The sequence below is a fragment of the Microchirus variegatus genome, assembly GCF_963457635.1.
Source record: "Microchirus variegatus genome assembly, chromosome: 13".
Classification (NCBI taxonomy): domain Eukaryota; kingdom Metazoa; phylum Chordata; class Actinopteri; order Pleuronectiformes; family Soleidae; genus Microchirus; species Microchirus variegatus.
The window spans coordinates 9,887,831-10,133,126 of record NC_139814.1 but is presented as its reverse complement, the minus strand read 5'-3'; the positions used below and the strand labels follow the sequence as shown (position 1 = coordinate 10,133,126).

General features: G+C 40.9%; 8 protein-coding genes across 13 annotated transcripts; 4 read left to right on the top strand and 4 right to left on the bottom strand.

The window, feature by feature from the left end:
* Positions 1–11,445: 11,445 nt before the first annotated feature.
* On the bottom strand, positions 11,446–19,267 carry prrt1 (proline-rich transmembrane protein 1; the record flags this gene model as incomplete). Its single annotated transcript, XM_083899286.1, has 4 exons — positions 11,446–11,622; positions 12,920–13,111; positions 14,284–14,621; positions 19,249–19,267. The coding sequence occupies 4 exons, from the start codon at positions 19,265–19,267 to the stop codon at positions 11,446–11,448; spliced, it is 726 nt and encodes a 241-aa protein (XP_083755412.1).
* Positions 19,268–20,099: 832 nt separating this feature from the next.
* skic2 (SKI2 subunit of superkiller complex) lies at positions 20,100–39,888 on the bottom strand. Its single transcript, XM_083899968.1, has 29 exons — positions 39,849–39,888; positions 39,345–39,463; positions 38,616–38,737; positions 38,190–38,307; positions 37,767–37,881; positions 37,532–37,606; positions 37,389–37,442; positions 37,138–37,301; positions 36,080–36,235; positions 35,772–35,917; positions 34,628–34,774; positions 34,455–34,539; positions 34,250–34,356; positions 32,894–33,040; positions 32,679–32,775; positions 32,382–32,594; positions 31,842–31,952; positions 31,627–31,738; positions 29,791–29,909; positions 29,214–29,345; positions 28,919–29,056; positions 28,731–28,835; positions 28,121–28,253; positions 27,652–27,778; positions 27,347–27,557; positions 26,487–26,597; positions 25,968–26,186; positions 22,552–22,692; positions 20,100–20,416 (listed from the first exon to the last, which is right to left on the bottom strand). Exons 1-29 carry the CDS (start codon positions 39,859–39,861, stop codon positions 20,216–20,218), a joined length of 3,738 nt encoding a protein of 1,245 aa, XP_083756094.1. The 5' UTR covers positions 39,862–39,888; the 3' UTR covers positions 20,100–20,215.
* Positions 39,889–40,117: 229 nt separating this feature from the next.
* Positions 40,118–46,272, top strand: nelfe (negative elongation factor complex member E). 2 transcript variants are annotated; one of them, XM_083900259.1, is made up of 10 exons: positions 40,118–40,157; positions 40,537–40,622; positions 40,907–40,976; positions 41,376–41,521; positions 42,028–42,102; positions 42,342–42,663; positions 42,779–42,923; positions 43,609–43,663; positions 45,922–46,024; positions 46,101–46,272. In XM_083900259.1, exons 2-10 carry the CDS (start codon positions 40,548–40,550, stop codon positions 46,175–46,177), a joined length of 1,068 nt encoding a protein of 355 aa, XP_083756385.1. In that variant the 5' UTR covers positions 40,118–40,157; positions 40,537–40,547; the 3' UTR covers positions 46,178–46,272. The 2 variants fall into 2 exon arrangements, with proteins under 2 accessions (XP_083756385.1, XP_083756384.1); XM_083900258.1 differs by lacking the exon at positions 40,118–40,157 and adding an exon at positions 40,184–40,311.
* Positions 46,273–46,953: 681 nt separating this feature from the next.
* On the bottom strand, positions 46,954–53,280 carry LOC310935926 (uncharacterized protein). 4 transcript variants are annotated; one of them, XM_083899931.1, is made up of 7 exons: positions 52,983–53,276; positions 51,848–52,056; positions 51,570–51,755; positions 50,974–51,168; positions 49,136–50,221; positions 48,394–48,456; positions 46,954–48,304 (listed from the first exon to the last, which is right to left on the bottom strand). In XM_083899931.1, the coding sequence occupies exons 2-7, from the start codon at positions 52,049–52,051 to the stop codon at positions 48,296–48,298; spliced, it is 1,743 nt and encodes a 580-aa protein (XP_083756057.1). In that variant the 5' UTR covers positions 52,052–52,056; positions 52,983–53,276; the 3' UTR covers positions 46,954–48,295. The 4 variants fall into 4 exon arrangements, with proteins under 4 accessions (XP_083756057.1, XP_083756055.1, XP_083756054.1 ...); XM_083899929.1 differs by having other exon boundaries at positions 46,954–48,456; positions 51,848–52,051; positions 52,983–53,280; XM_083899928.1 differs by having other exon boundaries at positions 46,954–48,456; positions 52,983–53,277.
* On the top strand, positions 53,249–79,679 carry ehmt2 (euchromatic histone-lysine N-methyltransferase 2; the record flags this gene model as incomplete). The annotated part of the gene is made up of 28 exons (XM_083899471.1): positions 53,249–53,372; positions 54,244–54,313; positions 54,439–54,600; positions 55,175–55,419; positions 57,527–57,605; positions 57,711–57,796; positions 57,895–58,035; positions 58,120–58,191; positions 58,876–58,984; positions 59,181–59,267; positions 60,576–60,712; positions 61,903–62,046; positions 63,838–64,160; positions 64,265–64,498; positions 65,034–65,116; positions 65,299–65,405; positions 66,636–66,758; positions 66,858–66,959; positions 67,484–67,588; positions 70,916–71,070; positions 71,294–71,461; positions 72,203–72,347; positions 72,440–72,517; positions 72,814–72,929; positions 76,381–76,467; positions 76,544–76,622; positions 78,958–79,133; positions 79,499–79,679. The coding sequence occupies exons 1-28, from the start codon at positions 53,304–53,306 to the stop codon at positions 79,677–79,679; spliced, it is 3,663 nt and encodes a 1,220-aa protein (XP_083755597.1). The 5' UTR covers positions 53,249–53,303.
* Positions 79,680–81,913: 2,234 nt separating this feature from the next.
* On the top strand, positions 81,914–137,183 carry slc44a4 (solute carrier family 44 member 4; the record flags this gene model as incomplete). The annotated part of the gene is made up of 21 exons (XM_083899468.1): positions 81,914–81,959; positions 91,190–91,238; positions 101,731–101,804; positions 109,331–109,409; positions 109,504–109,603; positions 109,898–109,958; positions 110,494–110,614; positions 112,789–112,872; positions 113,578–113,690; positions 114,029–114,151; positions 115,137–115,236; positions 116,045–116,137; positions 123,035–123,137; positions 123,412–123,671; positions 124,362–124,456; positions 128,918–129,021; positions 129,166–129,239; positions 129,611–129,681; positions 133,385–133,479; positions 133,563–133,647; positions 136,953–137,183. 21 exons carry the CDS (start codon positions 81,914–81,916, stop codon positions 137,063–137,065), a joined length of 2,043 nt encoding a protein of 680 aa, XP_083755594.1. The 3' UTR covers positions 137,066–137,183.
* Positions 137,184–179,852: 42,669 nt separating this feature from the next.
* On the top strand, positions 179,853–184,140 carry LOC310935471 (uncharacterized protein). 2 transcript variants are annotated; one of them, XM_083899375.1, is made up of 7 exons: positions 179,853–180,073; positions 180,430–180,462; positions 181,658–181,702; positions 182,765–182,803; positions 183,650–183,679; positions 183,801–183,950; positions 184,066–184,140. In XM_083899375.1, exons 1-6 carry the CDS (start codon positions 180,010–180,012, stop codon positions 183,926–183,928), a joined length of 339 nt encoding a protein of 112 aa, XP_083755501.1. In that variant the 5' UTR covers positions 179,853–180,009; the 3' UTR covers positions 183,929–183,950; positions 184,066–184,140. The 2 variants fall into 2 exon arrangements, with proteins under 2 accessions (XP_083755501.1, XP_083755500.1); XM_083899374.1 differs by having other exon boundaries at positions 179,853–180,462.
* A 26,898-nt stretch (positions 184,141–211,038) lies between these two features.
* anxa14 (annexin A14) lies at positions 211,039–223,035 on the bottom strand (the record flags this gene model as incomplete). Its single annotated transcript, XM_083899467.1, has 11 exons — positions 211,039–211,110; positions 211,232–211,339; positions 214,184–214,239; positions 214,412–214,507; positions 214,630–214,720; positions 215,662–215,741; positions 215,872–215,962; positions 216,585–216,698; positions 218,649–218,737; positions 222,333–222,429; positions 223,009–223,035. 11 exons carry the CDS (start codon positions 223,033–223,035, stop codon positions 211,051–211,053), a joined length of 909 nt encoding a protein of 302 aa, XP_083755593.1. The 3' UTR covers positions 211,039–211,050.
* Positions 223,036–245,296: the final 22,261 nt, after the last annotated feature.

Here is a 245,296-nt window from a genome sequence, read left to right as displayed (position 1 = left end):
TTGAAAGAATATTATCGGGCTTACAAGGACTCAATTTGTTAGAATAAGGTGATGGTGAAAACACTCACAGTGAAGATGTGTCAGAATAAGGAGGAGATAAAAATAGCTACCCGTGGGATAAATCGCTAACCGTGGGATAAATCATGGGATTTATCGCTAACCGTGGGATAAATCACTAACCGTGAGATAAATCGCTAACTGTGGGATAAATCGCTAACATTGCGTTCCAGAGCCCATCAAAACAAATGGGATGTGGGACTTATCCTACCTGAATTTTACTAGCTCCTACTTCAAAGCGTTCCAGCAATTGAAGTCGAATGTTAGAAAGCATTTTGACTGTCAGCAACTCACTCTCTACTTACATACACAAGCGAGCCGTATATGTAAAAGCGTTACATATCGTTATGTAACGTCATGAGTATACTTTTACCGTAGCCCTACATATCTTCATGCTGACAGATAACAACAATGACATAATTTCACGCCATAACATGGAAAACACGTTGTGATGAAATTGCTGTGTTTAAAACAAGTCTATACACAGAAAAGTAAAGTTTATAGCCTATTTGTGTGACTCCATGGGCGCCGCCATTATTCTCCGATGTCATTTTGGTGAAGTCGGGGTATGTCGATCAGCCCCGACTTCGCGAGTAGGAGGTCCCACTTCGACAGGTATTCCAGTGCACTTTTTCTAATTGGAGGTAGGATAAGTCCCACGTCCAACTGGTTTGGATGGGCTCTGGAACGCAGCATAACTGTAGGATAAATCGCGGGATAAATCACTAACATCACTGTGGGATAAATCACTAACATCACTGTGGGATAAATCACTAACCGTGGGATAAATCGGTATATAAACTATATAAACTATAGACTATATAAACACGGAGGAGGGAACACAACACAGGTGAAACCCATTAGACAGAAGCAGTACACTTGACAGGAAGTGAAAAGAAACAAGACAGGGGTAACCAAAATAAAACAGGAAAGACAAAGAAAGCATGGATTTACAAGAATTCAGTGAGCCCGATGAGTCATGACAATATAAGAATAATAAGAAAACACAGTAGAGAGGATAGATTCTGTGCTGCGTTTCTCTTTCACAGCCTCACTTTGAAAGTGTGCACGTTGATTCATTATCCGTGCATCTGAGTCTCCAGGAAGCTGGCGTGATTCTTTTCCCAGCATCACCAGTGATCGTCCATCAGTGCTGACGGTGTGGCCGAGGCGACAGCCCAGCGAGGGAGCTGCAGGATGATACAAACACACACAGCCAGACGACTGGGATGTATGGAGGAGAGAGGCCAAGTCAAGTCATCTGACACAGCGGCTCACCCTGGGAGGCTAAACGGCCATCTGTGATGGTGCTCACACACACTGGCTCCTCTCCAACCACCATGCAGTAAAAGGACAGGATTGATATACTGTGTTTCACAATTATAAAGTCACCAATTACCATGTTCAGATGTAATAAAATAATAACAATCAGATAAATGTTATTATGTAGTCAAATCTGCCCGGAACGAGAATAAAAGATTGTTAAAGGTCCCATATTATACCCTATTAACCCAAGTTAAACTAGGTCCTGGTGCCCTAATGAACATGTCTGTGTCATGCTTTAGTCAAAATATCATAAGGATGAAGCACAATAGCAGTTCAATAACTCTTCCAAAACAGCCTTTTTCAGAACGCTCGGTTTTGTGCCTGATCATTTACATTTGAATGGGACCCAGGTAAACACAGATACACTGCTTCCAGGGGAGTGTCGCCATTTATCACCTATTGTCATGCAGCGTCGTCACAACCCCCGCTCCATATACCCCATAGTAATGTCCGTTTACCCGTTGTTACTGCGTTTCACCGTAATGCATAGAGTGACCACGATTTTGGCTTCTCGCGATCATAAAAAAATAGAAGAAAAACGATTAATGCGCCGCGCGGCATGTATGTAAATTCCCATGCTAGAAAAAGACCCTGAACGCACCAGTGTAACTGCGACTCCAACTGGTGTGTGGATCAACAACACGAGGAGAGAACTGGAAACACGACAGAAAGGCAGCCTTTGGTTGAGAAGAAATGTAGGACAACATCTACATCTTTCTGCAGTGCTTTCAAACGCGTGCTCCTCATATCCTTGGTAGCCCAGGGAAGCCATAAATGGGGGGACGCCGGTTGAAGCAGATCGGAGGGAATTGTGAGCATACTCTATCCAGGGAAGAAGGGAACTCCAGTCCTCGGGGTGGCGAGCAGCGACGCATCGGAGAGCCACCTCCATGTTCTGATTTGCCCTCTCGGTTTGGCCGTCTGACTGAGGGTGATAGCCGGAAGATAGACTGGCGGATGCCCCCAGTGCAGAGCAGATTGCCTTCCATAATTGTGACGAAAACTGTGGTCCACGGTCTGACACAATGTCCGCTGGGAACCCGTGGATGCGGAACACTTGCTGGACCAAAACTTCAGCTGTCTCCATGGCTGAGGGAAGTCCGGTGAGAGGAATGTATACTATAGTGGACCGATTTAGAGAATCGGTCCACTATAGTCAGGACGGTAGTGTTGTTATTGGAAGGGGGAAGTCCAGTGACGAAGTCCACTGCTATGTGCGACCAGGGGCGGTGGGGGATGGGTAGGGGATGCAGGAGACTGGCAGGAGGACGATTAGATGTCTTGCCTCTGGAGCAGGTGGGGCAGGCCGAGACGAAGGTGGCTGAGTCTTGGGACATGGTAGGCCACCAGAAGCGATGTTTGAGGAAGTGGAGAGTGCGGGCGGTTCCGGGATGACAGGTCAGCTTCGATGAATGACCCCATTGGAGGACCTCAGAACGCATGGCCATTGGGAAGAACAGGCGTTCGGGTGGTCCAGGTTTGGTCTGCTGGTACTGGCGGACCCTTATCTCCACTGGCCATGTGGCTGCGCCGAGGATGCAGGAAGAAGGCAGGATGGGACCAGAATCCAGCTCTGGAGGGTCGGGGGAGTAGTTCCGGGTGACGAAACGTGAGTGTGAACTTGAAGCGGCCCAGGGAGCCTGCCTCGAGTTCAGTCTTTTAGCATTCTGCAAGTAGGCCAGGTTTTTGTGGTCGGTCCAAACGATAAAAGGTTGGGTGGTCCCCTCTAGCCAGTGCCTCCGTTCCTGGAGGGCCACAACGACAGCCAGGAGCTCCTCGTTTCCAACGTCGTAATTCTTCTCCGCAGGAGAGAGACGGCGGCTGAAGAAGGCGCAAGGGTGGAGCTTCTGATCATCGTGGCTACGTTGGGAGAGGACTGCCCCAACCCCGGCGTCTGATGCGTCGACCTCGACCACAAACTGGAGCTCAGGATCGGGATGGGCGAGGATCGGAGCAGATGAACATCTCTTTTAGGTGAAGAAAAGAAGGCGTCGGCGTCGTCGGACCACAGGAACACCTGTTTGGGAGAGGTGAGTTTTGTGAGAGGTTCGACAATGCGACTATAACCTTTAATGAATCTTCTATAGAAGTTTGCAAAAACCAAGGAAGCGCTGTAGCTGCTTCCGGGTGGTAGGAGTAGGCCAGTCCTTGACTGCAGAGATTTTTGAGGGATCAGGTGCCAGACTGCCCTGCTCCACCAAAAACCCAAGGAAGGGAACAGATTTAGCGTGGAAAAGACATTTCTCTGCTTTAACGAACAGCTTGTTCTCTAATAGTCTCTGTAATACTAGGCGGACATGCTGGACATGTTCCTCTTCAGTTTTGGAAAAAATTATAATGTCATCTAAATGAAGTAAACGAAGAGGAACCTGACCCAAGACTTGGTGTTGCATCACGAGTGGCTAATTCGTCCTTTAACTCTTCATTGAGACCATGCAAAAATATCGCCCGCAGTGCCGTGTCGTTCCACCCACTTTCTGATGCGAAATTCAACGGAGAAATCTGCTGCTGACGAGTTACCCTGTTTAAGGGCGAGCAAGCAAGTAGCTATGTCGCTGTCTTGAGACGAGTGATCAAAAACCCGAGTTAACTCATTAGCAAATACAGCATAGGAGGTAGGACGTGTGTGTATGTTACGGAAGAACACAGCGGCCCACTGAGCGGCTCTACCAGACAATAGGTTGACAACGAAAGCTATTTTAGCATGGTCAGAAGGGTAAGTAGCAGGCTGTAAATCGAACACCAAGGAGCACTGGAAGAGGAAGCTAGCGCACGTATTTAATTCGCCCGAAAATCGTGCGGGAGTCAGAACGAAAGGCTCTCGAGTAGGTAGCGGAGGAGCTAACGTAGGAGGGACTGGGTGTGAAGGAACCGGAGATGTAGCGGGAGGAGAAGAACGGAGCAACGGCTGGAGATTAGCTGTTAGCTCCCTGATAGCAGAGGCTACGTGGGTTAGCAACGCCTCGTGTCGGCTAATTGCCTCGCCGTGAGCGGCTAACGCCTGATTGACTATGTCTCTGTCTGCCGGGTCCATTGTTGGTCAGTTCCAACTGTTACCGAAGATCTTAATAGGAGGAAGACCCGGTTGCAGACAGGACAACGGTAAGTATATGAAATATGATTTTATTTCCTACCAAGTACAGGCTAGGCATGAATGATGAAAACACAGAGCTAAAGAAGAACGAATAGCAGCTGGGCCAGATCCTACAGCGACTCCTCAGTGGCAACAGAGTTCGTGTTGGTGTTCCAAGGAACGGACTCACTCTAGGTGTTGACGATGGAAGCGTGAGTGCCCACGAGAGTCGAGGAGGAAGGCCGCTGCTGCGTTGACGTGGAGGAGACGAAGGAGCTGGAAAACGACAGGAGGAGGCGATCACGGAGGTGTTGGGATCCGCTAGAGACTCCTTGTCTTTCTCGGGTGCAGGAGACGTGGTGACCTGAAGATGGAAGTCCAGGTAAGTAACAATCTATTGAGTCAATGTTTCTAGTAGCAAGTAAGTAGCGACAATACTGGCTGAGCGAAAAACATGGAACTGACGCCAGAGAAACGCGTAGCTCCACCTTATAAGCCTGCGTGATCGCTGATCAGGAACAGCTGGGCAGGAGCTGCGCAGGTGGAATCAATCTCTGGCGTCCTCCTGGAAAGTGGGTCAACCACGCCCCCTGCAGGGTGAGAGAAAGAGAGAGAGAAACACGGAGCAGCGGAAAATAACAGCAATAACGGTATAACGGTAATAAAGTATGTGGAATGTGGAGTGTGGATTGTGACAAAGAGGTTCTAAGGTAGTCCACCAGAGTGTTTTTCAACCTTTTTTGAGCCATGGTACATTTTTTTCATTTAAAAAATCATGAGGCACACCACCAAACAAAAATAATTCTCTGTAGCCTATAGTCATTCTTATCAAAGTGTCTTGAATATTTATATCCATATTATTTGCAGATAAGTAATTATTTGTTTTCAAAAAAATGTTTTCAGACCAATTAGGTGAAATTGGATAATTTCCCACGGCACACCTGACGATCTCTCACGGCACACTAGTGTGCCACGGCACACTGGTTGAAAAACACTGCACCAGAGGATGTTGTTGAACCCTGAAATGCATTTCTTTTGTTTGGGGTCCACAGTTAGCAGAATGTCTGAAATTCTTTTTAACACCGTCTCTGATTTGGAAAAAACGAAAAAGGTTGGAGCTCAGCAAATTCAATTTTGACAAGAGTTGCACATGGGACAGGAAAATACCATCAGTGTACAGCTCCTTAAAGGGTTCCACTTTTGTATACATATTATGTGCTCCTGCATTGTCTAGTCGCTGTATAATATTTTTTGTCTCATTTTCGTAGTGTTTCAAAAAGTCATGTAAAATAACTGTTGCATTGCCACGATGCCATGTTTCTACGGGAGCCTGTATAGACAAACCCGAGAGAACAAAACGAGCGCCGAGACAAGGCTGAGAACGGATCTTTTAAGGCGTTTAGAATGGAGGAGCACACGTATTTTACAGCGGATAAAGGAACACCAGTACCTGACCGTACGCCCGCACCACGGAGAAAGATGACGAGGACAACATTTGACCGGCTGAGGATACTGTAGCACTCAGGGAAGGGAGGGGGTGAGTAGAGGAGCAGTTCGTTGTTGTAAATGTCAGCCTCTCCTCTAGATGTCACTATAAACTACTTACTTCACCTTTAATGCTGACGATACCCTTATGGACCTTTTCCACTGTGGTCCCGCCTCGCTTTGGCATGGCACGGCACAGTTTAGGTTGCATCTCCACTACCAAAAAATGTACCTACTCAACGTGGGCGGAGTCATCACTGCACGGCTGCTTGAAGCTGTGGTTTAGTCTTAACTTTCTGTTCAGCTTGATTGTTGCGTAGGACTTCTTTCTAGAATAATTAGTATTTTGAGCTAAATGCTAATGCTCAGTCTTTGTTTTGAAAAGTTAAATGGACTATAACTACAACAAGCTCCCTGCTTTGGTAACAGAGGGTGGAAATGTGTTTCCAGTCTACAGGACAGTATCACACATAAAAACTCCTCTCAAAACACTTGTTTAACAAACAATACATTCATGGATATGCAAAGATGAATAGAATTATATATCAAATATATGAATATTTCAATGTCTCGTAACGATGTTTTGAGAAGATCTATCCACTTTGAATACAGAGACTTCATGACCTTTGAAGGAATCCGGATCCTGAATCCAGATATCCTGATGTATTGCTGTGATTGTCTTCTATCACAATAATATCGTGGTTTGGTGAGGTGCCCTGTGATTCCCACCTGGATTATCTTCAGATTATCTTCAGAATTGGAGGTGCACATTCAGTCCTGATGTTGCCTCTGTTCTCCAGGCTCTTCTTCATCGTTCTCCACAACCTTGATAGCAATGATGAACGACATGATAGGGAGGGGATCTCCAAAGTCTGTTTAGTGGAGCCATAATGCTTGTATGGCTAGGAATACCAGAACGTTTTATGTGCCATTAAAATGGTAAACCAGCAGGAGCTTCTGTACTTCATGTTCTGATAGAGACACAGATAGTGGGAGAAAACCAGGGCAACTATAAATAGCTGCTCAGTGAGGAGGAGGAGGAGGAAGAGGAGGAGGAGGAAGGAGACGCTGCCGTGTCGTTCACCACCAAAAAAATTAGATTCTTTATTCGTTACTAAAACAAGTAAACTTAGAAACGACACAATCAGAATAAAGAAGCTGAAAAGAAGCACATATACACATCATACACATTCAGTACAAGCTGAACTGAATCTAACAGAAAAGAAACAACTGCTCCCTGCTCAGTGTGTGTGTGTGTGTGTGTCTGTGTGTGTGTGTGTGTCTGTGTCTATGTGTGTGTGTGTGTGTGTGTGTGTGTGTGTGTGTGTGTGTGTGTGTGTGTGTGTGTGTGTGTGTGGGTCTGTGTGTGTGTGCCTGTGTGTGTCTGTGGGTGAACAGTGTATATATATGTGTGTACAGTATAGTACCTGTCACACACACACACACAGGGAGTTGCAGCCTAAACTAAATTATTCAGCGCGCGCACACACACACACACACACACACACACACACAGGCAGAACCCTCTGAACAACAGTTATAATAATAGTTATAGTCAACAGCACTGAGCCCAAATATCAACGTGTCAACAATATAAGCACAGGTTTGTATTTCTCAAACTGCTCAAGTGTTGAACTTGAATAGACGATTGTGTTTTAATCATCTACAAGGCCATACCTGCGTATTTGGGAGATGATGGCCTACATTCACAAGAAACAGCTGATTGTTACAGAATGCTTTTAAATAGACTTTTTGTGAATTTGGCTGTTGATGTTTTAACTGATTTACAAGTATTTATATTATTCTCTATCTTGTTTGTCTTTTGGATGAATACATTTGATATCTTGTGTGTCTGGACATAAGATCTCCAGAGATGTGTTTCTGTCTGTCTTGTCCAGTTAAAGCTATAAGACTTTACTCAAATTTAGTGAAATTCACCCCCCAAAAATCACATATTCTGCAGATTAGAGCACCTCAATGTTCTTCATGTTGTCATTATTTTGTTTCTATTCCTCTTGAACTTATACATTTTACACACGGGTGTGTAAACTTATTACACACTAACTTATTGTGTCTCATTTTTGTGTAATTCTCGGCAGTTTGATAAATACAAACCCAGATGTCTTTCATGTACTTTATACATCAATAATAATTACAATGTCATACTACTACTACTACTACTAATAATAATAATAATTAATGCTTGTCAAATAATACAATTGGACCTCATCCTGTTTCCATGTGTGTTCATTGTTTTTTTTAAATATACTGCATATGTATAATTCATTTTAAAAAATAGCATTATCATAGGGACCAACAGGAAGGGAGGGAGGGAGCAGAAGAGATATGTTGATAGGTCCAATAAGTCATGTGATCAGGAGAAAGACAGGAAGAGAGAGGAAATGATTTCATTCAGCAGAAAGTATTTTCTCTCCCTCCTTTTTGGAAACATTCATTTCATTTGTCAAAAAAACAGTTGACAGTGTAATGTTAGCACACGGCTGCTGTGGTAAGGAATCCTTACATGAAACCACGTTACGTGATCACGTCACAGCCTCAATATTTAAGACAAAATGGAAACAAAGTGAGGATGACATGCAGGGTTATGCTGCCGCAAAAAGTCTCATGTTGCACTAAAGTTTCATACAGCGAAGAGATGTGCAACCATACGCTTCTAAACTACTCGCAAAAACATTTGCCAAACCGAGATTCAAATACCTGTCATTGAAATGATTTCATTTTGAAAGATCTACACCCTGGAAAATACTGTACCGGAGAAAATATTCCCCAAAAACAGCTGCCAGACACTTCATTTGTGTTTATCATGCACTATATGAGCTGTGAATCTAAGCAGCTACCTCCTGACAAAGTGGATCATCATCATCATCATCATCAAATCAAAGCCAATTCAAAGTGCAAGATACTTGTAGCTGCAACAAAGCATTTGGAAAATGATAAAAAATAAATACGATTTTAAATAATCCTTTAACAAACATCATTATTCAACTAAAATGTTCATGTGACACACAAAACATGAATCTTAAATAAATATTCAGTGTGTGGTAAGCAAGTCAGTCTCCATTTTGTGAGTTTTATATATGTCTGTTAGCAACATCAGCTGCTAAATCCATGTGGCAGCAGTGACACTGTAACAGCAGTAACACTGTGACACTGTGACACTGTAACTCTGTAACATTGTAACACTGTAAATCTGTAACACTGTAACACTGTAACAGCAGTAGCTCTGTAACACTGTAACTCTGTAACAGTAGTAACAGTAGTAACACTGTAACTCTGTAACAGTAGTAACACTGTGACACTGTAACTCTGTAAACACTGTAACAACACTGTAACTCTGTAACAGCAGTAACACTGTGACACTGTAACTCTGTAACACTGTAACCCTGGATTTCCACTGGACGCGGAACGGCGGCGGCGGCATGGTTCTGCTTCGTCCTCTGCCCGGCGTCAATCCCCACCGGGCGCGTTACGGCAGTGGCGCGCAGACTTGGGAGCCAGCGGTATTCACGGAAGATCGCGCAATAATCTCGAACGGACGCGATTTCGCGAGATCCAGCGATAGATTGTGTGTATAAAGGAAACAACAACAACACAGCTTCTTTTCATTCTCTGATGTGGAAGAACTGTTGATCTGGTGTCATAGATGATTTTATGTTTCTCCACTTCAACAATCAGTCTCTTGTCGTTCATTATGACTCTCCGAGACGCTCTGATTAATTGACTGTTTACCTGGCAGCACCGGTCACGACGTAATGTTGATGTGAAGTTGTGACAGGCTATATGATCTGCGTATTGTGTTTTATTTTGAAAGGGGGGCGGAAATGTTTTACCTTGATTCTGTGTCGCTTTTCCTGTCTGGTGCGAACTGCTTCGTTGAAATTTACGAGGTTCAGCAGCGGCAACGGAAAAAATAGAACTGATTCCTATCGATAGCGATGCGGCGTGGCGAGCCGCTTCTGGGCCGCTGCGAGCCGCTTCTGGGCCGCTGCGAGCCGCTTCTGGGCCGTTCCGCGTCCAGTGGAAATCCAGGGTAACTCTGTAACACTGTAACAGCAGTAACTGTAACTCTGTAACAGCAGTAACTCTGTAACACTGTAACAGCAGTAACTCTGTAACACTGTAGGCTAACTCTGTAACACTGTAACAGCTGTAACTCTGTAGGCTAACTCTGTAACACTGTAGGCTAACTCTGTAACACTGTAACACTGTAACAGCAGTAACTCTGTAACACTGTAGGCTAACTCTGTAACACTGTAACAGCAGTGACACTGTAACTCTGTAACACTGTAACAGCAGTAACAGCTAGCGATTGTTAGTCACTGTTCGCAATACTGGTCCACAACAATGGTCTACATGGTATGTGGTGCAAATATGTCTATGGTTAAAAATGAAGCTGTACTGTGTGTACGGCTGATTTATAGTGAAACAAATACACCAAAGTGCTATGAAGAGTAAAATAGCAGTGTTTGTGTGGTGGCGGCCATCTTGAAATCCCATCCCAGAATTGTTGAGGTTGTTCCGAGTTGGAAATCCGAGTTCCTGACTTGAGAACTTCTGAGTTCCGACTTTAAATGGAACGCATGTATATTAATCAATAGTGGGTGAAAGCAGCTTTATTCAGTCCTGCAGCTCATGTTATCTGAGTATTAATATTGAGTTTACAGCAATACTGGGCCTTGCTTGTATTTGGTATTCGAATGTCAGCTGTGATTGTTTGTTTTTTTGGTCATCAGTCAGTACGTTTACATCCATTCATCCACTGGAGGGTCACAGAGGGCGCTGTGCCTATCTCAGCTGACATAGGGCGATAGATGGGGTACACCCTGGACAGTTCGCCAGTCCATCACAGGGCCACACATAGAGACAAACAATCATTCCCTCACACTCTCACACCTACGGTCAATTTAGAGTGACCAATTCTCCTAATCCCCAAACTCCTTGCAGAAAGACCCTTATTCCAACCGTGGGCACAACGTTGACATGCACAGTTTAATCGAGCTACATCCTTAGCTCTGATGCTAACTAACTGACGTATGTCAGGCAATCAGACGGCTTGCCGTGTCCAGGTATACATGTTTAGCAGAAAATACATTTATTGGCCGTGTACATCTCAAACCCCGTAGGTGGCGCTGTATCGCCCTATAAGCTACCTTGTATTAAATCAGTTTCCTGTTGACCTTAATGTCAGCGAAATGGACAGTGAGATGGACTGATCGCATTATCCAGGTATGTTAGTCCGACTAAGACAAGCTTGATTTTAGTCGGACAAACGTTTACATGATATTTAAAAAAAAAAAAAAAAAAAAAAAATATAATCTGGCTAAAATCTGACTTTTAAAATGCATATAAACGTACTGTGTGTATGTGTGTGTGTGTGTGTGTATGTGTGTGTTTGAGGGCCAGCGAGCAGCAGAGTTTTCAGAGCTCCTATTTCCTCCAAAGAGTTAGGTGGACAACACATGTGATGGTTTCCCGTTGACGAGCTATGGCTCCCAGTCGTCGTCATGGTGCTGCGAGGCGATGATGACCACCACGGTGAGGATGGTGCACAGCACAATGGAGGCAATGCCGACAGCCAGGCTGATGAAGGAGAAGTTGCGCGCCTCACGGGAGGCTATTTCTGCAGATACCATGTCCCCTCTGGCTATGGCCGTACGCACCTGTGTGATGCAGGAGGAGGAGGAGGAGGAGGAGAGAAGTGGAACATGTGTTACATAAGAAGACGAGGGAGAGAGAGAGAGAGGAAGTGTAAAACAGCAAAAGTGGATCGATTTCACTGCAGCACAGCAGGAGTGTGTGGAGGGAGAGGGCTGCACTGCAAAACTAACACACCATAACAACATGCAGAGTAAAGTGTGTGTCCATGCCTTGTCAGCTCAGCTCAACTCATAGCCGGCTGAGCATGTCCAGAGGAAAAAATCCATTCTGTGGTGCTGTTATGTAACAGGACGGGTGATCGAGTGCATGTTGGTGAGAGCGATGTGACACTGCAGAGGAGTCACAACCATGGAGGTAATTACAGGAGAGTCTGCTTTGATACAGGGTCACAGGTCACAGACTTTGATTTTCACTACAATATTCCGGTTCCTGAAATGAATAACCTAATAATAGTCAAATATATCCATGTAGCTCAGGACATGACCTGACTCAGCCTAAGATTCAGAGATAATAAACAACCTGTCAGAGTTCACTGTGACTGATAAATCACTGATATATAATGATCTTTATCATTTCCCTGACATGCTTTATATGATTAAATGTTACATTTTGGACATTTTAATTATGTAAGACTAATAATACTAATGACCTTACACTCATTATTTACTGACTTTTTCTTTTCAAATGACAAACTCAAAGAATACAACAGTGAAAGTGGAATGATGCTAGCTGAGGCTGCATTTGTTGATTATGCTTGTGTGTGTGTGCAGGGGCGGTTCTACAAGGGGTCAAACAGGGGCCAGGGACTCTGATCCTGGTCCCCCCATGTCCTCCGTCCAAACAATGGTAGGGTCCTGATGTGAAAGCAGGGACCACTGTGTGTTAGCACGCTGGTGTTAAACTGTGTGTATTATTATGGAGTACATTCATACTTGAACCAAACAGAAACTGAGTCATCCAAGGAAGAGGAATCATTGTCCTGAGGGAAGCAAAACCTCCAGCCAATTCATCCAAGAAGACATTTCACTCAAAGAGATTATCATCTGGGGATTATGTCATGGTAAATATCAAAATGATCCCTAAGTAGTTGAGATTTTTCATTATCAAAGCAGACGATGAACAACATAGTTGTCCAATGTGACAACGACAAGAATTTTTCCACCAAAATACTGGTTTAAGATACTATTTTTTTCTTATTATTGTTCAATGTCACTCAATTGGTGGAGCACATTCCTGCAGGTAAAATAGCTCTTGGATTCACATCGTGATAATAAAGAGGAATTATGAAGGAGCACCAACCTGCACAGCTTTGATGATGGCGATGATGCCTGTCGGCCAGAAGCAGCAGACGGTGGTGAGGACTGCGATGGGCAGGTAGTCGTGCGGCGGCCGGCGGTCCATCAGTGTGATGCTGGGGTGCATTTGCATGGGATGAATCTGGCCTGGTGGTATACCTGTGTGGGCTGCTCCAGCTGGCATGTAGGGCTGACCCTGTGGAGAGTATGTGTGCTTATAGTAGCTAGTGGTAGATAAACAGGTTCTCCTCAAAAGACACAAGGACAAGGTGACAAAGGAGGACGGTGGTGAAAGCAGACTGTCAAACTGATTTACATGTGCTTTATTTTAGCAGGAGATAAGTCAGAGTGCAGCCCCTGAGGTTTGACACTCAAAGGTGCAGAGTTCAGACATGACTGCTTCTTATTTTGTCTTATGACACTTTTAATATATATTTTTACTTCTCCATCAGTGATAGAACCTGGTACCTGCTGTTTTTCTTCTTCTCCATCAGTGATAGAACCTGGAACCTGCTGTTTTTCTTCTTCTCTATCAGTGATAGAACCTGGTACCTGCTGTTTTTCTTCTTCTCCATCAATGATAGAATCTGGTACCTGCTGTTTTTCTTCTTCTCCGTCAGTGATAGAACCTGGAACCTCCTGTTCTTCTTCTTCTCCGTCAGTGATAGAACCTGTTACCTGCTGTTCTTCTTCTTCTCCGTCAGTGATAGAACCTGGTACCTGCTGTTTTTCTTCCGCTCCATCAGTGATAGAACCTGGTACCTGCTGTTTCTCTTCTTCTCCATCAGTGATTAAACCTGGTTCGGTGTGTTTTTCTTCTGCTCCATCAGTGATAGAACCTGGTACCTGGTGAGCTGAGCTGATACTAAAATGTGAGGTCAACAGACACTCCATTGATGACACTCTCTGAGTGTCATCAATGGAAGAGTCATGAGCGCGATGTCTGACACTCGCCCTTTTTTCAAAATCAACAAGAGAGTTATAGCGAGCAGACAAAAAAATACCATTGATGAGCTGCAGGCGTTCCTGTGTTTGGTGATTTGAAGGATAAACTAATCTTATCAACATTTTCCTGTTTTGTTGGGATCTGGTCATCCTGAGGTGAGCATGGCTGATTGACACAGCCGTGGCTGCATGAGAGATGCAATAATCATTGTCACAAAACATTCACCATCATGTTAGATGTTTCAAAACCAGCTCATGTAGAGTCACTTAATGGCTTTAAAGCAAACAACTTCAAGTCTTTTCACTATATCCAATTTTTTTGGAGAAGCAAGAAATGTCCTATTAAAATATTTGGAACCTATGGACTGTGAAGGATTGGACGTGTGATGTGATGTATGTAATTCTGCAGCATCACTGACTCACCGATGCCATCGGGTAAACGGGTACGTAAGCGGTGCAGGGCTGCAGCTGGAGAGGGTAGCCCGGGTGAAGGTATCCTACAGGGGGGTGAGGCACGTTTCCCCCCGGCCCCTGGGTCTGGACAGTGTAGCCCTGTGGGGCCCCGGGAGGTCCCACCGGGCCACCATGGAACTGGGTTTCCTGGAGGTAGCCGTCTGAGCCTGGGGGAGGAGGAGGAGGAGGGTAGCTGGGCTGGGTGCCCGGAGCGGGGGCCATGCCGGGGTGCTGGCCCGCGCCGGGGTCCTGCCAGCTGGGGAGGTACGGAGGAGGCTGCATGGTCTGACGACCAGAGTTATCCAGACCTGAGAGAAGAAGAAAAAGAACAAAGAAGATGTTGTAAAAATAAGTCAGTATTACAGAGTAAACAGTTTTATTATTTTATGTCCCACACACCAGACACATAGAGACACATATAGACAAACAACCGTCCACTCTCACACTCACACCTACGGTCAGTTCAAAGTGTTGGATGGAACACAGTTTACAAACTTACTTTTGAAGAAGGCCTGAAACTAATGATTAAGACCATTAACTTGTCACAAAGACTTTTACTGATATTTGAAAACAAATAAGAAGTGGGCTCACTTTCCTGTAAACTTCTATATTTGGTGTGTTCCATTTGTAATCGGAACTTTCACAATAAATCAGTCATCCCCTACTGTTTAATTTGTCACCATAGACATATTGTTCGATTGTTGGTGTGTGCAAAATACCATGTAGTGTTGTTATCAACAACGGCTACCCCGAGATACGTATGCCTCCATGTTTTTTCTGACTTCTCAACTGAAACCAGAATTTGGTGAGTTTGTTGCTGATGTCTGATGTAAATGAAACACAGCATCAAACTGAGTTATTTTTGTAACTGTTGGAGTCACCCCCTGGTGGCTAACTGGTGCTTCTGTATTATTTCCTGGGTCCAGTGTCTGACATTTTCAAGGAGGTGCAGACTGTGTGCTAGTGATGACAGTGATTGAAAAGCTTGGTCTTCCTTCAAAAACATTATTTCTGAGGTGCAATACTGGGACTGAGACTGGGGGGTGAGCACAGGGAAGGGAAGGCTCAAAATAAGACGTGATCAACAGCTTCACTAATGGCGCTTCTCCATCCTAGTTTCTTATTTTTTACATTTCTAGTTCCTGCTCTGACGAGGTTCCAGACGACCTGAGTCCATACTAAAATGTGATGTCAACAGACTGCTGGCCACTGATTGGTCAGAGAGTGTCACCACTGAAGAGACATGAGCCGTCCATGTGACACAAAAATCAAAGCCAACAATATCCAACTGTAGATTAAAGACTAAAGATTAAAAATACTTAAAAAGCCTTCATCTCCTAAATGTATCAAAGGAAATGTCCAAATATCAATATTTGACAGAGGAGTCTGGTGTATTTAGCAGCACTGCTGAAAGCCAGCGATCGTGAGCCCAATCACAACCACGTTCAGTGTCAGAGGGAGGTCTCATTGATACCCATGTCTCGTTGTCTCATTGAAATTGATGTCTCATTGATACCCATGTCTCATTGTATCATTGACAATGAGGTCTCATTGATACCCATGTCTCATTGTCTCATTGACATTGATGTCTCATTGATACCCATGTCCCATTGTCTCATTGACATTGATGTCTCATTGAAACCCATGTCTCATTGTCTCATTGACATTGAGGTCTCATTGATACCCATGTCTCATTGACATTGATGTCTCATTGATACCCATGTCTCATTGTTGTTATGATTCTCAAAGGAGAATTGAGTGAATAGTTTTGGACATGCAGACAGACAACGAGGAGTAAAATGATAAAGAATGTATTTATTTAGCAGATATAATCGCCCCCTCAGCCCCCTCAGCAAAGCGGCGTCCAGCAGGGGTAAGGCGTAGCGGTTTTTGACTTTTATCTCGTTCAGTCCTCTGTAGTTGACGCAAGGCCTAAGGGATCCGTCCTTCTTTTGGACAAAGAAGAAGCAGGCGCCGACTGGAGAGGATGAGGGGCGGATGAGGCCATCGGCCAGGGACTGGTTTATGTAGTCTTCCATACTTTGTCATTCTGTGTTGGAGAGGTTATAGAGTCTCTTGTCATGCCTCAATGGTAGGGACGGTGAGGTGGCAGTGAGAGGGCATGGTTGTGGTACTCATTGGGGACTTCAGTGAGAATGGGAGGCTCTGGGGCAGTCTCAGGCAGGGCCACAGGATCTGGGCGAGCAGAGTGGAGATTGGCCCAGTCGAACTGGGGGTTATGGCGAGCCAGCCAAGGCAGACCCAGCTCGACTGGAGCCGAGGAGGAGGGAATCAGGAACAACTGGAGAGTCTCATGGTGGTTGCCGGACAGGATGATGGTGATGGGCTCGGTCCGGTGTGTCACCTCTGCCAGCATCTTGCCGTCCAGGTCCGAGATGATCTTATGCTGCGTTCCAGAGCCCATCCAAACAAATGGGATGTAGCCTAGCTCCTACTACAAAGCGTTCCAGCAATTGAAGTCGAATGTTAGAAAACATGGACGACCGCGGCGCTTTAGATTTATGTTTGAAGATGCATTTTGACTGTCAGCAATTTGGTCTACTTACATAAACAAGCAAGCCGTATATGTAAAAAGCAATACATATAACGTCATGAGTATACTTTTACTGTAGCCCTACATATCTTCATGCTAATGGATAACGACGACATCATTTCACGCCATAACATGAAAAACAAGTTGTGATAAAATTGCTGTGTCTAAAACAACTCTCCACGCAGAAAAGTAAAGTTTATAGCCTATTCATGTGACTCCATGGGCGCCGCCATTATTCTCCGACGTAATTTTGGTGAAGTTGGGGTAGGTCGATCAGCCCCGACTTCGCGAGTAGGAGGTCCCACTTCGACAGGTATTCCAGTGCACTTTTTCTAGTTAGAGGTAGGATAAGTCCCACGCCCAACCGGTTTGGATGGGCTCTGGAACGCAGCATAAGGCTTGGGAAGGGGGATGATAGTTATGCCTGCCTGGTCTACGACTCTCTGGTCTATGAAGGACTCATCGGCGCCAGAGTCAATGATGAAGGAGAGGGAGATGGACTGTTGTGCCCATAAGACTTGACCAGCCAATGTGATTTGTTTCGGTGATGAGCTTTTTTTTGGGCAAGATGGGCATGAGACAAGAAGATGACCTGGTAGTCCGCAGTAGATACATGACCTAGTCTTTAGTCGCCATTGTCTCTCCAGGGGAGTGAGGCGAGCCCGGCCCAGCTGCATGGGTTCGGAGCTATTATTGGGAGAACTAGGAGGAAGTCCCAGGATAGGAGGGAAGTCGCTGGCGAAGATCCGTGACACTTGTGCAACAGGAGGTGAGTGGACGATGCAGGAGTTGAGCGACGGGAGCCCCAGGACAAGAGGAGGAAGTCGCTGACGAGAATCCGTGTCTCCCATAGAGCAGGAGACGTGGCGACCTGAGGACAAGCAAGGTAAGCTGGTGAGCAGGTGGCTCCGCCCCACGGAGGTGGAGATGATCACCAGCGTCTTCAGAGAAGTAGGTCAGCCACACCTCCTGCAGAGAGAGAGGGAGGGAGAAACACGGAGCAGCAGGGGAAAACAGTAATAATGATAAAGGAAATAGTGTGATGAAATTGTTAGCTAGCCCAGCCAAAGTACATGTTTTCTAGACGTTAATGATTAAAAGCTGTTCAAGAATTATCTATAACTCAAAATGTGTGGCCTCAGTGCTCCAACAAAATTGACCTTTAAATTCCAATCTTTTGAATCTTAAACGTGAACAGAACGACATGATATTTCTCACAATTGTCAACTGATATTTAATCGTTTAAACGTTTATTTTGAATCAATATTTTTTCTTTTTTTGGTTTGATATGGAACGGAGTCATTGTGGCCCAGTAACACCACAATCCTGACAAGCCATGGCAGCTGGCGCGCTGGTTTTGTTCCCTGCCCTTCATGCAAGAGATCTGGGTTCAAGACAGGGTTGGAGCTATGTGGTCTGAGGGGCCGTTTGGCTGTCAGTCTGCTCCAGAGCAGCTGTGTCTACACGTAGCTTAGCACCACCAGTGAGACTGTATTCATTAATAATGGGTAATTTGTAAAGCGCTTTAATAATAATAATTATTATTATTACTTATCTTTGATAAATTATTACTTTCTCTCTTTGATAATTATGACTTATCTTTCATACATTATTACTTACCTCTTTGATACAGTATTACTTCTCTTTGATACATTATCACTTTTCTCTGATAAATTATTACCTCTCTTTGGTACATTATTACTGCTCTTTGATACATTACTTCTCTTTGATACAATCACTTTTCTCTTTGATACATTACTTCTCTTTGATACATTATTCTTCTCTCTTTGATACATTATCCTTCTCTGATACGTTATTACTCCTCTTTGATACATTTAATGATCACTTTTATTATAGATAAACAGACCGACCCATCATCGTCAACATCTTCATCACCATCATCTTCACTGTCTCCATCACCATCATCATGTTCATCATCATCACCACCATCATCTTCACTGTCTCCATCACCATCATCATCTTCATCATCATCAACACCATCACCACCATCATCTTCACTGTCTCTATCACCATCATCATCATCTTCACCACCATCACCATTATCTTCACCATCTCCATCATCATCTTCACCATCATTATAATCATCATCATCACCATTTCCATCATCATCATCATCCTCATGATCATCACCATTATCTTCTCCATCTCCATCATCACCATCACCTTCACCACCATCTCCATCATCGTCATCATCATCATCCTCGGTGACTGACCGGATGAATGACCAGATGTGGTGTGTGTGTGTGACGTCATTAGTGCTTTAATTAGGCTCCAGAATCCACACACACACACACACAATCAAAGCTAAGATAATCTAAACCTACAGTGTGACACGCGCACACACACACACACTCACTCACCGTGTTTTTCCGTCGACATAGCTTCCTGTTTTAGTGCGCGTGAACGCCTGTGACCGGCTGAAAAACAGGAATGTGCTCAGGTCGCGCGCAGTGATGCAGACTTTTATTCCAAATGTGTGAAATCCATCCTCTTTAAGATATGTCCATCTTCAATCCCCCTCCACACACACACACACCCCCTCACTCACTCACTCATTCATTCACTCAGTCATACACAGACACGGTTTTATTATAATAACAAATTCAAGAGAAAGAAATGAATCCCAGCTGTTTTAGCAGTGCGCAGTCTCTCTCTCTCTGTGTGTGGGCTGGTGGTCCAATAATAAGTCTTCTCTCTCTCTCTCAACACACACACACACACACACACACACACACACACACACACACACACACACACACAAAGAGAGCTGTCGTTGTCTTAAAGCGACAGTACATCACGTCAATGGCCTCTCACCCACTCACTCATCCATGTTGTCTTCATCCGTTTCATCATTCAAATGTTGAATGAAAATCAGAATCTTACTCTGATATGACCTCACTTACATACCTCACATAGATGATGTCAACATTGTAATCAGATTACGACAAAAATCTGTGCATGTTCAGCCTGCCTTAATCTGAATAAATACATCACAGATAATCAGATCATGATTATAGTGAGCGATAATGGGATTATGCTCTGTGATCGTTTCAGATTGTACAGTCTTTGTTTACATTCATATTCCTCCTTTGTTTCTAGACTACTAGAGCAAACGGACAATAAAGCACATTCTGATATTCATTAATCATGTTCACAACAATGTTGTTTTGTTACAGGTTTTATTACTGTACAATAATTTACAATGCAGACTTGAAGTTCAATGCTAGCGTCTGTAGTTTGGTCTGTGGTTTAAAATCATCATGGTCAGACATTTGTCATGTAAACATCAGCATTTTTGGTAGGCACACAGTTCTTCTTCTTCTGTCTTCAGTGGGTGTAGAGGGAGGCGGTGAAGACGATGTCTCTGCGGATGGCCAGGGACGCCTTCTCCATCTTGCTCCCCAGGACGGAGTCCCCCACGATGCGTGCGGCCTGTCTCACCTCTTTCAGGACCTCGTCCAGGCGCTGGATGCATCGGACCACTGTGCCCTCCTGCACGTCTGTGAGCAGGGCGATCTCTGCAAAGGGCTGCAGCAGAAGCAGAGAGGGAGGACGTGTGGTGTCAGAGGGGGAGTGAGGGTCACACACACGTGGAAATAGAGGCAAAATGATATTTGACACCGTTTTCTGTCAGATTATCGATCACAGAGGCACAGTTTATTGCTGCTATTACTATTACTACTACTATTATTATTATTATTATTATTATTATTATTATTATCATACATCATCACCATTATTATTATGCTCTAATTAAAGTTGATGTCACGATATGTTTTATCAACAATCTCTGTTGCTGCTGCTGCTTATATAAATGACTGTAGTTGTATACACATGTCATCACTGACCAGGGTCTCTGCAGGTTTCAACAAGTCAAATTTAAGACTTTTAAAGACTTTTTTTAAGACCATAATGAATACAATTTAAGACCCATTTCAAATCCGTACTGGCAAAAAAGTACAAAAGACATGAAGGAAAACTGGAACCACAAATTGTTGAACTTGCAATTCGGCTTAGCTGTGGGCTTTCATTAAGTTGCTGCTATGCTAAGCTGCTCGATAAATTCTCACCGGGAAGTTCCGTGTTGTAGTTATGTTATCACATCCTCAAAAATAGAAACATTTCAAAGCAAGACTGAAGTTTATGCATGTTTTAAATAAAAGTAACGTTAATAGATTTTTAAGACCTTTTATGAGATTTTAGGAGAATTTAAAAAATTTTAAGGCCTTAAATTCAAATGATTGGATTTAAGACTTTTCAAGACCCCGCAGATACCCTGCTGACTCTAAGTGTCCTGTATAAACTTATAACTTGACACAGTTGTTGTTTATCTGCTCCTGTTCTCTTTCTTCTGTCTCTACCTCGCCTCCCTCTTGTTGTCTCTCTCTCCTCCTTTTTTTCCTTTCACCCCGACCGGTCGAGGCAGATGCTGCACATCTTTGAGTCTGGTTCTGTCAGAGTTGTTTCTCTCCACTGATGCCTAGTGTTTGCTGCTCATTGTGTGAATTGTTGTGTTTCTCTTCTCTCCATGATCTTGTCTATGTACAGAGCCTTGAGATGATGCATGTTACGATTTGGCGCTATACAAATTCAATCAAATTGAATTGCTGCGTCTTTCTCTGCGTTCAGGGGACAAACAGTTGTCTTTTATCTCATCTAACCAATTGCTGGAGCTGCTCACAATTTCCATTAATGCTCACATAGAGTGGTCCTGTTGCACATATATGTTAGTTATGGAGGTCTACTTACATACATTAACTTGTTTTTATGGTCAAAAACTTCCTAGTTGCTGTAAACGAGCAAAAAAAATCCTCTTTTCTGACGCTGTTCCCCAGCCGCGATATTTTAGACTCCACTCTCACACCCAGAAGACAGAGTGTGTTGTGATTGGCCAGCCAGCGTAGAGGCTTCCCAACTGTCTTGTGATTGGCCAGTACCCGGAAGTGACATATTCAGCACACCAGCTCTCAGAAGCTCAGCCTTCCCCTCTGGAACGGTGGATGCACTGCTACTCATTATCAAAACATTGTTTTAACAGTGTTTAAAAATAGCTTCATCACGATTCCCCGCCGCAGTCCCTTTTATGACTTTGGCCCGGAGTCAGACCCAGAGTCAGAAGACACTGTCGCTCGTGAAACACCTCCACAACGGACGTTATTCTTCTTCTGTGGTTCAATGTATGCAACGGGATGTGCCTGGAGCAAGAGGATCTGCTGTTCAGGAGAACCATTGTTTACGTAACCAGACCGGGTTTTTTCAGAGCTCTCGCTGAGCCCGAGATTATAATAAAACACAGCGTTCTCAGCAGTGGCTGAACTGTTTGTTTAGAACCTTCAGGGCTTCTTAAACAAGATAATGACACAGATACACACTAAAAAAACAGCGTTAATTGGAACTTCCGGTCTAGGTCCGCTTGAAATATAATTTAAAGCATCCTATTTCTTGCTAAAATGCATTTCTCATGTTCATATTTCATTTAAATTGTTTTTCATTTTCTCAGCGTCTCATAATATTAAAAATATTGTGATAAAACGTACAGATGCATGATGATATCAGGCACAATAATGGTATTGTGGTATTTGATATTGGCGAATGTCAATATGACTAAAGCCTAAAACAGCAGACTAAATCAGCTGCTCCCTCCTTGATTTCTAAAGTCTCACCATGCCTCTGGCCCAGCAGTACACCACCTCCGTCAGACCAAACTTGAACTGGCCCACAAACTCCTCAGCTGTCTGCGGTATCCCACAATTCCTCTGCAGCTCTCCGATACGCTGGGCCACTGACAGCACCCGATCAATGCCCTGGAAAACAAAGAGAGAGATTGTAATAAGTCAGAAAGACATTAATCACACTTCCTGAGTTTAAGAGAATGACCTCAAGCTCAGGATACATCTTCCACAAACGCCTCAGAGAGGCGTCTGTGACTTTGCTGTCTCAGGAAGGAAGACTGAGTGACTGTGTCTGTGACTGACTGTATCTGTGAGTGACTGTGTCTGTGAGTGACTGTGTCTGTGAGTGACTGTCTATGACTGAGTGACTGTGTCTGTGACTGACTGTATCTGTGAGTGACTGACTGTATCTGTGAGTGACTGTCTATGACTGACTGACTGACTGTGTCTGTGAGTGACTGTGTCTGTGTCTGACTGTGTCTGTGAGTGACTGTCTATGACTGACTGTGTCTGTGAGTGACTGTGTCTGTGACTGTGTCTATGACTGACTGTCTGTGACTGTGTCTGTGACTGTGTCTGTGACTGTCTGTGACTGTGTCTGTGAGTGACTGTGTCTGTGACTGACTGAGTGACTATGTCTGTGAGTGACTGTATCTGTGAGTGACTGGGTCTGTGACTGACTCTGACTGTGTCTGTAAGTGACTGTGACTGTGTCTGTGACTGACTGTGTCTGTGACTGAGTGACTGTGTCTGACTGTGAGTGACTGTATCTGTGAGTAACTGTGTCTGTGACTGACTGTGACTGTGTCTGTGACTGACTGTGTGACTGACTGGGAGTGACTGTGTCTGTGAGTGACTGTGTCTGTGACTGACTGAGTGACTATGTCTGTGAGTGACTGTATCTGTGAGTGACTGTGTCTGTGTCTGACTGTATCTGTGAGTGACTGTGTCTGTGACTGACTGTGTCTGACTGAGTGACTGTGTCTGAGTGACTGTGTCTGACTGTGAGTGACTGTATCTGTGAGTAACTGTGTCTGTGGCTGACTGTGTCTGTGACTGACTGTGAGTGACTGTGACTGACTGTGTCTGTGTGTGACTGTATCTGTGATTGACTGTGTCTGTGTCTGTGAGTGACTGTCTATGACTGACTGTGTGACTGTGAGTGATTGTGTCTGTGAGTGATTGTGTCTGTGAGTGATTGTGTCTGTGAGTGATTGTGCCTGTGACTAACTGTGTCTGTGACTGACTGTCTGTGACCGACTCTGACTGTGTCTGACTGACTGTGTCTGTGAGTGACTGTGCCTGAGTGACTGTGTCTGTGAGTCACTGTGACTGACTGTCTGTGAATGACTGTGACTGACTGTGTCTGTGAGTGACTGTGTCTGTGAGAAACTGTGACTCTGACTGTGTCTGTGAGTGACTGTGACTGTGAGTTGCTGTGCCTGTGAGTGACTGTGCCTGTGAGTGACTGTGACTGACTGTGTCTGTGAGTGACTGTGTCTGTGAGAAACTGTGACTCTGACTGTGTCTGTGAGTGACTGTGTCTGTGTCTGTGAGTGACTGTCTATGACTGACTGTGTGACTGTGTCTGTGAGTGATTGTGTCTGTGAGTGATTGTGTCTGTGACTAACTGTGTCTGTGACTGACTGTCTGTGACCGACTCTGACTGTGTCTGTGAGTGACTGTGTCTGTCTGTGTCTGTGACTGACTGTGTCTGTGAGTGACCGTCTGTGAGTGACTGTGACTCTGACTGTGTCTGTGAGTGACTGTGACTCTGACTGTCTGTGAGTGACTGTGTCTGTGAGTGATTGTGTCTGTGACTGTCTGTGTCTGTCTCTGACTGTGTCTGTCTGTGACTGACTGACTGTGTCTGTGAGTGACTGACTCTGACTGTGTCTGTGAGTGACTGTGTCTGACTGTGACTGTGACTGTGTCTGTGACTGTGACTGTGAGTGACTGTGTCTGTGAGTGACTGTGTCTGTCTGTGTCTGTGACTGACTGTGTCTGTGAGTGACCGTCTGTGAGTGACTGTGACTCTGACTGTGTCTGTGAGTGACTGTGACTGACTGTGAGTCACACAGAGACAGACTGTGTCTGTGACCGACTGTGACTGGCTTTGAGTCACTCACAGACACAGCCACTCACGGTCACTCACGGTCACTCACAGTCACTCACAGTCACTCACAGACGGTCACTCACGGTCACTCACGGTCACTCACAGTCACACAGACAGAGACAGACCGACTGTGTCCGACTGTGACTGACTGTGTCTGTGACTGACTGTGACTGGCTTTGAGTCACACAGACAGAGACAGACTGACTGTGACCGACTGTGTCTGTGACTGACTGTGAGTCGCACAGACAGAGACAGAGCACCGGTGAATTATTAAGTGAGTCTGAGACTGGGGTGAGTTTGGCAAAGTGCCATTGTCCTTTTTACAGGATCAGGATGTTCTACATCAACTCTGCACAATGAAATACAGAGTGAGTGTGTGTGTGTGTGTGTGTGTGTGTGTGTGTGTGTGTGTGTGTGTGAGAGAGAGAGTGTGTGTGTGTGAGTCACCAGTGGACAAGGCAGGCTGTACTGCTCACATCTTGTTCACTGGTCACTTTAAAGCTGCAGTGTGTAACTTTTAAATAGAAATAAATGACAATGGTTATATTCAAACCATTGTAAAAATAAGTTCAAACAATTCTCATTTCAGGTATAAACCAGTGTATGTGTATCTTGTGAATGTTGTTTGTTGATCCAGGTTCAGTGTAAAGTATAGAAATTATACATGCAATTATAATGATAAATGATGCATCTAGTGACTCAGTGGTCAAACACCAGCTACGTCATTCAAATGTTTTTTTAGTCCACTCTAGTTTCACTGGTACGCTCTTTCATCATTCTCTTGTCCAATCAGCACGAGGGTCGTTTATAAAACTCGGAGCTGTGGCTTCTTCATCTTTCTCTCGATTGAGAGGCTTGTCTCACTGAGCACCTGTTGGTATCAGGTTTCACTAGCAGACCACGCCCCCTACTATGACCTCACTCTCCCTCACTAAGATCTCAGCCCACGTCTTGGCACATTTAAAGTCATGCACTGGGTGGAGCTAGTCTCAGAAGAGTGGAAGTGATACCTTTGTATGTTGAGACCTGCAAGGCAACAGTAACAGTGCACAAGCAGAGCAAGACGACTGCAAAGAGTTCAGAGTATGACGCAAAAAACAAGTTTCACAAGTGAACACTCAGGTCTGATAGTATTGCTTGACAGAGCCTGTAATTAACACTGCATATAAATAACGTTACAAGACCAAGCAGATGCAGGACAATAACATGAACATTAGCAAAGGTTACACAGTGAAGCTTTAACTTGTCATGGAATGCGAGATAAAAACAAAACAAAATGGTCCCTCCTCACCTCCTGCAGTGTGTTAGTAATGTGCGGTTCCACCTGTGTGTTCTGTGTGAACACCAAACAGGACAGCAGGGCGGCGCTCTCTTCGGGCGCCAGTGGACTCAGGGCGTTCTCGAACAGCAGCTCGGTCAGCAGCAGCTCGTGGCTGCTGATCTGACAGGCCACACGGCCTTTCAGCTGCACCGCCCCACTGCTGTCGATGTACTGCAGGGACTCCAGGACCTGAGGAAAGCACAGACTTAGTCTTAGTCTGTGATCAGAGGCTGAACACACCACTCATTAACAGGTGTTCACTCATGTGCGCTGTGATTTAACCTTTATTTTCCTCATGTCTAAAGCTGCTGTTACAACTGAGCAGAAGTGAAGGAACATGTGTATATGTTAGCAGAAGTTGTAAGCGATGCTCCATGCATATATTCAATAAAGGCTGATTGATTTTCTGTTGCTCTACTTTGACTAAAAATGTCCTGACAGAAAAAAGAAGGGAGGACAGGTAGTGTGTCGTCTGATCTGGATGCAAACCTTGATCCTCTGGTGATATTCAGGCAACAGAGACAGAGACTGGTCGGACACAAGGAAGAGCAGTCTGTCCAGCTCCTCCTGCACGCTCATCCTCTCTGTAACTCGAGCAAACTGAAAACAGACACATGTACACTGTGATCAACCTGAGCACAAACATCATTCATTCATATAGAAGTGAGGGAAACAGGACACAGGACTGTCTTGGTAAATGTGTTACATAAACCCACAGAGGCCAATCACTGTGTAGAGCATCAACCATCACTTTGCTTCAGTGCTGCACAGAGACACAAGCAAGTGTGAAAATGAGACAGTGATGAAATGGCTGTGCCTATGAAATAATGATGAGTTGCAGCTATATAAACCTCTCAGAGACTGATGTTTATTAACAAGAAGATGAGTGGAGGCTTTTTATTTAGGGTTATACAATTAATCAGCTGCATAGTCATATTTGTTACTTTATAAAAAAAAATCAACAGTAATCCTAATATTTCAAACTTGATATATGAATAAATAAATCTTGAAAGAGTTAAAGTTGTTATTATTCTGGTCTTTGTGAACAGAAGTAATAAAGTGTCATGATTTCTCTGACTGAGGGAGTGTTTGTGTGAATACAGTGGCAGTGCATGATGGCAGTACATTTCACTTCTGAGACTTTTTTGTGCAGTTTTGCTGTTGCTTCCGTCCATCTCCACATGAAATGGATGTATAGCAGTTACTGACAAATACCCAGAGAGTCATGTGGAGTGGATAGACTTAATCAGCACTGTGGGAACTCACTTGACAAGAGTGTGAATCTATATTTCAGAGTCACACACTACATTTTAAAAGTCCAATAACAGCAGGATAAGACAGACACACACCTGCTCTGCGAACATGGGCGAGTGGGTGCAGTTGAACTCTTTGAGACTCTCCCGCAGCACACGTAGTCTCATGGAGTTCTCCACCACATCCACGCCCTTCAGTTGGAGGTCGTTCACAGGGTCGAGGGCCGATATGCCCCCGGGGTTGGCCTCAGCCAATCGCAGGAGCTCCTGGGTCGCCGTGGAGATAGCTTGGCCCGGAGGGTCAAGTCTAAAGGAAGAAGACGGAGAGAAAGATGTCTTCAGCAATGTGTTTAAACGTGGCATCGATGAGCAGTTGGACACAAAGGCAGTGGAAGACGCACCTGAAGCGCGGTTGTTGCCTCTTGTTGTAGTTGTCAATGATCCTGTCAGGAATCACTTTGAGGGTTTTCACTGTGATGCCTGAAATGTCCTGAAACTTCAGCTTCTGGACTGTGTGGCTGCAAGGACCTTTTCAAATAGACAGAAATAGAACTCATATTCATCATTGAAATCCTTACTCTGGTGGTTGTATATGTTTGGTCTGCTGTCTCATCTTTTCTCACTTTTTTTTTAGACCCATTAATTTATTTTTTAATTTTTTGGAGGAGAAAGCAAAGCAAGGGGCTATGGGTGGAATAGAACCCTGGTCACTGCAAATGGGCCCCTTGCCCTCGGGCCATGGTTTTCAGACTGTGGTTTATGTACCTCCAGTGGTACGTGAGCTTCCTCAGAAATACTGTTCTACTGTTTATAATACTGCATATATCACTGTGTGGAGTGTGGAGAAAATGACTTTTTCCATGAACCAACCTTCAGGTACAAACAGAGCTGTGTTGTAGAGGTGGGGTAAAGAAGTGTTGCTTGCTTTTCCTTCTCCTTCCTCGTTGCCTTTCTCACAGATGATCAGAGCTGTGAAGGCGCGATTCACAGAGTCACTGGACACCTGAGGCCAGAGACAAGACGAGACGGATGAGTCCAAAGAACACACAGTGGGTCCTTTGCACAGCAGCCATTCTAAAACAGGTGTTACTGAACACCCTGACCATGTAAGCCAGGACAGTGTGAGAGTGAACCAGCATAGAACTTGAAACTGTGTAAACTATATGGAACTAGATTACTAAATTAACCCTCAACTATTTTGACACTTCCTCAGGAAAATATTAATAAATCAAAATGAGGCTTTAGGCTTTGCATTTCAAACCATAAGGCAAAAGTCAAAGAGACTAATTGACTTTGGCTGGTCCACCTTGATTGCCGTCTATTGACCAGTCAATGCTGAAAACTCAAAACTATACTGGGATTTTATTTTAATTATGAAGCTCAAGACAGACAACAGTGTTCCCAAAATAAGTTATTTTTTTATAACCCGTGTATAAAATTCCACAATCAACTATTGTTGACTGAGGACAGTAACACACACCTGTAGGATCACTCCGGGGCTGTTGAGATGCTGCTTGTTGTTAACCACCACAACTCGACCCACAGACAGAGCTTTCAGCCCGTTCACCGACTCCAGCATAGCGCGCTGAAATAAGATTTAAATGATTTAAAGCAGATTATAGTGTACATGGCAGTTCTTTGTGCTTTATTGTTTGAGTGTTTGTGAACCTGGAGGGCTTCGCTGGTGGTGCGGAGTTCCGTCACTGTGTGGTAGTACGACGTCAGGTCGGACAGCTGACCCTCTGTGTCCAGAGGAGGCAGAGAGGACAGAGTCTGCTTCAGCTGACTGATCCGTGTCTCTTGACTCTGGATAATGAAAGAACACAGTAGCATAGTTTGATGTTTATGATACAGATGCTTTTTATTGTCTTTGTCCTACTACAACTATGATATAACTGTTGTAAGTACTGTATGTTGTATGTGTGAAATCAAACCTGTCCATGTTCTGCTGCTGTACATTTACCTGCGTGTCTCTGTGGCTTTCAGAGAAGCTCCTCCTCATCATGTCAGTCACACGGAGGGCTTCGACTCGCAGCAGGTTGAGGATCATAGTGTAGGTCAGTCTGAACTGAGACTGGAGGATAGTGGGTTTACCCTGAGCCATACAAAGGAGAAGAAGAAGAATAATTTGTTTTATTAATTATTTACGTTTCCCTGGATCCTGAGACTATTATCTATACTATCTTCCTGTTTGCAGAATGCAGAATTTAACCTTGATAGAGAAATCTTGAACACGTGTCAGACCCTTTTCTTCAATGGGTGACCTGCTTTAGTCCAGCAAGTGAGAGTAATAGATGAGACATAGATGAGATAGGTGATATTCTGTTTTTCCTCACTTGAAAACAAAACATGCACAGACCAAATCCAAGCATGAATTAGTTTGTGAAAAATCTTTTACAAGGCCAAGAACTCATTGTCTCTGTTGAGTGGCACATTTAAACTGAAATGTTTCCACAAACAGAGGCAACAGAGGCAGAGCGGGTCATAATAACTCACTTGTGCGAGACATTCACTTGATATGAGATGTAGTTGGACCTCACCAGCATCATGACATGCAGATCTGCCATCTCGTGAACGCCAGCTTTACACAGGATAATGACGGTGCCTGTGGCGTCCAGTCCTCTCCTCCCTGCTCTGCCCGCCATCTGAATGTATTCGCCTGAAAAAAGAAACATGAAGATTATCACAATTCTATAAAAAAAAATACCATACAATACTTTCAATCACAGAAATACAATGACCTTTTTTTAAACATATACATGTACATGTACACAGTCACATATGCACATATACAAACTAAAATAACACAAAACAAAAACACTCTGCTAAGAATGTAAGAGCAAATAATGACATTACATTACAGTGTAACAAACAATGAACTTAAATTGGATAAGTCCAAGACGAGCACAAAAGGTGGTAGATCGTACACTTAAGTTTAGCATTTGAGTGGATGCTAAAAGCCAAGGGAATATAATACAACTTTGAAATTATTCCTCTGTGATGAAGGACAAATGATAACATGGTTTCGCTGTTCTGGAGATGAAGAGGGGAAATTAGGGAAACACAAAACTGTGAGTCTGAAAATAGCGAAACAGATGAGTAACAGGGAGGCCAGAGTGAGATGACAAATCAGCAAAATTATCAAAGACACCATCTACATACAAATGTTTGAATTGTGTAATACCTGTCACACCACGCTGAAAATGTCCAGTCCACAAGTGTTATTTAAAGGACCCAAGGAAGATAGTGATACAGCTACACATTTAAAATGCTGTCTAAATTGATACCAGATTGAGGGTGTTAAGAACCACCAGATTATCAGTATATTGAGAGGGTTTAGTAGGTAAAGAGGAATAACGCAGAGTACAGGATGATAGTTGCCGGCTTTTATTTCATTAGGAGCTTTCCGCTCCATCTTAAAAGACAGACAACAGAAATCCTTTGAACAGTGTCTATGTTCTTAAATTGTTACTGTGATCACAACTGCACTTTATGTTTATCTAGTTGCAATTTTATATTTCAATGTTTTGTTTTGTAAATGTTGCATTTCCTGCTTCTTATTTAACTTTTGATGTGTGCTGCTGCCTTTCTTGGCCAGGTCACACTTGTGAAAGAGATCTTGATCTCAATGGGTCTTTTATCTGGTTAAATAAAGGTTAAATAAAAAATAAAAAATAAGTTCCAAATTACACCAAGAGGATTCAGGAGATGTTATCGAGTAGCAACATTTATGGTTGTGAGCAGCCCAAAAATAAGTTGGAAAATGAGGTAATGCAAGTCCTCCACTAAGTCTGCATCTCTGCAGAAAAGTTTTACGAACACGAGGAGATTTCCCACCCCAAATCAAAGAACAAAGGATCTTATCCAGTGAGTCAAAAACACATTTTAGCAGAAAAAGAGCAATTCCAAGACTGGAATAAAAATAGAAATGTTACTTACTCTTGCCAATTAATGAAAGGGGGGGATTACCCCATTTTTGAATATCAGATGTAATCTTTGAGATAAGGGGAGTGAAATTAGCAGATGCAAGGCTAGATAAAGAACGAGTCATGTTAATACTTAAGTATTTAATCCCCAATGGACTAAACTGAAAAGGTAAATCTGACTGTCGAAGATGACAAGCTGCAGTATTAATGGCAAAACAATCACTTTTCCCCAAATGTAATTTATAACCTGAAAAGTGTTATAAATGTGTTGTGTTGGTAATTAATGCTGAAGTAGCATTAATTACCAAGGGATATGTAGTAATAGTGTCATATGTGTTTTTAATAATAGGTATCAAACGGGAAGTGGCCTGTCATTGTAACTGATGACAATATCACAATTCTTAAACTAAATTAAAAAGCTCAGGTTCAGAAAGAGACATTGAACCAAACCTGGCAGCAAATTTCTAAAGCCGGTCCCGTCGTGTTTCCTGATGCTGTCAAACACCACAGTCCTGGCAGGCATGTTCACTCCCATGGCAAATGTCTCTGTGGCAAACAGCACCTGGGGAAATGAGGGGGAAGATGCAGTGGAATGTTTTATCCACGTCTGTGACAAAGCCTATTTGCAGATTGAAGCTTGAAGTAGTTTGGCAGGCTCAACTCACTTTTACGAGCCCTCTTGAGAAGAGCATCTCAATGACCTCCTTTAGTATTGGCAGGATTCCGCTGTGATGGACTGCTATTCCCCTCTTCAACAGATCCCTCATGATCAAGATCTACATGTTTTTTAAAGTTGTAAGGTGTAAGGTTTGTAGAAATACACCTAAAATCTATACACATAGTGACCAAACTTTCAAAGTAAGCCATGTCATAATTTTGCAGGATTTTGAATGAAATAATACTGACAGTATAACAGTAGGGTGTAACGTTTAAATATAAACAAATGCCTGTTACATTTAAACAAAATGTCAGAGGAATTCACACAATGTTGCTCAAGTCTATCAGCTCCACATGACTCTGTGTTTCTCAGTGTTAAGATCTCATTCTCACGCTGCACACAGAGGGAGGCAACGGCAACAAGAAAAAGTTACACACTGTAGCTTTAAGTCTGCTTAATAATGTCAAAAAGTACAATTATATCATCATATCATAATAATAAAAGTGTACGAAGATAAAATGAAGGAACAACATCAACTCCTCGTTACCTGAGGCAGCTGTCTATCTCCTCCCCGGAGGCGACTCAGGCTCTTCTGGAAGAAAGAGTGGATCTCTGCCTTCTCTATGGAAGAGGTGAGATCCATAGAGTCCAGGGAGCGGGCGTTGTCATCACAGCGTGTTCGCGAGAAGGTGAACGCCACTACCGGGGTCTGCTGTCGCTGGGACAGGAAGTGCAGGAGGGTGAGCCACACTGTTCGGTCCTGGAGGGAAAAAGCAGAGAAGAAGAGATTCATAAGAATGTTGTTTAGGAAAGAAAAAAATCTAACCCAAAAGAACAATAATACCTGACTGGCTGAAGTGTTTTGAGAAGTATTTCTTGTGCCAAATGATTGTGCGTGTTTGCTTGTCCTCTCCTTTTTGGCATCAACAGCTGCATAGTACCTAAACAAACACATGCACGCGCACACACACTCCCTTAATCTTCACTGTTTGTCTGTGACAGAAATATCAACCATCTATGGGAGAACTACACAGCTGGGAACAGGAAAAAGAGCTGCACCCTTTGGTGAGGAAGTTTCCTGTAGCATCCACAAGCAGAAACATCTCTTTCTGGGTCTTGGTGCTGTTTCCAGTGTACAGATAATGCTCCAAAGGCACAGGCCTCTTCATCGTGCTGATCACATAAATGTGCCTCTTCTTGATACGACTAGAAATCAAGAGTTTGAGAGGGAAGAAAGAGATTTGTTAAAAGAATAACAATTTATAATTGATATACCCTTGGGTCTCATTTTTTCAGTCAAGTCAGCTTCAGAAGAGATTATACTCTTTGCTTCACAAACTGCTCTTTAATAATGACAATTTCAGTAGATTTCAGTTCAGGACGTTTACATGACATTAGAAAAAATATGTTGTAACATTTGTCCGTCTGATATTGGACTAAATCTAATTTTTCAAAGTGTGAAACCCGGGCCAGTACATTTTTGGGATGATGAGGAGAACTAGTTTATGATCTATTAGTTCAAGAGTGGCACTGCAGCTACAGTTGTTTTACAATATACACTACCAGTCAAACGTTTGAGCCAACAAGTGCTCAGCATCTCTGGGAACTCCTTCAAGACTGTTGGAAAACATTTCAGGTGACTACCTCATGAAGCCCATCAAGAGCATGCCAAGAGTGCGCAAAGCAGTAACCAACGCAAAGGCTGGCTACTTTGAGGAAAGTTATTTCACACTTTTTTTGTTAACTACATAATTCCATATGTGTTCATTCATAGTTTTGATGCCTTCAGTGAGAATCTACAATGTAAATAGTCATGAAAAACCATTACCACCAAAAAATGCCTAATACTAACTAAGCTGACACTGGCATTATTGCAACTAGGAATTTACTTTTCTAGCAAAAATGATCTTCAAATATTCTAAACTACAGCATATGACAGCAGGGTTCACTGTGCGTTGAGTTAATGGGAGCAGTTAACAAGATGCATTCAAAGACCCTAATAAAGTTCATCACTTTTGTGGGATCTATAGCATGTTGAGCTTAGAGGAGGAGCTTCAAGATGCATTCAAGAAACCTCATCAATTTAATAACTTCTCCATTCTACTGACTAAATGCTTGTTGCTGCCACGTTGTGATAACAGATGCACCACCATTTTTTGATCATTTGAACAGTCACAGGAACTCATTGACTTTTTATAATCAAGCAAATAATGAAATACTCATGCCCATTTCCGATTGCCACCTGGCCTAGCAAAGGTCGACACGCTTCATTAATAAATCAATTATAAGCTGGTGTTTGTATACTGGGGCAAGGACAGAAGTTTAACTAAACATCGTAGTGTAGCTAGGTCAACCGTAGCTCGACTTAACTGTGCAAGGAAACGGAAGGGAATGCGCCGAGTGTGTGACACCTACCCGATCCACTCGCTAAACTCCACAGCGTTTGGCACTGTGGCGCTGAGCAGAATGATACTGACGTGATCAGGAAGCATAATCAAAACCTCCTCCCACACGACACCTCTCTAAGGAAAACAAAAGGATGAAAGGAAAAAAATTGTTCATCTTGCTTCAAACAGTAAAGCAGATAACCGAAGGAAAAACAGCTGGCACCGTCCCTTACCTCAGCGTCATTGATGTAATGAACCTCGTCAAAGATCACCCACTCCAAGTCTCTGATGACCTCAGAGCCGTTGTAAAGCATTGACCTGTGCAAGAAGAGAAGGAGATAAGAGTCTTGAAGCTCATCCTCCTTTGATAAGACCACAAACCCTTGTTACAGGTCACCCTGAGCACCTGAGGATCTCAGTAGTCATGATGAGGCATGAAGATTCAGGACTGAGCTGCACATCGCCCGTCAGGAGTCCCACATCTCCGAATGTGTTCTTAAAGTCCCTGAACTTCTGATTGGACAATGCTTTGATGGGGGATGTGTAGATGGTCCTATCAAAAGACATAATCAGGAGTTGCAGAGTATGAGACGAAAGTGGTAATCCTAATTTATACAAACAAAAAAGTACATGTGGAATTTCTTTCTAATTATATAGAATTGCTTGTTGCAAGAATTTTGCTTTGCCTGTATCTGACATGTGACCAAGTTCTTGTGATTACTAATCACGCTAGTCATTATACGTACTAGCTATCTGAGGCCATTCGTTCATTCATTACTGCTCAACATCCTCTAATGTATATGGCTTAGTGTTGCCTCCACACATTAGACAAACCTCTCTCTATGTTTCTCAGTATAGCAAGATCTCATGTTGCCTGGTGACATAAGACAGAAGGAGGTAGTACGAGTGAAAGCACAAAGAAACGACCACTAATAATTTCACAAGTGAATTCTACTGCTCAAATAATGCTGTCAGTCATTAGTTTGAAAGGATAAATGCTTCTTGTCCCCGGCCACCCCAGCTCTGCTGCTATACTGTATACGCACAAATGCTCCCTCAGACAGGTCTGATAGTGTATTTTCAGATGGACACAGAATACAATTAATGTTACCCCATTTCTGTTCTTGAAGACCAAACAGAGACTGTGACCGTCTGCTCTGAGGCAAAGTCATGCCACCGCTCTGCCATTGTTATAAATACTCTAACACGAGCAGCATTGATAATAGTAATGAGTTAAAGTAATAGTAAAAGTATTGAAAACGGTCACGTTTGTGGTGTATTAGGGGAGAGACGATGGCGGGGGAAATAATATGTTGCTATTAAATCATTCTCAAAATTGTTCATTTACTGAAATTGCCTTTACATGTTTGGTCAGTGGTTTAGCAATACTGAACTTTCCTTTTTTTTTTAATTAAACACTAAGCCCCCACACTTGTTTACATCGTCTAATCAGCCAACTCTACTTCACATCGCTGTGCTTAACCTTTTTCAGCTCAGCATGCCTTCACACCCACATGCACAAAAATGAACATGTACCAACGAATGCACACCTTGTCATGTGTTTCTGCGAGAGAGCGATGGCATACTCGGCCACCACTGTTTTGCCAGCTGATGTGTGCGCAGCTACAAACACAGAGTCGTGGGCCTCCAGCCTCAGCACGGCTTGTTTCTGGAAAGTGTCCAGCTCAAACGGCCACTGGAGCAGAGAAAGGCATAGAACAAGATCTAACAAGTGATATGTTATGTAAGGATTTATCACACAGAAACACACAGACGGACAATGAATAAATAAGGAGGTGGAGGACACACAAGCACACATACACATTTTCTTATATTTCAGATTAACTGGATAAGTCACCTTGAAAGCTGGGTTGGGGATGCGTTTGTAGAAATCATCGCAGGGTGAAGCTATGTTGACAGGGATGGCCCATTTCTTTTTCTCTTCCGGATTCTCTTTTGGCTTTGATTTCTCGTCTTTTCCATTCTCTGAGGGAGGAGATGATGACACAGCATCCTGAAGACACAGGAGGCAAATTTAGGTCACACAAAAAAGGAATACGCATTTAAATTGGGATTCATTTGCAAAGTTCACTCGTTGTTGGAAAAAAAAGAGGACGTACAGGATTAGAAATGAGCATATTCAAGGGACAGCTCAAGTTGAACAGTTTGGAAATAAAGTAAGAGAGTCAAGGTTTGGTCATATGCAGAGGAGGGATAGTGATTATATTTGACAAAGAACAGTGAAGGTGGAGCTGCCAGGCAGGAGGAAAAGAAGAAGACCACAGAGAAGGTTCATGGATGTTGATGGGAAGGGAGAGGACAAGATGGGGGCAGTAGAGATACTATTAACATCCATCCATCCATTATCTACCGCTTTTTCCTCCACCAGAGGGTCACGGGGGGTGCTGTGCCTATCTCAGCAGACATTGGGCGATAGGCGGGGTACGCCCTGGACAGTTCGCCAGTCCATCGCAGGGCCACATAGAGACAAACAACCATTCACTCACACACTCACACCTACGGTCAATTTAGAGTGACCAATTCACCTAATCCCCATATCGCATGTTTTTGGACTGTGGGAGGAAGCCGGAGAACCCGGAGAAAACCCACGCACACACGGGGAGAACATGCAAACTCCTTGCAGAAAGGCCCTTGTTCCGAAGTTGTCCCAAACGGCGCTCGAACCCAGGAACCCGGGTCTTCTTGCTGCAAAGGCAAGAGTGCTAACCACTACACCAACCGTGGGCCCTCTACTATTAACATATTAAAATATAATATAATATATAAATGACATAATATAGAATTCAAATACAAAACAAAGGGAGATATTAAAAAGACGGCATTAAACGTTTATGCTGATTATAACGTTAAGGAGTAGAAAAGCACTCGCTTAGATGAAAGAGCATGCTGAAATACCTTGATGCCTAGATCTTCAAGACTATTTGTTCTGGGGAGTTTAGGAGACTTTTCAACTCCTTTGCCTTCCTCCTTCTCCTCTGCCTCAGGTTGGAAGTCAACAATGTCCTCAAATGTGGACAGGAGGGACATGAGGTTCACTTCAGGCTTTGCTATTTTGGCATCTTGATGAAACAGATATGAATAAAAATTATTTTTTTTATTATTATTATTATTATTATTTTAAACCACTGTAGTATTTGATATCTTACCTTTGTCAGAGAAGTCTATTCCAGCTTTAAAACCAGGAGGGATTTTGAGCAAATCTTTGAGGGACAAATGAGAAATATTACCAAAAACAGGAGCAATAACAACAAATGTATTGATATTGTTTTTACCAAATCTAAAAAATCACCATTCTCAAAGTCTATGTCCTCCTCCAACTGAGATTTCTTCTTGATTTGTTCCAGCGTAAGCTCCTCCATTCCTCCTGTGAAGATCATAACAAATGCAATTGATTTTGAACCGAGAACCTTTGAAAATATTATCATAGAGCAATCACACTGAAACTTAATGGGCACATCACAAGTTAGGTAGTTAGTAGGACTACTTCAATTACTGAAGGAAAATGAAGAAAGAATCCATCTCACCAGGAAGGAAGGGGTAGTTTGTGTTGCTTCCACGAAGGCTATCAGAAGGAGGCCCAGGTCGGCGATGTAATGAAAGTGAGTTTTTAGCTGAGAGGCCAGTGTTCTCCTGTAAAATCTAAAGGTAAATTACAAACAGAACAGAATTCAAATTAATCTTTGAAATCAACGAAACAAACCCAAAGAAATGCAGCTTATTAACACGAGAAACAAGTAACATCAGCTAATATCCACATTTAAGAAGCTTTAAAATGTAAAAAAAAAGAAAGAAAAAAAAAGAGAATAATATTCTGTTGCTAATCAGTTTCAATCAGCTTCAGAGGAAATTACAATTCCTAAATTAAATTAGGCCAACTATGCTAGGTACTATTAGATAGAGTAGTAGTAACAGTAAAGTGAGAAAGAGGAGCACTGTTTGTGAGATACCTCTTTGAAATCCAGCAGCATTCCTGTGGTTGGATCTCTGACGACTGACAAACCTGAGTGAAGCGGAGACTGAGTGCAGTTGAGTAAGGAGTCGACATTAGGCTCTCGCTTTGTGACCCTGTTGAAGAGAACAGGTTATAGTTTTGTCAAGTGCATATTGTAAATAATTAGTTTCAATGATTACAAAATCTTATCTAATTAAAATGAAGTACACTCTATCGACAATACTGAACACTAAGAAGAGTAGTTTTGTTTGTGTGGGATCCTTTGTGTAGTAAACTTTCTAATTAATGTTTATATGGTTTATGTTATAGTTTTAAAACAGGTAAAAGTTTAAAAGTTACATTGTCTTTTTTAACATTTAAGTTTTTAAAGATTCTTCCATGAGGAATAATAAGATTATCAACATTCAACAGGCATACGTACTTGAGAAACTTCTGGAAGGCAAAGTCAGTGTCGTGAACAGGAAGCCAGACAGGGTCCCGCAAAAACTGGTTTTCAACTTCTGTCTCCAGGTTCAGGCTGGTGGGAGGAAGCCCATGTGGGAGCTGTGAGGGAAAGGTCAGATGTTCAGACTGATTAGGGACATGGACGAAGAAACCCACTTCAGGTACTTCCGAAAGTCGGCTGGCAAATTTGATGAATTTCTACGCCGTGTGCGACCTCATATTAATTATCAGGGCAACCACCGCATGAATACATATGTAGAGAGAATACATTTCATCAACACAAGTGGACAAAACACACAACGGTGAGTGAGTTTTGTCATAAGTGATGAACATGACTTTAAGAACCGAGGATATTAGTTCTTTAACTAACAATTATTTCAAAATGCACTTAACATGTATGTTAATCAATTAATGATGTTCTCAAATGTCTTTTATTGTCCATAAACCAAAATGATTCAGTTTTAATTATTTATTTAGAGCAAAGGGGAAAACAAATATACACATATGATTATAAAAAAAGAAAACAAAAAAAAACAACAACAGTCAAATCGATTATCAAAATAGTAGACAATTATTTTAGTTATTAGATTGATAATTGAGTAATAGAATAACCATTGTGCCCCTAAATCAAATCATAACAAATTGTAACACAGCAAAGCTACATTATACAAACTTTGTATGACAGTCACATTTATTCAACACTGACCGTGCTGTGTGGAGGTAGGGGCTGCCCAGGAAGGGGATGTGTGATGAGCTCAAACCTGCCAGAGCATCCCATCTCCAGCAGAGACAGTGGCAGGTCCATGGGACCCACAGGGGCCACATCTGCACAAAAACACACAACAACAATGAACAGGAATGGAATATGGGAAAGGGTAAACAAAGCTGGTGAACATTCAAAACAAGTGGGTTCCAGCCAGAAAGATGCACCAACTACGACTTCTTTCTTTCCCTTCAGTCGCCGAGAAAATACCACTTTTTAATTAGTCCACCGGTAAAATAGACGTTCAAACTCTAAGTTAGACGTTAAAATTTTAAGTTTTGAAGCTGAATGATTGGAGAACAAAGTGGCGACTCACAGTTAGCCACATCACCACCAACACAGAGCGTACACCGGTAAACAACAGTAGCACAATGAATATACATATTCATTATGGGTGTGTACATGTACAGAAGAAGGTTGCTTGAAATTTATTGCACTTAAACTTACTTATTCTGTCCATGTCGCCACTCACAGGAAGTAGCTTAAAGTGAAGTTGTCTGCAAAAGCATGTCGCACCAGAAGTTGTCATATTTCAGAAGCGGAAGCTGCGTAAAAAAAGAAAGTCAAATCAAAGTTCACATTTTTTCTAAATATATACGTTTGAAAATTCCTGAAGATGTATATAATTAATTTTCATACAAAATAATATATATTTAGTAAAAAAAAAATATATAAAGTCATCGGCAGCTGCGACGTCATATTTATGCGTCGGTGTTTTTGTTGAAGTCGCCTCACAGCAGTGTTCGTGTGTGTGTGGTAAGGGAATTAACGACTTACAATCTAAAACAGCTGGCTAAAATGTCCTTAAAATGCAGGTTTTTGTTTTGAGGCTGGTAGTTTACGTCTTGTGGGGCCAGGTCATGTGTACTCTATCTGGAGCAGAAGGTGGCTACTTACTTAGCATACATGGGTTAGTGGCGTTGTTTTAGCACGTAACACAACACACAACCAGGTGAAGACTACACTTTCAGATGTAGCAGATTTTAAATTCAGCTCAAAACAAAGTGACTGCTGACGGAGGTGGAGGACCACTGTGTATGAGCTGGACACGGTCATTTTGACAGGGTTATTATGTATTAAATATGAGAGTAATTTGATATTGTTGATAGAGTCAGTCTGTCTGTCTGTGTTGTAGAATTTACCATCATGTTGGTGTTTCCCAATTCATTAACGGAAGAAGAGGAGGCCCTGCAAAAGAAATTTGCAAAACTAAAGAAAAAGGTAAAAAACTTAAATGCATATAAAATGAAACGGACGTGCTTGACAGAAATTGGAAATGGACAGAAATAAGAGCAATTAAGACTGGAGACATAACTGGAGAAACACATTCAAACAAACATAACAAACAGTATATATGCTATGTCACCACTGGCTCAGTACCAATACTCCTGTATTTTGCACAGGATACACAGAGATAATGCACTATATGCTTTTATGAATATAGCTTCCAAACCTTTACTAGACAAATGTGATGTTTTGATTTGTGTATGTATTTGTCTATCAAGAAAAAGGCACTACATGCCCTGAAGAAGCAAAGTTCCACCAACCAGACAAACCAGAGTGGATTGAAACGGAGTAAGTTTATTTGACACCACTTGAATTTAGGTAGGGCTCCAATGATTAATCTGTCACTAAATTCATCACCAACTATTTTTGATTTTTAATTCATCGTTTTTTTAATGTTTTTGAAAAGAATTATAAGAAGATATGTGCTTTTTCAGCTTGTTAAATGAGAATATCTACTGATAACAAAGAAATCTGTCAAACATTGGAGAACACTGTAATTTAGATTATTGGTGTCATTCAGATTATTGGTGATGAAATGAATTGTTAGTTCAGGTAAACTTGGAGCTTAGTTTACATGACTTTCATTTATATTTGCAAACTCAAAAACAAGGTCACCCTATTTAGCACAAATGTTCTCTCTGCTTTAAATGCGGTTACACTAAACATTTACCAACCTTTCCATCACAGCATTGACGGACCAGCCTGTCGTTGACACGGCGACAGCAACCGAGCAAGCAAAAATGCTCGTCAAGTCAGGTGCCATCAGCGCCATCAAGTCAGAGAACAAAAACTCTGGCTTTAAACGCTCTCGAATGCTGGAGATAAAACTCAAGGTAGGATAATAACTGTACCATACATTCAAAGTTCATGTCTAACCATTGAAAAGATTTCAACAATCTGGGGGAAAACAACTGTTCAGTCGTGATGGTTGATTTGATTATTCCATCATCCAGTAATAAAGATATTCATGATGATATTGCATAGCATTAAGAATTTTTAAAAAGTGGTTGTTTTGATATGAAATTATAAATAGTTCACAAAAAAACAGATTGATTGATAACAATTGTAAAACCCTATTCATCCATCTTCTACCACTTTATCCTCCACATGAGGGTCACGGGGAGATGTGCCAATCTCAGCTGACTTAGAGTGAAAGGCCGACGGTTCACCAGTAGACATGCTTATACCGCATTTATTGTTGAATGTGATGCATTTAATCATGTGGAAATATTATGAAAATATTGTCAATTTGAGGCCTCTTTAGTGGATTAAAAGCTAAATTACAGATGGTACAAGTGTAAAAGGTTAACTGTTAATCATTGCTCTTAATCTGACACAGGACCCTGAAAAAGGGCCAGTTCCTGCTTTCCTGCCCTTCCAAAGGAGTGTTTCTACAGATGAAGAACAGCCAGAGGTAAAGTGGAGATTAAAAATGGTAGAACATCAGATTAAGGAAATAAATAATAAACGTGTTTTTGTATGTAAATCAAGTTTCCAGATTATACAGTATGACTACAATATGAACATGGTGCCTGTCTTTAAATTTAAATAATATTTAAATTCCCTAAAAGACAAAGGATATCAGTGGAACTGTGAGGTTGAGAACCAAACACACTTTCTGTCCTGATGTTATTCTTCTTGTACCTCTCCTAGTCTGGAAAGAGAGCCCACAGGAAATCTCTGTATGAGAGCTTTGTCAGCTCAAGTGACCGGTACCGGGACGAGGACGATGCAGGCAGCACACCGTCCAGCCGGGACACCGACAGAGACAGAGAGCGAGAGCGTGACCGAGAGCGTGACCGAGAGCTGGACCGAGAGCGTGACCGAGAGCGTGACCGAGAGCTGGATCGAGAGCCGGAAAGGGAGCGGGACAGAGACAGAGAAATGGACAGGGATAGAGACAGAGACCAAAGCAGGGACAGGGAGCGAGAACGAGACAGGGAGCGAGACCGAGACAGAGATGGACCGTTTAGACGTGAGTAACCATTGTCTGTCTGTGTCAAAGATGTAAAAATCTGTCTTGTTAGTGATGGTGGAGGTAGAGGCAACATGCGGAACACATTCATGATGCCATGTCTGTCTGTCCTCAGGGTCAGACTCGTACCCAGAGCGACGAGGAGTGCGAAAGGGCAACACTGTGTATGTTTATGGCTCTGGACTGGTTGAGGACAACCTGCGCTCTGCCTTCAGTCAACATGGAAATATAATCGACCTCTCCATGGACAACCCACGCAAGTATGGGCCCTTTATGCCTTGTTTATGCTCATGTGTGGCACTGTGGTGCAGGGCCCCGAAGACGACGTACAACCAAAATATTCAGTGAATAAGCAGGAAGTCGATGTCTACTGACATCATTATCCAACATGGCTACACACGCTGTATCTATATACAACTTTTATTTTATTTTATTGTTTTGTTGCATGGTGCCTTTGTAAGTAATAAGTAATACAGAACATGTGCTATAAACACACAAAATGAACCACAGTAGATATGGCTTCAGTAAAGTAAGCTGCCTAGCAGCAACAGTAGTAAAAACTTTCACAAAGCAATCCCTCATGTTTTTCCATGTCCATCGTCTTTTTGTAACGTGGTAGCAGTCTCCGTCCATGAATTTAAGGCCATTTGACAGAAGAGTCGTACAAATGCTTGTACAAGTGGACCTGCTCGACCTGAGTTGGCACCGCAGCCCACAAAGTTACAAAAATTCAGAGGTGCACGAGTCCGACCAAGCACCGCGACACCTTTAGGAGCTGAGGTCCCCGGCCCGACACAGGATATGACATCATTTTTGTTGTGCACCCGGCACTCTATGGCAACCATAAACCTATCTTTAGACAAAACTGTGTCTACTGCTGGTCTTCTACACTGTGATTATTATTTGCACCTCAGATGTTTAATGTTTCCCGTTGTCTGATTCTAGTTGTGCATTCATCACTTTTGAGAAGATGGAGTCTGCAGATCAGGCTGTGGCAGAGGTTGGTACTATTATGAGCTTCCCAAAGTGTTGTTCTACAGCTCCCTGCTGGGCTGTCAAGGTACTACAAGTGGGTCATTAAAATGAACACATTTAGCTTCTAATAGCTGTCAAATATTTATGAATAATGATAATTGTTTAGACTTCGTCACACTGTTAAAACAATCGCCTCAGTCATGTTTTTGTCAAAATAGATTTTTTTGCCTAAATCATCTCCTCATGACACCAGCCACCTAGGGTAAAACCACCTACATCCTCATTTGGTCAGAGCATGCGATTTGACCCCTTTAAGATAATGGCCTATCTCAAGTGTGTGACTTAAGTGGTGAAGTTTTGAAACAACAAAGACTTGAAACAATTAGTAAGGCCGTTATTTTAACAGGGTGACGACTTGCTATTTGTAATTAAATTGGACTAAGAAACGTCAGGGTAACAGTTGCTAATAAAGTGAAGTTCTAACATTTTATAGAATAATATGCAGAGGTCAAAGTTTTCTGATAATTAATGAAATAAATCATAACTGTGTTGGAGAGATGGATAAAGAAAATGTCCTCATGACATGGTTAAATTGTTAAATCCAATATATCATATATTGTAGTGGTATGCAGAAGTTTGGGCTTATTAATCATTGGTTGTTTGGATAAGACAGTTCAGTTAAATATATTATTCAAACAAAGTTAGGCATGTGCATAAATTTAGGCACCCTTGGCCTTTTAATGATTTCAATACCTTTAGGACTAATTATTGGAACTCAAAATTGGTTTGGTAACCTCAGTGACCCTTGACCTCCATACAAAGGTGAATCCAATCATGAGAAAGGGTATTTAAGGAGGTCAATTGTAAGTGTTTCTCCTCTTAGCATCTCCTCTGAAGAGTGGCAACATGCGAGCCTCAAAACAACTCTCACATGACCTGAAAACAATGACTGTTCAACATCATGGTTTAGGGGAAGGATACAGAAAGCTATCTCAGAGATTTAAGCTCTCAGTTTCAACTTTGAGGAATGTGAAGACCACAGGCACGGTTCTAATTAAGGCCCGTTCTAAGTTCCGTTAAGTTCTAAGTGGCAGACCAAGAAAAATCTCAGATAAGCAGAGGTGAAGGATGGTGAGATCAGCGCACTTTAAACAAGGAGATGCTGTATGGAAGAGTAATGCAGAAAAATACTTTTCTCTGCACCCGCCACAGAGTCGCTTTAGGTGTGCTAAAGCACATTTGGACAAGCCAGCTTCATTTTGGAATAAGGTGCTGTGGACTGATGAAACTAAAATAGAGTTATTTGGGCAAAACAAGGCGCGTTATGCATGGTGGAAAAAGAACACAGCATTCCAAGAAAAACACTTTCTACCTACAGTAAAATGTGGTGGTCGTTCCATCATGCTGTGGGGCTGTGTGGCCAGTGCAGGGACTGGGAATCTTGTTAAAGTTGGGGTCGCATTCCACTCAATATCAGCAGATTCTAGAGAACAATGTCCAGGAATCAGTGACAAAGTTGAAGTTGTGTCGGGGCTGGATCTTTCAACAAGAAAACGACCCTAAACACTGCTCAAAATCTACTAAGGCATTCATGCAGAGGAACAAATACAACGTTCTGGAATGACCATCTCAGTCCCCAGACCTGAATATTATTGAACATGTGTGGTGTTTAAAGCGGACTGTCTATGCTCGGAAACCATCAAACCTGACTGAACTGGAGATGTTTTGTAAAGAAGAATGGTCCAAAATATCTTGCGCCAGAATCCAGACTGTAATTGGAAGCGTTTAGAGGCTGTTATTTCTGCAAAAGGAGGATGCACAACATTTAGTCTTTTTTCCTAAATGTATGCACATGCCTAATTTTGTTTAAATAATTCTTGCACACTTTCTGTAAATGATATACACTTTATTTCACTTCTCAAATATCACTTTGTTTGTCTTCTATATGATATATTTAACTGAAATGTCTTTTTCAAACAACCAATGATTTATAAAGGAAAATCATAAAAATTTACAGGGATGCCCAAACTTTAGCATACCACTGTACATTTCTGTTCTATTGTTGTGGAGTCAATAACTAACTTTCAAATTGAATTTAATGAAATATTTGTTTACATTTGAAACAAAAAAACTGTTCATTTCAGGTGAAAAAAGCTTTTAGATGTACACATGAAGTGTGTAACCAGTGTAAAGTAATTAGATTGAATTGAGACATAATAAGTATAATGTAGTCCTTCGTGGTCATTGATTTAGACATTTGAGATAATTCCACTTTTGTCTCAGTTAAACGGAGCAACAGTGGGAGACGTTCACATCAAAGTCAGCATTGCCAGGAAGCAGCCCATGCTTGATGCTGCCACTGGAAAGTCTGTGTGGGCTTCACTAGGTAAGTGCTTATCATTATTATCATTATTATTATATAGTGTGTATTCACCTTCACCACCATCTCTTCTCTCTCACAGCTGTGCAGAACAGCACTAAAGGCTCCTACAGGGACAAGAGGAACCAAGTGGTCTACAGTGAGGACTTCCTTGGATGACTCTTTTTTTCTTCTTCTTTTGTTTGCATTTGTTTCGATAAACTCAGATGCTTCAAGTGAATGTCTTTTTGTAATACACTGCCTGATCATAATAAAGTCACTTTGATTTAACGCATTAAGTAGGTGATGCAACATCAGACAAATGTGTTGGAGGTTGTGGAAAAGAGCGTCAAATTATAAAAGAAAACCATTTAGAGTGGAGAAATTGAATTAAATCAAATACAAGGCTATCCAATGCTGGGATCCAGCAAGTACACATAGTTAAATTGGGCTGATATTTGTCATTATTTAATCATAAGCATTGGCTGATTATTAACTAAAAACTGTCACTAAAACTTTATTTTTCTCCATTTCTTTTTTTTAAATATATATATTGTTTCACACATTTAACATTTATACCTTACTGTGATTGAAATTACTGTATATAGTTGCACTGCAGTACAGATAAATTGTAGAATGGAGAGAGGGACCATAAATATTGTTCAGTAACTGGTAAATCAAGTTTAATTTTAGCATCGTATCAGTTGACCTGTAGTTATTATGGTCTGGGCAATGTTATCTGCCCCCAAAATCAGGTCAGCTGACCAAACGACACTGGATCTGGATCTGTAAAGAAAGTGAGCTGCTTCTAAATATTACCATCTTACATTAACATGACAAAATGAATTCATCAACAAACTTACTTTAATACAGTTTTGCTCGTGTTATTTTTTAATTTACACTCACTGATCTTTGAACGGAGTTCAGTGATCATACTGTACAGTTAGCACACACAGTTCAAGAATAGAATCTACTCCATATACACACACATATTACAATCTTAATTTTTTTTCACAGTGCTCAGTATATTTTGAGACATCACTGTAAGAAAACAACAGCTAACAGGTAGATAACAAACGCAGCCTTAGGACGAAACAAGCCAGTGTCTTTTTGAGCCAGTCCCAAGCCCGGATAAATGCAGAGGGTTACGTCAGAAAGGGCATCTGTGCCAAAACCAAATCAAATCAAACCTACGACTTTCATACCGGATCGGTTGAGGCCCGGGTTAACAACGACCGCCATTGATTCCAATAACCTACAGGTTAACAGTGGAAACTGGGCTACTGAAAGAGGAGAGGAAGAAGGCGTGTCCAGAAGCAGAGAGAGAAGAGGAAAGGCTCGAGCCTTGGACTGAGTAGGGACTTTGAATACTGAGACGATGGCGGGAAAAGCAAGAGAGTTGGTTGACATGATGCCGAGAAGGAAGGTGGATATACTGTGTGTGGAAAGGTAGCAAGGCGAGAAGCTTAGTGTAGGTTTTAAGTTGTATTACCATTGTATTGCTAGGAAGAGAAATGGAGTAGGGCTTATCCTAAAGGAGGTGATGAAGAAGTGATGAGCAGGTTTGGTATCCAGGACAGGAACACAGAGGGACACATGGTGGTAGACTTTGCAAAAAGGATGGAAATTGCTGTAGTGAATATTTTTTTGAGAAGAGGCAGGAGCATAGGGTAACTTATAGGAGCAGAGGTAGGAGCACACAAGCAGACTACATCTTGTATAGACGATGTACTCTGAAGGAGATCAGTGACTGCAAAGTAGTGGTAGGTGAGAGTGTAGCCAGACAGCTAGACTGGTACAGGACATGTATTGCTGTGTGACAGAGAAGTTCAAAGTGGAGGTAAGACTACACCAGGGATCAGCTCTGAGCTCCTTGTTTGCAGTGGTGATGGACAGACTGACAGATGAGGTCAGACAGGAATCTGTGTGAGCCATGCGTGTGAATGAGAGGAACCAAAGTGGAACCATGAGGCTACAGGGAGTGGAGATAAAGAAGCTCGATGATTTTCACTATTTAGAGTCAACAGTCCAGAGCAGTGGAGTTTGGAAAAGAGGTGAAAAGTTGTTGTTCAAGCATGTTCAAGCTGGTTGGAACGGGTGGAGAAAAGTATCAGGGGTAATGTGTGATAAAAAGAGTATCAGACGGAATGAAAGGAAAGGTATACAAGACAGTGGTGAGATCCGCAATGCTGTACGGTCTAGAGACAGTGGCACTGAGGAAATGACAGGAAGCAGAGCTGGAGATGTTGAGGTTCTCTTTGGGAGTGACAAAGATGGATAGGACCAGGAATGAGTTCATCAGAGGAACTGTGGAGGAACAGAGAAACAGCACGTTAGATGGTTTGGAGATCAGGTCAAGAGAGACCAGAATGAGATGGTTTGGTCGTGTACTTTACAGAGGAGGGATAGTGAATATATTGGTAGAAGGATGCTGGGGTTGGAACTGTCAGGCAGGAGGTCTAGAGGAAGACCAAAGAGAAGATTTATGGATGTAGTGAAAGAGGACATGACGTTAGCTGGTGTGAGAGAGGATACAAAAACAGGGTTAGATGGAGGAGGATTCGCTGTGGCGACACCTGAAGAGAGCAGCCCAAAGGAAAAGAAGAACTGTAAGAAAACAACAGGAATAAATAATCAAATAGATTATTTCTGAAAGCTATTTAGATTTTTTTTTTTTAATTATTCTTATTATTGTTTATTCCAGATTCAGAGCAATCATTACCTTCTTTTCTTTCTTTTTTTACTGTCTTTGCTGCTGTAATGATGTAGATTTCCCCACTGCAGGACTAATAAAGGACTTATCTTATCTTTGTTGACAGGTCTGCTGTTAGAGCATTCATTTTATCCACAAACATTAGTCGTGTGCTAGAACTTTGCAAGTCTGGTGGCTTTTCTCTATTAGGGGAAGGAATATTTTAGAAATGTGTGGCCTCGTTTCCTCTTCCTCGCTTCCTCTGACAAGCGTTCTCCGCTTCTTTTTCGCCAGCTCTGCCATGATGAACGTCTAGAATAACGGCATCACTGCCTTGCTCTTATAGCCTGCACTCAATCTGACAGGAAGCTGTCAAGTCTGAGGCGGTTTAGTTGAAACCCTTTACTGTCTTTTAATGCTTTGGCCTATGAGACTTGAGCAGTCACCAGACATTCTTGTTCTTCCTCTCGTATTCTTCCTGCAGCTTCTCTTGCCCTCTCAATCTCCTCCTGCTCGTGAAGGGAGTTTTGCCCTGTGGTTTTCCCGTGTTGCTCCTTCAGGTGGCGCCGTAACGCAGGCTTATGGGCAAAGCGGGCATGGCAGTAGGCGCAGCGGTGTGGCCGCTCGCCGCTGTGGAGGTTCATGTGATCGATCAGTGTGGATTTTTGAGTGAAAGTCTTGTAGCACAGCGGACACTGGTGGGTTTTGCCGGCTCCCCGGTGCACAGCCATGTGCCGGTTGAAGTTGACGGAGTTGTGGAAGTTTTTCCCACAGCAGGGACAGGTGTACAGCAGGTGCATGGAGCGGGAATGGACAGCTAAAGAGTGGGCTGAGGGAAAAGTCATGCCACAGTGCTCGCATATGACGTGCCCTGCTACGCTCGAGGTTGACCCAACGACCGCGACGGACTCGTCTCCTCCTCCTTTTGTTCCACCGTTTAACCCTGAACTCCCCTCACCAGCATCACAGCTGGAATCCTCCAGGGAATATTGGTTTACAGTGTTAGCTGCGAGGGGTGAAGCCTTTTCTCCCTGAGCATCACCCACACCAAAGTCTATGCGTGGGAGGTCAGCTGGTACATAGCTTCCTGTCTTGAGCCCATCTTGATTGTAGTCCAGCCCGAAGCTCCCTCCTAATCCTGGAGTTGCCAGGTACCACAAATCCTGGTGGTGAGCAATACCTGGAGGTCTTTTCTCCTGAGAAGACACCCACCTTCTCCTTTTGAAACCTCTCCCCTTGCCGCCACTCCCTCTGCCACGACTGATTTTAGGATCAGGCCACCTGCGTCTGAAAGCACGCAGACCTTCTACCGAAAGTCCACCAGTGCTGAGATCTACATCATATTCACTGCCTTCTCCACCGAACACGACACCATCCGTCTCTGGGTAACAAGCAGCATCTTGAAGTCCATCAGTGGGAGCTCCTGTCTCCTCCTCCCTGCCTCTGCTCATATGCTCCTCTTCAGAGACATATACTCGAAACACATCGTAATCCTCCGGTCTGGACTCGTCCTCCTCGTCTGACGCGTGAACCTGTAACAGAGTTGAAAACTAAGTCACGTATTCAGGACAGCAGCTGCAGAGTTTAGTCTGGAAACTACTAACATCTCTTCTGTCACGATATATACTCTGTCTTTCACGGATACAAAGGATACAAATAAGTGTGGTAGAAATTATAACCTCTGCCCCAATTTAATACATTTTAGGGGAATTTTCAAACATTTCAATATGATTTTTATCAAATGAGAAATACTAAAACGGTCACACTGTCGATTAGGGATGGGAATTTCTAAGCTATTCAATTCAAATATTAAAATATTTTAATATTCTAAACTCCAGTGTATGGGAGCTAGTGAAAGTAATGCAGGGTTCACTGTGAGTTGGCCCCGTAAATTCACATCTGCAAACACACAAACTCCACTAACTAACTGCTTGCTCCTGCTGCCACCTTGTGACCATCGATGCACCACAATGAGGTCATCGCTGAAGAAGTAATATTTGATTTTATAAATGAAATCACTAATAAAGCATTACATTTAATTAGTCAAAGTAACTGATGGACTGTTTATAAGCAAGCAAATGATCTAATAATCTACTGCTCATGCCCACTTCTACTGTCAATATTTTCCAGCCATAAGAGGAAGAGTGAACAGCAGTGACACTCTCAGAAACATTTGATCTATTCACCGTGTTCACGTTGAGGGGTTTCCTATAAAAACCACTCCATAACCAGTTAGAATAGACTTTTGTTTTCCGACATCAGTTTGTCTTTCACACATACAAACCTTAATACACGGCTCCTTAAGCACAGGACTTTCATCGTGGTGCTGACCGCTGTCCTGACCGGACATATCACTGTTGTTTTCCACTCCAGCACTTTGAGGGTCCACAGTGGAGGCTTGGCTGGCAGGGGGAGATTCAACAGTGCGGATGCTGCCACTCACGATCATTGGTTGAGATGGACTCTCCTCTGTGGTCACCTAGAGGAAGAAATGTACACATTTACATGTTCCACAAGTTCAATTCTGATTTAGGACGAACCACTTTCTCTTATGGTTTGGACTTGAAAAATATGATTTTAACTGTTAGATTGCTGTGATAATATATATATTCTCTATAATTATATAATATGATTCATTTTAAGGCCTTTGTTTGTCTATGTTATCACTGCTTTTATTCTTGTCTTTCCTAATATCCAAGGACATCAAATAAATAGTGCACATTTGCAACATGACAGACAAATGACCTGATACAAACTACACAAGATGTGCTTTAACTGCACACGCTCAGCTTTAATTTGGGGGTATTTACATCCAAATCAGGTGAACGGTGTAGGAATTACAATACTTTATATATGTGCTTCCCACTTTTGGTTACTGACCTTGGGGTTCTTTAGCTGTACATACTTCTTCAGAGCTCCTCGGCAGCGCTCCACTATATGTTCCATCTGCAGATAACTGGCAGCAGTTAGGTAGTTGACAATCTCCTCTGAGTTAAACTGCAACATGCCAGTGTAACATGACAGGAGCAGATCACACACCACAGTGGAGCTGTACAGGGCTGACACCTGACAAAATGTGAAACAAAGCACTCAGAGAAGTGACATCATGGCAGCTTTTACAGTTGGGACAGTGTGAGTGATGAAATCTGCCGTGTTACCTGAAGCTTTGGGGATGGGTTGAGGAGGAACTGGTCCCTCAGGAAGGGCGAGCAGGCAGCAAGTACCACTTTATGTCCCCTGAATGTCTGGTTGTTGCTGGCGATTATTGTAATGTCACAGAAGTGCTGCCTGGATCTCAGTGAATTCATGTGTTGCAGGGTCTTGTCCCCGTGACCCGGCAAACGAAAACACAGCATCTCCATCTTTCCTGAATAAAAATGGCAAAATGTTACAGTTGGCAAATTATTAATGGCAGCAAAGTGGTGTTTAGATTAAAAAAAAAAACAACACTGCAACATCTGTTGAAGCTAATAACATCAGTGAGCTCAATAGTTGATAGACCATGATAATCTATTTTAAACACAGAAATGAGGCATTTCATGTCATGCTTCTGTCCTGTCAACTAGAGGTGGGTATTTCTAGCAAAAATGCTATTTTAACATTCAATGGTAATATTTGTAAAATATTGTAAACTCCAGCACATAAGAGCTAGCGAAAATAATGCATGGTTCACAGTAGGGGTGGGTAAAAATATCTATTTCGTGATTATAGTCCTCTCTCCTGCAATACGAGAATCGATACGCCAGGGCAAATACCGATATTTATAATTAATAAATTAAGACACTCTAAAGTAAACAGTCCCTGCCAGTTTCACTCACTGGGCGTCGCTACTTGGTGTCTCCTCACGGTGGCGCTGCACAAATAAAATATATAGAAAGTATCGACAATTATAACTGCAGTGTACATAAAGTAACATTGATGGTACACTAATTACTGACTGTTATATACTAATAAATATTACTACAACTACTACTCGTCATGAATTGCTACAAAAACATTCGATTGAGTCGAGTCGAATATCACTGTATTTTGCTAGTTTTACACTGAGCGACATTTTAAAGTTAGCTAATGTGAGAACAGCAACAATAAAAGTGTGTGTGTTTTAAGAAACGACGAAGTCTAGAATAATAAGTAGCATTATTATGAAGTGAAGTTTAGTGGGCTGTGACCTCGACGACACATTTACTTGGTGTCTTTTCCTCATGGCCTAGCTCGGCTGCCACACTTCACTTAGGCTAGCTCGAGTTAGCTACATACAAACAAAAGCTCTCGCCAAACTTTGCTGAAACTCACCTTCCCTCGTTGTTTCGCTAAATATCGTAAGACTTATTTAAAATGGTTTGGGTTGGGTTGAACAGGGCCGTCGCTGGGGTTATGCGGTTAGCAGCCAGATTTTCTTGATCCTTAATTTCGATCGCTTCCTGTCCGATCTCTATTTACTTTTTTTTTACTCGGAGGCGCGTCACGTGACAACGACTGCCCCCGTATTGGCCGCTGAACTGACCGTGAATCGGTTTTTGTGTGAAGAGCCTCTTTTCGCTAAACCGCGAGGCGGTTGTACGCATACTGATTTCCGATCAGCGAGTATACAATGAAGGGGGCGTGGCTCGTGCGATGACGCAAGCACGCTATCTACGTCGACCCTCGTCGGGAAAAATGTCGGCACCTGAGGCAACGACAAAGGTAGTGAGCCCTCTTCAACACAAATGACACACAACGGTGTCTTCTGTTTTATTTTTGACACGTTTAAAAACAGTAGTTTACGTAGCAAAACCATGCCAGCAAACCTTAAGTGCGCCACATCCCGAAATATCTTAATTGAGTCGCCTGAAGCGCTCGTTGTTGCAAGCTATGCTACATTGCTAGCAGCATTAGCCTGGTGTTTTAATGGTAGCATTGTGGGGTTTTTGATTGTTTACGTTCACCTTTCATTCACCACCTGGCTTTGTCTTAGCCACCTAGTTGTTGCTGTCTACATGCATTAATTTCCTTTTGTAACTAGCACACAGAGCTAAGTGTGCCCTCGATTTACTTTGTCTAATTGCTTGTCCATGAATGGATAACTGTTGAAGCTGCGGTTTGAGATGCAGAGGCTTAGCATATAAAAAGACATTTTAGAAAAGCACAATTTATCTCTGCAATGTAGGCATGTAACATTCGTGATTTGACAATGTATTTATCATAGTTAAAGTTAATTTGGTCCATGAATGTGTCGTTAAGTACGTTTGCTGAAACCTTTCCAGTCTTTTACTGTGATTTGGGTATATATGACGTTGGTACTCTTTTAGCAACCATATTTATTGGATATGTCTATTGTCGAGTTTATCTATTCAAATATGTTTAGGGTGTTGCATGAAATGAAAAGAAATAGCTAGAAACATTATATTATGCACAACATAGCTTGTGGCATGATTCGTTTATATTGTGTTGGTTGTTGATTGTTTGTCATCTTGTAAAAGTGGGTCCCCTTATGAAAACTGCTGTAGATTTAACCAAAAATCTATTTTGACTGTTGCGTTATGCTGCTCACAGACTGACCAATATTTTCTATCAGGAATCAGAAAAAGAAAAGGACTCTGAAACATCATCAAAGCCTTTAGCAGGACCAGGTAAAGTAAAAAAGGGTACGTCTAAAATATTTTTTTATGCAGCTGAAGCACGGGGCACTGTGTTAATGTTGACAAATTCAGAATTATGCTGCCATTCATTCATTTTTGGTAGATTTAATATAGCTCTGAATGTTTCACAGATAATGCAGCCTCCACCACTGCTGCTCTTGAGAAGAAGACAGAGCACAAGGGTGGTACGCCATTGATGCCGTCATCTCACGAGTCTAGTAAGGATGCCTCCAGAGCTGGAGAGCAGGAGGAGAAATCATCACCTGCTTCACCCCTAAACAAACCTCCTCCAGGTGAGACTCTCAGAACATTCTCCCCCTTCTTGCTTGACTATGACTTTTGGAAATATATTAACTTTTCTTGTATCTTCTCTTTATTTCCTCAAATAGTCTCCATTTGCTCTGTTAAGTCAAAGTACTTTGGGAACTGGTGTTTTTATAGGCAATATCTAAAACTAAATAAATATGTATATATATATATAGTTTCTAGTATTATAAGTACAGTGTTTCCTGTAGGATTTTTTTCAGCAGCAGGAGCAGGCTCTCCGGGGAGCCATGGCAGCGAAAGCAAATGACACTTGACCGCAGATTTTACTTTTACATCCTATTTAAAATTGCTTTTTAAAGGCTGAATGTAAAAATAAAAATAACACTAACCCTTCATCAGGTGTCTTTCTCCTAATCCTAACAAGCCTCAAATTTAAAATGTATCAGCTTTATTCCCTATATCCTGTACAATTTGCTTTGTGGAGTTCCTTGATTTTGACCAAAGCTGAACACTTTGTTGAAATATTATACAGTATATGCTTTTAAATTTAAAGGCTTTTACAAACCATCTTCAGTGATTGCCTTTACCTCCCTCTTTCAGGTCATGCAGGAAAATCCATTTCATCAACATCCTCCTCTTCATTGTGCTCCTCCCCCTCTACATCCTCAACGTTGTCCCCTGGCAGAGCAAAGATGAGTGTCTCTGGTCCCTGCAGCAGTAAATCCACCTTTTTCTCTGCTCCCTCATCCTCTTCATCTTCATCTGCTGCTGCTTTCTCCTCTTCCGCTGCCCCACCCAAGATCCACAGAGCCCGCAAGACCATGAACAGGCCACCACCAGTACAGGTGAGCCCATTTTTCATCTGTTCATTGAATCTTGACCAGAGTAACTAGTAGAAAAAAAACATCTATTCACATAAGAACAGTGGCGGATCTAGAAAATTCTACATGGGGTAGCAAAGCGGGGGCAAGAGGTCTTGGCAGGTTGGCCTGGGAGGACGGTACACAAGAATCCCCAAATGTAAATGGATTTAACATAACAAACATATAAATACTTTAAAACTAAATACTGTTTTATCATGAACAACAGGAACAAGCCCAGTGCATCTCTTAAAAAGTAAAAGTATTAATAACAAAATTAAAATCTAAAATAAAAAGTGCAATATTCAAAAATATTTAAAAAAAAACAAAAACTTAAAAGGCTGAGGACCCTCTTCCTCCCTGTCACTCCCTGCCTCTGTCTCACTTTGTGAATCTGCAGCAGCCTCATCCTCTTCATCCCTCATATCCTCTTCTCCTTCACTTATTTCTTCATCTCCTTCTCTGGTCTCCTTCTGCTTTGAGCCTCCTGGTCTCTCCAGTTCACTACCTTCTCCTTCATTTCCCTCCTTCTCTTTCTGCTGTGCACTTTTCTTACTAAAAAACATTTCAATGTCCCCACTTTTTGTTCTCCTTTTCATTGTGAGAAGCTCTGGTTATCCTTGTATCACTACACTGTAGGGCCATGTAGTTAATACGTACAACACATCCTTTACAAAAGTAAAGGATGTCTCCTGGTTTAACTCATTGCTGTGATAGGTGACAGTAAGGTCTACTGCTACAACACACTGCTGCAAATGTAACTAAGTTAAATTGGTGTACTGAGGAAACTGACTTCACCTTCAGATGGTCAGGGGGCAGCACAGTCGCTCCTCTCTGTGCCGGGAGGCAGAGCCACCGCAGCAGACTCGCTGTGTGTGAGCCAGACTGTGAACAGTGCACTGCACTTTTGATGCAGGGCCGTAGCTAAGTGAGTCAGGGGCCTAAATATATATTTACAATTATTGACTTTTGGTCAATTTATTGTTTGTTTCACTACCTTGAAAAGCTTGTGGACATAGTTGCGGATGTTTTTACAAGTAAAGTTTTTATAACGCAAAAGTTAAGGGGGCAGCTGGGGGGACTAGGCTCTAAATTGGGGGGTGGCGGGGGGGCGTAGCTCCGCCCCTGCATAAGAATTGTGATTCTTATTCAGTACGATTCAGAATCGATACTGTCCCAGACCAATTTTTTTATAACGAGGCACTATTTTTGTTACTTATGTGATATGTGATTCCCACCCCTAATAAAGAGGGCTGCAAAAATTATTCAATTAATCGATCACTAAAATATTCATCAGCTTTTTAAATAATCGTTTAATCAGATCGAGTGTTGTTTTTTTCTTCCCTTTTTCAATAATTCAAATAAGTTTTTCGATTTTCAGCTTCTTAAATGTGAATATTTTCTGGTGTCTTTGCTCCATTTGACAAATAAATCGTGAAAATCTTTTTGGTTTGTAGACATTTGAACAAGACATTTGAAAACATAATTTCCAGGTTTAGTAAACACCAATCCACATTTTTCAACATTTTACGGACGAAACAAGTACTCGATAAATTGAGAAAATAATCGACAGATTAATTGATGACGAAAATAATCACAAGTTGCAGTTTTAAGACAAAGATGTTTGTGAAATGATAAAATGTGGAGAAATCTTCCAGCCCCTGAAACGCAAAATTTAGCTGCAGTTCAGGGTCTTTCATAGGGCTGCACGATATTGACTAAAAGTCATATCTCAATATTTTTTAGCTGAATGGCGATGCTCGATATTGATATATATATTATTTTTTCTGTGACGTAATTGGGGTTTCTAATTTTCCAAAAATATTCATATGAATGTACTAAAAACACAAAGCGGCATGTCCTATTCATCCTGTTCATTTAAAAAGTGTGTGTGTGGGGACACAGGGAGAGGAGAAATAGGGGCGAACTTGCGGCTCATGTATTGTCATTTTAATGCAAACTGAACTATATCGATACAAGCGATATTGTCCCGTGGTATATCTGGTTTACAGATATGTTGCTATATATTAAAATGTTGAGATTTGGCCCAGCCCTACTTTTTCATGATCCGTTTCTTGTTTTTCTTCTGCAGATAAGTCACGTCGAGACACCCATTACATCTGCGACTCCCTCAGGATCCTCTACCTGCCCTTCCTCTGACCCTGAAACTAGTGAGTAGCTATAGAACATTCACTTGCACTAGCATCAATCAGTGTAAAACATAATGTCATTGCTGTGAATGAAGAGATTTATGTTGCTTTGCTGTCTTCCTGTAGTTGTAAAAAGAAGAAAACTGAATCATTTATCTGAGAACAGCACACCTGAGAAGACTGAAAACTTTACAGAAAACACTACAAATGGGGTATAAGGATGTTTTTGCTGGTATTTAAATTACACTTCACCGAGCTTTGTTTTTGTTGTGTAATGCCAGTGTATTTTCTGTTTAATTAAAAAATTCAGGAAGAGACATTATTCCATAAAAAGGTGGAACCTGTTAATAAGACTGCTCCGGTGAGGACCCATAGCAGCGTGGGGAAGTTGGAGGAGGAAGCAGTCAACAAAATACAGGTTTCCAGTCCTTCCCCAAGAGATTTAGGAAAGGTATGAAACTTCAGTTTACTTGAGTTTCCCACTGTCAGCAAACGTTCAAAGTTCTAATTAATAATTAAATTTGCATTTTTATAGACTGAAAATAGTGGAGGAGGAGATAAGCAACATACTAAAGATAAAGAGGGCTCAGTGGACTTGTCAGACCATGTGAGTAATTCTATCACTTTTACTACTTTGATAATCACATTTAGTTTTCCACACTTGTTAAAACACTAAATTCCACTGTTTGATCCAAATGGTCAAGGGCAGTTACTCCCTCATCAGTGTAGTTTGGAAACAAACCTTTACACATTTTACACCAGTAGATGTCACTCTTGCCAAAGCTTTGTTTGCATCTGTGTGTTTTCTTGTTGTTCATTCCTTTTTTAGTTGCATTGCTGTGTTTCTTGGCAGTTGGCTTCGGTTACAATTCACCCTATTTTCTGTGTTTTTTATCTTTCCACTCTTTGTAAATGTGTATGTTTTTTTTTTTTCATTTAGTTTTTTATCTTCCAAATCTGTTTGTATAAATGTGACACGGCCCTGGGACAGGGATCCCTCCTCTGTGGCTCTTCCTGAGGTTTGTCCTCACTCGATGGGAGGCTCTAAGGATAGAGGGTGTCACTTTCTGTACCGACTCTAAAGTCCTTTGAACTAAGTGATGAGATTGAGTTTGTGAGGCTGGGCTATATTCATTGATTTGACTCAAGTTGCCAAATGGCGTGAAATCAGCAGCATGGTCTTTTAAATCCATGCTTCACCTCCTAAAATAAACTGCTCAGCATTTTTAGAAATATGTTCTGTCCTTCATGTGTTTCTATTCAGTCAGACTTTTTAATGTTTTTCACATAGAGTTCACAATCTGAAACACAGAGGAGAGGTGAAATTGAGGATTCTTCATGGTCACAGTCAGACCAGGACAAAGACAGAAACACGACTCATGTGGTGGAAACAATGGGAGGTGAGGAACTCTATTTGACTTTTATTTATTTTATTAATATACCAAGATTTACATAGCAGCCACTGACCTTTTTACTGATATCTGTAGTTGCTGCTAAATGTACAGAACCTCTATGATTAAAAACTACAAAAGGAGTTGCTTTTTATTGATATTCAACATATGTCATCATTTTCGTGTACGTTTTATCTGTCCTCAGCAGAAAGGCCTGCAGAGTACACAGAGGTTCCGTTGGATGCTTTGGACATCGCTGCTGCTGATAGTCTTACTCTCTCTCCTCATCATGGTATGTTTATGCTCTATACATTAGGGCTGAAACTAATGATTATGTTCTCAATTAATCCATTCATTTTTTTGTTTCACAGAATGTCCCAAAATATATATAAAATAATAATATAGCAAAGAAATAATAAAATATTCACATTTAAGAAAATGAAAAGGCTTGTTTGTAATTATAAAAATCCATTGTTGTTGCAGCTCGAGTATACATCTCTGTATTCTAAGATGTTCACCAAAAAAGACCTTCACGTTTAGTGTCCTTCCCTTATCTTTATCTAATTATTTGTCTGTAAAGAGCCACATTGTTCCAGGTATTTTGATAAAAATATTTTAATAAACAATGCAAATGTCACTCCTGAACTCAACTCCAGAACCTTTACCTGCTTTATTGAAGATGACATAATGAGGGAATAGTCCACATCTGTCCATGAAATAGCTTCCCAGTCAATTGTCCCATGACTTTTGGTCCCCTAAAAAGTGGGAAGCACATATAGAAAGTGTTGTAATTACTACACCGTTCATGTTGGATGTAAAAACCCTCAAATTAAAGCTAAAGCTGAAGTGTGCCGTTGCACATCTTGTTTGTTTCATTTAAAATCCATTGTAGTGGTGTATACGGCCAAAAAGAAGAGAATTGTGTTGATGTCCCAATATTTATTAAGATTAAGATTCCCTTATTAGTCCCGCAGTGGGGAAATTCCAATTACTGCAACCGTGAATTAGTGAACACACACAGCACACAGTGAGGTGAAGTACAAACTAACCCGGAGCAGTGAGCTGCCTGCATTCAGCGGCGCTCGGGGAGCAGTGAGGGGGTTAGGTGCCTTGCTCAGGGGCACTTCAGCCGCAAACTGGTCGGGGATTGAACCGGCTGCCTTGCTGTCGCAAGCTAGAAGCCCTAACCACTAGGCCACAGCACAGCACACAGCTCTGGCTGGGACCCACAGCTGGATAATGGGACATTTATTTTGGTTCCAAATACATTTTTAAATCAAGACTCAATTGTATGCATATTACCATCATGTTCTTCTCACAATTTATATATTTTGATTTGGGTCACCGTGGTTTTAGAATTGAATGCTAATATCTATCTCTTTACTTTTGTGTTTTAGAGTCGATGCACTATTCATGTTTTATACTGTGTTATTTTTGTTTTGTGACTTCTATTTCGTTCATGGGCTGTTTGTCGACTCTGTTGTGTTATGTATTGTTCTACAGCTGTTGTAGCTGTAGAACAATACTGTTGTACCACAAAAGAAGTGCATTTCAATTAATTTGAATACAGTGACAAGCCTGATTTCTTCCCTGTCTGCAGAAGGCAGTGATGCAGGAGACACAGAGCGGCTGGAGGAGCTTCCTCTGTGCAGCTGCAGGATGGAGGCTCCTCGCGTCGACAGCACCAGCCACCGTGTCAGCAGACGGTGTATGGCCACTGAGAGCATCAACGGAGAGGTTTGTCCCGTCAACCCGAACCAGTCCCATACGAGTGTCATTGAAGTGGCTTACCTGATTATTATACGCATTTTACGGTGTTTTGATCGAAAGCATGTCACAGACATGTTCATTAGGACACCAGGGAACTAGGTTCACTTGGAGAAATAGGGTATAATATAGGACCTTTAAGTGTGGAGACTGCACTGCTCCATTGTCTTGTTATATGGGTCGTAAGATGAACCTCTGACAGACTAGTCTTCTTCCATTGTTACTTATGTTTTCTCACCTCTCTGATGACAGTATACTCAACTAACCTCCTGCAGTACAGTGTTCTAATAATGCATTACAGCATGTAGTAACTCGACTCCTTAAAGAAAATCAGGGTTTGTCAGTAGCAGTAGTCTTTTAAGGGCTTTATTTACTACTATTGCAACTTCTAAAATGACTCCTCTGAGATTATATTACATAATTTTTCATTGATAGGTGACCTGTATTTAACAATGTGCAGTTTACTACTTTGCACCATTGAAGTTGATCTCTTGACCTAAACCACTTAAATGTCAGTAAGAACTCATATGGGCATTTGAAATGTTTTCTCATGGCTATCCAGCCCAATAGTTAACTTAATATAATAAGTGAGCTTATGGTAAACACCATTGGTTTATAATGTGATTAAAAAAGTGAAACAATAATTTTGTATGTATCACTGTAAGGTGCTAACAGTATAGCTTTATTCTCATTATATTGAGGGGTTGTGATAACAATGTAATGACATTTAATGGAACAAATGGGAATAAACATTCAGAGATGAAAAATAGTCAATAGATAAACTGTGCTAATATGGCAGAAGGCAGTGAGGTGTAAACAGTCTAACTCTTTCAGGCATGAATTTACTCATTTAAAGTGTGTGGGTGAATGGTGGGAGGTTAGGGCATAGATCATATTCATTAGATTAATGGCTTGGGGAAAAATATCCTCTTTTTCTTTCTTGTGGTCCATGAAAATCAATGATGAGTACTGAACTAAAAGCTAGTCATATTTATTTGCTGTAGTCTGAGCATGAGACGTAGTGTTATTAGCCTCATTGTTGCCCTGTTGTCGGTGAATATCGATTGCCTGTGTGGCTGTGAATAGCAGCACTCAAGTGTAATAAATTGTCTGCTGTTGGTATAATCTGTATAATGTTTGCCCTCTCGCTCTGTTTACAGCTGAGGGCTTGTACCAGTCAGACCATTAAAGCGGAGACCATGCGTCCGTCCAGTCGCGTGACCCTCATGGTGCTTTGTGATGTCCATCGTTCACACATGGTCAAACACCACTGCTGTCCTGGATGTGGATACTTCTGCATTGCGGTAAGAGGTTAAACCACCCACAGACAATCTGTCCCCAAACTGTTTTTGTTTTTCTGTTGCTATGGTTGCTATGGCTGCTCTGCTCTTCATTTCGGGCAAACCACTAATGCTCTGCCACCAGAGCTCTTGTCATGTAACAAAGTACAAATACTTTGTTACTGTACATACTGTAAGTACAAAATCCACATATCGCTACTTTACTTTGCTATTTATAATTCTAGAAACTTTTACTTCCACTACGTTCGCTATATTTCTGTTACTTGTTACTACCAAATGAAATTGAACCCACAACCTTCCAGCTGAAAGACAACTGGCCCTACCGCTGCCACCATGACTCAATCCTTACTTTTACTTCTAAATCTTAAGTACATGTAAACTTCAACTTCTACCAAAGTCAATTTCTGGGAAGAAATCTTTAAGGTACTGGTGTCTGACACCTTGTTCATATCTGATCACTCGATATTAACGGGGAGGTAGATAATACAAGGTATGATTCACCTTTACTGGAAATGTTTGAAATTTAATTTAAGGTTTCAGTCAGGGCTGGGTAATATGGATATTTTATCTGTATTGTGTCATGAGACAAGATACCATCTTCAGGATATCTGCTGGGTCTTAAAAAGTCTTAAATCCAATAATTAGAATTTAAGGCCTTAAAATTTATTAAATTCTCCTAAAATCTCATAAAAGGTCTTAAATACACTTTTGAAAGGTCTTAAAAATCTATAAACGTTACTTTTATTTAAAACATGCATAAACTTCAGTCTTGCTTTGAAATGTTTCTATTTTTGAGGATGCGATAACACTACAACACGGAACTTCCCGGTGAGAATTTCTCGAGCAGCTTAGCATAGCAGCGGAGAAAACTTAATGAAAACCCACAGCTAAGCCGAATTGCAAGTTCAACCATTTGTGGTTCCAGTTTTCCTTCATGTCTTTTGTACTTTTTTGCCAGTACAGATTTGAAATGGGTCTTAGAGTGTATTCAATATGGTCTTAAAAAAGTCATAAAAAGTCTTAAATTTGACTTGTTGAAACCTGCAGAGACCCTGGTCTTATTGTTTTCATGCACCCAAAATGCCAATTTAGCATTGGGTGCGATTCATTACTGCATGTAGTAGTGTTACCTCATGCAGTCTTGCTTAAAATGATGCAAGCAAACAATATTCCTGTAAATATTCCTGCGACTTTGCTATTGCAAAATATGGCACAATGACAATCTCATGAGATTTCATATCCTTATAAACGGGATCATTTGACCTTTTTTGAAAGACGAGCTTTGGTGCTTGTTTATGGAATTGTAATAATTTCCATCACCCCATCGCTCCCTCACCATCAATGCTGCCCTTATACTCTTTTTCTTTGAGAGAAACCTGTGGTGTTATAGTAAAATTAGGCCGCATTTATTATGGATGGGAACGACGCAGCATTTTGAGAGTCGATTGTCGAGGCCGCAGCGGGCAACGCGGAGGGTGGAAACTATTCTACACTGTACTACTTCATCTTAGGCTCAAAAACATGGCTGTAATGTCCAATATTTACCATCAAAGCAGTGATAATAAAAAGGAGAGACTTTTAAAAATTTAAATAGCAAATTTAAAATGTTTATTCAACGTCCTTCTTCTATAAAACAAAATTCAAAAAATCCTGCATCAGAGAAAACTCTCTACGCTGGCACGGATATGGCAGGGATGCAGAGGTAGGCTTTTGCCAGACGGCTTAGGTTTATGGATTCCTTTCTTTCTCTATCTCCTCTTTCTCCTTCACATCCTAAATGCCTTCCTCTCTCAGGGCACATTTCTTGAGTGCTGCCCGGACCAGCGCATCGCTCACCGTTTCCACAGAGGTTGTGTGACCGTGCTAAGTGGCGGGCGCAGCAGGGCAAATGGCGGCGGTATGCTTTTCTGTCCTCACTGTGGTGAAGATGCCTCAGAGGCCCAGGAGATCACCATCCCCCTACTCAGCTCGGCTACATCCTCCGCGACCACCGTCATCTCCATGTCAGCTTCCTCCACCACAACCCCATCCTTACCCCCGTCTGCCCCCTCAGGACCCTCGCTTACAGCGTCCACAGGGGGGGTGAAGGACGGAAAAATGCCCGAAAGACCTGTCAGGTAAGATTCGATGACATATGAGAGAAGAATTGGCTGATTTGACTCTTTTATGGTGTATGAAATTGAATTTGCTCAAGTTTTCTCTGTTTCGTTTTCTCTTGTAGCGCTCGCATGCGCAGTCACGGCTTGATAACACTGACAGCAGAGCATCAGCAGCCACCACAGCCTGTCGCTTCAGCATCGACCGTAGCTACTGTCCCCCCAGCTGAGGAAGGAGTGGACAGTGTGGGGCCCTCTCTCTGTATGCCAAATGGGAAACCCATCAGCCCCAGTGCATTTCCACCTGGGCCCAGCAGGACGGCGCTGCAGAAGGCCATTCTGACACAGGACACCGAGAGGTGGGAGTTTAGCGATGTAAAATATCTCTTCTGACTTGGTCACAATACAGGTGAATGTGTTACTAACCACACAGCCAAATTGGAATGATTAAAAAAAAGAATATTAACTGTCTGTGGCACTGCAGCCTCACAGCAGTAGTCTTCTCCTGTTCCTCGTCTCTACTTCATTTCCTCATCTTTAGGAATATTAAATAGTGTGCTGTGCATCAAAATAAGACACGTTTTCAGTACAAAGACGTCTCGGATAACTAACCAAAGGCAGTGGTGTTACTCATGAATGAACTGTAAACTACTGATGAAGCCAGTAGACTGGATAGAAAGAGTTTTCACCCCATAACTCTTTACTCCACAGTTATCATTTTTGTTTCTAACATCATGTGTGAAGATGAGAATATCTGCTTTTGCTTTACAAACACTGAAATACTTTTTTTGTTTTCAGTCATTGTAGTTTAATGACAGCAGACTACATGTTTGCTCAAAGGAGGAATACCAACAATGTTTCACTACTAAGGACATGTTGTTTTTTGGTATTCAGGAGGAAGAAACTTCGATTCCACCCTCGCCAGCTGTACCCCGCTGCTAAGCAAGGAGAGGTGCAGAGAGTCCTGCTGATGCTGAGTGAGTGGACTATAATGAGCATTGTCTCCTAAAACAATTTATGATGATCATTTTCTTGACACTGCCTGGGGCTGAGCGTATACCACTTAAATGGCTGCTAATCCCATAATAACACAATGTTGCTTTAAATGTTTCAACTGAATGTGATGACTGTGTTTTTTTGGTCTGCGTGTATGTGTCAGTGGAGGGCATAGATCCAACATACCAGCCTGACTCTCAGAACAGGCGCTCTGCTCTACATGCTGCTGCTCAAAGAGGTCTGCTAGAAATCTGCTACATGCTGGTACAGGTGAGACCAAGTCTCTTCAGCATTGAGGAAAAGGCTGTGCTGGGTGAAGAAATAGACTTCATAAATTCAGAGGTTCAGGTATGGGTGAAAAGGAACTAAATGTGGAAGGACAAAATATGTGTTCAAGTGTGTGTTACAAGTCACCAATCATCAAAAGGCTTGATAAGAGTAAATTATTTTGAGAGTCTGATGCTGCTGATGGCCTTTAGTCCAGTCTACTGACAAGTACCTAAGAAAGAAAATCTCTTTGGACTTTGGTGTTTTGTCTAATGGCAAGATACAGCAGTAATCATAGACTTAAGCAGGTGTAGATTTTGTCATGTGAGTTTTTAATTTAGTCTCTGCCAGCAGCCATATTATCACAATACACTGATTCAACTTTCTGTGACTGAGTACAAGAATGATCACAATCAATGAATTTGAGTACATGCCCGATACTGAGTACTACCATTACTCAGTACCATAATACCATTACAACAATGTCATTACAAAAAATAGAATTGCCTCACAGTCACTGACTGACATAAATAAAACATTATATTATTGCTGCTGTTCAAACATTTACAGTCCTCTCCTAAAGTATTGGAAGAGTAAGGATTATTCCTTTATTTTTGCTGTTTACTGAAAACATTTGGGTTTGACACCAAATGATGAATATAAAACAAGAGATAAGTATTTCACTTTTATTTCTAGGTATGTACATCCAGATATGTTAAATAACTTAAAAGTTAGCCTCGTTTGTAATGGAGCACCACATTTTTGGGAGAGCAAAAGTATAGGAACAGATGGACTTGAATAAGATTTAAAGGAATAAGACTTAATAGTTGCTGTGTGTCGTGTTGGTTCTTTAGATGTTTTATCAAATGACTTGTCCGTGAGACGGGTAGTACTGTAAAGATGCAAAGAGTAGGGGTAGTAAAAGTTCACAAGAGAGGTGAAGGAGGCATGGTGGTGTGGGTGGAGACCAGTGAGAGGTGAAAGGGAATGTCTACAAGACAGTAGTGAGACCTATTATGATGTATGGCACTCACTGGTGCAGTGTCCTGCTACTATGTGGGCAGTAAATCAGTATTTATCATTTGTCAACATCTCATACAACCACACTTCAAAACACTTCAACTATCCTCTTAGGAAAATAGTCCCCACCTCTTTCTCTAATCAGGATCACAATGTTCCTTCCCAAGTCTTGTGCCTTAGATCAAAGACCTCTTTATGTTTTGTTACGTACAGGCAGGTGCTCATGTGGATGCCCAGGACAAAGACCTGAGAACACCTCTGATGGAAGCAATCATCAATAATCACATTGAGGTTGCTCGCTACCTGATCCAGAATGGTGCCTCGGTCTACCATGTTGTGAGTGTCCACCGGTGCTTGAAATTGTATAACAACAAAGTGAACTTGTTGAGGCTTGGTTGACGTGTATTTCTGCGGTTGATTACATGGATTCACCAGGAGGAGGATGGCTACACCGGCCTCCACCACGCAGCCAAGCTGGGCAACCTAGAAATTCTGAAAATGCTGCTGGAGACGGGGCAGGTTGATGTGAATGCACAGGTAAAAGTAAATACAAAATGTCACTTTTTAAGTGCTCAAGTAGCCTGTTGTCTTAAAGGACGGTGAGGTTGTGGGCCATGTTTCCTTATAACATGATATTAAGTGGGGGGCCACATGTTATAGATTGGGGGGCCACATGTAATAGATTGGGGGGCCACATAAGGCCCACGGGCCACCAGTTTGACATCAGATTTGATTTTATTGATCCCACAATGGGGAAATTCACTTGCTACAGCAGCAGCATGTGACAAATACTAGAAAAGTATGTGTACAAAATATTTTTTTATTATAGTGAAAGTAAGCTATTGTTTCTGTTCAATGTAAGCATAAAGCAGTGGTACAGAATTATTAAATGGGTTATGGCACAGACTGAATTACAATTAGTCAACATTTTAATGATCCATGTCTGACATTGTTTCAATGTGTTCTCATCAAAGCACATTGACCTCACTGGAGGAGGACTGCACTGGCTGATAGGAGCCACACATAAAGCCTCATTTAAATTTGTTTTTTGCTGGTTTCAGGATAACGGTGGCTGGACGCCCATCATCTGGGCAGCAGAGCACAAACATGTTGACGTGATCAAAGCATTGCTGAACAGAGGAGCTGATGTTACTATCAAAGATAAGGTATGATGGGAAAAAAAGGAAACGTACAGTACACTGGACTTTCAGTTGATACTAAGGAATGCATTGGGGGTCTAAAAGTTAAATGTACGATGTAAATCTATCGTCATCATGACATCAACAGGCAGGATATAAATACAGCAAACAACCACTTGAACTGTGATGAATGTTTCCCCCACATTCAGTTAACAGCTCTCACTGCAAGTGCTGGGCCAGAGAGCCCTGTCCAGCAGTGTCCAGTGCACATCTCTGTATCTCATGTGTGAGCACAGACAGACGCACACAGTTGAGTGAGTTATAAAGACTGAAAGGACTGAAATATCAGCGCACTCACTCGTCCTCCATGAACGGGTAACACAGCTGTGCTGCAGCAGAGGCACACACACACACACACACTGTGGGGACGTCCTTAATTATACATACATACATACATACTTCTGTTGTGCACTGACCTCTGATCTGTGTGAAACAGTCACTTACCCCAGATTTCCACTGGACGCGTTACAGATGGATGCGTTCTGCTTCGTCCTCTGCCCAGCGTCAATCCCCACCGGGCACGTTACGGCAGCGGCGCGGTGCTTTGGGAGCCAGCGGTATTCACGGTAGATTGCGCAATAATCTTGAATGGACGCGAGTTTGCGAGATCCCGCGATAGACTGTTTTTATAAAGGAAACAACAACAACACAGCTTCTTTTCATTCTCTGACGTGGAAGAACTGTTGATCTGGTGTCATAAATGATTTTATGTTTCTCTACTTCAACAATCAGTCTCTCGTCGTACATTATGACTCTCCGAGACGCTCTGATTAATTTGACTGTTGACCTGGCAGCACCGGTCACGACGTAATGTTGATGTGAAGTTGTGACAGGCTATATGACCTGCGTATTGTGTTTTATTTTGAAAGGGGGGCGGAAATGTTTTACTTTGATTCTGTGTCGCTTTTCCTGTCTGGTGCGAACTGCTCTGTTGGAATTAACGAGGTTCAGCAGCGGCAACAGCAAAAATAGAACTGCTACCTATCGATAGCGATGCGGCGCAGTGAGACGCTGCTGAGACGTTCCGCAGGGCGTCTGGTGGAAATGCTCTCATTGATTAGAATGGAAGCGATTTGCAACGGCGACCACGCCGCTGACGTTTCCGTGGCTGTAACGCGTCCAGTGGAAATTCAGGGTTAGAGTCTGCAGTCAGACAAGAGTCAGATAGAGAGACAGAGACAGCAGCTGAAGATGGAGAGAGGTGAGGGGTTGTTGTGCGGAAGGTTTCATTTTAAGAAGCCGAGCAACGGAACCATCACTAAAACAAAAGTGACCTGGGTGTCACGGCACAGTTTAATGACAATGACTAGAAGTTGTGATCCTTTGCCTTGACTGTCAAAAAAACTGATGTGCGACTAATTGCTGAGACCTGAGCAGAGGAATTCCTAGTAAGTGGCAAACTAAACACTGCAGGCACCGATAGTGTCTGTAATATACTTCTGTTTGAACACCTACTCTGTATACCGACTGTGCTCCCGGTCTCTCTCTTTATCATAACACATGTGAATGTCTGACACTCTAAATTGACCATATGTGTGAGAGAGAGAGTGTTGATATAGAGAGAGACAAACAACCATTATATGTGTATGAATGACGTTGGAGGTAGTCGGAGGAGCTGTTTGGCTCACATTGGCAGCCACGCTTCCAGAGCGGCTGTGGCTACAGAGAATGTGGATGAACGAATAATGATTTCTGTACGCGCTTTGGGTATCAATAAAAGCGATATATAAATGTAATCAATAATTATAATCTCTATTAACGAATTTCAATTTTCTTTTTTAATCTATTGACATGGTAACAGTACGGTTTCGATATCTTAATATGAAACTACTCAGACTAGCAAAGGCAATATTACATTGTAAAAATAATTAAAAGCACAGATATAATCACACCACAAACTTTATTTAAACAGATCAGATCAAATTAAACAGCATACATAAAACCACACAAATTAAAAATAAATATAAAGTTTAGTGCTATCCAATAAAAATAATAACATTTTAACCCACTCACAAAAACTACTTAACACTACAAATACGATCAAATGTGAACATGACACCATGCTGCTCCAAGTGAAGGAGGCTGTGATGACGACATAAACGAGAAGCTGCTCAGAGTCGCACTGTAGTTGAATGTGGAGCCAACTTCGGAGTCGTGATGTGAGGAAGACGTTAAACTACTTAAAACTAACTTCACTGTGGTGCATAACCCATGTTTTAAAGCGGACCGAGACCGGAAGTTTCAATTAGTGCTGTTTTTTTTAGTGTGTATCTGCGTCATTACCTTGTTTACAAAGCCCTGAAGGTTCAAAACAAAAAACAAACAGTTCAGCCACTGCTGAGAACGCTGTGGTTTATTGTAATCTCGGGCTCAGCGAGATCTCTGAAGAAACCCGGTAGGGAAGGCTCTACACTGCTGGCCAATCACAACACAGTCTGTCTTCTGGGGGTGAGATTTATGTCTGAAATATCGTGGCCCAGGAGAGTATCAGAAAAGACAGATTTCTATCAGCTCGTTTACAGCAACTAGGAGGTTTTTGACCATAAAAACAAGTTAATGTATGTAAGTAGACCTCCATAACTAACATATATTTGCAACAGGACCACTCTATGTGAGCTTTAACGTAATGCTTGCACACCGTGGTTTGTTTGTGGACAGACCTTTTCTCATTCTCATCGTAGTTCAAGCTGAATCCAAAATAATCCCCCACTTAAACGGATTTAAACGAAGACGGTGTCTCTTCAAACTTTCTTTTTTCTCGTTCACTCGCCATTGTTTCTACATTGTTCAGACAGCTCTCATCATTTGCGGTGATTGGCTCCCGGGAAACTCAGGGACGTTCTAATTGGCTCTGAAAGCGGCATGAGCAGCCAACGGCACTGAGTGCAGCGCCGCGCTCATGTCTCTTCAAACTTTCTTTTTTCTCGGTAAAATACCGAATACCGTTGCTTCCCTACTGTATATCAATCCATACAAAACCAAACATTTCTTCATTTACTGCAGGTGACATCGTCATTGCAATATTCAGCAACGTTTATCGCATAGCGCATGATTTCCTAATATGGTGCAGCCTCACATTTTAAGTACAGCTGCTGTTGGAAACATGAAAGGCTGTGCTTATGAGTCAAAAGACTCTCGCTGATTTTGGGTGTTTTTATGTCGAAAAACTGTTGAAACTATAGAATCTAACTGTTTTAAAACTTATAGCGGGAGTGATAGAATGGTTATATGGGTGCAGCTGTATGTAAATATTTCAAGTTAGGTGCTTTTAACAGCCCCTCTTTTTTCCTTCAGGAGCTAAATGTATGTCTCCACTGGGCAGCGTATGCAGGCAACGTGGACATAGCCGAGCTGGTGTTGAACTCTGGCTGTTCCCTCGCCTCAGTTAACATGCACGGGGACACGCCGCTCCATATCGCTGCCAGAGAGGGATACTTGGAATGTATTACGTGAGTTCGCAGATCGCCTAGTGGCAGCCAATTTTCACGTAGCCACTTGGTCAGTCATTCTGTTTTTGTCAAACCAGTATCTGTACAACCATGTGTATATAACAGACTTGAACCTTCAGTAGAGCAATTTGACATACTTTGACTGGTGTCGGCTTTCTAAAATGCAACCATAATCTGACTCAGAACTGTAGTGTGTTGACATGATGTGATTCTTTTTCTGCAGGTTGTTTCTCTCAAGAGGTGCAGATATCGACATCATGAACAGGGAAGGAGACACGCCTCTCTCACTTGCACGGGTTGATACGCCCGTGTGGGTTGCACTACAGATCAACAGAAAGCTGCGGCGGGGAATAACCAATCGCATGCTTCGGACTGAAAGAATCATCTGCAGGTAGTTGTTTTGTTTTGTAGACGTTTTATTTAAGTATAGTTACCTCCCACATAACCAGAGTTGTATCTTTCTCTTGTTTCCTGCCAATTACCTGGTGTTTTTTCTCTTAGACCCAATTCCCACTGGTCAAAAAACAATTTAATTGCAGGTTTGAAAAATGTGGAAATGTGTTTAACCAGAATTCACTTCTGGATCAAATGACATGCACATGAGATTTTATCAGCTTCTGCTCCAATAGGGATCAGTTGGATTGAGAAACCCGAGTGAATATGTCACTTTTGTCTTTGTCTCTTAATGTTTTGCAGTGATGTAGGGCTGCAACGGTTATTTATCGACAACTATATCAACTGGCAAACTGTTGATACAGATTTGATCAGTTTTTCAGCTTCTTAAATGTGAATTTGTTTTTGTCCCATAACAAAGAAGTCATTAAAATCGCTCATTCGATCACAAGACAAGACATTTGACCATAAAACAATACATTTGACCACAAAACAAGACATTTGACCACAAAACAAGACATTTGACCACAAAACAAGACACCTGAGAACAAAACAAGACATTTGACCACAAGACGGGGGTCTGTGACATTACATTTCATACATAGGTGTTTGCCGTGGTGAAAGAACACCACAAGGCAGAACAGCCACTGACAGGGTAATGGTGTTAAATCACCTTTTTTTGTGGGTTCCCCCAGGAGTGTAAACAAGTCTTCTGATAGCTCCCTGCTTTCTGTTCCAGTGATGTTGCACAAGGCTACGAGAATGTTCCGATTCCCTGTGTGAATGCAGTTGATGACGAGGGCTGTCCTTCAGACTACAAATATGTTTCAGAAAACTGTGAAACTTCAGCCATGAACATAGACCGCAACATTACACACTTACAGGTAAAAGGTCAACCATATTGTGTTTTTACTGCTATACTATCTGCACTGAAAAAAGAAAAAAAATATTATTAATTCAATGGTCTTTTCTTTAGCACTGTAGCTGCACTGATGACTGCTCATCCAGTAACTGCCTCTGTGGGCAGCTCAGCATCCGATGCTGGTATGACAAGGTAAATGGACACAGTGTCTGAAAAGCCTACACATACTCTGATCTGTATTCAGTGTTTCTGTCTTTGGCCTCAGACAGCACAGAGTCACAGAGTTATTGATGAAATGCAATAAAAATACAATCATTGTTTTATTAGTGAGACAATAACCACCTGGACCTGGACTGGAAATAATGTATCAGTAACTGTTTAGTTTTGTTTTGTTTTGAATGTCTAATATCTGTAAAGCTAGTGACAAATCAGCTGGTTACATAATTAGTTGGTGTTGAATGAAGAATCATTTTGTTTTTTGGTTCCAGGATCAGCGGCTGCTCCAGGAGTTCAACAAAATTGAACCTCCACTAATATTTGAATGCAACGTGGCCTGTTCCTGCTATCGAACATGCAAGAACAGGGTGGTACAGGCAGGCATCAAGTAAGACTTTGAAGTTCATCTCCCTCATGTAACATAAATCATTTTCTATTCCATATTGAAGGGGATGTATGTAAAATACTGTATGTACAACATTGGCCTTTAGGATTTATCATAGTTACTGCAGTCCCAATTATTCACTAATGTTGCATTTCCACCGGCTCTACTCGGCACAGCACAGCACGCCGCGGCACGGTTTGGTTGCATTTCAACTACAAAAAAAGTACCGGCTCAACGTGGGCGGAGTCATCACTGAACGGCTGCTTGAAACTGCGGTGACTTTGTTTTACACATACACACACAGTGTGGGGTGCCCAGGGGGTCAATTTTAGGTCCAATACTTCTTAGTTTATATATGCTCCCCCTTAGGGACGTCATCGGGGGCACGGCATCAATTTTCACAGCTATGCTGATGGTGCGCAACTTAACATTGCCGTGTCTCCTGTTGACATGGGGCCCATTGATTTCCTTTTAAACCGTATCTTTGATATAAAGTCATGGATGGCTGGGAATTCTTACAGCTCAACCAGGACAAAACAGAGGTTTTAATTATTGGTCCTGAAGGCAAGAGAGAAACTTTTACCAAAACTAAATGCTTTTAAACATTCACATTGTGTGAAAAACTTGGGTGTTCTTTTTCGACTCTGAGCTTGATTTTATTCCACACATCAGAAATACCACAAAGAGTTAAGAGTTCGCCCGTTTCTGTTCGTACCTGGATAGTTGGGGAGTCCCAGCCCAGAGCAGTATGGCCTTGGTATGGGCCCCGGGCTGTCTGGGTCAGGGTGGTCTCTGTGGTGGAAGCCACTGTAGTCGTGGGCTTGGACGACTCTCGGTGGGGATGGCTCCCATAGGTTGGAGTTTCCTCACTTGGTCTATCAGTGCTCAGTCATACTCCATTTTATTATGGAGGGGGGTATGTGTCGATGTAGCGTGTGTGTGTGTGTGTGTGTGTGTGTGTGTGTGTGTGTGTGTGTGTGTGTGTGGCTGTGTGTGTGTGTGTGTGTGTGTGTGTGTGTGTGTGTGTGTGTGTGTGTGTGTGTGTGTGTGTGTGTGTGTGTGTGTGTGTGTGTGTGTGTGTGTGTGTGTGTGTGTGTGTGTGTGTGTGTGTGTGTGTGTGTGTGTGTGTGTGTGTGTGTGTGTGTGTGTGTGTGTGTGTGTGTGTGTGTGTGTGTGTGTGTGTGTGTGTGTGTGTGTGTGTGTGTGTGTGTGTGTGTGTGCACAGTAAAGAAATTAGCAAAAATTGGCTAATTGACTCACAGACTCAACCCGTCTTTCATTCTCTCTCAGTCACACAAATAACAGGCAAGAAGGGCAAGTCAGGGTTTTTTTTTGTTATACCTCGAACATAGATGGCTAGAGAGTTGTTACATCAGTGTTTTTCAACCAGTGTGCCGTGAGAGATCGTCAGGTGTGCCGTGGGAAATGATCCAATTTCATCTGATTGGTCTAAAAACATTTTTTGAAAACAAATAATTATCTGCAAATAATATGCCATTGTCGAGTGTATGCGCTGTAGTAGTGACTGGCAGCATAATCATGTAATACTATTGAGGTTTTCTACTACCTTTAACACCACATTGTTGAAGCATTTATGTTCAAGCTGTATTTTTAAAGGGGACATGTTAAGTGCACTTTTTGTTTGAAAGAAGATAAATACAAGATGATTAATGATGATGATTTGATTCATATTCAAGACACTTCGATAAGAATGACTAAATTGTTAATATAGGCTACAGAGTATAATTTTTTAAACATTTTTGTTTGGTGGTGTGCCTCGTGATTTTTTCAATGAAAAAAATGTACCTTGGCTCAAAAAAGGTTGAAAAACACTGTTACATGATGGTGCGGGGAGTGGGGATTTTTAAGGGGTTTCATTTTCTTTTCTTTTAATGTAAAGCACTTTGTGCTACATTCTTACATGTATGAAAGGTGCTATATAAATAAATTTAATTTGAATTTGAAATGTCATGCCCAAACTAAATAGAGTACATCTCTGCAGTTACAAGGTCTATGTGGATTATCTTGGTATCAAAATAAAGATAAGGCTTGTGAGATTCCAAGTAAGTCTCACTGTAGATGCCACTGTGTCAGAGTAAATGCACATGGAACACAGCATAAATGAAGGATTTTTTTCTCTCGCCTAAAAAAATAGTGCGTTTTAAAGTGAATATCACCTTTAAAATATGCAGTAGGAGCTTAAAAACACACGGAGGTCATGTAACAACATGTGGACATGAGCTGTGCTGAAGTGAAGCAGAGTAAAATGACGTAGGTTTTAGTAAAGAGATGTCTAGGCGTTCTCTCGTTTGGCAGAGTTTGGCAACATCTGTGCCATTTGAGATGTCTTATGTACCAAATTATTAAAACCCATTTCATTTAATTAACGTGTCACTATTGATCAAAAATAAAAAGTATGAAAGCTGGCTGTAAATCTGTGCTCCCTGTGCGTAATAACAACTCTGTGACTCTGCAGCATCTTCAGTTATTACGGTGATTGACAGCTCATTTTAAACCTCTAAACCGGTAGAATCAGACACCGGTCTCCAAATGCATGTGAATCACTTCATTAGCGAGTCAAAAGGACATAAATGCATATGACGCATTTGTGAGGACATTCGCCCTTCTCTAATCAGAACGATCTAATGTCGCTCCCAAAGCATGCTGGGAAGTGTAGTTCTTGATTAGAAGTGGTTTTGTTCCAGTGAAAATCACTTGTTTTGATAAACAGCAAAGGTAAGACAATATTTCTGCTTGTATTTCTAGAAAGTCAATTGTTGTTTTGCTCCTATTTTGGGGCTGGATCTAGAATCTTAACCGTATATAAAGAATTTATTTACAATAAACAAACTTAAGGTAAACTTAAATCGAGCTGCTCCAAAAGTAGCTGTTGGGCCAGGTTGAATGGAGAAAACACACTGACACTGCAACCATGCAGCTTCCCAAGCTGCACAGAGTACACACACCGCTCAGTGGCTCACAGAGAGAGGCTTCAGAGAGACAGAGACGTCCCAGCTTTTCCTCAGTTTTATGCCCTTCCGCTTGATTGCTGAGTTGAGGCACCTGTGGAATAAGCGGACATTGGCGGACCTACAAAGCACACAAAGAAACAGGATGCCTCACTCAGCACCATGGCACGTAACACATAATCTTGCTGATGCTCAGATGCCGCTTTTCAATGTGTGCACTGTAATGTTTTTTTTTGCTCCTGCTGTTTGATCCATCTGTGTTTTAACTGTGTTTCGTGAACATAATAATGGTTTATATGAGCATATATGTGTTTATTAAAGTTAGACATGGTTTTAAGACGTTTTTGTCGCTGCGTGTGACACTGCCCCCGGTACAGGGGGCATCCATGAAGAAGAGGTTAATCGATTATTAAAAATAATCTTTAGTTGCAGCCCTAAAGCATTGTTTCACAGTGTGACCTGACAACGTCCTTTTCTTGCCACAGAGTTCGTCTTCAGCTGTACAGGACAGAGAAGATGGGCTGGGGCGTCCGGGCTCTGCAGGACATTCCCCAGGGAAGCTTCATCTGCGAGTAAGACACACAACCTGCTGCTTTTAGATGAAAAGTCAGAGGCAGAAAGTTAACTGTCACTCCCTTTTCCACACAGGTATGTTGGAGAGCTTATCTCTGATGCAGAGGCAGATGTTAGAGAAGATGACTCTTACCTGTTTGACCTGGACAACAAGGTGAATCTTTTAAAATATGTGCTCTGTTTTCAACATCAAAAAAAGCTGCTGACAGTGACAGAAAGTTGGAAGATCAACTGTTTCCTCTGCAGCCAGGAATGTTGAACAAAACCAAGATGGATTCAGCCTGGATATGTAGTCTTAACATGGTTACCATGGTGATTTATTCTGTGCAGTTGGCCTGCTCCAGACCAGCTGGGAGCATTAAAAATTACAGAAACACAACTGTATCTGCAGCATAGTGCAAAGCAGGCTGGGAAATTCCACCCACAAACTCCTAACATGCGACAGCAGAGGTCCCAAACTTTTGGCCCCCATATCAATATCGAGTTATAATAAGACTTATTTCTCTCAGTTTTTGTATTTAGAGGCTCAAAATTCACTTCACTCCTCCTGACCAGACAAGACGCTGAGTGCTCTCAGGTCATTTGAGTTTGACACCCCTGTGCTACACTATTGATATTGCTACCAGGTTAACAGTCAATTGATCAGAGGGTCTCGGAGTCATAATGTACGACGAGAGACTGACTGTTGAAGTGGAGAACCATAAAATAATTTATGACACCAGATCAACAGTTCTTCCACGTCGGAGAATGAAAGAAGCTGTGTTGTTGTTTCCTTTATACACACAGTCTATCGCTGGATCTCGTGAAGGATAAGTTGCACTTCTTAGCAGGATAAGTTGCACTTCTTAGCAGGATAAGTTGCACTTCTTAGCAGGATAGGTTACACTTCTTAGCAGGATAAGTTACACTTCTTAGCAGGATAAGTTGCACTTCTTAGCAGGAAAGGTTACACTTCTTAGCAGGATAGGTTACACTTCTTAGCAGGATAAGTTACACTTCTTAGCAGGATAAGTTACACTTCTTAGCAGGATAAGTTACACTTAGCAGGATAAGTTACACTTCTTAGCAGGATAAGTTGCACTTAGCAGGATAGGTTACACTTCTTAGCAGGATAGGTTACACTTCTTAGCAGGATAAGTTATACTTCTTAGCAGGATAAGTTGCACTTCTTAGCAGGATAAGTTGCACTTCTTAGCAGGATAGGTTACACTTCTTAGCAGGATAAGTTGCACTTCTCAGCAGGATAAGTTGCACTTCTTAGCAGGATAAGTTACACTTCTCAGCAGGATAAGTTGCACTTCTTAGCAGGATAGGTTACACTTCTTAGCAGGATAAGTTATACTTCTTAGCAGGATAAGTTACACTTCTTAGCAGGATAAGTTGCACTTCTTAGCAGGATAGGTTACACTTCTTAGCAGGACAAGTTACACTTCTGAGCAGGATAAGTTGCACTTCTTAGCAGGATAAGTTATACTTCTTATCAGAATAAGTTACACTTAGCAGGATAAGTTACACTTCTTGGCAGGATAAGTTGCACTTAGCAGGATAAGTTACAATTGGCTTGACCAAGTAAAGTTGCGTCTTCTCATCCTGGTTTGGCATTAGTGTAAGTGACTAAGCCAGACTTAAGCCCCACTTTCTCAGGTATCCTGGATATCTTAATTCCTTGATATCATGGAGTCAGCAAACAGATGAGACTGTTTACAGAGTTAAAGTTCCCACCTGTTTGGAAACAACAGCAGTGTTTGTATTTACTTATTTATTTAGCAGATAACAAAGTGAATTCACCTTTTTATGCCCAAATATGAGCAGCTGTGTCTGGGCTTCTTCTCTGAGGTGATGCTTTTCTCTTCAGGAATGCAAGTCAATAACTATAATTTCACGTCATCATCTTAAGCAAGAAATAATTATTTGCTTGACTATTTTTTTCACTTTTTTTTGTAAAACAATACATTACATACATTATATTTTAGCATTGAAAATATTCCAGTGAAAGAGCTTCTACATACTGGTGTATTAACAATTAGAGAATCATACAATTGATTTTGATAATTACCAGTGCATTCATTCTCATCAATGTCTTAAACTGTAACTAAACCACTTTTTTCCAGGTATAAACCAGTGTATGTGTGGATGTAGTAATGTTATTTTTGATGGAGGCATTAGAATATTAACATTATATATACATCTCGAACAATCTTTGGTCTCTTCCAGGTTTGTTTTCCCATACTCTGCCCCCTTTTTTCACACACACTCTGTCATCTTTCTCTGACACATGAAGCACCTCCTCACACAGCTTCAGCTGGGTGTCAGATGTCACTACCAGACCACGCCCCCTCAATGCTCCTCACTCTCCCATCCTTTCTCAATCCTTGACATTTTTCTAAACCCGACATTGGGGCGGAGTTAGCTGCACAAATGTGGGTTTAGTTACACTTCAGAAAGCCACTTCAGTCTTCTACATTACATTTTTATTTCTTCCTGTGCAGGACGGTGAGGTGTATTGCATCGACGCTCGTTACTACGGCAACATCAGTCGTTTCATCAACCACCTGTGCGACCCCAACCTGATCCCGGTGCGTGTGTTCATGCTGCACCAGGACCTGAGATTCCCCCGCATCGCCTTCTTCAGCTCAAGAGACATTCTCAATGGACAAGAACTGGGGTGAGACGGCCATGTTTGTGATCACCATGTTTTCTTCTTTAAACTTCACTGATTCATCTCAACAGCGATAGCTCAAGGGTTTGAAAACAGGGGACTTTTTTCAGGGTGTATCTAGTTAAACTAGTTATTTACTGATCCAGGTGCAATTCTCTCCACTCAAACACCAGCTACTACATTCACATTTGGCCTTCAGCTGTCCATGCTTTGGTCAGAGTTATGGACAGAAGACGGGGTTCAGTTGCACTTCACTGGTGACATCACGACGTGTTTCTGCAACGATCTGGACCCAGATCTTACTGGCGTATAATATATTCTATAACAAACACCACTTACCTGGAATTGACAGAGTGTATGTGTTTCATTAGGTTCGACTATGGCGATCGGTTTTGGGACATAAAGAGCAAATACTTCACGTGCCAGTGTGGATCGGAGAAATGCAAACACTCGGCCGAGGCCATCGCCCTGGAGCAGAGCAGGCTGGCTCGGACAGAGGCCTGCCCAGAATCAGGAGCCGACTGTGGGATAACCATGATGGCAAACTACTAACAGCCAGAACAGTGGAGCTTTTGGTTTCCCACGAGCACAGTGAGAGTGGAAAAAAATGCCTGTATGTGATGTGTGGTGCTCTTTTTTTTTATAACATGATTGTTAACATGTTTGAAGAAAACAGGTCATTTGATTGTGTACATACAAAGTTGTTTTTAGTGTATCTCATGTTTGAACTTTGTTCATTAGGAATGGAAACATTTTTGTACTCCATAAGGACCTGAGAGTCCACTGTGTTTGTCTTATTTTCATTATGTTTATACAGATTTTTCTCCTTTGTCACAACTAATGTAATAAATTGGCTCATGAGTTCTTTGGGCTTTTGCCGTCTGTCTCTCTTCGTGTGTGTGCGTGTCTGGGGGTGTTATCGCATCATCTCATCAGCAGGGGGCAGTGATAATAGAGCAAACAGTGGGGCAAATGAGTATTTAGTCAGCAGCCACCAATTGTGCACGTTCTAAAATGATGAATTAAAATGAGCTGTCACCAGGACACCAGGAACAAAATTGTAGACCAGGTGGGGAAGAGTAAATCTACAATAGGCAAGCAGCTTGGTGTGAAGACATGATAAGACATTGATAATCTCCCTCGGTCTGGGGCTCCACGCAAGATCTCATCCCGTGGGGTCAAAATGATCATGAGAACGGAGAGCAAAAATCCCAGAAGTACACGGGAGACCCAGTGTATGACCTGTAGAGAGCTGGGACCAAAGTAACAAAGGTTACCATCAGTAACACACTACACCGACAGGGAATCAAATCCTGCAGTGCCAGACGTGTCCTCCTGCTTAAGCCAGTACATGTCCAGGCCCGTCTGAAGTTTGCCAGAGAGCATATGGATGGATCCACAAGAGGATTGGGAGAATGTTATGTGGTCAGATGAAACCAAAACAGAACTTTTTGGTACAAACTCAACTCGTCGTGTTTGGAGGAAGACGAATGCTGAGTTGCATCCCAAGAACACCATACCTACTGTGAAGCATGGGGGTGGAAACATCATGCTTTGGGGCTGTCTTTCTGCAAAGGGGACAGGACGACTGATACGTGTTAAGGAAAGAATGAATGGGGCCATGTATCGTGAGATTTTGAGCCAAAACCTCTTTCCATCAGTGAGAGCATTGAAGATGAAACGTGGATGGGTCTTCCAGCGTGACAATGATCCCAAACACAACGCCTGGGCAACGTAACGCAAAGTAATGCTCCGTAAGAAGCATTTCAAGTCCTGGAGTGGCCTGGCCAGTCTCCAGACCTCAACCCCACAGGAGTTTAAAGCCCCAGAACATCACTGCTCTAGAGAAGCATGAAGCATCTGCATGGATGAATGGGCCAAAATAGCAGCTACAGTGTGTGCAAACCTGCTGAAGATCTACATTAAACGTTTGACCTCTGCCATTGCCAACAGAGGTTATATTACAAAGTATTGAGTTGAACTTTTGTTATTGACCAAATATTTATTTTCAACCATAATTTACAGATACATTCTTTAAAAGTCCTACAATGTGATTTCCAGGATTTTTTCACATTTTCATTTTTTCTTTTTTAAGTGGGAGTGGGAGAACTTGCACAATCGGTGGCCAACTAAATACTGTTTTGCCCCAGGTCTCACTCTGCCGCCAGGGTTTAACTTTTTAAAAGTTGATCAGTGTTTCCTAAACCTTCTTAAATCTCGTGTTTTTGGTGATTCAGTTTGAATGGTGACTTTGTTTTATGGAGCAAAGAAAAGCAGAACATATCACATCAAATGTAATTGAATGCTATTCATTTCCTATGGTGATGAAAGAAGAGTGCAGAATCTAAGATGGAATCTTTTTCCTTTGTGATGTTGCTGCTTTGATTGAAGGCTTTCACCGTCCTTTGTTACAAGTGAGTGCTCCTCCTGCCACACAGACGATCTTTGACACCGCGCGCAGGTGCTCATCCAAACGTCAGGTGCCCTTGTCACCGCCTAGTTACAAGCGCCGGGGTGGGGGGGGGGGGGGGTTGGGGGTAAGAGAAGTGAAAAGATTTCTCTTTTAGTTACTGCTGTTTTTCTGTAAGGAGACAGAAGGTCTCTGTCACTGTCTCTGGATCTGTCACTGTCTCTGGACCTGTCCCCGGATCTGTCTCCGTCTCTGGACCTGTCCCCGGATCTGTCCCTGGACCTGTCCCCGGATCTGTCCCTGGATCTGTCCCCGTCTCTGGATCTGTCCCCGGATCTGCGCTCCGTTTTCAAGCTGAACAAGACCGAGACGCGGAATGGGTAAAAAACAGAAAGAGGAGACGAGCCCGGACTCCGAGTATGGTGAGTTTATCCACACTGAATACTTAGTTACCGTAAAGTTACTCGAGCAACGACGCGCCCAACCAACAACAAACTCGCTCAAATGCGTGTCATTTACACTCGTTAGTGTGCTTGTATTCAACATGTTTGGAAAATGCTCACAAATGAAAGGATGAGAATTTAAACAAGTGTTTGTAGCAGGGGCGTGCACACACTTTTTATCACACACACACACACACACACACTGATATCATAATTTACTGGATCTACTTTGTCTCCACGTTACATCAGAGAAATGTGTATGTACATGTGTAATAAATAAAGAGATAGTTCTGATATCAACTGTTACACAAAGTGCATACAGCATAGAAAGCACACAAACAACATGTTGCCATTTAACAACATTTAACAACAAAAGAACAAAGGAAGAGGAGTTTTATTCGTCTACACTTCTGTGTCACATTAACTAAGAAGAACGTCTCTGTGTGTAGAACAAGAAGCAGACGAATAGATTATTACATCAATAACAGCCTCAGCATGTGATTGGAGGTCACAGGTCATTTGAATAAATACACAACAAAAACAAGGAAGGGACAGTCAGTGATCCGAGTTTTATATTCAGCAACAAGGAAGTCATAGAGGACAAAGTGTCACGTTTTACTTTAAACACTGGTTGTTTTATGGATTTTAGAGGTCACAACACGGAGAAGATCGACTTTGAACTCAGTTCAACTCTCAGACATTTATGTCTTCATACATTGATTTTTGTGGTTTATTGCTAGAGTAATCTCGTCGTACGACAGAGTGAACGTTGAATTTCAAAAACCTGAGAGTTTTTCCTGTTCATCAGCTGAGTGTTTGAATGTCACTTAATGTTCACACAGTCCGTTATAATTAGGGCTGCACAATAAATCGTCACAGTCACAATCTGGATTCACAACGTGATCTCATTACTGCATTTTATTTCACAAAGAAACAATCCTATTTCCCTCCTGAAGTCTCCTTGTCGCAGCGTCGCTCTCGACATATGAAGCCTTTTACGCCACGTGATTCAGTGGAGGTGAAGCTCGTCTGCAGACTTTACAAGCAGCAGCACACTGAGCGACACGCAACATGAACACAAAGTGTGCGCTAAGGACAAAGAAATCCACAAAAATGTGACGACAATCAAACAAACCACCCGACACGAGCTTATGATGAAAGAAGCAATGCTTTCACAGAATACACCAGACTGATGAGATTTTAGAGATCTTTTTAACTGATCTACACTTCACTAGGGCTGTAAAACCAAAGGAACTCTTGGTCGACTAAAGCCCTGAAATTTCGTCTAAAAATCAACTATGCTCTTTTAATTTGAAAAGAGCCGCAATGCGCCTGCAACTGGAGTTCTTGGACTTGTAATTATAGCCCTACAGTTCGCCATTGTTCAGTTTGATTCTTGTGGCAGGCGTCGCGCTCAGGTACCAGGTTCTATCACTGATGGAGAAGAAGAAAAACAGCAGGTACCAGGTTCTATCACTGATTCAAAAGAAGAAAAACAGCAGGTACCAGGTTCTATCACTGATTCAAAAGAAGAAAAACAGCAGGTACCAGGTTCTATCACTGATGGAGAAGAAGAAAAACAGCAGGTTCCAGGTTCTATCACTGATTCAAAAGAAGAAAAACAGCAGGTACCAGGTTCTATCACTGATGGAGAAGAAGAAAAACAGCAGGTACCAGGTTCTATCACTGATTCAAAAGAAGAAAAACAGGAGGTACCAGGTTCTATCACTGATGGAGAAGAAGAAAAACAGCATGTACCAGGTTCTATCACTGATGGAGAAGAAGAAAAACAGCAGGTACCAGGTTCTATCACTGATGGAGGAGAAGAATAACACCAGGAACCAGGTTCTATCACTGATGAAGAAGAAGAAAAACAGCAGGTACCAGGTTCTATCACTGATGCAGAAGAAGAAAAACAGCAGTTACCAGGTTCTATCACTGATGGAGAAGAAGAAAAACAGCAGGTACCAGGTTCTATCACTGATGGAGAAGAAGAAAAACAGCAGGTACCAGGTTCTATCACTGATGGAGAAGAAGAAAAACATCAGGTACCAGGTTCTATCACTGATGCAGAAAAAGAAAAACAGCAGGTACCAGGTTCTATCACTGACGGAGAAGAAGAAAAACAGCAGGTACCAGGTTCTATCACCGATGGAGAAGAAGAAAAACATCAGGTACCAGGTTCTATCACTGATGGAGAAGAAGAAAAAGAGCAGGTACCAGGTTCTATCACTGACAGAGAAGAAGAAAAACATCAGGTACCAGGTTCTATCACTGATGGAGAAGAAGAAAAACAGCAGGCACCAGGTTCTATCACTGACGGAGAAGAAGAAAAACAGCAGGTACCTAGTTCTATCACTGATGGAGAAGAAGAAAAACATCAGGTTCCAGGTTCTATCACTGACGGAGAAGAAGAAAAAGAGCAGTTACCAGGTTCTATCACTGACAGAGAAGAAGAAAAACATCAGGTACCAGGTTCTATCACTGATGGAGAAGAAGAAAAACAGCAGGTACCAGGTTCTATCACTGACGGAGAAGAAGAAAAACAGCAGGTACTAGGTTCTATCACTGATGGAGAAGAAGAAAAACATCAGGTACCAGGTTCTATCACTGATGGAGAAGAAGAAAAACATCAGGTACCAGGTTTTATCACAGATGGAGAAGAAGAAAAACAGCAGGTACCAGGTTCTATCACTGATGGAGAAGAAGAAACAGGGACTGTGGGGGAAAAGCATCAATAGATTCTACTTGTAAGTGAAGAGTGAAAAGTGAGGGATATTCAGCTGCAACATAAAACTTGAATGACATGTTGTTTCCACACGTGTTGACCAAATGTCTGTGAAAGAAAAGCCTGATCTTTAGTTTTTTAAGATTTTGCTGTTGTTTGATGCAGACATATTCCAGACGTCTCTTTTGTCAAATGCATGTTTATTCATACATGAAATCCCCTGATGTTGACTCTCTGTGGTGTTTGATCCATACTCTACATCTGTGTGACTCTAGACTGTTGACACTCTGGGAGGTTTTGCAAAGCTCCAGAAAACAAACCCTCCCTGGAAGTAAATGCCAAACTGGGTTTCACATCTCTCTTCAAATAACTTATGAAAACAGTAGAGTGGTGAGGTGATGAGGTGATAAGAGGGCGACTCCAAGTGTGTCTGAGCTCACAGTTTAAAGTCTGTTCTAAAATAATAATTATCAGCCTCCCTGTGACCTTTGCACCAGCCTCATGAGGAAGTAGAAATGTTTTAACAGAACTGCTTCCTGATTCATCAGCTTAGTGAGTTGGATGATTCTGTTGTGAAAGGTGTCTCTGAGTTTGTTCACGGATGTTACAAATGTTACACACTTTGTGTTACATACGTACACATGCTGAATAATTGAGTCAGGTTGTGGCTTTTGCTGCAAATCAATGACCACAGAATTTCTTAAAGCTGCTTCAGGAAACAGGAGGAACAATACAAGCCAGTAAATGTAGCCCCTGTGTACATGTTGGAACAATGATATATTAACAGGCCACGTAAACACACTCACATAATGTGATAAAGTATGATGTGTAGTCAGAGCCGTTTCTTGCTATATGCGGACTATGCAGCTGCATAGGGCCCCACAGCCACCAGGGGGCCCCCAAACTGCAAGTTCAGACTCATATTTTATTATATTTTTGAGAATTAAAAGTACCTGTCTTTATTTGCATGTATTGGATGCATTCATTATGCATATATTTGCAAAGCATGTAAGTGTTTGTGGGGTAATCAGAAAAAGATAGGGGCCCCCAAATAGTATCTCGCATAGGACCCCGAAACAGCTAGAAACGGCCCTGTGTGTAGTGTGTATACATAATATATATATGTATATATGTATATATGTGTATATACATGTATATATATATATATATATATATACATGTATATGTATATACATGTATATATATTGTGTATTGTGTGAACAGTGAGGCCAATCCCTTTATTTTTGCCATAGACTGATAACATTTGGCTTTGACATCAAAAAAGTGAACATTTCAGCTTTTACTTGCAGGTATTAACATCTGGAGCTGATACACACCTCAGAAGATAGCAGCTTTTGTATTGGAACATGTGACTGACAGGTGTCATATTACATTGTTTATTTACGCCCAGTTTCAGATTGGATAGGTTTTTCATGTGCAGACTGCATTTAGAAGTGGATCCAACATGAAAACCGGGGTTGTCTTTGGGTGAAACACCGGCCATAGCCAGTACAACCATTTGGAATGTCCTAACACAGTTAGAGGAAAGGAATCCTCACAATGTGCTCATGTGTCATCTGGGAAAGACGGTGGAGGTCATGTCATGGCTCATTCACCTACAGTGATGATGGAACACATGATGGCAGCTCAGAAGTCTACTGAATCACACACACACAAAGGAGTTCATCAGGTGTCTGCTTTTAGACTGATCACATCTCCACACTTAGACCCTATAACCTTCTTTTTATCTCTTCCAATACTTTTGCTCACATTCTAAGGTGTGTATCACATCCAGATGTAAAAGCTGAAATGTTTTCAGTCTATGGCAGTGGTCTATCGATATGAAGCGGTTTAAAAAAAAAGGTTTTCATTGTTTTAGCCTCGTAAAATGTTTTTATTATTTTATTTTCTCTGTTTCTTTGCTCCATAAAACAAAGAAATCATTCTAGTTTGTGGACCAAACCATTCATCGCTAAAATAATCGACAGATGCATCGATTACAAAAATAATCATTAGCTCTAAATTAGTTATTTCTGTATGTTTTTTATTATATATTAAATTTGCATCATAAATACATTTATATGTCAACTTTTTTTCGTTTGTGTGTGTGTGTGTATACATATCTACGTATATATATGTGTGTGTGTATGTATATATATATATACATATATAAAACCACATGATCGGATCGGGACATCCTGTATGAAAGTGTGAGTGAATGGGGGAGTGAGTGAATGAGTGAATGGGTGAATGAGTGAATAAGTGAGTAAATGGGTGAATGAGTGAATGGGTGAATGGGTGAATGGGTGAGTGAATGGGTGAATGAGTGAATGAGTGAATGGGTGAATTATTGAATTGTGAATTATTGAATTGTGAATGAGTGAATTGAGTGAATGGGTGAATGTCAAAACTGTAATGTAAAGCATATTTGAGTGGTCATCAAGACTAGAAAAGTGCTTTATAAATACAAACTATTTCCCATTCCATGTTGAATGGGTTAGTTTTCCCCTACCTTTGAGTTTTTTGTTGTTACAGTCATCCATCATTCCGTTGGGTTTCTCGTATTACACAACAGCAAAAGAAAAACCTGTTCCTCGTTCTGTGTCACTAACTCCTTTCTCCTCAAGGTCATGTGATGACCTTCACCTGACCTACACCATAAAAAGACTACTCTAGGGTTTAAAGGTTTAAAGACTTCATACGCATGTTTATGGGAGTATAAAACAGACAGTCATTGGTTCATGGTGAGACACAGTGAGACAGCAGTGAGACAGCCATTGAGACAGTGAGACAGCAGTGAGACAGTGAGACAGTGAGACACAGTAAGACACAGTGAGACACAGTGAGACAGCTGTGAGACAGTGAGACACAGTAAGACACAGTGAGACCGTGAGACACAGTGAGACAGGGAGACACAGTAAGACACAGTGGACACAGTGATACAGTGAGACAGTGAGACACAGTAAGACACAGTGAGACGGTAAGACACAGTGAGACACAGTAAGACACAGTGAGACACAGTAAGTCACAGTGTGAGACATATAGCAGGGTCCTCACAGAGCTGAAATCTGACACTGGTGGCATCACGCTGCTTTTTTTTCTCATACCTGTTTACACACACACACACGCACGCACGCACGCACACACACACACACACACACACACATTGTTGTTCTTTCAGATGATCTAGTGTCAGGTACATTTCTTATCATAATATCATGTCAAAGATGTAGGAACAATCACCATATTATCTCTAATCTAATCTAATCTTATCAGCCAATCATGAAGCAGCAACTCTGTATTGTGTATTCTGTAATGTATTTAGACTTTGGGGGGAGAAGTGAATGAGTGAATGGGTGAATGAGTGAATGGGTGAGTGAATGGGTGAATTATTGAATTGTGAATGAGTGAATGAGTGAATTGAGTGAATGGGTGAATGTCAAAACTGTAATGTCCTGATAGAGTTTCCACACAATGATCCACTAAAGGGAAAATGCCTTGTTGAAAACACCATGACCATATAAGGAAACAGGAATTGCTCTTAAATCAATTTGTTGCAAATAGAAGCATAAGTGAAAATTTCAATGTCAAATATTTCTTATGGCAAAGTCTAACAGTATTATATATATATATATATATATATATATATATATATATACATACATAAATATAATATATATATATATATATATAAGTATTCAAGTATCTATGTAGAACATGTAGACTGTTCACTCACAGATAGGGTTGTAAATAGAACCCTGGAACACAATCATCCTCTATCAAAAATACTCACACATGTACATATACTACATGCTCCTTTATTTAGTTTATAAACCTTTGTTAATAATGCCTCATGTAGGACTGGACAGTTTGGCCAAACATGTGATTGTGTCAGTACAGTTTGTTAAAGATTGTCAGGTTAACCTATGTGTGTACATTATGGTGACACAGTTGTGTCTTTCATGGCTCATATTGGTGTGTTTTTGCTTGTGTCCACTGTAGTGGATCCTGTATGAACATGAGGATCCTCCTCTGAACTCCTGACTGTGTTGACTCGCTCTTTCCATTTGCTGCTATTCAAATGAGTGCTCAGCATATATTTGATCTGTGGACCAGTCAATCACACACACACACACGCACGCACGCACGCACGCACGCACGCACGCACACACGCACACACACACACACACACACACACACACACACACACACACACACACACACACACACACACACACACACACACACACACACACACACACACACACACTCATGCTTCAAAACTAAATTCCTTTCCCATATAAATAGTCTGTGTCACCAAAATGCAAGAGATCCTTCTCAATTGGTATGGCTCATTTCTCAAACCAGACCGGATGTTCTCCACGCTCTTGGTGCTTTTGACAAAATAAACAGGATGATTCAGCACAACACCATGGTTCACCTGCAAAACCTCATATCTCTCCCAGAACAGTTCACTCATGTGTCAAAACTCAATTTCTTTCTCATATCAATAGTCAGTTTCCCCAAAATCCATTGTCCTATTGGCATTGTGTAAGCACTGCAAGTCAAAATGTTTAGATGTTTTGTCGCTATGGCAGAGGACCATTGAAATATCCCTCATGTCCACCTCTCAGTCTTAGCCCAGTTCTTCATTGACAATGGTTACTGTACTAGTTTTTTAGTCATGCTAACAGAATACAATTGTGTAGAATACTGATTTTTTTTTTAAGGATTTTATGGTAAGAGTACCCTCCAAGGTTTGACATCACACATTGCACTCATACTGGAGGAAATTGTAACCATTTTTATTCACAGATATAAACTAACTTCCATACATCAGAGTAAAAATATATATAGTATATATACAATATATACAATATACTGTCATATAAACACATAAACAAAATAAAGCTGGAGATTCAAAACTAACATTTCTTGAGGGCATTTCTGTCCTCACCCTCCTGGCCATCCACACTCTGCTGTCTGTCTGGCCACAGATTCTCATCCACATCACAGAGTATATTCTCCTTTGTGATGCAATGAGGACAGAAACAGCGTGCATGTCACAACCAAAGCCTGCACTGATCTCCTGTAATATCATCACATGGAGCAGGGACCTCTGATTTTGAGCCTGATGCTCATACACTTTCTCCCGGCTAGCGGAGAAAAACTCTTCAATAGGACTGAGGAAAGGAGAGTAAGGTGGTAGGAACACCATGACCATCCTTGGATAAGTAGTGAACCAGGATCTGATGAGCTGCCCAAGGAGGAAATTCACATTGTCGAACAAGTGCATACTTTGGTAGGTGAGGCCCTACCAGACCTCTCATTTTCAGGGATCAAATCAGAATGAAGGTGGTCCAAGAAAATGTGGAGCTTCTGTGTAATTGAGGTCAAGGTCAGGTGAAAATAGAACTTTGCTAACAAAGGAGGAGTTTCACACATCTTAGATGACAGATCCGATCAAAGAATGTGTCAATTATGATACATTTATGAAATGTTTCAAGAGATTCATATATGGTATTCATGGTATTATATTCTTGACTGATTTTGACAATTGAACACACTATTGTGCAAGTGATGACTTACACAATGAAATGATGCTGACATGTTTTGCAGAGAACAACCATTAGACTGAGACTTTGATAATCAGTTTAGATCAACAAGATCTATTCACTTGGAAACTGTGCTAAATGAAGGCTAACTGTGCTAACTGTTTGCTACCTGTACTTAATCATTTGCAAAGATGTCTATTGCAATTTGATAAATTAATGAGAAATGCAATTCTGTTGTGGACAACTGCGAAGTGGTTTGGAGATTTGTCCATGTTGTTTTGAGAATGTAATTTCTGTTTCAAGAAATGAGCCAAACCAATGGAGAAAAACTGTAACTGTGGCTTTTTATTAGCATTTAAAGATGCTGCTTATGTCTTACATGGCTGAGTTTATGTATATATATTAATAATAATAATAGATGTAGAATTGACTTTAGTGAATAGAAGAGCATGATACTGAGTGGTCAAGCCTCAAACAGGTTTTCCATTCAGTGTCTCCTCCTTTAAATTCAAAGTTCATTCAAATACATACTTGTGTCCTAACACAGACGTCAGCTGTGACACTGTACATTGACTAACCAACAATAATGCAGTGTTGGATCATTTGATTGTGTTGTTTGTGTGTCTCTGTGTTCCAGGAAACAATGGTGACACTTGTTGTGTAATAAAAGCTCTTGTCTCACAGTCGTTATGTTGTAAAGATGTTAAAGATGTGACTCCTCCCTCTTTATTGCTTATAAAATCTCATATCAGGTTATGATGACTTATTTCTCTTTCAGACCAAAATAAACACTGTTATTGTTAAAGTCATATTGTGAGTTTGAGAACCCTGTTATTTTTGATGTCTTCAATCAAGTGCTTTTACAAATGTTCGACACCAGCTCTCAGTAAAGGTTTCACATAGACACTTTCTCCTCTCTTTTCCAGGAGAATCTGCTCAATTTGACCGAGACTTCAGAGGACCCATAGCCAAAAGGTGATCTGTCTTTATGTCTTTGTGTCTTTGTGTCTTTGTGTCTCTGTGTCTGTGTCTTTGTATCTTTGTGTCTCGTGTCTTTTTTTACATGTTTTTACACCTGTTCCTCTCTGTGTTTCTATCTTTGTGTCTTTGTAGCTTTGTCTTTTTTTTACACCTGTTCCTCTCTGTGTCTTTGTGTCTTCATGTTTGTATCTTTGTGTCTCTGTGTTTTTTTACACTTTTTTTTACACCTGTTCCTCTCTGTGTCTTTGTGTCTTCATGTTTGTATCTTTGTGTCTCTGTGTTTTTTTTTTTACACTTTTTAACACCTGTTTCTCTGTGTTTTTTTTTTACACTTTTTTACACCTGTTTCTCTCGGTGTTTCTGTGTCTTTGTGTCTTTGTGTCTCTGTGTCTTTTTTACACCCACTCCTCTCTGTGTTTCTGTGTCTTTGTGTCTCTGTGTCTTTTTACACTTTTTTACACCTGTTCCTCTCTGTGTCTTTGTGTCCTCATGGTTGTGTCTTTGTATCTTTGTGTCTTTTTTTACAGCTGTGTCTTTGTGTTTGTATCTTTGTGTCTCTGTGGTTTTTTTTCACACTTTTTAACACCTGTTTCTCTGTGGTTTTTTTTTTACACTTTTTTACACCTGTTTCTCTCTGTGTTTTTGTGTCTTTGTGTCTCTGTGTTTGTATCTTTGTGTCTCTGTGTTTGTATCTTTGTGTCTCTGTGTTTTTTTTACACTTTTTTACACCTGTTTCTGTGTCTTTGTGTCTCTCTGTTTGTGTCTTTGTATCTTTGTCTTTTTTACACCTGTTCCTGTCTGTGTCTTTGTGTCTCCATCTTTGTGTTTCTGAATTTGTGTCTCCATCTTTGTGTCTTTGTATCTTTGTCTCTCTGTGTCTTTTTTAACACTTTTTTACACCTGTTCCTCTTTGTGTCTTCATGTTTGTATCTTTGTGTCTCTGTGTTTTTTTTTACACTTTTTTTACACCTGTTTCTCTGTTTTTTTTACACTTTTCTACACCCGTTTCTCTCTGTGTTTCTGTGTCTTTGTGCCTCTGTTTGTATCTTTGTGTCTCTGTGTTTGTATCTTTGTGTCTTTTTTTTAAACACTTTTTTACACCTGTTCCTCTCTGTGTCTTTGTGTCTTCATGTTTGTATCTTTGTGTCTCTGTGTCTTTTTTTTAAACACTTATTACACCTGTTTCTCTCTGTGTTTCTGTGTCTTTGTGTCTCTCTGTTTGTGTCTTTGTATCTTTGTCCTTTTTTTACACCTGTTCCTCTCTGTGTCTTCATGTTTGTATCTTTGTGTCTCTGTGTTTTTTTTTTTACACTTTTTAACACCTGTTTCTCTGTTTTTTTTTGACACTTTTCTACACCTGTTTCTCTCTGTGTTTCGGTGTCTTTGTGTCTCTGTTTGTATCTTTGTGTCTCTGTGTTTGTATCTTTGTGTCTCTGTGTCTGTTTTTAACACTTTTTTACACCTGTTCCTCTCTGTGTCTTTGTGTCTTCATGTTTGTATCTTTGTGTCTCTGTGGTTTTTTAACACTTTTTTTTACACCTGTTGCTCTCTGTGTCTTTGTGTCTTCATGTTTGTATCTTTGTGTCTCTGTGTTGTTGTTTTTTTTACACTTTTTAACACCTGTTTCTCTGTGGTTTTTTTTTTACACTTTTTTACACCTGTTTCTCTCGGTGTTTCTGTGTCTTTGTGTCTTTGTGTCTCTGTGTCTTTTTTACACCCGCTCCTCTCTGTGTTTCTGTGTCTCTGTGTCTATTTACACTTTTTTACACCTGTTCCTCTCTGTGTCTTTGTGTCCTCATGGTTGTGTCTTTGTATCTTTGTGTCTTTTTTTACAGCTGTGTCTTTGTGTTTGTATCTTTGTGTCTCTGTGGCTTTTTTTTTCACACTTTTTAACACCTGTTTCTCTGTGGGTTTTTTTTTTACACTTTTTTACACCTGTTTCTCTCTGTGTCTTTGTGTCTCCATCTTTGTGTTTCTGACTTTGTGTCTCTATCTTTGTGTCTTTGTATCTTTGTCTCTCTGTGTCTTTTTTTACACTTTTTTTACACCTGTTCCTCTCTGTGTCTTTGTGTCTTCATGTTTGTATCTTTGTGTCTCTGTGTTTTTTTTACACTTTTCTACACCTGTTTTTCTCTGTGTTTCTGTGTCTTTGTGTCTCTGTTTGTATCTTTGTGTCTCTGTGTTTGTATCTTTGTGTCTCTGTCTTTTTTTTAACACTTTTTTACACCTGTTCCTCTCTTTGTCTTTGTGTCTTCATGTTTGTATCTTTGTGTCTCTGTGTTTTTTTTACACTTTTTTTACACCTGTTTCTCAGATTTTTTTTTACACTTTTCTACACCCGTTTCTCTCTGTGTTTCTGTGTCTTTGTGTCTCTGTATCTTTGTGTCTCTGTGTTTGTATATTTGTGTCTCTGTGTCTTTTTTTTAACACTTTTTTACACCTGTTCCTCTCTGTGTCGTTGTGTCTTCATGTTTGTATCTTTGTGTCTCTGTGTCTTTTTTTAAACACTTTTTTACACCTGTTTCTCTCTGTGTTTCTGTGTCTTTGTGTCTTTCTGTTTGTGTCTTTGTATCTTTGTCTTTTTTTCACACCTGTTCCTCTCTGTGTCTTCATGTTTGTATCTTTGTGTCTCTGTGTTTTTTTTTTACACTTTTAAACACCCGTTTCTCTGGGTTGTTTTGACACTTTTCTACACCTGTTTCTCTCTGTGTTTCTGTCTTTGTGTCTCCCTTTTTGTATCTTTGTGTCTCTGTGTTTGTATCTTTGTGTCTCTGTGTCTTTTTTTTAACACTTTTTTACACCTGTTCCTCTCTGTGTCTTTGTGTCTTCATGTTTGTATCCTTGTGTCTCTGTGTTTTTTTTACACTTTTTTTTTACACCTGTTCCTCTCTGTGTCTTTGTGTCTTCATGTTTGTATCTTTGTGTCTCTGTGTTTTTTTTTTTACACTTTTTAACACCTGTTTTTCTGGGTTTTTTTTACACTTTTCTACACCTGTTTTTCTCTGTTTCTGTGTCTTTGTGTCTCTGTTTGTATCTTTGTGTCTCTGTGTTTGTATCTTTGTGTCTCTGTGTCTTTTTATAAACACTTTTTTACACCTGTTTGTCTCTGTGTCTTCATGTTTGTATCTTTGTGTCTCTGTGTTTTTTTTACACTTTTTTTACACCTGTTTCTCTCTGTGTTTCTGTGTCTTTGTGTCTCTGTTTGTATCTTTGTGTCTCTGTGTTTGTATCTTTGTGTCTCTGTGTCTTTTTTTTAAACACTTTTTTACACCTGTTCCTCTCTGTGTCTTTGTGTGTTCATGTTTGTATCTTTGTGTCTCTGTGTTTTTTTACACTTTTTTTACACCTGTGTCTCAGATTTTTTTTTACACTTTTTTTACACGTTTCTCTCTGTGTTTATTTTTTACACTTTTTTACACCTGTTTCTCTCTTTGTTTCTTTGTCACTGTTTCTCTCTGTTTGTGTCTTTGTATCTTTGTCTTTTTTTTACACCTGTTCCTCTCTGTGTCTTCATGTTTGTATCTTTGTGTCTCTGTGGTTTTTTTTACACTTTTTTACACCTGTTTCTCTCTGTGTTTCTGTGTCTTTGTGTCTTTGTGTCTCTGTGTTTGTATCTTTGTGTCTCTGTGTCTTTTTTTGACACTTTTTTACACCTGTTCCTCTCTGTGTCTTTGTGTCTTCATGTTTGTATCTTTGTGTCTCTGTGTTTTTTTAACACTTTTTTTACACCTGTTTCTGTGTCTTTGTGTCTCTCTGTTTGTGTCTTTGTATCTTTGTCTTTTTTACACCTGTTCCTCTCTGTGTCTTTGTGTCTCCATCTTTGTGTTTCTGACTTTGTGTCTCCATCTTTGTGTCTTTGTATCTTTGTCTCTCTGTCTTTTTTTACACTCTTTTTTACCACTGTTCCTCTCTGTGTCTTTGTATCTCTGTGTTTTTTTTACACTTTTTTACACCTGTTTCTCAGATTTTCTTTTTTACACTTTTCTACACCCGTTTCTCTCTGTTTCTGTGTCTTTGTGTCTCTGTTTGTATCTTTGTGTCTCTGTGTTTGTATCTTTGTGTCTCTGTGTTTTTTTAACACTTTTTTAAACCTGTTCCTCTCTGTGTCTTTGTGTCTTCATGTTTGTATCTTTGTGTCTCTGTGTTTTTTTAACACTTTTTTTACACCTGTTCCTCTCTGTGTTTCTGTCTTTTTGTCTCTCTGTTTGTGTCTTTGTATCTTTGTCTTTTTTTACACCTGTTCCTCTCTGTGTCTTCATGTTTGTATCTTTGTGTCTCTGTGTTTTTTTTTTACACTTTTTAACACCTGTTTCTCTGTTTTTTTTGACACTTTTCTACACCTGTTTCTCTCTGTTTCTGTGTCTTTGTGTCTCTGTTTGTATCTTTGTGTCTCTGTGTTTGTATCTTTGTGTCTCTGTGTCTTTTTTTTAACACTTTTTTACACCTGTTCCTCTCTGTGTCTTTGTGTCTTCATGTTTGTATCTTTGTGCCTCTGTGTTTTATTTACACTTTTGTTACACGTTTCTATCTGTGTTTTTCTTTACACTTTTTTACACCTGTTTCTTTCTGTGTTTCTGTGTCTTTGTGTCCCTCTGTTTGTGTCTTTGTATCTTTGTCTTTTTTTACACCTGTTCCTCTCTGTGTCTTCATGTTTGTATCTTTGTGTCTCTGTTTTTTTTTACACTTTTTAACACCTGTTTCTCTCTGTGTTTCTGTGTCTTTGTGTCTCTGTTTGTATCTTTGTGTCTCTGTGTTTGTATCTTTGTGTCTCTGTGTCTTTTTTTAACACTTTTTTACACCTGTTCCTCTCTGTGTCTTTGTGTCTTCATGTTTGTATCTTTGTGTCTCTGTGTTTTTTTACACTTTTTTTTACACCTGTTCCTCTCTGTGTCTTTGTGTCTTCATGTTTGTATCTTTGTGTCTCTGTGTTTTTTTAAAAACACTTTTTAACACCTGTTTCTCTGTGGGTTTTTTTACACTTTTTTACACCTGTTTCTCTCGGTGTTTCTGTGTCTTTGTGTCTCTGTGTCTCTGTGTCTTTTTACACCCGTTCCCTTCTGTGTTTCTGTGTTTCTGTGTCTTTGTGTCTCTGTGTCTATTTACACTTTTTTACACCTGTTCCTCTCTGTGTCTTTGTGTCCTCATGGTTGTGTCTTTGTATCTTTGTGTCTTTTTTTACAGCTGTGTCTTTGTGTTTGTATCTTTGTGTCTGTGTTTTTTTTCACACTTTTTAACACCTGTTTCTCTGTGTTTTTTTTTTTTACACTTTTCTACACCCATTTCTCTCTGTTTCTGTGTCTTTGTGTCTCTGTTTGTATCTTTGTGTCTCTGTGTTTGTATCTTTGTGTCTTTTTTTTAACACTTTTTTAAACCTGTTCCTCTCTGTGTCTTTGTGTCTTCATGTTTGTATCTTTGTGTCTCTGTGTTTTTTTAACACTTTTTTTTACACCTGTTCCTCTCTGTGTTTCTGTGTCTTTTTGTCTCTGTTTGTGTCTTTGTATCTTTGTCTTTTTTTACACCTGTTCCTCTCTGTGTTTTCATGATTGTATCTTTGTGTCTCTGTGTTTTTTTTTACACTTTTTAACACCTGTTTCTCTGTTTTTTTTGACACTTTTCTACACCTGTTTCTCTCTGTTTCTGTGTCTTTGTGTCTCTGTTTGTATCTTTGTGTCTCTGTGTTTGTATCTTTGTGTCTCTGTGTCTTTTTTTTAACACTTTTTTACACCTGTTCCTCTCTGTGTCTTTCTGTCTTCATGTTTGTATCTTTGTGCCTCTGTGTTTTTTTTACACTTTTTTTACACGTTTCTATCTGTGTTTTTCTTTACACTTTTTTACACCTGTTTCTTTCTGTGTTTCTGTGTCTTTGTGTCCCTCTGTTTGTGTCTTTGTATCTTTGTCTTTTTTTACACCTGTTCCTCTCTGTGTCTTCATGTTTGTATCTTTGTGTCTCTGTGTTTTTTTTACACTTTTTAACACCTGTTTCTCTCTGTGTTTCTGTGTCTTTGTGTCTCTGTTTGTATCTTTGTGTCTCTGTGTTTGTATCTTTGTGTCTCTGTGTCTTTTTTTTAACACTTTTTTACACCTGTTCCTCTCTGTGTCTTTGTGTCTTCATGTTTGTATCTTTGTGTCTCTGTGTTTTTTTACACTTTTTTTTACACCTGTTCCTCTCTGTGTCTTTGTGTCTTCATGTTTGTATCTTTGTGTCTCTGTGTTTTTTTTAAAACACGTTTTAACACCTGTTTCTCTGTGGTTTTTTTTACACTTTTTTACACCTGTTTCTCTCGGTGTTTCTGTGTCTTTGTGTCTCTGTGTCTCTGTGTCTTTTTACACCCGCTCCTCTCTGTGTTTCTGTGTCTTTGTGTCTCTGTGTCTATTTACACTTTTTTACACCTGTTCCTCTCTGTGTCTTTGTGTCCTCATGGTTGTGTCTTTGTATCTTTGTGTCTTCTTTTACAGCTGTGTCTTTGTGTTTGTATCTTTGTGTCTGTGTTTTTTTTTCACACTTTTTAACACCTGTTTCTGTGGGTTTTTTTTTACACTTTTTTACACCTGTTTCTTTCTGTGTCTTTGTGTCTCTGTGTTTGTATCTTCGTATCTTTGTGTCTTCATGTTTGTATCTTTGTGTCTCTGTGTTTTTTTTACACTTTTTAACACCTGTTTTTCTGTTTTTTTTACACTTTTCTACACCTGTTTTTCTCTGTGTTTCTGTGTCTTTGTGTCTCTGTTTGTATCTTTGTGTCTCTGTGTTTGTATCTTTGTGTCTGTGTCTTTTTTTAAACACTTTTTTACACCTGTTTCTCTCTGTGTCTTCATGTATGTATCTTTGTGTCTCTGTGTCTTTTTTTACACTTTTTTTACACCTGTTTCTCAGATTTTTTTTTACACCTTTCTACACCCGTTTCTCTCTGTGTTTCTGTGTCTTTGTGTCTCTGTTTTTGTATCTTTGTGTCTCTGTGTTTGTATCTTTGTGTCTCTGTGTCTTTTTTTTTAACACTTTTTTACACCTGTTCCTCTCTGTGTCTTTGTGTCTTCATGTTTGTATATTTGTGTCTGTGTTTTTTTTACACTTTTTTTACACGTTTCTCTCTGTGTTTCTGTGTCTTTGTGTCTCTCTGTTTTAGTCTTTGTATCTTTGTCTTTTTTTCACACCTGTTCCTCTTTGTGTCTTTGTGTCTTCATGTTTGTATCTTTGTATCTGTGGTTTTTTATACACTTTTTTACACCTGTTTCTCTCGGTGTTTCTGTGTCTTTGTGTCTCTGTGTCTCTGTGTCTTTTTTTACACCTGTTTCTCAGATTTTTTTTTACACCTTTCTACACCCGTTTCTCTCTGTGTTTCTGTGTCTTTGTGTCTCTGTTTTTGTATCTTTGTGTCTCTGTGTTTGTATCTTTGTGTCTCTGTGTCTTTTTTTTTAACACTTTTTTACACCTGTTCCTCTCTGTGTCTTTGTGTCTTCATGTTTGTATATTTATGTCTGTGTTTTTTTACACTTTTTTACACCTGTTTCTCTCTGTGTTTCTGTGTCTTTGTGTCTCTCTGTTTTAGTCTTTGTATCTTTGTCTTTTTTTCACACCTGTTCCTCTTTGTGTCTTTGTGTCTTCATGTTTGTATCTTTGTATCTGTGGTTTTTTATACACTTTTTTACACCTGTTTCTCTCGGTGTTTCTGTGTCTTTGTGTCTCTGTGTCTCTGTGTCTTTTTACACCCGCTCCTCTCTGTGTTTCTGTGTCTTTGTGTCTCTGTGTCTATTTACACTTTTTTACACCTGTTCCTCTCTGTGTCTTTGTGTCCTCATGGTTGTGTCTTTGTATCTTTGTGTCTTTTCTTACAGCTGTGTCTTTGTGTTTGTATCTTTGTGTCTGTGTTTTTTTTTCACACTTTTTAACACCTGTTTCTCTGTGTTTTTTTTTTTACACCTGTTTCTTTCTGTGTCTTTGTGTCTCTGTGTTTGTATCTTTGTATCTTTGTGTCTTCATGTTTGTATCTTTGTGTCTCTGTGTTTTTTTTACACTTTTTAACACCTGTTTTTCTGTTTTTTTTTACACTTTTCTACACCTGTTTTTCTCTGTGTTTCTGTGTCTTTGTGTCTCTGTTTGTATCTTTGTGTCTCTGTGTTTGTATCTTTGTGTCTCTGTGTCTTTTTTTAAACACTTTTTTACACCTGTTTCTCTCTGTGTCTTCATGTATGTATCTTTGTGTCTCTGTGTCTTTTTTTACACTTTTTTTACACCTGTTTCTCAGATTTTTTTTACACCTTTCTACACCCGTTTCTCTCTGTGTTTCTGTGTCTTTGTGTCTCTGTTTTTGTATCTTTGTGTCTCTGTGTTTGTATCTTTGTGTCTCTGTGTCTTTTTTTTAACACTTTTTTACACCTGTTCCTCTCTGTGTCTTTGTGTCTTCATGTTTGTATATTTGTGTCTGTGTTTTTTTTACACTTTTTTTACACGTTTCTCTCTGTGGTTTTTTTACACTTTTTTACACCTGTTTCTCTCTGTGTTTCTGTGTCTTTGTGTCTCTCTGTTTTAGTCTTTGTATCTTTGTCTTTTTTTCACACCTGTTCCTCTTTGTGTCTTTGTGTCTTCATGTTTGTATCTTTGTATCTGTGGTTTTTTTACACTTTTTTACACCTGTTTCTCTCTGTGTTTGTATCTTTGTATCTTTGTATCTTTGTGTCTCTGTGTTTGTATCTTTGTGTCTCTGTGTCTCCTTTTGACACTTTTTTACACCTGTTCCTCTCTGTGTCTTTGTGTCTTCATGTTTGTATCTTTGTGTCTCTTGTGTTTTTTTTTACACTTTTTTTACACCTGTTTCTCAGATTTTTTTTTACACATTTCTACACCTGTTTCTCTCTGTGTTTCTGTGTCTTTGTGTCTCTGTTTGTATCTTTGTGTCTTTTTTTAACACTTTTTTAAACCTGTTCCTCTCTGTGTCTTTGTGTATTCATGTTTGTATCTTTGTTTCTCTGTGTTTTTTTTACACTTTTTTACACCTGTTTCTCGCTGTGTTTCTGTGTCTTTGTGTCTCTCTGTTTGTGTCTTTGTATCTTTGTCTTTTTTTACACCTGTTCCTCTCTGTGTCTTTGTGTCTTCATGTTTGTATCTTTGTGTCTCTGTGTTTTTTTTTTACACTTTTTAATACCTGTTTCTCGTTTCTTTTTTTACACTTTTCTACACCTGTTTCTCTCTGTGTTTCTGTGTCTTTGTGTCTTTGTGTCTCTGTTTGTATCTTTGTGTCTCTCTGTTTGTATCTTTGTGTCTCTGTGTCTTTTTTTTTACACTTTTCTACACCTGTTTCTCTCTGTGTTTCTGTGTCTTTGTGTCTCTGTTTGTATCTTTGTGTCTCTGTGTCTTTTTTTAACTTTTTTACACCTGTTCCTCTCTGTGTCTTTGTGTCGTCATGTTTGTATCTTTGTGCCTCACACTTTTTTTACCTTTTTCTCAGATTTTGGTTTGTCTGTTTGTGTCTTTGTATCTTTGTCTTTTTTTAACACCTCTCTCTGTGTCTTTGTGTCTTCATGTTTGTATCTTTGTGTCTTTGTGTTTGTATCTTTGTATCTTTGTGTCTCTGTGTTTGTATCTTTGTGTCTCTGTGTTTTTTTTACACTTTTTTACACCTGTTTCTTTGTCTTTGTGTCTCTCTGTTTGTGTCTTTGTATCTTTGTCTTTTTTACACCTGTTTTTCTGTGTGTTTCTGTCTTTATGTCTCTGTTTGTATCTTTGTGTCTCTGTGTTTGTATCTTTGTGTCTCTGTGCCTTTTTTTTAACACTTTTTTACACCTGTTCCTCTCTGTGTCTTTGTGTCTTCATGTTTGTATCTTTGTGTCTCTGTGTTTTTTTACACTTTTCTACACCCGTTTCTCTCTGTGTTTCTGTGTCTTTGTGTCTCTGTTTGTATCTTTGTGTCTCTGTGTCTTTTTTTAACACTTTTTTACACCTGTTCCTCTCTGTGTCTTTGTGTCTTCATGTTTGTATCTTTGTGTCTCTGTGTTTTTTTTACACTTTTTTTACACGTTTCTCTCTGTGTTTCTGTGTCTTTGTGTCTCTCTGTTTGTGTCTTTGTATCTTTGTCTTTTTTTTACACCTGTTCCTCTCTGTGTCTTTGTGTCTTCATGTTAGTGTCTTTGTGTCTCTGTGTTTTTTTTTTACACTTTTTAATACCTGTTTCTCGTTTTTTTTTTTACACTTTTCTACACCTGTTTCTCTCTGTGTTTCTGTGTCTTTGTGTCTCTGTTTGTATCTTTGTGTCTCTGTGTTTGTATCTTTGTGTCTCTGTGTCTTTTTTTTAACACTTTTTTACACCGGTTCCTTTCTGTGTCTTTGTGTCTTCATGTTTGTATCTTTGTGTCTCTGTGTTTTTTTTACACTTTTTTTACACCTGCTTCCCTCTGTGTTTCTGTGTCTGTGTGTCTCTGTGTTTGTATCTTTGTGTCTCTGTCTTTTTTTTTTTACACTTTTTTACACCTGTTCCTCTCTGTGTCTCTTCATCAGAAGCTGCACTGATATTATCTGCTGTGTCCTGTTCTTGGCCGTCATCCTTGGGTACATTGTCGTTGGGATTTTAGGTGAGAACAAACAAACCCGACGACAACAAATCTATAAACCAATGATTTTAGATCTTAATTTCTTCCATACAGAGTTTTGCAAACATGTTCCTGAGGAGTTAATAGTCTCTTCTTAACAGAACATTATGTCAGTTTTGTAAATTATGTTCCCATTTAGAAGCATTGCTTGTGTGTTAAGTCATGTTTTTAATTTGGCACCAGTGTTAACAGATGTTTGTCACATGATTATTATTTTTATTATTATTATCTCTCTCTGTCTGTCTGAGTAACCAAACATCTCATGTTTTCTGTCAGATAATCTCAGTTACACGTCAATCAATCATGCAGACAAATAAATAACCAACAGCAATATGTGTCGTGCATTCGACAATTTTGCTCCAATCGTTGCAGTGCAGTTGGTGCAAAACACATTTGCACATCCGTGTTTCATAATCTGAGAACATGCACAACACATTTGTGCATTTGTAAACCCAAATGTAAACTAATGCATCAGAAGTGGTGCATCTGTGAAATATTTTCTCATTAATAAAATTCTATAGTTTTATTAGATTTTAAATTCTATAATTTCTATAATTTCTTGCACGGCTACAAGTCGTCTCCAAGTGCTTGAATCTGCTTCTACAAGTTTCAGCTGTAGAGTTTCAGCACCTCGCTAGGTGGTATAAGTGGTGCAAAAAAAGCATCTGCTGATTTTTGAGTGACAGCTCGGAGTCGCAGATTTACCAGATTAAATGTGTCAAATATACGAGAAAATAAAGTCGCAGATTTATGAGATTAAAAGTACATTTCCAGTGTGCAAATTGTGTTAAAAGGTGAAAAAAGTATAACAGTGGAGCTCCAGGGGGTGTGTATGTGTATGCTTGTTGTATCCGCTCTGGGGCTCCAGGGAGGCGGGTAGGTGGTGGTTATTATCCCCGCTGTGAAGCTCCAGGGTGTGGGGTAAGGAAATTTGTGAAAATGAAGAAAATAGGAAAGTTACCATAACTAATGTTAAACAATTAATAATTAATCTAAATAGTGTGTTTAATGTGTAAAAAGTTGAAAAAAGTATAAACATGGAGCTCCGTAGGGAGATACTTGTGGTATTTATACTATAATATATTAAGCACATGGACATGCTAATGTACTTTTATATTCTTCCATAGTTTTTTTACGATAAAAATCACTTCCGTCAAACCACTCCCATCGTTTTGGTGTGTAAATAAAGTTTTTAGAAAAAAATCCCATCTGTTAAACCACTATGGTCAGACCAGGGTGTTGGTCTGCGGGGCTGCAGCTGGATGCTCCTCCAGCGAGGCAGCCGGGAACACACAGACTGAACTGATATAGATACGGTTCATATGTATAAAACACATAAACAGCGGGAGAAATGGTGGGCGTGAGTCTATATATTTAATAAAATGGAAATGTACTTTTAATCTCATTAATCTGCAACTTCCATCCATCCATCCATCCATCCATCCATCCGTCTCATTAATCTGCAACTTTATTTTCTCATATATTTGACAAATTTAATCTGGTAAATCTGCGTTTCGGAGCTGTCACTCAAAAATCAGCAGAGAGCTTCCTAAGGCCCGCCCACTCTAAGCCTTGTTTTCTTGGCGTGCACAAGTTACAAATCCTTTTGCACCACTTATACCTTCTAGCGAGGAGCTGAAACTCTACAGCTGAAACTCGTAGAAGCAGATTTGAGCACTTGTATCAATTGACTTGTATCATAGCGATCTATAGAATTTTATTAATGAGAAAATATTTTACAATTTATAATTCACAGATGAACTAATGTGATGCATTAGTTCCCATTTGGGTTTACAAATGCACAAATGTTGTGCATGTTCACAGATTATGAAACACGGATGTGCAAATGTGTTTTGCACCAACTGCACCGCAACGATTGGAGCAAAAGTGTTGAATGCATGACTGTTGGAATTTGTGATGCACAATAGGATTTGTGTACCTGTAACAAGGATTTTTTAACTGTAGCCCCTATTTTGTGTTAACAAGGTATATAAAAAAAATAAGTACAACTTCAAATTCACGGTTACACATTTGTGACTTTAGTGTGCGCATGTGAAATCTGCAGTTAAATGTGCTGGTGACTTTTGCACTAAATATACCTTCATAGAAACAGACCAACTTCACTAGCTAAAATGTGCTCAGATGAGATTTAAATGCTAGTTGACTTGTCAATGATCTTGGTTTAACCAAAATCTGAACTCTTTGACTGCTGCTGTTTTCACAGTCAGAACATGTGTGTTTGATCCTCTTCCATCAGAGCTTGACAGTCACATCTCCATTATTTACACTATTCTCAACAAAAACATCTTCTCATGATTCTCATTTTACATCATTCATATTATATCGATATATAGCATGATATAAATTGAATCAATATCTCTGATATTTTTAGGCTCAAAAAATACTGATATGGAAATACCGATATATGAGGATATAAAGATAATATAAACAGGTTGTTTCTCTGGACTCATGAAAAGTTTTATTTAATATATAATATACTGTTTATGATCTGTATTACATGATCTTAAAATACACATTTTAATTTCAGTTAATTCCTGTTTTATTTCTTTGGCTTTTTCATTTTAAATGAAGGATATTTACGTCTGTTAGAAACAAGGAAATTGACCTATAGATATGGTCAAAGTCTGCAATAACACAAATAATTACGTTATCAAGTGACTTCTCTAGAATGTACAATGATACAAGTGAACATAGGCATCAGATATGCCAGGGACATGTCCCCACCACTATTTAGAATCAACTATTTTGTCCCAACTACTTTTTTTTATTTATCATTTATCATAATGCACCTACTAGAAATACCATAGCGGTCATTTTGAAAGTTCATAATTAATATGGATATATCATTTCAATGATTAAAGTACAAAAATAAATAGATGTGTCATGTGAATATCAATCTCAATCAATCAATCTTTATTTATATAGCCCACAGTTTACAAAACATAGTTTGTCTCACGGGACTTCACAGGGTTGGTAACATCCTCTGTCCTTAGACCTTCGACCAGGGTAAGGAAAAACTACCAGGGAAAAAAAACCCTTGTAAAAGGGAAAAAGGGTAGAAACCTTAGGGAGAACCACAGGTGAGGGATCCACTCCCTGGACGGACAGACGTGCAGTAGATGTTACCCAAAACATACAATACACAATGACAAGAATAAAAAGTGGAAAAAGTCTTTAAATGCCAGGATCATCTGGATCACTGGGTTTATCACAGCCTGTAGTGAAAACTGTTGTGGTCAGAGACTTGAGGATGACGGAGTCTTCTTTCCTGTCCTGACCTCATGTCGTTCACTGGTGTCAGCAGAACTGTAAGAGATTAAAATCAGTTAGAGATGTGCTATATGTAGATTTATGTGCTACATCTCATGGGGGTACATTGGGTAAGTGGTGAGGGATGAAAAATCGAGGACGGGGTAGAGAAAGTGCGGCTCGTGCAAAGTCTGTGTGCTCATTCTAAGTGCATGATGGGAAATTCCCCCAGCAGTCTAAGCCTATGGCAGCATAAGATAGACTATTCTAATCAGGACTACCTGATCTAGCTTCGACTATAGGCTATGTTAAAAAGGTAGGTTTTCAGTCTCACCTTAAAGGCAGAGACCGAGTCAGACTGTCTGACTGAAAGCGGAAGTTGGTTCCACAGGAGAGGAGCCTGGTAGCTAAATGTTCTACCACCGATTCTACTTCTAGTTATTTTAGGAATAACCAGTAGACCTGAGTTCAAGGAGCGCAGCGGTCTATTCGGCTGATATAAAGTGATTAAGTCACAAATGTAAGAAGGTGCCTGATTATTCAGGGCCTTGTATGTAAGTAGAAGTATTTTTTAAAATCGATTCTACTTTTCACTGGGAGCCAGTGAAGAGAAGCCAGGACAGGAGTTATATGGTCACGTCGTCTGGTTCGAGTCAGTATCCGTGCTGCTGCGTTCTGGACCAGTTGAAGGCTTCTCAGGGACTTACTAGGACATCCAGACAGTAAGGAGTTACAGTAATCCAGCCTAGAGGTTATAAAGGCGTGGATCAGTTTCTCAGAGTCTTGTCTTGATATAATATTTCTAATTGTCTTGATGTTGCGAAGGTGGAAGAAGGCTGTTCTACATATATGCTTAATATGTTCATCCAGCGATAAATCCTGGTCAAACAGGACTCCTAGGTTCCTTACTGTAGTGCAAGGGACTGGAGTGTTACTGCCTAGGTTTAGAGCTCCAAGTGCTGCTCTTATATCTTTTGGCCCAAGGACCATGACCTCAGTTTTTTCTGTGTTAAGCATCAGAAAATTACGAGTCATCCACGTCTGTATGTCTATGAGACAATCCTGGAGTTTAATAGATGGGTTTGGGTCGTCCGGTCGTGCAGATACATATAGCTGAGTGTCATCTGCATAACAATGAAAATCTATGTTGTGTTTCCTGATAATGTTGCCTAATGGCAGCATGTACAGGGTAAAAAGAATAGGTCCAAGCACAGAACCCTGAGGAACTCCGTAGTTGACCTTAGTGAGTATGGAGGATTCCTCGTTTACACTAACAAACTGATATATCACATCTAACTAATATGGTTTATTATAGGTGATAGTAAATATGAGGAAGCACCATGTGAATTCTTCCAAGGGAGAAAATATTTTTATTGATGAACAGAAATTGAATCCGCTCTTGAAATTACAGATAAAAGCCTTTTCCACTCGTGATGGTCACATTAAAATGCAGACATTTTATTGTTTTGCCCTGGTTGACAGTATGTGATGCATTGTCACTTTTTAGAACCTGTGTGGTGAACAGCGGCATTTGGGTCTTTAGCTCTCTTCTGACTCTACCAACCAGGCTTGTTTTCTTGGCTTGTGATGGTTTCGCCAACTCAAGCAAAGTAAAATCTCTGTAGCTCATTCCCAGCCTAAAATAGAATTCTATCATTTTAACGTTTCCCTTTCCATAGTGTAGCTGTCGCCCCTCTGCCTCTACCTGAGACCTTATAGAAGGTGCGTTCAATTTGCTTAGCACCGCAAAATAATATTACGTATGCACGCTGTACTTATTTCGTGGCCACAAAATAGTATTTTGTGCGCACATTATAGCTATATTGTGGCCACAATTTAATCTTTTTTGACCATGTCATGTCCGGGGCTCCGTACAATAGCCTTTAAAAGCAGGATTATATGACCATATCCAAAATCTAAAACCATATCCTGATACAAATATATATAAATATCCATATATTGGCCAGTGATGTGATCAAGTGTGGTGTGATGTGATGTAGTGTGATGTGATCGAGTGTGGTGTGATGTGATGAAGTGTGATGTGATCGAGTGTGATGTGATGTGATGAAGTGTGATGTGATGTGATGAAGTGTGATGTGATCGAGTGTGGTGTGATGTGATACAGTGTGATGTGATGAAGTGTGATGTGATCGAGTGTGATGTGATGTGATCGAGTGTGATGTGATGTGATCGAGTGTGGTGTGATGTAATGAAGTGTGATGTGATCGAGTGTGATGTGATGTGATCGAGTGTGATGTGATGAAGTGTGATGTGATCGAGTGTGGTGTGATGTGATAAAGTGTGATGTGATCGAGTGTGGTGTGATGTGATGAAGTGTGATGTGATGTGATGAAGTGTAATGTGATGTGATGTGATGAAGTGTGATGTGATCGAGTGTGGTGTGATGTGATGAAGTGTGATGTGATGTGATGAAGTGTGATGTGATCGAGTGTGGTGTGATGTGATGAAGTGTGATGTGATCGAGTGTGGTGTGATGTGATGAAGTGTGGTGTGATCGAGTGTGGTGTGATGTGTTGAAATGTGGTGTGATGTGATGAAGTGTGATGTGATCGAGTGTGATGTGATATGATGAAGTGTGATGAAGTGTGATGTGATCGAGTGTGATGTGATCGAGTGTGGTGTGATGTGAAGAAGTGTGATGTGATGTGTTGAAGTGTGATGTGATCGAGTGTGGTGTGATGTGATCGAGTGTGATGTGATAAAGTGTGATGTGATCGAGTGTGGTGTGATGTGATAAAGTGTGATGTGATCGAGTGTGGTGTGATGTGATGAAGTGTGATGTGATGTGATGAAGTGTAATGTGATGTGATGTGATGAAGTGTGATGTGATCGAGTGTGGTGTGATGTGATGAAGTGTGATGTGATGTGATGAAGTGTGATGTGATCGAGTGTGGTGTGATGTGATGAAGTGTGATGTGATCGAGTGTGGTGTGATGTGATGAAGTGTGGTGTGATCGAGTGTGGTGTGATGTGTTGAAATGTGGTGTGATGTGATGAAGTGTGATGTGATCGAGTGTGGTGTGATATGATGAAGTGTGATGAAGTGTGATGTGATCGAGTGTGATGTGATCGAGTGTGGTGTGATGTGAAGAAGTGTGATGTGATGTGTTGAAGTGTGATGTGATCGAGTGTGGTGTGATGTGATGAAGTGTGGTTTGATCGAGTGTGGTGTGATGTGATGAAATGTGGTGTGATGTGATGAAATGTGGTGTGATGTGATGAAGTGTGATGTGATCGAGTGTAGTGTGATGTGATCGAGTGTGGTGTGATGTGATCGAGTGTGATGTGATGTGATGAAGTGTGATGTGATCGAGTGTGGTGTGATGTGATGTGATCGAGTGTGGTGTGATGTGATGAAGTGTGATGTGATGTGATGAAGTGTGATGTGATGTGATGAAGTGGGATGTGATGTGATGAAGTGTGATGTGATCGAGTGTGGTGTGATGTGATGAAGTGTGGTGTGATGTGATGAAGTGTGGTGTGATGTAATGAAGTATGATGTGATTGAGTGTAGTGTGATGTGATCGAGTGTGGTGTGATGTGATCGAGTGTGGTGTGATGTGATGAAGTGTGGTGTGATGTGATGAAGTGTGATGTGATGAAGTGTGATGACAGGGTTTATACGGGTGCTTGAAATCCTTGAAAAGTCCTTGATTGTTGAAATGTTTTCCTTTCATAACAAATAGTTGATTAAAGAGATGATGGAATAAAATAAATCAGAGAGTCCATGTGACTATTGCTTGATTATTATAAAATACATAATATCATGTCTTTTATGGTGATAAAAAGTCATGATCCTTGAAAGTGCTTAAATGTGACCTCTGACGAATGTAACACGAATAAAGGTTCCTCCTGTCACGCAGATGTTTTGTGCCCTCTAGTGGTTGGGACACAACAAGTTATTGAAAATGACCAAAGTAACTTAGTATTTATATATAATAACTATATTTTCTCTGGACATCATTCATTTGAAAGAATTTTAAAATGGGGATAAAGTTATGTTATTATGAAATAATAGTCATAGAAAATATCTAAAGGTCATTGAGAACAATGAAAAGCAACTGTATAGAACTGAAGCAAAAAAAGAACAATAGAGAAAACATAAGAATAGGCATGAATTATTGTTGGAGCGGTGATTTGCCATCATATTTTGCATCACTAACTTTATTCTTCTTATCTATGTGTGTGTGTGTGTGTGTGTGTGTGTTCCCTCACAGCGTGGCTCTACGGTGATCCTCGACATGTTCTTTATCCAAGAAACTCAGCTGGGTTTTTCTGTGGCCTTGAACAATATAAGTAATTAAATCTAAACATAGAACATACATACGAGTCATTTAAAGTATAAGACACAAAACATATGTATTAAAGAATGATGTTCTTCTTTCCTCAGAGACAAACCCAATCTGTTTTACTTTGACATTCTCAAATGTGCCACATCAATCAATATCATGGCGTCTGCTCTCAACGGGTTACAATGTCCGACCACACAGGTTTATCATTTTAATCATACTCAAACATTTGTCATTGAATTTTCTATTAATGTTAGTAAATGATGCCTTTGTCCTACATAGGTGTGTGTGGAAAAATGTCCTACTGAATTCTGGTTTGTCAAGTTAGAAGGATATTTTCCACAAGCAAAACCAGCGAAGTTTTTCCAGCAAGAGTACTGTGTTCAAACCATAGACCTGGAAAATCCAGGGCTGGTACGTCTCACTCTCTCACTCTCTGTTGTTGTTGTTGTTGTTGTTGTTGAGTAACCCCTGCTCATTTCTACATGTTACCAGAGTGTGACAGAGATCGTGGACAAAGAGCTGTGTCCTTTCTACCGTGTGCCTACAACATCTGGTAATCAGGAAATATAGATGTTTATTTTACTCTACGTACCAATGCGCAATTGAATACCATGAGCCAAGAACCAGGTACAACATTTTAAAGAAATGCTATTTTAAAATAAATCCATGTATTTACAGAAAGAATACAGTATATGATGATGTAATTCATTTGTTACTGATGCCGCGTTCCATTGACACTGGAACTGGGAACTGGGAGTGACGTCACCCCTGCGTCAGAAACATAAACCTGCCAGACCATAATAATAATAAAAACCAGACAGTACTGTTACAGCACTGTGAAACAAATGCAGTAACAGTGTTTGGATGGTGGCAGATTCCCACTTCTGAATGGAATCACCGTTAACAGTTGTTAAAAGATGAAGATGAATGCGTGTTGTTCCGTGTTGGACATTAGAAATAATTCTCTGAGTGACAAATCAATGTAGAATAAGTGCTTTTAACTATGTATTCAACGACGACGGCTTATGATGCAAAGTGAATTGAAATGAAGTGATGAGGTTTTGATGATGTTGTCTGTCTGTGCTCAGTGTTGGGAAGATGTGTGCCTGATGTTTTAGCTCTGGCCCACATTCCTGCAAATTTCTCCGGTGTTAAAGGTTTACCCTCGTCACTCAACGACACTGTCAGCCTCATCAAGAATGGCACCGGGTGAGTGGCAGCACATTCATGTGTGTGTGTGTGTGTGTATATGTATATGTATATGTATATGTATATGTATATGTATATGTATATGTATATGTATATGTATATGTATATGTATATATGGCCTATAATGGCCTATAATGGCCTCACTGATGCAGCTCAACAATCTGACCACTCTCAAAGAGAGAAAGCCTTTTTGCCTTTGCCATCAGGAGGTCATGATAGTGGACACCTGACAGAAAATGGCACTGAATCCACATTTTTGTGAAGATTTCGGCTTTTAAAGGCTGTGGTCTTAGACTTTTGATCAGCTGATGAACAGAACTTGTTCACTTTAAAGGTTGTGTGCAATAGGACTGGTGAACTGTCCAGGGTGTACCCGCCTATCGCCCGATGTCAGGTTAGATAGGCACAGCACCCCCCACCACCCTCCATAGGAGGATAAAGCGGTAGATAATGGATGGATGGATGGTTGTTTGCAATAAATTGCTTACTCAAATGTGTTTTTATTTCACTCCCATTTCTTCTTTTTGCATTTTGAAGCACTACTTAGAACCTTCTTAAGATCCAACAGTTCAAAATATAAATTATTGCAATTTTTCAATTGGTCTTAAAATGTTGATTAGGAGTGATGTGCAGAAGTCTTAGGCCACCATTAGATTTGTTGTTTTAGCTGCTGCTATAACGACAATAGAGGATCATTATTTATTTTTCACTTTACTGGAACACATCCAGAACATATGTGTCCAGTTTTTTGTTGTTTTTAAAAAACAGAACAAATCAAAAGAGTGGAACCTTCATTAATGTAAGGTACATCCGTTTTGTTTGTCCTACTATTTAATTTAAAGAAATATCTGCTTAATAAAAACGTCTATTACACCAGGTTTTTTCAAGACATGCTTGAGCGTTACATACACATGTTGCATGGGTTAAACTCATTGACAGCTCGCTTATATATAATATATATAATATATAAGAGCAGCTTTAAGTCGCTTCATGTCATTCACAATTCACATAATTTGACTGACAGAAAAAACAACAGAGCTGGTGGTGCCTGAAACTTTTGCAAAAGTACTGTGTGTATGTATATATATATATATACAGTATATATATATCTGCTGTATATTATCAAACAGACATACATTGGACTAACCACGTTTCTCCTCCTCATCAACAGCACAAAGTCAGTGGTTTTGTGAGTTTGTGTTTCCCTGTAGTATAGCTGCTTGTAGTAGTATGTAGTAGGAGTATGTAGTAGTATGTTGCAGCAGCAGCTTGTAGTAGTATGTTGCAGCAGCAGCTTGTAGTAGTATGTTGTAGTAGCAGCTTGTAGTAGTATGTAGTAGTAAGTTGCAGCAGCAGCTTGTAGTAGTATGTTGTAGTAGTATGTAGTAATATGTTGCAGTAGCAGCGTGTAGTAGTATGTAGTAGTATGTTGCAGCACCAGCTTGTAGCAGTATGTTGTAGTAGTATGTAGTAGTATGTTGCAGCAGCAGTTTGTAGTAGTATGTAGTAGTATGTTGCAGCAGCAGCTTGTAGTAGTATGTAGTAGTATGTTGGAGCAGCAGCTTGTAGTAGTATGTAGTAGTATGTTGCAGCAGCAGTTTGTAGTAGTATGTAGTAGTATGTTGCAGCAGCAGCTTGTAGTAGTATGTTGTAGTAGCAGCTTGTAGTAGTATGTTGTAGTAGTATGTAGTAGTATGTTGCAGTAGCAGCTTGTAGTAGTATGTTGTAGTAGTATGTTGCAGCAGCAGCTTGTAGTAGTATTGTGTAGTAGTATGTAGTAATATGTTGCAGTAGCAGCTTGTAGTAGTATGTTGTAGTAGTATGTAGTAATATGTTGCAGTAGCAGCTTGTAGTAGTATGTTGTAGTAGTATGTAGTAGTATGTTGCAGCAGCAGCTTGTAGTAGTATGTTGCAGCAGCAGCAGCTTGTAGTACGTTTTTCTTCTATATTTGTGTTCTATATTGTTTTTACTTCTATATTTGTGATGTAGATGTGACTTGATTATCTTTTCCACTGCATGGCTTTCAGTGAACAGTTTGAAGCTGTTTTTCTTGTGAAAGCTCACTAACAGTGAGAGATTTGCATTCTCCTCTAGAACTACTTCACTCTCCTCATGTGTTTGTTTGCTCCAAGTGTCGCACCACAGCTCATGTTTGCCTCCGGTGTCTCATTAGTGACGTGGTGAATGGTTTCAATGCCAGAGAGCTTGGCGTCCGAATCTTTGAGGATTTTGCGTCGTCATGGCCGTGGATCCTCATGTGAGTTGGTGCAGAAACACAGCTCACACATACACATAGAAATGAGCCTTTGAGATAGTATTGAACCAAGAATCATGTCAAAGCTGCACACTCTTATATACATATATATATATATGTATATATATATATATATATGTACTCTTATATGATGGAAAGGGTCTTTTTGCTGTTAAGTGCAACACATGACCATTTTCATCATTTCAAACCTTTCATATTTGTCTTAAAGCTGTAGTGTGTAACTTATAATAATTATAATAAAATAAACATTTAAAAGGTTAATCAGCTCGACATAGCAGTGTTCACTTCTTGTGGCGTCAACACGGACATGGTTGTTTGACTGAAAACACAAACAAGGCCCAGGAAGAGTTTTACAAGTGAATTCAAAGTGCAGAAAACCTCAACAGCTGAAATAATAAAAAATAACATAAGCATTAATATATAAATAAGGAGCTCATAAAACAATTTAAAGAGCACATTTGAATTGGTATTATCTACTTTTCTAAGTATTTAAAGGTTTTGCTTCATAGATCCCTTAATCAAATAATGTTCTATATCTGTTGATGAAGACTAAACACAGGCAGAATAATAACGCAAACAAATTTACTTACACATGCTTTACATCTGTTTATTTAAGTGTGAGGTTAAAAATATTTCATGTTTTTTCTACTGAGTAAAGATGTTCTTTTCATGATCTTTTCTTATTAGTGGTCTGTTAATAGCCATGCTGGTCAGTATGCTGTTCCTGCTGCTGCTCAGATTCACAGCTCCAGTGATGGTGTGGCTGCTCATCATCGGCGTCCTGGCTGCTGGAGCATATGGTAACCACCTTTAACATGTGTTTTGTGAACTCTATGATAATGAGCTGATATGAAACTCACCACCTGTACTGGACCGGTTCTGGTTAAAATTGCGGGATATAGAAAAAGGTCTTTAATATCACATTAATGCGTCATTATTCACCCTAACCCACTGTTTCACAGTGTTTCACAGTTAACTCCAGTGAAGAACTAGTGATATCTACAAATTGCATTTTAACACACACATGCAACCAGGTTCCTTAGAATAAGAACTGCCTTCAGTGCCTTGATTTTGGCCCTTCATATGCTTATTTTATGTGTATTCTAGCTTGTGATGTGTTGGAGTGTTTGTCTGCTAGGGATATGGCACTGCTACTGGGAGTATGATAACTACAGGAAACAGTCTGCCTCCATCTCTGACATCGGATTCACCACCAACTTCAACGTTTACCTGCAGGTCAAAGAGACCTGGCTGGCTTTTTGTGAGTGTGATTAACATTTCTTTGATTTTGTCTTGACTGTGTGGATATTTAATGTCTTTAATGTCTTAGTAGTATCTTGTAGTAGCATGTTGTAGGAGTATGTTGTAGTAGCAGCATGTAGTAGTATGTAGAAGTATGTTGCAGTAGCAGCTTGTAGTAGTAGTATGTTGCAGCAGCAGCTTGAAGTAGTATGTAGAAGTATGTTGCAGTAGCAGCTTGTAGTAGTATGTTGTAGTATGTAGTAGTATGTTGCAACAGCAGCTTGTAGTAGTATGTTGTAGTAGTATGTAGTAGTATGTTGCAGCAGCAGCTTGTAGTAGTATGTTGTAGTAGTATGTTGCAGCAGCTTGTAGTAGTATGGTATAGTAGTATGTTGCAGCAGCAGCTTGTAGTAGTATGTAGTAATATGTTGCAGTAGCAGCTTGTAGTAATATGTTGTAGTAGTATGTAGTAGTATGTTGCAGTAGCAGCTTGTAGTAGTATGTTGCAGTAGCAGCTTGCAGTAGTATGTTGTAGTAGTATGTAGTAATATGTTGCAGTAGCAGCTTGTAGTAGTATGTTGTAGTAGTATGTAGTAGTATGTTGCAGCAGCAGCTTGTAGTAGTATGTAGTAGTATGTTGTAGTAATATGTTGCAGTAGCAGCTTGTAGTAGTATGTTGCAGCAGCAGCTTGAAGTAGTATGTAATAGTATGTTGCAGTAGCAGCTTGTAGTAGTATGTAGTAGTATGTTGCAGTAGCAGCTTGTAGTAGTATGTTGTAGTATGATGCAGCAGCAGCTTGTAGTAGTATGTAGTATTATGTTGCAGTAGCAGCTTGTAGCAGTATGTAGTAGTATGTTGCAATAGCAGCTTGTAGTAGTATGTTGTAGTAGTATGTAGTAGTATGTTGCAGCAGCAGCTTGTAGTAGTGTGATTAACATTTTTTTGATTTTTTCTCGACTGTGTGGTTATTTAATGTCTTTTTTAAAATCTGTATCCTCCTCAGTGATTATCATCTCTGTGGTCGAGGCCATCATCCTCCTCACCCTCCTCTTCCTCCGGAACAGAATCCTCATCGCCATTGCTCTCCTCCAGGAGTCCAGCAAGTGAGTTACTTAGCAAAGATGCTAGGTTCTGTGTTTGGAAGAGAAATATGGGTGTGTATCTACCAGCAGCCACACATTCTACTTTGTCTATGTCACACTCTTAATAACAGTTTAAAACCTGCGGGTTCTAAACATAGGGTTCTTTCACACCTACAGCAGTGTTTGACCCCTTGGTTCGTTTGCGTAGGTGTGAATGTAATCTCGGCACTTTGGTGTGCACCAAATCAACCGGTCAGGCAGGTCTTGGACCGCTTTATCCGCTCTACTTTGGTACTGTTCCTCTGGTGTGAAAGCAACCAAACCAAATGGGACCAAACGGTCTAGTTTAATGTATTATGGCTATGAGATGAGATACGGGATTACCCCGAATTTCCACCGGGCACGTCAGCGGAGGAGCCCCGCGCCACATCACAAGGCTGTACGGCAGTGCTGGAAATTGGGGGTTTGTCTGGTTGCGGTGCCGATGGTCTTTGTGGTCTATTTTGGTTGGCTTAGAACTCTGCATATGTGAAAGCAAAGCGTACCCACGTCTGTTTGCTACATTATAACATTTTTCTCACTGGTGCGGACCAAAGCAATCCAACTATAGGTGTGAAAGTGCCCTTAGAAAACAAATATATAAACAAGTATACACATTCTATTAATAGACATTAAGACATGTTTTTGTCAGGATGTTTTCACTCACTCACATTCTGTTTTTATCTGTTTTTAACATTCATTCAATCACTCAGTAAAAATGTTAGGATGACATCATCATGTCACCATCATCATCATCTCAGTGTGTGTGTGTGTGTGTGTGATGTCACAGGGCGATCAGTCACATGATGTGTGCTCTGCTCTACCCTCTGGTCACCTTTGTCCTCCTGCTGGTGTGTTTAACTTACTGGGGCTCCACTGCTTTGTATCCTTTAACTTCATCTACATTATGTGTGTGTGTGTGTGTGTGTGTGTGTGTGTGTGTGTGTGTGTGTGTGTGTGTGTGTGTGTGGGTGTGGGTGTGTGTGTGGGTGTGTGTGTGTGTGTGTGTGTGTGTGTGCGTGTGTGTGTGTGTGTAAACATTATATACATTTAAAGCACCATGATGGCACCTATGTAATAATGCTGGGCCATATGAATATATGTATATGTATATATATACATATATATACATATATGTATATATATATATACATATATATATATACATATATATATATAAAATACAAATAATATCCTGATATTTGAGATAAAGCTGATATAAACAGGTTGTTTCTCTGGACTCATGAAATGTTTTCTTTTCAGATGTTTGTGCTTCTCCAAAGACAATACACTGTAAATACACTGTAAACAAACAGAAAATACATAGTAAATACACTGTAAACAAACAGTAAATGCACTGTAAAGAAGGAGAAAATACACTGTAAATACATAGTAAATACACTGTAAACAAACAGTAAATGCACTGTAAAGAAGGAGAAAATACACTGTAAATACATAGTTAATACACTGTAAATACATAGTAAATACACTGTAAATAAACAGTAAATTCACTGTAAATAAGTAGCAAATACACAGTAAATACACTGTAAACAAACAGTGACTGCTCTGTAAATAAGGAGCAAATACACTCTAAACATACAGTAAATGCATTGTAAATAAGGAGCAAATACACTGGAAATACACAGTAAATACACTATGAATACAGATACACAGTGAATACTCTGTTTATACACTGTATAGAGAGTAAAAATGTGTAAATACACAGTAAACACATTGTAAATACACTGTAAATACACATTGAATGCACTGTATATACACAGTAAATACATTGTATAGTATATACCCAATATACACTGTGACTACAGAGTAAATACACAGTAAATATGCCATGAATACAATGTAATTACACTATAAATAAGAAGTAAATAGAATGTAAAAACACTGTATATGCAGAGTAAATACACTTTAAAAAAACATAGTAAATACACTGTAAATGCACATTAAATATGCTGTAATACACAGTAAATACACAATAAAGACACTGTAAATACCAAATAAATACACAGAAAATACCCTGTTAATACAGAGTAAATCTACTCTAAATACACTGTAAGTATGCTGTAAATACAATATGAATACAGAGCAAATGCTCTGTAAATACATTTTAAATACACTGTAAATACACAGTAAATGCACTGTGAATACACAATAAATGCACTGTGAATAAACAATAGATGCACTGTGAATACACAATAAATACACTATGAATACACAGTAACTACACCTTGAATGCACTGTATATACACAGTAAATACATTTTATATGCACAGTATACACAATATACACTATGATTACAGAGTAAATACACTGTAAATACACAGATAAAATGCCATGAATTCACTGTAAATACACTATAAATATGAAGGAAATAGAATGTAAATACACTGTATATGCAGAGTAAATACACTTTAAATACAGAGTAAATACACTGTAAAAAACACAGTAAATACACTGTAAAGCACATCAAATATGCTGTAATACACAGTAAGTACACAATAAAGACACTGTGAATACACTGTACATACCGAATAAATACACAGAAAATACCCTGTTAATACAGAGTAAATCTACTCTAAATACACTGTAAATATACTGTAAATATACTGTAAAATACACTGGGAATACAGAGTAAATGCACTATGAATATGCAGTAAATACAGAGTAAATACACTATGAATATGCAGTAAATACACTGTGAATACACAGGGAATACAGAGTAAATACACTATGAATATGCAGTAAATACACTGTAAATACATAGTGAATACAGAGTGAATACACTCTAGATACATAGTAAAGACACAGTAAATACACTGTAAATACACAGTAAATACATTGTAAATACACAGTGAATACACTGTAAATACACTGTGAATTCAGAGCAAATATACTGTAAATACACTGTTATACCTGTTTTATTTCTTTGGCTTTTTAGTGTTGAATGAAGGATATTTATGTCTGTTAGAAACAATGAAATTGATAAATTGGTCAAATTCTGCTTTAACACAAATAATTAGGCTTAAAATTAACCTTTTATCTAATCAATATGAATAATGTTCACATTTAGTGTCATTCACAAATGTATTCAACATAATAAATATGATGATTATCATTGCCTTTGAAAACAGGAAAAGTCTTCAAAGATAAGATGATCATATCTTGTCTCGTGTCACCATATATACTGTGATATAATATCCATATATACTGTGATATAATATCTATATATACTGTGATTTAATATCCACATATACTGTGATATATAATATCTATATATACTGTAGATAAAATATCGATATACAGTGGAGGAAATAAGTATTTGACCCCCTATCAAAACATTACTTAGTACTTGGTGGAGAAACCCTTGTTGGCACAGTACACAGGTCAGATGTTTCTTGTAGTTTTTTACCAGGTTTGTACACATCTCAGGAGGAATTTTGGATCAATCCTCTTTGCAGATCTCTCCATCACCAAATAACTTTCTAAGGACATCAGGGACAATATTTTATACCTGGGAAAGGCTGGAATGGGCTACAAGACAATTGGCAAGAAGCTGGGTGATAAGGAGACAACTGTTGGTGCTATATTAGAACATGGAAGAAACATAAAATGACTGTCGATCTCTTTCGGTCTGGGGCTCCACGCAATATTTCACCTTATGGGGTATAAACGATCATGAGAAAGTTGAGGGATCAGCCCAGAACTACACGGGAGGAGCTTCTTAATGATCTCAAGGTAGCTGGGACCACAGTCACAAAGAAAACCATTGGTAACGGACTACACCGTAATGGATTAAAATCCAGCAGCGCCTGTAAGGTCCCCCTGCTCAAGAAGGCACATGTACAGGCCCGTTTGAAGTTTGCCATTGAATGCCTGAATGATTGGGAGAAGGTGATGTGGTCACATGAGACCAGAATGGAGCTCTTTGGAATCAATTTAACTCACATGTGTTTGGAGGAAGAGGAAATCAGACTATGATCCCAGGAGCACCATCCCCACCGTCAACTATGGAGGTGGAAGCATTATGCTTTGGGGGTGTCTCTCTGCTAAGGGGACAGGTCAACTTCACCACATCCAGGGACTGTACTGTGATATAATATCTATATATACTGTAGATATATCCATATATACTGTGATATAATATCCATATATACTGTGATATAATATCTATATATACTGTAGATGGGTCAATGACATATCAAGCTTCTAAAAGTGTATTTTTTAAAAGTATTTTCAAAATGGATGTAATGCATATTTTTGAGTCCAGAACAATGTGCTTGAACATTTCTCATATATGGTTTAACTATTCTAACTGTTTTAACTCATTTTTTAACAGTATCTTTAACTTCACAACAAAAAATATGTCAGGTGGCACAACCAACTATTTATAAAAAAATATATAAATTCCTAATATTTATTTTAAAATTAATTATTTGGCAACTATACCTTAAGGTGTCTACACTAGATAAACATAATTATTTTTATCATTGTGGTTTTTTTTTTTTACAATAATTTAAGATTTATGGTCTCTGAAGGTCAGGTTTTAAGCATCCTTAACATCCAATTTTACATTTAAAGACAGGAAAATAATCACACAAATACACACATTCATATATTAACTATAATAACTACACACATTACATTTATAAACCATTTGGTCACTTTGACGTATCATTTATTGGTTTGAATTGGTTGCACCACCTGATCACATTAGTTATGACATGAAATATGCTGAAAAAAATGCATTTTTATTTCAAATAGTAACATGTGTTTTAGACATCAGTTAAACCTAACCCTAACCCATCAAAAACAATTCACATAACATTACATCTTTATGATGAGGATCGAGTACAGTCACGATGAAGTGCAGGGGATCTGGGTAGATGTTAATAAAACGTGGTGACAGACTCTTAAAGAGCAGAGCTCACTTTTCATTGTTTTCACTCCATGTTCTCAATCTTTGTGTAGAAGACACTTTAGCGCTGCAATTAACGGAATAACAGATGCATCAGATGAGCTGATGTCTTTAGTTAACTGCTCAAAGAGAGAGAATGTTCTCTGGTGTGAAGTCAATGTCGCAGGGAGTTCATAATCTGCTCCGTATGCAGCCAAGTTTCGATTTAGCGCAAAGAGACGTTCAAGCATTTAATAGGTGCTATTCCACAGTGAACTCGCTGTGTTTAGGCCATCGAATTATCAGTGCATCCCTAAATATAACATCTCAAGAAAAGTTATTGACATAAACAATGTAACCGTAATAATGACATATTTGATGGTGTGACTTGAGTTTCAATCAGCACAAGGACAAGGGAGCGCTCGCCGATTACATGGGTGTGCAGCTGCCTTGATCCCCGGTTTAGAAAAATTTGTGGTGTATAAAAAAATGTATTTAAAATTTAAAATAAACAACAACAACTCTTAGCCTGGTGGAAGTAAACCCTGGCAGCCCACCAGGCTTATAATGCACTGGGGGAAACCCTGTAATAATAATAATAACTGTTGTAAAAAAATTTCAGCAGGTGAAACTATATGTGCTAGATGTTATGACTAAGTAATCAAAGCAGAGTTGTCAGCTGGATCATTGTTAATACTTAACCTATGTCATGCTACTTTTGATAGTGATTGTGGCATCTAAAATGTACACATTATCATGCAAAATGATTTAAAGTGTGTAATATCTTTCCATTCAAAACTAATAAACATTCTAGAAGTGTCATGGATAACCTTAGAGTCTTGAATAGCATTATATAGTGACATTCCTTGCAGTTGTGCCACCTGATTAACAGTTGTGCCACCTGACAATTGCAACTAAACTCAAATTAAACAGCTTCTGTTTGGATGCAAGCATTTTTTTCTACGCCTGTCATGAAGGTCACACAGAACACTTTTTTTAACAAACAAAGAGTTTTATGATAAAATCATTTTTTTCCAGTTTTACATTGGTTTACATTGGTTGTACCACACTGACATGGAAAATGTACCAACCTACATATAGTTGAAAGTAGTTATTTTTATCAGTATTTGACAGAGATCTACAAACCTTTTTGCTTAGTCCCAAGGTTCTCTGGGGTTCCTCTGGCTAATGCAACATTTAGTTTACAGCTAATGTCTCTTGACTTCAAAATAAAGTCCAATCTTTATGGTTGCACCACCCTGATATTTAGGAAATGTAAATCTTTGGACAAAAGTTTTGCAGTTATTTTAGCAGCTTTAAAACAATTGATATTAGGTAAAAAACATTATTCAAAAGACTTCAAACATAAAATTATGCCAGAGTATTTTATTTTGAGTTTATCATTAATAAAATAATTTTTTTAATAGTTTTCTTAGTCTGCTCACTTGCTCGGACAGCTGCATCACCTGATATCTTAGGGGTTTGAGAAGTCAATACATAAAAATAATATAATTATTTGAACTGCCTGAAAAATGTATGAAAATTAATAGGTTTTATAGAATAAAGTGATAGATGTCATGAAAAGATTACATTTTGTTTTTTTTAGATAATGGACTTGGACACAAAAATATGCACGTCATGTCATTGACCCAGATATAATATCCATATACACTGTGATATAATATCCATATATATATACTGTGATATGTCCATATATACTGTGATATAATATCCATATATACTGTGGATATAATATCCATATATACTGTAGATATAATATCCATATATACTGTGATATAATATCCATATATACTGTGATATAATATCTATATATATACTGTGATATAATATCCATATATAATGTAGATATAATATCCATATGTACTGTGATATAATATCCATATATACTGGAGATATAATATCCATATATACTGTGATATAATATCTATATATACTGTAGATATAATATCCATATATACTGTGATATAATATCCATACATTTGTATATATATATATAAATAATATATATCTATTATATCCATTTATACTGTGATATTATATCCATATGTACTGTGATATAATATCCATATATATGTCTATATATATATATCTATTATACTGTGATATAATATCTATATAAACTGTAGATATTATATCCATATGTACTTTGATATAATATCCATATATACTGTGATATAATATCTATATGTACTGTGATATAATATCCATATAAATACTGTAGATATAATATCCATATATACTGTGATATAATACCCATATGTACTGTGATATAGTAACCATATATATATATAATGTGATATAATATCCATATATTTATACATATATATATATATAAATATATATATATATATATATATATATATATATATATACTGTGATATTATATCCATATATATATATACTGTGATATAATATCCATACTGTAGATATAATATCCATATGTACTGTGATATAATATCCATATATACTATGATATAATATCTATATATAGTGTGATATAATATCCATATATACTGTAGATATTATATCCATATGTACTGTGATATAATATATTTATATATATATATATATTGTGATATTAAATCCATATATATATATATACTGTGATATAATATCCATATATATATATATATATATACATACTGTGATATAATATCCATATATATATATATATACCGGATATAATATCCATAATATATATATATATATATATACACTGTGATATTATATACACATATATATATATATATATATATACACTGTGATATAATATCCATATGTTGTAGTAGGAGTAGCTATGCTGTAGTCCAACTCTAATCAGATCTTGACTTAAACTAATGAATGCAGATATTTAGCCACTTCTGGAACTCCAGTGTACAAAGTGGTGGCTCTCAACGCCACGATGAGCGACTGTAAGGACATTAGCGGCTCAGTGGACTGTGACCCTCAGGTGAGTGCACACCAAAACACGTCTTTCATATTAGCAGAAAAGAAAGGATTCTTATGCTCAGGATATTTGAAAAGTATTGTCAGATATGGACAAACATCTGCCCTGATGTGACTCATGACTAAAACAGCAGACTGAAGAAGCTGCCACCTCCTTGTGCTTTCTTACACTCTCTTACTTTCTTATATTTATTTATGTGGCACAATTCCCTGATTGGGACCATTTTGGTGTCGCTGTTGGCCACTCAATGTATTTTTCCTCCACCTCCTCCTCTCAGAACTTCACCTCATCAGATTACCCAGGATGCCCCTCGGCCAGCTGCATCTTCATCAATTACAACAACGAGGGTCTTCTGCAGAGGAACCTCTTCAACCTGCAGATCTACAACGTGGTGGCTTTTCTCTGGTGTGTCAACTTCGTCATTGCTCTGGGTCAGTGCACGCTGGCCGGAGCTTTTGCCTCCTACTACTGGGCCTTCACCAAACCAGACGACATCCCCATGTGCCCAGTGTGGGGCGGCTTCATCCGCGCACTCAGGTAGCTTCATATTACTTTCGTTACAGTCCTGCAAAAAACAGTGTTCTACAGAGGTACAGTCATCGTACAGTATTTTTGCCACTAGAGGTCTCTCAATCACACCCAGTTCAATGAATGAGGAACTGTCTGGTTCTCCTGACTGTTTGCTCTTTACAGACAGACAGAATAAAATATATCTTTTATGCAGATAATCAGATATTTTATTTAGACAAAGCTGTTTGTGACATTTATAAAATAGGTATATTTATAAAGTGCAGATCAATGAACAGGACATGCTCACTGACTGCACTTCCTTCTTTTACTACTAGGGGGTGCAATAGACCTACACAAACACAGTTAGTGCCTACAAATAACAGAGAAAGTGGATGAGATTAGGGTGATTTTTCACTTGAAGCTCTAGTCACACTGTGCCTTTGTGTATAAATGTATAAGAATGCTGTTTTTATGTTGTAGTAATCATTAGTGATGTGGGTTAATCTTGTTTGGAGACTGATATTCCAGCCTTTTATGTCACTGTTTACTGTTTGTTATGTCTTATTGTATATAATTCTTATTTTTCTCTTTTATACCTATTCTTTTCATAGTTTGTGAATCTATGTTATTTTATTATTGTTTGGATCTGTAATGAAAGATGTTTCCTCGTGGGGATTAATAAAGTATTTTCTAATGTTCTTTATTTTATATTTTCAGATATCACGTGGGTTCCTTGGCCTTTGGTGCTTTAATCCTGACCCTGGTGCAGATAGTGAGGATCATTCTGGAGTATATTGACCACAAAACCAGAGGTGAGGCTGATGAATCATCAGGAGAATGTTTATTTGCCTGCTGTGACCCTTGATAAGACACACTGAAGCACACTGCTTGTAAATGTGCTGTGTGAATTTGTGTGAATGGATGAACAGCTAAATCTGTATTTACTGTGTGTTGTCACTCAACTTTGAGATGCACAAACATCTCAAAAGAAAATCTTTGACAGCTGTATTGTGAGATATATACACATATATATATATATATATATATATATGGTAACAAAGAATATCTTGATTATATCTGTCTCTCTCTCTGTCTACTTAAAGCTCACATAGAGTGGTCCTGTTGCTCATATATGCGAGTTATGGAGGTCTACTTACATACATTAAGTTGTTTTTATGGTCAAAAACCTCCTAGTTGCTGTAAACGAGCAGATAGAAATCTCTCCTCACTGAAGCTCTTGTCAGTCGCGATATTTCAGACTGAACTCTCACACCCAGAAGATAGACTGTGTTGTGATTGGCCAGCCAGCGTAGAGCCTTCCCAACTGTCTTGTGATTGGCCAATACCTGGAAGTGACATAATCAGCACACCAGCTCTCAGAAGCTCAGCTCCCCCCTCTGGAACGGTGGATGCACTGCTCCTCATTATCAAAACATTGTTTTAACAGTGTTTAAAAATAGCATCTTCATGACTCCCCGCCGCAGTCCCTTTTATGACTTTGACCCGGAGTCAGACCCAGAGTCAAAAGACACTGACGCTCGTGAAACACCTCCACAACGGATGTTCTTCTTCTTCTGCGGTTCAATGTACACAACCTGATGTGCCCGGACTAGTGCCCGGAGCAGGAGGATCTGCTGTTCAGGAGAACCGCTGTTTACGTAATCGGACCAGGTTTTTTCAAAGATCTCGCTGAGCCCGAGATTACAATAAAACACAGCGTTCTCAGCAGTGGCTGAACTGTTTGTTTTGAACCTTCAGGGCTTCTTAAACAAGGTAATGACGCAGATACACACTAAAAAACAGCGTTAATTGGAACTTCCAGGTCAAGGTCTGCTTTAAAGTTTAGTCAATGGTTTAATTCCCCCAAATCTTATTTTTAACTGTTTATTTATGGTATGGTAACTTTTATTATCAAGTGGTTTTCGTGTTGGAGTTCTAGAACTCTAGAGTTATTTTGGTTTTGCGTTTTCCTCCGTGTCTTCTCGGTGGGGCTGAAGCATGGAGTGCGATTTGCGGACCCCTCTGGTCTTTGTGCAGTTAACTAAAGAGATCAGCTTAACCGTCCACGTTAAATGGTTCTGTCCACTTTATAAACATCTCTGCCTACTTCGTATTTTAGGAAACACACTGGCTGCATCACGCTCGTGCAGACCATGATTTTTGTGCTTTTTTGTCGCCTTTTGGGGAAACAAAAACAACAACTGAGTGAGGAAGTGAGGATTTAATGACTGGAAAAACTTTGCAATACATTTCCTCAACCATGAAAGGTGTGAGCACAGGTAAAATGCTGATAGCTGGCAGCAGCTCTCACATCGGTTTGAGACAAAAACAATAGATCATCTAAATTAGGATTGAACTGCAGTTGAAGCAAAACACTGGAATGAGCTTATATCCAGGTTAGTGGCAATCATCAACTGGAAGAAAGGAAGGATCGTGACTTTATAAGGTACATTAGACTGGTAGATGACTGTTCGCCTGGAACCCCCAAATGGCTAAGGGTTTGGAGTTGTCGGATTCCGTGGCTAGAGTCAGTAATGTCAATGACTGTGTGAAGGTCTGCTCAGCAGGGACCAGGATTCTGTGGATCTGTGACTGATACTTTAGCCCAAAGTTCTAATTTATACTCACTCGAAGATGTAAGACATTTTATGGGGGTGAAGTGGCTTTTTTGATGGCTTATACTTACCAGAATTATCAGAACAGCAAAGAAATCTATTGGATTCCCATTTTACTATTAATGAATTATAAGAAGCAATTAAATGCATGAACCATGGCACCAGGCCTGGATGGAATCCCCCCTGACCTGTATTTAAAAATCTGGCATTAGAAATGTTTCAGCAAGCGATCAAATTAGGATGCTTCAATAGAGACATAAATACAGCCATCATTACTCTGTTACACAAAAGAGGCAAGGATCGCACCGCATTTTCCAGTTTTTGCCCTCTATCACTGCAGATGTCAATCTCTATGCAAAGGTCCTGGCCCAACTTTGGTCCATCCTGACCAAACTGGTTTTGTGAAACAAAGATATGCATCTGATAACATGAGACGTCTTTTACACATTGTCGATGCCAGTATTAACATATCCTCACCTTGTGCTGTCTGTAGATGCCGAAAAAGCCTTTGACAGGCTAGAATGGGAACATCAGTGGCACACCTTGGAAATTATGGGTTTGGGCGATAATTTTGTCGGCATGCTTAAAACACTGTACTGTAACCCATCTGCTATGGTCATTACATCTAAACCAGGGTTTCTCAAAGTTTTGATACCTGACGGCCAATGTAGGAACCCAACATTGTACTGAGGGCCGCCAAAGGAAAAAAACAGAAAAAAAAACCCAGAAATAAATCCCAAAGTGGTCCAATCGACAGAGTTCCTTTCAGTAGTGTGAATATTAACTTGGATGGTGTGAGAGCCCGTTTCTGCCGTTTTTATTTATCCCTCTCTTCCGCAGCTCTCGCGACGCTTAGCTTCGCCATTTCTTCTCGTTTAGCTGCGTCCACTCCCATTCTTACCACGTAGTCGTGTATTGCGGAGATGTCAGAGCGCAACCCCACCACAGCACTCTGAGTTGTGGCGATGTCCTCTCTCGCACTGAGCTGCTCAGAGGCGACCTTTCTCAGCTTCCGATGTTGCATGAACATTCCCCATGCCAAGGAGAGCATTCCAATTCAAGTCATGAACGTGAATATGTACACGTCCTCGACATCCTCTATATCAAGTGCAGCAAGGCAAAAGACTTGCCATTTTCCCCAGGCATCCCTGCTGTATCCGGCAGAGAAGGTCCCGCTCAGGCATTCGGGTTTGCCAGAGCCCACACTCCTTGTTGAGAACACTCTGTCAATTGCATTCAGTGACCAGCTCAGCAGTTCCATCATGAAGCGAGTGTTGTTCTGTAGTGTGTCAGTTAACAGAACTCAGCTTTATACGGCTAACATGTTGACATAAGCATATTTCAATGTCAGCTAGTGTTTTCCTTCTCCATTGTATCTCAATGCAGTGTCTACTGATTTCTAACTGTGACCTTTATCCACATTCTTCCTGGGTCGTCCTGTAACGATTAATAATCATGTTTACATACCTTTTTTTTTGAATGCACTCTGTGTTGCTGATTTTCTGATCTCCTCTTCTAAGTTATTCCATTGTTTGACACTCGTGACCGACATGGTAAATGACTTTAATGCAGTTCATACCTTTCTCTGCCTGAAAACCATGTTTCCTCTCAGATTATGTCCCTGCTCTCTAGTTGGTAATAGTATTTGAAGGTTGTGAGGGAGGCTTTTGTTGGCCGCCCTGTACATTATCTGTGCTGTGCGATAGTGTGCTAACTCATATTATTTGAGTATTTCTGATTTGATAAATAATTGATTTGAGTGTTCTCTGTAACTGGCATAATGTATAATTCTCAGAGGCCTTTTCTGGAGTATCAGCAGTGGGTGTGTGTTCCCTTTATAAGTGTGTCCCCAGACTTCTACACAATATTGAAGATGAGGAAAGATTAGTGTGCAATACCACAGATAAAGTGCTTTCTGGTTTAGTAGATGTTGTACCTTCCAAAGTATGGACACACTTCTGGCCAGCTTACTTTTTAAGTGTCTTATATATGGCTTCCAACTTAACATTTCATCAATTATCACTCCCAACTCTTTGTTCTCATTAACCCTTTCAATTTCCACTCCATTAACTTGAATATTGATGCTCTTCTTGTAGCCTTTTCTCCCATATAGCATATATTTAGTTTTCTCTGAGTTTAGTGATAGTTTATTTATGTTGAACCACACATGAAGTTTGGCCATTTCATTATTGACTGTTTCCACTAATTGATTCAAATCATCCCCAGAGCAGAAGATATTTGTGTCATCTGCGAATAATATTAATTTCAGAATATTGGATACTTTGCATATGTCATTTATATAATGCAAAGTATCCAATATTCTGAATATATATTATAGTATAAACAGTTTTGGACCCAGAACTGACCCCTGTGGGACCCCACAAACTATGTCCAAGCACGATGATGTGTTATCACCTATTTTTAACATATTGGGATCTGTTGTGTAAGTAGCTCTTGACCCATCCCAGTGCTATACCTCTAATGCCATATCTCTAGTTTAGCTATCAAGATATCATGGTTAATGGTGTCAAATGCTTTTTTCAGCTCTATAAAGATCCCTATTGAATGTCGATGGGTAACCACATGAAACAATAACAAAAAGAAAGTCCAAGTCTTCTTATTGTTCTTCTAATTCTTCTTGTTCTCCTCCTCTTGTAGCGGCACAGAATCCAGTGGCACGTTTTATACTGTGCTGCATGAAGTGCTGCCTCTGGTGTCTGGAGAAGTTCATCAAGTTCCTCAACAGGAACGCTTACATCATGGTGAGCTCAGTTTTTAAAGAATCACTCTCCACTCATTTATCTGCATGGTTCTTCTTGGCTTTTCTTACAAATTCAGTGTGACTGTTGAGTTCATATTTAATATTATGACATGTAATTCCACATGATCTGTTCTTTCTCTGACAGATTGCCATTTATGGGAAAAACTTCTGTGTCTCAGCCAAAAATGCCTTTAAGCTGCTCATGAGAAACGTGATAAGGTTTGTATTAAAGGTCACATAGAGTGGTCCTGTTGCACATAAATGTTAGTTATGGAGGTCGACTTACATATATTAACTTGTTTTTATGGTCAAAAACCTCAGTTTCTGTAAATGAGCCGATAGAAATCCTCTTTTCTGACGGTGTTTTTCTGCTGCGAGATTTCAGAGTGAACTTTCACCCCCAGAAGACAGAGTCTTGTGATTGGAATCTGAACTTGTTCCTGAGTGTATTTGCATGTTTGCATGTGACACAGTGACAGTGAATGGTGTCATGTTGTGTGTGTGTGTGTGTGTGTGTGTGTGTGTGTGTGTGTGTGTGTGTGTGTGTGTGTGTGTGTGTGTGTGTGTGTGTGTGTGTGTGTGTTGTTCAGGGTGGTGGTGCTGGATAAAGTGACCGACCTGCTGCTGTTCTTTGGGAAACTGCTGGTGGTTGGAGGAGTTGGTAAGAATGACAACATAAGAGTGTGTTGAGGTTTCACAGGTGTAAAAACCACACGGCATGCTGACTTTCATCACTAACTTTTAAATTATATTATATTAATAAACAACATATAACAACAGCACAGAAAATATAATATTATAGTATTAGTATTTTTCATGTACCACAAATGCTGTGTGTGTGCATGTGTGTGTGTGTGTAGCTTCCGTACAGTTTGGCTGGGTTTAATATCAGCATTTATATTTATTTTAAACTTTTATCTTCATTTAAGGAGTTCATGTAGATTTTTTTATGAGGGTATCTTCCTGTGATAGCATTATTTTATGTGTGATTATGTATTTGTTTAAAACCGATATTTTTTTATATATAGACTCAGAGACTCTCAGGATCACAGACTCAGTGACTCAGAATCAGACACTCTCAGACTCAGTGACTCTCAGACTCAGAGACTCTCAGGCTCAGAGACTCAGACTCAGAGACTCAGACACAAAGACTCTCAGACTCAGAGACTCAGAGACTCTGACTCAGTGACTCTCAGACTCAGACTCAGAGACTCTCTGACTCAGTGACTCTCAGACTCAGAGACTCTCAGACTCAGAGACTCTCAGACTCAGTGACTCTCAGACTCAGATACTCTCAGACTAAGTGACTCAGACTCAGAGACTCAGTGACTCAGACTCAGAGACTCAGACTCAGTGACTATCAGACTCAGTGACTCAGAGACTCAGTGACTCTCAGACTCAGAGACTCTCAGGCTCAGTGACTCAGACTCAGTGACTCTCAAGACTCAGTGACTCTCAGACTCAGTGACTCTCAAGACTCAGTGACTCTCAGACTCAGAGACTCGGAGACTTTCAGACTCAGAGACTCTCAGACTCAGTGACTCTCAGAGACTCTCAGACTCAGAGATTCTCAGACTCAGTGACTGTCAGACTCAGAGACTCTCAGACTCAGAGACTATCAGACTCAGTGACACTCAGGCTCAGAGACTCTCAGACTCAGCGACTCTCAGACTCAGTAACTCTCAGACTCAGTGACTCTCAGACTCAGACTCAGTGACTGTCAGACTCAGTGACTGTCAGACTCAGACTCTCAGATTCAGTGACTCTCAGACTCAGTGACTCTCAGACTCAGTGACCCAGACTCAGAGACCTTCAGACTCAGAGACTCTCAGACTCAGAGACTCAGTGACTCAGACTCAGTGACTCAGACTCAGTGACTCAGACTCAGAGACTCAGTGACTCTCAGACTCAGAGACTCAGGCTCAGTGACTCAGACTCAGTGACTCTCAAGACTCAGACTCAGTGACTCTCAGACTCAGTGACTCTCAAGACTCAGTGACTCTCAGACTCAGTGACTCTCAAGACTCAGTGACTCTCAGACTCAGAGACTCTCAGACTCAGAGACTTTCAAACTCAGAGACTCTCAGACTCAGTGACTCTCAGAGTCTCTCAGACTCATAGATTCTCAGACTCAGTGACTGTCAGACTCAGAGACTCTCAGACTCAGTGACTCAGACTCAGAGACTCTCAGACTCAGTGACTCAGACTCAGAGACTCAGTGACTCTCAGACTCAGAGACTCAGACTCAGAGACTCAGGCTCAGTGACTCAGACTCAGAGACTCAGTGACTCTCAGACTCAGGCTCAGTGACTCAGACTCAGTGACTCTTCGACTCAGTGACTCTCAAGACTCAGTGACTCTCAGACTCAGAGACTCTCAGACTCAGAGACTTTCAGACTCAGAGACTCTCAGACTCAGAGACTTTCAGACTCAGACTCTCAGACTTTCAGACTCAGTGACTCTCAGAGTCTCTCAGACTCATAGATTCTCAGACTCAGTGACTGTCAGACTCAGAGACTCTCAGACTCAGTGACTCAGACTCAGAGACTCTCAGACTCAGTGACACTCAGGCTCAGAGACTCTGACTCAGCAACTCTCAGACTCAGTAACTCTCAGACTCAGTGACTCTCACACTCAGTGACTCAGACTCAGTGACTCTCAGACTCAGTAACTCTCAGACTCAGAGACTCTCAGACTCAGTGACTGTCAGACTCAGACTCAGAGACTCTCAGACTCAGTGACTCAGACTCAGAGACTCTCAGACTCAGTGACTCTCAGACTCAGTGACTCAGACTCAGACTCAGAGACTCTCAGACTCAGTGACTCTCAGACTCAGTAACTCTCAGACTCAGAGACTCTCAGACTCAGTGACTTTCAGACTCAGAGACTCTCAGACTCAGTGACTCAGACTCAGAGACTCTCAGACTCAGTGACTCAGACTCAGAGACTCTCAGACTCAGTGACTCTCAGACTCAGTGACCCAGACTCAGAGACCCTCAGACTCAGAGACTCTCAGATTCAGAGACTCTCAGACTCAGAGACTCTAGACTCAGAGACTCTCAGACTCAGAGACTCTCAGACTCAGAGACTCTCAGACTCAGTGACTCTCCGACTCAGTGACTCTCCGACTCAGTGACTCAGACTCAGAGTCTCTCAGACTCAGAGTCTCTCAGACTCAGAGACTCTCAGACTCAGTGACTGTCAGACTCAGAGACTCTCAGACTCAGTGACTCTCAGAGACTCTCAGACTCAGAGATTCTCAGACTCAGTGACTGTCAGACTCAGAGACTCTCAGACTCAGTGACTAAGACTCAGAGACTCTCAGACTCAGTGACATTCAGGCTCAGTGACTCAGACTCAGAGACTCAGTGACTCAGACTCAGAGACTCAGACTCAGTGACTCAGACTCAGAGACTCAGACTCAGTGACTATCAGACTCAGTGACTCAGACTCAGAGACTCAGTGACTCTCAGACTCAGAGACTCTCAGGCTCAGTGACTCAGACTCAGTCACTCTCAAGACTCAGTGACTCTCAGACTCAGTGACTCTCAAGACTCGGAGACTCTCAGACTCAGTGACTCAGACTCAGAGACTCTCAGACTCAGAGACTCTCAGACTCAGTGACACTCAGGCTCAGAGACTGTCAGACTCAGCGACTCTCAGACTCAGTAACTCTCAGACTCAGTGACTCTCAGACTCAGAGACTCTCAGACTCAGTGACTGTCAGACTCTCAGACTCAGAGACTCTCAGACTCAGTGACTGTCAGACTCAGAGACTCTCAGACTCAGTGACTCAGACTCAGAGACTCTCAGACTCAGAGACTCTCAGACTCAGTGACTCTCAGACTCAGTGACCCATACTCAGAGACCCTCAGACTCAGAGACTCTCAGACTCAGTGACTCAGACTCAGAGACTCTCAGACTCAGAGACCCTCAGACTCAGACTCAGTGACTGTCAGACTCAGTGACTGTCAGACTCAGTGACTGTCAGACTCAGTGACTGTCAGACTCAGAGACTCTCAGATTCAGTGACTCTCAGACTCAGTGACTCTCAGACTCAGTGACCCAGACTCAGAGACTTTCAGACTCAGAGACTCTCAGACTCAGAGACTCTCAGACTCAGAGAGTCTCAGACTCAGTGACTCAGACTCAGAGACTCTCAGACTCAGTGACTCTCAGACTCAGAGACTCAGACACTCTCAGACTCAGTGACTTAGACTCAGTGACTCTCAGACTCAGAGACTCTCAGACTCAGTGACTCTCAGACTTGAAGCTGTTTGTTTTCCACATTCTTTCCACATTCAGGAGGTTGGTGCGTGCATTTACAGTATATGTGTTTATAACCTCAGTTTCTTTCTTTCTAGGTGTATTGTCCTTCTTCTTCTTCTCTGGACGAATCCTGTTACCAGGCCACACTTTCCACTCTGAAACCCTCAACTATTATTGGATGCCAATAATTGTAATTCAAGCATACCAATCAGATGAATTATGTTTTTGGGATTCAAACCTGCGGTTGACCTGGTTTGTTGTCCTGTTTTATAGACGGTGGTGTTTGGTAGCTACCTCATAGCTCACGGATTCTTCAGTGTGTACAACATGTGTGTGGACACACTCTTCCTCTGCTTCTGTGAGTATACATTTACACACAGGTGACACATCACTGTTGTATTATCATTATTAGCAGTGACAGCTGACAGAATCAGAGCCAAACGTTGCCTCACAATGTCATGTTTTTGGTGAACAGCTAAATATGAAAATGGACAATGCTCAGGAGTTCAGTTTTACACCCTCACATATAGAATTTTTACTTTTCAAAGGAAAATGTTAAACCTGTTACGTAAAAAGACGAGTTTAATGATTATTATTAATTGTTTAACTTTTTATTTGTGCATTACTACCTTCACTTGCTTCTTGTATGTCAGGGACAAAATGGCCATCGTAGATTCTGTAAAGAAGCTAATTAGAGCTCAGTACTGCCCCTCACAGGTCAGACAAGGAACTGGCACATGTTGATGTCTTGAATGAGCCTGTCAGGCCCACACTTGCTAAAATAAACAGCAACTTTTTGCCACATTTAGCAAAAAAACATGTGTAAAAAACATGTAAATTTTTTTAATGTTAGTTTTGACCAGATTTACAGCAATATTTGTGAATTTTGTGATTTTAACTTCTCTTGTGAAAATGTCAATGTTTAATCTGAATACAAAATCTAAATCTAAATGTTAAATGTTAAATGTTAAATATAAATCCATCCATCCATTATCTACCGCTTTATCCTCCACCAGAGGGTCACAGGGGGTGCTGTGCCTATCTCAGCAGACATTGGGCGATAGGCGGGGTACACCCTGGACAGTTCGCCAGTCCATCGCAGGGCCACATATAGACAAACAACCATTCACTCACACTCTCACACCTACGGTCAATTTAGAGTGACCAATTCACCTAATCCCCATATCGCATGTTTTTGGACCGTGGGAGGAAGCCGGAGAACCCGGAGAAAACCCACGCACACACGGGGAGAACATGCAAACTCCTTGCAGAAAGGCCCTTGTTCCGGAGTTGTTCCAAACGGGGCTCGAACCCAGGAACCCGGGTCTTCTTGCTGCAAAGGCAAGAGTACTAACCACTACACCAACCGTGGGCCCAATATTAAATATAAATGTTAAATATAAATATAAATACAAATGTTAAATCTAAATGCTGAATATAAATCTAAATCTAAATGCTAAATATAAATATAAATGCTAAATATAAATATAAATGTTAAATCTAAATGCTAAATGCTAAATGCTAAATCTAAATCTAAATGTTAAATCCAAATATAAATGTTAAATCCAAATGCTAAATATAAATCTAAATTTTAAATCTAAATCTAAATGTTAAAAATAAATCTAAATCTAAATGTTTTGTTTGAAACTAAATGTTTAGCTAATATGCAAATTCACTAAATAAAAGCTCGAGGAGGTCAGGCTGCGTTTATACAATCAAATAACGAATTAAAACCACCCCAGCGGGGTAAATAAACTTGTACATACTATCGTGATAATAACTACCTAAAATAACAAAAAAACATGTTCAGAAGTGTTTTCGCTCTGCCCATTTTACCAAGTATGCATAGGCTGGTGACTTGTGCATACTTGGGAAAGCCATGTATCCCAGAATGCATTTCGTCAACGTAGCAGAGAAAATAAATATATAAATATTTTTCCGTGTCCCGAAACACAGTTTTAAAATCATTTGACGCAAGAAATTAGTCATTTTTAATCCAAATGTGTTGTGTGTATTAAGATAAGACGTATATTTATAGTTTGGCAGCCAAGTTGTCGGAGGTGATCAGCTCCGCCTCAGTGGCCGGCACAGGGCAGCGTTACCTCGGCCTGTCTTATTGAAATGATCTGCTGGCTCAGACGTCTCTGTCATCAGATACGTGGTGTGATCGATAGATTTGTTGTTGATGTTGTTTCTTTTTAAAGCGGAACTAGACCGGAAGTTCCTATTATCGCTGTTTTTTTTGGTGTGTATCTGCGTCATTACCTTGTTTATGAAGCCTGACGGTTTCAAACAAACAGTTCAGCCACTGCTGAGAACGTTGTGTTTTATTGTAATCTCGGGGCTCAACGAGATCACTGAAAATCCCGTTATAGTTACGTAAGCAGCGGTTCTCCTGAACAACCGATCGTCCTGCTCCGGGCGGTAGTCCGGGCACATCCGGTTGCGTACATTGAACTGCAGAAGAAGAATAACGTCCGTTGTGGAGGTGTTTCACGAGGAACAGTGTCTTCTGACTCTGGGTCTGACTCCGGTTTAAAGTCATAAAGGGACTGCGGCGGGGAGTCGTGACGAAGCTATTTTTAAACACTGTTAAAACAATGTTTTGATAATGAGTAGCAATGCATCCACCGCTCCAGAGAGGGAGCTGAGCTTCTGAGAGCTGACGTGATAGATTACGTCACTTCCAGATACCTGGCCAATCACAACACAGGTGGGAAGGCTCTACGCTGGCTGGCCAATCACAACACACTCTGTCTTCTCGGGCGAGATTTATGGCTGAAATAGCGCGACTGACAAGCGCTTCGAAAAGGACAGATTTCAATCGGCTCGTTTACATCAACTAGGAGGATTTTGACCATAAAAACAACTTAATATATGTAAGTAGACCTCCATAACTCACATATATGTGCAACAGGACCACTCTATGTGACCTTTAATGTAAACGTTTTGACCTGACAGTTTGAAAAACATTTACATAGTTTAGGTAGTTATTATCACGATAGTATGTTCAAGTTTATTTCCCTTGCTAGGGTGGTTTTAATTCGTTATTTGATTGTATAAACACAGCCTGACCTCCTCAAGCTTTTATTTTGGTACATCCGGTTACCGGCAGTGTGAATTTGCATATTAGCTAAATATTTAGTTTCAAATTATTTCTATTTAGATATAACATTAAGATTTTGATTTTTTTATTCAGATTATACATTGAAATTATATTTTCACAAGTAAATATCACAAAATTCACAGATATTGCTGTAAATCTGGTCAAAACTAACATTAAAAAATTCACATGTTTTTTATACTTGTTTTTTTGCTAAATGTGGCAAAAAGTTGCTGTTTATTTTAGCATGCGCCTCATAGACTCTCATTTCACTGCAGCAGCAGATCGTTCATTACTGCCACTCACTGGTCAATGTAGGACATGTCTCATGTGAGGTGACACCGATACTCCCACCAGGTCACAAGGGGCCACATGAAGTGGGTTTTGATTGTCATTTAATATGTAGCCCAAGCACTGATCTGCCGATCTGTCCTGTCTGTCCTCTGGGTAAACGCTGATTAAAGTGGGTTTAAATTTAAGAGTTTAAGCAGTCACTGTAGATGAAGAACCACTGCCAACAAATGTCTGTTGCAATGTGTGTGTGTGTGTGTGTGTCACAGTGGAAGACTTGGAGCGTAACGATGGATCTCCAGAGAAACCATACTTTATGTCCAAAAACCTCATGAAAATCCTCAACAAATCCAACAAGGGACAGAAAAAAGGGAAAGACTGAAGCTCAACAGTCAACACTTTCAGGATGAACTCTTATGTTTTACACTCACTCTTCTCAACACGTTTACTGATTTGCTTATTTTGCACTTTGTGGTTGTAATTTTTTCATTGTGTAATGAGTGAACATAAGGACGATGATGTCATTTTATCTTAGATTCTAAATGAATGAATTATTTTAATTTATCATTATTTTATGTGTCACTTTAAAACAGCTTTGGACGTTGATTTTAGGTTTTATGTCTTTTATTGTTCGACATCTTCAGATGAAACAAAAAAAACAACATTTTGTAATAATTTCAGGATCATTATATATTTCTACTGTCAAAGAAGTTTTATAAATACAAATGTTTTTATTAATCATATTGAATCTATGTAAATATAAATACAGTATATTAGTGGACATGACGTGTTTGTTTGGTCTTTTCACTGTACAGCGGAGCTGAAATCAAACACCATTTGTAGATGTTTATTTTAGCTTTTCCAAGTTCGCGCAGCTTTACTCCTCAGATCACTGCAACTCCTTAATGTCATTCTTCAATGACAAAATACACAGGATTCACCAGCCACTGAAACCTCAAACCCCCTGCATTCCATCTCCTCCAGTTTTACACCACTTCCTTTCCTTTTTTCCAATATAGAGGACATCACTCTATTAATAAAAGGGATCATCTTAGACCACAGTAGCTCTATCCTGGGGCATGAGTACAACAGGAGGGTGCAGTCACAAGTCAGAGTTCCTAAGTCCGAGCCACGCCAACTTGGAGTCCAGTAGATCCTATTAATAATTTTATATTTAATAGTCGTGTCTGTGTAACCAAGGTTAGTTAAACCCCAGGTTGTTCATAGTCAATTATCTGTATATGTATTCATGTTTTAAGTATTCTCTAAAATCTAAGTTCATTAGTATTTTTCCATGAGAGGGGAGCAGTAAAAATATCTTCTCCTATAAACAATTCTGTATATGTGTTACTGTCTCTTTAAATTAGGTGACATTTGTTTGGCGCTGTTTTCGGTGAGCGAAAAAAGCTGACAGGAGTGTGCATCTCACCTTAGCACCAATCTTTGCGGGTCCCGCTCGACTGATGCCTGGTGTGTTTTGTGTGAGTAGCTGAAAGAGAAGAGAAGAAAGAGGAAAAAAACTTAGAGTTGAACTGATAAAAACCAACAGAAGTCAGGAAACTGAAGACAGAGAGACAGAAGAGACCATCGGTGTGCCGCGATTTTGGAGTAGGACGATGTGATTTGTGTAAACAATAGAAATCCCGGCTGTTTTTTTTTTTGTAGAGTCCTTCACTTGGGTCCTTGGTTCGTCTGCTGCCATTCGTCGATCTCCATCTCCATCCTGGTTGCCACCCCCCCGGTCATTCACACCTTCATCCCCATCTTCACCCCCCCTGCAATAACTCCCCATTGGACATTCGTTGTTAAGAGGGTGGTAGGACTGAGACCGGTCCTCTTGTTTGTTTTATTGTCCAAACACAGCAAATTCTGCATCTTTTGGTGGAAAGTTTGTCCATGTTTAGTATATTTAATTTCTATTGGCCCCCCCACTTCATAAGAAACATTACACTGAAGAGGCTGGGGGTAGCTGGGTTCTAACACTTGGCTATTGTGTTGTCGGGATAATACGATGTAGAAGAATTGCTAGACACTGTCACAACAAACAAACGGATAAAAAAAAATATTTTAAAAAAAAAAGAGAAAAAAACCTCTCCGGCCATGCAAGGATAATGTCTCAGTATGTAACTTGGTTAGGAATTTGTTACTGCAAATGAATGATTTGTCTCCACACGTTAAATTTATCAGACCATTCAACACCTTTGACTCTTGTCATATATCTCTCTAATATATCTTGTCTATTTTTTTTACTAAAACCCCCGTTTCTCTTAAAATGCATGGAGCAGCTTTTGTGAAGAGTGTAACCAACTCTGTTTTCAGTGCCCATGTGCTAAATCAGAATCTGTGTGACAAAATACAGGTATTTTCAAACCCCCCTCCTCTTTTAGCTTATGTATACCCCCATATCCTTCTGCATTTTTCAGGTGATAGTATATTTGTCATTTTCCCCCACCATCGCTTTTGTTATAAGAATGAACGTGTTTAGTGAGTTGTTATATCTGACACATTAAACAGTTTTTTTTTTGTTTGTTTTTGATTTTGAACTCAAAAGAAGAAATAGGATTTTATAAAGTAGTAATGCAGATACTGCATTACATTTTTAACATTTGGCTTTCTGTTTAACATCGAAACACATAAATCTGTACTAAAGGTACAGAAGCATGCTACATGACCCCTGTGAAATTCATCATTGTTTGGAGGAAAACAGTTTAAATCATCAACGAAAATAGATTTTACATCCGCGTTAAGTACCAAACGCCTCATGGTTGTCTATCACGGTCTGTTTGTCTTTCTAATTTGAGAAAACATCTTGTAACATCTATGCCATGTACAGCCTAATCAACAGCAACACACACCAAAAACATCAACTTATACATAGTGTACTTCGTCTTTACCTAGATTTATTGTTTAAGGTTGTTTTTCACTCCAAATCTTAGGACATTCTTGAACTCAATGCATGAACGACACTGGTCTTTGTTCAGGTTTTACCACTTTTTCTGGGAATAAGAATGTGCTTAACTGCCACACACACTGCCCTGTTTGGGTAGCAAATCACCATTGACAACTGTGCTAGTGTTTGTAACTGTTTATCACTAGTGATTTCTCTACACAGCATTACCACATCAAATAGTAGGCTATCAGTCAAGTTATTTTTTTATTGTCGAGATACACAAAGTCTACCAACATTACCCTTTCTTTTTCATGCATAGGCATGCATAGGTATTCGAGTGTCCTGAATTGCTTGAAGTGACGGCTAAGGTAGCGACTTCTTCGATCAGGTCATTGCGATTGATTTTCCCCAGCAGGCCCGTCAAGGCTTCCTTGGATTCATCTTTGTAGTGTGCTGAGATGGCGTCTGCTAGTTTCAGTCTATCCGTCGCATCAATGTCAGCATTAGGAATGGCTCCTTGACCATGCGTAATCTGCATGTACAATTTGAGGAACTCGAGCTCGATGCTGGTGAGACGCTCCAATATCTGAAGTATGTGCTTAGGCTGTAGGCCATTGTCGGTGGAGACTGGGGTGGTTTGTTGTTGTTGTTGTTGTTGTTTACTTCCTGGGGTCTTGTAATTGTCCCAGGTTTCCATTAACATATTACTGGTAGCGTTTCCTTTCCTCCAAGCCCTGTCAATCAAGAATCGAGCCTTTTCAGCTGTGTGTACTAGACCACGTATCGCCTCCATCTCATTATATGATAGCATGCCATGTTGGAAGAGAACGTCGCTAACATAGTTCAGTTTTGCCTGGGTTCAAGTCATTGTATATGTAGTTGAATCTTCTCTGGCGTAGAGTCTCCATGCTAGGGTAGTCAGATCGGTATTGGCAAGACATGTGCTCCTGAATGCTAGCCTTTTATGCTAGCCTTTTATTTGTCTCCTCCTCTCAAGGGGGTGGTGTCTCTATTGACCCATCTTAATACATCGATTGGTTTATGTTATTTAAAGTCACTTAATGTTATCTTTGAATAAATGTATTTAGTCTCTACAAACGTTACCAGGAGATACTATACTCTGTAAAAAAAAAACTTTCCAAACATGTACAAATAGTCAAACACTGTTTATCTGAAACGTTTGAATGTGAATTTCCAAGGGGCTTGTGTTTTCCTGTTTTAAAACAAATACTTTATTCACAAAAACCTACATTTCTCTCCATTTAAATAGTTTGAATTGTGTTTCAAAAGGCCCCATCATACTCATGCACACCACTTGGGTGCTCCTCCCTCTCTCACTTAAGTCTTGACTTGTTTAGTGGTTGTAGTAAGAGGGAGGATAGAAAATAGAAAATAGAAATGGCCGTAAAAGTATAATATACTTGAATGAATAAGATTGAATGCAGTAAAGAATCTCTTATTAAAGTATGTCTTGCTCTCTCTCTCTCTCTCTCTCTCTCTCTCTCTCTCTCTCTCTCTCTCTCTCTCTCTCTCTCGCTCTCTCTCTCTCTCTCTCTCTCTCTCTCTCTCTCTCTCTCTCTCTAACCCCCCACCCCCCACCCTCATGCACACACACACACATACACTGTCTGATCGTAAACGGGTCATAAATGGGTCCACCATCACTTTCTCTGCCGGCCAGCTTAGAATATCAGTAAAAACAAACTATTTTTAAAGAAACTTCCCTTTTATCTTACATTTGTATCCAATACTATGAATGTGATACATAGAAGTGGTCTCTACAAGAATTCCCTTAGATAGGAGCAGTGACCTGGGGCGAGAGTGCCTAGATGATGCTTGTGTAGATTGTTTAGTGGAGTCGGTAAGTGCGAGGACAAAAATAGCAAGTATAATATGCATGAATGAATGAATGTATGAATACGATTGAAAGTATTAAAGAGCATTCATTCTTTTTTTTTAAATTATATCTCTCTCTCACACACACTCACACACACACACACACACACACACACACACACACACACACACACACACACACACACACACACACACACACACAAACACGCACACACACACACACACACACACACACACACACACACACACACACACACACACACACACACACTGTTCGTAAACGTGTTGTAAATGGGTCCACCGTCACTGGGTCTGCCTGGTCGGAAACAAACTTCCAAACAATACCTATGCCAGACTCACCTATGGTGTTAAAATTTCACTGATGACGAGAAACACTAATTTGGGCCACAGTTTCACACTTGGATCATCACACACATCCTTATCATAAACAGATGTCCGCTCTTTCTAGCCAGTTCAGACATTCCTTATGTTATATATCCTTTACTTAATTTAAACGTAAAGTCCCTTCATTTTATTTGTAAATAGATTGTTTAAAACAAAAAATCTCATCCAAAAATGTACAAATAGTCAAACACCGTTAATCTGAAACACTATTTGAGGGCCACCTTAGTCTCTAAAGAGAATATCAGTTGATACAAAACTCTCCAACCCTGTAAAAGTCAAACACTGTTTATCTGAAACATTTGAATGTGATTTCACAAGTAGATTGGTGTTTGCCTGTTGAAAAACAAATTAGGGTAGGGTAGTTAGGGTTAGGGTTGTCCTTAAATGTGTCTCATCTCTCTCTCTCTCTCACACACACACACACACCCCTCCGGCCTACCTTTCTGGCCAGACCAGCAACCTTTGACCTGGCTAGTATGACTCACAAAATGTTGCCTCTGTCCGGCCATGCTGGACAATAATGAGAAACCCTGTTTGGTACACATTTCAGACGGGTGGGGTAATTACACACACACCCTGACTCGTAAGATCTGGAATAAAATACATTTAAGCCTTTGAGCTTACATTTGTATCCAAAACTAGGAAAATTCCCCTCCCTCTCAATGGGGGTGTGTCCTGTTTCATTTAATTACATTTAAAGTCACTTAAGGTTATCTAAAATAGACCATTTAAAATAAAATAAAAAGACTCTTCCAAAGTGATAATTTAGTCTCCACAAACTCCGTAGAAACTTTTTTTTTTTAAAGAAACTTTCCAATCAAATACATATAATCAAACACTGTTTATCTGAAACATTTGAATGTGAATTCACAAGGGTTGTGTTTCAAAAGTCCTCATCATACTCATGCACACAAACTCCTTACTCTCTCACTTTAGATGAGAAGCAGAAGTCTTGACTTGTTTAGTGGCTGTATTAAGAGGGAGGATAGAAGATAGAAATGGCGGTAAAAGTATAATATACTTGAATGAATAAAAACCTTCCTTCCTTTCCATACATTTAAAAAGACATGCTTGAATGTACATATAGAAGGACGTTGCTTTAGCGACCGCGGTAAGATTGAGGACAGAAAATAGATATGGTGACAAAAGTATAATATACATGAATAAGATTTAAAGTATTAAAGCTTATTTTCTTAAATGTGTCTCATCTCTCTCTCACACACACACACACCCCTCCGGCCTGCCTTTCTGGCCAGACCAGCAACCTTTGACCTGGCTAGTATGACTCACAAAATGTTGCCTCTGTCCGGCCATGCTGGACAATAATGAGAAACCCTGTTTGGTACACATTTCAGACGGGTGGGGTAATTACACACACACCCTGACTCATAAGATCTGGAATAAAATACATTTAAGCCTTTTAGCTTACATTTGTATCCAAAACTAGGAATAGGGTACATAGCTGTAGTCTTGACAATAAACTCTATTAGATAGGAACATTGGAGATAGAAATGTTGGGCCTATTGGCAGAGGAAAATAAAAACTGGATTTATGTGTTGAAGTAGATTGTTTTAGGGTATGCTGTAGAGTGAGGCCAGAAAAATAGATATGGTGATAAAGGTGTAATATACGTGAATACGATTGAAAGTATTAAAGAGCATTCATTCTTTTTTTTTTAAATTATCTCTCTCTCTCACACACACACACACACACACACACACATACATCCTGTCTGTAACGGGTTGTGAAAAAGGGACCATTGTCCGTTTAAAGCATTAATGTCACTGTTTGATGCATTACACCATAATTAGCCTTGTGCTAATTTACTTCGGGAGTCAACGACGAGAAACCCCATACATTGCTCATCAGCACACACACACACACACACACACACACACACACACACACACACACACACACACACACACACACACACACACACACACACACACACACACACACACACACACACACACACACACACACACACACACACACACACACACACACACACACACACACACACACACTCCTCCTGCCTGTATCAACATTTGATGCATTACATCCTAAAGGAGGGGCATCCCCGCCTTACTCCTCCCCTCGCATGCGCATTTTTTAAAATTTTTTAAATGTTATTTTATGCATAATTAATTAGTTTTATATTAAATTGATATGTTTGCCCCTAGTGGCAGGTATGGGAACTAAGAGTACCCGTCTATATACTACTTCCGTACTACAGCCTATCATCCCCAAGGGAATCCTGTTGAGCGCTTTAATAGGACCCTGTTAAGCATGCTCGGAACCTTGGAGGAGAAGGACAAACAACACTGGAGAGATTTCGTTAAACCCCTTGTACATGCGTACAATTGTACGAGGAATGACATATGAGTTGATGTTTGGCTGGCAGCCGACCCTCCCAGTCGATCTCATCCTGGGCACCAAACCTCTCATGAGGTTTGAAACCCATAAGACACATTCGGAATATGTGCAGAACCTGCGTCAACGCCTCCATGAAAGCTACACCTTGGCAGCTGAAAGTTCCAGGAAAGCAGGAGAGAGGAACAAGCTGCGGTTCGATGTCAAAGTCAGAGCTGCTGAATTGGCTGAAGGTGACCGTGTCCTGGTGAAGAATGTCAGTGTGCGCGGGAAACATAAGTTGGCCGACAGGTGGGAGCGACCTGTTCACGTTGTTGTGAAGCAAGTCGATGGTGGTCCTGTGTATGTTGTCAAGCCTGAGAAGGGCGGTGGGCCGCACCATACCCTTCATAGAGACCTGCTTTTGCCCTGTGGGTTTCTGCCTGTTGAGGAACCTCCAGAGCAAGGACCACAGCTAAACAAAGCAAGGAAAATGGATTTGAGAAGCAGTAAGGTGAGGAATCAGCAGGCGGAATGTGATGCAGAGGGAGATTTGACAGATGAAAAGGAGGTTGATTGTGTTTTTGAGGGACCACCACAAATCACTTCATGGGGACCTTTTGTTCAGGAAATAGAGTGTATACCCACGAGACAACCCCTGACCTCACTCAATCCAAACGCTCCTGACTTTCACTCACAGCACTCACTCACATCCAGACAGTCAAGTCCTGACCCGTCAAGTAAACCTGTAGATCCACCCTTTGCTCAATCAACAGATCATGTCGTTGTAGACATTCCAGAGTGTGATACACTTGAAGAGGAAGGGAGTGGAAACAACTCAGTAGTTCACGAGGAAAGTGAGATGGTCCCTTCTGGACAGCAGCATGACCCCGCCCCTCAAGGGCCTGAAGAGGACATAAATGTTGTCCAAGAATGCCACTTATCAGAACCCAGACGTTCCAACTGAGAGAGGCGAGTTCCACACAAGTTCACCTACGATGAGCTGGGGAACCTTTGATCCTTGCCCTGACCTCATTTTTTGAAAGCCTGCAAGATATTATTATTACCCCAGTGTCTAGCAGCCCCTACCAAGTCCCTTGTAGGGTTTAATGTGCATGCAGGGACTCATGCAGTAAGAGGGGGAGGGTGTAACCAAGGTTAGTTAAACCCCAGGTTGTTCATAGTCAATTATCTGTATATGTATTCATGTTTTAAGTATTCTCTAAAATCTAAGTTCATTAGTATTTTTCCATGAGAGGGGAACAGAAAATATATTCTCCTATAAACAATTCTGTATATGTGTTACTGTCTCTTTAAATTAGGTAACAGTTGTTTGGCGCTGTTTTCGGTGAGCGAAAAGCTGACAGGAGTATGCATCTCACCTTAGCACCAATCTTTGCGAGTCCCTCTCGACCGATGCCTGGTGTGTTTTGTGTGAGTAGCGAAAGAGAAGAGAAGAAAGAGGAAAAAAACTTAGAGTTGAACTGATAAAAACTAACAGAAGTCAGGAAACTGAAGACAGAGAGACAGAAGAGACCATCGGTGTGCCGCGAGTTCGAGTAGGACGACGTGAATTGTGTAAACAATAGAAATCCCGGCTGTTTTTTTTTTATAGAGTCCTTCACTTGGGTCCTTGGTTCGTCTGCTGCCATTCGTCGATCTCCATCTCCATCCTGTTTGCCACAACCCCCGGTCATTCACACCTTCATCCCCATCTTCACCCCCCCGCAATACTCCCCATTGGACATTCCTTGTTAAGAGGGCGGTAGGACTGAGTGCACTCATTTTATTTTTTTTCCTATTCATTTGAAATTTTGGGACAATTTACTTTTATTACCTGAGATCTCAGAGGTTTTTTCTTTGTTATTTTAATTTCTTTTGGTTCAAAAGGACACTTGAAATAACTGTGAACCCAATTTGTAATGGTTACATTTTAGGTACTGTTGATTTTTTCATATACAGTATTCACTTTAAGTTACTTACCGTTTGAATATACTGTGCTGACAAAAAAATATATATATTGGGTCCAATATAACTCCTTTAAACCTTCAGTCTGTGTTCAGTGTAATTTTTGGGGTAGATGTTACATGGTCTGGTCCAGAAATCAGCCTGGTAAATATCGGCAGTATCCTCATCGGGTCTAGAATAAAAGTTAACCCTAATTTTACTGTTTGATACTACGCTGCCTCAACATAACAGGGGTTACATCTGCACCAGAGGTTGTGCTAGACTTTTTTGTTGTCTGTCATTTTGACTGACAGAGTCATAAAAATCCAAAAGCTATTTTTACCGGTCACTTTAATTTTTTAAATGATAATAAATATTCAATTGCATTTAATTTTAATTCATTTTTAATTAATATTCAGTCCAAAAAAGCTGAACAAATAATCTACACCGTGGATACACACATCAAGCAGAATATGAAGAATATGTAATTTTTTCTAACAAAAACATCTGACTGTGTGGCCCCAATAGCTACATATGAACAATGAATAGTGGATATATGAGCGAGTCACAGACGCGCTCCAAAGCCTCCTGTCCATATCTCTTTAACGCGCTGTCAGCACCGTCCTCAGCCAGGAGAACTCCCGCTCCCACTGAACTCTGTACTCCCGCCTCACCTCCTTGCTGCTGCTTCCTCGCTCCGCCGAGGCCAAGGGCTGAGTTTGTCCTTCATCTTCATCTGCATCTATCCCTCTTTTTTCACCTCTTTTATCAACATCGTTATTGGGCTTTTTAAAGAAACTTCTGACACTCAACTGCTGTGACATTTTTCTTCTTTTCTACTTTTCTTCTTCTACAAGATCCAATTACTGTAATATGCTCTTCGCCACCAAGTGGTCAGGGGTGTGAATTGCAATCTGTGAAAATGACGGATGGCCCTCAGATTGGGTTAACGCGACCCCTGCTCTGCACTTTCCTTGATACTTTGAACCATGAACCAATAATTTCCCCCCACACTTCACCAGATATTTCTTCCCTTAGCTCTCTCTCCCAGCATCTCGTAAGACCTTCAAACTGGGTGGCTGAGAACCCCTCAACAAGTTATAAAAACATGAGCCATTCCTTTAGGAATGTCTATAGTGTACCAGTATGTCCTGTATTTCAGTTCTGAATATGAGTGGCACATGTCTAAGACGTGCCTGAATACAGCTTGTTGTATTCCAACCGGTTTAAACCGTTTGTTTTGTTTTTGACTCCTGGTGGAAAAGATTTTTGAAGAAAGCAAATCATAAGAAGAATTTATCTATTAAAAAAAGGAAGGCAAATTCATTAGCAACTGAATAGATGTTTGAGACATAATGTTTACATCAGCTTATGTTGTGAAATATTGGCCTAGTGATCGTGAAAAACAGATTGGTTTAAAAACCACAGTCATTACTCAGCAATTAGTGGTGAAACTAGTGTTGAGACTTATGTTATGTTACCATTGACAGAATTAGGAGCCTCATAGTCTGTGTTACACACCAAATAATAACAAAAGTACATTATGTTTCTAATATGATTGTTGTTGTTTTTTTATTGATTTCAGAGACAGAATATTAAGATGTATATCCAATGACACGAGTGAGTGTGCATGCGTTCAGTGAACAGATTATCAGGTTTTTCAGGTCTCTGCCTCATGTTACGGTTACTGTTATGGTTATGGTGACGGGTAGGGGTCGGGAAAGGGACATCGTTTAGATGCAGTTCGAGCCTCTGCAGCCAGGTCTTTTATAAAGTCTTCCTTATTTCAAAAACAAAAGTTTTTCTCAGTCTCTTTGGTGCCTTTCTCACATCACTATTAACTTTTGCACAGCAGTCAGTGCATTTCTCAAAACAATTAGTGCAAACTGCAAAACCTAGTGGATAACCTGCAAAAGCATGTCAATTGCTCAAGCTCAAAATGGATAGTCCATTCCTCAGAAGCAAGTATTCATGTCAATGAAACTGCCAGTGTCATCAAAATGAGAAGTCTTGACACCATTGTTTATGAACAAGATAGTCAAACGGCTTTGACATGTTTTCATTATGACACTTTGTTCTCTCAGTGTTTTCAATGCAACAAAAAAGGTCAGAACTCAGTGACACTACCTGAAAATGCTCAAGACAGCACAATACACTACTTGTAGAGCCATTTGAAAACTACAGTGAAGTTATTGCTGGGAGTTAGGGGAGTAAGGTGGCTTATTTGGCTTCGGTGGACGATAGACAGTGACTAAAACAGTTGGAGTTGGACCATTTAGTTGAAGAGCCATGGATTCAAAAGATGAAGCTTTGGGAATTGGGAAAAGAATTGGTGACGGCTTGCCGGTTAGCGATGGCACGCTAACCACGCTACCGCCTGAAGAAGACCTAAGTGGGGTAGGTAGACTGGACTGTCTCACTTCACAGCGCTTCCCTTCCATGTCCTCCGGAGTGTGCGGTCGACGGAGGATATGACACTCCCTAGGGTCCAGCCCTTGGAATAGGGCACGGCTACTGTGTCCAAGTGAGTAAGCTTAATACAACATTTCATCTATGGTTAGCTAAGTAGTTTGATGCTATGCTAGGCCCAGCTACGTTACCTTGAATGTCTTTGAAAGACACAAAAGTGTCCTTTTGTGGTGCTGTCTGTTGGTCCAGAGATGTAGATGAGATTGGTTGACTCTGTTTCTGGTGTCTGTTGCTCAGGTTCCTCCTCACAAAGTGAGCTAGTTGGAGCTAACTTGGCTCTGGATCCTTGGTTAATCCTGAGGCAGGCTCTGATGTCACTGCCTCTGATGGGAGGATAACAGGCTGCTAGGAGCAGGGCTGCTTGGAGATCAGCAGAGAGGGTTCTCTTGCTGCTTGCAGCTTGTTTAGCTCTTCGGTTGAAGACAGGGGAGAGCAGAGGACTCTGTGGCCTCTGCGCAGGGCCTACGCACGGTTTTATAAATCTGAGAATATCTTTGCGTACGTTCTATTCAAAATTTGTGAGGACGCCCCCTGGATCTCTCTGACCTCTCACAGTTGGAAAAATGCACACAGAAAAAGTAATTCTTACCTTTGTGAAACGTGCTGCTGCAGCCTTGGTAGTAGGCCTGTCGCGATATTCAATAAATCAATTAATCGTACGATAATTAAAATTAGCTCGATAATTTTTCTGGCAGACAGCGATGCGTTTTTAAGATTTCCACTCTGGAGGGTGTGTTCATTTGTTTGCGTTTTTAAGCCCCAAAAACGCCGTCGCCGTCTATACGAAAGGCACATCTGATAAAATATTGTGTCGGTTTCACCCGGGAGCGTTGCCGTGTAAAGCCAGAGTAACGATGAGTAAACCCTCATGTCAGTCACTTGTCAGTCGCATGGTGTGTGGGGAGGCGGCACTCCTGGCGTAGCCTACCACAGCAGAGTGCAGCTAACCCATTTTATTTATTGCTTTTGCTTGTTTGTTAATTTAATGTGTTCTAGTGTTAAATATTCTTTAAAAATAAAAGTTTATTTCTCTTTGAAAAGGTGTACCTGCATTATTATACCATTATCATTGTATTAGATGAAAATTATCTCAGAACAACAATATTATCGATTATCGCAATAATTTCTGAGACAAAATTTGTTATCGTGACAGGCCTACTTGGTAGTGGAGGTAGTGATGGGATCGGCAGTTCATTTGAGTGTACTGAATCCCTAGAATCCGTTCATTAAAATGATTCATTCAAAAGATTCGTTCATCGAATCGTTCAGTGCTTAGCAGGAGCCCAGTGCTGCTACATGACCCACGTCCTCCCTGAGTGCAGTACGTTCACGGGTCAGTGAGTGAGTGACAGCGCGAACGAGATTCACGTCCTCAGCCACAGTTCTCTGTGTGTCAGTACATTCACGAACGAGATTCACGTCCTCAGCCACAGCTCTCTGTGTGTCAGTACATTCACGAACGAGATTCACGTCCTCAGCCACAGCTCTCTGTGTGTCAGTACATTCACGAACGAGATTCACGTCCTCAGCCACAGTTCTCTGTGTGTCAGTACATTCACGAACGAGATTCACGTCCTCAGCCACAGTTCTCTGTGTGTCAGTACATTCACGAACGAGATTCACATCCTCAGCCAAAGTTCTCCAGTTCTCTGTGTCAGTACATTCGTGTGTCAGTGAGTGAGTGGCTGCACTCTCCTGCCCTGACAAACTCCTCCTCCCTCCCAAGTTCTGTGTTCATGAATCATGATGAGTGAGTGATTCACATCCTCCTGTGCTACAGTTCTCTGTGTCAGTACGTTCGCGGATCATGAGTGAATCTTCTTACTAGTCCCTCCCCGCTTGGCGTACGTTGGCTGGCGTCGTTTGCCGAAGATTCACGAGTGAGTGATGGCGTTGGCGAACGACTTCACGAGTGATTCACAGAACGCGGCAGTTCCACTCCCAGCCGCCACGCTCGCTGCTGAGCTCAACTGAACTAAGAAAGGAACGAATCAATTCATGAAGTGATCACAGTCAGTTCATTAACTGAAAAGATCAGTTATTTCGAACAAATCATTCGTTACCGACACAACACTAAGTGGAGGAGGTTTTCAGTTGCCTCTGTTTCTTGTGACTCAAAATGCTAACTGCTATGTAGCAGCTAACTGCTAGCGCCGCGTTCAGCATGAACAGTGACTGCACTGGAAGGGGAGGGGATTTTTCTAACATGCCTGCGGTCTTGCCAATCACAAGGCAGTGGGAAAGTTCTCACAAGACAGTCTGTGTTCTGGAGGTGTGGTTTAGCTCTGAATCAGCACGGCTGAAATAAGACACTCACAGAGCAGAGGATTAAAGGCTTGTTTGCACAAACTATGAGGTTTTTGAAGAAATAATTTTTTCATTCACTGATACCCCAATTGAACTTTCTTTTGAGTTTGTTGTAGGAAATACATCAAACTTTACAAACAAGACAGCAGTAGACCAGCTGCTTTCATGTCCATGTGAGGTAAAAATTTTTTAAAAGTGATGATGGATGAATGTCCAAACTATAGTGTAAAATGTACCTGTATGACACCCTCTCTGTCTCTTTTTAAACTTGCTTTACTTGCAAAAATGCAGAGCCGTGGTCATGGATAGGTGGAGACGATGCGCTATATCCCCTAACGCTGTCCCTTTCCCGACCCCTACCAGTCACCATAACCATAACAGTAACCATAACATGAGGCTGAGACCTGAAAAACCTGATAATCTGTTCACTGAACGCATGCACACTCACTCGTGTCATTGGATACACACCTTAATATTCTGTCTCTGAAATCAATAAAAAAACAACAACAATCATATTAGAAACATAATGTACTTTTGTTATTATTTGGTGTGTAACACAGACTAGGAGGCTCCTAATTCTGTCAATGGTAACATAACATAAGTCTCAACACTAGTTTCACCATTAATTGCTGAGTAATGACTGTGGTTTTTAAACCAATCTGTTTTTCACGATCACTAGGCCAATATTTCACAACATAAGCTGATGTAAACAATATGTCTCAAACAGACACTCCCTGTCAGTCCTTTATTTTTTTTTTTTTTTTTTTTTAGTTTAACCCTTGTCCGTTCCAGCAGGGAGGCAATCAGCATGGGCATCTGAATGCCTTTTTGTGTCAGACAGATTTTGATTTGTCAGGATGAGTCTGTTGAACTCGTCCTGTATCGTGATGACTACTAAGACTTTATTTTGTAAATGAATGTTGGACCGCTTTTGGACCTGCTGGGACACCCACACACAAACAATACAAACAAAGAACAATACCAACAAGCAAAAACACAACAATACAAACTAGAACGACAAAAAAAAGCAACAACAATCCTATACAAAGAAATAACAATAAACAAAGTAAGGACAATTACTTAACAGAGAGAGAGAAAAAAAATATCTATATATATACATATATAAATATAAATAAATACATCGGAACAGATCAACAATACATATTTACCTACCCATGCATACATACACGCATATACATACTACCTGCACATATAAAGCTGCAGACATGAATATACTTACCTCTACACATATACTCTATCTGTAAATATAATTTAATAGAACATGATGTTAATTATGAACACATTCCGACCACAGCAACACTGAGACCAATCAGCCATAATAAACTAAATCTACCTTCTAGCTATATGGTTAACCTTTCAATCATGTGATACTGCAGCCAATATATGTCTCTAAGTTTACTTGTGTGTGGTTTATCTGTAGCTATAGGTATGGTATGTGTTACTGTTAGTGAGAGTGTATGTCTGTGTGTAAGTATGTGTGTGCATGTAAGTCTGCCACTTGGTGCACCGATTAGTGAGACTGGGACACCACCACCCCACTGCGTCGATCCGGTCAGCAGGCACAGACAGCACCGAAGAACAGGTCCAGCCATGAGCCCTGCAGGGCAGAGCAGACCCGATAGCCAACCATCCTGCGGATAACCACAGTCCTGCCCCCAGGGCAGAACAGCAAAGGACCACCAAGGGGGTTCCTGCAGCAAAAAGCACCAGCACCGGATGGGCAGGGACCGCACATTCCCAGCCCCTCCAGAAGCCAGGCAGCCACACATACTCACCTCTCATATGAGCCACACCTACACATACACACTTGCTCATGCGCACACAGACACACATACACACCTCTCACACAGGCCACACATGCACACACAGTCGCTCATGCACATGCACACACTCAAGCACACACATGCTCATGCATCCACACACACAATCCTGCACACACACATACACACAGTCCTGCACACACATACCCACGCTCATGTCCACACATGCATGATCCTGCACACACAACTACACACATACTGTCATGCACACACGCCTACACCACCCACCGTACGATTCACACACATGCTCAGGCACACATACCCCCACGCTCATGCATACACTCTCACACACACACATATGTCCGCACACACCTTCAAACCCAGGCCACAGTCAATCTGATCTTAAATGTACAGTTTGTGTGGCTACTCCAGTGCACAGACCCCCACACCCCGCCAGGAGACAAGGGCCGCCCAGCACAGTTGTTATTTCCCCCCCAGCACGAGAGGAGACCATCCCCGCTCCAGGGCCGACGGTACTCCAGGCTCCTCCACTGTTCTCCTCCTGTCAGTCCTTTAAATGGTTTAGTCAGGACTGTACAGGACCAGAGAGTTGCACATTCTTGTCCACAGGTAGTTGTGTCTGCTGAACTGCAAGTTGGTTTTAACATTTTAAAGCTTTAGTTATCATGGAGTTTAGTTTGAGAATCATTGTTCTTCTGCTTACAGTTACTGCAGTAGTTTACCGAAACCAGCTGATCGAAATCTCTCCTCACTGAAGCTCTCGTCAGCCGCGCTGTTTCACACCAAAATCTCACCCCCAGAAGACAGAACTGTGTTGTGATTGGCCAGCCAATGAGAACTTGCTCAACTGTCTTGTGATTGGTCAGGTACCTGGAAGTGATGTAATTAGTACACTAGCTCTCAGAAGCGCAGCACCCCCTCTGGAACGATGAATAGACTGCTACTCATTATCAAAACATTGTTTTAAGAATGTTTAAAAATGGTTTTGTCACGACTCCCCGCCGCGGTCCCTTTTACGCCTTTGACCAGGAGTCGGAACCAGAGTCAGACACTGTCGCAAGTGAAACACCTCCACAACGGACTTTCTTCTTCTTCTTCTGCAGCTCAATGTACACAACCGGATGTGCCCGGAGTAGGAGGATCTGCTGTTCAGGAGAAATGATCCTTACGTCACGATACCAGGCTTCTTCAGAGCTAGAATACAATAAAACCCAGCGTTCTCAGCAGTGGCTGAAGAGTTTGTTTCGAAACTTTAGGGCTTCATAAATGACGTAATACACACACACAAAAAAACAGTGTTAACTGGAACTTCTGGTCTATAGGCGCTTTAATAATACTGTTACATTTACTGCTGTAGATTTTATGTCACGATCCACACTCCACAAGCCATTCTGTTGTTTTCCCTGCCTGCTCCGTGTTTTCTTCTTCTCTGCAGGAGGCGTGGTTGACCTACTTCCAGAAGACCCTTGTTATTGACTCCACCTGGCGGCTCCACCCTCACCTGCTCCTGATCAGCAATCAGGAGGACTCTTAAGGCGGAGTCGTCCCTCTCACCAGCGTCAGTCCGTTGTTTCACATCAGCCGGTAAAGACGTAACTTACCTCGCTATTAGAAACTCTTTGACTCCTGCTAGATACTTACCTTGCGCTTCTCCAGGTCACCACGTCTCCTGCCACTCGAGAAGACATGGGGCTCCAGTGGATTCCTCCTCTCCTGGGATCACTTCCGCCTTCTCGTCTGTTTCCCTCTTCTCCAGCGTAGCTGCCGCTAAGTTCCCTCCGGCCTTCGTCTTCTCCTGCCGAGACGCTGTCTCTTCCTGCCGTTCAGCTACTCCGTCTGAGTCAGTGCACTCGCTACACATCCACGTCGTCACGTCTTCTCGAACCGAGATGATGTCTCTTCCTGAAACTTACACCAAGCCGAGTGAGTCCGTTCCTCTGGGAACTGCTGCACAAACTATTGCCACTGTGGAGCGGCTGCTCCCTCTTCGCCCAGCTGCAGTCCATGATTCCCTCGCACATCTCCTAGTTACACTCGTATTAGCTAATTGTAAAATAAGGTTAATAAATACTGTTTTTCTTAACTCTCGTGTCCTGTCTGCATTCGAGTCCTCCATTCACACTTAGGGCCTGATTTACTAAAGCTTTGCGCGTGCAAAAACGTGTGCAAACTGGATTGCACACGCAGATTAGCGCTGATGCTGATCTACTAACAGGGCGCAACGAGGAGCGCATCCCTCAGACGGGCAAAATAGCAGCCACAACCCATTTAGCGTTCTTGCCTTAATGCATATGCAATATGGGGCGTTGTCATGCTATTTTGCGTGTGATGGGAGGAGAAAATGTAAATATGTTATTTTAGCACACGCAAAGTGATTTATCAAACATGAAACTGATTGCGGTGTTTATTTTTGCGTCTATATTTAGCACGTTTGAAAGGCAGGTCTTAACTGGCACAGCGGTGCGCACACATGGCTGCGGTTATTTATAGTTATATATATTTGTAAATCAGGAAATTACGCTTTTCCAGAGCATGCTCAACTACGCGTTCACAGATGACGCACATTCATTTCTTATTTGGTATATCTGAATAAATTAAACATAGATATCCTGAGGAGAAATGCGTGTTTGTACTGGTATGGGCTTACCTTGGTCTGCAGTTTGTGGTTCAAGGAGGGGTCGTACCTTTGTTCCCCAGTTAAGACTGGAGGAACGGCGAACCCCGATTTACCTAAACGGGTCCAGCTCTAACCTGGTCTACACGGCGAACCGCAGGCGGCACAGTGCGCACACGTCACCAAAACCTCACAGGCAGTTTACCCTAACCCTAACCCTTCCAGTTCCAGGCACATTTAAATGCAATAAATAATCACAACAATCACTATTTAATGTAACGATCTGAATCAGCTATAGATATATCATCTATATCGATTGTCCCGTCGCCTCTGACGTCAGATCAAAGGCTGTTGGCACGCGGGGAAACCAGGGACGGACTGGGACTTAAAAGCCGTTGTGATGATCCGCTTTATTTATTTATTTACTTATTGACAAGAAAGTCACTCATCCATTAGATCCATAGAAACAGCAGAGCGCTCCCTGGCAGCTGTCAGTGAGCTGCAGGTGAGTCAGCAGGAGAGCGCAGCACCTTCTTTTCTTTTTTTTTACGGCAACATCCATAGTCCATAGTTTTCTTTGTTTGATACGTCAGATAATGATGGAGCTGTCCAAAATACAGACGCAGGATTATAATAATAATAATAATAATAATAATATTAAAAGGTCCTATGGACCCGGGGAACAATATGTCATATATGCCTCGATCCCAGTTATCTGCTCATCGCAGAACGTCACTTTCTGTTCAGTGGCTTCAAATTTAATTCAGCGCTTCCGTTGAGTCTGCTCTTTCTCCATGTTTACAACTCTTGACTCGCGCAAAATCCTCATTTAAATAGGGCGGTCTTAACCACTTCTGCGCCTGTAGTCAATTGCGGCCGCAATGTTAGTAGTTCACTCGCAAAACGTAACCCAGTAGCGGGCACAGTCTTTATGCTCGCGCAAGCAATTTAGCACTCGCTATTTGGAATCTTAGTAAATCAGGCCCATTGTCGTTTCTTCCTTAGGGAAGAAACCTAACACTACGGACTGACCAGAATGGACTCAGCAGACAGAGAGACAACTCGCCAGTTATAGCGGCAGTTATAGAGGACTAAACGACATCACTGTAAAGAATCGCTACGCCCTGCCTCTATTAGATGCCGCCTTCAGCCCCCTCAGTAAGGCGCAGATATTTTCGAAGCTGGACCTTAAGAATGCCTATCATCTCGTCCGTATTTGTGAGGGAGATGAATGGAAGATGGCGTTCAACACTCCAGTGGGTCACCTCGAGTATCTGGTGATGCCTTTTGGCCTCACGAATGCCCCCGCCGTCTTCCAGCATCTAGTAAATGACATTTTGCACAAAGCTATTCCTGTAGCACTTCATTCTCCCTTTAGGGGCCAAGAGCCGACGGCCAGTTGGGATGGAATTCACTCTTTAAGGGATGGGAGCAGTTCTCCCGAATAGATCTGGCTTTCTGCTCCAGCTGTGCACGGTAGAATACCGACAGGCTAGTTTGAGACTCCCCAATAACGAATGTCTATTAAAAATGGGTAATCTATGGAGTAGAAATGTGAAATAATATTTGAAGAAAGTGCCTTCTTGGCCGAGAAAGGCAGAATAATGTATTTATCTCTCATGTACACAAACGACAAAAACTCTCAGAATGCTCTGCGCGCCACGCTCACTTCCGGTGGCAACTCTCGCAGCAGTGTTGCCTCGCCTCCATAATCACAGTGAAGCAGATGAGTTATGTAAAGTTTACACAGCTTACGCCTTGATGAATTAGTTGGCGAATACATTACAGACCTGCATATTACACAGGTTTTTTTTCTATGGTGCTAAATTGTACCGAGGCGTGCAGTCAAAACAACGAAAGGACAAGCAGTAAGTTCCCATTATTTGCTCAGGAACGGTCTCCATTTCGAGCAGGAAGATGTTACTGAGAGCTAAGACTGACGCTAACACTCTATTTCTGCTCATAGTATACGATGTGATATAGTTGTCGGCAGTGAAGCGACAACGTTGTCAAAGTAACGTTTGATAGACAATTACACACACGTTATATACAAGTAAACTGTTGGCAAAGTAAAATCACCTTGCTTTCACTGGAGAATAATGTCAGTGTTATTCAAATGTTTTATTGTTATTCATGTTTGTTCAAGACGTCTATATAGACAACATTATAATGTTCACAGCTCACCCAGTTGGTATATTTTGCTGAAAAGTTTGTTCGTTCAAATCTTCGTTCATATTTTATGTGTGATTGTTTTCCTTGTCCTTTACAGTTGAAGCATGGTTTAATCAAGTCTTGGAGAAACTCTTCACAGCCTCCAGCTCTGCTCCTCTTCATCACTGTGTCCTCCAGCTGTCCCACATCAGATTCTGTCATCGCTCTACATGTTTCATTATTTATTTTTTGTTTGCATATTGTGTTAGACATGCTTTTAGATTTGGCTCCTTGTTGATTTGAATTTGTACTCTTGAATATGATGGTAAAACATTTTCCTTTGTGAATAATAAAGTTATTTTTTTCACCTTCACACCCTGCATGCAATTGTACACTTGTGTAAAGTAAAGACTTGAGGAAGGAGGCAGAATAGTTACTGATTTTATTATATTACTATACTAGACAAGTTAGATTTACACAATAAAAATGATGCAGTTGTCATCAGTAAACAAAGTAGCTCTAATGTGTTATCAGTGTCTAGTGTTTATCAACCTTTTTCACCAAATTAAATCACTTTTCATTTAATAATACTGTAATGGAGGAACACTAAGGGCTAGAAAATAAACCACAACATATACGAATTTACATTTTTAATATTCCATCCATCCATTTTCTACCGCTTATCCAGGGCCGGGTCGCAGGGGCAGCAGTCTGAGAAGGGACGCCCAGACCTCCCTCTCGCAGGACACTTCCTCCACCTTTTCCGGGGGGACCCCAAGGTGTTCCCAGGCCAGCCGGGCGACGTAGTCACTCCAGCGTGTCCTGGGTCTTCCTCTGGGTCTCCTCCCGGTGGGACATGCCCGGAACACCTCCCGAGGGAGACGTCCAGGGGGCATCCGATACAGATGCCCGAGCCACCTCAGCTGGCTCCTCTCGATGTGGAGGAGCAGCAGCTCTACTCCGAGCTCCTCCCGGGTGACAGAGCTCCTCACCCTATCTCTAAGGGAGCGCTCCGCTACCCTACGGAGAAAACTCATTTCAGCCGCTTGTATCCGGGATCTTGTTCTTTCGGTCATAACCCAAAGTTCATGACCATAGGTGAGGGTAGGAACGTAGATTGACCGGTAAATCGAGAGCTTTGCCTTTCGGCTCAGCTCCTTCTTCACCACAACGGACCGATACAACGACCGCATTACTGCGGCCGCTGCACCGATCAGCCTGTCAATCTCACGCTCCATCCTTCCCTCACTCGTGAACAAGACTCCAAGATACTTAAACTCCTCCACCTGAGGCAGGATCTCTCCACTGACCCGGAGGGAGCAACCCACCTTTTTTCCGGTCGAGAACCATGGCCTCGGACTTAGAGGTGCTGATTCTCATCCCAGGCGCTTCACACTCGCCTGCAAACCGCCCCAGTGCATTCTGGAGTTCCTGGTTCGTAGGAGCCATCAAGACCACATCATCTGCAAAGAGCAGAGATGGAATCCAGCTGCTCCCGAACCAGACCCCTTCCGGCCCCCGGCTGCACCTAGAAATTCTGTCCATAAAAATAATGAACAGAACCGGTGACAAAGGGCAGCCCTGCCGGAGTCCAACATGCACTGGGAACAAGTCTGACTTACTGCCGGCAATGCGAACCAAGCTCCTGCTCCGGTCGTACAGGGACCGCACGGCCCTTAACAAAGGGCCCCCGACCCCATACTCCCGGAGCACCCCCCACAGAATGCCACGAGGGACACGGTCGAAAGCCTTCTCCAAGTCCACAAAACACATGTGGACTGGTTGAGCGAACTCCCATGAACCCTCGAGCACCCTGCGAAGGGTATAGAGCTGGTCCAGTGTTCCACGGCCAGGACGAAAACCGCATTGTTCCTCTTGAATCCGAGGTTCGACTAGCGGCAAGCCAGTCGCTCGGCAAGCCGCCGAGCGACTGGCTTGCCGCCCACCATCACCCCTCCCAGGAGTCATGGCAAGCCACGGCCAGGTCCCCCGGGGCTCCCCCCGACAGACCGACAGCCGACCCAACCACTGCTTGCTGACATCGGGGTTGTCGAGAGAGACTGTCTGTCGACAGAAGCCATCTTAAAGGCCTTTGGGACGCAGCCACTCAGTAAAGACATATTTACTTGATCTTGTAAGATATTACCAACTTGTGGTAGAGCCTCTCTAAGGAGTATAGCTGGTATAGGGTCCAACTGACAAGTAGCGTCAGTGGCAACAGCAACACAGCAGAGACGACAGCATCCACAACAGCTACAACAGCTGCAACAGCGACGACGCTCACAGCAACGGTCTCCATTGCCATGGGTTGCTTGGCAACGACCTCAACAGCGGCCACAACCTCAGCGCGCAGGGCAACGCCCACAGCAACGGCAACAACCACGCCCCACAACAATGTTGGCAACAACAACAACGCTGGCAACAACATCGTCGTCAGCCCACACATCCAGCAAGGAGTGAAGATGCTGACTTTGAGGAAAAGGTGAGAGTCCTCCACCAAATTATTAAAGCTGCTCATCACCTAAAGAACATTTCGGGGGCGAAATATGGAAATATGACTATGACTTTGGCTGATCTGATTAAACCTGATTTTCCAAATGATGTCACAATGGGCAAAATAGAGGGCAATGCAAAGCAGTGGGAACCTAAGACCATTAAGACATTAAAGATGCACTACGTAAACTTGATGGAAAGCATTCAGAGTCTGGCAGCTTTCCCAGACAAAAACTGGCGGATTCCACTTCAAAATGCTTGGTTCTGGGCACAGCGAAGCTTGGGGAACAGACTTCTGCCAGGAGCTCTTGAGCAAGCAGAGGCAGAGATTCTGACACGCCTCAGCGAACAACCTGCAGCCCCAGCAGCTGGGGCCTCAGCCCTCACAGTTGCCACCACATCATCAGCAGCTGTGGCCTCAGCCCCCACAGCTGCTGCAACAGTCCCTGCAGCTAGGACTGCAGCATGTGCAGTGACAGCTTTAACTTCAGCTGCCGCCCGTGCAGCCACAACAGCTGTAGTAGCGCCGACGACCCCTGTGGTTGCAGACTCAGCCACTGCAGCCACAGGAGCACCAGCTCAAACCACCATTGTGAGGGCAAAGGTTCATCAGGTGGCAAATGTGGCAGAAATTACATCCCCTCCCTGCCTTCATCGCTCACACCTGCAGTTCCCCAAACACCCACAAGGGCTTCTACATCAACAATGATTGACCCGAGCCATGAATGGAGCCCGGAGCAGTCTGAGGAAAGAGGGAGCAGCACCCCCACCCCAAACCCACTCACCCTTAACTTACCTACAGCGGGGTCTCCTGCAGTGACGACATCGTCGTCCTCTCCCTCTCCAGCAAGAAGGTCAGCAGCGAATATCGCTCCTCGCTCTGTGACTCCTGCTCCTGCTGCAGCACCAACACCTGCACCGAGGACACAGAGGCTCATAAGGGAATTCACCACAGTGAGACCAGCGGCTGCAACTCCCTTCACACCAGAGCCCCAACAACGGGTCCCTCCACCTGCTACTCACTCCAGCAACAGGTGTGTCATGTATGACGTGGACAGTATTTTTTCTCTGATTACAGATGAAAACTCGGAGGGTCCTCCTGATACTACACCAGTGCTGAGGCCCCTCCCTCTCCTTCCACGTCCAACCAGCCTTCCTGCCAGGCTGCCACGGCCAGCAGCGTCCACGGAAAACATCCTGCTGAGGCCAAGGGGACCCTCGTCACCTATTAGGGGTAAATACAAGGTCACTCGCCACATATCTACACTGCAGAAGATGAAACAATGGACTCTCACTGTGAGAAAAAGGTTTGTGATTGTGGGAGACTCCAACCTGGCTCGATGCCCGTCCTTCAGCAATCAGGACCTGCAGGTGGACAGCTATCCTGGGAGCAACTTCCGCCATGCTGCAACCTTTATTTCCAAAGCGGCCTGCACGACAATACCGGAGGTAATCATTCTGGCCTTCGGTGTGAACCACAGAGCCCAGAACACTCACCTGACCTCAGTAAAACAGCTGCAGGCAGCTTGGAGAGCCACGAGGCGACGCTTTCCTTCTGCCAAGGTGTATGTGCCCCTCATCAACTTCTCCCTCAGCCTCCCTCAGACGGAGAGGCTCAATCTCCAGGCGCTGAACCGCCACATAGAGGAGAATTGTGACTCTGTGCCATGACTGCCTGGGGGATAGTTCAACACTGACGCTGACCACATCCACTGGTCCAAGGAGACGGCGGCCGCCATGCTCGACCACTGGTGCAGGCAGTTAAACTGAGGGCCCCCACAAGCCTCTCTTCTCAGCTGGGGCATAAGAATGTTCTTTTATTGTGTAAATCTGTGCACTTGTCCACCCCACAGCTTGATCTTCTTAACAGAGGCCTGACTTTTATCCCCACGATTAATATTAACAGGCAACAGTCTAGATTAGACTTACAGAAATACCATAGAAGATTAAAGTTGGCAGCTTTCTATGGTGATGAGGGTGATTCTAGGCCCCAACCCTTCACTCCCACATCTAATTGGGCCCCTCCCGATGCACAACTACCACTCCCCCCCCCCCCAGTTATTGATTTAATCAAAAAGGACTCAAATCTTAAACCTGCAGATAAAGGCAGTGTAGTTGTAGTTATGGATCGGGAGCAATATTTGTGGGAAGGATACAGACAATTAAACGATAAAAACTATTACATCAAATTACAAAAACCAATTTACTTGGACACCATCCCATTAGTGAATAAAATTATCAGTAAACTTCATGAGAAGAAGTTTATAAATTCGAGAGACAAAAACAATATTTACTTGGTGATCCAGAGCCCAGGCCTAGATGTTTTTACATGTTGCCAAAGATACACAAGGACCCTGTTAAGTGGAGCAAGCCTCATGTTATGCCTCCAGGTCGCCCCATTGTTTCTGACTGTAGCAGTGAGACCTACAGAACAGCAGAATACCTGGACTTTTATTTGAATCCACTGTCCACTACGCACCCTAGTTATATTAAAGAAACGTATGATTTTATAGATTAAAAATGTAGATATTCCGGCAGATTCGATCTTATTTACTATTGATATTGATAGTCTCTACACAAACATTGACACAAAGGAGGGCATTCAATCAGCGAAGAACATTTTTTCCAAAAATTATGACAAAAAAAGACCAGACAAAGAATTACTTCAATTATTAGAGATTAATTTAACTAGGAATGATTTTGAATTCAATAATGAATATTTTTTACAAATTAAGGGCACAGCTATGGGCAAGAAATTTGCACCCGCATATGCCAATATTTTTATGGCAGATTGGGAGGCAGGAGCCCTCCGACAGTGTGATAAGAGACCCATTTATTATTATCGCTATTTAGATGATATTTGGGGCGTATGGACACATTCAGGGGAGGATTTTAAGATTTTCTTAAACACTCTTAATAATTACAATCTGTCTATTAAGGTTAAATCCACCATGGATCCAAATTCTGTAGATGTTCTGGACACAACCACATTTAAGGGGCCCACTTTTAATCAAACTAATCGATTGGACATCAGAGTTTTTTTCAAAGAGACGGATACACATAATAATAATAATAATAATAATGCATTATATTTAAGGCGCCTTTCAAGACACTCAAGGTCGGCGTACAACAACAAAGTAAAAAAAAAAAAAAAGAAGCCGAGTGGTGTTTTGTTATTGGACTTCTGTGCTAGTCATGGTTTGTCCATAACGAACACCATGTTCAGGCATAAGGGTGTCCATCAGTGCACGTGGCACCAGGACACCCTAGGCCGGAGGTCAATGATCGACTTTGTGGTCGTGTCATCTGGCCTCCGACCGCATGTCTTGGACACTCGGGTGAAGAGAGGGGCTGAGCTGTCAACCGATCACCACCTGGTGGTGAGTTGGATCCGCTGGCGGTGGAGGAAGCTGGACAGACTTGGCAGACCCAAGCGTGTTGTGAGGGTCTGCTGGGAACGCCTGGCGGAATCACCTGTCAGGAGGTCTTCAACTCCCACCTCCGGGAGAGCTTTGACCAGATCCGGAGGGAAGGGGGATCGGAGGGTGTGTTCAAACTATCGGGGGATCACACTCCTCAGCCTCTATTCCAGGGTACTGGAGAGGAGAGTTTGGCCGATAGTCGAACCTCGGATTCAAGAGGAACAATGCGGTTTTCGTCCTGGCCGTGGAACACTGGACCAGCTCTATACCCTTCGCAGGGTGCTCGAGGGTTCATGGGAGTTTGCTCAACCAGTCCACGTGTTTTGTGGACTTGGAGAAGGCTTTCGACCGTGTCCCTCGTGGCATTCTGTGGGGGGTTCTCCGGGAGTATGGGGTCGGGGGCCCTTTGTTAAGGGCCGTGCGGTCCCTGTACGACCGGAGCAGGAGCTTGGTTCGCATTGCCGGCAGTAAGTCAGACTTGTTCCCAGTGCATGTTGGACTCCGGCAGGGCTGCCCTTTGTCACCGGTTCTGTTCATTATTTTTATGGACAGAATTTCTAGGTGCAGCTGGGGGCCGGAAGGGGTCTGGTTCGGGAGCAGCTGGATTCCATCTCTGCTCTTTGCAGATGATGTGGTCTTGATGGCTCCTACGAACCAGGAACTCCAAAATGCACTGGGGCGGTTTGCAGGCGAGTGTGCGCCTGGGATGAGAATCAGCACCTCTAAGTCCGAGGCCATGGTTCTCGACCGGAAAAAGGTGGGTTGCTCCCTCCGGGTCAGTGGAGAGATCCTGCCTCAGGTGGAGGAGTTTAAGTATCTTGGGGTCTTGTTCACGAGTGAGGGAAGGATGGAGCGTGAGATTGACAGGCGGATCGGTGCAGCGGCCGCAGTAATGCGGTCGTTGTATCGGTCCGTTGTGGTGAAGAAGGAGCTGAGCCGAAAGGCAAAGCTCTCGATTTACCGGTCAATCTACGTTCCTACCCTCACCTATGGTCATGAACTTTGGGTTATGACCGAAAGAACAAGATCCCGGATACAAGCGGCTAAAATGAGTTTTCTCCGCAGGGTGGCAGAGCGCTCCCTTAGAGATAGGGTGAGGAGCTCTGTCACCCGGGAGGAGCTCGGAGTTAGAGCCGCTGCTCCTCCACATCGAGAGGAGCCAGCTGAGGTGGCTCGGGCATCTGTATCGGATGCCCCCTGGACGCCTCCCTCGGGAGGTGTTCCGGGCATGTCCCACCGGGAGGAGACCCAGAGGAAGACCCAGGACAAGCTGGAGTGACTACGTCACCCGGCTGGCCTGGGAATGCCTTGGGGTCCCCCCGGAAGAGCTGGAGGAAGTGTCCTGCGAGAGGGAGGTCTGGGCGTCCCTTCTCAGACTGCTGCCCCCGCGACCCGGCCCCGGATAAGCGGTAGAAAATGGATGGATGGATGGATGTATGACCACTTTTTTTTTCACCTCAGCCACACTCCGACCTTCTGAGGCAACAGCATTGACATTATCCGCCACATGCTGCCACTCTAGAATACCAAACAATAAAGCCTTCCTCTTCTCCACCTCCCCGACAAGTACTTCCACCTCACACTGGGTGAAATTACGTTCCTTGGCCTTTCTCTCCGATTTCGGCATGATTTCAGTCATGAATCAATATTCATGAGGGGCAATTATGGGCGTGGTATGACCCACACACAGATGCGCCACATTTAGAGTGGATTGTGATTTATAAAGGGAAATCGGCGTAGGACGTGCGTGCGCACTGTTTTATAAATCAGGATATTTTTGTGCGTAAGCACTTTCTGTGTTTCGTGTGTACGCCAATTTTGACGTCGGTCCTACGCACAGTTTTTTAAATGAGGCCCCAGGCTGAGGAAAGGTTCCTCTCTGCAAGTTTGTTCTCTACTGTGGATTTATGCTTCTGTTTGGCCTTTAAGGTTTCCTCTTTTACCTCTCTTTTAGCTGCCTCGATTTCAGAAGGATCTCCCTGGCCAAATGACAGTTTTTTCTTCAATAGAGAGGCTTTGAGTGCCTTGTTTATCCAAGGTTTATTATTAGGATAATTTTTTTAAATTTCTAGATTATCATACCCTAACAAAAAGAAACATAGGAACAAATAACATCAGAAAGTTCCTTAATACCATCACAAGAGTCTTTGAACATCTCTCCCCGTCGGTACAGTCAAAGCATCCTTGGAGACAGGTGGCCTACTCAGACCAGATTTTGACCTCCTTAGTCTGGACTTCTTCCCTTTTCACCATAGATTTGTATGAGGGGAGAAGGATCACACCGGTATGGTCAGCAGAGCCTAATGGAGGCAGTCTGATTGATTTATAAGCTCCCTTAATTGAACCACAACAAAGATCCAGAGTCTTGTCCTTCCTGGTTGAACATGTGACGTATCGATAAAAGTTTTTTAAGGAGTTTTTTAAGGACACATGTCTGAAGTCTCCCACTATAAAATTTGGTGCGTCAGGTGAGATTGACTGTAGATTTTGCACCACGTCCGATATAGCACTTGTTGAAGTGGCAGGATTCGCATTGGGGGGGGTAATATCCCCCTAATGCGAATCCTGCCAATTCCTGACACTTTATACACAACTGTTATAAATATCTGTGGGAATTCACGGGGTAAGTAGAATGGACGCAGCGACACTGATAACAGTTCAAAGTCCAGCAAGCAGAGACTGTCCCTGACAGTCAGAGATCAACAGTAGCACTTGTTGACATAGAGGCACACGCCCCCTCCCCTGATTTCGCTGTCGCCTCCGTGTTCCGATCCTGGCAAAGTGGAGTTCCAGATCCATCGATTGCCAGGTCGCTGTCCGAGTCACGCTCGGTAAACCATGTCTCCGTAAAAGCCATGACACAGCTGTTCCTATAGTCATGGAGGAAGCGGACATTTCCCTGCAATTCAGCCAGTTTATTACACAGGGACTGAGCATTACCAAGGATCAGAGACGGCAGGGCGAGGCGAGTGGGCGGTCTCTTCCTTACGCGCAGCCTGACACCTCCTCTTTTCCCTCGTTTCCATTTTTTAATCGCCCTCGAATTATCACCGATCGAGTTCACGTCAGAGTCACGTCGTATCAGCTCAGGTATATCAGGCAACCAGAGGGGATGAAATGCAGGGGTTTGAGGTGTCTGTTGCTGGTGACATTACATTAGGGAATTACAGTGATTTGAGGAGTAAAATTGGAGGAAGTGAGGTCGGAGTGCGTAGTGTGTTGTTGAGCACTGAGAACACGGCTCAAGTATTCCCATCACCATCGATGATTAGACCTGCATAACGTTTCGATTTACTTGACAATGGAACTGTCAAGTCAACTGGCAGGGAGCTGGGACAAATTTGGGTACAGGAGCTTTAGCTCATCAAAGTCAGAGGCCAGCTTATGCATCACCCCCTGTGACTTATCCGAGTAGGATAAAGCAAATAGTAAATATTGTTAGGAAAACCGGATTTAAAAAAAATGTTTTTCTAAGAAATCCATTCAACATTTTGCTTCTGCTGCTTACCTTAAACATGCCCTGGCCAACATGCACTTTGAAGCTGGTCCATTCTTGGAGTGCTGCTGCTCCATCCACATTGGGAAATCTTTGGGCAAGCATTTCTAAGTTCCCTTGATAGTCATCATCTCCCCTCTCCACTTTTTGTGTGCCGAGTACGTTAAACGCAGCTTGAGTGTTCATCAGTGGGAATCTTCTGTCAAGGTGCTCAATGAGGTGCTCCAAGTATGGCTCCATTACCTTTTGACAATATGTTTTTTAATTAGTAAAACTACAGGTTATTTGTGTAATTATATACAATTTTTCAAGCTGTAACTTGAAACATTGACTATTCAATACCTGAGTGCAAAATTTACTTCTTCCTTTTGGAAACGCTTTGAAAGCCGGGTCAGGTGGGGAAATACATCTGCCGGGAGGTGGATGGAAGCCACAGACCTACTGTATATGTTGCACAGTATGTATAAAGGCCTCTTGCTATAGGGTCTGTATTCTCTGCCTCCTCAGCAAGAGCTGCCTCTGAAGAGTTGCCCTCTTGTGTCCTTGACCTCCTAATGTGCGAAGAACACATAAAGATGACACAAAATCAAAGACAGTGGTGTGGAAAATGTATTTGTATGGCCCGTTTTTACAAACAGTTTGTCTCAATGAGCAAGGAAAAAATATTAGATTGCGTACAGTTATTTTCAGGCTGTCCACTACTTTTGTCATTATTCAACATTCTTTTTTTTTCTTTTCTTAATCTAAATTTGTTGGCTGGGACTGTGTGTACTTGCTTTACTAAAGTCAATGCATTTCAATTATAGAGGGTGCCCCTCATCTGGTGCGGGCTTTTTTCTCTGTACCGCCCCTGCTGACTTGGAGTTTAGATTCTCTGCCCGAGCCGGGGATTGATTTTTTGGGCCTGATCTAAGCTCTATTCTGACTGTGCTGTTCTCACTCTCCGCATTGTCTCTCCGTATCCAACGCAGACTGGATAATTTCTCTGTGTTGTGTTGTTGTTCAGTTTTATCCCCACATCCTATATGACACATACATAATGATATTTAGGGTTGGGTCCAGTCGCGATGAAATACAGGGGATCTGAGTAGATCTTAGTAAAATTTGTTGACAGATTCTCAAGAGCGCACTTTTCATTGTTCACTCCGTGGTCTCAATCTTTGTGAAGAAGACGTTTAGCGCTGTAATTAAGGGAATAACAGATGCATCAGATGAGCTGATCTCTTTAGCTAACTGCTCAAAGAGAGAGAGAAGAGATTTCTGTCGTGGGGAGTTCATAATCTGCGCTGTTTGCAGCCAAGTTTCTCTTTTGCGCAAAGAGACTTTCCAGCATTTAATAGGTGCTGTTCCACCGTGTACTCACATCTTGTTGTTTTATTGGTGTTCCAAACTGATCTTGGACAGACTCTAAGTGAGTATAGACAGGTGTGTGCTGGCCGTAGTTTTTGCGGCCTGTCTATACCCGCATGTCATCACAACATCGTTTTGGTGGTTGCCGGGGTAAAAGGGAGGGAAAAATAGGGCGTCTTTAGGGCGGCCTGCCTAAAAGTAGGGTATCTAATTTCTTCCCCAGGATGCCCGGACGCCCTGCTGGCTAAAAGCCTGCTTCCCATCATTTAGTTGCACCATGTTAAGAACCTGACAAAAAAGTTTGCCTTCTCTGTCCAGGTACCTAAAAATGTTGTATTAATGTTATTTACATTTTTCCAGCATAAGGTCAGATTTATATTCATTGTAAAATTTGTACCTAATATTTATATCGAGTTGCCTGGTCATGGACATATCCGTGGACTCATCCACCTCAAGGACAATAGCAGTAGAGAGTCGGATGGCCTCTAGAATTGTCTTTTCCACACCCCTGCTGGCCAGGATCTCCAACATCTCATTAACAATTTTGTGGGATCTATAATTGACCCTCTTGTCAATCTAAAAAAAAGAGTAATGTAACACATACCATTTATCGTGTTTTGAACACCACAAAATATACATTTAAATCATTTATTTGAAGTTTGGAGAAGTAGTCACAGCCAAGTAATGGCAAGATCAAGCAAGGCTCCATAATTTGTATGGTGGGCAATGTCGTATTTTACCAGCCGGCAAAGACATTTAAACCAAACAATTATTGCCTCATGCTCCATGTTAATCACTGGCTCAAAGTCTTCAGTGATTGACAAGCCTAGAACATGAAAAACGTGAAAGCTATATTTCATAGTAGTTATTTTATTTTAATCAGGGTAATTTATATATAATTATTTACATTAATTATTGCATACTTTTGCTTTTGCTTGCTGCCATCTCAATGCCAGTGCGATGGTGTATGGAGCCAATATGTGTGTTTGAAGGAGCTTCATTGAAGACCCTGTTTGAGGGTCCTTGCGTTATCGTCTGCAAACATACATACCTAAACATATCTAAGAACGAGACATAAAAAAACACAGCTATAAAACAAAGCGTATCTAATGGTGAATGTAATGACAAAATCTGCTGTTGTAAACCAATATGAAATTAGCGTGCATAATATTGTTAATATTTTCATATAGTACAAAACATGCTTACCGTACTCGGTCTTGTAGAGCCATCTGCTAAATTTAGGATCAGCCAAACACTTTGGATTAAATCCGGTACTCTGATGTTAATCGCCGCCGCTCGCAGAAAGCTGCTCTGACGACGTGCTAACATCGGTGCTAGCCACTAGCTCTGCCTGATCATCAAGCCGCGTCTGGTCTAATGTTGGCGCGGCGGTGCTCTCCCCGTGGTCAGCGGGTAAACGAGCAGGCAGCTCATAGTCGGCTCCAACGCTCGCCGGACTTCGGATAAAGAAAGTGGAGAGTGTTTTTTGAGCCTTTCTCTGTGACTATGTTATTCGTTGTGAGCGTGTAGACTGCTAAAGACAGGCAGTAGTTTTGTGGGTTCAGGTGATGAAAAATACACCTGATCCCTCACAACCCCAATGTGTTCACGACCGAAGGATGTCACCATTGCACTTGATGATACAGGTGAAAGCTCTATACACGTCTTCGGTACCAACCGTTTCTGGTGCATTAAAAAATCTATTAAAAAAAACAAACAAACAAAAAACAGGTGACGCTAAGCCTAGCAGGGGGGCAAGCAAAGCCTGCCGGGCCGCCAGGCTTCTGAAGTACTCGGGGAAACTCCTCTCTGCAGGAGGCGTGGTTGACCTACTTCCACTGAGGATGCTGGTGATCAGCTACACCTGCGTCGGCTCCTCCTCACCTGCTCCTGATTAGTAATCAGGAGGCTTCTTAAGCCTGTGCCGCCCGTTCACCAGCGTCAGAAGTTTTTTACACCTCAGCGCTAAACGTCGTACTGCTTTTCCTCTCAACTCTGACTCCATGGATATTGACGCGTCTTTGTTCTGCCTCAGGTCGCCAGGTCTCCTGCGTCAAAGAGAGCTACGGACAACTCTGTTTTCCCAGAGAGTGCCGGATTTGCCACTGCTTCACTCAACTACTGGAACTTCTCCCCGTCTTCTCTTCAGCCCATGAGTTTGTTCCATTCTGGATATTCCTCGAACACTGACTCTCGCCTTGAGCTCTTACCCTTCCCGGCACAGCTGTATCTGCCGTCTCACTCCCTTCATAGATTCGTATGTTCTTTGTTTTTTTCATAAACATTGTTTATCCATTCTACTCTGCGTCTGCTGCATTTTCATGTCCAAACTACATTTAAAATGCTCTTTAAATAAGAGCATAACACAGAGAGTCTGTTTTTTTGAATAGCCGCTCTAGTTGACGTCCCTTGGCTTTGAGTTTTCGTAGATGTGGTGTGAACCAGGGAGCAGAGTTGGTAAATGACACAGTCCTAGTTTTAACCAGAGCAAGTGAATTCAACAGGGAATGGAGGCTATTGTTGTAGTAGGTAACCGGTTGATCAGGAGTGGATGAAAAACTAAGACTGGGGAGGCTGTTAATGCCCGTGGTGAGAGCTGCTAAATTAAATAAATGTTGCGAAAAGAAATGAGCCGTGACTGCTTAACTTCGGATAGTGTTAAGGTGGCGTTGAAAGATATTAACATGTGATCAGAGATGGGAAGACATCTTCCTCTTCCGGTGAGATGGGGCTGACAGGTGTAAACAAACCCAGGTGGTGTTGTTATGTTTCCGTTAAAGGAAACGTAGAGAATATAATATGAGGACCTGAATGCAGACAGGACAGAGGCAGGTAAGTAAAAGTATTCTTTTATTAACTACCAGATCTTTACAAGCGACACAGGAAATGACCACACGAAGGTAAGCTAAAGTGAACCAATACAGCTGAGCCAGGATCCACAACAGCTCTCTCGTGGCAACACAGTTTGTCTTGTGTTCCAGGTGGAACGAACTCACTCAGATGTAATGGAGGAGAACGTAAGTCCTAGAGAGTCTGTGGCGAAGCAGCTGCTTCGTGTGGAAATGGAGATGGCGAGCAAGCTGGAGACACAACAGGAGGAAGCAATCCCGGAAGTATGGAATCCGCAGGTGAGTCGGTGTTGTTCTCAGCAGCAGGAGACGTGAAGACCTGAGAGGAAGGTTCAGGTAAGTACCAGGTTGGAGTCAAGGTTTCTACTAGCTAATCTGACTCGACCACGGGCTTAATGAGAGAAACATGAAACGTGGGATGGATCTTGAGAGAAGGAGGTAACTTGAGACGTACCCATGTGGTGTTGATGACACTGTCAATGGGAAAAGGTCAGATGAATCTGGGCGCCAGCTTGCGGGATTCGACCTGGAGAGGGAGGTCTTTCGTGGACAACCAGACCTTCTGGCCAGTCCCAACAGTCGTTGAGACTGTCTGGAGTGCTGTTCGGACCTGTACCCAGACTGCCTGACAACGTGCGCGACCTCTCTCTCCAGAAAACTGAACAGGGGTGGTTGGTAGCCCAGGGATGCCATGAATGGGGAAACGCCAGTTGATGCAGAGATGAGGGAATTATGTGCGTATTCGACCCACGGTAGAAAGGAACTCCATTCCTCTGGATGGTGGGCGGTGACGCATCAGAGGGCTACCTCCATATTCTGGTTAGCTCTTTCTGTTTGACCGTTTGATTGGGGATGATAGCCGGAAGATAGGCTGGCAGAAGCCCCCAAGGCAGAGCAAAAAGCCTTCCACACCTGCGAGGCGAATTGAGGACCACGATCCGAGACGATGTCAGCGGGGTAACCATGGATGCGAAAGACGTGTTGGACCAAAAGTTCAGCAGTCTCCATGGCGGAGGGCAGTGCAGGTAGTGGGATGTAGTGTACTGATTTAGAAAAACGGTCAACAACAGTGAGGACGGTGGTATGATTATTGGAGGGTGGAAGTCTACCGCGATGTGTGACCAGGGACGGTGGGGGATTGGTAGGGGGTGTAGAAGACCAGACGGCGGGTGATTGGAAGTCTTGCCCATGGAGCAGGTGGGGCAAGCAGAGACGAAGGTCGCCGCGTCTTGGGACATGGAAGGCCACCAGAAACGCTGTTTGAGGAATTGGAGAGTTCGAGTAGTACCAGGATGACAAGCCAACTTGGAGGAATGACCCCATTGGAGGACCTCGGAGTGTGCAGCTGCGGGCACAAAAAGGCGATCGGGTGGTCCTTCTCCAGGGTCGGGATCGGTCGCCTGGGCCTCCCGAACTCTCGTTTCCACTGGCCACGTAGCGGCCCCCAGGACAGCAGGATGGTTCTGGGTTCTGGTTCTGGAGGGTCTGGAGCATACAGTCGGGAGAGGGCATCAGGCTTTACGTTCCGGGTCCCTGGGCGAAAGGTGAGTGTGAACTGGAAACGTCCCAGAAAGAGAGTCCAACGTGCCTGCCTCGAATTGAGTCTTCGGGCGTTCTGTAGATAGGCCAGGTTCTTATGATCAATCCAGACGATAAACGGTTGGACGGTCCCCTGTAGCCAAGACGACAGCCAAGAGCTTTTTATTCCCAACGTCGTAGTTTCTTTCAGCGGGAGAGAGTCGACGGCTGAAGAAAGTGAGGGATGGAGTTTCTGGTCGTCGAGGCTGCGCTGGGAGAAGACCGCCCCCACACCGGTGTCGGACGCGTCAACCTCCACCACGAATTGACGTTCTGGGTCAGGATGGGACAGGATAGGCGCAGAAGTGAACATCTCCTTCAATCGAAGGAACGCAGACTCAGCATCACCGGACCACAGGAACGTCTGTTTAGGAGAAGTTAGTTTCGTTAAGGGTTCAACAATAGGACTGTAGTTCTTAATAAAGCGTCGGTAAAAATTTGCGAAGCCTAGGAAGCGCTTTAGCTGCTTCCTGGTGGTGGGGATAGGCCAGTCTTTTACCGCCGAGATCTTCGAAGGGTCGGGAGCAAGACTCCCCTGTTCCACAATAAACCCTAGGAATGGAACAGATCTTGCATGGAAAGAACACTTCTCTGCCTTAACAAACAGCTTATTCTCCAATAATCTTTGTAATACTAAACGGACATGCTGGACATGTTCCTCTTCGGTCTAGGAGAAAATGAGAATATCATCTAAGTACACGAAGAGGAACCTGTCCAGCATGTCACGCAGCACATCATTCGCCAAGTGCTGGAAAACAGCAGGGGCGTTAGTGAGGCCAAAGGGCATCACCAGGTATTCAAAATGACCTAGGGGTGTATTAAAGGCTGTTTTCCATTCATCCCCCTCCTTTATGCGGACCAGATGGTAGGCGTAACGTAAGTCTAACTTGGAAACTCGTGCCTTACTGAGGGGGTTACAGGCGGCATCAAGGAGAGGTAAAGCGTAACGGTTCTTTATGGTTATATCATTAAGACCACGATAGTCAATGCACGGTCGGAGAGTCCCGTCCTTCTTGGACACAAAAAAGAATCCCGCCCCCACTGGTGAGGAGGACGGCCGGATGAGCCCAGTCGCCAGAGACTGGGTTATGTAGTCCTCCATGCTTTGACGTTCGGCTCGAGATAAATTATAAAGACGCCTCGATGGTAGTGTGGCCCCAGGAAGAAGATCTTTGGCGCAGTCGTACGGGCGATGTGGTGGTAGCGAAAGCGCACGGCCCTTGGAAAAGACCTCAGCGAGGTCATGGTACGCCGCTGGAACGCCGGTGAGGTCAGTAGGTTCGGGGTTGGTGTCTGGAGGTCTAGGAGAAGAAGGTCTGGTAGATCTGAGGCAGTGAGAGTGGCAGTGGACGCTCCAACTGGAGAGTTGACCAGTGGACCAGTGGACCAGTTGAAGACCGGGTTATGGCGAGCCAGCCAAGGAAGCCCCAAGACGATCGACGCTGATGAAGCAGGGATGAGGAACAGCTGGACCTCCTCCACGTGGTTACCAGACAGGACCATGGTGATGGTGTCGGTACGGTGAGTCACCTCGGCGAGTAGATTGCCATTGAGGTCGGAGATGGTCTTGGGCTGGTCCAACAGGATTGTTGGAATCCCCGCCTGCTCAGCCAGAAGAGTGTCTATGAAGTTATCGTCGACGAGACAAGTGAGGGACAACTTCTCTTCTCCCCACTGAAGTTGTCCTGGAAGCGAGATTCTGATGGGTGCAGGAACAGAAACCGCACTCCTGCGTGCGCTGGTGAGCTTAAACTTTTGGGTGGCTGGGACATGAGGCGATGAGGTGTCCAGTGAGACCACAGTAAATGCAGGAACCAGACTGCAGTCGGCGTCGTCTTTCCGTGGGTGATAGACGGGTGCGGCCCAGCTGCATAGGTTCACTATTATTATTTAGGCTAGGAGTGGGTGCTTTAAACGGCGGAGCGGTAGAGACGGGGAAGTGAGAAATATTGGTCGAACGACGAGGAGAAGAACGCCGCCTATCGCGTCGCCTCTCCTTAAGTCTGCAGTCTAGACGAATGGCTAGGTCTATTAGAGCGTCAAGACTAGGTGTTACGTCTCGAGTGGCCAATTCGTTCCTTAAATCATCGTTTAACCCACGTAAGAAAATAGCTCCAAGTGAGGTGTCGTTCCACCCACTCTCTGAAGCACAAATCCAAAAATCCACCGCGAAATCTGCCGCTGAAGAACCGCCCTGTCTTAGCGCGAGTAGCCGATCAGCAATGTCGTTGTCTTGAAAAGAGTGATCAAAGACTCGGTTTAACTTGGTAGCTAAGGCAGAGAATGAAGTGGGACGTGAATGAACATTACGAAAAATGGCCGCGGCCCACTGAGCAGCTCTCCCGGAGAGCAGATTGGCGACAAACGCTATCTTTGCGTGGTCAGACGGATAAGTAGCCGGTTGTAAGTCAAACACCAGAGAGCATTGAAACAAAAAGCTTGAGCATTTGTTCAGTTCCCCCGAAAAGCGTTCGGGAGTCGGAACAAATGGCTCACGGGGGTGCATAGCAGGTCGAAATGACGAAGCTACCGGAAGAGACTGAGGAGACGTAGGAGTTGGTGAAGCGGAGGACTGAAGCCGCCCGAGGCTAGCTGTTAGCATCTTCATAGCGTTAGCAACATCAACTAGCAAAGCCTCGTGGCGGCTAATCGATTCACCGTGTGCGATGAGCGCTTGCTTAAAGCTGTCTCTGTCTGGGGCAGTGGTGGCTCAGTTGGTAGAGCACCTGCCCTATATGCTGTGGCTGTAGTCCTCGCTGCAGGCGACCCTGGTTCGAATCCCGCACCAAGTGGTCTTTCCTGCGTGTCATTCCCCATTTCCTGTCTCTCTATATTATACTATCATTAAAGGCAAAAAGGCCCAAAAAATATTTATAAAAAAAAAAAAAAAGCTGTCTCTGTCTGCCGGGTCCATGGTTGGTCAGATCTGTGGAGGAAAAGGTTTTCAAAGGTTAAGCATACAAGTGAAAATAACTGAGAAAATCAAGTTAAAGTTTTTCATGACAAAAGGAAACAATTGAGTAAAGTAAACTGTTTAATTACAGCCCTAACTGTGAGACTGTGAAGTGTGCGTAAACTAGGAGAGGAGAAGGAAAAACAAAGTAAAAGGAAGTAAAAGAAGACACCTGTTGAGATAATTACTCCAGTGAGGAGCTGTGTTTTCATCACAAAGATAAGTGTGACTTGTTATGAGATGTGCCAGAAAAGCCCCTGTATAATCAACATGTACTTTTAATCTAAAAAGAATGTCATCCACTGTGAGAATGAAGTGTGCATGGTAAGAAACCCTGTTATCAGTAAGCGTGCCCCCTAGGGGGAAGATCCTGCCTGTGTTTTATGTCATCCTGGAGCTCGCCCAGTGAGTCCAGGTTGGGAAGAGCATGGTGTGACACTTGGCTGAACCTGTTGGTGGGAGCAAGCCAATGGAGCTTGCCAACAGTGCAGCACGCTTAGGGAAAAGCACCCAGCGCTGTGAAAGTTTCACAAACTTTCACACTGTGTGAAACATTGGCGTAAAAAGTGGCAATGATTGTCACACACCTACCCCTCCCTACGGAGTAGGGTGTTAACCACGCCTTAAGACCAGAAAAAACAAAAGAAATAGATGACCAATCCGACACAATTAAACCTGTTGATTTGATCCTAATAGGTGGAAAGGTTATGGGGATGGACATGGGAGTAAGGGGGGTTCTATCCCCCATTAGGGTTATAAAAAACGATGCACACTGTCTGTCACTTCAGTTTGTACCTAATCTTTGGATTTGGTACAGCTCACTGGGTATTCTTTGTGGATCTACAAATAAATGCCTTTGGATTGAAGACAACGAACGCAACTCTGTCTCTTTTTTGGGGTGAGACTCTGTGATTTATATTTGAAGCCGATTTGATAAAAAGGTCGATCCACGACAGATCCAACTGTTACGTTTCCGTTAAAGGAAACGTAGAGAATATAATATGAGGACCCGAATGCAGACAGGACAGAGGCAGGTAAGTAAAAGTATTCTTTTATTAACTACCAGATCTTTACAAGCGACACAGGAAATGACCACACGAAGGTAAGCTAAAGTGAACCAATACAGCTGAGCCAGGATCCACAACAGCTCTCTCGTGGCAACACAGTTTGTCTTGTGTTCCAGGTGGAACGAACTCACTCAGATGTAATGGAGGAGAACGTAAGTCCTAGAGAGTCTGTGGCAAAGCTGCTGCTTCGTCTGGAAATGGAGATGGCGCGCAAGCTGGAGACACAAAAGGGAGGAAGCGATCCCGGAAGTATGGAATCCGCAGGTGAGTCGGTGTTGTTCTCAGCAGCAGGAGACGTGGAGACCTGAGAGGAAGGTTCAGTACCAGGTTGGAGTCAAGGTTTCTACTAGCTAGGTAAGTGTACGTCTTTACCAGCGGAGTGAAAACATGGATCTGACACCAGAGATGTGCGAAGCCCCGCCTTATAAGTCCGCTTGATTGCTGATCAGGAACAGCTGGGCAGGAGCTGCGCGGGTGGAGTCATCTCTGGTGTCATCTGAAGAACTGGGTCAACCACGCCCCCTGCTGAGAGAGAGAAAACAAACACCAGGGAGCAGCAAAGGACAAAACAAACTAAAAGCAGAAATGTGGAAAGTGGAATGGATCGTGACAGGTGTAGCTTCATTGAGTTGGGAAAAATCATTTGGTTGTTGCCATGTCTCAGTTAGACCACCGGGTATAAGTTGGCAGCAGGTTTGATATTCGCTGGATATTCGTTTACAAAAGACATGTTCTCATTCTGATTGATGTGGTAGTTGAAAGTGCAGCAATTAGTGTTGTGTCGGTCATGAATGATTGGTTGGAAAGAATCGGGGGGGAGGGAGTGACTAGTAAAAAGAACTGTATCTGCCGTGCTGCTGTGATTTGTTCGTGCTCTCAGTCACTGACTCAGTCATGGTTCGCGAACGAACTGACACAGAGAACTGGTGAACTGTGGCTGAGTACATGAATCTCGTTCGCACTGTCACTCACACTATGACCCGCGGCGCGAACGTACTGCACTCAGGGAGGAGGTGAGTCACGTAGCAGGGCACTGGGCTCCTGCTTAGCACTGAACGATTCGGTGAACTAATCTTTTTAATGAGTCATTTTAATGAACAGATTATAGCGATTCAGTACACTCAAATGAACTGCCGATCCCATCACTAGCAGCAATCGGAATGAGAAAATATCTATTTATTGATTTTTGGTGAATATTTTAAACATTTAATTTCAGACGGTTTCACCATAATGGCAGATATCAGCAAAACTTGACCTGTAGTAAGTAGTCGCCTACCATTGGCAACTACTACAGCAATCAGAATAAGAACACGTCAGCAATCAGAATAGAAAATGTCTTTTGAAAATGAATATCCAGCAAATATCAAACCTGCTGCTAACTTATACCCGCTCAAAAAGTCCTACTTGCGGTCAAAGAGGAGGTCCTGCAGTAGATGTCTTTGCTTGTAAGGGAACAAATGTTAAGTAATCCTACTTTGATGTCGCTACGCTCATTGGATGAGGTAACGTTAGCCGCCGCTCTGGGTAAGCGAGCTAACACACTGTGATCCACTTTGTATTTTCAATATGGCGGGCGAGCGATGTCCAGGCAGAAGCGCTGCATCGGTGGGGGATCAGGTGGATGTAACCCAAGCTGGAGGAGCTCAGCAACAGTGTGTTGGAGTAAGGTGATGGACATGATAGTCCAGAGGAGAACAAACCTCACAGTCAGGTAAATCCCCATGATGAGTGAGTGAGAGGCACCGGGAGACAGCAGTAGTGAGGAGTGGGAGCATCACAGTCAGGTGAAAAACAGCCAAAAAACACAGACACAGCCAGATCCTTTTCAGGTAGAACCAGTGTAGACTATAAAACCAACATTGTTGTCTGAGTCAGGACGAAAAGGGTCCAAATAACAATTAAAATTACAAAAGAGCAGGAGAGCAGCGGCAGCTAAATGCGACAGCGTTCACTCAAACTACTGGTAGGTAATGATAGGTCACAAGAATGGGTATGAAAGAGAAGTGACAGGAAATGTGTTGCATATAGATGCGATGTGTGAGTGTGAATGCGTGCATGGCAAAACTGTCGTGTAAAGGTGGATTTCCACTGGGCACGTTACAGCAGCGCGGCGGTGCCTTGGGAGCCAGCGGTATTCACGGAATATCACTCGATAATCCTGAACGGACATGAGTTCGCGAGATCCCGCGATAGACTGTGTAAAAAGGAAATAACAACAACACAGCTTCTTTCATTCTCTGACGTGGAAGAACTGTTGATCTGGTGTCATAAATTATTTTATGTTTCTGCTACATACTGCTACCTATCGAAAGCGCTTTGGCGCGGCGAGCCGCTTTCTGGGACGGTGCTGAGACGTTCCGCAGCGCGTCTGGTGGAAATGCTCTCATTGATTAGAATTAAAAGCGATCGGCAATGGCGACCGTGCCGCTGACGTGCCGCGGCTGTAACGCGTCCAGTTGAAATCCGCCTTAATGCAAGTTTGAGTTGTCATCAAGACTAGAAAAGTGCTTTGTAAACCATTTACCATACCATCATAGAAATAAGTTTTTTCATTCACTGCTACCCCAATTTAACTAAGTAGACCAGCTGCTTTCATGTCCATGTGAGGTAAAAATTATTTAAAAGTGATGATGGATAAATGTCCAAACTATAATTTAAAATGTACTTGTATGACACGCTCTCTGTCTCTTTTTAAACTTGCAAAAATGCAGAGCCGTGGTCATGGATAGGTGGAGACGATGCGCTATATCCCCTAACGATGTCCCTTTCCCGACCCCTACCCGTCCCCATAACCATAACAGTAACCGTAACATGAGGCAGAGACCTGAAAAATCTCTGTAATAACTGAGAAAGGAAAGATAATCTGTTCACTGAACGCATGCTCACTCACAATCCACTCGCACTCACTCGTGTCATTGGATATACACCTTAATATTCTGTCTCTGAAATCAGTAAAAACAACAACAATCATATTAGAAACATAATGTACTTTTGTTTTATTTGGTGTGTAACACAGACTAGGAGGCTCCTAATTCTGTCAATGGTAACATAACATAATTACACAGTCTCAACACTAGTTTCACCACTAATTGCTGAGTAATGACTGTGGTTTTTAAACCAATCTGTTTTTCATGATCACTGGGCCAATATTTCACAACATAAGCTGATGTAAACATTATGTCTCAAACAGACACTCCCTGTCAGTCCTTTAAATGGTTTAGTCAGGACTGTACAGGACCAGAGAGTTGCACATTCTTGTCCACAGGTAGTTGTGTCTGTTGAGCTGCAAGCTGGTTTTAACATTTTAAAGCTTTAGTTATCATGGAGTTTGGTTTGAGAATCATTGTTCTTCTGCTTACAGTTACTGCAGCAGTAGGAGCAAAAGGTAAGTTGAATATTGCAATGCAAATATTACTAGTTGAGCGCTGTACCTTGGCATCTTTTAATTACTGATAATGTTTCGTGTTTTCATATCAGTATCTCTGTTCATCCAAGTGTACTTTGTGTAACCTATTATTTCAGAAAGCCTGAATATCTATAATATCTCATAGGTACATAGGTACGACGCAATTACAGTTCTACTGATGTATGCTTTAGAAACAGGCTGCAGGTGGCTGAGTAGCAAAATAACAATAGTTTTTGCAAACAGAAAGAAAAACATGATACGACTGAGAGCTGACACATTTGGTTTGGGGAGAAATCAATATCAATTGGTGAATGTTGTCTGTCTTTCTTTAACAGGGCTAAATCTGTTTGGATTTCTTCGTGGCAGAGGTGAGTAACATCAGGTGCCAGAGTTTATATATAGTAGTTAGTGTTAAATGTGTCCAGTGCCTGAGCTGAATTTTTCCAAGTCTACCACATTACCACATGCATGTGCGTTCAGGTTAGTGTGAAAAGAAAGAAAGAAAGAAAGAATGAATGAAAGAAAGAAAGAAAGAAAAACCTATATCTCTTCAGCCTCTTTTTGCTGTGAGGCAACAGTGCAATTATTATTGGACTGTTGCAAGTATTCAAAATGTTTAGGAATATCTTAATAGTATAGTCTACAAATCCCATTTTCCAGAAAAGTTGGGACACTCAAAACCAATGTGACATTTTGCAAGACTAAAAGCTGTTCGGCAAAGTTCCTAAATACAGGGTTAAGAGGTTAATATTTAACAGGTAAGTTATCAAGATCTTATATAAAAAGAGTATGCACCAAAGGCTTAGTTTTTGAAAACAAGGACAGGTTGTGGCTGACCACTTTGCAATGAACTTTGTGATAGTTTGAAGACAATGTTTCTCAGGACAATGTTTGAAATCACTGTATGTAGGTCTTCCCTGTTTATGGTACATCATTTTGTGAAAGTGTTCATGTATGGCATTATTTTTTGTGTGCACACAAAAATGTGCACAAGTATATTTTGAATTATTATACAACATTTCAACATATTAACCAAAAAATATGTTGCAATGTCAATCAATACTTAATCAATGACTTAATTAATCATCAACTGTGTTGATAATGGAACTGTCCAGGGCGTGACCCTGCCTATCACCCTTTGTCAGCTGAGATCGGCAACCCTCCTGTAGAGGATACAGTGGGAGAAAATGGATGGATGTTTTGATAATCGATAATCTTTTTTTTTTTTCTTTTTTTTTGTAATAATTAACACAAGCAATCTGATTTTCAGCTTCTTAAATATTAAATAAATATATTATCATTTCTGTTTTGTTTGCTCCATTTGACAAAAAAAAACATTCCAACTGAAAAGACATTTGAGAAAATCATGATTTCCAGGTTTGTTAAACTTTTTCAACATTTGAACTTTTATGGACAAAAGAATAGTGAGTATGAGTCGTGAAAGAGTGATGAGAGGTCCACCTTAATATTTTCATGCAAAAGTGGTATCAATCTTATTAGTCCCCTAAAAGAATGGATTGATGTATTTTTCAAATCTTCTTTTTTAAATATTGTATCTTATAGGAGCCTCTTCGTCAGACCCCAAACCCACTAAAGGCACTCAAGGAGGTAAGTGTATGAATCTAATCTTAATAATTTCAACCGACAATTTAAATGAAATCTATACACTGAATTAAAATAGTTTACACTATACAGTATTCAAGAAAGTGCAGAAGCATCCAAATCACTTTTACAGGGGAGATCTTGTCAAAACGGCTCACAAGCTCAATAATGTATACCTGATAACAACTGAATCTCTGAAAATATGTTCTGGGAAAGTTTGAACAGGAGAAAGACTTGTTTTATTCTCTCCAGAATTTAGAAAGGTTGTTGACATTTTCTGATATAGTCCGTAGATCTTGATTTTGTATTTCAGAGATAGAAAGGCAGACCAGTCAGCAGTGCAGTGTGTAGAATACAATGGTGATTGCTCTAAGACAGCAAGGGAAGCTCAGCTTCTTCTAAAATGTGGTCACATATGTACTGTGTTGAATCACGTTTATCGTGGATGACCGATCGTCTTCCCGTAGCAGCCTCCGCATTAAAACTACTTGAAGCTTAGCTTCAACTGTTCTCTATGTGAAGGCAGAGAATAGGTTTTTATCACTGCAGTGAGCTAGATGCTGATTGGACAAATGTGACAACATCTTTAAGGCCAAGAAGAATTTATTCTATATTTAGGTTTTTACTTAAATATTGTATTTGTTTGGAGGCATAGATTTATAAGAAAATGTGATCAATTATTAACTTTTAATTACCACTACTCAAAGAAAAGGTCTGATTTAGTTATTCAATAAATAATAATCATAATCATAATAATAATATGGTATTTTTGACGATTCCATACAAATTAAGAAATGCTTCGTTGGTTGACAGCAACAATCACTTAAAGCTAATGTGTATTGGGATCATACCTATGTTCCCCCCGATCCCCCCGGGTGCTTTTGGAGGAAAGCGGGGAACATAGGACCTTTTATAGTGGCTGTATATAGTGGATATATTAAGGAAACACAACTAGGAAGAGGAAATTCACTCAGGTGAGCATCTCTGATTGTTCATTTGGATCTTTCACTTTTAAGTGACAGGTCCACTAAGAGGACCATTTAAACATTTTAAACTTCTCTTTCCTAGGTGGCTTTGAATTCAACCTGGAGGATGCTCTAAAGTCCGGTACAACTGACAGAATTATATGTTGTGTGCATTTATACTACCTGATTGTAATATGATCACCAAAAACACAATTTAATGCCAGGTATAAATCTGGCAATACACTTTCATATTATTATTATTTATTTATTTTTATATGAAAAGTGACACTGATTGTTTCTGTTGATGTTTGGGTCCAAACCCTCAAAGACCCCGATAGATAGATAGATAGATAGATAGATAGATAGATAGATAGATAGATAGATAGATAGATAGATAGATAGATATATAGATGGACACAGATAGATAGATAGATAGATAGATAGATAGATAGATAGATAGATAGATAGATAGATAGATAGATAGATAGATAGATAGATAGATAGATAGATAGATAGATAGATAGATAGATAGGTGGGTGGGTGGGTGGGTGGGTGGATAGATAGATAGATAGATAGATAGATAGATAGATAGATAGATAGATAGATAAAAATGCGATTGGGTGTTCAGGCAGAAACAGAGCCAGTTTTATTATCATCACAGCTCAAATCCACCATATAGAACGGTTGTCAGGTGTGATATAACACATGTGAATCATGGCCAAGTGGCCCTCTCCTCTTTAAAGAGACTGCACTAATTCAAATACAGGTTAGAGGAAACAGAAAAAATGATACCTATGGTTTATAACCTGGTTTGAAGGCCATGTACAACATTTTGTATCACTGTGTTATGAATGTATATAGTATGTCACTGCTAAAAGAGTTATTTGCTGTAAAATATTAATAAAAAACTGAATCATGTTTGAATTTCACATAAATTATTGCTGACTTGGCAGTATTTATTTAACTTTCTGTGTTTTTGTTCCCCCAGCTGCAACACCTACTGATAAATCCAGTGGAGGTAAGTCAGCAAACGTCACAATACCTTAACTATAACGTATCTCTGTTTTTAAACATTGTAAAGTATTGTAATATTTTTCTGTGACCAAAGTAGTGACACTTTTCTGAACTTCCCCTCTAAGAATGTCAGAAGAATGTGGTCCAACAACAACTGGAGAGAGTAATTAAGAATCAAAACCAACAGCAGGATCTGCTGATGCTGCTGTTGGGTCAGTCATCTCCTCAGTCCAACAAGAGGTACATGCGCTAAGTGAAAACTACATGACACCATGGTGAGGATATTTCTATTTTCAATGTTTCTAAAATGATATATTTTTAATTGCCTCTTAATATTATTACAGTTTCCCCTGTTCATTTTAACTATCTGAAACTGTATGTGTGTTTTAGGCATGAAGAGGATGGGACAGCTGGCTTCCTCAATATGCCTGAATAGCTTCATTTCTTGATAAATAAAGAGCTGCATTCTATTGTAATCATTGTTGTGGCAAAGTCAAATCCTTTTTTTCTTCTATGACCAGCAGAAATAGTATTAAAGAAACTCTGATGTTCACAAAAAAAGACACAAAAGACTGTCGGGCTAGGCTATGACACATGTCAATACAACCAGTAGGCTATTGTCTACATTATCACAGGGTATTTCACCAAGATGAAGAGAGCAGTAGGCTATTGGTGACCTGTAGAACTGCGTCCATTGAGGCCACATCCATGCATCTTTAAAACACTCACTCACTGTACAACAAAAAAATATTTTTTGACACAGTGTTTTCAGATACATTGTTTTAAAGTAGCCTGCGGGGGACTGTGCTTACTATGGAAGACAATCCTGATTAACATTTTTCAGTTATCACAAAGTGAGAAAATAAAAGACTGGTACCTACTGGTACTGGCTACTGGTAACAAACGATGTTTGTTATGTATTGACGTGTGTCATAGCCTAGCCTGACAGTTTTCATTAGCCCAAATAGCTCAAATAGCTTAGATGGTGTAGTGGTCTTAGCATGCTCAGAGATTTAGCTTTATTCACTTTTTATGTTGCATTCAGGGATGACATTCATGTTGCTTATTTCATGCCCCATACTCATTGGATATGAAAAGTGTGCTTAAGTGCGCGCACTGCAGGTAGACATTTTATTAATGTTGATATATTTGTTTCAATCACCGAATGAAGCCTTTCATATTTGGGACAAGAGTCAGGATCTTAAATTGTTTGCACAAAACTCTTGATCAGCACTCAGCATTTGTTTGTTGTTTATTTAAACCAGTGTGCGCGGAGAGCGCGGGCGAGTGAGAGCGAGAGAGAGAGAGGTCTGCGGTCTTGGCCATTGACCATTCATTTACTCATTCTTCTGAAAGCCTCGTCTGGAGTAGACTGAGTTTCCTCTGTACTTTCATATAGAGACTGTCTTTTCTTTTTACGCTTATCCTCCTCTTCCTTTCTCTTCTTTCTTTACTAGCTTCCTGATGCATAATTCCGCTTCACGACTACGGAGTTTTTGTATTTTGCCGTCTGCAGAGATCATGAACCTGACTGCTGTCAGTGATGACTGAGAGGGGCCTGTTGCAGAGATTTGATTATTAAGTGAGTCGACCAAAGATGGAGTTTCCTGGAGTCAGAGATGAGTTAAGTTGAAAAGCTTTATTGGAAGCAGCTCAGATCTGAGGAGAACTGAGACAATGTCGAACATAAAACAAGTATGTTAACAGTTGGGCATCCTCTGTCAGTCTGCCTGTGAGTCACAGAGTTCGGATACTTTAAGGTGCTTCCTCTGCTGATACATGGAGCTGACCTTGGGGAGGACTGTGCAGTAGCGTTAGTCATCTGCCCCAATTCGGTCAGGCTCAGCGAAAACATGAAGAGACGAATTCTGTAGACAACAGTGCTATACCGAGGTCGCTGTGACAACAACAGTTTCGGCAGGCGCCGTCCTGAATTGTTTAGGCTTGTGCTTAGGACTGGGAGCTGATAACTTTAGAGAAGGCCGAATAATGTTTTTTTCTTACAGGGCCCCTTGAGGGGGATCCTGATAACAGCGTCATTGCACTTTACTGCATTGACTATCAAAGGGGTGTCGTTGCATTTTATTTTACTAAAATGGTCTCGAGTTACCTTTGCTTTGTGGCTCTTGAACACAAATGCCTTTGAAAGAGGGGTCACATAAACTCCTTCGCTTATGTGTCCTCTGCTTCCAACGTTTCTTTTTTCAGGAGAGAGTATGTATGATTACTGTACACTGCATCTTTTAAGGTTTCAAAATAAGATTTAACATACCATGTTTATCATGATCTGTAATTTATTTAAGCATGTCATACAAGAGGCCTTTACCGTGGCGGCTAAGGTCACAGCAAATGAAAAACATTTCATTATGTATCCATGACAGGAATATTGATAGATCAATGAGAAACGTATTAAAAAATAAAATGGTAATGAAAATGCAGAGGATAAACTCACCTAGTATGATATTAGACCCCAGAGCAGCGTGGGGTAGAAAGTACCTCTGTAGTGAAGGCACAAACGCTGGGCAAAAGTACACATTATGTTCCTCATTTTGGTCCAGAACTCCTTCATGTATGACATGCTCCAAGTGGCTTTGGAATGGTGTCGGTCCCACAGTATTCTGGAAGGAAAAATACAGCAGCATAGTTTTGTTGTGGTGTGGACTAGCAAAAAGGCAATGATTTTATTTTCTGAACTTAACTTATAACCATATAAATACGGTGGCCGAGGTGTCAGGCCAAATACAAACGCCACAACACAAATACAAAAGCCACAACACAAACACAAAATATACACAAACACAAATATGAAATAACGTCCTCTTCCCAGGAAACATTTGTCTCATCATAATAATGACTTGAGATTCATCACAATGGTTTTTACAGTTTTTCTCAAACTTTACACAAATACTGGTACTTGAGACTCATGCACCAACCCCCTGAACCAACTCTGCTAAACTACAAGCACAATTCCTGCTTTACACTCAAATTGCAGTTCTAAAACACACTTTTTTCAAAACACTACACACAATTCTCTGCATTTGGCACAATTTTCATGAAGAAAATCTCTTGTTTTCACAAGGAACACACTGTCATTCAAAATTCTAAAGTTAATTTCCCTATTAATCAAACTGACTCATCACATGGGAAAACACCTGACACCTGTTGTAAATGTAATAGTAGTGTAATTATTTCAATTACTTTCTCAAAGTAATGTAACTAATTACATTTGATTACATTTTGATTACTTTTCTTCATTTTGAATGAAATCTCTCAACTGTTAACCATTTTCACATTTAAGACCTATAGTGTGATAAACCTTTCAGCAGTACTAAAGACTATATAAAAACAACATAATAAAAGACTATTTTTTTAACCATATATTATGAGTCTGACCTTAGGCCTGTACTGTGAAGGAGGCCAACTTCTTCACTAAATGGAGCCACAATGGGCTGATTTCAGCCAAGAGGAGCAGGTTGTTTTAATGGAGAGAGTATGAGCGATACAAAAAGGCCTGATCACAGCCTGAAGCAACAGTGTTGCTGCAAATATGACAAGAGGCTGATTTTATTTTCTGACAGCTCTACATTGAGCTGCTTTTAAATATGAACCTTTAGAGCAGGGGTCTCAAACTCATTTTGCCTGTGGGCCGCATGAGTTAGAGTCTGGGTGAGGCTGGGCCGCATCAAGACTGTCAGGTGATGACAGCATGACGTCAATAACAGGACAAACTAGTACAACGAGACATCACTACCTGTATATGTAGTTTATTTAAGTTTAAACATATTTCACAACATATAAGTAAATTAACTAATAACCAAGAGCGCAGATGTCTCTCGCTCACTCTCTCTCTTTCGCCCGCCCCTCGCACTCTCTGCGCACACAGGTGCACTCTCTGCGCACAACAAACAAACAAATGCTGAGTGCTGATCAGAAGTTTTGTGCATGTGATTTAAGATCCTGACTCTTGTCCCAGATATGACAGGCTTCATTCAGTGATTGAAACAAATATATAAACATTATTGAAACGTTTATACGCAGAGTGCGCCCACTGGCAAAGCAGACAGCAAGCCTCGGCACAGCGTTCAGAACGTTGTAATCAAATACACCGGTATTAGTAGGGAGGTTAAGTGACTTTTGACTTCAAGTCATGATGCAAATGTCCCCTTTGGTATGGAAGTACCTTAGGACCATACAAATAAATTTATCCTAAGACACAAGTGAGATCACACTTTGTATCGGAAATAAACACGCTTCTTCAAAAATGGCCGCCAATGTGTCGAAAATACTCTTGAGCCCATATCTTTGCTTCTGTTATAGCTACAATGACAAATTTGGTGTCAAAGTGTACATTTTGGGGGTCAAGGAATCTAATAAAATAGGTTTCAAGTTTAAGAAACCAACATTTATCCCCTTATTATGACACTTGGGGGTAAAAACGCACATTTCACATTGTGTCTTTGAACTGTGTCATCAAAGTGACTTTATTTATCTTTTCCTTCAAAAACATCAATGTTGTATTTAAGCAGTGCAGCTACTTCTGTACATTACATTTGTCCTAAGTAGCATGAGATTTTGACCAGTCAGGAGTAGCTTATGCATCAGTTCCTGCGACAACACATCTCATCTGCACCAGCTATGACAGCTGTTCAAGGTCTGAGGTGAAAGGTTAACACTTTGAGGGACACATGATTTACCCATTGAATAGAAAAATGTGTTTAATGTTATATAACTAATAACTAGCTAACTAGTTAGCTTGGGTAAGGGTTACCCTACAGATGGATAAAACATTAGATCCCTCTTCATCATTCAAGCTGTGAAACAATCCTGAAAGATTGCAATCGTGTAACAAAGAAACTGTCGACAACATCCAGGAGCTGAAGGCATGAGGGGATCTGCCTGAGTTTATAGTGGATATTAGTGGTGGTAGTCAGGATGTAGTTCAGCTGATGATTCAAGCTGATTGTTTATCCTCAATGAGTTGCTTGAATATGTCGAGGACTATCGTTGCTCAGGGGAATCACTGGTGATGTGTGACTTGACAGCCTTCTATGACGAGCATATTGCTAATCTCGGATTTATAAACATTAAATGCAACACCACATGCCTTCGGGAGGATATTGAACGCCTGATTCCTGACATCAGATCAGTCCAAATTAATTGTGTCTGGTCCCTTGTATTTGATGATGACCTGAGCAGAGCTGTTTTTGACATGAAAAACAACACATCTACTGATGTCTCCATCATCTTCCAAGCAGCCAAAATCTTTTGGCAAGAGTATCTCCCCATGAAGCATGCTTTTACAGGTTCCTTCTCAACTTCATGTGAAGCTGATTCTATCCCTCCCATGCTGAGATTATTCTTACACATGCTTCTTGATGGATCGGGTATTGATCAGCCATCTCCTGGACCTGAGAAGTCCCAGGATGCAACTTCCATTGGGCAGCAAATAATATTCAACTCTGCAAGATGCAGCTCAGAAACCAGCTTCGCTATATCTGGCAATGAAACTACACCAGCAAAGTGGTAGTAGATATCTGGTGGAGACCATGCATTAAAGAGGATGTGTGTCATATGACCGCTTGAAAACATTCAGCATAGTTAGCGAATTCGGTGATCAGTCACTGGGAGCAGATTGGTGTTGTGGTCCCACCACAGGCAGTCAAGGTTATCAATAGTGGTTTTGATAACATTGACCACAGCCCATCATCAAAATTAGCCCTCCATGGTACATGCATCAGCATCATTCAACAGCACTTCTCTTTAGTAAGTCAACAGTCTGAGAATCTGACTGACATCCTCGATCCAGCTGAAATGGGGAAGAAGCATGTGAAATCTTTGCCACCTCACTAAACAACAATGGATCTGGATGTGTCACTGCCACCGGATGAGGTTTTGTATGTTCCTGCCCTGAATACCAACAGTCATCCTCATCCAGCCTCCCGTCCTCTCATCAGTGTGATTGAAGAAGGTTAGAGAGAGGTTAGTGGTTAGAGAGAGTCAGAAACCTTCTCGTGAAAGAGAACCTTCAAGCCGGAGAATGGATCTCATGGGCTGCATATTATGCCAGCATCACTACTACTTCTACTACTACTTCACCCCCTTGCTTGGCATGCAATAAAAGTCCTCAGACAAACAATCAGCTACCTTAATCCAGGTCAGACACCTGTAATGGTAGCTGATCAACCACTCCTCACACTGGCCAAGTAACTTCAGTGGAAGTTTCCCCAGACAGAGCTTGGCGAGGATTCCTTTCTGGTAACATTCGGGCCAATGCATACAGAGAAGATGCTGTGGAGTGTGTCTGGTGACTGACTGGATGGCAGCGGGTGAACCACAGCTCTTAAAGTGGCATCTCGATTTGTGTTAACTAGGGATGCACCTATTGTCAGTTTTTGGGCCAATTGCAATTTCTGGTTATTCAGGGAGTTTGACCTGCAGATACCGATTTTAACTTCTCTTTCTGTCGACTCTCTGAGTTAACTTGCTATCTCCTCCTCTCCACCTGCACCAGCTCATGTCTTAACGTGTGTTGCTGTTGAGGCGTGCTGTTGATCATGTGGTGTGCACGTGCATTTGACCGCCATATCTCTGTCTGACCGGCCCGGTCGCCGTTCATGGCCGATCACGTGAAAATTGGCCAATTCTGGTCACCAGCCGATCAATCGGTGCATCCCTAGTGTTAACCACATTTGCAGAACCCGATACGTGCTTCAGGTGTCTACAGCTACTCTCTTTGTGCGTATGAAGATTATGATCAGTACATGGAGCTATGCAAATGTTGCATGCAGAGGCAGCCTTGCATGTCTCTCTGTGGATGTCATAGCTCATGTTCCCACAGTGGTACAGACATATAGGGAATCATCTTAGTGTTGTAAATGGAATGTGTTTTTGGCATGCGTTTTTTAAATAAAATTTTTTATATTTTACCTCCAATTGTCATGGTAAGGAGAATAGTATTATTATATATTATATAGAATATATAATATATTTTTAGTCTTGGAACCTATTTTATTGGATTCATTGACCCCAAAAATGTACACTTTCACACCAAATGTGTAGAAGCACATTTGGAACTATAATAGAAGCAAAGATATGGGCCTCTCAAGTATGGTCGGCGACCATTTTGAAAAAGATTTGCGTATTTTAGATATAAAACGTGATCTCACTTGTTTTTATTTCTAATTTATTTCTATGGCCCTAGGTGTACTTCCATGCCAAAGGGGACATTTGCATCATGACTTGAAGTCAAAAGTCACTTATCCTCTCTATTATAATATCCACTATAAACTCAGGCAGATCCCCTCATGCCTTCAGCTCCTGGATGTTGTCGACAGCTTCTTTGTTACACGATTGCAATCTTTCAGGATTGTTTCACAGCTTGAATGATGAAGAGGGATCTAATGTTTTATCCAACTGTAGGGTAACCCTTACCCAAGCTAACTAGTTAGCTAGTTATTAGTTATATAACATTAAACACATTTTTCTATTCAATGGGTAAATCATGTGTCCCTCAAAGTGTTAACCTTTCACCTCAGACCTTGAACAGCTGTCATAGCTGGTTCAGATGAGATGTGTTGTCGCAGGAACTGATGCACAAGCTACTCCTGACTGGTCAAAATCTCATGCTACTTAGGACAAATGTAATGTACAGAAGTAGCTGCACTGCTTAAATACAACATTAATGTTTTTGAAGGAAAAGATAAATAAAGTCACTTTGATGACACAGTTTGATGACACAATGTGAAATGTGCTTTTACCCCCAATTGTCATAATAAGGGGATAAATGTTGGTTTCTTAAACTTGAAACCTATTTTATTAGATTCCTTGACCCCCAAAATGTACACTTTGACACCAAATTTGTCATTGTAGCTATAACAGAAGCAAAGATATGGGCTCAAGAGTATTTTCGGCGCATTGGCGGCCATTTTTGAAAAAACGTGTTTATTTCCGATACAAAGGGTATATTAAAAATTCATATCATAACGAAAATATAAACCTCGAACTTCCCACTAACGGGCCATTGATTCTGTTGAACACCGCGGTTATATCCTGTTTGCAGTGAGTGTTGACTGATATCTTCTCCCTGGCACCGGCGGGTGGAGAGACTGCAGCGCTACGGGTGTGACGGGCCAGTGCAGAATGCGCGGACGCAAGTTTGAGCGAAAACAGAATCACATATAGGCTGCTAAAGTAACTTGACAGCAGCTGAGACGCTGTGATGTGTGTGTTTGATAAAGCCGAGCTTTTGTGGTTGTAATCATTGAAATTTCCAAAAGCAACTGTAATTTAATTACATATTTTCTCCCAGTAATGTAACGGATTACAATTACGTAAATTTTGTAATTAAATTACGTAACGTCGTTACATGTAATTCGTTACTCCCCAACACTGTCAGTGCGTTAGCATAAAAGGGTTCTCCTTTGTATGTAGACCACTGTAGCTATGTCCCAAATGCGAGACCGCGGCCGAGGAAGGGTGGATTCGTCGACCGGATGTTGTCAAATTACGTCACAGCGCAGCGCCGTCGGCTGTCCCGTATGAACATGGATGTATAATATGAACTGGATAGAGCACCGCCCCTTCGCTTCCGTTCATTCCTATGAAGCTGCTCACCCAGCGCATATGCCAAAAAAGTTTTTGACTTCCGCGTTTGTTTCCGGGTTATGGGGCCCATAGAGCATGCGCAGTAGTGTCCCTACCATAATTCCTCTCGGCTATGTGAACGAGCCGTCCGCGTTATCGACTTGCTCGGCGCGAACAGCGAAAGGCATGATGGGAGTATGCTAATGACGTGTGCTAGCGGATTTAATGAATACCGGCGTCACGTTAACTTCGCCATTTAACCATCGATTTGTAAATAAATGCAAAACCAACAATAGCGAAGTGAATATAGTAAGCTGAAAAGTACAATGACGGAGTTAAAGATTAAAACGATCAATAAAAATGGTTTATTTGGGTTAGGACCGTGACTATTACTTTATATGTGTTACAGGAATCACGTTGTTTTTGTCTGATTTCCCTTATAAAATTGTATAATTATTATTATGAACAATAACAACGTGTTAAAGTAGGTTTTTTACTCCCGATTCTTTCACTCAACGCGTTTATATTCAACTATAATTTGTGTGTTCATCACATTTAACAGTAACTTCATGAACTGATAGTGACGATAAGACAAACATCCTCCCCGGGAATCAGTGGTGAAGTGACCGCAGGTCTCAGTGCATCACACGGTCACAGTTCCGTAGTCCACACCGTCATCAGTGTCACGATGTCCGGGACTGAACACAGTGATAAAGTGCAGCATGTCAGTCTGCTCTCCTCAATGAATCCACACAACAGCTCGTTAATACATCAATAATACGTTTTAAAATAAATGTTAATGAGCGCCGAATAAACAACTAAAACCTGCTTTGTCATAATATTTTAAAAATGTAAACGAAACCCCCTCATTGTCTTCATTTATTCACATTTCTCATGAAGTTTTCATATCGTACGGTTTACTGACAGCAGCGCTGTTCCCGAGACGCCACATGACCGCGCTTGGCTGTGCTCGTACACAGCTGTGACGTCACTCTGAGAAATAAGATTTGTCTGGGCTTTTTATGGCCTTTAGGAATGTTTTTCAAACATGAAACTCCATAAATCAAAAAAATATAATGTAAAGATTTATAAAAGCCCGAGTCCTTTTTGGGCTCCATGGGATTTTTTGTTGCAGTACCCACAGTGGCCACCATGCAAACATTGTCTTCAAGGCAGAGGGGACGGAGCTCTATCCAGTTCATATTATACATCCATGGATGAATCCGTGTCCGATCATCCTAGCTAGGTCTTTGTGGAACCAACTGAGCCTGGACAGGCTTGTTTGGATTCGATGAACCAGGCTCAATCATTCATCCTGGATATCTGAATCCTACTTTTGTGGAATGGGCCTCGGGTGCTTAAGTATAATCCATTTTCTTGACAATACCAACAAACGAGAGCACGGAAACAGTGCCGCTCTTTCCTTGCTTTCGTATTGAACCAAAATACGGAAAAATTAAAGAAACAAAACAAAATAACGGCCCAAATTAGTTTTTTGCAAATTCCTTTTTTTGTTTTTCGTTTCTTAATTCTCAATAGAACGGCGGACATACTGGAAGCGGAAGTGAAGTGTAAAGACTTCAAAATAAAAGCGTGCTAATTTATTTTCATACAGATTATATACCATTCTCTTTATACACCGTAATGTAGTACATTCCTTTTTGTGAAAGGTGAAACTATAACAGCTATATGAAAACCCTTCAACTTTAAAAGAAAAATACTTTCAGAATGATGTAGACTTGTTTAGCTGATTTACAGCCCAACACCATCTGCACCGGCATGAAGCCGAGTTAGCACACACACACACACACACACACACACACACACACACACACGCACACGCACACACACACACACACGATATTAAACACACGAGACAAACAAAACACACATAAGACAAGGAAACGTAAGTTAATAAACTCAAAATCTCAACCACGCTCTCAGCTCACACACTTGTGATGATTCTGCACAAGATTATGTGAATGTTTTTAAATACAGCCCACAATATATACAAAAGAACGTCGAGTAAAGAGAGTAAGATGTACTATTTATTTGAATAAAAATAAGACCACCAAGGCTAAATCTACACAAAAAAACATCTCTACAATTCTCGCACACAGTTGAAAAAAAACACAACCTACTTCCTGTTACAGGTTTGCCTGGACACCATGTGAGGTTACAGCCAGTCCTTTGTAGAGCGTTATCGACCATGTCATTATCACCATTCTCAATCTTTCCTGGTGTCACATTTTAATGCTTCTGTCAGATAAAGGTGCTCTGTGTCATCACGGCTACTGGACACAGCTGACGGATTCAGATTTTGCCTGGGTGGACAGTATTTTTTTGTGTGTGTGTTTGTGGGGCAGCAGCGGTTCTGACTCTAACGTGAGGGTGAGGTGGTGGGTTATGAGGCCGTGAAATCGGCCTCAAGGATGAACGGAGCGATCCTTCTGTTTTTAGATGCTACGGCTAAGGTTAGCGAGGTGGTGGAGAGCGGGGTTGGTTATACATGACACTTTCACTCCCGTTCTCCCCCTTGTTAACCCCGCAGTTAATGTAATAATTTTAAAAGCTCAACGATTCATCAAAAATGAAAATATTGTAAAAGGGTTGTCAAGGTGTGGTCAGATCGTGTCTCCGGTGCAGATGGTGTCACTGGGCTGTAAATCAGCTTAACAAGTCTACATCATTCTGAAAGACCCCACCCGTGATCTGAACCTGTCTTTTTCTTATAAAGTTGAAGGGTTTTCATATATGGTGTATGCAACATCAGAAAATATGAAATGTTTTGGCTGTGGAGGGGAGGGTCACCTGATCCGATCCTGTCTGGGGAGGAACGAGGCGAAGCAGCAGGCAGATTCTGCCGCTGTGGTCCGTGGCGGGGAGCGGCCGCGTGCCACCGATGATGGAGAACCACCGCAAGCCTCTCCGGGACCGGAGCCGGGGCTGCTGTCAGTGGAGAGCCGCTGCTGGCGTCCGGGGCTGCTGTCGGAGGGGAGACACTGCTGGTGGCCCGGTCCAAGGCTGCTGTTAGCGGGGATCCGCTGCAGCTCCATTGGTTGGGGGACTCTGCTGGTGCGGCTTCATCAGCTGCTGGTCTGGGGCCTCTTCAGTTCGCGGGAGAGAGTAAACCCTGAGGTAAGAGACCCGGGGGACCCCCCCCGCCCCTCACACTGAACTGCCTTTAAGTACTTCTGGGAGAGCCATAGAGAGAGCAGGCCTGCCTTTCCCAGCTCTCAGCAGTGGTGGGATTTTGGAAAAACATGACTATGCAAATTATGCCAACAGTTCACTCGCAATGTCACGGGGGATTTAACCTGATCTTTAAGAAATCTGGAGTTTGAGGCAGAAGAGCTGCAGTCCCTAGCAGAGTCCTCGCGAGGGCATTCAGACTCCCTAAAACACAAAAAGGCAGCCATTGCCAACCTGCTAGGTGTGTCAGCACAAGGGGCTCTGGTCAGATCCAGGTTTTTAAATGTAGCGCAGATGGATGCCCCATCTAAATCTTCTTTGGGCTGGAGCGGAAAAATGGACAAAGGAAGATCATTCACTGTTTACGTACGGATAGTGGCTCTGAGATCTCAGACTTGTCTAAGATCAGAAAGTTTGCTGTCGGTTTCTATAGAAACCTCTTTAAGAGTGAATGGTCAGATAATCCAGATGTGCACAGCAGCTTGTTTGTCTCCCTCAGGTGAACCCTAAAGCAAATTCGGAGCTTGGGGCAGATTAAACTCTGCAGGAGCTGTACCAGGCAATGATGTCTTTGCAGAGTGGTAAAGCACCAGGTATTGACAGTCTTCCTGTTGACTAACTTGCTTGAGGTAATGTCAGACAGTTTTCAGAGAAGGCAGCTCCCTCTGAGCTGCAGGAGGGCCGTCATCACCCTCATACCAAAGAAAGGAGACCTGCAGCTGATTAAGAACTGGAGGCCAGTGTTGTTGCTGTGTACGGATTATAAAATCCTCTCCAAAGCTCTGGCCCTCAGACTGAGAGAAGTGATGGTCTCCATCATCCACCCTGACCAGACCTATTGTGTTCCTAGCAGGCTCATAACAATGTCACTTTAATTTGTGATGTTCTGACAGTCTCCAGTGAATTGGGTTTAGATACTGGTCTGATTTCAATAGACCAGGAAAAGGCGTTTGACCAGGTCGAACGCCAGTACCTCTGGCAGACTTAAGCCGGGGTTGGCTTCGACCCTGGGTTCATTGCCAAGATCAGGGCTCTCTACAGTGGCGTTGTGAGTGTGCTGAAAATTAATGGCGGGCTGAGTGCACCTTTTAACATCGGGAGGGGAGTGAGTCAGGGCTGCTCTCTCTCTGGTATGTTATACTCTTTAGCCATCGAGCTTCTGCTGCATCAGCTACGGCAGAAGCTGACAGGCGTGTTCCTCCCCAGTTGTCTGGTGTCTTTTAAAATGTCTGCTTACGCTGACGATTTAATTGTTTTTGTAAACACACAAAGAGACATTGATGTTTTAATCGACACTGTTATTTGGTTTTATTTACTCTGCCAAGGTCAACTGGGGAAAAAGTGAGGCTCTGATGGTGGTTGAGAGGCTGAGGAACCGGCTCACCCTGCCAGCTCAGCTCACCTGGAAGAAAGGTGGGCTGAGGTATCTGGGAGTCTTCCTGGGGGATGAGACCAGCACAAAGAAGAACTGGGACAACGTTGTTGAAATGGTGAGGGGCCGACTAAATAAGTGAAAGTGGCTCCTCCCGAAAATGTCATACAGAGGCAGGGTCCTGGTCGCCAACAACCTGGTCTTGTCCTCCTTATGGATCCTCCAGCCTCTCTCCTTTCCCATGTACAAAGGCTTTAAGTTGATTTTATTTGGGACAGGATGCACTGGGTCTCACAGAGTCTACTCTTCCTTCCAAAGGAGGAAGGAGGGCAGGGCCTGGTCCATTTGACAAGCAGGGGCGCTGCTTTTCGTCTGCGTTTTATCCAGAGACTGCTGAATGGACCAGAGAACACTGTGTGGAGGACTCTGGCCTGCTGCATCCTGAAGCGTTTGAACAGCCTGGGTATGGATTTTAATTTGTTTTTAATGGACAGCGCCAAGGTCAACAGGTCATCTCTTCCTAGTTTTTATAGAAGTGTTTTTAATGTGTGGCACCTCATAACCAAAGAGTGACAAAAGCAGGCAGACTCTTTGCATTGTTTGTTGCAGGAGCCGGTGCTTCACGGGACAGTCCTGGACTGTCCGGACTGGGTTGGGTCCTCTCCGTCCTCCATGTTCCAGGCTGCAGGGGTTACCACTCTGGGCTGAGTGGTGGAGCTGGCTGGGCCCAGTTTGGAGGACTCCGTAGGTCTGGATTTGGTCGTGGGTCTGAGGTCCAGTAGAGTCGCCCGACAACTTCTGGACTGAGTGGACTTGAACTCCAGATGTTAGGCACCTTTGCCTCTGGTGAAACCACACCCAACACCCAGGACTCCTTCCCCCTCATACAGCTAACCCCAGGCCTGAAGGACTGTGTGGGTCCTCATCTGGATTGCTGCCCTCAGGCCTCTCTGCAGGAGGCCTCGGGAAAGACCTTTTACCATCTAACGGTAAAAACACTAAAGAGAGAAAAGCTGAACAGACGCGTTGACATGCCATGGAAGAGTCACTTTGACCTGGAGGGGTCAAGACCAGCCAGGAGGTCGCTTTACAAACCTCCACTGACTAAAAAGCATGGAGACCTACAGTGGAGGATCCTCCATGGGACTGTTGCCATGAATGGTTTTATCTCTTTGCTGAATGTAGAGGTGGAAGACACATGTCCATTTTGCACTGAAAGGGAGACGGTGTTTCATTGTTTTACTGGGTGTCGTCGATTGTCTGCACTGTTTTTATTCCTGCACAGTGTTTTTATAGCTTTTACTGAGGTTTTTACTAAAGAGGTTTTTATCTGTGGTTTTAAATACACTCGCCAGAACAGAAACAAATGTCAACTCCTGAATTTTGACCTGGGTCAAGCTAAAATGGTGTTGTATGTTAGCAGAAAGAGAAGGGTGGGTGGTGTAGAACTGATCAGGGCCAGGATCATCTGGATTTTAGTTTTTTTTTTTTCATTGTCAGGAGATTTTACCTCTTTAAAAACCTTGTGGTGCTATAAAAATGTCCTGTGTCAGGTGGAAGATGATGACCTGTTGATTGGAAAGGTGCTGAACAAATGATGGCTTTTATATGTTTTATGTATGTTTTTATGTGTTTGTGAATATGTTTATATGTGTATTTTTTAAAAAGGAAAAAACACAATAAGTGACGCTGTTACATAGCGGCAAATAAAGTTGTGTTCAAAAATCACTCTCTCTCTCTCTCTCTCTCTCTCTCTCTCTCTCTCTCTCTCTCTCTCTCTCTCTCTCTCTCTCTCTCTCTCTCTCAGTCATATTTCAACCTAATAAAAATATATATGAGAGGGATTGTCTGTGCGTGTTCCCTTAAAAATAGATAAGTCAAAGATTTATAGGAAAATAAACAAAGTGGTCTAACTAAGCGTTTGTGTGATTCAGATATTAATTCTTCTCTTACAAGTTCACCAAAGTTTTTGCATTAGTTTTGTTTCACTGGAAGTGATAAGGAAGTAGTTTTACTTCAACTATTTGTACTTGGTATCAAAATCTAAATATCACAGTGGTACAGTCCTCTCTAGTGAAACATAACATATTCATTTTCTGTATGAATATACTCACTGGACAGGAAAGATATGATCGTGTCCAGTGTTATCATAGGATGTTATCAGGGTAGGATCTTATCACCTCCCCAAAGTCACGACCGATGAGTTTCTCTGGTTATATTCCATTGTTAGGTCTTTACAAGTTTCTGTCTGACAATAATAAAAAGGTAAGTACGAATAGGATGCAAATTCGCTTCTGCACCTGCAGAGCCGACCCAAGGCATAAGCCAGTAGTGTGTGGAGGGGAAAAACAACAACATTTGAGCTTATTAAAGAAATCTAGATAATATATTTAGATATCTAAATTGTGTGTTATTTTGTTTTTACTGATTTGCTCATTTAGTGCACATTTGAACATCAGTTCTAAGTTTTACTACCAAAGACATTAAACTAGTTTACTTGTTAATAATTCAAGTTCAGTATCACCACACGTATTGTATAAAACAAGCATAACACGGGTCCAAAATCAAATTCTGCTTAGGACCCCATAATTAAAAAAAAATTTTTTTGCATGTTGATGGCGTGTGATTTTTCTTTTTTTAGCATTTTTTATTGCATGTGTCATCATGTAATAAACCTCCCCATGCTAAGTAAAAAAATGACACGTAAAAGCACAGAGATAACATGTGAAATGTCCCTAAAAGCTATTATAATCAGTCATTCTCATGTTTCATGTGTGCTCTACACTGTAAAACCTCACCCCCTGATCCTGGTCGAATTCAAGTTGTTAAAAATAGACTCGACACAGACTCTAGTTTTCTTCTTTTTTTCTTTTTTTTTTACTCTACATCCATTATTATCACTTTATTAATTAATTATCTTTTTCCCTCACACATCTATCTATTTTGTAAAAAAAACAAAAGACAAGTTACAAGCATATAAAGGTTAAAATAATAGACACTCAAAATAATTCAGACATTGAGGAAAGGAAAATAAAGACAATATTGATGAACAATGAAGAGGATGAAGCAGAATAAAAGAACGAGGAATGCAAACTTATTTACTTTAAGGAGGGACCAAAAATTGTAAAATCACAAGTATACAAAGAAAAAATAACTCATATTTTGTTGGAAGGGCAATAATTACATGTTTAAACACTTTTTTTGTTTGACTTAAATTTTGACACATGTAACATTAGTAATTTAATAAACAAAGAGCACAAGCAGCCAGAATAACCTTGAATATGAATAATCAGGAATAGTTGTTGACATGAGGTCAAATGGAAGTGGAGCCAGAAATAACTGAAATAATAAAGACTTAAGACTTAGATGATGTCTTTTGGAGTTATTTATTGATGTAGCTATATGGCTGGTGCTTCTTCAGAGAACAGTAAAGGTTTTTTTCTGCTCATCACTTCCCACTAACTGTTATCAGTTCAGAAGACCAGGCAGGTATAAAATCACAGACCGGAAGGCAGGAGCAGCCACAACATAGCAACACAGGGAACAGCTGGACACTGAGATGAAGACGGTAGAGATGCTTGTCCTCTGTGTCACTTTGACCTTCATGTTACTGGGCAGCACGGAGGTAAGAGACACTCAACTTCTCAGTGAACAAACATTCACCCTCCGTGTGAGATGGACACTAAATAACAACAGGCAGAGTGTACTGTGTTTTTTTTGTTCTGTGGTCAGAGTGAAATTGGTCATAGGTAAATGGAACAAAATGCAAAGAGCCAGAAGGCAAATGTTTCTATTCCTATAAGGAATAATATTTGGGAACAAAATGCAAAGAGCCAGAAGGCAAATGTTTCTATTCCTATAAGGAATAATATTTGAGAAAATGTGCATGAAACAACTTACTTGTTCTTGTCTTTTACAGAGAATATGAGTCATTTTATGGCTTTTCTTTAAAATGCACAAAGGCTGACAAGATTAATTTAGTAAAGACTATTTTTAATTTTCATTTCATTCACTTTATTTTATGTGTTTGCTAAAAGGAATACAGACATTTTCAGCAATGGGCTTTTGCTTCTGTAGAAGAATAATGTAAATGTTTTCTGGAAACAGAATAAAAAGTCAATATGAAAAGTCAGAATTAGTATCCGATTTAAGTCAGATTTAAGATTAGAGTCAGTATTCAGATAAAAAAAGTTAGATTTTCTAAGATTAAAGTCAGAATTTTGAGGCAAAAGCTACGATTAAAGTAAGTTTAAGTCATATTTGTAGGGTATTTAGATGAAAGTCGGAATTTGGAGAGAAAAAAGACAGATTAAAGTCAGAATTATCAGATGAAAGTCTTTTTCCTGTAAGATTTCTGGCTTTTTAATTTTTATTTTGTTCCCCCCCCAAAAAATCTCATGTGGCCCTAATCCTCTTCCACTCTCTCATGGGGAAAACATAAAAACAAAAATAGAAGAAGGTTGAAATAAGATTACAAAACTGGGGGCAATAATTATACAACAAACATCCCATTTACATACTGCTGGCTCTCTGCAACCACAGCGATATGCAAAAAAATTAAGCATCATACCTCATGCTGGGACAGCAGGTTCATGGCCTTTGCATAGTTTGACCACAAATGATCTGGACACAGATTATTCTGTACTGCAGGGAGGCTTTAACTGAATGTTTAGCACAGGCAGGAAATACAGACATGAGGAAAAACATGAGAGCAGAGCATGATAAGGAAATTTAGTCATGTGATAAGTAACAGATAAGGGTAAAGGTTGACGTTTTTATCTTCTCACTTGTTTTTATAGTGTTATTATGCCTAATTCTATAACCTATTTATTTTTTACAAGTGGACTTTTAGTTTTATTTACCCAAGTTTAACTATGTCTAATTGTTGCCTTCCTCTACAGTGACAGGATTTTCTTTTTGGGCTTCAAAGGGCAACACTAACTTTTGTTTGACATAATTTCACATAATTCAGTCTGATAGTTTGACGCTGATTTTCTTTACGTTACACACGTCTCTAAGTACATAGTACAAGAGATCAGGTGCAGAAGAACACTTAAGATGTGCCAATTTACAACAAGTAAGACTATAGGATGAAGAGTTTCCTTAAATATTATTTATTTCACAAAGAGGCATAAAATCATATGCAAACTTTGAATTAGCCTTTCCATATCCAGGGTAAAAGACTTTTATTCATAGTAATTATTCTGCATTAATGTAACTTAACAAACGAATAACAAAAGTAAAAATTAATACCAGTTTCTTCATTTTAAATTCCCTGTAATGATCCACCTGCATGGTACACAAAGAGGCTCATAGCCCACACTTATGGAATCATTGGGCTAAGCTGTGAATCCTTATAGCCCCATTTGTACTCCATTTTGTTTGTTTTACATCCATCCGTCCAAAGTGTTATCTCTGTCACTACCCTACATACATATTGTGCGTCATTTGCGTTGTTATGGATGCAATAGAGGGCAGTCACAATTTTATTGTGATTGATTTCAAATAGACAGAAAAGCTCTGTTTTGTGTTTTCTGTTCCGTCATCATGAGCTCTGCTGTGCACAATGACTGACGAAATGCAATAAATGGACCTTAACGCTGAAGAAATGTTCATGGTCATGATTATCTACAAATCTGAACAAATAGAAAGAATAGAAACCATGCATTTAATATGAATGTGGGAATATAAACATTACAACTTGTCTTTTACAGGGTGAAAATATAACCATTCCATCAACAACTACAATGTCTACTAATACAACAACTCCTACTCCTACTGCTACAACTGCAACTACTCCTACTACTACAGCTGCAACTACTACTATTACAACTGCAACTACTCCTACTACTACAGCTGCAACTACTCCTACTATTACAACTGCAACTACTCCTACTACTACACCTGCAACTACTCCTACTATTACAGCTGCAACTACTCCTACTATTACAACTGCAACTACTCCTACTACTACAGCTGCAACTACTCCTACTATTACAGCTGCAACTACTCCTACTATTACAACTACAACTATTCCTACTGCTACCACTGGATCCACAGCACCCACGACTGGGAACGACCCTGAAACAACAGCAACTACACCGTTTAACGGAGGGTGTGGAGTCTTTGGCTGCTACAGTCAACTTCTGGTGCCGACCATGGCCGTACTGATCTGCAGTGCCTCAGGCTGAACATTTAATCGTATTTTAAATCCTCTAAAGCGATACATCTATGTTAAGTTTCTTTATTAATTAGATTTTTTTTTTTTTTTAACTGTCATACACTTTGCACCTTAATGCAACACACATTGCTTGCACTGAACTGCTTCACAAAATCTCTATGCATACTGTACTTCAAAATGTAAATGACCACTTGAACCAAATAAAATTGTAATTTCATTGCATTGGACTTATGGAAACATGGAAAATGTTACATTTCTGTGTTAAATTGATGTACCTCATTTAAAAAGATCACCTTTGCCTCTTACATCAATCAATCAATCAATCAATCTTTATTTGTATAGCCCACAGTTTACAAAACATAGTTTTTCTCACGTGACTTCACAGGGTTGGTAACATCCTCTGTCCTTAGACCTTCGACCAGGGTAAGGAAAAACTACCAGGGAAAAAACCCTTATAACAGGGAAAAAAGGTAGAAACCTTAGGGAGAACCACAGGTGAGGGATCCACTTACATCCATGACAACTCTGAATTCTTTTGGATTTGCTTGTTATTTTGCATTTGTGGTTTACCAGACGCCGAACCTCCTGGAAAGAAAATGTCATGTACATAAAACCTGACTGCATTGGGCAAATACACATTTTTCCAAAACCGATGCGCACAACAAGGACACTCAAGTGAGCTAAAATTAGACTTTATAACGTTAGCTCCAGAATTCATCCTGCAGCAAATATGAAAAACCTTATGCTGGGACTGTTTTCACTGGCTCTGATGGAATTTGCCTTTGCACAGGTAAAATGTGTTATATATACATATACATATACATACATAATTTTGTAGCTATTTTTGTTGCTGTAGCTAGATAGATAGACAGATAAATATAGATATGCTTTATTGTCCATCTCGAAAGGTGACATAATTCTTGTTAGACAGAGCTACAAAACATTCACACATACATTTATTTCCAGTACACAACTTATAGCTAGTTTTCATAGATAGATAGATAGATAGATAGATAGATAGATAGATAGATAGATAGATAGATAGATAGATAGATGTTAGATGTAGAAAATGTTGACATTGTCTTCTAGTGGGTGTTTGAAGACTTGAGGACTTTCAAAATCGCCTAAAGTAAAAAGAGGCATTTAAATTTCGGCATTGTGTGGAGACAACAGCAGGGCACTGCTGCTCTCCCCCTCCACTCATTTTTAAATCTGTCGCGCTCTCTTATTTATAAGCAGGACATGACATAATATATGTACATATAGTCAATTAGTGTCAGCATAATAATACAAGGAGAGACTTAAGGTAATCACTATGTTCACTTCAATAGGTTTAACATTATTATTTAATAAGTTATAAGGTAAGTTATTCATCATAGTAAACCCTCATTATTATGATGATCATAATGATCGTAATTTCTATTTACTTTGACATCTTGATATTTATTTGCTTGACTACCTCAGTTATCTTATGACTATTATTCTTCACCTTCGCCAAACACTCTTTTGTCAATCTTGGCCTCTACATGTGTCAAGAGTGAGGAACTTATTTTTCCATGGCCTACTGAGGCTGAATCCTTTATATATACTGACACTAATTTGAAGGTAGCACCACAAATGTATAATTTATATCTCCTGTGCAATACCTGAAGTGTTAATCCTGGTTTACACTGTAAATATTACTGTATATATTCTGGTTTACTCATTAGGGGTGGGAAAAAGAATCGATTCTTTGATGCATCGTGATTCTCTCTAGAACGATTCCGAATCGATGCGGATAAGTTAATAATCGGAATTTTAAAAAATGAAATTACTTTGCCTGCTGCAACATTCTGTTCGCTTCGCTCGCTGCAGAGCCAGGGTTTCCCCCAGTGTATTATAAGCCTAGCGGGCCGCCAGGCTTTACTTGCCCCCCCGCCAGGCTTTGCGTTGCTTGTTTATTTATTTAAAATAGATTTTTTTATACACCTCTGCTTTTTCTATACCGGGGAACCCCATGTAATCCGCGCAGCACACGCTTGTCCAGGTGCCGATTGAAACCCAAGTCATCAAGTGCGTCATTATTACGGTTACATCGTTCTTGTCAATAAAGATATTATATTTAGGGATGCACCGATAATTCAGCGGTCGAAACACAGCTACAACATGGTGGAACAGCAACTATTAAACGCTGGAAAGTCTCTGCGCAAAAGCGAAACTTGGCTGCGTGCGGCACAGATTATGAACTCCCCGCGATATTCACTTCGCACCAGAGAACATTCTCTCTCTTTGAGCAGTTAACTAAAGACATCAGCTCATCTGATGCATCTGTTATTCCCGTAATTGCATCGTTAAAGCGTCTTCTTTTATAAAGATTAAGACCACGGAGTGAAAATGATGAAAAGTGCACTCTGCTCTTCAGAGTCTGTCACCATGTTTTACTCAGATCACCTGCACTTCATCGCGACTGTACTCCATCCTCGTCATAAAAAAATTATTTTTATGTGGGGATAAAACATAGAGAAATGATCCAGTCTGCTTTAGATATGAAATGAGCGATTGGAGACGCAGAGGAGCGCCGAACGGCGCAGGAGAGGGAGAAGAGAACAGCGCAGGGGCGGTGCGCAGAAATAAAAGGGCCGTTTGTCTGCACCAGATGAGGCAGATGAGGGGGCACTACCACTTTCATACTTATGTTGATTTATCTTACTTTTAAAAGAGTAGCAAAGTATTAAAGTTAAAAATTGTTGCATCGAGATGCATCGAGATGCATCGATAATCGGTTTAGAATCGAATCGTTGACCTCTGAATCGTAATCGAATCGAATCGCGAGGTGCCAAGAGATTCCCACCCCTATTACTCATAGTCTATTCTATTTTATAATCCTTATAATTTCTATTGTACATTCATAGATGTGGAAATGTCTGTTTATTATTTACCTTTATTGCCTTTGCTGTATACTGTTCCCCACTGTTTCCCGACAAGTCCAATTTTCCCCTTAGCCACAGGCTTTTATAATATCCTTATATCCATAATACTTATGCATCTAATTGCTTTATGTCATCTACTGTATTCAGAACTCATCGTCACCTGTCAACACAACAATGACATCCAACGAAACAACATATACAACGCAGACTGACGCTGACACCACTGCCTCCACTGCCTCCACTGACACCACTGACACCACTGCCTCCACTGCTTCCACTGACACCACTGACACCACTGCAGCAACCATCGGAACCACAGTGATGATATCGGGCATAGATATGACACCAGTGAACAGACTGAGCCTCAGCTTCATGTCCATCCCTCTGCTGGGCGGCTCTTTTGTTCTCCAGGTTCTTTGGTCGTGAGTGCACCCCTCAGGCTTGGCACTGGAGTTAACTTCGGGATTTTTAGTAGTTCTTTCATCTGTTTGTTTAGAATAAAACTTTCCTCTATGAGTCACTGAACAGGACTCAGTGACAGAGCTTAATAATTGACAAAGTACAAGAGTCTCGATGTGAATCATTGTACTGCGATGATGTGTGAAAGGAAAAAAAAAGGTGCAGATATTTAAAAGATCTCTGTTTTCTGATGTGTTTAAGGTTATATCCCTTATAATATTTACACTGTTTTCAACACTATTGCGATCACTGTAGTTAATACCATTGATGTGTAACCAAGGACTGGCAAATTAAGTACAACTACATCACGTTACCTTATATTCAGATAGAATTTTGCATTTATGTGTTGTTCCTGTCAATTAAATCAATCAAAAAATATAATTTTCTTCCAACTCTAATATCACATATTAGTGTAGCTAAAAGAACTTATATAAAAATGTTACAAATAATGTGTCCATAAAAAGCATTGATTATGGTGTTTTCATTTTCGTATTGTGAACATTGCATTCATGTGTAAAATAAATAAATCATAATTAAATATAAATACAATTTTCTTCCAGTTATATCACATTTATGTATAGCCAAAAACCCTTGATATGTTATCAATAAAAACGTGCCATTAAAGAGCACTGATTATTGTGAAAGTTGCATGTACGTGTTGTACCTGTTAAATAAGTAAAAATAAATATAATTTTCCTCCAATTATATCACATTAATGTAAATATAGCCAAAATATTTGCAATGCAGTACAGTTCAGGCTGTGTTGTATTGCATTGTATGGAGAGAAAAAAACAGTTTGAGGAACAGAAGCAAAAAGACCTTTGTCATACTTCCAAATATTAAAAAATGAACAAGGAGGCAACGCCTACATATCATATCTTTACATTGCCCTTCAGCCCTGCAATAAGTCAGCAGGTGCGATGAAAAATGAAGTCATAAAAGTAAAAACAAAATCTGAATTATTCAAAAACAATGACGGTATGTGGAAAAAAGGTGGGAATTGAGTTTATCAAAGGTTTCGCTGTCATGTACTTTACATTATTATAACCTTATCTTACATGTTTTATTATCTTTAACTACTTTAGTCTATGTATTCTTGTTGCTTATAAACTTTGTAATGGATTAAATGTAAAGTTGTTTGTTGATTTTCATGTCTAAAAAGTGTTAACAATCTTGGAATGCTATAGTTTACCTTATCTTTGACAATGTCAATATCAACATCACTGGCACTGTCCATTAGAACAGTTGCCCTTACAACCTACATTGACCGGAGTAATACAATACAATACAAATGATGACTGATACAAACGTGACTGTGCTCTTTGTTTCTGTGACTGTACACATAACAGGAAGTTCCAAAATAAATGGAGGCAGGAACTAATTATTACAAAGCACAAAGGTGAGAAGTTGGTGTCCATCAAAAACAAATGCAAATCTTTGAGAGCCAGGGCTCCATGTAAACTGTACACCATAAATCCCTCCTACCCTTTTATGGAACATGATGGTTTCTAAAGTGAATCAGATAAAAGGTCCACACTTTAGCAGAGGGAAGCCACAGGAACTTTGGCGAAAGTGCAATTTCAAAGACAATTTCATGAACATCACTGCTGTGCCCTGCCCTATACCTTGAAGATGCTGACTCTGGGACTTTACACGCTGGTTCTGCTGACATTAGTTAAGGTAAAAATGTATATACCTGAATATAAATATTCAAATTTAAATCTCTTTTCATGATCAAAGCCTCTTTGTCTTGGAAAAAAAGCTAAGCTAATGTTTTAAATATAATTAAATAGATTTTGTGCAACAGCAGAGAAATGTTTTTTAGTAAGTATAAAATGCTGTTTATCTAACAAAACATAAACCCAATAATATAATAATTATAATCAATGTCGGGCAGCACAGCATTGCTCAACAATATATTACTGAAGGGAATACATTGACAAAAAAGTACAATTACTAAGCAAAAACCCTCAGAAACTTCCTGTACATCATTTGATTGTATTTACAAAGGTAATGTAGTAATACAATGAGTAATGTCAATTATTACTTTCAAGACCAAGGGACTGTCAAAGTAATATTATTATGGCCCTTTTCCACTATGGTCCCAGTTCGCCTCGATTCGCCTCGCCACGGCACAGCATGGCGCGGCACAGTTTAGGTTGGTTATCTGCTACAAAAATAGAACCTACACAACATGGGCAGAGTCATCACTGCATGGCTGCATTAAACTGCCATGACTTCATTTTGCACGTGACACACATGAGTGACTAGTGACTTGAAAAGCAATTGTTTTCAATGTGACTGAATCATTAGAATCAGTTAATTCAAAATATTTGTTCGGTACTTCCTGCAGGACCGGAGCACAGATTACGTCTGACACAGTCACCAGACTGAAATACAGCACAAGAGTTTGTGATGTCGCTCGCCACAAACCCTGCTATCACTAAATACTCCTCTGTTAAATATTGAGATTTTAGAAATTTCCCTGGTAACTGTTGGAGATAAACCCACGTTTTTTAGGATTGTTAAGTCTTTTTAACTGATCTACAGTTCAGCATTGTTCGGCTTGATTCTTGTGTCTGACTTTTGCTTTCTGACCAATCAGTGGCCAGAAGTAAATAAAATGCTAAAACTATGCTAGTGGGAATGCAACTTAACCGTGCTGTGCCGAGGTGAGGTGTATAAAATGGCGAGTTGAGCCGGTGGAAACATGCCATTAGTTTCTAAAGGGGTAATGTGTAACAAGGGTGAAACATTTGAAAACAAGTAAAAATATATATAGGAGAGTGTCAAATGGGAGGGTTGCATCAGGAAGGGCATCTGGCCTAAAATCTCTGCTATATCAAATATGCTGATAACTGAGCAGGTGTGGAGACCCCTAGAGAAGATTTGTAATTAATCTCCCCAAAAATGTCCAGGTTGAAGCAACGACAACTGGTTCCCCAACCTCTACGACAACTGGTTCCCCAACCTCTACAACAACTGGTTCCCCAACCTCTACGACAACTGGTTCCGCAACCTCTACGACACCTGGTTCCCCAATCTCCACTACAACTGGTTCCCCAATCTCCACTACAACTGGTTCTCCAACCTCTACTACAACTGGTTCCACAACCTCTACGACACCTGGTTCCCCAATCTCCACTACAACTGGTTCCCCAATCTCCACTACAAGTGGTTCTCCAATCTCTACTACAACTGCTTCCCCAATCTCCACTACAACTGGTTCCCCAATCTCCACTACAACTGGTTCCGCAATCTCCACTACAACTGGTTCCCCAACCTCTACAACAACTGGTTCCCCAACCTCTACGACAACTGGTTCTGCAACCTCTACGACACCTGGTTCCCCAATCTCCACTACAACTGGTTCCCCAATCTCCACTACAACTGGTTCTCCAACCTCTACTACAACTGGTTCCACAACCTCTACGACACCTGGTTCCCCAATCTCCACTACAACTGGCTCCCCAATCTCCACTACAAGTGGTTCTCCAATCTCTACTACAACTGCTTCCCCAATCTCCACTACAACTGGTTCCCCAATCTCCACTACAAGTGGTTCCCAAATCTCTACTACAACTGGTTCCCCAATCTCCACTACAACTGGTTCCCCAATCTCCACTACAACTGGTTCTCCAACCTCTACTACAACTGGTTCCACAACCTCTACGACACCTGGTTCCCCAATCTCCACTACAACTGGTTCCCCAATCTCCACTGCAAGTGGTTCTCCAATCTCTTCTACAACTGCTTCCCCAATCTCCACTACAACTGCTTCCCCAATCTCCACTACAAGTGGTTCCCCAATCTCTACTACAACTGGTTCCCCAATCTCCACTACAACTGGTTCCGCAATCTCCACTACAACTGGTTCCTCAATCTCCTCCACTACAACTGGTTCTCCAACCTCCACGACAGATGTGGCCCCAACAACTGCAACTGGTTCCCCAACTTCTACTACGACTGGTTCCCCAACCTCCATGACACCTATGGCCCCAACAACTACAACTGGTTCCCCAGCCACTACTTCATCTGTGGCCCCAACCAGGCGCAGCAGAGGCTCAGGAGTCAAAGCTTCTCTGCTTTTGTCTGTAGTGCCTTTGTTGATGTACCAGTTCTTTGCCTGAACACTAAATAGTTAAAGACCACTCAGAAGATGTTTTATTGTATGAATGTATTAATGTTTAGTGCAAATTAAAGATAACTCAAGCTGAAAGTGGGCTTCATTAATACAGTAATGAAAATCTAGGGTGGTCAACACTTGCAATTAAGTGAATGAACTTGAAAATCAGCAGTTTAATAGTAGCATGTTATTCAATATAAATCATCTGAACTCAGGCATATTTTTAACTGTGGTATAGTCTAATAACATTGTTTTATTTGTTCTGAATTACTATTTAGAGAGCATATTATATGTAAATACGACATCAGGATGAAGAGGAAGTAATGGAGAAAATCAAAGTCATCAACATACCCAGCCTGCATTCATAAAACATTCACCTAACTTTCTGTCATCAAACCAAACATTAGCAAAGCAGGGATTTTAAAGGAGACTCCATAAAATGCAAAAAGCACCGCAACAAAAGTTATTTTTGTACCACCATTGACTCATACAGGGAGGAAAAGTATATACAATTAATAAAAAGTGGAGTCACTGAAAATGTGCAGTTTTTGGTTTAATCTTCAGATCGACAGATGGCCAGCGCAGCCTGAAGATAATCTCCCTTGAAATGTTTCTGTGGGGAAAACATTTGATGTTCACATGTTAAAATGTCTGAGCTTCTCATGTTGAAGAATACAAACTGTGTATGTGTGTCTTATGAATATGACACTAAAAATGTCATGTGATTGACCCACCTGCAGAGCTGTGTAGAGAGAAGTGCCTGTTAATTTGTGGAAGGCAGCTCGGACACACAGCAGATCTTCCTCGGAGTGAGAAATCATAATCCCCTGCACCAGTGGCCCCTGCAAGAGGGAAATACACTCACCACCAACACTGATTTATACATGTATTAAATGTCCATTCTGCTTTCTTCAGTGATGCTATACTACATGTACAATAATGTGAAAAAAATGGCTTGGCCTTTTGGACATTTGTAATAAAACAGAAGAACAAGGTGCTCGGGGAAAAATCACATAGAAAATAATAAAAAAAATAAGCTCCAAACAAAAGTGGGAACAATGTAATTAATAAGTGAGAACACATTTTCCAATTTATTCGGAATGTCCCACTATAACCCCATTTTGGATAGAAGTAGGAAAGGAAATCAGATGAATAATTGGCGGAGCAGGTATTTATCAAAACAATGGGACGAGGTATTTATCACAAATATTAATAGTCAGCTGTAAAAAAACACATTTTATTGTTGTTGTTTTATTCAATATTATATATGAAGCTGTATATTGAATGCTTCTTAATAACCTGGGATGACCCTGTCTGGAGTTGTCTCTTGTTTATATTTTTTAATAATAAAAAATGAAAGCAAAAGAAATGAAAAAGTGAGAATAACCACACACGCAGAAAGACAAGTACAAAAAGGTTTATCAATGTCATCACAAAAAATGATGGCTAGCTATCATTAAGTCTTTGTCTTAAGTGTCCAGTTCTGTGATTTCCACGCATCCCAATCTTTGGGTGAGTTCCATTCAGGGTGGCCATTTCCACAGCACCAAAAAGGACAACACACAACTACAGTTTTGTCCATGATAACAATGGTATGATGATACACTGATTATAAGATACTATATTCATTGCAAGACTATTGATATATGATAGATGAGGTAACAGAATTGGAAAAAGGTATTTAGGTACATATTCACAACATCTGTTTCAAAAAACAATACATTGTACCTTAACTTAATGCACTCATAGCCATAAATTGGCAAAAGAACAAACTGCCAGAAAGCAGAACACTTCTGGATTTAAAATGTTTGGAAAAAATTGCTACTAACGGTAAAAGTGTATCAAACGATAACGCTTAGAGCGATGTTCATGGTTTTTCTTCTATGAGCGTCTTGATTACTTTATTGTACAGTCTATTCAGTATTTATAGTGTACTGTGTATTCATTTAACTATTTATAGTGTCTTGTTCCCAAGGTATTGTGCCTTTTTGAAGCAGAGTTGACAAACTAAATTTTTGTATGCATAATGGCAATCAAAGAATTCTTGAATTGTGATGAGTTTGAAAGATAGTATTAGCTTGCTTGCACCCTTTTCTATTAGTAAATCCAGACCCAACGCAGTATCAACATTATCTCCCCACACATGTTAGTTTTATCTTAAAGGGACACTGAGTAGTATTTATGGGTTTATATGACCCATAATCCACTTTTGTATACATATTATGTGCTCCTGCATTGTCTAGTTGCTGTGTAATAGTTTTTGTTTCATTTTCGTAGTGTCTCTAAAAGTCATATCAAATAACATGGTCACGGGTGAGAAAAAATCAAGCATTGCTTTACTTGTAGCGTAAGTCTGAGCTAATACGATATACTAGATGACGAGAACGACATTTGACCGGCTGAGGATACCGTAGCGCTCAGGGAAGGGAGGGGGAGAGCAGAGGAGCTGTTTGTTGTTGTAAATTTCAGCCTCTCCTCTAGATGTCACTTTAAACTACTTACTTCACCTTTATGTAACAAGCAAATTAACTAAACATGTCCATCTACAGGTTTACTGAATTCTACAAAGCCTGTTACTATTGTAGGTCTAGTCAAATTGCATTTGTAGAGAACACAAAAAATATTGACCCTCATATGTTTGCTTTTGCACTATTTTTGTTTTGTATTGAATAGACGTTTTGCAAAACAGTTATGAAGTTTTATTGTGTGTATCTTCGAATTGCATTGCATTTGACTATTGGTTCTCAAAGTAAAGCCACCAGAAACATTTCTGGCGGCCCGCAATGAATTACAGTAGATAGTTTAAATCCAAAAGGTACTAAGCTTGTTAAATGTTTATTGGACATTACTTGATACAGACCAATAAGTGTAAACAAAAATACTGGGTATTTACCTGGTTTCTATATGGTGAATTTTAGTGTATTATTGGGTCATAAGCAGGTAGCTACAGCCCCCAATTACTAGCTATTTACCGAGTAAATATATGGTAACAGAAATGTGTTACTTGCTATTAACCTGTAATTAGAAGGTAAGAACAATGGCCAAAATACTGGGTAATTACCCAGTAAATTATAAAGTGTTATTATATTAATGCTTAAATTACATTATATTAACGCTTATATTACTTAACACTAAACTGTAGAACTGCAATCTGGTCAATGAAATTATTACAATTTTTTTTTTTTCTTTTGGCGGCCCTCAGTCCAATGTTGGGTTCCTAAATTGGCCCTCAGGTATCAAAACTTTGAGAACCCCTGCATTAGACCTTTTTACAACTTATCCATTTTAATTATGTACTGTTTGGATGATAGAACTACAGTACATGCTTTGAATTAATATAATTTAACAACATAACACTGTGACAGATGAAACTTGACTTGAACTTGAAAAAAATTAATATCTCTGGTGTGTGTCATGTGAATAAAACTGACATTCTTTGGATGTATAGATAGATAAAATTGACTGAAAATACTTTTTGTTATGGTATACAATTGCACACATGGCAGCAAAAACTATTGACATTTGAGATTTGTGTAATGTTCATTGCAGTGATTTTTTTTTTTTTTTTCTGCACATGAAAAACGTGAAAACCATAATTAAGCAGTTTCTTACATTGTTTAGGGGGAACTCATTTATTGAAAACGATTACAATTCAGCACAGAATGAATGGATGAAAAAGATCTTACCTTCATGGTTGTTAGCCTTTTAGCGAGGTAGGCGTAAGGGTTTTGAATGCACTGCACTGTCATGATAAAGATACCAAGAAAAGTCCATGACTATATATATATATATATATATACATTTATACACATACTTTTACAGTTTGAAAATGTAATACTATAGTGAAATTTTGGCCAAATAAACACATCATTAAAATGTGAATAACAACATAGGTTATCTCAAACAACACTTACCTAAAACTTTCAAACCCAATCGCAAGTCTCCTGTGAATCGCTTCTCCACCAGCTCCTCCGCTAACTGTCCACTCTCCAGCTCCAGTCCCATCAACACTGTCAAACACAGGACAAATGTCCGGTGAATAAACGCATGCATATTCAAAACACAAATGACTTTCACCAAAAGCAGTACAGGCAAAAAAAAAAATGAAAGATAAAAAAAAAGAAAGCCTCACCTTTGTCGAGATGGTTTACATCTCTGGAGGTCAGTATGGTGATCCATGGTGCTGGGTCGGCTTTTTTTGCTCGCAGTGACGCAGAAAGATACTGGGAATACAACAAAAACAGGTTACCATCACCACATGCTCCATGTTAGCGTATTAGACGAGCTCCAGACAACCATGTTGGCATCCTTTTTTTGAGAATGAGAAGAGAACCCTTGATTTGCAGTACTGTTTGTTGATTTGATGTGTGGTTAATGTGGTGAAATGTGATATGGTGTCAACACGAGGCGCTTAATGTTGTACTGGTGTTTGGATTGCTGTCACGTTCATTCTGAATTCTGCTGACTTGAAGCATGGCGTATTACTTATTATTTCAAGTGTTCCTCTTACAAATCCCTTTTCTAATTTTCTTTTTACTGGAATAACATTTGAATCTTGAATCTAATGCTGTGGAAGATTTAACCATCATATTGCATGTTGTGCAAGAAGGTACCTCATAATATCACAAGGTAATCATAGTTTTACTACCCATATAATGCCAAATAGAAATCACATACAGTATATGGGTGGAATTATAATAATACATTTCTTTTAGGTCACCTTACAGCAGTGCACATTAAAACTATGTAAATACAAATGATCTCTACAATAGAGTAGAAAATTAAATATATATATACATATATATTTATGTATATATATATATATGTATGTGTGTATACAAGAAGGACCTATAAGATAAGATATACCTAATTTTGGCAAAACACTGGTGAAGTATGAGTGTCTTTCTTGTGTCCTTAATAGCTATGGCATTCCTTTTTTATTATTATTTGCTTTAATATTATACCTCATATACAACTACAGCACAAACATTATGGAAATACCTCAGTATCTCTCTGAACAGCACCAGCAATAGTTTCTTTCTGTTGGGAGAGAGGAGTGGGAAAAGAAAAGCATTTGAATCCAAGTAAATATCATTAATATTAAGTGTTTCTGTTTATGAGCAGGTTATAAGTCAAGGAGAGAGGATGTAAATACTGCGGTTACATTTAACAGAGCAACAACAAGCTTCCCAAAGTCGCCACTGGTTTCTCCTTTCAGCTCCTTCTCCAGGTCCTTCTTATACACTGAAGAATGGGCAAAAAAAAAAGATAAGATAAGATAACAAAAAAGCAGATATCAGAATACAAGAGACGATTGATTCGGAGTTTGAATGTATTGACATTAATCAGTCAAAAGTTTGGGAAGATGATTTACATTGAGTGTAAGCCACACGGATTTCTTGAAGCTGCTTTCCTGATCGTGTACACAGAATTTCCATGAGCGTCTCCTCATCTGTGCCTAAACCCTGAAAACACACACAGTTTACTCAGTATAAACTTGATTTTCAGCAGTAACATGTAATTAGGCATCCACTTTGTGTGATTTATGTGGTCCCAGACTTTTTAGACTTTGTTGAAAAAAAAAAACTACAGCAAATCATCAAGTACCAGAGAAGTGTTAACACTATGAAACCCCAGTAAAACTTTCAAGGTGACATCACCAGCCGCACATAAAACCACAGCTAATGACAATTCAGTTTTTAGTGGTTTGAACTGATGTCCCAAGTAACAGTTTATACAGTTGTCATGTGTTTATATATGTCATTAAAACGACTTTTATACATTAATTATTTCATTGATTTGAAAAATGTCCTCATAGGTCACTCCCACATGGCGTCCTCCCACTGTGATATTACACTGATTATGTGGAGCTGACCTGACATTTCCATGACTGCCTTGTACAACTGTCAAGAAAGCACACTCACTACGACCACAGATATATGGAGGACACAGAGGAATACGGGAGGTGCCACACATAAACAGGTAGTTGGACCCTTAGTTACCTCAGCATTCAAAAATAAGACAAAAGGTGTACAATTCCAACCAAAAAAAATATACATACAAACACAAACACAGACAGCCACTCACCACCATGGCCTGCTGGAGGCGATAAGCCCAAAAATGAACTGGATGCATCAGCAGTTCCAGCATTAGAAGCTCCAGATCTCCAGCCAGAGCTTTCTTCAAACCAGCTGTCAGGTCCTGGAACACCACAGTACGGAGGGAGAGTGATCTTTATTTATATAGAGATGTTTTCTAGTCTTGATGACCATGCAACTATTGCATTGCATTCCACCACTAAGTTCAGCATAAACAGTGGTTCCCAAAGTCTGGGTCCACAGATGGGCCACAGGAGGTTTTTTTTGGATGTCCCCCCCAAAAAAGACGATGTTCCCAACTTTTAATTTAAGATTTATGCGTATATGTTTTTTTAAAAAAAAAAACATAATTTTTTGAAATTAATTTAGCAAATATCTCTCAGGTTGAAATTTCATGTTCACGATTCAAAATTATACAAAGGTTTTAACTATATTTAGTTGTGGCTGTAAATTAATCGCTAATTACTTTCACGCTGCAAAATCTACTGTGTAGTAATTGAAGCTCATATGATTCACTGTAACAATGTAGGATTTCACCTTTCGAATAATGTCTCTTATTCTGTGGCTACAAGCAACATAGTAAGTTGAAAACGCAAGCTACGCAAACGGAAGCATGGTCATTCTTGCGTTTTGACTTTTTTTTGTTTATTTTTGAACGAGGCTAGATTTAGTTTCTAATATCTTGGAAAACATTGCAATTTATTTATATTCAACTCATCTGTGTGCGTTTTGTATGAATGCCTCCACCAGGGTTTTTTGAATTGAAATGAATTGAATTTAACGTAGAAAAACTGTCATCATTTTTGTATAAAATGCTATAACAGGCTACTGTACCTGGTCTGAAGACACAGTTGTTTGTACATTACAAGTCCTGCCTCAGAGCTCACAGATATATTTGCCTTTGTCAACAAATGCTAAAAATGTTACAGAGACATATAAAGCCTGAGGAAGCCTGAGAGCAAATCCTTACATGGTGTTACATGGTGTAAGTGTATCCGGCTGAACTTGCTCTACATACAAAGGTGCAGTCAAAGGACTTTGTTTAAGTCATATTTGATCGGCAAACCCTTTGGAAGTTAAAGATGAGCAAACAGCGCATATCGTATCATTAGATCAGCTCTATTATAGTAATACATGAGCAATTTTGTGGAAATCTTTGTACTATAGGTGGCTGCTTTGACCTTTGAAATGCCTCTTTTGAATTTCATATTTCACTTTCAAAACTACGGAAGCGTATTGCATTCACTTGAAAAAAAAATCCTGTTTTTCTCAGTAATTAATTTTCGGTTTGATTTTTTGAATATTTTTTTCCCTGTTTTTCTGTCTAATTTTTTTCCTGATTTCCTGAGTAATTATTTTCCTGTTTTTCAAGGTAATTATTTTTCTGTTTTTTCCAGAGTAATTTTTTTTTCTGTTTTTCAGAGTAATTTTTTTCTGAGTTTAGAGAGCATTTGAAATAATAAACACATTCACTCCCTTATTGAGAGTTCGTTTTATAACAACATGGACGGCTTGTTTAGTTTAATCAAGTTTTACTTTGATCTGGGTTTAAGACACTGGGAGATAGTCTTGTCTTTAAGTCAGATAGATGGTATTATCATTAGTTTGTCGACTTTACGCAGGCACCTGTGGACTTTGCGGTTGTTCAGAAGGAAAGCCCATTCAGATCTGCTAGACATAGCAATCTTTCTCCAGGATCAGTTGAACAGATATGGCATGCTCCATGGATACAAGATGATGCATTTGAAATGCATTCAGGCTGGCTACGTGGTCACTCAAGACACGATCAGGAGACTGCATAGCGAGAGTTCTCGATTATTCAGAAGAAAAATTACTCCGAAAAACAGGGGGAAAAAAGTGCACGAAAAACAGAAAAAAAATTATTCAAAAAATCAAACTGAAAATTAATTACTGAGAAAAACAGGAGTTTTTTTTTTCCAAGTGAATGCAATAGGCTTCTGTACAAAACTGATGTTTTGTCTTTTTTTACTCTTGTTTCATAAAAAACAAACAAACAAAAAAAAACTGCTGTTCCAAAGCTCAGTTCATTCACCTTCTGTGTCAGCTCTTCAAAGGTGTTGGCGATCATTTGTCTCTGAGTGCTGCTGCGATTGGTTAGGATTCTCACCAGGGTCGTGGCATCTGAGTGGTAGAAGTAAACAGAGTATATTTATATCAGTTCAGTTGAGTCAACTTACAGCGACCCAGGACTTAAGCAAACCGAGCGGCCAACACACTATAAATACGTCTTATCTTATTACACAAACCACAAGTTTGGATTCTAAATGACAAATTTCTCACCTCAAATGATTTTAAAACTGCGTTCTGGGACACAGAAAAATATCTAATTCAGGTTTAAATTTGTATTTTCCTGCTCTGTTCCGCCGAAATGCATTCTGGGATATATGGCTTTCCCAAGTACGCTCAAGTCACCACCCGATGCATACTTGGTAAAATGGGCGGATCGAGAACACTTCCAGGTATGAGAACCGTACTCGCTGCTCGCGTTCTTGAGAAATGGAACAGAACATGACTGAGACGTTTTCACAAGTACGGGAGTACGGGAGTACGCAAGTACGGACAAGTACGCACAAGTATGGATATTGAGAAACGGCCCAACAGTACCTAGCTGCAGCCCTGGAGACCAACACCCTGGCGTGACACATTTTTTGTTTTTTTAAACTTTATTTTGTTTAGTTAGTTTTACAAATGAACTTACAACAATAATCACCGTTCAAACAATAAACAAATAGAAACCTTTATTGTTAAATTATGACATGACGATTTTTTTAAGATTTTAAGATTTAGTTTAGTTAGTTTTATAAATAAACTTACAACAGTAAGTGAGTAAGTAGAGGGAAGAAACCTTGATATCTGACAAGGTTTGATTAGTTAATAGTGTGAAAAATGTGTAAAAAGGTGAAAAAATTTATAACAGCGGAGCTCCAGGTGGTGGTCGTTGTCCCTGCTGTGGCACTCCAGTGGGGCACGTAAATTTGTGAAAATGAAGAAAATAGGAAAGTTAAACTAATGTAAAACAGTTAATATTAATCTAAATAGTGTGTTTAATGTGTAAAAAGTTGAAAAAAGTATATACGTGGAGCTCTGTAGGGAGATGCTTGTAGTATTTATACTCAATATATTAAGCACATGGACAGGCTAACATACAGAGAACTGGTGAACTGTGGCTGAGGACATGAATCTTGTTCGTGCTGTCACTCACTCAATGACCCGCGGCACGAACGTACTGCACTCAGGCAGGTCGTGAGTCACGTAGGCCTAGGCTTGGAGAGTAACGGACTACATGTAACGGTGTTACGTAATTAGGATACAAAAAAACAGTAACTGTGTTCCGTTACACTTACAGAAAAAAAAAGACGTAATCAGATTACAGATACATCTGGAAAAATTGGGATTATTAGTTTAGCAATTAAAAATATGATGATGAATGAATGTGAATGAATGAATTAATCTAACACTTGCCAGTACGGCAATGCCGTATGCACGCGCGCACACATTACTACAGTTCACGACAAGTCAGTCACAACAACACTCTGCGCTCAAGTCAGACAGCTCATTATGCGCTAGAGAAAAACATGCTTTCACTGCGTGGAAATTTCGCCATGACTTTATTTCTAAATAAGTAAGGGGGAACAACATCACTGTACGGTGCAAGCTATGCCTCCAAGCTGTGCAGACACTTTCATCGCCCAAGGACTCCACATCGAATTTAAAGGAACATTTAATGGTAAGCGAAACTGCTAACTTTAGCTAGCTACACAGAAATTCTGTTAGCTAAAGTTAACATTAGTTAGCCTGCTAACCAGACTCGGGTTGTCATTGTTATTGTTGGTACTACTGCTACTGCTGCTGATGCTACTATTTTGAGTCTGTGGGTGGTGCTGCTGGTGACTGGGATGGTACGTGTGAAGTTTGAGCATGACGTTCAAATGTGAATACCGTACATCATGTAGCTAAATGATCACAGAAGTTTGTTTTTATTTCTGATGTGATTTAACATGCTGTAGTGCGAAGGCTCGTTTTGTTTCGCTCTCGTTCGCCCTGTTAAAATAACATTGTTAAAGCGGGCCTAGACGGAAGTTCCAATTAACGCGTGTGTATCTGCGTCATTACCTTGTTTATGAAGCCCTGAAGGTTCAAAACAAACAGTTCAGCCATTGCTGAGAACGATGTATTTTATTGTAATCTCGGGCTCAGCGAGATCTCTGAAAAAACCCGGTCCGGTTACGTAAACAGCGGTTCTCCTGAACAGCAGATCCTCCTGCTCCGGGCACTAGTCCGGGCACATCCGGTTGCGTACATTGAACCGCAGAAGAAGAATAACGTCCTTTGCGACAGTGTCTTCTGACTCTGGGTCTGACTCGAGGTCAAAGTCATAAAAGGGACTGCAGCGGGGAGTCGTGAAGAAGCTGTTTTTAAACATTGTTAAATCAATGTTTTGATAATGAGGAGCAGTGCATCCACCGTTCCAGAGGGAGGAGCTGCGCTTCTGAGAGCGGATGTGCTGAATAGTATCGGCCAATCACAAGACTGTCTTCCGGGGGTGAGAGTTCACTCTGAAATATCGCGACTCAGGAACAGCATCAGAAAAGAGGATTTCTCGGCTCGTTTACAGCAACTAGGAGGTTTTTGACCATAAAAACAAGTTAATGTATGTAAGTAGACCTCCATAACTAACATATATGTGCAACAGGACCACTCTAGGTCCGCTTCAATACAAACTCAACACTTACTGTGTCTGTCTGATCACAACAAGGTATTAAAATAGCATGATTATATTAGGAAATTGTGTGGGTAATTTTGGGGGACATATAAGTGACACATCCTATAGGTGGGGGTGTTTTACAATTGCCTTTTGCAGTTGCCCCATTTTGCGGGGAGAAAATGGGGCATTCTGAGGCTTATTGAAAGACCATTATAGTGACTTATGTCACTGTTATGTTTTTTGATTTGAATGTTTTTTTAATCTAATTGTGTTTTTATGGCTGGGACTGTGTGTACCTTCTTCTCCTGCCACATGATATAAACCTCAAAAAATGAACCGCACTGCCTCTGCTGACTCTACTCTTCTCTCTCTCCTGTATTGTGCGCAGCTCCAAGCGCGCTCTCCGTATCCAGCGCAGCATGGACAATTTCTCTATGCGCAGTTATATCCCCACATCCATATATGACACATACATAATGATCTTTATGACGAGGATCGAGTAGTCGCGATGAAATACAGGGGATCCGAGTATATCTTAATAAAACGTGTTGGGGGCAAATCAAGTGGGGGCCCGCGTGTCTGAGACTACCGCTTTAGGGCTTCATAAACGAGGTTATGGCGCAGATACACACCAAAAAACAGCGTTCATTGAAACTTCTGGTCTATGGGGGTCAAGAGTACACAACAGTAACACAACTATAATTAATGTAATTTACAGTGTTACACTTGTATGAATAAAAGTAAAGCATGGGCTTGAATCAAATTCTGCTTGGGGCCTCATAAATGCTTGGGCCGGCACTGGGTTTTCCCAGTTAAAGTCTACCGCTAGTTAAATGTGCTTTTTGTCAGTCAACATCTGGCTAATATTAATAATACTATGATTCAGGGGCCCTAGGCTTATCACATAACTTAATCTTTGTTATTTGACTGACAGCCCATCAAGATACCAGGGGTGGGTAACATAACCTAAGGGGCCATATATGCGCAGTCTTATACAGCAATCCATCTTACCTTTCTTCTGAAGTGCAGCTTGGATCTCCATCACATCTCTGTCAGGGTGGAAATTGGAAAAGGGTCGCACTGTTCCCAGGGTTCCCCAGCACATGTCCTACACCATAAACAGACAAATAACACAACAAATGATGCAATGCTCTGATTACAGTGTATTTTACATTTGACAGTTGAGAGGAAGAAAAAAATAATAATACATTATTTCACATTCTCCTCCTTTACTTTTTATTATCTTTTATTTTGTTGTTTACCATCAGCACATGTTGGCAAATATTTATCTTCTATATTAACTTGGTGTCAAACCGTGTCATCTTGGGAAAATCTTCTGACATCAAACTTGATGCCTTAGTTTATTATTATTAGATCGATGTGTTATTTGTAATAATCTTATAAGATGATGCTGTAATGGCACAGTTAGGGCTGCGGGGTGATAGGGTCACGAAGGTCATCACAATAGAAATTTTCAGATAAATCCATATTGATAATAATCAGAATAATAAATATCAGAAGTTTAAAGACTGATTTTTGGCCTCAGATATGTAGTGATTAGTGTAGATATGATTAGAAAGTATGCAGGTAAACGATCACATGACACCAGATTGTCTTATCTATGAATAAGCACTCTTAGTCAGTGAAGTAATAATGCATTGGCTAAAGACAAAAGACAGCTACTCACATGAGATTTGAAATAGTCTGGATCCATTGTTGTATCTGCTGGAGAGAAGTAAAGAAGAAAAATACACATAAAAACAAAAACTAATGCAGTTTGTCTACTGTATATCAATGCAGGATTTTGAAGTAACTGACAAAGAACATTTGAATAGGTTAATGACATCAAACACCTTTGTGTCACCACAAGTGTTGGATTATGTTTTAATTAAAATATCGATTCTATTAAAACTATTTGTTAGATGACCAATAAAAAAGATAATTCTTCCTACCTGTAACAGAACACTGCGGCAGCTGTGGAAAGGTGTAGAGTATTTTTACAGCCTCCTCATATCAGTCCAACCTTTACTTTGAGCCACACCCTCTTTCACTGCACCCACCCATGTGTCCACAAAGTCCCTTCAAACACCTTGGACCAATCAGAAACCTCACGCCTTAGGCTAACACCATTGGCCTGTGTGTCATTTCTACATGACAACCCACTTGTAATAAAAGTACTGACATTCCTTGTAAATGAGAATCCAGAAAGTTTTTGATATTTACTGTTAAATGTGGCCATGGGCTGTAGATTTTACAGGAGGAGATGGTTTGCTTCCTTTTCTCCTGTCAGTCAAGGGAGAAAGATGCAAATAACACTGCAAATAACAAATATCAAATAACTGCAAACAGAAAACAAAGATGTGATGAAACCATGGAAAACAAATCCTCTAACGGCTTTAGTTTATGATCCAGCCCTGTGTGCTGTTCAGTCGTCTTACCTGTTTTCCTGTGGAGCTGCAGAAATATGAGACGTGTGTGGATACAACAAACACAGCACAGTTTCAGCTCTCTGCAGTATTATTTCATTTCTCCACAACACACATTATAAGTAGGAAATTAAAAGCTTCATGTAGTGATTTGCATTTTTGCTTATCGGAAACATCAGAAGCACAAAAGTTACACCCAAAAAAAAAAACACAAAACAAATGAGGCTAAAGTGTTGAGGGTTATTTTGTCACTTAGAAATGGGACACCCCTTAAATGCAGATACGTCTTCAGACTGTGGGGGGCAGAATAATGTGAAAGCTGCATCCAGTCTGTCAACTCCAAAAAAAAAAAAGAAGAAGAACACATTTACGTCACAATTATTTATTACGATCCATTTGTCAGTCAAGTTATTAGGTTGTCAGTTAGTTATAAGATGATACTCATACAAATACCATAACCACGGACATATTCAGCTGACAGTTACCGCACACCACGGCTTATTGAAAAGTAAACCATAGCAAACGATCGCTTGTCTGCACCGGCCGGCTATTGACAAAAGATAAAAATAAATGTTACGCAACAATGGCGTAAGTAATCCATAATATGGGCCTAAACTAAGATGATACAATGGTTTTCATATTGTTTATATCTCTATTAACAAAGAAAATACTTAATTTGTAGTGTTTCGATAGGTAGCAGTTCTATTTTTGCCGTTGCCGCTGCTGAACCGAGTAATTTTCAACAGAGCAGATCGCACCAGACAGGAAGTCCAACACAGACTCAAAGTAAAACACTTCTGCCCCCCTTTCAAAATAAAACACAATATGCAGGTTATATATCCTGTCACAACTTCACATCCACATTACGTCATGACCGGTGCTACCAGGTCAACAATCAATTAATCAGAGTATCTCGGAGAGTCATAATGTACGACGAGAGACTGATTGTTGAAGTGGAGAAACATAAAATCATTTATGACACCAGATCAACAGTTCTTCCATGTCGGAGAATGAAAATAAGTTGTGCTGTTGTTGTTTCCTTTATACACACAGTCTATCGCTGGATCTCGCAAACTCCTGTCCGTTCGAGATTATCACGTGATCTTCTGTGAATACCGCTGGCTCCCAAGGCACCGCGCCGCTGCCGTAACGCGCCCGGTGGGGATTAATGCTGGGCAGAGGTCAAAGCAGAACCACGCTGACGTGCCACGGCTGTAACGCGTCTAGTGGAAATCCGGGGTCAGCTGTCCGCATCAAATTCAAATCACTGACGCAAGCCTACAAATCGCTTGGGGGTTTGCTCCCACCTATTTAAATGCTCTCATAAAAGCTTATGTTACCCCTCGACTACTCCGTTCATCAAAGGATTGTCGTATGGCGGTGCCAATACCCTGCACAAGACAATCCAGACTCAAGTGCTACCAGAACAGGGGGCGTCCCTGTCTATTTTCAAGAAGCTCTTGAAAACCCAGCTCTTCCAAGTGTGTCCTAGCACTTACCTTCTTACCTTACCTTACCTTCACTCTCCTTCTGCACTTGGATCTACCTCGGCACGCTCTCAGTACACTGTTCCTATGTGGTGGAGTTCTCTCCAAAACTACTGCTATGTAGCTTAGTCCTCTTTTTTATGCTGCTTTGGATAAACATGTCTGCTAAATGGTTAAATGTAAATGTAAACACAAGAACATCTGCAGCACGTCAATGGACCACAGTGTATTTTTGTGGAAAGCAGTGGTTTTGTGCTAATGTAATTGCAAAACAAACGAGTCGAGTCGTGCTAGAACTGTTTAATGAAAAGTGCCATTAAAAGGGTCGATTGTTCTTCCATCAGTATGGACATGGCTCCATGGCTTGTGTTCACCAGTTCCAAGTCATGATTTGTATACTTTTGACTCACAGCTTAGTTATAAGCATCACAAAAAAAAAAAAAAGAAAAACACACAATAAAGTAATAGAATGAATAGAATGAATTTTAACCTAATTTCAGAGATATCAGAGTCAGGTCAGGTATATTTATGATTGTGTCATTAATGACCTTTTGCATAGTGTAATGGTAAATTAAATTTCTCTGACTCAGAGCTAAAACTGCCCATCACCCTATACCTGCCAAACACAGAATACCAGGTTCTTTTGTGTATAGTGTATTGTATATTATGTATTGTGTCTAGCCTGAACTGACACCTTCCTACAACGTCCGCAGGGAGTCGGCTCCCTGATACTTCCAGTAGACAAAGCGGTGTGAAAACAAAGCCTTAAATGGCGGACCCTTTGTGTATTGGAGGAATGCAAAATGGGAGTTGCTCAGGTATAAATGTGGAGGGCTCACTTTGCTCAGGGACTTTCTCCAGCAAGGATCACTTTACAAATAAAAGTCCCACCACTGCAAATATGCAAATAATAGATGAAAATGTCCTCTTTAGGAAAAAAAAGCCTGTGGACAATCTGTATGTAAATGTGAACTGTCAACTCTGAACTCATTTACCAAACACTGAAAATATGGAAGCTCAAAGCTTCTATCACAATTCTGCATAATCTGTAATTTGATCTTTTATTGTTATTTAGTTTTATTTATATAACTTATTACCAATCATCAACCAAAATATGAAAATTTGCATTTGGCTACATCCTTGTGTATGTTGAGTTTGTTTTAAATCAAGTAACTGCAAACGTGACACAATTAATTCACTGCAATCAGACCCACTTAGTTTTATTTAAGAATGTTTATTTTTGTTTTCAACATTTTAAAACCACTCCCCAGAACATCACTTCCAACATTACATAGCTTTTGTATCAAATATTAACATTCAGCTGATGAGGCGACAGATTTATATGTAACAATTCAACAACAACAACAGTGTAACTTGACACGAAATGGGACATATACAACCCATTTCACTGCATGTAATATACTATGTAATATGCTCAATATTTCCCACATAACAGCAATACATATACAATATATAAAAATATCTTTAAAAAGCATAACATACTGTTTTGCGTGTTACAGACCTTTGGCTTTATTCAACCCCCATATTTATAAAGCAATAGCAGGAAAACAATGTCCAGTAGTTAAGAAATTAAAAAGTCATTGTGTACAGCTTTTACATTGTAAACAAAACGATTAAAGCATCAATTCAGTAAAACACGGTCGGGATGTGTGGAGTGTCAATACTTAAAATGGTCAAATTTAGGTCAAAGGAAAAGTTCGGTCCATTCCGAAAAATACATTCAACCTAGTGTTCCAGTTCTCATGTGATGATGCAACTCACTACAGCAGGTCAAGGCACTTGACAACTTGAATTTGTTGTGCTTCTTTCTCACAGATATACATTATCTAACACGGGGGAATGTGTCATTCGGCATCTTTTCATTGGAAGAAGTACAACATAACAAGTACCAACAATAACTGTGTCTACCGGTTTTAAAGAATTCAGGTGCCATGACCTCGGAAATTCAGTAAAAATACAGGCACTGAGATAAATACATCACAGGGCTGTGACAGCAGTTGCTTCTCACTTTCCAGAAGGCGCTTTAAGGAACTTGTTTCAGATATAAACAAAGGTAATATTGATGCTACTATTTAGGAAAGCTGCATGAAAGAGAATATGTTATTTTTATAGCAACTCTAACTCCCACTCTTGGCTTGGCCTCTCCTCATTCTCTGGCATGATCACCACGTGGTCCTTGTCATATGATTTTCCACCTGGAAAAAATGAACAAAATATAGGAATAAAAGGATACATCACAAACTTGCGTAGCTCCCGGGAATGTTACTAGTCCAATTCAGTCATTTTAGACTTTTAAACTATGAAGCTGTTATCAACACAACATTGTGACATCAATCTCAACTTGTGTAACAAACATTCTTCTCCAATATTATAGAAATAAATTTTTTTTTGTGAGATTTCTGAAGGCAGTGATTTTGAGGAGTTTCTCGTCTTCGATGACGTCATCGCTGATAACTTTGAACGCGCTGAACAAATCGACCGGGATTTATGGTGAAGACATAATTATATTTGAAGATAATGACGATAAATACCACCGTAATCGATGGAGTGTTTTCAACCGCGCACCAGGGGTGAACGTGGATTTACCTGCAGATGCCACAGCGCTGTAAGCTCTATCACCGTCACATGTGAAGCAGACTGTTACAGTCATTACATGCTGTTCTTGTTCTTCACACTCCATCAGGACTAAATCAAGACACTGACACAAGTTGATATTACTTTATTTTCTTACTGTTTTTTCATTGAAAATAGTTATTCACTTTAATTTTACATTTTTGTATCTAAATAAACAAAATTTCACAGGAAAGCCACAGGTGTAAGCTCTCAAATACTTTTTGAATTGTGTTCCGATATCTGCTACAGAGGCTGAGAAATCTGTCATTTAGTAGCCATTGAAGGTTTTAGTGACTTTTTTGTCCAGGCGCTTCAGGCCTTAATGGGTTAAAAATCAAATTTGGTCTGCAGTCTTAACAAGGCCATTTTTCTGCCTACCTTTGACATCCAGGACCATTCCAGGGAAAGTGAGGCTCGTGATTGGACCGCTCATCTTGGCTGTCCAGTTCTGGGTGGGCTGCCGAGTCTCTGTCCACAGAACCACCTTCGCTGCCGGCTCAATGTTTCCCATCACCTGGAGACTCATTGTTGCTGTCAGCTATAAGAAGACATATAATGAAAAATCTGTAAAGTAATCAGGTTATGGTTAGTAAAAATGCTGACACTTTCATCACTGGCATTACTTTGCTCTTGATGAAGCCTTCCTGATAGAACCAGATGTCGCTCATTGGCTCCACCTCTGCCGCCACCACCACTCGGCCAGACTTCATCTCCTCCACGCCGCCCTGGATGGACATGAAGAGGCCACTCTCTTTGTTCTTGATGCGGAAGAAGTGGCGTTTCTGCAGGAGACAATATATCACGATGTAATATCCTTAAAGAGGAATTTAACCTCTGTTTTGAAGCCGTCTCCGCCCAATGCCTGATTTTGGTAATCAGTGAGTGGGGAGGGGAAGGAGTGGTGAGTGATCACCGCTGGGGGGCGCGATCATCAAGTGACAGCAAGTGCAAATTGCAGAAGTGGCAGCTTTCTATGGTATTTCCAGTAGCAGCTGAGAGCTGCATTCTGCGTGAGACACGCGCATCTCAATGAGTTCACACGCCACACAACATTTCTCATGCTGATAAGTGATAAAAGTCACTGCACATCAATTTGTAAATCTATGAATCGATGATGCAAAGGCAGATTGCTCTGAGTAGTTCATTCAAACAGCTGTCTCTTAGCGACCGGTCAGCTAATCAGAAAATAGCATTCAGTGGTGATGCAGAACCGGACCGGAAAAGTGATGACATCCAGGTAACAGCCAGCTAATAGGAAAATTCAAATGTAATGGGAGGTGTTTATCCAGGGAAGGCAGTACATACACCCATTTTTAATACAACATATGTAATTCAAATCCTTTACACAAAACTATCAAGAGTTGGACCTGGATCAGTGAATAATATTACTAGATAATATTGGTGGTTTATGGGTTTAGTTACTCTTTAAAAACTGACTTTTGAACTAAAAATAGCTAAATGTCAGTTTCATAGGCCATATGATTGCTTGTTATTAAGCTTTATTTACTTTGACATTTGAACCACTGAAGCCACATTATACTTCTCCGACTGCGTAATGCGTTATCCGAATACGTCACCACAGAGACCCCTCGAGCCTTCATACTTCTGCGTCGTGGACGGATACGCGCTGCAATTTCCCGCCCGATTCATTTCGCTCGGCCTGTCCTGAGGACCAATCGCAGCTCTTGCCGTCTCCGTTGTCCCTTGACATTCACACTCCTTCACACTTCACCCAACACTAAATAAAGGCAGTAAAGACGACATGTTAACAAACCTGTCTGATTGGATACAACGAGCCAATAGTATTTAGTGAGCTAAACTTTGGCCAGTTGGTGATTTCAATGGGTTCCAGTACGAATTGGCGCCCCCTGTAGTTGCTGTGCTCACATATCACCCAACTGCAAATAAAGACAGACAACGTTAGATGTTTTTTTGTGTTTTGACAATAACACAGCATACAAAACAACTAGGCGGGGAAAAAAAGGGTTTGGTGGGTTATGTTTAAATGTTAACGTGCACATTTGTACATGACTCGACTTAATTCTTAAACTGGTTTACTCTCCTTGTCAGAGTATAAAAGCACTGCCAGGGAATCTCATTTATTCAGTGAGGTGTGTTCACCTCTGCTACGCTACGTGGTAATAGGCTTCCCCTTCAGCTTATTAGGTAGTTCGTAGGTAGGTCGTACTTTAGCTGGTGGCTAAGCTGACAGAGAATTAAATCTGTCTCCTTGTCGGTCCAAAAAATGTACCAACGTAGATTTTTTTCACGTCTTATTCTTCTGTGTACCATTTTTTTATTTTTTTCTGGGGAGGAGGGCAGTGCCTCCAAACTAGATAGCGTCCTACTACATGCATTAGTCTCATTATCTGGGTATATTATATTAGTTGGAAAAACACTATAATTGAATTTTTCCCGTGAAATGTACCTACTATCAGCTACAGTCATGCTGATAACTTTCCGACACATGGCCACACATATAATGATATAAATAATAACACACTTATAATTTCTCGCCAAAATAATGGAAAACTATGGAGCTCAGGAGGACACATATCATATGACAATTGTTATGCAAGTGGTGACCAAAGTAATATAGAAAATTAGCTAAAACTTAGTTTTCATCTAATTTTAGAGGCATTATATTATGGTAATGATGTTACCTAATATTCTGAATAGAAATTACCAGACATTACGAAAAGTATGCTTCTTTTCCAAATACTGTATCCTATAGTATAATTTCCAGGAAACAAGGCTCTAATAATTATTGCTACTACACTGTATTGTGGTGATAAATTCAGCTACTATTACCCCCCCAAAAAATGGCCATTAATTAAATATATATAATATATATATATATTCTAATATAATTTAGAGGAGACAACCCGAGTGTGTAATCATTTAAATATACTATATTATGGTAAAGATATTGAATATTTGCTTTGTCGGTGATGGTTTGTAGACGGTCCCTGCTCGTTTAGATGAAAACTCGGTTGTAGCTGATTGTCCACCTTATTTATGACACTAATAATGACATATACAGTAATGTTTGCCATGATTGTTCTTTCTTACTGTGTGGAAATAGAATGGTAAATAAAGTTATTAAAAAAATGTATATATAAAAAAAGATATAAAAGCTTGGCCATAAAAGCACCTACCAGCCGCTGTTGACTCTGATAGACAGGATGTGGTTATTAAGACCCTCTCTCGTCATGCTGATGATCTCTGCATCTGTGGTGATCTCTCTGCCCTCCAGACCTTCCAGGCCAAACAGAGAGAGGGAGGGAACTGAGAAAGTCTACACAGAGAAAGGGGGGGGGGGGATAAAAGTTCAGAGAAAGACAAAGGAGGGAACATTTTGCACCATACTTCTACTACTTTACTTCAGAGGAGCTTCATTACCATTGGTACAGCCTTGACAGAGCGGATGGGGAAGGTGGAAGAGCACCCCATGCTGGCCAAATTGGGGTACTCTCCCTCATTAAGGACATACAAGTTCCCAGTGTACTGTTCTTTCTCGTAGAGCACCCAGCTGAAACACACAGATTTCAGTTTTTATTGATTCACTTTTTTGATTTTTACTATTATTTTTTACTGATTATCTATGAAATACAACACAATTTTAAAGCGGACCTAGAGTGGTCCTGTTGCACATAAATGTTAGTTATGGAGGTCCTCTTTATTGCCTGTGTTCCTGAGTCGCGATATTTCAGAGTGAACTCACCCCCAGAAGACAGAGTCTTGTGATTGGCCAATACTATTCAGCACACCCTCTGACAGAAGCGCAGCTCCCCCCTCTGGAATGGTGGATGTACTGCTCCTCATTATCAAAACATTGTTTTAACAATGTTTAAAAATAGCTTCTTCACGACTCCCCGCCACAGTCCCTTTTATGACTTTGACCCGGAGTCAGACCCAGAGTCAGAAGACACTGTTGCTCGTGAAACACCACCACAACGGACGTTATTCTTCTTCTGCGGTTCAATGTACGCAACCGGATGTGCCCGGACTAGTGCCCGGAGCAGGACGTTCTGCTGTTCAGGAGAACCTGTGTTTATGTAACCAGACCGGGTTTTTTCAGAGATCTCGCTGAGCCCGAGATTACAATAAAACACAGCGTTCTCAGCAATGGCTGAAATGTTTGTTTTGAACCTTCAGGGCTTCTTCAACAAGGTAATGACGCAGATTACACTAGACACTAAAAAACAGCGTTAATTTGAACTTCCAGTCTAGGTCCACTTTAATAGGTCATTTATAGTGCTGTCAGTTAACGTGAACCCATTTTAACGGCGTCAATTTTTTTTATCGCGCGATTGACGCTCTTTTTGGCCGAGCAAACTTTGTAGTTTTTTTTCACATGCTGTTGCCTCAACTAGTAACATTAGAACAACAACAACACCACACCGGATCTAGATAGACCGGAAACAAAACAAAACAGACACGCTGCGCGAGTGTGTAAGTAAGAGTAAACGTTCCTTTTTGAGTGGATGGCGAGCGCTGTGCGCTTCTCCGCTAGCTCCTTCAGCTCGGATTAGCTCGTTACGGCAATAAACACATTAAACCACGGGACTTCGTCTGCGTTGAAGAACGGCTCTTTATTCACAGCACTGCGGGGTGATACACAGCCTCTCTTATTATTGTGCGGCTCTATAACTGAAAATACGCAGAGTGACGGAGATATTCACCTGCGGCTCGCTAATGTAAACACACGGAACACATTACTTCCTGCTTCACCTACCTCTCTGACGTCACATTATGCGAACGTCTCGTACCTCCTACGGCACACACATACACACATCAGATTTAGCCTGTAACATAGATTAGTTTGTCTGACAGCGTGGTTCAGTCTGTAGAATAAGATGTGTAATAATAATTCATCTAAAATTAGATTTTGGCTTGAACAAATAATTATATTAAATATAATATATTAAATAAATTATATTATAAATATTGTGTGTTGAAATTGCAGTAAGCTGTGTTGCAATTTAGATACATTTAGATTAGTTGTTCAGCCCTACACTACAGTATATGCCAAAATATGCAAATAACATTAACACAAAGCAAGCCAATCCACTTTTCTATGTTGATAAGAGTATTAAAATGAGGAAAAATAATAAAAATGAAAATAAATCACGATTCAATATTTTCATCGTTTGACAGCACTAGTCATTTAATCTTCTGTTAGTGCCCTTTCCCCTTGTATCCTCTCCCTGCTGCGTTAATGGTTCCTTACCTTCCTCCTACCACTCGGCAGGACTTGGTCACAAATTTTTCTGTCAACACTTGTTGGTTGCGGTCAAAGATGTTACACTTGCCCTGGAGATCTGGCTCAGAGTAGAGTACGATCTGACAGACAGAAAAAGAGAGCTCACATCATATAACAACAACATTTTAATCTTACACACTATTTTGAATGTACTTCCAATGTAAAAAAAAAATTCATTATTTAATTATTTTCAACTTTGATTGGTCATGTGTAGGGTATTTTCAGTGTGATTTAGTCTCTAAATTATTTAAGTTAAAAAAGCCCAATAAGAGGAACAATAACAGGCTACATTGTCTGGTAAATGGTAAACAAATGGTTGGGATTTCCCCACATATAACTCAGTGGAAATATAATACAAAAATCAGTTCATAAAAAAATTTTCATTGATATATTCACACTTTTTGTTCTTCCAAGTAATCTACATCCATTTTGTGACGTACGACCTCTATGAATGAGAATCAACACAGAAGAAAAATAACTGTAACTGTAACTATAATAGTAGTTTCCGGTTAATTCTGTTAAGAGTTCGACTGAAGTGGGTTTTTTTTTTGTATGGCAAAGCCAATTTCTTTATCGTTTTGATGGCCCCATCGTTTTAAATTTTTCTAAACTTCATTAACCAGTTATTGAAAAACACTAAGAGGTCTGTCATATTACATTCATAAAAATATAATTTAAACGAAAAAAATATTTTGAGAACAAAAAATTCATATTCACAATTTATATTTATTGACCGATTAATAAATTATAATAGTAAGACAATGTTGATCATTAAAAAAAGGGAAAGGATTAATCGGCCCAACCAATTAACCTCTGATCTTCTCGTCTCCAAATAAGATATCCATGTAAAGTGCCTTGAGATAATTATGTTGGTGGAATTGGTGCGATACAAATAAATTGAAATGACAATGAAACTGTGTGTCAGGTAGATTATAGGGATGAGCTGATACGTTACTCAGTAATCCTTGTCAGTCCAATACTGGTCAAAATCACTGTATCGGAAAATGTTATATTCGATTCCATCTAAAAACGTTACATGTTTCTCTATGCACTAATTGTAGTGTAAATAAAATATCAAAAATCAGCAACAGCGTTTTAGCTGAGTCATGTTGTGGACTGTGTATTTCTTCTTGATGGGAGAATACTATACTATATATATATATATATATATATATATATATATAATAAAATAATATTTGTTACACAGTTGGAGACTTATGTTTTTGAAATAGCTTGAAAAGGCACACGTGTTGTTGACAGCTTCATAGTTTAAAAGGTCTAAAAGGACTGAAATGGCCACGAACAAGTGATATTGGGTCTGATTTACTAAGATTCCAAATAGAGAACGCTAAATTGCTTGCGCGAGCAGAAAGACTGCGCCTGTTACTGGATTATGTTTTGCGGGTGACCTACTAACATTGCGGCCGCAATTGACAACAGGCGCAGAAGTGGTTAAGACCGCCCTTTTTAAATGAGGATTTTGCGCGAGTCAAGAGTTGTCAACATACAAGAGCAGACTCAACGGAAGCGCAGAATTAAATTTGAAGCCACTGAACAGAAAGTGACGTTCTGCGATGAGCAGATAACTGGGATCGAGGGATGTGACATCCTTGTTCCCCGGGTTCATAGGACCTTTTTTATTATTATTATTATTTTAATCCTGCGTCGGTATTTTGGACAGCTCCATCATTACCTGACGTATCAAACAAAGAAAACTATGGACTATGGATGTTGCCGTAAAAAAAAAAGAAAGAAGGTGCTGCGCTCTCTTGCTGACTCACCTGCAGCTCACTGACAGGGAGCGAGTTCTGCTATTTCTCTCAAGATACGATCACATAAGTCTAATTTCAATGGATGAGTGACTTTCTTGTCAATAAGTAAATAAATAAATAAAGCGGATCATCACAACTGCTTTTTAGTCCCAGTCCGTCCCTGGTTTCATCTGTGTTCATTCAGTCAGGCTGAGTTTCCATTACGCGTGCCAACAGCCTTTGATCTGACGTCAGAGGCGACAGGACAATCGATATAGATTATATATATAGCTGATTCAGATAGTTACATTAAATAGTGATTGTTGTGATTATTTATTGCATTTAAATGTGCCTGGAACTGTGGAAACCTGCCTGTGAGGTTTTGGTGACGTGTGCGCACTGTGCCGCCTGCGCTTCGCCGTGCACCGAGAGTAGACCAGATTAGAGCTGGACCCGTTAAGGTAAAGCGGGGTTCCCCGTTCCTCTGGTCTTAACCGGGTAACATAGGTACGACCCCTCCTTGAACCACAAACTGCAGACCAAGCTGCAAGCCCATACCAGTACAAACACGCATTTCTCCTCTGGATATCTATATTTAATTTATTCAGATATACCAAATAAGAAATGAATGTGCGTCATCTGTGAACCCGTAGTTGAACATGCTCTGGAAAAGCGTAATTTCCTGATTTACAAATATAATATAACTATAAATAACCGCAGCCATGTGTGCGCCGCGCACCACTGTGCCAGTTAAGACCTGCCTTTCAAACGTGCTAAATAAAGACGCAAAAATAAGCACCACAATCAGATTCAGGTTTGATAAATCACTTTGCGCGTGCTAAAATAACATATTTACATTTTCTCCTCCCATCACACGCAAAATAGCGTGTAAACGCCGCATATTGCATATGCATTAAGGCAAGAACGCTAAATGGGTTGCGAGTGCTATTTTGCCCGTCTGAGGGACGCACTCCTCGTGGGGCCCTGTTAGTAGATCAGCATCAACGCTAATCTGCATGTGCAATCCAGTTTGCACACGCAAAGCTTTAGTAAATCAGGCCCTTTGTGCCTTATTCCTAGTAAACTGTACATTATATGACTACAGCTCTACAACTTGTGCACAACAACTAAAAAAGGCAGAGACAATGAATTTACCTCATTCCTTGTGCCCGTGTTGTCACGTGGAGCCTGAAAACAAACACAAACAGTCAAACAAACATGAGCTTAACCAATGTAGTGCAGTGAGAAAAAATAAGTACCAGTAAGTACCATTATCCATATGGGGCGAGTATGTCTGTCTGTATTACGAAGTCATTTAACACTGAAGTCCTCAGTAAATAAAATATACCAGAAGAAAAAACAGTGTTTAGATCAGTGTTTCCCAACCCTGGTTCGTGGGGAACGCGACCATGCCATGTTTTAGATGTGGCCCTGCTCCAAAGAAACACCTGATTCAGATGAAACATTACATTTTGAGTTTTTATTTATTTATTTAATTAATAATTTTTAAAAAGTTGAAACATAACATTTTTGAAAATAAAATTAAATATAATGTTTAATTGTTTATTTTTTTTTAAAGACAAAAGTTGAAACATTACATTTTTGGAAAACATTTGACAAAAGTTGAAATAGAACCTTTTTTGAAAAAATGCTTTAAAAAAGTGGAAATATTAAATTTTTGATTTTTTTTTTAAAAACAAAAGTTGAAATATTTTTTTTTTTGACAAAAGTTGAAAACATAATTTTTCAATTTTTTTTTTTACAAAAGTTGAAATACAACATTTTTGGGGAAAAAATGGACAAAGGTTGAAATATCATTTTTTTTTTTAATTGACAAAAGTTGAACGTTGAGTTTGATGATGAACTGACGATTTATTTGAATCAGGTGTTTTTGGAGCAGGGCAACATCTAAAACATGGCATGGCCGCGTTCCCTGAGGACCAGGGTTGGGAAACACTGGTTTAGATTATCAGTGATATATTCTGATGATGGTATTGAGAAGAGCCAGTACTCAGTACTGGGCAGTACCAGCCCATTTTAAGCACTGATCTTAACACTCTTCACATCTTGCTGATAGATTGCATTCATGGTCCTCACCAGGAGAATAGGCTGCAATGAGCAGATGCGAGTGTCCTGCGATCCCCAGTCGGCACAGTTATTGTAGAAACCTTTCTCTAGGATGTACTGCTCCCCAGAGAAGTCTACGTGAGAGTAGGCGATCCATCTGGAAAGCAAAACACATTTTGTGATTTTTGTGTCACCCTGCTGGGGACCATTCTTGAAATCACATGATTTATATCTATATATCTATAACTATCAACTTACGCGCCACTGATTACGTGGATGGAGCGTGTGGACGTTTTGTACTCAAATAGCTCGACGTCAGGGATGGCCTCGGTTACCTCAAAGGTGTTTCCATCCTGCATTCCTTCCTGATCTTCCTCGAGCTGTTCAAACATCACCATCAACGGGTCTGTCAGGTCCTGCAGAAGAGCAAGAACATGCAAATTTTAGAAAAATCCCTGAGGGTGGAAAAGAAGGAGCAGTGAGGGAACATGTAGGTTTTTTTTGTTTTTTTTTACCGCAGGCAGATGTATATTATTTCAGCACAATATTCTCTAAGCAAGGTATTAACCTATTTCTGCAAGCCCTTGCTCAAACTGACATGCTGGAAAAAAAGAGTATATCTCCGCACCTACATATACTGTATGACAAATCGTAGGATCTATATAAAGGTATAGAGCCAGATGTCTGACAATCAATATAAATCTTACTGTGTCAGTGTAAAATATGAGGGAACACAAAAAAATATATATTTGAGAAAAGGTGACACTTTTAGAGTGAATATCCGTTTCCCAATGTAACACCTGGGACAGAAGTGTGTTCACATCAGCTGCTTCTCGCTCGCATGTCTCTCTACACCACCAATATGTTGATGACGTTAATATATCACATGATTTTTGAATGAGAGAGAGAGAATCTGCCTTTCACCTGATATAATTATAACTTACATAGGGTTTCCTGTACTTGTAGCAGTCACTTTCTCCACATACACTACCGTTCAAAAGCTTGGGGTCACCAATCCAATTTTTTTGTTTTTCCATTAAACCTCACACTTTTATTCATTAAAAGAGTTGCAAAATGAATATACAATATGGTCAAGACATTGACAAGATTAGAAATAATGATTTTTATTCAAAATAATATTTTTGCCCTTCAAACTTTGCTTTCGTCAAAGAACTCTTTTCAGCTGTGCTAACATAATTGCATAAGGGTTTTCTAATCATCCAATAGCCTTCTTACACATTTAGCAAACACAATGTACCATTCCAACACTGGAGAGATGGTTAATGGAAATGGGCCTCTACACACCTATGTACATATTTCATTAAAAACCAGATGTTTGCAGCTAGAATAGTCGTTTACCACATTAACAATGTTAGAGTGTATTTCTGATTAATTTAATGTTGTATTCATTGAAAAATTTGAGAAAATGAGTGACCCCAAACTTTTGAACGGTAGTGTAAATCTGGTAAAATAGTTTCAAATATGACATTTATGTTTTTCATATATTCAGGTTCAGCCTAGAGCCCTGGTTCTCAAACTGTGGTACTTGGAGGAAAATCAGAAAGGCTGTTCTCTTGTATACAATATACCAGTGAATATGATCAAAGTGGAGCTGACGAATTTGTGTCCAGCCATGGCAAAACCGGTCAAAAGTCTACCGAGGGACATTTTGAGTTATTTGCAGATTCTGAAAGTGTGATTTCTAAGCTTTCCAACAATGTCCAACACATGCAAATAAATCGGATAATATTTGTAGAAGATATGGGCATTTGAATGTAGGCACTCCTCCTTATTCTGTTATCATTTCTCGTCTTTACACTCGTGTAGTCATACTGTGGTATGCAAAAGTTTGGGCACCCTTGTAAATTTTCATGATTTTCCTTTATAAATCATTGGTTGACATCATTGACATTTCAGTTAAATATATCATATAGGAGAAAAACACAGTGATAATTGAGACGTTAAATAAAGTCTGTATGATTTACAGAAACTGAGAAAGAATTATTTAAACAAAATTAGGCATGTGCATAAGTTTAGGCACCACAAAAGAAAACATTTGTGCATCCTCATTTTGCAGAAATAACAGCCTCTAAACGCTTCCTATAGCTTCCAATTAGAGTCTGGAATCTGGCGGAAGGTATTTTGGACCATTCTTCTTTACAAAACATCTCCAGTTCAGTTTGATGGTTTGCCCTGGCACAACTTCAACTTTGTCACTGATTCCTGGACATTGTTCTCCAGAATCTGCTGATACTGCAGACTTTCTGTAAATCATATAAACTTTATTTCACCTCAAATATCACTGTGTTTGTCTCCTTCTGATATATTTCACTGACATTTCTTATCCAAATAACCAATGATTTATAAAGGAAAATCATGAACATTTACACCCTTGTTCAATGTTTACATTTTTTTTCTTCAAGACCAGAAACACTGTGTCACTGGCACGACTACTTATGTAGATCACTATTACTTAACATGTGTGCTGTCAATCACAAGAATTGGCCTCAACAAATAGCATTTTGGGAGGTGTAATGGTATAATTCAGTTTCTCTGTCTCAGAGCTACATTTGCCCTTCACCCATACCTGCCGAACATAGAATACCAGGTCCTTTCTGTATAGTGTATTGTATATTGTGTATCGTGTCTAGCCTGAACCTGCGCCTTACTGCAGCACCCACAGGGAGCCGGCTCCCCGATGCCTACAGTGGACAAAGAGGTGTGTTCACTTTGCTCGAGGTCTTTCTCCAGCAAGGATCACTCCTGTGAAGATTGACCTTTTCCTTGCAACGAAAATAAAACCTTGTCGGCCGGCAGAAGTTCTCTATTTCATCCTTCACCAGCAGGAGGAGCAAACAATCAAGGGTAGTTTGGCAGTTGTAAAAATAGAAACACAAAATTATTCCAATACATAACCAATCTTTTTTAAGCCATAAATACCTTTAAACTGTATTATTGTACATGAAAGGAGCATAATAAAAACACTTATTATGGGTGGAAGTAAGATCGTGTTCAAATGCAGATAATGTCAAACTATACAAGGTTTAGTTCCTCATTTTAAAGTTACAATGGAAGAACAGTGCAATAGGGGGAAATGCACTCCACATCCACTCTGTAAACTCTCATGAATTGTATGTTAAATTTGACATTAAATGTGGACTGTCGTTGTCTTTATACATGAATACATGCAATGCATCATTCCTGTTGTGGGCCTCTTCATTTTCATGTGATCTATGTTTGCATTTCCCTTCTTTCTCATTTGTTTATCCCCTGTGCTGGTGGGCTGGTTGTTCCTGGTTTTGTTGTTTTTATCCTGTGAAGCACTACGAGTCCATTGCTTTATTAAATAAAGTCCAATTAATTGATTTCATAACCACACTGCAGGTTTAATCTGTGCCTTTAACGGCCAGAGTTCATAAATATGGATTAGAAATGTAACTCTGATGTCCGGGGATTATTTTTGATCCTGTCCAGAGACACATCTGCTTCTTGTTTCTATCACTTAATTCAGTGTCCCAGCTGGAAACAGTCCTTATCAGAGTTACTTACCGCTTGTATAAGCCTGATCGAGCGCAGCTCAGAATCATGGCCTCCCCACACCCTCCAGTCCTGGTACTCCCCCTCCTCCAGCAGGTACTGGTGACCTCGGAAGCCTTCTTTCTCGTAGCCGACCCAGCTGTATCATCACAAACGGGAAAAATTAGCACTCACGTATGATCTTTCTCTCATTAACTAATAACCTCGGAGCTGTTTCTCATTGGCTTTCGCTCTGTAGTGGAATTACTCAGTGTATTACTATTTAACAATTTCTTAGGATGGGATTTCATGGATGGGTGAATTCAAACACTGGGGATTACAAAGGCGCTTACATTCCTCCCTCTACTTTAAGGGAACCGACGTTGTACATGAAAACAGCCTGCTGCCTGTCCACTCTGGTCATGAAGTCCCTCATGTTGGTGGTGATAGTCCTCGACTTCCCAGAGAAGTATGGTTTATCAAAGATCACGAGCTGCAGACAAAGAGTGGCAATTACAATCAGGAGGCAGTAAATGATGATGTCGTTCACATCCCTGTTCCCGCTGCTGCTGGTGGGAGCAATAGTTCTTAAAATATAAATATAAATTCTTACCTTTGGTTCACCCAAATGTTCCACTCTTGGCTCCCCCTATGTTAAAAAAACAGACACATTTACACATTGCAAGTATAAAACACACGGTAAACTAGAGGTGTGAATCTTTCATATTTTCACATTTCCATTTGATCCGGTTTCCTTGGGCGCACAAGTAACCTGAATATAACATGAACAAGTTTAAAAGCCTTCTTTTTCTACTATGCTGTAGTTATGCATAGTGCAGTTATCAAAACTGAAGCAAATGTATTTAAAAATTTGTGATACATCTCCAGTGTGAATAGAACTGGACATACACTGCAAATTTTTTTTAAAATAAGCCTTGTTAGAAAATATCTTATGTCTGTGTCAAAAACTGTCATGGAGCTGGTCAAAACACAAATATCAAAGCTTCACAACAGGAGTTTGTTGTGTCACTTACTATTTTGAGTGGATGCACTGATCCCACATAGGGCTGTTCTACGCCCCAGGCTGCAGGGTTGGAGTAACCCCCCACCTCCAGAACACGTGGTACACCCTGAAAGAAGGGCTGTGCAAACACAAGCCAGCTGATGAAGAGAAAAAAATAAAATTTAATCTGATTTTATAAAAAAAAAAAAAAAAGCACTAGTTACAAATGATATAGCATTTCCACAACTCGAATGATTCATAACTCACAGGCCGGCATTTATGATGATGGAGTTGGCCTTAATGGGGAAACCAAAAATCCTGGCATCATCAGAGGTGTCTCGGAAGATGACCTTCTTCCCCTCAGCGTTCTCTTCTGGGAAAAGGCTGATTTCTGGGACACTGTAGTCCTGAGAGTCATGAAGAAGAGAAGATCACAGGTTGCAATGTTGAGATTCTTGAAGCACCTGATTAAATATAACTAAACTACTCGGTTAAAAAGATTATGGTTGAAAATGGCTGTTTCGACCCGTTTGCTCAACATATTTTTTCTCCATAATAGGTTTAAACCAACCTAATTCCAATACACACACACACACACACACACACACACACACACACACACACACACACACACACACACACACACACACACACACACACACACACACACACACACACACACACACACACACACACACACACACACACACACATTGTAGTAATAAAACAATAATTAAGGTACTGCATACATATACATAAGAAAATGGTTAGTTATTAATTAATAAGCAGAATAGTAGTGTTCTCTGGTGGACAAATAGTGAACTACATGTCTACAGCTTTTTGTTTTGGGGCCTGTCACTACCCGATTACTTCCTGTCACTGCTAATATAATGTAGACAGACTACAACCATCAATAACATAAAAACCATGTATTTTAATTTACAAGAGATTGATTGCAAGTTATTTTTATTGTCAAGCATTATGGCAAATGTTTTAGTCATGAAAAGCCACAGTCAGTAGCTTTTGTTTTGAATGTCAGGTTGAAAAGAAGTGATGCTGTGTAAAATTGGCTGAGTGACAATTGTGTATATATTTTGAGAACTGTTATTTGCATGATGTACCTTCTTGTGATCATTGTCTATTATTTATTATGTTTATTCCTTATAAGTGTATCTTTAGTGTATGCTTTTCTTCTTTCTTATATTCTCCTCTGTTTAGCCCCATTGATTTGAATGCTTTCGGTGCCTTTGTCAATGTGTTTGAATAAAGTAAAATGCATTGTGAGGAAAACATTTAAATCAGTTATCATGTCACAGTGTTGCACAGTAAAGATGGACACAACCACTTGTTTATGCTAATACAACCAAATATATTGTATTTTAGATGATATTGATGTGTATTTTATTCTCTAATAATAAGTACTACAATTAAAGATATTACAAACATGTCTTCTTTTACAAGAATAACTACTAAAGCAAAATGTTAAATACAAATGTGTATTTAATTTTAAAATCCCTGTACCTAAATTGTTTGGACAGGAAAACTTCACACTTGCGGAGAATAAATCAGGTTCCCGGTAAAAATCGACACGAGCATACACTTTTTCCAAAATTGATTTCATGCTCAGTCAAATTTGATGATTATATTAACTTTCTTGAAGATGTTTTGCATTTATTCTGTATTGCATTTTTTTCATGAAATATGTCAAATGTTCTTGATTAGTTCATTAAAAATAACTAAAACTGCAGTGATCATACTGTATTCTTATTAAATACATTTCTCTTTAATATTTTAATTTTAACACCTTTGACATTGTTCTGACACCAGAGAGAGCAATTTTTTTTTATCATTAAGCCCAAGACGTGAAATGTCAAGGAAATAAAATGCAAACATAAATATGTGACAAAGACAAAAGTGTGACCTGATCTCGTCTTACCCTGACAGCTCTGCGTAGAGAGCCAACAATGAATCTCCTCGGTGGCACCGTCTCTGTCTGCTGGTCACTGGTCTCACCGTTCTGCTGCTCATCGTCCTTTTGTCCGTTCTGCAGCTGCTCTTCATCTTCAGGGCTGAAGGGGTTGGTGATCTCTATGTCTCCTTCGTCCAGTGCAATTTTCTCCCCTTTGTAGTTGGGTTTCTCATAAAGCACCCATCTGGCAAAGCGAAACGGAGGATGAATGGGAGAAAGTTAAATGAAGTACATGCTTTTTTTCTAAGCATTTGTTAAAGCAGAATTCATAGATACAGTTGATTTAAAGCAAATACTTCCTTCCAGTGATTCTTAAACTTTTTCTACCAAGTACCACCTGAAAAAATATCTCCTGTTTTCTGGGTGTGAGAGTTGAGTCTGAAATATCTCAGCTGGGGAACAGCGTCAGAAAAGAGAGATTTCTATTGGCTCGTTTACAGCAACTAGGAGGTTTTTGACCATAAAAACAAGTTAATGTATGTAAGAAGACCTCCATAACTAACATGTATGTGCAACAGGACCACTCTATGTGAGCTTTAAAAATACAAATGAAAGGATCAAAATGGAATCATTCATGAGGCAGGAAACCGTACTTTGTTGGGTGTCAAACGTGATAGGCTATGTAACTTTATAAACCCTGTCCCTGTGTGTTAAACAGCTCAACATCAGATGCCAGTGCACCACAAAGAGGCGGTCCTCTCTCCCTCTCTGTGAGCTTAAGGCCTCATCAAACATGTTCATGAGGTTACACAGGGAGTGGGGTAGGTAAATGCCAACAGCAGCAATGACAGAAAGTAAGTCATAAGACTACATGGCTGGCAGCAGCTTTTAATTAATAAGAAGAACGAAAGAACGAAACGCAGACTTCATCTGCGCTTCACTGCCCAGCTCACTTGACCCTCTTCAGTTCGCCTATCGCCCAAATAGGAGCACTGATGATGCCATCACACACGTCCTCCACTCCACCCTCACCCACCTGGACAGTGGGAAGGGGAACTATGTGCGGCTGCTGTTTATAGACTACAGCTCCGCATTCAACACCATAGTTCCCCACAGACTGGTGTCAAAGCTCAAGAACCTGGGGCTGAACTCCTCACTCTGCTCCTGGGTCCAGAGCTTCCTGACGGACAGACCACAGGTGGTGAGGATAGGGAACCACACCTCCAGCCCACGCACTCTCAGCATCGGAGCCCCCCAGGGCTGTGTCCTGAGTCCTCTGCTCTACTCTCTCTACACCCATGACTGCAGAGCCACTCACCCCTCCAACATCATCGTGAAATTTGCAGATGACACGGTGGTGGTTGGCCCGATCTCGAACAATAGGGAGACGGCCTATCTGGAGGAGGTGGATGCACTGTCGACATGGTGCCAGAAAAACAACCTGGACCTGAACGTCTCTAAGACCAAGGAGATAGTTGTGGATTTCAGGAGAGAGAAGCAGAGGAGCCATTACACCCCACTCAGGATCTATGGGACCCCGGTGGAGAGAGTCAGCAGCTATAGGTACCTCGGTGTCCACATCTCCGAGGACCTAACCTGGTCCACACACATCTCCACCCTGGTAAAGAGAGCAAGGCAGCGCCTGTACCACCTCAGACAGCTGAGGAAATTCAAGGTCTCCCCAGTGCTGCAGAGAACCTTTTATACTGCAGCAGTGGAGTCTGTGCTCACCGGCAGCATCACTGCGTGGTACGGCAGCTGCACTGCCAGAGACAGGTCAGCTCTCCACAGAGTGATCCGCTGCGCTGAACGCTCCACCAGGGCAGCACTGCCCACTCTACAGGACATTTACACCAGGCGCTGCACCAGCAGAGCCAGGAGGATTATGAAAGACACTCATCACCCATTCAACAGAA

Coding starts and splice junctions, on each gene's coding strand:
- nelfe (XM_083900258.1), top strand. Junction 40,977..41,375: donor CCAGAGTGGATTGAAACGGA/GTAAGTTTATTT, acceptor TTTCCATCACAG/CATTGACGGACCAGCCTGTC. Junction 42,924..43,608: donor TCCATGGACAACCCACGCAA/GTATGGGCCCTT, acceptor GTCTGATTCTAG/TTGTGCATTCATCACTTTTG.
- skic2 (XM_083899968.1), bottom strand. Junction 38,738..39,344: donor CCCTACCTCCACACAGCACG/GTCAGTGTTGAA, acceptor TTTCCCTCACAG/CTCCCACATGGGCTTCCTCC. Junction 22,693..25,967: donor TTACTAACACACTGCAGGAG/GTGAGGAGGGAC, acceptor TTTGTTTTCCAG/GGCATTGATCGGGTGCTGTC.
- LOC310935926 (XM_083899929.1), bottom strand. CDS start 52,051: ATGGAGATGCTGTGTTTTCGTTTGCCGGGTCACGGGGACAAGACCCTG. Junction 51,756..51,847: donor ACCCATCCCCAAAGCTTCAG/GTAACACGGCAG, acceptor ACATTTTGTCAG/GTGTCAGCCCTGTACAGCTC. Junction 50,222..50,973: donor TTAAGGAGCCGTGTATTAAG/GTTTGTATGTGT, acceptor ACTCTGTTACAG/GTTCACGCGTCAGACGAGGA.
- LOC310935471 (XM_083899374.1), top strand. CDS start 180,273: ATGTATGCTTTAGAAACAGGCTGCAGGTGGCTGAGTAGCAAAATAACA. Junction 180,463..181,657: donor TGGATTTCTTCGTGGCAGAG/GTGAGTAACATC, acceptor TGTATCTTATAG/GAGCCTCTTCGTCAGACCCC. Junction 183,680..183,800: donor TACTGATAAATCCAGTGGAG/GTAAGTCAGCAA, acceptor TTCCCCTCTAAG/AATGTCAGAAGAATGTGGTC.